The sequence below is a fragment of the Sarcophilus harrisii genome, chromosome 2, assembly GCF_902635505.1.
Source record: "Sarcophilus harrisii chromosome 2, mSarHar1.11, whole genome shotgun sequence".
Taxonomy (NCBI): Eukaryota; Metazoa; Chordata; class Mammalia; order Dasyuromorphia; family Dasyuridae; genus Sarcophilus; species Sarcophilus harrisii.
This window is the reverse complement of record NC_045427.1, coordinates 381,955,173-382,243,530: the sequence shown is the minus strand read 5'-3', so window position 1 is coordinate 382,243,530 and position 288,358 is coordinate 381,955,173. Positions and strand designations below refer to the sequence as shown.

General features: G+C 38.6%; 6 protein-coding genes across 9 annotated transcripts in view; 3 read left to right on the top strand and 3 right to left on the bottom strand.

The window, feature by feature from the left end:
• Positions 1 to 3,633, bottom strand: part of CDX1 (caudal type homeobox 1) — a 14,970-nt gene extending 11,337 nt beyond the window's left edge. Inside the window, exon 1 of the mRNA XM_003756707.2 lies at positions 3,182 to 3,633. Coding sequence (XP_003756755.1) covers positions 3,182 to 3,623 — 442 coding nt within the window. The 5' untranslated portion in view covers positions 3,624 to 3,633. The remainder of the gene's footprint in view (positions 1 to 3,181) is intronic.
• Positions 3,634 to 45,344: 41,711 nt separating this feature from the next.
• Positions 45,345 to 113,980, top strand: PDGFRB (platelet derived growth factor receptor beta). Of its 2 annotated transcripts, none has more exons than XM_031953512.1 (23): positions 45,345 to 45,900; positions 72,808 to 72,890; positions 75,250 to 75,555; positions 77,602 to 77,868; positions 79,242 to 79,369; positions 79,793 to 79,967; positions 80,224 to 80,416; positions 82,819 to 82,934; positions 83,106 to 83,229; positions 84,536 to 84,747; positions 89,423 to 89,517; positions 90,164 to 90,296; positions 94,917 to 95,021; positions 95,873 to 95,983; positions 96,461 to 96,614; positions 98,365 to 98,525; positions 99,004 to 99,122; positions 101,731 to 101,853; positions 106,527 to 106,638; positions 107,698 to 107,797; positions 107,937 to 108,042; positions 109,747 to 109,979; positions 110,675 to 113,980. In XM_031953512.1, exons 2-23 carry the CDS (start codon positions 72,872 to 72,874, stop codon positions 110,859 to 110,861), a joined length of 3,279 nt encoding a protein of 1,092 aa, XP_031809372.1. In that variant the 5' UTR covers positions 45,345 to 45,900; positions 72,808 to 72,871; the 3' UTR covers positions 110,862 to 113,980. The 2 variants fall into 2 exon arrangements, with proteins under 2 accessions (XP_031809372.1, XP_031809371.1); XM_031953511.1 differs by having other exon boundaries at positions 72,803 to 72,890.
• A 23,526-nt stretch (positions 113,981 to 137,506) lies between these two features.
• CSF1R (colony stimulating factor 1 receptor) lies at positions 137,507 to 178,705 on the top strand. Its single transcript, XM_012551743.3, has 21 exons — positions 137,507 to 137,777; positions 146,998 to 147,276; positions 148,669 to 148,947; positions 149,766 to 149,902; positions 151,747 to 151,909; positions 153,717 to 153,903; positions 155,570 to 155,685; positions 156,601 to 156,721; positions 157,140 to 157,327; positions 159,892 to 160,013; positions 172,063 to 172,189; positions 173,160 to 173,264; positions 173,956 to 174,066; positions 174,429 to 174,585; positions 175,279 to 175,343; positions 175,518 to 175,609; positions 176,021 to 176,143; positions 176,273 to 176,384; positions 176,715 to 176,814; positions 177,276 to 177,384; positions 177,476 to 178,705. The coding sequence occupies exons 1-21, from the start codon at positions 137,729 to 137,731 to the stop codon at positions 177,602 to 177,604; spliced, it is 2,871 nt and encodes a 956-aa protein (XP_012407197.3). The 5' UTR covers positions 137,507 to 137,728; the 3' UTR covers positions 177,605 to 178,705.
• HMGXB3 (HMG-box containing 3) lies at positions 177,910 to 231,547 on the bottom strand. The gene is made up of 20 exons (XM_031953506.1): positions 231,408 to 231,547; positions 226,405 to 226,543; positions 224,237 to 224,411; positions 215,091 to 215,594; positions 213,950 to 214,048; positions 212,973 to 213,104; positions 200,326 to 200,750; positions 198,976 to 199,151; positions 198,684 to 198,781; positions 198,170 to 198,268; positions 197,045 to 197,194; positions 194,278 to 194,579; positions 193,588 to 193,715; positions 190,768 to 190,899; positions 188,752 to 188,936; positions 186,134 to 186,353; positions 185,165 to 185,298; positions 182,456 to 182,572; positions 181,778 to 181,987; positions 177,910 to 180,868 (listed from the first exon to the last, which is right to left on the bottom strand). Exons 2-20 carry the CDS (start codon positions 226,539 to 226,541, stop codon positions 180,392 to 180,394), a joined length of 3,900 nt encoding a protein of 1,299 aa, XP_031809366.1. The 5' UTR covers positions 226,542 to 226,543; positions 231,408 to 231,547; the 3' UTR covers positions 177,910 to 180,391.
• Positions 231,548 to 231,952: 405 nt separating this feature from the next.
• On the top strand, positions 231,953 to 241,238 carry TIGD6 (tigger transposable element derived 6). Its single transcript, XM_003756706.4, has 2 exons — positions 231,953 to 232,262; positions 233,591 to 241,238. The coding sequence occupies exon 2, from the start codon at positions 233,676 to 233,678 to the stop codon at positions 235,251 to 235,253; it is 1,578 nt and encodes a 525-aa protein (XP_003756754.1). The 5' UTR covers positions 231,953 to 232,262; positions 233,591 to 233,675; the 3' UTR covers positions 235,254 to 241,238.
• A 9,531-nt stretch (positions 241,239 to 250,769) lies between these two features.
• Positions 250,770 to 276,894, bottom strand: SLC26A2 (solute carrier family 26 member 2). 3 transcript variants are annotated; one of them, XM_031953508.1, is made up of 4 exons: positions 276,293 to 276,894; positions 271,175 to 271,400; positions 257,359 to 258,016; positions 250,770 to 253,316 (listed from the first exon to the last, which is right to left on the bottom strand). In XM_031953508.1, the coding sequence occupies exons 3-4, from the start codon at positions 257,989 to 257,991 to the stop codon at positions 251,796 to 251,798; spliced, it is 2,154 nt and encodes a 717-aa protein (XP_031809368.1). In that variant the 5' UTR covers positions 257,992 to 258,016; positions 271,175 to 271,400; positions 276,293 to 276,894; the 3' UTR covers positions 250,770 to 251,795. The 3 variants fall into 3 exon arrangements, with proteins under 3 accessions (XP_031809368.1, XP_031809367.1, XP_031809370.1); XM_031953507.1 differs by having other exon boundaries at positions 276,382 to 276,894; XM_031953510.1 differs by lacking the exons at positions 271,175 to 271,400; positions 276,293 to 276,894 and adding an exon at positions 269,472 to 269,606.
• Positions 276,895 to 288,358: the final 11,464 nt, after the last annotated feature.

The following is a 288,358-nucleotide window of genomic DNA, read 5'->3' as shown; positions in this document are numbered from 1 at the left end:
TATGTATATGTATGTATGTATACAGACATATATATATATATTCCTTATATAGCAGTCTTAAAGCTCATTATTATTACTCAAATCATTATTCAAATGTTCCTCTTCTAATATTCTTGGGAGCTGAGAACAATTCTCTCTACTTTTTTCTTCTGGTTCAGATCTGTGATGTCATTGGCATAGGGAATTCCATGTATGGAAGCTCCCCCCACCTATGTGAATAGAAACTTTTGTTACAGTTTCACTGAGAGGTAAGTGTTAAAGTTTGTGCCAAAATCTGTATTTGAACCCAAATCTTGCCGAGTCCAAGATCCTGTATATACTACATCATGTTGCCTCTTTCCACTGGGAAAATTAAGACATAGAGATAATCTGCCTCTGTGCCCTCTGACCTGCTAGCACCTTCCCCACCCCCCATGCTTAGAGGCTGCAGAGAAAGCAGTCTCTTTGATAACCTGAGCAAGGATTTTCTTTGAAGTTTACTATCTCATAGGCAACTTCCTTAGCTTTAGTTAAGGAATCCAAAACAGTTGGAAGGGACGAGACACACCTGCTTTATTCCAAGCCTCCCTTCTTTGTGTCTCAGTTTCTCCTGGGGACAAGATGAAAGAGACCATGTTTAATATCTTTTCCCTCACCAAAATCCCACATTTCACAAACCTTCCCCAATTAGAGATTATCTAGTACAACACTCCTGTGTTAGAAATGGCTGAGAGAAGAGAAATGACTCATGGTCACATAAATAATGATGACGATTATTATGGCTAGTATTTATAAGGCACCTAATATGTGCCAGGCACTGTGCTAAATACTTTGCAGATATTATCGCATTTGATCCTCCTGAGAAGTAAATGCTATTATCCCCATTTTCCATTTGAGAAAACTCAGGCAGACTGAGGTTAATAAGTCAAGGAAAGAATTCGGATAGGAGCCTACTTTCCTGACTCCCAGTCAGATGTTCTTCCTACTCTACTGCTCCTGGGAAGAAGACTGAAGATAAGTCTTCAATCTTCCAGTAGCTGGATCACAGTACTAAGAGTGAGAAAGGAATTTGGAAATCTAGTCTAACCCTATTATTTTCTAGATGTGATAACTGAGGCTTGAAAGATTGAATGATTTTCTCAACATCCCTCAGATAGATCCAAATCCAGATTTACTAGTCCCTTCAAACCCAGCCTTCCTTCTCCTACCCCAGTCATCTCTTAGAAATTCTAATGAGTGAGGGTGGTCCAGTTAACATTCTTTCAAAGAGATGGAGTGACTGAAATCCCCTGCAGAGGGTTCTGGAAGAGCCAAATTGGAATAGGGGAGAGGGAACAGTGAGAGACTGCCGGGGAACAAGATCCTCTTCCCCCAAGAAACAGGTCTATTCTTGTGCTCCAGCACCCTGAATGAGGAGGCAAGGGGCTGGGGAGGGGTGGGGGGAAGGACCCTATTTGTTCCCTGAGGCCTGAGTATTGGGTGTGGAAAAAACAGGCAAAAGAAGCTTGTGGAAGATGTCCAGGACGTCCCACAGTAGGAGTTGGGCTTAGAGGCTCCTTCAAGACTCCCAAGTCACCAAAGAACTTCCCCCTACCCAGCTGCTACCTTAGCACCTGCCCTGAGGCCTGGGTGGGAGGAAAGGGAAGTAGGGGAGAGTGGCGGCAGAAGCCTGAGGTAGCGGGCTACATCAAAGCCTCCCAGGCAGACCATGTTCCCCCGCCCCCAAATCCAGGCAGCTTTTGTCCCGAGACAAGGTCCGGACAATGGGATGCCCCCCTCACCTTCCTGCAAACAGGAGTCCCCCGTGGGCCAGGCGTGCTCCGTTTACATGACAAAGGGGAATCCTAAGAAAGGCACTTGCCTTTCCCTCATTAAAGTCCTGGTCTTTGTCCTCTTCTCTCTCAAGGCCTTTGAAGAAAGAGGATCAGAGGCTGTCCTAGGGGAGGACAGGAGAGATGCTCACCAGCTTGATTCAGGTTTTTACTTTCCCACCAGCTTTCCCTCTCCCAAGGAGGTCAAGAGTTCAAGAAATGAATGGTCAGAACCCTACCCTGGAACCAATAATCAGAGCCCCACCCTGGCACAAGGAGGAGAGGGTTCAGGGGGATGACTAGAAAGTGCCATCTTTTGCCAAGCTCATGGATGAGCTCTCTGACCTTCAACTCCCCGAGTGGAAAGAATTTTCGGTCCAGGCCTTTGGGTCCTCTAGCCACAACTTTCCAGGAAGGAAAGAAGTGGGAGACGAAATGCGAAGGAAAGAGGGGATTGAATTGGATTCAAATAAAATTCAAATAAATTTCAAACAAACATTTATCCGAGGTCCACTTCAGGGCCCACAACAACTGGGGGACATATAAAGGTAAATAAATGAGAATGGGCTCTGCTTTCAAAGTCTCTTTTTATAAGGCTGAGTCAAAGGATCAAGATACAGTCAAAAGCTTCTAGGAAAGTGGGTGAAAATAAGGGAGGGAGGGTGTGTGTGTAAGGGCAGGGATGGCCGTGGTGATGGTAAATGAGAGATCTGTCACATAACCGAGAGCTGGGGGATTGTGGGCTAATTTGGGCTGCTGACATTTTGCAGAAATCTTGGACCAGTTGACCCAGAAAGCTAGAACCCCTGGCAGACAGGCCTGAGATCCCACTGAACTCCCCAAGAGATGATGTAGGAGAAACCTGTGGCTTTTTGTGGCTGTTGGTCCACACCTGCTTCTGGGTTGGGTGCTGCTAAATTCAGGTGCTAAGGAATGGAGATGGGGGATCAGAACCAAGAGTTTACTGGAGCTACACGACAGGAGAGGGGCTGTCGGGGAGCTTACTCAGCTTAAGATCTGAAGGCAGGGAAGGTCCATAACCGACTATACCAGGGTGTGCCTGGTAATAATCTTTTAAAAGAGGCAGCTTGGTAGGAAGAAAGGAAGGCTGGGTATAAAACTATTAGACAAGGATTCTAACCCCAGTTCTGTCACTTCCTAGATAGATGACCTTGGTTAAGACGCTTAACCCCTCAGTGCCTTAGTTTCCTCATCTGTAAAATGAAGGCAGAAATCCTCACCTCCCTAGCCCTAGATTATCAGTCTGCTAATCTCACTTCAGACCACCCTGACTCATCACTAGCTCTTAGCCCTAGTCAGTATAGGGTGTCACCCAGCCCCGAGGAAGGTAGGAAGGGGTGTGGGCACAGGGCCCGCTGGGGCCATCTTACCGCTGCTGTGGCCCGCTGACCCACTGCGCCGCATCCACTCGTAGGGCGTGCGCCTCTGCCCGCTGGGGGAAAGCGGCGCCCCTGGGGTGCCCAAGGAGGCTGGCAGGAGGCCCAGGCCATGGCCCGGGGGCGCCTGGACGGCCCCAAAGTCTGCAGGGCTGTAGCTGATCTGGGCCGGGCTGGCAGTGGGCGCCGCGGGGCCTGGCCCATAGGCAGTCCAGTCATCCTTGGCTGAGGGGTAGGGTGAAGACCAGGCCGCCCCAGCCAGCCCCTGGGAAGGGTCGTTGTTAATCCCCTGGACGTGTTGGTAGCTGGGAAAGTCCGAGTACTGAGTTGGAGGCGCAGAAGGTACGTAGCTCTGGGGGCTGAGGTTGAGCCCTGGGTGCCGGACGGGGCTGGGGTACATGTTGGCATCCTTCTCGAGCAGATAACCCACGTACATCTTTGGTGGGGAGCCCCCGGCGCATGCTGGGCACTGCTGCCACCTCCCAGCTCCCGTGGCTCCTGCCCCGTCCCTGTCCCAGCCTCGGAGCAGCCGGCGCTTTCCCGGATTAACTGTTCACCTGAACGTACTCGCCCCCAGCCGGTGAGGCACCACCCCGACCTTTTATAGGGCCTGGCCTCCTGGGCCCTTTGCTTAGAAAGGCGGGTTTGCATTTCAAAGCTTAGGAAAGCTCAGAGTCCCGGAATCAAAGAGGGGAAGACCCGGGAGGGGGCAGGGTTCAAAGGGAGACAAATTGCTCTGGCCTAGGGGGCAGCTGAAGGACTGGTCACCCTGGCGGGGCCTGGGGCTGGGAAGGAGGGGGAAACGCCGGCTGTGGTTGTGGGGGCTGGGGGAAGTAGGGGAGAGGGCCCTTGTCTAGGGGGAATCGGAAATCTTAACTAGGAAGGGAAATTTCTTTAAGATTCTGGACCTCAGTTTCCTTATTTGGAAAATAAGGCGCTGAACTAGATTATCCCAATCCTTCTACCTCTAAAGTCTAAAGCCTTTTGCTCCCTAGCTTCCACCCTACGGATTTCAGGTTTAATAGGAATTCCGTTGGCATGGTGGCCCTCTATCCTGATGTCCGTGGGCTTCCCAGGCCGGGTTTGATGCCCCTGTCCCTTAAAGGTGGTGGTGGAGGAAGAGGGGTACTGCTAAGACCAATGACTTTGAGATGCTGAGGATTAAAGATCGGAATTGACAATGGGGAGTCTGTTTTGCTTTGGAGCAAACCTTGAGCCTGGGTCCCTTTTGACTCTGAGGAGGGGAAAGACTAAACCAGATTTGTATCTTTCTTGTTTGTCAGGGCCTTGAGGAGCTGGAAGGGTCTTGAAGACCACTTGGAACAAACCCCTTATTTTTCATCTGAGGAAACAGACTCAGTTAAGATGAAGTATTTTGCCTGAGATCACACTAGTGGGAAATTTAGTAGAATTGGCATCTAGCTTTCCTTGAAATGGGGTGGGGAGGGAGAAGAGAGGAAGAGGTTGGGGAGAACTTTATTAATATAATTGTAGTATGGGGCAATATTGTTATTTTAAAACCGCTTAATCTCTCTAGGATCCTAGATAGAGTCAGAAGTGCTTGGACCTATCTATGGTGGTAGAGGAACTTGACCACCTCCCATTCCCTTCCCCTTTTCAGTAATTCCTGCTCTCAGATAAACCAGAGCAGTATATTTTTGAGTCATTTTCTTCCCAGAGATTTAAGCACAAAGGTCTGAAGACACCAAGCACACCAGCTATCTCCCCAACCTTCCCCCATCTCACTTTTCCAGCAACTAACTCTGTTTTTTCTTTATTCCCTGTACCTCCCTTTCTCCCACTGTTTCTTTTTTATTCTTGCCTTTGATTTTCTCTCCCCAACCCCTTCCTCTTCCCTTTTCTTGCCTCCCCCCATAAAGAAAAGAGTATGTACAACCTTAATTCTGACACACTATGTATGTTGGGATTAATCACTCAATTTATATAAAACTTCAAAGGGAAAGAGTGTTGGATAAAGCCCTCCCTTTCTTCCACTTGGCACCTCTAACCCTCAGCAGGGGGTCCTTATAAATCTAAACACATTCTTATGGATAGAGCTCTGGGCTTAAAGCCAGGGAGACCTGAATTCAAATGCTGCCTCAGACCCTTAGTAGCTATTGTGACCTGGACAAATCACTTGGTCTTTCCCACTTTCAGGTTCCTTAACTCTAAAACAAAGGAGTTGTTGCACTTAATCTCAAAGATATCTTCCAATTCTAAATAAACAATGATCCATGATCCTATAGGTACTGACTTGTGGTTTTTAGGATACTATCTTATGGAGTCAGAGATGAAAGGGATCTTAAAGTGTCAGAGCTAGATATGATCACTACAAGTATATATTTTCAAATACAGTGTCTTAAGTGGAAAATACCTTAGATTTCATGAAGGCCAACTTCCATTCTTCCTTTTCCTCTCACCCACAATAAGGGTGGAAACTATAGTCCCCACAAGATGAAATAATTTGTTCTTGAATTAAAAAAAAAAATTCTGAGTTTAACAAACATCAAATAAACGAACATTTTCATGTGTACTGTAGAACAGGAAGAAGTTGTATATGAAACTGTGAGCTTGCTTTTCTTTTAAAGTATATAACAAATTCAACATGTAATTTTCAAAGCTATCCTGCTTGTTAATAGTTCCTTCTGTTGTTGTTTTTTTTTTTTTTTCCTGTTCTTTTGTCATTCTGGGGAAACCCCATCCTTACTCTTCTTCTCTCTCCTATCTCCACTACCCTCAATTTAAAAAGAAAAAGAAAGACCTTATAACAAATGCAACAATCAAATAGAACAAATGTCCAAATGGACATGCATCTTGAATACATTCTATCATTTTTTTGTTAGGTGGGTTACATGCTTTATCATTTGTATTCTGAAATCATTCATGATCATTATGTTGATCAGAACTCTTAAGTCTTTCAAAGCTGTTTTTCTTTGCATTGTAATGGTTATTCTATGTATGTTAGCTCTACTAACTTCACTCTTATCAGTTAACATCAGTGTGCCCAGGTTTCTTTGAAATCATTCCTTTTATAATTTCTTATGACAAAATAATATTCCATTAAATTCCTAGACATCCATGCCCCCTTTATTTTCTAGTTCTTTGCTGAACTCAGTCTTTTTCCTCTTTTTTTGATTTCTTTGAAGTATAAGTCTTGTAGTATTATCATTGGGTTAAAAAACATGCAGTTTGTTGACTTTTGAGTCATAGTTCCAAATCACTTTAGGTGTCTATTTTCCCTGTTACCCCCTCTAGTGTTTGTTGTTTTCCATTTTTAACATACTTCTCGACCTGGTGGGTATGAAGTAGAAAATTAGAGTTGCTTAATTTGCATTTTTTCTAATTATTAGTGATTTGGAGTATTTTTTCTTTCTGTTCATGTAACTATTGATACTTGGATTCATTCCTTTGAAAACTAAAACTATCTCTTCATATTGGGAATGATTCATTTTTATAAATTCAAAATAGTTTCTTCATGATTTAGGAAAGAAATATTTATCAAAATTTTCTACAAATATTTTCTCCCAGTTAGCTGTTTCCCTTCCAGTTTTTTCAGGATTGCATCCTAGTTAACAGGAATCCAAGTTTCCCGATGAATACCATGGGACTCTTTCCACCCCATCTATTTTAGATTGGGATAGGAAAGTATACTGACCAGGTTCTGTAAGGACTTTGTTTTCTCTGGATACAATCCTGCTTGTTAGGCCTTTAAAATAGTCCTGGCTCTGCTTTCCTTCATCTTCCTCATGAAAAGGCTGTTCCACCATTCTTCCCTACTTTCTTACTCTTCAATAAAGCCTGTAATATCAGTCCTGGATGAGCTTTTCTGTCCCAAGATCTTGGGCCAAATTTGGTTTATTAACTATCATTTGGTTTCACTTTTTTGGGTTGTCATTGTTTTTTTTTTTTCATTTTACCATGTTGTAGTTAGTCACTGTGTATATTGTTTTCCTGGTTCTTTTTATTTCACTTTGTATCAGTTCATGTTTCCATGAATTCTTTTTTGAATTCTTCATATTTCTTATAGCATAATCACATTGTTACATTCATGTGCTACAATTTACTCATTTCTTAATTGGTGGGCATCTACTTTGTGTCTACTTCTTTGTTATCTTAAAAAAGTGTTCTTATGAATATTTTATCATGTAGATGGGACCTTTCCTTCTATTTTTGACGGCCTTAAGATATATATCTAAAAGTAGGGTCTCTGATTCTAAAGATATGGAAATTTCACACTAGATGACACCTAAGCTTTAGGTGACATCTAAGCCTTCTCTAGCTCTAAATACTATTAGAAAATGTAATCATAAGAACACAATCAGTAAATGCATTTGTCTTCATAAGTTTCCAAGCATTTGGTTTTGAGTGGCCGTATGCATCATAATGTGCATAGATTGCCATGGAATGGATGGCCTTCGGGTTTAAAGGAATAAGAATAAAGAAACTGAAGCCATTTCTACTGGGTATAGGGTGTGGTATTGGTGTTGGTGGTGATGGTGGTGATCAATTAAATTCGGCAAATATTTAACACTGACTTACAATGTGCAAGGCAGCTAGATGGCGCAGGGCATAGTTTGGAGTCTGGAAATCTCATCTTTGTGAAATCAAATCCAGCCTAGGACACTACTGGCTGTGTGATCCTGTTTGCCTAAATCCTCAGTTCCATAATCTGTAAAATGAGCTGGAGAAGGAAATGGCAAACCATTCCAGCATCTTTACCAAGAAAACTCCAAATGACATGTTGAAGAGTTATACAAGACTGAAACAACTGAGCAACTACTATATATGCAAGACACAGAACTCAGAGCTGGGGATCAGAAAGATTAAACAAAAACAAAACCAAGAAGTATTTGCCCTCATAGGGTTTACAGTCTATAGCTGGAATAGACCATGTATAGATAAATGAAAGTAAATTAATCTAAGGAGGGAGAGCTGTTCCCTATCAGCTTGGGAAGGATCAGAAAAGATTTCCAATAGGAACAAGTGCAAAAGCATCAAAGCAGGAGATGGAATGCTGAATTCAGGAAATAACTAATTGTCTTGTTTGGTTGGAATGCGGGCTGGGAAGGGGAATCTGGGGAGTAAGTAAAGGTGTTTGCTGCCACATTCTTCCCTGATCTAGCCCCAGGTTTACTGTCCCCCTTTTTAACTTTCTCATTTAGAATCCAGATCCCATTTGCCCGCCTGCCCATTAACTCGGTGATAGGAAGAGAGTTAGCCGATGTACCTTTATGACTTAACAGTCCTATGATTTTGTGCAAGTTTTTACTTTCTCTGTCCAGACCTTCATTTTCTCATTTGTCAAAATGATGGGGTTGAAATAAGTGTTTCCTAAAGCTCATTAAATCATGAAATCCCATGAGTTGGCATTCACTTCTTGAAGTGGATTTCTTAGGATGACTTATTTAACATAGGCATCTCCCTTCTCCCAAGCATATAAATCCTGGATCTATACCTCTGGGATGGTGGTTAGAGATGCCCCCTTTCCCCATATTTCTCAGAGCTTTATTAGAACTTTCTATATTCAGCCAACAAATACTGAAGAAAGACCTATGATAATGGTACTTGTTCGGTCAGGTCTGACTGCATAACTTGATGGACTTTGTCCATAGGTTTCTTGGCAAAGATATTGTAGTGCCAAGGCCATTTCATTCTTCAGCATGTCCCCATTTTATAGAGATACTTTAGATATTGAGTAGCTTGCTCAGGGTCACACAGCTAGTCTGAGGCTAGATTTGAACCAACTCAGGTTGGATTTGAACCCAGAGCTTTATCCACTGAACCACTTAGTTGCTTATACTATAAAATCTAATCTCCTGAACTGAGCTGTTTTTCTTCCAAATAGAGTTCAGAGTTTGTTCTTTTCTGTCTACCAGATATTCCTCTTCCTTCATGGAAGTTAGCAGTCTATGGTACATTCAGTGATGGAAGAATGTTTTCCTGGAACGTTTACATTTCAACAAGGACTCAGAGAATAATGCTCAACCAGGAGGCAGTGATGGTGGGAATTTTAGGCATCATTCATCCATTCATTCATTCATTCAGCACAGCAAACTTTTCTTGAAATACAGATCTGTATGCCAGGGTACCGTGGAAGAGAGGAAGAAATGGATAGATAGGAAAAGGTTCCTTTGCCCAGGGAGTTTCCAGAATAGTGGAGAATATGTTGAATCTGGAGTCGGAATACCTGGATCTGAATGCTGGTGCTGCTCCTTGTGATCTTGAGCTGAGGCATTTAAGCTCTACAAAACTCAGTTTTTAAATTTGTAAAATTAGAGCATTGAAATCGATGATCTTTCAGGCCCCTTCCTGTTCTGATGCTCAGTATCCTGAGGTCCAGCTGTAATAAATGAAGGACATATAACTAATATAAAACTACCTGGTTTAGAGGAAAGAGGGGCCCCTAGGTGGCACAGTGGATGGAGTGGTGGGTCTGGAGTCAGGAATACTTGTTTTCCTGAATTCAAATCTGGCCTTAGACACTTATTAGTGGTGTGACCCTGGACAAGTCACTTAACCTTGTTTGCCTCAGTTTCCTCATTTGTCAAATGGGCTGGAAAGGGAAATGGCAAAATAAGTCCAGTATTTTTCCCATGAAAACCCCAAATGTGGTCATGAAGAGTCATACAGGACTGAAATGACTGTACAACAAAAAATAGAGGAAAAAACACTGAATTTGCAGTCAGAGATCATCAATTTGAATTCCAGTTTTGTTTCTTACTGCCCACAGACCTCAAATAAGTCCTCTGTCTCTGGGCTTCAGTTCCTCAATTATAAAATGAAAGCTATTGGATGCCTGGCCTATAAGGTTCCTTCTAACCAGACTTTTACAGTACAGTGTGATAAATGAGTGAGAAAGGTATGAAATTCTAGGAGAGAGGATTCAAAAAAGATTATGTAGGGCTAGAGAAATCAAGATAGGCTTCCTGGAATAGGCATCATTGGAGTTAAGGATTAAGGGGTGGGTTGCTAAAGAGTAGGGATTCCTATCAGACAGAGCCAAAGGGCTCTGTGTGTGATAGGGAAAATGGTGGAGTCTCTTTAGGATCTTTCCAATCACATGTGGCAAGACTGATAGGACTAGGCATGTGCCCTGGCTCTTTTCAGTAAGCCAGATTGGTCCTAGAGTGTCCTGTAGCAAACTGTCAGACCACGAGAAGCCAGAGGTCATGCTCAGCCTCTTCACCCTCGTTGTACATACTTGTTTTGTCTAAACTGAGGCAGAAACAGGGATGGTCTCAATGGTGCCCCAAACAGCTTTCTCAGAAGAGGCAATGAATGACCCTGCTGCTTGAAGGGGAAATACGTCTAGCTTATTAGCTACCAAGACCAGGAGAAGAAGGAAGTTCCGGCCATGCTACAGCTTGCTGCTGGGTGGGACTGTCCTGTCCCTGGGAGGTCCTGAGAAAAGGAGAGAACAGCTGTGGGAAGAGAGGCCCTGGGACCAGTGGGGAACTTCTAGTTCCTCTCTCCAGTACCTTATCTGTAAGTTAAGGCTATTTATTGGACAAACAGGTTGCTTACCTCCTACTCCCCCTTACAGTTCTGGGCCTCTTTCTTTGGCAGAACCAGGTTCAGGACCCAGCTCCCCTCCAATCCCGCCTTTTCAGAAGGTGTGTAGGTGGGAAGGAGCTGGGGGCTGGGGAGAATAAGGAGTGGCCAGAGACAATAGTGCTATAAAGATCTTGCTGATAATGGCTTTTTTTATTCTGTTTATGGCCTCTGGGAGAGGTCTGCAGATTCACATTTGCTACTGGGGAAATCTATGGCCTCCATGGATGTAAAGACCGAAAGCTCTTTCTCATCTTGCAGAGGCCCATTACAGAATTATCCAACTACCAGGAGGACTCCTTTACCCTGTCCCAACTGCCCAACCCCCTCCCTCAGCATTGTTCATTCTCTCTCGAAGCCTTTCCTTCTTAGTCCCAGGTCTTAGATACCATATTTGACTCCTCCCTCAGATCCCAGGTGCTGAATAAACCTTTCATTGACAGAGTCAGAAAAAAGACAGGTCTCTTCTATGAATGAAAGGAGTCAGGGTCCTGATGTGGAAACTCTCCAAGAAGACTTGTAGAAGTACTGGTATATCAAACAACATTCATTAAGTATCTGCAGTTTACAAGGAATTGTACTAGGCACTAAAAATTCAAAGACAAAAAAAATCCTACTTTCAAGAAGTTTCTGTTCAATAGGAGTGACCATATGTGTGTGTGTGTGTGTGTGTGTGTGTGTGTGTGTGTGTGTGTGTAGAGACAATGGACAGATAGTTGAAAGAATATCAGAATTGAACTATAATCAGCTGTGAATGACTTAGCTATTTTCAGCAATAGAATGATCCAAGACAATTTCAAAGGACTTATGATGAGAAACGCTATCCATTTCCAGAGAAAGAAGTGATGAAGTCTGAATGCAGATCACAGCATACTATTTTTGCTTTCTTTATTTTTCCTGCTTTTTTCTATGTTCTCTTTTGCAACATGAGTAATATGGAAATATGCTTTGCATGATTGCACATGTATTATCTATATCAAAGTGTTTACCTTCTCAAGGAGGGAAAGGGGAAGGAGAGTAGGAATTTGAAATTCAAAAATTATAAAAAGTGAATGTTAAGAATTATTTTTACATATAATTGAGAAAGCACAAAATAAAAACATTCTTTTTTTAAAAAAGTATTGGAATCCTGGCTCTGCTAAAGTAATATTTTGAGCAAGTCATTCCATTTCTATAGATCTTATTTCTTCATCTGCAAAATAAAGAGTTGGAAAAAAAAAAAACAGATACCTGTCCTTTAGGAATGGCTAAACAAATTGTAGTCTATAATGTTATAGAATATTACTGTTTCATAAGATACAATGACTAAAAAAACAGATACAATGATTGCAAAGAATTCATAGAAACATAAAAAGATTGATGAAATGATGTAAAGGAAAGAAAGCAAAACCAGGGAAATAATATACATAATGATAACAATGTAAATGGAAAGAAATACAAAAGTGAAACTAAATGTTATGTACCTACAATGTCCATGTTTGTTCCCAGGAAGAGATGAGAAAATACAACCTCTTTTCTTTGCAGAAGTGAGGGACTATGGGTTAGAAACAGGGTATATATCAATGGGTGTGATTTAGTTTTGCTGAACTGCTTTTCCCCTTCCCCTTTTCCATTCTGTGTTAAAATGAGCAGCCCTTTGGTTAGACGAGAGGGGAGTTGTATATCTGAAAGTGAAGGTGATACGAAAAACAAAAAGGCATCAATAAAATTAAAAAGAAAGAAAAATTAGTGAAGAAGATCTAAATTTACTTTCAATTCTCAGTCCTAGGCTCCTAAGCATAATCCAGAGTCAGGAAGATATCAACATCAAAGCCAAAGGAAGAGGAGAAAAGCAACATTTGTGTCACAGACAATGCTTTTGGGAACTCCCTGAGCATTCATTCCCGGGGGACCACATTGAGAGTACAAATGATTTCTGCTAAAAATTTATTATTGATAAGTTTATTTCTGTCAGATGATTTTTAAGAAATGTGGCTCTCCAAACCTACAAATGTCAAAAATTTAAAAGTTTCAGAGCACCTCATTAAGTTCAGCAATGATTCTTAGTTCCTTTGAATCTTTTTATGATCTCTAATGGTTCATGCTTCTCCAAGATAGGAGCATTACTGGGGCTCCAAGACTACAGATTCCCTATTTCCAGGTAGCAAAGTTATACCAGGAGGGAGCTTGATGACACCAAGTTCTGATGCTCATCATTTAGAGAGTCAGAACCTGGGGAATGTATTGTGAGATTTCTGATTCAAAAAGATTTTGACAGGAGAGATTGATTGAGGGCCTGTATCTAACAAGATGAAACTGGAATAAGGAATAAGTGTAATAATAATAATCACAAATAGCAACAGCTGACATTTATAGAATGCCTACTATGTGATAAGAATTTAAAACTTATTCTCATGTGATCCTCACAATAACCTAGGAAAGTAAGTGGTGTTATTATGCCCATTTTATAGATGAAGAAACTGAGGCAAAAAAAAAAAAAGATCACACAGCTGGTATTTGAAGCTGAATTTGAGCTCAGGTCTTTTCTACTTCAAGAAAGTCTTGCATTTGGATTAAGAACAACAACCAAAAAACAAAACAAAACATGCACAAGGGCAGGAGAAGGGGTGGATCATACTTCTTTGCTAGTCATTCTACTTCTTAAATCCTTCCTCTTCACTGATTAAAAATGAAACCAAACAAATCAAAACTCATCATCACTTGTGGTCTTAAGATCTTCAGTTTCTTCCAACTTCACAATTCTGAGCAGTTTTTCCATTTTCTTTTTCATAGTATAATTTGTCCCCATGTGACCTACTAGCAGTGGGTAATGCTTAGCAGATTTGAAAGGTTTCAAGAGGCTTTCAGATATACCCTAGTGAAAATATACCATCCCATTGTTCATATCAGGTTAACATATGGCTACTTCCATGCTGTTCAGCAAAGGACTGACAACTCACAGAAGGGCATCCCTTCTTTCTGTGCCATATCCAGTGTCCTTTCTCCTGGCAGCATCTGTAGATACAAACCATTATTTCATAGAGTATAGGCTCCACTTTCTTGTTAACATAACCACTATGGAAATGACCTAGCTCTAGAAATCAGTGAATTTTCATTCCTTCCTTTTCTGCATTATAGTCTTCCAACTTCCAATCTCCCGATAGGCTTATCAAAGGAACTTTTGCCTCCTCCTGAATCTTCCCTCCCTTTTCTTCATTCTTGAAGCTTTTTTTTTTTTTTTTTTTTTAAATTGGAGAACAGAAAAGGCACCTTTTCTCTAGCCTTTTTACCTTGGAATCCAGGCTTGGAATCATGAGTTCAAATCTAGCCTCAGACACTTACTGATGTGTGACCCTGGATAAATCACTTAATTCTGCTTCAGTTTCCTCATCTTAAAGTGAACTGGAGTAGGAAATAGCAAAACATTCCAGTATTTTTGCCAAGAAAACTCTAGATGAGGTCACAAAGATTCAGTCTGAATAACAGAATGAGGAAAGCAGTCCAAACTAGTTGAAAGTCCTGAACTTGGAATCGTAGGACCCAAGATCATACCGAGGCTCTGACATTTACCACCTGTGAAATTTTGGATGAATCACTTAACTTCTCTGAGCCTCAGTATCCTGAATTGTAAAATCAGAGGATTTGGACCTCTTCCAGAGTACAGTCTATGATAATTTTATGTTAATAAAATTATTAATTAATGGTGAAATAAATGTAAATATAGAAAAATTCATTGGGCAACTCCCCTATTTTCCATATCTTACTGAAAATGAGATTTTTCAAATCTCAGCAGCTTTTGCTAATAACTGCCATTATAAACTGCTTATTCCTTATATTTGCAATTCTGTTGGGAGAGTGATTTGGAAGGCTTCTAAGTGACAGGTTTTACAGCTATACTTTCTCTGCTTTTTATTGAGTTTTTTTGTCATTACATAAGCTAATGAATAATTAGCGAATTAAAGCTCTAATCCAATAACTCAGCTGTTAGCTGCTATTTTTTAAAAAAATTCTATCTTCCAGACTATTTTCTCCCTTCCCTTTCTCTCCTTTTCTCTCTTTTCCTCTTCTCTCTTCTCCTCTCCTCTCCTCTTTTCTTCCCTCCTTTCCTCTTCTGTCTTTTCCTCTCTACTCTTTTCCTTTACTCTTTTTTTCTCCACTTTTTTTCCTCTTCTCTCCTCTCATCTCATCTCCTTTCCTTTCATTTACTCTTCTTTCTACTCTTTTCCTTTCTTCTTCTCTCATCTCCTTTTCTTTCTGCTTCTTTCACCTTCTTTTCTCTTTTCCCCACTCCTTTCCTTTCTTCTTTTCTCCTCTCCTTTCCTCCTCTTCTTTTTCTTCTCTCCCCTTCTGCCCTTCTCCTCTCCCTTTTCTTTTCTCCTCCTGCTCCTCTTGTCCCTCTTTTTTCTTCCTTTTCTCTCTTCTTCCTCTTTCCCTTCTCCTCTCTTCCTTTCTTTCTCAACTCTCCTCTCTACTCCTTTTCTTTTCTCACCTCTCCTCTCTTTTTCTCACCTTTCAATCTGATCAGACTAAAGCTTCTTCCATTTGGACTGTTTGTTGTATTTTCTCACAAAGTGAGTTTTTTAAAGCAGTATTTGTGGTAGCTAGAAATAGATAGGGCAGATGGAGTAACACTAATGATTTGCTCCTATCTTCTTTGTCTCAGAAAAGTATCTTTAAACTGGAAAAAAATAGGACAAAAATGGCTGAGAATTGAAGCCAGAAATTAGAATTAGAGTGCATTTAGAGTTGGAGACCAAACCTGTGGTTTCATTGGTATAGGGAATTCCTGGGTAACTCCTGGGTGAGAAAAAGTCCTTTATTGATGTAGATTGCCATCTTCTCTGCAACCCACTCTCTCAAATGTCTGGGGCACTGAGGGAATAAGTGCCTTGCCAAGAGACCTACAGCCAGTATGGATCAGAGGTAATATCTAAGCCCAAGTCTTCCTGACTCCAAGACCAGCTTTCTTTCTTTCTTTTTTTTTTTCAACTTTTAAAAATTTTATTTTATTTTGAACTTAAGGAATAAAACAAGCATTTCCATAACACAATATAATAGAGGAAAAAAATGATTGCACATGAAATTGCAAATCTATTATGTAGACTGCTAATCCCTTTAAATACTCACACACAGATATGTGTGTGTATATATATATATATATATATATACACATGTACATACTTTAGCTTTCTTTTTAAAAAAATATTTAATATTTCCCCAATTACATTTAAAACAAATTTTTACACTTGTTTTTAAAACTTTTGAATATTCCTACTCTCTCCTCCTACTCCACTCCTTCAGTCCTAATGAGAACAAGTCCTCATTAAGAAACACATATGAAGTTATTAATATATATAATTTTATTTTAATATTATTAAAGTTATTATATATTTAAATATATATTGAAGTTATCATGTAGGTTTTTTTTTCCTCTCCTTCCTACCATGGCTACCATTAGACACAAATATGGCTATATCTATCTGTCTATCTATCTATATACACATACTTATATACATATATAAAATCATTCAATAGACCAGTTTTCTATCCACTCTACTATATTGTCTCTAGAGTATGTTTCTCTTTCCTTAAACTTAGCCATGCCACCTGACTCATTCCAGTCCTATCCCAAGATGCTGAAAAAACAAGCAGTATCAATACCAAATGACTGTAACTGATCTTTGAGAAAGTGTGGAGAATGGAAGAGGTTCTGTAAAACTGAAGATGGGAAAAGTTGTCCCATTTTTTAAAAGTGAGAAGATAATAAATTCCACAAACTGTATATACCAGTGAGCTTAACACTGATCTCATCCAAATGTCCAAAATGGATTATTCAGTGGAAGGTTTATGAGCACTTAGAAAGGGGCAGTATTGCTCTATTTTTTGGAGCCAACATAGATTTACTAATAAGTCATGCCCGAAAAATTTCCTTTCTTTTCATGGTAAGAGGAATAGATAGGCTAAATACTATAAGCAGAATGTACTTGAATTTAGAAAGATATGTGGGATGGATGATGAGAAGCTTTGGAACTAATTGAATAGCTAGAACCAAGGGATGTTGGTAGATGTCACTCCCTTCCTCAAGAAGTTCTAGGGGCAAGCTCCCTGTTGCCTTTAATATCAAAAATAAATTTCTCTGTTTGGCACATTATGCCCTTTATCTTCTGGGTTAGCTTCTCTTATAGACTTGTCACATGTTTGTTCCATTCATGCATTCTTTGGTTCTGTTGAATTAACTACTTTCTGCCCTTCACCCATGTAGATTCCATAACCTATCTCTGTACCTTTGAATAGACTATCTCTCATGCCTAGAAAGGTCTCCTTCCTTGTCCCTGACTCTTGAAATCCTAGCTCCCTTCAAGACTGAGCTCAAATGTGTATTGTCATATTATGGAAAGCCTTTCCTGATCTATCTGCTTTAGCAACATCTCCATGAAATTGCTTTGTATTTTTCTTGTATTTACTTGGTGCATATTTTGTACCACATGTGTACATATCATTTCTTTTCTCCCCTCTTCATAGAATGCAAGCTCCTTAAGGGCATTTTTGTCTTTTGTCTTTTCAATGTCTAGAGTAATGACCAGCACATAGTAAGCATTATATAAATATTTGTTAATTTATTGACTTGAGCCTGATTCTTCTACAAATATATTTATGATCTTGAATAGATCATTAAATCACTAAGTTTCAATATTCTCATCTGTGAAATGGTGATAACATTTTGCACTATATTATCTGTTTCACAAAACATAAGGTAAAGAGATATTTTGTTAAAAATTTCATAAAGCACTATTAGCAGGTATTAATGTAATTTCCTCCCCTTCCTAATAGTTTGATAATTGTTCTTTAGTGTAATTGACTTCCTTGGTAATCCTAAGTAAATTTTTTTTTTTTTGCATTTGAAGTCATTATTCTGAGGAATCCATAGGTTTTATAACATTGCTAAAGAGATTCATAATAGCATGAAAAAGATTAAGAACTCCTGGACCATAGAAGTGAAGGGAAGGGAAAGAAAACAAATAATCATTAATCAGGATGTACCAGGAACACAGCCTTGTTGTGGCAGAGAATCTTGCTTATCTAATGAAACTATGAATTGTTCTATTCAGGATTAAGACATATAGCTCATAGAGGAGAACTCTGAGAAAAGGTGATCCATTGGAGAAGGAAATGGCAAACTACTTCAGTATCTTTACCAAGAAAACCCAACAACTAGCATGGCATGGTATGGTCCATGGAGTCACTAAGAGTTGGACATGACTGAACAATAATATATCAGGATCTAATGAAGCACTTTATGAATATTTTCTTATGTAATCAACAGTTTCTCCAGAAGAAATTACAAATATACATCTTCAACCTTAAAGTCATAAAATCCCTTGCCTGTTCAATATTTAAAAAAAATGACTAAGATATATTATCAAATTTGTGGTTAGTCAATCAATTACCATTCCTATGTTTTTTAAATTGTTTATAGATACTTAGGGAAATTGGAGACTTCTTTTTTTTTTTTAATTCAGGAAATTACATCCATTCATTTTCTCTCTCTTAACTTATAAAGTCCCTAGTTATTCATCCAATTAAAAATCAGATTACCCTAATGTATCTTGTTTTAATTAATTTGGTCATTAATCAACTCTAGTTAATTGCCTTTATTTGACTCATTATTTTTAATATACAAAAAGTCTGTCTCTCTGTATTCAGTGTCCAGGCCTAAGCTAAGAAAGGAACTTGGTCCTGATTTTCTGGGCAATCACTATGCATTGCTTAATAAATTGGTATGTTTGGAAGATTAAAACTTCATTTCCTCAGTCATTTCATCTTTCACTTGCTATAGAAGTTAGAAGCTAATCTATCAGATGACAGCCCAGGATAAAGGGAATTTTCTGTAGCAATAGAAATCGACTAGGGAGAATCCTAATGTCTTGAGTTTTTGTTTGGAATAATCAACTATGCAAGAATAGGATGGAGAAGATATAGTTCAACAGCAAATCATGTGATTAAGATCTTGATTTTGTGAGTCAATTCTGTAATATGTCAGACAAAACCCACCCATCTTAGCTTAAATTCATAGGTGTATATATTGCTAGAGGAAAGAAGGTGATACTCCTATTATCTTTTGGGTTAGTCATAGGATCAGGGATTAAGAAGTAGGAGGTACCTGAGAGACCATGTGATTCAACCCACTTCTTGAACTCCACCTTACTGATGAGAAAATATTTTTTGTTGTTCAGTTGTTTCATCATGTCTGACTACTAGTGACCTCTTTTGGTGTTTTCATAACAAATATAGTAGAGTGATTTGCCACTCCTTCTCCAGCTCATTTTACAAATGAGGAAACTGAGGCAACTTGTCCAGGATTATATAGCTAGTAAATATTTGAGGCCAGATTTAAACTCAGTTAGATGGAGTCATCCTGACTTCATAGCTTCCCAATAATGCCTCCTGGATTTTTCTTATAGGAAAATTTTAACCCTTCCCACCCCCACCCCTACCCTATTGTGTAGTATCTTGTAGATATGATTCAGCCTTGGGGGAAGTGAAATCCTACTACCTAGTCTCTGCTAGCCTTCAGCAACTGCTACAGACTTTATTATCCATACCCCTAAACACCAGAAATTCCCAACAGGAAGGCAAGAGGATTCTATGGAACAAAGAAATTAGGTGGATTTGGAGTCAAAAGACTTGGATTGAAATTCTACTTTTGTTTCGTTCTTTCTTTCTTTCTTTCTTTCTTTTTCTTTTTTTTTCCCCTGAGGTAATTGTGATTAAGGGACTTGACTAGGGTCATACAGCTAGGAAACTATAAGTGTCTCAGGTCACATTTGAATTTAGGTCCTCATGACTTCAGGGCTGGCGCTCTATCCACTACACTAAGCTGCCCCTACTTCTGTTATTTTCTCTGTGAATTTGGGCAAGTCTATTAATCTCTTTGAACTTCATTTTCCTCCTCTGTAAAGTGAGTGTGGGTGTGGTTCAGATGATATACATGTGTTATAACTCCAGATGATATAAAATAAAACACAAAAGCAAGGCCATCAGTCAACATTTATTAAATGCCTACTTTGTGTCAGGTGCTATATTAAACACTGTGCATAAAAAATCAACAGCTACAAAATCCTTGCCTTCCATGAACTTACAATTTAGTAGTGAGCAATAGATTTATAGAATAGATACATAATTATTTGGTAAGGGTTTCTGAAAACTTGGAGAATAAAGAAAGGCTTCTTGAAGGAGGTGGTTCTTGAGCTGAAGTTTGAGGGAAATTTGGGAATTACAAGAGGCAGAGGTGGGGAGAGATAGAGAGAATGACAGAGAGAGGCACTTACAGAGAAAATAATAAAAGAGAGGAAGAAGAAGGGATAGAGAGGTAGAGAAGGAATGAGAGAGAAAAAGAAAGAGAAGGGAAAGGAGAGAGAAAGATAGCAGGGGGGAGAGAGACCAATAGAGATAGAAAGAGGGAGGAATGGAGGTAAGGAAGAGGGAAGATGAGAGGAGAAAAATAGGAGAAAGAAATTGAAAGAGAGAGGAGGGAGCAAGAAAAAAAAAGATACAGAAAACCACAAAATAACATAAAGATCAAGAAAGTGGAAGGGAGGGAAGAAATTAGAAAGAGAGAAGGGAAAGGAGAGAAAAAGAAAACAGATTAGGGAAGGGGAGAGAGGCAGAGACAAATAGAGAAAGGGGTGGAGTAGGAAGAGACAAGGAGAGACTGAGGAAAGAGAGCAACACATTCTAGGCTAGACAACCTGTCCAAGGGTACTGAATTGGGAAATGCAGTGATAGTGTCATAGGCAGAGAATAGGAGGTAGGCCAGTTAATTGAAGTACAATGTATAAGAGGAAGTAATGTTTAATTATTCTTAAAAATAGTCTGGCTAGAATTGAATTGTGAAGGTCTTTAAGTGCTAAACATAGGGATCTGTATTTTATTTTTAAAGCAATGGAAATCCTCTGAATCTTCATAAGCAGGGGAGAGGCCCAGTTAGAACAGAATTATGGAAATGTCACCTCAGCAGCCATGTAAAGAAAGAATTGGAGAAAGAAGAGATTAGATTCAAGAAGATGAATTAGGGAGTTATTGAAATAGTCCAGTCTAGAGATGATGAAGACTTGAAACAGAGGGAGTGTATAACTAGAGAGACAGGGATGATATTAAAGAAGTGAATGAGTCCTGGCAGCTAAATGATTATAGAGAATGAATAGAAATGCAAAGTGAAGGACAATTGTACTTGAGAGTCTAGGATGACTCCCAGTTTGTGAATTTAGAAATTTGGAAAATAGGATCGCTGAGAGGATTAGGGAGTTGAGTTGGGTAGGGAATAATGAATTCCACAATTAATGTGCTGAGTTTGAGATGCTCACAGGGGTCCAGATGAAAGTGTTCAACAACCAGTTTGAGAAGTAGAAAAGGAATGAAGGAGGTGGAGCAGATCTGGAGTGGGACATTATCTGAATAGAAATGGGTCATTGAGCTCATAGAGGCTGATGAAATCATAGAGATTGAATGTAGACAGAGGAGCAGAGAACCCAGGACAGATCACTGGGGTACCATGCTCCCCCAGTCCCCACTCCACAGAGGATGACAGATGATGATCTTTCAAAGGAGATAGTGAAGGTGAGTAGGATAAGTAGGAATAGAACCATGACAGAACAGTGTCAGAAAAACTTGGCGAGAAATACCTCCTAATTAAAACCACCAGCTTTTGGATATATCTGGTTGTAGACTAGGGAACTGGAGGCTGTATCCCAGCTTTAGACAACTTAGAACAATCCTTCTGAAACTTTCTGATCAAGCAAAGAAATCATTTGGGTTCCTACCCCTCATAAAAAATATTTCTCAAACTCTGATTTCACAGATTCCCAAATAGTGAAGCAAAATTTGATTCTGTGGTTTCTGATTTAATGAACTCTTGGGGGCTGTGGAAAAGGGGGTGGTAGTTGGTAGGGAGGAGGGGGGAAAGTGCATTGCTCATGTAATTTATAATGGAAGCTCGCCCTCTGCTGGGTAGCATTGCAAAGCTTGCCTGGTTGATCAGCAATCCTCTCAAGTCAGAGTTTAGGTGCAAGCTATCAGGAGACGATTTCAGGCCCTTGGATGGGCTGAGTGATCTATTCTAGTGCTTTCTGGACAGTCAATTTTGCCTTTGATTGGAGTGAAGCCACACTAATGGAACAATTTATTGAGGGGCATATGGCCTTCATTAAGAATAGGCTCTTAAGGGTGGAACCAACTACATTTCTACCCACTCGAATTCGATGAAATCTCCATATTGAGAACAGACTTCAGATCCACCCCAGCAAGATGGAATCCTGTGTCTACCCTGACCCCCTCCAAACTTGACAAGAGCCCTTGCCTGACCCAGAGGATCCTGTACAGCTGGGCAGAGTGAGGTCCTGCTTGAACTATTCAGAATGAGCCAGGCAGCTGTCCAGTCCTACATGGCCCCACCCTAGGGCAGGGCTGGCAAAAGGCCTAGAGACCAGGAAACCCAGCTGTCCTTCTGGGCTCAGACTCAGGGTGTGTGAAGAGAGTGAATCAATGAAAACTTCTTAATAGAATCAGCCCAAGAGGTACAAGATCTCCCCATGGAGAGCAACAGCCCAGAGTCAGCCCAAGTCCTATCCATGTCCTGCAGAGCCAGGGAGGGTTTCATCATTAGCCTCACAAGAATGTCAGTGAGAGATCCCACCATTCTGGAGAGCAATCTGGAACTATGCCCAAAGGGTTCTCAAACTGTGCAAACCTTTTGATCCAGCAGTGTTACTACTGGGCTTGTATCCCAAAGAGATACTAAAGACGGGAAAGGGACCCACATGTGCAAAATGTTTGTGGCAGCCCTCTTTGTAGTGGCCAGAAAGTGGAAACTGAATGGATGCCCATCAACTGGAGAATGGCTGAGTAAATTGTGGTATATGAATATAATGGAACATTATTGTTCTGTGAGAAATGACCAGCAGGATGAATACAGAGAGGATTGGCGAGACTTACATGAACTGATGCTGAGTGAAATGAGCCGGACCAGGAGATCATTACACACGGCAACAGCAATACTATATGATGATCAATTCTGATGGATGTGGCTCTCTTCAACAGCAACGTGACTTAGGCTAGTTCCAATGGTCTTGTGCTGGAAAGAGCCATTTGTACCCAAAGAGAGAACTGTGGGGACTGAGTGTGGATCATGACATAGTATTTTCATTTTTTAAAAAATTGTTGTCTGCTTGCATTTTGTTTTCTTTCTCATTTTTGAAATCTGATTTTTCATGATAATTGTGGAAATATGTATAGAAGAATTGCACATGTTTAACATATGTGGATTACTTGCCATCTAGGGAAGGGGGTAGAGGGAAAGGGAAGGAGAAAAATATTTAGAACACAAGATTTTGTAGGGGGAATGTTGAAAATTATCTATGCATATGTTTTGAAAATAAAAAGCTTTAATAAAAAAAGAAAAAAAAGGAAAGAAAGAGAATGTTGATCAGGAGACAACAAACTGCATTCCTCTGAAAAGCTTTAGGCTTAGGATCCAAATGTGAAGTAATGAGGCAATAACATGGACATAAGCAAAATAGCACCAAAGGGCTGCAACACACCCCATTTCTCCTTCCAGGGGGTTGCTCAGGTAAATTTGAATTAGTGCCTCCTATCAGATAGGTTCTGTAAATTCCACCCACCTTTTCTTTTTTCTTTTGGTCATATTTTTTGTTTTGCAGATTAAAAAATAATCAAACCATTGAACATTATTTTGTCCCCCAAAATTTCTTTAACTTATTTAGGGATACAAATTTTCTGCATAGCTGAGAGAAAACAACAACTCATATGTCTATAGATAAGGCTTTATATTTTACCATATTTTCTTATAACAACTCTGTAATATAGGCAGTAGAGAAAATATTATTACATACCTTTTACAGATGATCAAAAAGTCTGAGAGAGATGAGCTGACATATATATTCCTTTCTCACTGCAGTCCCCAATCCCTCCAACTTCTAAATGTTTTAAAATGTTTATATCATTAATGCAATTGGAATTTAGTACAGCATATGGTATGGGACATCCAATCTTCCAAAAATTTTAATTGAATAATGATTCCTTTCCTCAATTATTTCTAATCCTGGGTTTTCCAAACATTAATTTCTTGCATTCATTGAGTTTTATTTCTGAACTATTTATTCTCCCCCACTGAATTATTTTTTTCCTGTTTTTGTCCAGAACCAGAGAATTTTGCTAATTGCTGCCTAATAGAATATTTTCAAATCTGGCAGGCCTAGTCTTATTTTCAGCAGCTTCTTCCACCCTCATGGTTCTCCATGATTGCTATTCTTTTTCTTTTCTCAATAGTATTATGTTTTTTCAATGATATGTAAAGAGAGTTTTCAACATTCATTTCTGTAAGATTTTGAGTTTCAAATTTTTTCTCCTTCCCTCTCTCCAAGACAGCAAGCAATTTATATAGGTTAAACATATACATTCATTTAAAACCTATTTCCATATTTGTCATGTTGTGAAAGAAAAATCAGAACAAAAGGGAAAAACCATGAGAAAGAAAAAAAATAAACAAAAGGGTGAAAATAGTGTGCTTTGATCCACATTCAGTCTCCATAGTTCTCTCGCTGAAAGTTTTTTTTTTATTTCAAGTCTATTGGAATTGTCAAACCAGTGTATTGCTGAGAGGAGCTAAGTCTATCGTAGTTGATTATTACATATTCTTGTCATTAGAGTGAACAATGTTCTCTTGGTTCTTCTTACTTTCAATCAGCATCAGTTATGGTTTTTGTTCTTACTGCTTTGTTTTTCCATCATAGTTCTTTTAAAAAAAATTATCTAGTTCTCTAAGTAACTCCAAAACCTTGTTTTGTGTCTATTTTTAGTATGAAAGTTTCTCCATTGTATATAATGTCATCTCTTGGTTTCAAGTAGTTGTGTTTTCAAAATCACATTAAATAAAAACTGTTATAATCTTATATTAATATACAAATTAGTTGGGGATGTAGTAATTTTTGTCCCACATTAATTGCTATAAGCAATGTGGTACAATGGAAAGAACTCTAGATTTGTAATCAGAGGACCTGAAAATTATGTTGAATTTAGAGTCAGAGTTCCTGAGTTAATGTTAGGCAGATCATTTAACCTTTCTATACTTCAGTTTTCCCATTTGAAAAAATGAGGGAGCTATATTAAATAATCTCTAAATTCAATTCCAGCTCTAAATCTATGAGCTTCCTAAGCATATTAAAAGAAAATATCATTAATTAGTCAATTCTTCCTTTTTTCTTTTTAATTGATTCTAAGTAATTCTAAAGTTTCTTTGAAATTGCTTTTATAAAGATCTCTTGTATTATCCAAATATTTGATTCTTTTTGTCATTATCATAAATGAGATTTCTTTTTTTATCCAATTTTTCTTGGTGTTTTTAGTAGTAAGGTGAGATGTGCCACCTTGATCAAATCATTCCATATCAATTAGTTTTTTAATTGAATCTTTTGAATTTTCCAGATCTATAATTATATCACTTGCAAGGAATTTCTTAGAGTTTTTGAAACCTCTCTGAAATGATTATATGTTACTTTTGTATAACTATATTAGCTTTCTTCGCTTATACATGATATTCTAATTTCCTGTCTCCATGCCTAGAGTGCACTTTCTTACTACTTCTGCCCCTTAGAATTCCAAAGTATCACTTCCTACATGAGACTAATCCTGATCTTGGCAACTGCTAGCTCCTGCTTCATTTTCCCCTTTTCCTTCATATTTTATAAACATGTTGTATATGTTTATATGTATCCATGTTGTCTCCCTTGACATAATGAACGTTTCTAAAGGGCAGGAACTATTTAATTTTTATCTTTGAATCCCTATATGTGCTCATGGCATATACTAGGCACTTAATGCTTGTTTATTGATTATCAGCTATTATTTTAAAAATTCATTCCATGTTTTATTACTACAACTAATATTTCTAAAAAGTCAAACTGAAAAAAAATTGACATTCCTGTTTTGTATCTGTTTTTATTGTGAATGTCCCTCCATTGTGTATAATGTTACCTCTTGATTTCAAGTATTTGTGTTTTGAAAATCACATTAAGTAAAAATTCTTTGCATCCTATGATTTTTTTTATTACATCAGTGTATTTGATCAAAAACCTTTTCTGCATTTATTGACATAATTTTTATGATTTTTCTTGTTGTGTTTTATGGTGTTGATCGTTTTCCTCATGCCTTTCCCATTGTGGCAGTGTTGAGTTTTTAAAGGAAACTGGTTCAATGCTTAGTTTTTGCCTAGATAAGCAGGGTAAGTTTGTTTGAATCAAAAATGTTGTTTTTTCTTTGGTGCAGAAATGAGTGACATACACAAAGTTATATGGCCTTGATTTACTTAAATCTAGTAACATAAAAAAGATATGTGTGTGCGCTAAGGAAGACTGGTCCTTGACTAGGGTAAGCCATGAATATCCTTGTTTTTCTTTCCCCAAATGTACTTGACCAATTTTCCCCAGGGGTTAATGTCTCTTCCCAGCATGCCTTGTCCCACGACTCCACAGAGCACAAAAAGTCCATGGGAAAAGGCAGTGTGTGTAATGTCTCACTCTTTGTGCCTTAATACTTTAGGGACTCTAACACTGCTAGAGTGTTGGCTCTAATTCCCTGAATCTCGGCTTTGACCTTTCTAGTAGTCTACGTAATTGCTGAGGAGACTTGGCTGAAATCCCCAGGAATCTTCTTATCCGGGGAAAAATAAACTCATTTAAAGAGTTTTAAAACATTTTGCCACTTTGTTCTCCAGAATAGTTCTTGTTATAATATCTATTTCCAGAAGTATCCCATCAGTATTTTGATGTGGAAAGAGTTAATTTGGAGTCAAAGAAACTAGTATTTTGGAAACATTCTTATGATTTTTGGTATCAACTCCTGGATCTTTGCATTTAGGGTCTTGGATATCTTAATTGGTTGAGGTTTGTAAAGGTAGCTCACTTAGTTTGTGATTCATATCTTAAGCTCTCATATATGGCACAGAAAATGGAATGGGGAATAGCATTGATGATCTTACAAATGGAGGTTATCAAACATATACACACATATATACACACATATACACACACATATATACATGTATATACATACACACATACACACATACACAAATTCTAGAGTGGGACACTTATTCAGTGAGACCCATGAGAAAAAAGTGAGGAATTCAACAAAAAAAAAGCAAAAATATAATAATGTATATATGTATGGGTTCTCTATTCCCTATATAATATTTCTACCTTTACTTGAAGTCTCCTATGTACAGAAATATGTCCTTAAAGCCATGTCCATGCCATACTGTCTACTCTCTGACCATCATCCTCATCACTCTCCCCATTCCCCTCACTATTAGAACCTTGTACTCTATCCCTGGAACCCAGGGATCTGATAGACAAGCTTTCACCATCACTTTCTTGGCAGAAAGCTCCACCTCTCCTCCACATCCTTTTTTAGCTTACCTTTATATGATGTATTTTCCAACTAGCACATAAGCTTCAAGAGGTCAGAGACTGTCTTGATTACTTGTATTTCTATCACCAGTGCTTTGCACTATATGCCCAGTGTCTACATAAAATGCATAGTAAATGACACAGTCTCTGCCTTCAAAAATTATGTTTCTAGTGGAATAAGGGTAATCCTTCCCAAATCCGGCAGCTCAAGAATTAGTATTATTTTATGGGGAGAAGAATCCTTGCACAGTGCCTGATTATGAAAAAGGTTAGGAGCAGAGAGAAGTGATGGGAAAGCTTATATAAGGAAGACACTGGGCAATCAGCAGAGGACAGAAAAGGGAACAGACCAAGAGGTGGAAGTTGGGGTAGACAGAGGAGCAAGCTTATTTGCTGAGGAATGATTGTAGAGGACACAGAGGCACAATAATACAAAGAAGAAAGGAAGCTCTCAATTTTCTCCTGGTGCAATCTATTTTCCATTTCTTTTACTGTGCAAATCAAACCTATTTTATATTTGATGCGTTGTGAACCTGAGTGTTTGTGAAGAAAAGTGCTGGCTAGTCTTTTTTGGGAATCACTAGATTCTGGCATTCCCAGGTTTTACCTGAATAGATATAGACAAGTCACAAATTTTGAGACATTTGCAATGTATAGCTGGATTCTTCACATGAACAGGGGTTTCTGACACAAATATCACCCTAATATTGACATATCCTTGCATATTTTGATCCATGATCTCATTAATGCAAGTGGTACCTAAATTTAACCAGAGCATAGATCAAAGCTCACTCATTCATTCTCATCTTGTATGATTTCCCCCCCCCCTTTCCTGCCTTCCCCTCTCTCTTTCTTCCTTTATTCCTTCATTCCTTCCTCTTTGTTCCTCCCTCTCTCCTTTCCTCCCTCCTTTTCTTCCTTCCTTTTTTTTTTTTTTTTTGCATTGAAGGCATTTCTCTGATTCTTTTAATATTTCATGAATAACAGTACCACATTTGGGCTATCCATCTGTTATCCTTTATTTCTGCTACGTGACTAGAATTTGTTGCATTCTTGTTATGATTCCTATTTAGTCAAAATGAATATAACTTTTAACACTGCCAAATTCTACTTGCTAATATTTTGTTTAGTGATTTTGCAAGGAATTCAATAAATCCGATCCTATTATTTCATCCTAGTGTAGAGGTGACCTTAGGTTTCTGAAAATTACTCGGGTAGTCTGACAAACATAGAAAAGCTTCTGTTGGGAGTATAATCATGAAGGGAACATCTATCATCCAAGAAATAGCCTCAATGAATTTAAAATGATATCATCAAAAGTTTGGCTACCAGCTCATGAACTGTATTGATTGCAGCAACTCGTAAAACTGTTTACTAAAATAGGGCTTGTTCTGATTTGCTTAGGTAGATAAAGTACCCATAATAATGAAATCATAAGGTTTTTTTTTGTTGTTGAAGCAATCAATTTATTATACCCATTAATTGTGATGCTATATATCTTGACTAATGGAATATAAGAATACTACTGTCTTCAAAAAATTACAATTACTCACCTGAAGGTTGGTGGAAGGCTTTTGGTGGGCATAAACAAACTGCAGCATATTACCAATGAAGAATTACATGGGAGAAGTGGTGTGAAAATTATCATCAGAGAAATGTAGGAGTATTAAAAAAAAGATGGGTTAATAGTAATGGAATACCTTTTAAAAATATTAAATTATGAAATAAATTTATTTTAAACATTTAATTCAATCTCCCCCTCCCAAAGAATAATAAATTATCTTCTTTCCTTTCCACTTTCCACTCTCAGATAAAAAAAAATCTTAAAAACTCTCAAAGTAGCTTGCATAGTCAAGTAAAATGAATTCCCACATTATTTGTGTTCAAAATTATGTCCAATTTTGCATTTTATCCATTACCTCTCTGGAAGGAGTTGGGTAGCATGCTTCATCCTCTGAATTGGTTTGTCATTACACTGATTAGTATTCTGAAATTTAAAAAATATTATTTTAAATTTTGTCCATAATATTGAACACCTTGGTTTTTACTTTCTTTATTACTATAAGAAGAAATATATTTGTATATAAGGATTCTTTTCCTCTTTGATTACTTTGGTAAAGATGTCTTCTATAAAAATATCATTATTTCTCTGGATTAAAGCATTATGCAAAGTTTAGTGACCTGTGGGAGCATAGTTCCTAATTGCTTTCCAAAATGACTGGATCAATTTGCAGTGCTACCAACAGTACACATATTTCTCCAACAGTTTCCCTGTAGTTCCTTCATATTTATTATTTTTTTTTCTTTTGTCATCTTTCCCAATATGATGATTGTGAACCTTAGAGTTCCTTTAATTTGAATTTCTCTGATAATTAGTTATTTGGAACTTTTAAAAATGGTTAGTGGTACCTTTGAAAATTACCTGTTCATATCCATTAACTATTTAATTATTGGTGATTAACTCTTTCACTTATAATTTTTTTTAAATTAAAGCTTTTTAATTTTCAAAAGATATGCATGGATAATTTTTCAACATGAACCCTTGCAAAACTTTGTGTTCCAATTTTTTCCTCTCTTTTCCCCACCCCTTCCCCTAGATAGCAAGTAATCCAATATATGTTAAACATGGTAAAAATATATGTTAAATCCTATATATGCATATATATTTATACAATTATCTTGCTGCACAAGAAAAATCAAATCAAAAAGAAAAATATGAGAAAGAAAATAAAATGCAAGCAAACAACGACAAAAAGAGTGAGAATGTTATGTTGTGGTCCACACTCAGTTCCCACAGTCCTCTCTCTGGGAGTAGATGGCTCTCTTCATCTCAAGATCATTGGAACTGGTTTGAATCATCTCATTGTTGAGAAGTGCCATGTCCATCAGAATTGATCATCATATAAGCTTTGTTGCTACTGTGTACAATGATCTGGTTTTGCTCATTTTACTTAGCATCAGTTCATGTAAGTCTCTTCAGACCTCTCTGAAATCATCCTGCTTATTGTTTTTTACAGAACAATAATATTCCATAACATTCATATATCATAATTTATTCAGCCATTCTCCAATTGATAGGAATCTATTCAGTTTCCAGTTTCTAACCACTACAAAAAGGGCTGCCAAAATATTTTTGCACATGTGGGTTCCTTTCTCTCCTTTAAGATCTCTTTGGGATATAAGCCCATGTTTCTGCTCCATGAAAGGATAGACATGGTTTGATATCAATTTGGACATAGTTCCAAATTGTTTTCCAGAATAGTTGAATCAGTTCACAATTCCACCTACAATGCATTAGTGTCCCAGTTTTCCCACATCCCCTCCAAAATTCATCATTGTCTTTTCCTGCATCTTAGCCAGTCTGACAGGTGTGTAGTGGTACCTCAGAGTTGTCTTAATTTGCATTTCTCTGATCAATTCATTTATAAATTTGAATAGATTCTAATAGATCTGGGATATAAGAACTTTACCAGAAAAACTTGCTACAATTTTTCCTCCAGTCATCTTTTTTCCTTCTAATGTTAACTATATTGACTTTGTGCAAAACTTCAAAATTTTATGTCATCAAAATATCCATTTTATCTTTTGTAAGCCTTTCTATTGCTTATTTAGTTATGAACTCTTCCTCTATTTATAGAACAGAAAAGTAATTTCTTCCTTGCTCCTCTAATTTATTTGCCACATTTTTTTTTTTTTTTTTGCCTCCAATGGGAGGGTTTCTTTATATCTGATATAAAGTCTATTCCTAATTTCTGCCAGACTGCTTTCAAGTTTGCCTGGTAGTTTTTTGTCAAATAGTGAATCTTTACCCCAATAACTATTATCTTTGTGTTCATCAGCACAAGATTATGGTGTTTGTTTGCTTCTATATGTCATATCCCTACTTCATTCCACTGACTGACTCTTATGTTTTTTAACCAGCAAAAATTACTTTTGATGAGTGCTGTCTTACAGTATAGTTTGAAATTTGGTACTCTCTTATTAATTTTTTTTCATGACATCCCTTGAAATTCTTTTATTTCTTCAGATATGCTTATGCTTATTCTTGTCTATGCTTATTCTTTAGATTTCTCTTCCTTGTATTATTGCTAGAATTTCTAGTACTATTAAAAGTAGTGTTAGTTTCTTTGCTGCTATAAAAAGAGTTGTTATAAATAATTTTGTGCATAAGAGTTCTTTTTCTCTTTGATCTCTTTGGAAACTTTTCCTCCTGATTTTTTTGGGAAAGAACTGTTACATTTTTACACTATATATAACATTTATTCTTAGTTTCAGTTAGATATTATTTGCTATATTAAAAAGTGAAATATTCCTGTTTTAGTGTTTTTTTTAAACAGAAATAAATATTAGATTTTGTCAAAAGGTTTTCCAGCATCTATTGATATAATCATAAAATTTTAATTGTTATTTACATGGTTTATTATGTTTACAATCTTCCTTATATTGAACCTATCTTTTATTCCTGGTCTTAACCCAACCTAATATATATATATATTTGATGAAACAACTGGGATTAAGTGAACAGGGTTGTACAGCTAGTAAATGTTAAGTATCTGAGGCTAAATTTGAATTCAGGTTCTCCTGACTCAGAGGCTGATGTTCCATCAACTATGCTCTAATATGTTTCTGGATCCTATTTGCTACTATTTCATTTAAAATGTTTGCATTATTAGGGATCATGAAGCATTTTGGTCTATGGTAAGTGTTCTAAATTTTGTGTGTGTGTGTGTGTGTGTGTATGTGTCATGGACCCCTTATGAACTTATGGACCTCTTTTCAGAATAATGTTTAATGCCTACATTCAAAATTAAGGGAAATGTTAAATTTCAGTTAGGGATTAATGAAAATAAAGGTGTATTTTTTCTCCTCATTCAAACTCGGGTCACTTGACATCTAGCTATGGATCCCAGACTAAGAACCCTTGGTTTATAGTTTTCTTTCTTTGCTTTATCTCTCCTTGGTTTAGGTTTCAAGACCATATTTTTGTAATTTAGATTGTAACAGTCTTTGTTCCCCTCTCCAAAGAATGATATATGTCATACTGGAATTGTTCTTTGGATGGTTGATAGAATTCACTTGTAAATAGATCTGATTCTAGTAGACTTTTTTTGGGGAGGGGAAGAAATTTATAATTTAATTTATTTTCCTGATATAAGATTACTTAAATTACTTATTTCTCCTTTTAAATTTATCTAGGAAATTTATATTTGTGTAAATATTCACTCACTTCTAAGTTATCAACATTTTAGCATATAATTTGCAAAATGATTTCAGATATTTTCATTTATTTCCCTATCAATTATTTTGAATTCTGATTTTACAATTTTTTGATAGGAACAATTTGGTTTTCCCTTCTTTTTAAATGGAATAGCTGTTTATTTTATTAGTTTTTTTTAAACTGGCTCCTAATTTTTATTGAATCAATATTTTCTTTTTAAAGACTTCAATGTTATTGACCTTTTTTTGTTTTGTTTTCAGAATTTCTACATTATTATTTAGTTGGGTTTTTAAATTGTTGCTCTATTTTTCCCCCAAATTTCATGATCAATGCATTTATTTGTTCTTTCTTTTGTTGATGAAAGTGTTGAGAGATAATTTTTTCTCTTAAGAATTGCTTTAAAAAAAAAAAGAATTGCTTTAGCTGCATTCTCTAAGGATCTTCATATTGTCTCATTATTGTCATTTTCTTTGATGACATTTTCTATTGTTTTTATAATTTGTTCTTTGATCTACTTATTACTGAGATCACAAGTCTATTGGTACATATTCATTAATGAGACAGGACAGTGTTTTCCCTTTTAATCCTGCATTGCCACTTTTAGAGATCAAAACCATATTTGTTTTATGTAAGGAACTGGGTAGCATATCACTTTTCTCTATAATTAGAAACAATCTGTGCGATTCAGAAATTGTTTGTTCTTTGAAGGTTTGAAAAAACTTGCTTCTGATGTAGCTGGTCCCAGAATCTTTTTATGGAGTGGTTCATTACTGACTTGCTTGATTTTTCCAAAATTGGGCTATATACTTTATATATTTTCTGATATATTCTGCTTTGGTCTTTTATATTTTTACAGATATCCATTCATTCCTTTTAAATCCTGTAATTTGCTTGCAATAATCATTCATAATTTTATTAATTTCTTTTCCCTTTATTTTGACTTTTCTTACTTCTGTGTTAATTTTAATTAAAACAAATAACCAATTATCTTTTATTATTGTTATTTATCCTTTTATTAATTTATACATGAAAATAGCCTCTCTTTTGTTTTCTTTCATTTATTACTTATTCCTCCTTATTTTTTAAAGGTAAATTACATGAATTTAGTTTCTCTTTTCTCTCTCAATCGTGTATGGATATTTAGGGGTAAGAATTTGTCTCTGATGGCTCCCATAGACGTTGATATTTAGCATTATGTTGTCATTGTAGATATAACCTGAGGTTGGGGGAAATTTCTTTCTTGACTCAAGTTTTTAAAAATACTTTCATTTAATTAAAAATTAAATACTTCCTGTAATTAAATTAAAAAAACTTTCATGCAAACTTGTGCCTATTATGTCTGCCATCTCTTAGTAATAATAACAACTACCATTTTCTCTGTAAATTACTACTAGTGATGGAACTATCTAAGTTGTAACCTTTTTTAAAAAACAATTGTTTTAGTGGTCTCTGATCTTCATGATCCTATTTGGGGTTTTCTTGGTAAATATACTGAGTTTGCTATTTCCTTCTCCGGTTCATTTTACAGATGGAGAAACTAGACTAGTGTCACATAATAAGTGTCTGAAGCTGGATGGGGACAGCCAAATGTACCTAGGCTTGTCTAATTCTGAATGAAATTGAATACTACAAGTTGCCTTGAACTCCACAATGAATTCATCATTTTTCTGATATTATAGGATCCTTTCAATTGAATTCAGTTAGAATGGCTCCTTCTACTTGACTCTTAGGTGTGATCATTTTATCAATTCAAGCTAATTTGCTGATTTTGCCCAATGAACTTCATTCTGTATAGTAGTATTCCCCAGGAGATCAATCATGATATGCCATTTAATCTTTTTTTTCTTTAATCTTTTCAGAAGTTCATAATTTTTTTTAAACTGCAGCTTTCATGATGGAAGTTTATAGATAGTATCATCTTACAAAATAGTAAAAAACAACTAAGAACAAAATTAGTTTGAGGAGAGCTTTACTCAGTTAATACTAATCATCTCAAGAACCTTTGTAGATCAAAGATCCAAAATTCAGAATTGAAAGGGACCTTAGCTACTGTCTAGTTGGCTACCTGGGCAGCTAGATGAGGCAATGGATAGAGCACAGGGCATGGAATCAGGAAGATCTGAGTTCAAATCCAACTTTAGACACTTACTGGCTGTGTGACCCTATCCAAGTCATTTAACCCTGTTTGCTTTAATTTCATCATCTGCAAATTAGCTGGAAAATGAGATAAGCCAGTATCTCTGCAAAGAAAATCCCAAATGGAGTCATGAGGAAGTGAACCTGACTACAACTGAACAATGACAACAAAAGTCTAATCCCTGCATTTTACAGATAGCAAAACTGAGAACCAGAGAGGTTGTGAGCCTGAGCTCATACAAGTGTTCAAGTAAAGATTTGAATTCAGGTCTTCTGACTCCAAAATCAGAATTATTTTTATTGCAACATGGATGAAATTGATAGAAACGCAAAGCAGTAACATTTAATCTGCTCACCAATCTTAAAAATTTATGTAGTAGAAAAGCAAGCCAGAAGCAGTTCTTCCTAATCTTCTACCAAAGCTTACTTTGAAAAGGATTCTGAGCATAGCCAATGCCCCTGCCTCTTACAACCCCTTCTCTCCACACTGTGACCATAAAATGAGTTTCTGAATCTGTGAGTCTGTGACTTTTGGCTCAGATTCAGTTCTGTGAGGCCTCACTGTGCATCTTGGAACAAATTGTTTCCTGTCTTTGTCACACAGATTTCCCCTGTGATTTGGGATGGAGTGGGAGTCAGTGTGTGTGATGAGTCTGGGGTATACTTTTAAGTATACAGCCCCCCCCAAAACCCTCTACTGTGGTGTATCTTCATGTGGCCTAGTTGAAAGAGTGCTAAACTTGGAAAATATAAAAAATGGGATTGATATAGCACCTATAGTAATTATTCCTTCAAGTTATTTTGAAGTTCTAATGAGATTTTTCAGTCATGTCCAAATCTTTTTGATTCCATTTAAGATTTTCTTGGCAAAGGTACTAGAATAACCTTTTTTTTAGCTCATTTTACAGATGAGGAAACTGAGGCAAACAAGGTTAAATGATTTGCCCAGGATTTCACAGCTGGGAAATGTCTGGGGCTAGATTTGAACTTGGGAAGATGAATTTTCTCGACTCTGTGAATAGCATTCTATCTACTGTGCCACTGCCATGAATGTAATCAACTATAGAAACCTCAAATATCTTTACTCTTGTCTTACCAAGATCACAGAATTTCAAGAACTGGATTGGACCCTAAGGGCCATTTAGTGTATTTCTTACCTCAACAGAAATCCTTTCTACCACAATTCTGACAGCTGGTAATTCAGCCTTTGCTTGAAGGAGAACCCAAGATCTCCAGAGGCAGCTCATTTCACTTTTAGATTGTTCTAATTACAGCTTAAATGTGCTTCTTTGCAATTTTCACCCAACAATCCTAATTCTGTCCTTTGGGCCCAAGAAGGACCAGACTCATCACTCTTCAGCATAGCCAGAGGTGTCCTGGAACCAGCTCATGGTAGTTCTCCTGGGCAGATCGTTCCATTTTCAGTGTGAATACTCATCTCTCAGAAACTGGCAAATGGTACAAACTAGGACTTGATAAATTGTTTTATTGACTATGTAAATGTAAAATGGGAAATATAGAAAAATGTAAATAATACATATTAAACTTTAAAATTCATTTTGTGTATAATTTTTTTTGAGAACTGGCTATTAAACATTTACCAGCACATCCCTGACAGCCTTTCAAACACAGATATCAGGTCTTCCCCACTCCAACCCTGCCCAAATAAGCTACTTTTCAGGCTAAACACCCGCAGTTCCATCAATGGCATCTCAAATGGCATAAATTCACAGTCTAGGACCTTCCTTAGGCCCTCTTCAACTTATCAATGCCCTTCCTATTATGTGATGCCTAGAACTGACCCTGATACTGCATATGTGTGACCAGAAAAGAGTACAACAGGGCCATCACTTCTTCATTGTGGATACTAATGTGTCTCCTAAGTAGCCTAAGCTATCCTAGATGAGCTATGTCATGCCATTGAGTCATATAGAGCTTGTAATCTTGTAAGACCCCCCAGATCTTTTTCAGACTAACAGCTGCCTAAAGCTACTTTTTAAAAATACAAGTTTATCACTAAGAAATTTCATCTTACTTGGCTTAGCCCAATGATGACATATTCCACTAAAAACGGAATCCCCTACAGGCCATATATTGACTTAGTTTTAAATTTTAATATTATCTATAGTTATTGCATTTTAATTTGTTTTATTAAGTATTTCTCAATTACATTTTAATCTGATTCTGTCTGAACTTAGTCTTGCATGCTGTCCAAGAGCCATTTGTACAAAGCCTCTTCTTTAATCTATTGAAATTAGACTTTTGAATCCTGACTTTGCAAATATGACTTACATATTTGTCATGTTTTTTTTTTTTTTCTTTGCTTTCTCAATGGATAAGAGATTGGGAGGAGGAAGGGAGAGATTCAAAATTAAAGCTTAAAATAAAATTGAATTTAAAAATGAATTAAAGCTGAGATCCATAGTCAACCAATAAATAAACATTAAGTACCTGCTATGTGCCAGACAAAGACAGTTAAATGGTTAGTGGATTCATTGCTGGCCTGGAGTCAGCAAGACCCAAGTTCAAAATGAGCTTCAGGTTTTTACTGTCTGTGTCATTTAACCCAGTTTGCCTCGGTTCTCTCATGTGAAAAAAAGAGGGGGGCAATATAAGGATAGAGTGTATTCCAAGCATGGAGGACAGTCAGTGCAAAGGCATGAAGAAGAGGTGGTGATGGAATGTCATGTGGCAGGGAGTGGGAGGGGATGACAGCTGGATCATAGATGGTATGAATTGGAGCAAAATGTATTCAGGCAACAAAAGTAGTAGGAGCTCAATATGTGAAGAACTTCTAATCCCAACAGAAAACTTTATATTTTACCCTAGGGATTAAAGGGAAACATTGGAATTTATTGAGTCATATGGTTAACTTTGCACTATAAGAATAATCATTTCGTGGCTATGTAAGTAATGGATTGGATCATGAAGCTACAAGGCAGAGATACAGAGACCAATTAGGAGGTTATTGTAATAATTCAAGGAAGTGGTGGTGTATTGAAGAGAGTGCAGAACCCAGGGTCAGGAAAACTCATCTTTCTGAGTTCAAATCTAGCCTCAAACACTTACTACCTGTATGATCCTGGGCAAGTCACTTAGCTTGTTTGCCTCAGTTTCCTCATATGCAGAGATGGAAATGCCAAATCACTTTAGAATTTTTGTCAAGAAAACCTCAAATGGAGTCACAAACATGGCTGAAAAGTGACTGAACAACCATAAAAGAGAAATGCTGAGGACCTTAACTAGGGTGATGGTTTAGTGGGTAGAGAGAAGGGAATATATGTAAGAGATGTCACAGAGGCAGAAACAAGGTAGTAGTCAAGGATGATATCAGCACTATGAATTTGGGTGCACTAGATAGAAATAGGGAAGTCTGGAAGCAGGTTGGGTTTTGGGGAAAAACAATCAAAAACATTAATTAAGCACCTATTATGTTCTAAGCACCATGCTGGTAGTAGGACCATGATGTCTTGGGTGATGCTCTGACTTGTATTCACATTGGATTTAAATAGGGCAAAGTTGCACAAAGTTGTTAGTCTCATTCTCTTCCAGAATCATTGAAATTCAGTGAGAAAGACATGTCAAAATGACCGGAAATGGCCCTGGATGCAGGGATGACCCTTGATGCTTGATCAAGCTCTGAATACTCCCCAGTGCCTGCTGCAGTTTCCTCCATGACTGTTGGAACCAATTACCCTCAACTGCCCATTTCAAAAAAGGCATGTCTTCACATACTTGGGTAAAGACATTCCCCCTAACTCATCAATTAGTTTGAGGGGAGAAAAACTTCAAGTATGTTAAATGTATACTCAATAAATACAAAACAAATATAAGATTGCTAAATATAGGGCATTTAAGAAAGAAGGTACTAGCAATTAGAGGAGGATTGGGAAAAGTTTTGTGTAAAAGATGGCATTTGAGCGATAGATAGAAGGGATTCTGTGAGGAAGAAGTAAGGAGGAAGTATTGAGGGCCAGCCAGTGGTAAAATACAAAGATGGGAGATAGAATATGAAATGAAAATGAAAGAAATGAATTCTGCAATAAGATTATGTGATGATCAACTGTGATGAAGTTGGTTCTTTTCAACAATGCAGTGATTCAAGGAAATTTCAAAAGACTTGGGATGGAAAGTGCCATCTGCATCCAGAGAGAGAACTTTGGAGAATATAGATCAAAGCACAGTATTTGCACCTTTTTGTTGTTGTTTGTTTGTTTGCTTGTTTTTTTTCTTTCTCTTGTTGTTTTTCTCCTTTCAGCTGATTTTTCTTGTGCAGCATGATGAATAAGGAAATACATTCAGAAGAATTGCACATGTTTAACCTATATTGTATTGTTTGCTGTCTTGTGGAGAAAGGAAGAAAAATTTGGAACAAAGGTTTTGCAAAGGTGAATGTTGAAAACTATCTTTGCATGTAATTGGAGAAAATAAAATACTATTGACAAAAATAAAATGAGTTCTGTATTTGTGTGTGTTGAATTTTTTTTTTTACATTATATGTCTTCCATTGTATGTTTTTTTAAATAATATTTTTTTTATTTTCAAACTATATGCCAAGATAGGTTTCAATATTCATCCTTGCAAAACCTTGTGTTACAAATTATTTTCCCTCCCTTTTATCCTGTCCACTAGACAGCATGTAATCAAATATATGCTAAACATGTGCAATTCTATTATACATATTTCCACATTTATCATGCTGCACAAGAAAAATTATATCAAAAAGGAAAAAATGAGAAAGAGGGGGAAAAAAGGAAGAAACAAAAGCAAAAATGGTGAGAATATCATATTGTAATCCACATTCAGTCCCATTCAGTCCCCTCACTCTGGGATGCAGATGGCTCTTTCCATCACAAGTCTATTGGAATTGGCCTGAATCACCTCATTTGTTGAAACGAGCCAAGTCCATCACAGTTTGTTGTTGCTGTGTATAATGTTCTCTTGGTTTTACTCACTTCAGTTGACATCAGTTCATATAAGTCTCTCCAGACCTTTCTGAAATCATCCTGCTGATCATTTCTTATAGAACAATAATATTCCATAATATTCATATACCATAACTTACTCAGCCATTCTCCAGCTGATGGGCATCCACTCAATTTCCAGTTCCTTGCCACTACAAAAAGAGCGGCCATAAATATTTTTGCACATGTGGGTCCTTTTCCCTTTTTTAGGGTATGTTGAATTTGAGATGACTCTGGAATATCCAATTCAAAACATCCAATAAGCAGTTGTTTGTTGTTTACTCTTTTTTTTGCGGGGGGGGAAGATGATCATTTTCCAATGTATCTTTTAGCATTTTAACACTATTTATGAAGTTTTCTTGGCAAAGATTCTGGAATGATTTGCCATTTCCTTCTGCAGTGGAACACTTACTGTCAGAATTCTCTATTATGACCAGTTCAAGATAATCCTCCACAAGATAGCTTGTAGTTTCATTGAGCTACACAAGATAATCTGCTATGACAAGGCAGTGATGTAAGAGGGGCTCTCTATATAGTACATTAAAAAAAAAATCTAAATTGGATGCTAAGTGAAATGAGCAGAACCAAGAATACATTGTAATGACAAGATTATGTGATGATCAAACATGATGGACTTGGCTCTTTTCAGTAATAAAGCTATTCAAGGCAATTCCAATAGACTTGTGATGGATAGTGTTATCCATATCCAGAGAGAAAATTATGGAGAGTGAATATTAATCAAAGGATAATTTCACCTTTTTGTTGTTTTTGTTTGTTTTCCTTTCTTGTGTTTTTTTCCCCATTTTCTTGTATAGCATTATTTCTTGTATAGCATATGGAATATGTTTTGAAGAATTGCACATGTTTAACCTATATCAGATTGTTTCCTGTCTTGCGAAGAAAAGAAGGGGAGGAAAGAGAGAAAACTTTGAAACACAAGGTTTTGCAAAAGTGAATCTTGGAAATTATCTTTGCATGTATTTGAAAAAATAAAACACAAATAAAAAATAAAAAAAATCTGAGTTGGTTATTGAGTTATTTTCTGTGTATCCTTATTGAACTCTTAAAAAAAAAAAACACTCCTTTTAAATCCTCATTAATGTTGTTGATTTTTGTGTTCAGAATTTTATTCTTGGGAACACCCCAGTCCTTCTGGTCTGACTTTCCTTGTAGAAATTTAGTCCATGGATCTTACTTACGTTTTCTCACCCTTTGACATGTATTTTCTCAAAAACTACAATTTGTGATACACTAGTCCCAACTTTCCTCTTCTTTATCACAAATCCACGATGGTATAGGTACTTCTTTTCTAGGTCACTATCATTTCCACCCTAGTGACTCCTTTTTTTTTTTTTTTTTTTTTGTAAGAATCAAATACAGAACAGAATTTCCTTTCTTTGACTCTTCCACTTTTTAAGGCAAAGTCAAGAAACTGTTAGTGGTTCTTTTTTTTTGGAATAGAGGGATCCAATGGATAACTAATATTTGAAGTCTTTTGTCATTATTACATCATACTTCTGTGCTAGACTTGTCATCTATTTCTTGTATTCCTCATTTATTCCCTCTTTCTATTCAGGGAGTCTACTTTATAGTATTCTCAGATTTCAATATTACTTTTGTTTATTCTTTCATCTGCAGTTAACTATTCTGAACCATGTTCTTCCATCTGATTCCTAGATTTCTTCACACAAATACATTTTGAGATACAATGCCATTCTCTTATCCCTCTCTCTCATCCTCATCTTTACCAATCCCGTTTCTTTAGAATAAGATATGCCTATCTAGTCTATTTTTACAGACATAATTCTCATTGTACCAAGTCTCAGTAATACCTATAGGGTCACATATGCCTCTTTGAATTAAGGTACCTAGTTAGTTTTAGTTTTAGTTTTTGTTTTTATCTATACATATGAAAGCCTTTTTGTTTTATTATTAGATCCTTTGGGGAATTTTTGTTTCCTACAAATTTCTGAGAATGTCCATGTTTATTTTTCTTTTTGTACTGTAACCACTTTTATATATACACACAAAGTTTATTTACATATACACACTTTCTTCATCCTTGGTTCATTTAAATTTCTTTCATTAGATTTGCTAGACTGCATACAAATATGGTCTTATTAGCCCTTATTAGATGTTCAGTCATTTCCATGACATTTCTGGCCAGAAATTCATTTCTCATTCTTGAATACCACCTTCTTAATCAATTCACTTTCCCAATTTGCCAAAAGCTAAAGTTCTTGCTTTCTGTGAGCATCAGTGAAAAAATAAGAAAAGAAAGAAAGAGGGAGGGAGGGAAGGAAGAAGGAAGGAAGGAAGGAAAGAAAGAAAAAAGAGAAGGAAGGAAGAAAGAAATCACGTGTGTCTCTTAGGTCTTCAGTATTACCCAAGACTTTGAAATCTTTCTAAGTGCCTTCTGGCAATTCAAATTACTAGAAGTATGTAGTATGCATGTGGAATGGCAAACTTTAGGAGTGCCCTTGTCAAGTCTTGAATACATGTCTTAAGAAAACAGCAGGATACTCCCTGCTGAAGGGAATCACCAACCACCCCTTTTGTCCCATCTTCCTGTGATCCTTACAGGATGATTTTTTCATTTGATAGCCCTTATGGATTCACACATATTTATTTCTTAGAGGACTAACAATTGCTTCTTCTTCAGGTAGATAGCTCCCTCCTCCTCAAGAAATTCCTAGAAGTTAGCTATTTAATATTTAAATAACACTTTCAGGTTTACAAAGAACTTTTTACAAATATTTCATTTATCTTCATGACAATCTTGGGAGATAGATATTATTTTTCATTGTACTGAGGCAGACAATAATTAAATAACTTCCTTAGGGTCACAGCACCTAGTAAGTGACTGAAGATGGGTTTGAACTCAAGTCTTCTTAACTCTGTGCCTCATGTCCTAGACACAGAATCACCTAGCCACCCTAGTAAATCTTAAGTTTGTACAAAGCAGGCTTCCTTTTTATCCTGCCTATTTTTTAGAAATGTTTTCCTCATCTATTTCTTTATTCCTAAATGTTCAGTTCCTTTTTCCTCTGCGTGACCTTCTAGCCTCCAACTTCCTACCATCCCTATTTCTCTACGTTTTTCATTTCTTAGCCCTCCTTCTGCTTTGTTTGTTTGATTGCTATTTCTATTACTTTTTAAGGAATAGAACTCCCTTTAATGATCAATAGAATGGAGAGGCATTCCTTATATCTTATACCGTGTCTTCCAGAAACTGAAGTAGCCTAGGCTTTGAGTATAGATAACAATAATTTGGCTGAGGCAGAAACACAAACATGGTCATAAATGTAGGTCACTGCAAATTTCCCCCTGCTCACTGTATTGACTGGCAGTGAACATCCTCAGTCCTTGTCTTTTTTTGCCAATGAATCCTTTGGAGAACTTCAGTTGGCAAGGGCTTCTGGGGTGCTTTACCTCTAACCTCACTCTCCTCCCCTCATTTGAACCTTGTTAGCACCCTGACATCTACTCTGAACATTTCCCTCTTCCCTCCTAGTTTGAACCAACTTGTCATACTAACCTTGTCCTACCAACCACCTTCTTCTTCCCTGTCCTTCCTCTCCTCCTTCAGCTTTGAAGTCTTGACTTCCAGCCCTTCTCTGTCTTTAACTTAACTCTCATTTCCTTTTTTCACCTGAGTCTTCTTCCTTCATCCTCTCCTCAAGTCTTCCTATATATCCACGTTGTAAACTCTCTTTACAACTCCCAAACCCTTCGGAATACCTTCCAACTGCCTCTTACTCTTGCTTCTTTCCCCACAAATTTCTCTCATGAAAGCCAGTCTCAGTTGCTCTCAGGCCCATGGAGTTTTCATATTTCATATTCATATCCCATGGAATGGAGATAATTGACATCCCAGACTGATAGCAAGACTTTAGAAACAAAAAAGAGTCCTCATTGCCTCTAGAGGGCTCTATGTAGAATGGGGAGGGGTCTCTGTGGCAGTGCTCTATCCTGGGGGACCTTCCCTCCCTAGGAGAGGAGTTGCCCAGGCAGCCAGCAGAGGGGGGTACTGTTCTTTCAGCCCTGGCTGCAGCTTGGAAGTCTGGCTTTAGAGGGCAGAGCTGTTGTCTGGGCCGCAGAATGACATCCTTACAAAACTGGAAGGTACCTCTGAGGTCATCTAAGTGCAAACACATCTGAAACATGAATCCTTTCAAAAGCATCCTGACCAGGAGTCATTGATATCATATGCTAAAATTGGAAGGAGCCTTGGAAATCATATAATTTCTAAACTCCTCATTTTAATGATGAGGAAATAGGGACCCAAAGAACAGAGGCAACTGTAATAATAGCTAGTATTTATCTAATGCATAATCTCATTTGATCCTCACAACAATCCTATGGAGTAAAGATTGTTAACAGACAGAGATTAAATGACTTGCTCAGGGTCACACAGCTAGTAAGTATCTGAGGAAGGACTCACACTCGGCCTTGCTCTCTGCAAGTCAGGAAATGTTCTAAGCATTGTACCATATGATGGTCTCTAGACTTGGCCTATAGGCACATAATGAGACAACAACAGGACCGCAACTAAATGTCTCACTAATGCTCTTTCCATCACACAGCACTGGCTCTTTCCTTGCCTTTCACCAAACCAACCACATCCTTTTTCTTCTGTTAATGTATCTGCTCCCCTCTTCCCCTTCTCTTTCTCCAAGGGTTTTTGGCCCTCTCTGAGAATAATGGGATCTTTCCTACAATGTCCCCTACTTTGCTTCCCACTAAGTTGGCTCAAATTCTAAACTCTTCTTTTCACCCAGAATTCCTAGATCTGAAGGATCTGAATCTTATACCGTAGCTCACTACTATCTCACTATTCCCCACTCTATTCTCTGGTCGACTAGTGTTGCGAAAGGCATAGGATTAGTTTTGTGCTTAGAGATTACTGGGCTCAGGGAAGAAGATCAAGTTGGATTGTCCAAGCAATGGGCACATCAGCAATGGAGGGCAGAAAGGGTTAATGACTGCTGGGGCTAAGTGACTCCAGATGTGCTGGACCAGTCTGTGGTTGATCATGACCAGAAGCCAGGCTACGGCTCTGCTTCCCTCAGCCACCCCCTTTTCTCCCTGGAGATACCCCTAACCCCCAGTCAAGAAGGAGAGGCAGGGAAGGTCTTGCCCTCTCTGCTATCTCCCCCACCCCCACCCCTTCCATGTACGCTCCAGCCCTGACTATAATCCTAGAACATAGTACCTAGAATTTCAGAACTGGAAGGGAACTTAGAACAGAGAATGTAAGAATCGGATGGATCTTGGAGTGGCAGAGCTGGCAAGACCCTTACAAATCATCTTAGTCTAACCCATTTATTTTGCAGATGGGGAAAATGAGGCTCAGAGATTGGGGAACGACAGACTACCCAACAACATTGTAAAGGATGACCTCCTATTTTCCCTTCTCTCCTGGGGTCCCTCTCCCAGAGGTGCCCAGCCAGGCACTGCTCCATCCGCCTGGCACACAATCCCTGCCAACTCTGGCTATCAGTAGGTTGCCAACCTGTGACTTTACTGTCAGCAGCAGAGCCCCCAGACCCTCTTTGTGCCCAGCCTAGAGAGGGGAGAGGGGGGAGTCACCACCCTGGGCAGAGCAGGCTGGCCTCTCTTAATACAAATGACTCAGCTGCTGGCGTGGGCTGTGGAATTTCTAAACATCCCCTCATATCCTGAGAAAGAGGGAGAAGGCAGAGAGTGAAGGGAAAAGAGAAAGAAAAACAAGAAACTCAGGGGAAAAAGACCAAATTGAAAACAGACACACGCACACACACACTCCTCTCCCTCCCTCTCTCACACTCCCTGCCTGCCTGCCTGCCTCCCTCCCTCCCTCCCTCTCACACACCCTCTCTCACTCAGAGAGACCAATCAAAGGGACCTCTCCGGCCTTTCCCCCCAAGTTGTAGGAGACAGAGCTTGCTCCCTCACTCAGACTTGTGTCAGTCTCTTGCTGCTGCCACTTCTGCCTGAGGCCTGAGTGCCCTGCGCCCAGCTTCTGCCCATTTTCCTCGCCCGGCAGGCCAGGACCCGGTAGGAGAAAACTTTGTAAGCAAAGGGCTGAGCCTTCCTTTGCCTCCTAACTCCTTGAACTCAGCCCTGTGGGGACGAGCATCCAGAGAGACCACAACCTAGGCAGGCCCTCTGAGCCTGGAGTTTCTCCCAAGGATGCTCTAGAACTGTCTCCGTCCCGCCGCTGCTGGTCCTTGGGGCCAGCTGCTCTCCCTGTGCCCCAGTGCCCACTCCTGCTGCCTGGAAGCCCTTCCACTTGGGCCAAGGGAGGGGAGCTTGGAGGCAGGCGGGGAAGAGGCATTTGGGGGCAGTTTGTGAGCAGGCACTGAACAAGGCGAAGGCAAGAGAATCCTGTAAGGCAATAAGGTAGGTGCCCGGGTCCCTAACACTCCCTGCCCCCGCCCCGCCCCATTTCCAGGGCCCCTTTGCCATGTTTCAGCCGCACTTTGGTCAAGTTGAAAATGGAAAATATTTTTAGCGAAACCAGATGGGAGAAGCCCAGAACAGGATTGGGAGATGTCAGTTTGCGAGACTTGAATCTCTTTTGCCATCCCCACGCCCAGTTGGCCCTTATGCAGTGAGCCATCCGTACCAGAAGGGTCCCGCTTTTCCCCCTCTTCCACCCGGTGCCCCAAGAGCTAGCACCCCACCCCCTTCACTCCAGCCCCCATTCACACAAAACCACGGGGTTTTCTGGGCTCCATTCTCCTGGCTCAGTATCTTAACAGCGGAGGGTCTGTTTGCCAGAGCTAGGGGGCGGGGCCTGGGGGGGATAGGGGTGGCTTGAGGGGCCAGAGAATGGGCAGGGTAGGAGGGGGATGTTAAGCATGTGGGCTAGTAAGGGAGGGGAGATATTGAGGGAAAGGGGTTGTGAGGGAAGGAAGGATAATGAAGGGAGACAGGCTATGAAGAGAGAAGTGGGGCTGAAAGGGGGAGTGTGCAGTACTTAAGTGGATCAGACTGGAGATCAAGAACTAGAGTTGTAAGGAGAGGTGCGGAACAGGTCTGAGGGAGATTAGAAAGGGAACCAGGATTATCAGGAGAAGAGGGAAGGAGTGTGAGACCGGAGTATTAAAGAATGAGACATCAGGATCAGCAAGCTGTGAAGACCAGGGACCAAGGTTGGAGAGGGGAGACCCTCAGCTTCAGCCTCAGTCTGCAGCCATTTTCCCAGAAAGGATTGGGCTTCGGGCCAGTCCCTAGGGCCATCGAAGCCCCAGGGATTTAAAGGGCTTTGCAAATTTTCCAGATTCCTAAGATGTCCTTCCAAACCCCCAGCTGATGGGAAACTGTCAGTTTGTTGTAGTTTTCCTTATGCTGTTGGGGGTGGGGGGAAGGAGAGGAGGGGACAGGAACTGAGTTTGGGCAGCCTATGAATGGAGCTAGGGCTCCAGAGTGTGGGGGGTAGGAATAAGTAGGGGGAGGGGACAATAGAAGACCTCCTAAAGAAGCATAGATCTTTCAGACCTCTCTGCCTTTTGATAAGGGAAGGGCCTAAGCAGAGCTGGGGGGATGAGGGCAAAAAGAAAACCCTGACAGATCCAGCTCCTCAGTCAATGATGGTTTTTCTGGGAAGCTGTAGAATGGTTGTAGTTTAAGTTTGTGCAAATTAGAGCATTGCCTCATCCTGTCCAATCTTTAGAAATCTTTAGAAATATTTCTCTAATTTTTTTCTTCTTCACTCCCACAGTCACTATTCAGCTCAGGTCCTTCTTATCTTCTTTTGACAGAATACATTATTAAAGTGATATTTTGTAAGTTCTTGGAAAAAGAAGCAGTGATTACTATGACCCAGCAGGGTTCATAAAGAATAAATCATGACAGAATAGCTTCACATCCTTTGACAGGGCCATACACTATACATAGCAGACCTGGATTTCAGCATTATGGTCTCTCATTCTCTTGTGCAATGTGTTATCCAGGAGTGATAAATAGTAGTAGGCTAGATAGTAAAACAGTTACTATTGAGTTGAGTTGACGAGCTCAAAAATGGGCAAATAGTTCATCCTCCCAGAAATGGTTCCAGAGCTTTTCTTTTCTACTGAAGTCCCCAAAGACAGCCTCAACCCTTAACAGCAGTTGACCTAAACGCCTACTTCACTGAGATAGAATCCATCTGAAATGAGCTTCCTTAGAATCTTCTCCCCTCCCTTAAAATTCAGTAGCAGCATCCCATCTCAGACTAAACTAAGACTAGCCTGCTAACTGGGTTCTTTTTATTATTATCTTTTTAAAATACATTTTCTTATGAATCATGTTGGGAGAGAAAAAATCAGAACAAAAGGGAAAAATCATGAGGGGAAAAACCCCCAGAAAAATAGGGGGAAAAAGTGAACATAGCATGTGTTGATTTGCATTCAGTCTCCATCTAGCTGGATATTTTTATCCCATTCTCTCTTAATTCTTTTTTTGTTTGTTTGTTTGTTTCAACAATCACTTCTGTTATCATTCATCTCCTTTCTCTCCTTCTCCAGCAGCTCTTTCCAATGGATTTCCATGTAGGTCTTTCCATACCTTAAAGAAAAGAAAGTTTCACAGACTCTTCTATTCCACCTAATTAATTTGTAACATTTCTCCTCTCTTTTATTGACAACTTTTTGAAAAAAATTATCATGTGACAGAGATGTTTGATGATGTGGTAATATTTCCTCACTATCAATTCTGGCACAGTGGATGGAGCACCAGGCTCAGGAAATATTAATCTTCCTGAGTTCATATCTGGTCTCAGACACTTACTAGCTGTATGAACCTCGGCAAGTCATTTAACCCTCTTCGTTTCAGGTTCCTTAGCTGTAAAATAGCTGGAGGAAAGTGGTCTCCTTTTGTCCATTAAATTCAAACTTCTTCTCTTGGCATAATCTTCCTCCATAATCAGGTGTTACTCTTCTTTCACAGATTCACTAAGTACTACTGTCCTCCCTAGCCTGAACTCTTTAGTTAAATTGAGATGCTCCCTTCTCAATGAGTTTCACAAATTGAGTCTTTGACTTTACTGTTATTGTTTTCTATGTCTGAAGTCCTTTCTTTCCTTCCAATTCTCTACTTCTATTGAATTTTAAGGTGCCAGAGGCAGCTTGATGAGACAGTGGATAGAGTATTACATCTTAAGTTAGGAAGTCCTCAGACACTTATAATTTATGATTATAAATGAAAAACTCATTTAACCTCTATTTGCCTCAGTTGTAAAATGGGAATAATAATAATAATACCGACTTTCCAGGGTTGTTGTGAGGGCCAAATGAAATAATATTTTTGAAATGCTTAGCACAGTGACTGTCACATAGTAGCACTTAATAAATGCTTGTTTCCTTGCTATCTATACTTTAAAGCCCAATTATGATGTTATATCAGCTAGGAAGTTATGATTCCCTCAGTCAATAATATTTTTTCCCTTCATGGATGCTGAAAACCTATTGTTTCTATTTGTTCTGCCCTTGTCAGATATGGTGTGGTAGCCTAAGTTCAGCTTGGAAAACTCTGGACTAATCATTTTTTATCTGTAATATGAGAGTAATAATACTTGCAATATTCAACTCATAGGGTGACAGGAGAAAAGCACTTTGTAAACCTTAAAACACTTATTGTTATGTCAAACAGCTGTGTTTGACTCTCTGAGACCCTTTTTTGGGTTTTCTTGATAAAGATCCTGGAATGGTTTGCCATTTCCTGCTTTAGATAATTTTATAAATGAGGAAACTGAGACAAACAAGTTAAATGATTTGCACAGGGTCACACAGCTAGTAAGTATCTAAGGTTGTCTTTGAACTTAGGTCCTCCTGACTCCAGGGGGAGGAGGGGTACTACTCTATGAATTGTGTTACCTAGCTGCTCTTGAAATACTATACTATATGAATATTTTTTTCATGTCTTATCTATTTGTCCTTATGTTATATCTCCATATTATACAATAAAGTAAATGAAAGGGTTATATTTTTACCTAATCTTTGTATTTCCTCAGCACCTCTAGCAGGGCTCTGTACTCAATTAAGTAGGTGCTTAATAAATGTTTATTATTGAATGGAATTGAATAAACAGAAGCTCCTGCTTTCCTGGCTATATTCTTACAGAAAGAGGCCATAGGGGCCAAGAGGAATTTATCACAATGCACCAGGGTTAGTCAGTCCCCCTGGACTCCCTTCCTTTTTGAGGAGTTGTCTCTTAGGACAGGTTTGAAACCCTTCCCTGCTGCTTTGCCCTCTGATGTGATGGCAGGCAGAGACAGTTTTAGATCCATTAACTCCTCCTCTCCCCCATTTGAAGGGCTATTTCAAGTCCCTTCTGCCTGCCTCTCCCTGTCTTGGGAAGCCTTGCATTTCTGTGTATGGAGATGATACTTTGAAAATCTGTCAGTGAATGCCCTCTGAAAGGAAAAGGGAGTTTCATAGATAGGGGGAATCTTTAGGGAAGGGAATGAGCATTTATATAGGATTTACTGTGGACTCAGAACAGTACTAAACACATTTACTAATATGATCTTACTTGATTCTCATAACAACTTGAGAGATAGGAGCTATTATTATCCCCATTTTACAACTGAGGAAATTTAAGATAACTAAGTGATTTTCTCAGGATTCCAAAGCTGGGAAGTGAATGAGGCCAGTTTTTAACTCATATCTTCCTAATGCCAGATCCAATACTTCATCTACTATACCACAAACTACCTTTTAAAATGTAATTTTTTTCAATGTAACTTTAAATTACATTTTAGAATATAATTGTTAAACTTCTTTTTTATGTTTCCTACACTTCTCAATATATCCCCATTCTTCCCTTCCCAGTATGCCTAACCTTTAGAGCTAAGTTCAAACTCGTAACATTCGAGGCTCTCAAAAATCTTGAAACACTCCATTTTTTCAGCCTTATCTCAAACTACTCTCCACATTTTTTCCAGTCAAACTGGACAATTATCTGTTCTTAAAGCAGGGATTTTAACCTGAAGTCTTTGAATTTCTGCTTTGCTTTTTAAAAAATATTTTGTTAGTTGTACTGCAACATACCATTTTCTTTGTATTCTTGTATGTTTTATACCTTTAAAATCATAATTTTGATAAAGGGTTCATTGGTTTTCCTGTACTTCCAAAGGAATTTATGACACACACACAAAATGTTAAGAACCCCTGCTTTATAACAAAGAAAAAGAAAGAAAAACCAATACGTCAAAACTAATTAACCAAGGCATTGGCCGGCCACCTCCTACATCAGAGGCAGTGTTCCATTGCCATCCACACTCCCTGTAGTGATATAATCACAGCAGAAACTCAAGGACTTAAGCCTCACTATTTTGTTGCTGTGGATCTTTTTAATCATGTCCGATTCTTCATGATCTTATTTAGGATGATTTGCCATTTCTTTCTCTAGTTCATTTTGCAGATGAGGAAACTGAGACAAGCAAGGTTAAGGGACTTGCCCAGGATCACACACCTAGTAGTCAGTGGAGAGATTCAGATTTATGAAGATGAGATTTTATGACTCCAGGCCCAGAACTCTCATCACTGACCTACCTGGCCATCTTCACCATAGGGAAAGAAAAATGCAGGATGATTTCTCTTCAACAGGGCGGTTCCTGGCTTCTTTATAGGGTACACAGAACCTGGGGGGAATGCTGGTAACTACATTGAGAACAACAGACATAGGCAGATGGCAAAAGGTAGAGATCACAAGGCAGACATTTGGGAAATGTGCTTTTAATGCTGGCTTTTTCATGAACTTGGTATGTGACCCATAGGCAAATCACTTTGCCTCTCAGTCAAGGCCATGAAAAGCACAATGGGCTGATGGATTGAGGATCCAGGTTCAAATGCTGTGTCTGCAAATTATATTCCTTGGGTCTCCAAGAGCAGATCACATAGCCTCTCTTGACCTTCTGTAAAGTGAGAGGGTTAGACTGGATGACCTTTTAAGTCCATTCTAGTTCTAAATCCATGAACCTATTATTGTCTCCATTTCTGACAGTCTATGTGCTCTCTTTTTTCACAGCCTTATTCTCTGAGGGTCTCAAAGGAAGCCCTGTCTGATCCCCTGGTCCTGCCCCTTTGCATGGGTTCTTGGTAGTTCTGGGATGCTGCTCTTGGCTCATAAACCTGAGGTTTTCTGACTAAAACTGCATTAGGGGGAATTTCCATAGCCAAAAGTCCCAGTGCAACAACTGTCTCTTTGCTTGGAAAATGGACCCTTTAAGAATGTGTAAACAGTGTACTTCTTTCCTCTCTGCCCCAGTCATTTTACCAAGTCTTCTCTTTCTTAAAGAATGATGGATTTGTAATCTGAGGCCCTGAATCTAAATCCAGGCTCTTTGTCTGAATCCAAATCCTTTTGTCCTTTTGGATCTCAGTTTCTTAATCTGTAAAATGGGGGGAGTTAGATTGGATGACTTCTAAGGTGTCTTGCTGCTCTAGATCCTATGAAGCCCAATCTAGGCTGCTGGCCTTCTATCTCATCTTCCAGCTTCCTCTTATCTATTCTAGCCTGTTGAAGCTTCCAGTCATGAGATCCCAAGTTGGATGGAACCTCAGGGACCCACTAATCCAACCCCCTCACTTGGCAGATCAAGAAAGTGGATTTGTCCAAGGTCATCTGGGATAGCAGCTGAATACAGATTCTCTGACTCTGCTTTTTCTACCATATGGTGAAGTCTATGAGTCAACTTCCAAAATCTGAAAAAAAATTTTGGAGGGAATTAGAGTTCAGTGACTTGCCTAGGATCACACATTTAGAAATTATTTTAGATTAGATTGTTAATAATTATAAATTATTAGAAATTTAGAAACACATTAGAAAGTATCTAAAGGCAGATTTTATGTGCTTCCTGATTCCAGGACTGGTGCTCTATCCACTGTGTTATCTAGCTGTCCCTGAATTGTCTTCCTTAAAGCATAGTTCTTTTTCCCTTGCTCAAGTATCATTGTCCCTTGCAACAGGATAAAAGGCAAATTCCTTAGCCTGGCATTCAAGACCCTTGTAATCTGGTACTACATTACTTTCCTTCACATTATTTTTCTCCCAAAATTCCTCAATTCAACTGACAGATCAGTTTAAATAAAACTGATACTTTACAGACCCCTTAGTGTTGTATTTTGCTTTTACACTTTGGGGTCTTAGCTCAGGACATCCTCTATACCTACAATATCTTTTCATCCCTACTCTACCCCTGCCTGTTGAAATCCTATATCACTTCAAATATCACATTTGTGAAACCTTACTCAGGTGTGCTAGTCAGTACTTTACAAGTGGCTCTCTGAAAAGAGAGAACACATTTTGAACATTTAAATATGCATTATTAACATTTTCCCTATATTTTTCTTAATTTTAGACAATTGACAAAACAATAAATTAAGCCCTGATTTATAGCATTTATTACAAATTTATGAGTTGTAAATACTTACACAGGAAATTTAACAGTTGACTCTTGGGATTCTATTTGAGCTGGCTTCAGCACGTACCCGACCTTACTTGATTCTACCAGTTAGAAAGTAAGAAAACAACCCACTCTCCTTTGAACCTTCCTAAATCTTGATGAGGACCACTTCAGTGCACATATGTGTACACACATATACTCTGTACTTATTTTAACTCCTGGTGTACATACAGTTTATCTACCTTCCCATCTCTCCTCCTCATTTTATTCCTCGCTTTCCTGAGGGCAGAGACTTACACATCTTAGAATTTTTCCCAGCACCTAGCACAAAGTTCTGTCCATAGTAAGTGCCTGATGAATATTTTTTTGACTAACTGAAGGTACTCAGTTGATCCTGGAGAAAAAGAAGGACCCAAGAGGAATGGAGTATTCTCTGGGAATTCTGTGATTGGGAGTAATGAGGATCTTGTACATCATCCAATTCTGCTGTTGAAAAACCACCCCCACTCCATTCCTCATACCCCCTCACAATTTTGAGGATAATCTTGATGCTTACTCACTGGTATCAAGGGGCTCAGAGGGAGATGGTGATTCACAGAGGGGATGAGAGATCAATAAAGGAATAAAGTTTCAGTGAGAGAATTGGGTTTCAGTGTAGGAATTGGAATGCAATGAAGGGAATGATGAATAAGAGTGAGAAAATGGGAGCTCAGCAAAGGAATGAAAGTTCAGCAAAAGAATAGAGGCTCAGTGAGGAGATAGAGACTTAGTGAGAATGAGAGATGGTCAGAGAATAAAGGATCACAGAAAGATATGGGACTCAGTAAGGAGAATGGAGAAACAAAATCATTCCTTGGTCTAAATAATAATAAAAGATCCATGAATGGGTAGGAAATGGCATTGCCCAATTTTTATTTCCAGAATAAATTCTCTTTTCCCAGCCAGAGTTGTCTTGACTATTTTTCCAAATGGTATAAGGATAGAGTCCTGTTTCATCTCTTTCTTTGAATTATAATTACTTCCAGATCTTCTTGCTTTAACATTCTTCATGTTCTAACCATAGATCTACCTTTCAAGACTGAGAGCACTAGGGGGCAGAACGAGTAGTACTTTGGGCTTGGAATAAAGAAGATCTGATGTTCAAATCCCACTCCAGACATTTACTATTTATGTGACCCTGGGCAAGTCATGTAATCTTTTTTGGCCTGTGTTTCCTCATCTGTAAAATGTAGGGGCTGGACTCAATTGTTTCTGAAGTCTTTCCCAGTTCTAAATCTTTGATCATGTGAGTTGCAAAGAAGCTTTAAGCTCTGTCAATATTATGGTACAATGACCTATTATTTTCTATGACTAGTTCATTGCTGGTGAAATAGTGAAACTGACAACTTTGTGCAATTTTGCCTCACTCAAATCCTACCAAAGTCAAAACATAACACACAAGTCAAAACATAATCTCTGATGTCATTGGTCCCCTTTGAAAATAAAGGACAAATCATCCATCTCACCCAATTTAGATGTAGATAGGAGTTCAATTTTTTTAAATATTTGTAACCAATTCAGATATACTTTTCTGCCAATTTTTCCTTGTGATGTGCATTTTTGAAATCTTTTTTCTTGTTAAAAATTATTTATTAGTTTTTATCATTTACTTTTTATTTAATATTTTTATTTGCCCCAGTTAAAAGTAAAACTTTTTTTTACATTTGTTTTTAAAACTTTGAGTTATAGATTCTCACCCTTCATATCCATTCCACCCCCACTCCCATTAAGACACATGTGAAATTATGCAAAACACTTCCATAAAAGCCATTTAACATTTACTTTTGTAAGATTTTAGTTTCTTTTTTTTCCTCTCTCTCTCCTCTTCCTCCTCTCCAAGATGACAAATCAATCAGATATAGGTTATACATGTACAATCATATTAAACATACTTCCACATTAGTCATGTTTTGAAAAAAGAATCAGAACAAAAGAGAAAAAAAGCCACAAGAAAGAAAAAAAAAACAACAAAAGTGAAAATAGTACGCTTCAATCTGCATTCATAGTTCTTTCTCTGGATGTAGATAGCATTTTCCATCAAAAGTCTTTTGGAATTATCTTAGTTTATTGTATTGCTGAGAAGAGCAAAGTCTATCAAAGATGATCATCAAATATAATTTTGCCTTGTGATGTATTAGACCAGACTGGCTGGGAGCACAGAAATGAGTGAATGATTAAGTTTAAAATATAGGTGATATAAAATCAAAAGGTATTAACAAAAAAAAATCTAAAAGAGGCAGAACCCAAGTGTATTGGGAAGGAAGGAGCTAGGAAAAAATGGGAATAAATTAGACAGGAAATTCTGAGCAATGAGTGGAGTAGGTAAATAGTAAAAGTGTATGACTAAAACTCAAGGCAACTCTGAAACTCTGAAAATCAGGGCAAGAGCCTGAACTCTGACAAGGAATTAAAGAACCACATAGAGAAAAACTGCTTCTAGTTATGAAGGTTTCTATCTTGGGATGAAGGTGCGGAAACCAATAGAATTGGGAAGAGAAATCTGACTTCCCTAAGAGCCTGGCAGAAAAGAAAAGATGCTGGGAAGCAGTTGGACTTGGGCTGATCTATCCAGAAGAGAGGGTATCTTTAAATCCCATATATCATCTGTATTGAGGAGGTTGAGGCAGGATTTTGTAACTAAGCTATGGATCTCAAATTGACTTGCCTAATGGGAAGCGTACCCTAGATTCCGCACACTTCAGCAATGTATTTGTTATCTCTGACAAGTGGTTGAATGGACTGTGGTCAGTGACTCACTTCTGTGGGATCACTGAACCGTTAGTCACAAGATCCAGATTCAACTCCTGGCTCTGACCCTTATTAATGGGACTTGGTAGTTAAACAATAAGATTGTAAGCTCATTAGAGACATCTTTTTATACCCAGCATCTAGCTTGGTGCCTGACTCATCACAGGTAATTAATAAATATTTGTTGAGGGCTTGATTAGACTACAACTACTAAATGTTCTCAAAACTCTGGTTTCAGACCCTCTTTATACTTTAAAAATTATTGAGGACTTTTCAAGATCTTTTGTTTATGTGTCTTACATCTATCAATATTTTCTGTATTAGAAATTTAAGCTTCTAGAATTTTAATTTATCTATCAATTTGTTTAAAAATAACATTTTTATGAGAAATAACTTTTTTCTTAAGCAAAAATAATTAGTATAAGTAGCATCATTATGTACATTTTTGCAAATATCTTTAATGTCTGACTTAATAGAAGACAGCTGGATTCTCCTATCTGCTTCTGCATTCAATCTGTTGTGATATGTTGTTTTGGTTGAAGTATATGAAAAAAATGTGGCCTCACACAGATATGTAATTGAATGTGTAGTTATATTTTAGTAGGCAAATAATGTCTTAGTACAATTATGAAAATTGTTTCAACCTTATGGACCTCTAGAAAGGGTCTCAGAGAGATGAGAGAACACTTTCTAACAGAGTTTTCCAAAAGTGGAACTATCTGCTTTGGGAAGCAGTGGGTTTCCCTTTCTAGAATCCTTTAGTCAAAGGCTGGGTGATTTATCAGGGATGTCATAGAAGGATTTCTGTATAGAATAGGAGTTGGGTTTTGATGACTTTTAACACCTTGATTCCATCTGAGGTTCTTCAGTTCTGGAATGGATGGTCAAATGAAACAGGAAGTACTTGGGGGTGGGAAAACATATTGAAACTACTTCTTAGGAACTTCACCTCCTCCCCCACATGTTTTCCCAGCCCATGTGGGGACCCTCCATCTGTTTAACCTTCTCCTCCATTGCAGCTATCTCCTGCCCCTCCTCCTTTCCCATGCTTCCTTACTCACTTCCAAGGCTCCCTCTCTCTTACCATTGTTAGTTATTGTCTCTGGAACCCCCAGCCAGGTTTCTTCTTGGGGTGAGAGTGAGGGGGTGGGCAGGCTAGGGAGGCGTGGGCAGAAAGAGCAGAGACGGCTGGTCCTTTGGGCTGGCTGGAGGTGGGGAAAGGATGGTTATTTATAAGCTTGGCCTCTCTCCAGACAGATGTTTCATTTTATTTTGAACTCCCAGAAAATAGGTCATTTCTTTTTGACTTCTCCCCATGGACCAGCTGGGTGCAGAGTGAGGGGGAGAGTAGAAGCAGGAAGAGAGAGAGGCACACGAGACAATAAGATACCCACTGAAGGTCCTTGGGGAGGAGAGAGGGATGATCTGAATGCACAAGCTCTCCCCTTAAGACATCCATGCCTGTCCACTTCAGAGTTCATTGTAGCTGGGAGGGTCAAAGGGGGACCCAAAAGATTTGACATCTCCTCTGTTGACTTAAGTTATTTCTTCTCTGGAGCTCAGTGACCTGGAGAAGAAAAAAGGGAAAGGAGAATGCTTAAGAAAGAGTGGGAGAAGCTAGTACAGAAGGAGATGAGTCATAGAAAGCCTAAGGGTGGAGTTGAAGTGGGACAGTCATAGGATCATGGGATTTGGACCTGGAAGAGACTTTTGAGATCATTTGGTCCAGGAATTCTTAACCTTTTTTGTGTCATGGACCCTGTTAGCAGTCTAATGAAGCCTTTGGACCTTTTGTCAGGATAATGACTTTTAAGTGCACAATAAAAAACACAAGAAATAGGGAAGAAAACAGAGAGAAACAAGCATTTATTAAGTGCCAAGCACTATGTTAAGTGCTTTTAAAATATGTCATTTTATCCTCACAACAACCTTGGAAGGCTGCTATTATTATCTCCATTTTTACAATGGAGGAAAGTGAGACAGAAAGAAATTAAGTAACCTAGGCAGGGTCATTCAGCTATTAAGTATCTGAGACAGGATTTATTTCCCACCTGGCATTTTTTTTAGTCCCATCCAAGTTCCTCTTGAAATCTATTCAAGAAATCTATGGACTGAACCAGCTACACCCAGCGAAACTACTCTGGAAGGTGACTATGAACCACTACATTGAATTCCCAATCCCTCTATTTTTGTCCGCCTGCATTTTTGATTTTCTTCACAGTTAATTGTACACTACTTCAAAGTCCAACTCTTTTTATACAGCAAAATAACTGTTTGGACATGTATACATATATTGTATTTAACTTATACTTTAACATATTTAACATGTATTGGTCAACCTGCCATCTGGGGGAAGGGGTGAGGGGAAGGAGGGAAAAAGTTGGAACAAAAAGATTTGCAACTGTCAATGCTGAAAAATTACCTATGCATATATTTGTAAATAAAAAGCTATTTAAAAAAAGAAGTCTATGGATCCTAGTTTAGGAACCCCTGATTCAGTTACTCCTCTGCCTTTTACAGATATGAACACTGTGTGGGTAAAGCTTCATCTCTATTCTTCTTCTCCCCCCTTTCTTTTCCTTATATTGAAGCCAAGGTTATGACTTTCGTCAAGATCTCTCTACCAGGCAGGTAAAGCGTTGGCAGGTACTGTAGTCCCCATGTGCATTTCTCATACTCCTTCCTAAGGATTACCTGGCATGATGGCCACATTTTATACTAGGTCCTTTCTGAGCCTTTTCTGCTTTTCTCAGACCTCACCCCTCACCCCGGCCCAGAGGCCGCTCTCTGACCAGTGCCCAATCTGGAGCTCATAGCAGAAGCTGCTCAAGGACCTGCCCTCAGATTCTTGAAGCTGCTGCTCTTGCAATGGAATGCTTTGTCCTGCGGATTATAGAGTCACAGAATAACTGATCTGCAAAGAGGTCACAGAGATGTTCAAGTCCACCTTTTTATAGAGGAGGGAACTGAGGTTCAGCAAGGTGGGGAATGACCTGCCTAAATTCACAGAGACATTTTACATATCCATAAAACTTTACTTTTTAGAGAGAGTATATTCTCTCTCCTGAATTCCAGTATCCACTTCTGGCCTCTCCAGCCACAGGCAGTGTGATCTAATAGAAAGAATCTGTTTTGGAGTCAGTCAGAGACCCTGAGATCAAATACCACCTGAGATGCTTACTCTCTATGTGGTGTGGCCTTTACCTCAGTTTCCACATCTGTATAAAGTGGGGGCTAGACTGGATGGCCTCTTAGTGTCTTCTCCTATGTCTGTGCTCCCCAGCTGCCTACCGGACATCTGTACTTGAATGGTCTGTAAGCATCTCAAATTCCACATGTCCAAAATGGAACTCATTATTTTTCTCCCTAATCCCACCCTTCCTATTCTATTTCCGTCCAGGGTCCAACCATCCTTACAGTCAAATGGAAGCCTGGAAGTGATCTTCCACTGTTCCCCTCTCCAGAGCTTGACACTTAGTAGCCTGCATTAATAAATGCATGGTGCTCCATTGTTTCCTCTTCTCCTTCCCCCGTATCTAATAAGTTGCCAATTCTTGTCGATTCTACATTGCTCACATTCTCTCCCACTCAAGCAGCCACCACCTTAGTTCAGGCTGTTTTTAATCTTTTGTCTAAACTAGTATCATAGCTTCCTAATTGGTCTGTTAGCATCCAGTTTTTGATTACCTACCTTATGGTCAACTAAAGCACAAATCTGACCATGTCATTTCCCCTACTCAAAAAATGTCAGTGGCTCCTTATTGCTTCTAAAATTGGGAAGGGAAGTGGTGTAGTGGATGGAGTGCTGAACCTGGAGTCTGGAGGGCTCATCTTCCTGAGTTCAGATCTGGTCTCGGATTCTTAATAACCATGCATCCCTGGACAAATTACTGATCTTCGTTTGCCTCAGTTTCCTTAGCTGTATTTAAGCTGAAAAAGGGAATGGCAAACCACTCCAGTATTTTTGCCAAGAAAACACCAAATGGGGTCATGAAGAGCCAGACATGACTGAACAGCAACAATAGGCTCTAAAATAAAATTCAAATTTTTTTTTTATTTTGGCATTCAAGACCCGCACAGTCTGATTTTAACCTGTGTTTCTACATTGGAACTCTTTCTCTTCTCATCTTAGCCTCTTGAAAACTCTAGCTGTCTTCAAGGTTTAGCTCAAGGGCCAGCTCCTACATAATATCTTTCCCATTCTTATCTATAAGCATGTGTGTGCATGCGTTGTTCCTCTCCCTAAGTAGAATGTAATCTTGAAGGCAGGGACTAAACATGTTTTGGTTTGTATCCCGGTGCCAAACATAGAGTAGGATTAGCTTTTTGGAGGCCATGGAAGATGCACTGCCATGATCAGACAATCCCCACTAACTTCCTCAGATTTTTTTTCACATGAATGTTTATCTAACCATATCTTCTTAACTCTGTACTTATGCAACTAATTTTTATTCCCAAGAATAGGACTTTGTTTTTGAACTATAAATGTAGGATCTAATATTTATTACTATAAATTGGCATATTGGATTTGGTCCAGAGTTTTAACCTGTTGAGCTGAATAAAAAGCATTTTTAAATATTCTTACTATGTGACAGGCTAAGTACTAAGTGCTGAAGACATAAATATTTTAAAAAAAGAAATAGTTTTTATCTTCAAGGACTTTATATTTTAATAGGAGAAGATGCCACATGTTGAGGAAAGGTCATAAGGTTTTGTTTTAGAATGTTGAAAGGAAAGGGGGGTTAGTCCGGCATTTTGCTAAGTTTTAGAAATACAAATACAAACATAGTCCCTTCCTTTAAGAGAGTTTACATTTTAATGGTGGTATTACATAAAAGGCTTGGTAGCTGGTGAAATGGGATGTGAAGTTGAAGCATGATCCAATGTTTAGGGCCAACCAATTGATAAAGTGGGCTAAGTGGGCTAGTCTGTATGCATGTGGTCACCAAACAACTAGGAGATACAGAGAGAAGTGGATTAATTTCTCCCGGGACTAGAAATCTGAGGTGCGGAAGACACTGATCTAAGTGGAGAAGAATAGACTTGCAGCAGCTAACAAATAGTGCAAAGGCCTGAGTGGATGGCTGGAAGAGACATGAAGCTTGTATATTGATTCAATCAGTCAACATATTAGTTAGTTCCCCAAAATTGTGATTTTCTGGAAATTTGATAAGCCTCTCATCATCCAAAATCATCAATAAAAATATTAACTGGAACTTAACTAGTCACTGGGCAGCTAAGTGACACAGTGTATAGAGTTCTGGGCCTGTAGTGAAGAAGACTTCTCTCCCTGAATTCAAATCTGGCCTCAGATATATATATCCTAGCTGTGTCACCCTGGACCAGTCACTTAATCCTGTTTGCCTCAGTTTTCTCATTTGTAAAAAATGGAGAAAAAAATAGTGAGCCATTCAATTATATCTGCCAAGAAATCCCAAAAGGGGTCATGGCGAAACAATTGAACAACAACTAATCACACATCCCTGAGTCACTTCATTATGGTTACTCTGCTATTCGTGGAATTTTGAATTGGTCCAACAATTCTGGAAAGTGACTTGGAACAATGCCCAAGAAATCATCAAACTGGAATGGAGGAGGTAGCATTGGATTTGATAGTTTTTGACCTAATGATAACCACTACTATCTTTAATAAGAGGAAAAGCACAAAAATATTTGTAATAATTCTTTTTATAGAAACAAATAACTGGAAACTAAGGGCTGGATGCCCATCAGTTAGGGAAAGGCTGAATAAATTATGGGATACCTGGTTTATTTCCTTTTTAAAAATTTTATTTTCTGATTTGTTTTCAATAAACATTTATTAAACACCTACTATGTACATGTCATAGTGATTCTGGGGATTGCAGAAGATATATATCCTGTGATCTGGGACTTTCCAAATTAATTGAGGGGATAAGATGTGTGGGAGATCAGGAAGAAAAGTTTCAGGCAAATTACTAGGAAAAAGATAAGACCTTGAAGTTGCTTCATCTGAGTTTTCTGTCTAGGAGCCTTATTGACCTCTAAGGTTTCTTTCAGTTCCCTATCTATGATCAAATGAAAGATAAAACTGTAACAGTTATTGTGTGTAAGAAATGTGCATCCTATCAAGGGAATGGCCCAATCATTGGTACCCAGCAGGAAAATGAAAGATGGCTCGGAAAAGGGAAAATTTGGAATTATTGAATGGAATTAGGAAATATTATAAGAGATAATTATAGGAGATGAAGATTTGAATGATGGTAGACATTTCCCTACGTGGAAAGAATGAGACTTGAAAAATGCCTGGACAAAATCAATAGAACTTAGCAGCTGATTGGATACGAAGAGGAGGAACAGGGAAGATCTACAAATGACTCAGAGATTTCAGGTTCCAGTGGTGCCTGAGAGGAATGTGCTGATTTAAACAGAAATAGGGAAATTAAGTGGAAGGGCAGTTTTTGAAAAAATGAAGAATCAATTCCATTGGGGCATGTTGAGTTTGGGGTGCTGGTAGAATATCCTAGTGGAAATACAAGACTGGGGCTCAGGGGAGAGGTTGGCAGTATATGGATTTGGGAAGCGTTGACCTAGAGGTGATAATTGAAATGAGGGCTGCTGATGAGATCAGCAAGGGAAGAAGTATGGATGCTTGTGAATGTTTGGATTTTTTTGTGAGTGTAGATGCCTGTGCTTATGTGCATGTGTAATTTGTGGGTGTCCATATAGCACGTGTGTGAGTTTCTGTAGGGCTGTATAGGCAGGAATGTGTGTCTGGGACCACACATGTACCTGTGGGTGAATGTCATATATGCCTGTATTCTGTGCATACGTCATGCAGATGTGTTGTGTGTGTTTTGTGTGTGTGTGAATGGCTACACATCAGCCAGATGCTTGGAGCAGGCACTGAGCCAGTGATCTGGCCCCTGAGGCGTGACTGTGTCGTGGGATCCCTGGGACCTCAAAGGAGGGATGTTGCAAGGGAGGATGTGGGCCAAGATGGCTTGGATTTATTTAGATTAAATCGGTGGGAAAGGAGCAGAGGCGGGCAGCAGGGGGAGGAAAGGGGGAACGAGGGGAACAGAGAAAGGAAGTAAGGATCCTGGGAACTGCTGGGGAGGCTGGACCTCTCTCCCTTGGCTCCCCCAAAGTTTCCCGCTTACCTGAGCAGACTGCATCTCTCTCCCTTTACTCCTGAGAGAGAGAGAATATTCTCTGCGCTACCTTATCCACCTCATCCTGGCAGATAATGGAATCCTTTTCCATTTCTGATCAGCCTCTTAGCCTCAAGGGATTACAGATTTTAGGATTTAGGTAGGGCTAGAAGGGACCTCAAAGATTATTAAGCATAACCTTTGGTCCAGAGAAGAGAAGTAAATTGGCTTTTCCAACATCACTCAAGTAGTAATGAAGAGAACCAAAGTTCAAGTTCATGTTCTTTGCCTTCAGATTCAGTGCTCTTTCTATTTAATCATAAGGTCTCTAAGAGCAAAGGGAGTAGAATTAGAATAGGTTAGTTGAGATGTTTTCTGCTCTCTGTAAGTGTTCTTGAAGTTGTTTGCATTTTTACTACTATCTTATCTCTTATACCTCTATTGTGTATGGAACAACATTTTTTTTTCTTTTACATTTTTTTCCTAATACATATTTTTTTTCCAAATAAATATAAAGATAGTTTTAAACATTCATTTTTGTAAGACTTTGTGTTCCAAATTTTTCTTCCTCCCTCACTCCATTCCTCCCAAGACAGCAAGCAATTTGATATGGGTTAAGTATGTGTAATACTTTTAAACATATTTCCATATTTGTCATGTTGTGCAAGAAAAATCAGATAAACAGGGGGGAAAACATGAGAAAGAAAGAAGGAAACAAACAGATGAAAATACTATGCTTCAATTCACATTCAATCTTCATAGTTCTCTCTCTGGATGTGGATGGCAAGTGGAATTACCTTGAGTCACCCCATTGTAGAGAAGAGCTAAGTCCATCACAGTTGATCATCACATAATCTTGTTGCTATGTACAATGTTCTCTTGATTTTGCTCACTTTATTCAGCATCACTTGATGTAAGTTTTTCCCAGGCTTTTCTGAAATTAGCCTGCCCATCATTTCTTATAGAACATTAATATTCTATCACATTAATATACTATAACTTATTCAGCCATTCTGTAACTGTTGGGCATTCACTCAATTTCTAGTTCCTGGCCACTATAAAATTAGCTGCTACAAACATTTTTTGCACATTAGGGTCGTTTTCCCTCTTTTATGATCTCTTTGGAATACAGATCCAGTAGTGAGACTGCTGAATCAAAGAGTATGCACAGTTTTGAAGTCCTTTGGCCATGGTTCCAAATTGCTCTCCAGAATGGTTGGATAGTTCCACAACTTCACCAACAATGTATTAGTGCCTCAGTTTTTCCCACATCCACTCTAACATTTATTATTATCTTTTCCTGTCACCTTAACCAATTTGAGAGGTGTGAAGTGGTATCTCAGAGTTATCTTAGTTGAGCACCATTTCTAGATGGGATCCAACTATTCATATTTGGGGGAGACCCTAGATATGTGACACAGCTTAGCTTTGTTTTAGAGATTTCCCAGTTTTCCTCCAGTTGGGAATAAATCAGAGAAAGAATTGATTTTTGGGGGGAAAGTCAGGAAACAACCCCTCACATATACACATACCTCCAAGATGAATCTGAGTCCACATAAACCTAGGGCTAGAACACATTACATACATTATCCCATTTGAACCTCATTACAGCCCTGCAAAGAAGGAAATCCAAGTATTATTATATCTACTTTACAAAAAAGAAATTGAAATTCACACAGGTTAAGTGACTTGTCACACAATTATCCAATATCAGGGCAGGATTCAAACCTAAGTTTTTCTTATTCAATCATTTCAAATATATTGTGTAAGTAGTTATATTTCATCCATTTTAAGTATGAGCAAGCAGAGTCTAATACCAGACAAATATAGCTGGGAAACATCAGGGTTGGGATTCTGGCTCTTAAGACCAAAGCTCTCTTCACCACACCAGATTGTCTTTTTCAAACCTATCTCAAAGAGACAGTTCACACTGGTTTCCACTTCTCTTCTGGAAAAATACTTCCCTTGCCTAAGAATTCTTCCTCATTTCCCAGTAGCATTTGAATAGCCCGTATCTGTGGTACAAACCTTAGTCTTCACATAAACTTACTGCTCCCACCTGGTTGGGAGCAGAATTGTCACCTGGTGGGGAGGGGTGGAGGGGAGGGAGAGGTAGGGAGGTGGTGGTGGTAAATCACAGGTAATGATAGCAGAGTCTTTATGCTCTTTCCAACTCCCAGGCCCTTGAAATCTAATACATCTACTCTTTGGAGTCTCATAATTTGGGAAATTCCAAAGTATGAAAAAAACCACAGATTGAGGGAGGGAGGAGTTCAGAGGGAATGTAGTACAGCTCAAACCTAAGGCAGGATCTCCTCTAAAACACCCTTATCCAGCCTTTGCTCAAATACCTCTGTTGATGGGCAGCTCCAGGGGTCCTCAAACTTTTTAAATAGGGGGCCAGTTCACTGGACTGTTGGAGGGCCGGACTATAGTAAAAACAAAAACTTTGTTTTGTGGGCCTTTAAGTAAAGAAACTTCATAGCCCTGGGTGAGGGGGATAAACGTCCTCAGCTGCTGCATCTGGTCCGTGGCCGTAGTTTGAGGACCCCTGGGCCAGCTCCCTACCACTTTTAGACAGATGTCAATGTTAAGAAGTTACAGAGACAATTTCAGAGGCAGGACAGAGGTATTTTTACTTCACAAAAGCACACCACCAGCTCATTGTTTGACTTTAGATATATTCTTCCCTTACCATTGTAGGCCTCAGTTGCTTCATTTATAAAATGGAATGGATTAATGGATTAGATAATCTCTTTTTTTTTTACTAAAGCTTTTAATTTTCAAAACACATGCATGGATAATTTCTCAACATTGACCCTTGCATAGCAGTGTTCCAAATTTTCCCTTTCTTCCTCCCACCCTCTCCCCTAGATGGCAAGCACTCCAATATATGTAATACATATTAAAATATATGTTAAATCCAATATATGTAAACGTTTTAAATATAATTATCTTGCTGCATAAGAAAAATCAGACCAAAAAGGAAAGAAAATGAGTAAAGAAAACAAAATGCAAGTGAACAACAACAAAAAGAGTGAGAATGTTATGTTGTGATCCATACTCAGTTCCCACAGTGCCTTCTCTGGGTATAGATGGTTCTTTATCACAAGATCACTGGAACTGGCTTTGAATTAGATAATATCTAAAGACATTTCTATCTCTGATATTAAAGGTTCTCTTAAAGCAGCCCTATCCTCAAGTATCTTCTAGGAGGGATCCAACCAAAGTATATTCAAGACAACTTGGATTCAATCTCCTCCAATTCCTGGGTCTTTCTAATGGTCAGAACATACTAGAGGGTCCAAGGTCCATGACCCTGGAGGGCTCAGTCCCTAAGGTCTGGGTTTCAGCAGCCAAGAAAGTGTCTTTCAATGGCCAACCCGAGCCAGGGCCTGGCTCAGAGCCTGAGTGACCGCCTGTCTCCACGCTCTGGCCAAATTCCTGCTTTAGAATAATAAACAGTGCAGCTCTGGAGAGAGACACACAAAAACCCCATCCCCCCCAGGCTGCTAATGGTTTCCCTTGGCCAGGCCCCCTGGCAGGGATATGGGAGGAGGAGAGAGAGGGCACCACAGGGCAGATCAACCTCCCTGGGGCTGGGGGAAGGGAGTTGCTAAGGAGTATGGTACAGAATGGAGAGCAGAGCTGAAGGGAGGCTTCCTGCTTTGTCCACTCCAGAATTTGCCTTTAATCCAGGAAGAATCTACTTGCTATTTGCTATTTGAATGACCTTGGGCAACCTCTCACAACCTTTCCAAGCCTCAGTTTCCCCAACTGCAAAAACTGAGCAGCAAGAGCTGGACCTGTTCCTCTCCAAATTCCCTTATAGCTCTAAATTCTATGATACCATGAAGCCTCCAGCTGGAAAGGAGTTGGATTCTTATCCAGAATGTGTCCAGACAGGCGTGGCGGGGAGACAGTCATTGCAGATAGTAGGGGCTGGGGCCGACTTCTTCAGGCTGACTGTAGAAGGCATTAGGTCAGGGCTTGGCTGTTTCTTGTGATCCTGCCTCTCCCCTGGCTCTCTCTGTCCTCTCTCTATCTCTCCACTACTTTTTCTGACTGTCCCTTCCCTGCTGTTCTAGCTTTCCCAGACAGTGAAACCATTAGTGATTAATCATGAGGTTCGGTTTATCCCACACTAAAGCTCTCTCTGGACAACACTGATGGGTAAAGTCAATGCTTCCTCCATCAGTAACAGAATAATGGAGGCATGTGCACATTTGCAAACCGTCTCTATAATGTGCTCAAGGGGGTGGGTGCACAGGCTGGGACCCTGCTGTGCATGGTCCTGGGCCACATTAAGCTGGAGTGGGTGTGCAGGTGGAGTTCTGGAAGGTAGTATGAGCTTCCTAGAGTTTGATTCCCTGTCCTCTTTCCTCTCTCTTCACTCTCCTCAGAGAACAGTATCCTCTTCAACCCTGAAGAGTTTAGACCTAACCCATTTCACCATTTTTGTTCTTGTTGCATTAATTTCCCAAAGACTCGATTTGTAATCTGCTTTGTGAGAAGTCTATGTCTTAGTGTCCAGATCTAAGAGACTAGAATGCCTGAGGTTGTTTTTTTTTTAAAAGCCCACCTGTACCATCTCCTATACCATCTCTAAAGTCCTTCTGCTCTCTTCTTAGTTCCTTACCTTTGGTTTATCTCAGCTCTCATTTAGGTTTATCCATATGTAAAATGGAACAATCATTCTTTAATTATCAAGACACATGGGGAAAAGCAAAAATTAAATTTGAGAAAGCAAAGGGTCTGTGCAAGGTTGGACAGCTGTTGGCCCTAAACAACCATTGTCTTCTGGTAAGTAATGAGTCACTTGTCCACAGTGAAGATTGTCACTATTAGGACATAACCTACATTACTGCAGAATGAGAAATCTTTGGATCCCCTCTTTATTCAGGCAGGCCAGTTTTAGATACACATTCTAGCTAGGGCTGAGTCTCACCCAGTTTAAAAGAGGATCCTGATTTAGGATTTCCTTAGTTCTGGATTCTGTCTTTCCAATTATCTAAAATCCACTTGTTTTCTGCTTGGCTGTCAGAGTAATCTGGTTTCTTTCCCCAGTTTCATCCAGCCCAAGTTAGAGAAATTCTTTCTCTCAGCTATGCTGAGAACATAGAGTTCTCATCTATGAACATAAGTTCCCATCAGGCTGGGCTCTCCAGATCTCACCTTGAATTCAGTGATTCCTGACCCTCCAAGGAATGATACCTTGCTCATCTCTTCTTCAATTTCTATTCTCTCTGGACATTCCACCTTCTTCCAATATGAACTAGTCTAGGCCTTGGTTTCTCTCACATTTTCTGACATCCCTTCTTTTCTTACTTTTCTTAATTCTCATATTTTCCTCTTTCCCCAAATGTCTCAGCCCAAAGACTTTAGCTTACTCACCAGCCATCCTCAACTTGCTTACAAGAACCTTCATGAACCATAAGTAAAAAAAAAAAAAAGCATGAAGAATGCATATTTGAAACCAACAACGATACTGTATGAGGATGTATTCTGATGGAAGTGGATTTCTTTGATAAAGAGATGATCTAACTCAGTTTCAATTGATCGAGGATGGACAGAAGCAGCTACACCCAAAGAAAGAACACTAGGAAATGAATGTAAACTGCTTGCATTTTTGTTTTTCTTCCCAGGTTATTTATACCTTCTAAATCCAATTCTCCCTGAGCAACAAGAGAACTGTTTGGTTCTGCACACATATATTGTATCTAAGATATACTGTAACCTCTTTAACATGAACTGCTTGCCATCTGGGAGAGGGGGTGGAGGGAGGGAGGGGAAAAATTGGAACAGAAGTGAGTGCAAGGGATAATGTTATAAAAAATTACTCTGGCATGGGTTCTGTCAATAAAAAGTTATTTAAAAAAAGAATGCATATTTAATAAGATACATTAAACTTGGTATATACTGGATTTGGGACAGGGCTTCTTTTCAAACAACTGAGGGTAGCCAGTGCTGAAGTGAATTTAAGCTTAAGCATAGATTGATTAGATTGCAAGGGACTTGAAGAAGTCATCTTGTCTTTCCTCCTGACATTGGTCCCATTTTCTAGTTAGCTGAGGAGGACTTTTAGTCAACAATCAACAACTATTTCTAAAGTGTTTCCTGTGTACCAGGAATTATGCTAAGTCATGAAGAGACATATGTGAAAACAGCCACTGTCTTCAAAGTACTTACATTTTAATGGGATCTAGCTACCAGATGAATAATGAAGGAAGGCTTTAGGAGTCTCTTTTTTTGGAGGGCTCCTAGTACAAAAGATTGTGTATGAAGTCTGGCTGGAGGAAGGGGGATGGACTTGGTAACCCTTAATCTCCTTTCCACTCAATGGTTTGAGGTTCTAGGTCCTGGAGACAAAACCAGAACTCTCAAGAAGATTCTCTAGACCTATATTTCTCTAAACTTTTGTTCTTATTTACTTGAGATGTGAAACAAGATTCTGCCAGCCTAGATAAAAGATCTAGGGACAGCCTCCAGTTGCAAGAAGAAAGAACATCAGTTTAAGACAAACACATACTTGGTTCAAATCTTGGATCCACTTTGAAAGTTTTAGTCTTATGAAAGTCCCTTCCCTTCTTTGGATGTTATTTTCTTGTATAAATCAAGGTGAACAAGAGAGGGGAGATGTTTGAATTAGATGGCTAATAAGATATTGTTGAAGTCTGTCATTCTGTGCTTCATAATTTTCAGGCTCATGAAATTACTCCCTTCTTACTTCCACCTAATAGAATTCCCATTTTCCTTCAGTGCCCAGCTCAGGAGCATCCCCTGTAAGAAGCCTCTCTGATCTTCCCCCTCCCAGATCACAGCACCATCTTCCACTAGAGATTACTTTGTTTCCTGACTTGAGTACATGTTATATTTCCTTAACTGATTATAAGCTCCATGAGAGCAGGGATTGTTTCATTTTTATTTTTGTATTCTCAGTTCCCAGCATGTACATATCATATGGTAAGCACTAAAGTTTATAAGATTGAATGAAACTGAATTCAATCTATAGATGCCTTCATCTGGAAGTACAGAGAGGCAGCTGTGTGGGAGTGGGGAGGGTGCAGAGTGGAGGAAAAGGGATGCAATGAGGCACACTTTTTTTTCCAAAGGAATTTTTCTAAGTGCACATTTTCTAAATGCCAGAAAATCTTGCTTTCTAGAGCTGTTATTTATTTTGTGATGAGGCAAGTAGACTGTGTGACCATGAAAGGGGCAAAGTCTCCAGAGTACAGTACTACACAGGGATAAAGTTTTTATGTCTTGTTGAGTCTTAGCTCTGGCTTCTCCCACTCTGAACCATCCATTGCCAGATTTACCTTCTTCCAACACGAAATAATCCACTATTCAAACCCCCCAATAGTTCTCCCTCCATCGCCCATGAGTGTAAGCATAAGTGTTCTTGGACCCCTATACTCTAGCCTCAGTTTCCCCTCAGTCTTCCCAAAGGGTAAGGCCATCCACTGTCTTCCAATGTGTTTGTGCATTCCTAACTGCAGACCTTCCCCTCTTCAGAATGAAATTTCACCCTCCCTTCCTATTGTGTAATTTTGTTGTTGTTCAGTCGTTTCAGTCATGTCCAACTCTTTGTGACACCATTTAGGGTTTTCTTAGCAAAAATACTGGCGCTGTTTGCCATTTTCTTCTTCAGCTTGTTTTACAGTTGAGGACACTGAGAAAAATAAAGTTAAATGACTTGTTCAGGGTTAAACAGTTAGTAAGTGTCTGAGGCTGGATAGTAAGTCCTCTGCCAATTTTATGACTCAGTACAAGTCATAAAGAACCTTAGTAAGGAAAGCATCATAGGGTAAAAGGGACCGCAGAGTCCCCTCATTTTAAAAGGGAGGAAACTGAAATTTAGGGTGACTTTTTTCCAAGGTCACATGGATAGTAAGCATCAGAGACAGGATCTGAACCCAGGAGCCAGTTCTCTTTCTATGGAACCATCCTCTCATTTTATAGATAATGAACCTGAGGCTCAGGGAGCTCCATCCAATGCCTTATTTACCTGTTTACTGTGGGAAACAAAGCCAGGTCTCTTCACTCCAAACATAATGCACTTTTTTTTTTTTTTTTTTTTTTGGCTAGGCAATTGAGCTTAGCGACTTGTCAGACTCACACAACTAGTGAATGTTAAGTGTCTGAGGCTGGATTTGAATTCAGATTCTCTGATTCCAGGGCCAGTGCTCTATCCACTGTACCATCTAGCTGCCCCCTTAATGTACTTTCCAAGGTCCCTCCCACACTAACATTCCATATGTCTAAGACCCACTCCCTCCTGAAGCCTTCCCCAATTGTCCCCACTTTGGTGATGGGTGATGGATCACTTCTTTTGAGTTTTATGATTGCACATACCTAGAATTCCTATAGGAGCTTGGTTGAGGTTACCTTTGAGTATCCCATCTCTTCTGCCTCTGGAAATCAGGGAGCTTGTTTACTCATCTTTGTTTAGGAGCAGTCCTAACATCACCTAGTTCTACATAGTAAGTGAATGATGGAGGAAGAAAAGGCATTTAGGAAGCTCTTAGCTAATAAGTCAGTTAACAAACATTTCCATTTCCTCTAAATGCTTATTCTCCAGTCATTGTTCTAAATACTGGGGATACAAAGAAACAGAAAAACTGTTTGGATGAAGAGGATTCCAACATTCATTTAAATCCTAGTACTGAGTTGATATCAAAGATCTGCTTTTCTTCATTCCACTCTCCTCTCTGCCGCATCCCTCATCAGAGCCCCCAAACTGACCCCTGCTCTCCTCCCTCTCCTAGTTTCTCCTTCTATCCTCTCCACTGGATTTTCGGTCTTTATGGGGAAAGTCCAAAAGACCAAAAATTCTCTTATTAAATGTGAGGAATGTTTGTGAGATTGGGGGCATTGGTGGGGGTAAGAGGGAGGGCTAGGGTCAAATCCCTTCTGGGGGGGAAGTTATGGGGCCTCCTAGGAAAGGGACTACACTTTTCTTCCACCAGTCCCTCTATGCTTTGGCTTCCTGGTCCTAGCTGTGGCCTGGAAGTAGGAATAGCCCCTGCCCCCCATCAAATTCCGACAGTCAGAATTCTCCCTTCTGTTTTCTTTTCCCGCCCACCCTCATTTCCTGTTGTGCTTTCTCCCCCTCCCCGTGGGAGCTCTTTGGACACTGGTTAGCTCCCCCCCCTCTTTCCTCCCCAGAGTGGGTCTTTTATATCTCTTTTCCAAGTAGCCTGGACTGGGAATTGTGCTTAGGAGAATTAGTGGGGGGACTCTGGCAGGGGCTGAGAGATGGTAGGGGGAGGGCTTTAGAGACATAAGTTTAAAGGAAACATGAAGCCTGGTGATTGGTGACTGGGTAGAAGTGATGGGATGGGTGAAGAGGCTGACTGGTGATTTCCTCTATCTGGACTGGCTGAGCTGACCCAGCTGGGACTGAGGGAGCTGGTGAGGGAGGAGGAAATAGGGATCCTTCTCAAAACCTGATGATAATAGAAAACATGGGAGATGGGTAATTGGGTCAGACTGACCATATAGGGGTGATGACCCTATGGGATTTTTTTCCTACAGTCCTGATTTTAAGTACAGAAAAGCACTTTTAATGAGGTTTGGCTGAAGGCATCTCCTTATCAGACCATGTGTCTCTGATTTATATTCAAGAACTATGGTTACCCTACCTCTAAGCTAGGCCCCTCTAGGATTGCAAGTTATAGAGGAATTCAGGGATTTTCCTCTTCCCTCGTTTCTCACGCTCCTTCCTCTTCAGGGGAGTTTGGGCCATACCTCTTATCTCTCCCTCAGAAATCACCCAACACATAGCCCATGACTTTCCAGCTTTTTCTCTTCCCATCTCCTTTTTTTTTTTTTAAATCTTTCCCTCTCCTGTTCTCCTTTTTTTCCCCCTCATCATTATTCATTTTCCCTTTTTTTACTCTTTCTCCTTTTCCCTATTTCCCTAACATTTTCCCCTGTCCTATTCCCCCTCACACACTTCCTGTGTTGGCCCTGATCCAGATTTCTTTGACAGGACAGAAAGGCAGGGACAGGTCCCAGCTGGGCCCCAGTGTGAGAGCCAGTGCTGCCTTCAGGTCTGAAGATGCTTCCTGTTCTCTCAGGTAAGTGTGTATGTGAGGGTGGGGAGATAAGGGGTAGGGGAATATGAGCTGGGATGGGGAGAAGAAAACAAAATAAGGACTCATTGGATCAGATATCCTAAAGGAAAGGAGAGCAAGCCAGAGGATAGACTACAGGAATCTGGAAACTCAGTTTTCCTACCAAAGTGACTTCAAGCCTCATTTTCCCCATCTTTAAAATGGGTCAATGGAAGGAATTTATTCCATCTTTGTTTCTCAATAGCCCCATATTACCCAACACAAGCAATCAAAATACTTTTCTTATCATTCAATATTCTACATCCTGACCAAACCACTCCTCAAATGCCTCCTGTCTCATTATCCTTCTTGTAGGACCTCCCACCCTTTCCCACATGACTTTTGTGCCTCCCTCTGTACTTTCTTTACCACACACATTCCTCTTATTTGGAATGCTCACTCTCTCCTCCAAACCATTATCTTCTTATCCTTCAAATTCATCTTTTCTTTTCTTTTCTTTTTTTTTAAGTGTTTTCATTTTCCAAATACATGCAAGGATAGTTTTCAACCCTCAATTTTGCAAAACCTTGCATTCCAAATTTTTCTCCCTTTCCCCCAACCAAGACAACAAGCAATCCAATATAGATTAAACATGTGCAATTCTTCTAAACATATGTGTGTACTCATCATGCTACACAAGAAAAATCAAATGAAAAGGGGGAAAAACCAAGCAAACAAACAGCAACAATGACAACAAAAAGTGAAAATACTATGCTTTGACCCACATTCAGTCTCCATAGTTCTTTCTCTGGATGCAGATGGCATTTTCCATCACAAGTCTGTTGGAATTGCCTTGAATCATCTCATTGTTGAAAAGAACCAAGTGCATCATACAAACTCACCTTTTCCAGGAAGACTCTCTTGTTTCACTTCACCCAGCTCTTATCTCTTCAGCTACTCTAATCTCTCTTTAGATCTATGATTACTCTTTCTGTCCAGGTTAATACATTTCCAGATGCTTCTGTCTAACATCTCATGTCCATTTTCATGTAAGAAACCTATTTCTCTAAGGCCTTCCCCCTACCATCTGTTAGCCCCTGCCAGAGTTCCCCCACTAATTCTCCGAAGCACAATTCCCAGTCCAGTTCATGGAGTCTGGCCTATCAAACCTTGTCTAAGGGTTAGCAAGTTTCTTTGCTATGTGTGTATGAAATGAAATCTAGATTGATGGAGCAAGTGATAAAGTGACCAATCAACCAATCAGACTAATTCCTTAAGTCCTTTATTCGTTAAACAATTACTTAAATATTAAACATCTGCTGAGTACAGGGGATACTGCATTGGAACTCTGAGGGAGACAAAAATGAATAAAAAATGGGGGTGGGCAGGAAAGTGTAATGTGTGTTGTGTGGTCACTATAAGACCTTCAGGTAGTTAGAGTAAATCTTGCTGCCAGTGTCTTGACTCTTCTCATCCATGTCCCAGTTTCTCAAATGGCTCTAACTCCTCCCCTGTCCCAGAGCAGTTCTGGGAGTTTGGGCTACAAGCCAACTAGCCCAAGCCTAGGCAAGAGAATGGCAGCAGAGCAGAAGGGCAGGAAATGACCTAGGAAACAATGCAGGAAGTCAGAAGCCTGGAGATTGTTTCCTAGGGATTTCCTACTGCTGCTCCTTGACTCATGACTAGCTTCATTGCTGGGAATTGTGGAACTGAGACCTGGGCAGATGTGGGAGGGGGGCAAGGTTTAGTTACAAATGAAGGGACTAGAGAGCAAGGGTTCTGAGGCAGAGCTGGGAATGCCAGAGTGACCTGTGCTGGCTTTCTCAATCCACTCCCCATGGTGGGTAGAGGGACTAGACTTGGAGATGAGCAGAAGGTGGAGCGCTTGCTATTTTGAATGAAGATATTCTGCCTAGAGATAGGGATTGTGGATGAAACTGTGTGCTACTAATAGAAATAGGCTTAAAGGATTTACCAATTAGAAAGGCCCCAAAAAGTCTAACTATCTCATTTTATAGGTGAGGAAACTGAGTCCAAGAAAGATAAAATGACTTGTTAAAACTTACACGGATAGTAACTAGCAAGGTCTAGGTACTCTGACTCCAAATACAGTGTTCTTTTTTCTGTTCCCAAAATTCTTAAACTCATTCACAACCCCATATGGGGTCTCAGAATTGAATATGAGGGTCACAAAATTGTGATTTATTATCAGTAAATGTTTGATTTGTATACCTATTTTATATACCTATATATATGGGGTCATATAAAAATTTATTGTTAAGTAGAAAAAGTTTAAGAAGCCCTCATCTATTTGGAATTGCAGAAATAAGACAAGCTCTGAATGGGCCCTTTATTCTTCCTTTTGTCTCCTTTACTCTCCAAGCTTGGCTGTGGCTGGTGTTATTGCTTGAGGTGGAGGCACTGAAGATAACCCCCCATGGCTCAGAGTTTGTTCTGAACATCTCCAGCACCTTTGTCCTGACTTGCACAGGGGATTCCCCAGTGGTCTGGGAAAAGACTCCCCAGCAGACCCCACCACCTGTTCTTGAGGCCCAAGATGGCACCTTCTCCAGCATCTTGACCATCACCAACGTCACTGGTCTTGACACAGGAGAGTACATATGTTCCTACAATGGCTCCCAAGGCTTAGAGTTTGGTGGGCAGAAGCGGGTCTACATCTTTGTGCCAGGTGAGTGGAGGTTCTGGGATCCAGTGTATCCTCTCCTACTCCCTACAACAATCTACCAGGATCCTGGGCTTCACCACCATCACCCAAGGGATGTTATCATTATTACTATTATCACACTGTAATTTCATTCATGTCTTTTGGGACAGGTGTTCAGACTGAAAAGTTCTGAATACAAGTTATTATTTTACTATTATTCTTATAGATTTAATGTTCTTTGAATTATTATGAAGTTGGATAAAAAGAGTGCATTTTGTGATTAAGTGTATTGGGATTTGAGCTTATCTTCTTTAGACTCACCAACTTGGGGAGAGCCCCAGTGACATTCAGGATGACAGAGGAAACATACCTCTTTCTTTTTTTACATAGTTTTTTTTCTACTAATCTTTATTTTGCAATTTTTTTTCATTCCATATAATTTGAGGAATTTTGAGCATTCAGACAGTAGTTATTCAAAATGTTTTTAGATTTTTATGTTTCATGTTATATCTAGATAGTTGTGGGAAAAAGTTCTGTTTAATCTAATACAGTTTATTTGCTGAATCTTCAAGGTTATTTGGAGCTTACTTGTGTATTGTTTCTCATTCTTATCTCTTTTTCTGGTGGGATTCACTTAGAGAGAATTTACTGTTAAGCTTAGTAAACTTAATATGTTTGTTAAATTGCATTGCTGAAGTAGCATCATTATGAACAAACCCGTACTGAAGCCCTACTCAATTGTAGCATCTTTTGCCCTAGCAAAATATAATATAATATTAATAATAATATAATATAATAAAATATAAAGCCACAATCCCTACCCACAAAAGGCTGATAATCTAACTGATGAGCTAGGACCTGCATAAAAAGAAATCAATAACATTACATAGTGTACTGAAGGTCATTCCTAATGACAACTTTTTATAGAGTGCTTTTTGGTTTACCAAGTGCTTCAACACACAGTATTTTATTTGAGCTTTGTAATATCCATATGAAAAAAACTAGTATAAAATATAATAATCTCCCCATTTTATAGCTAAGGGAATTGAGGTACAGAAAGGTAATAATACTTAGTGAAAGTCACACAGCTGGTAAGTGCCAGAGTCAGGATCTGAACCCAGGATCTAATTCCAAAACTAATGTTCTTTTCACTATCCCTTGCTGTTTCTCACTCTCATCCAAATACTGTCTAAGTAACTTTCCAACAATTAATATCAATATCAATATCTCATAGCAGAATGGGAGGTAGTGAGCTTCCTTTCACTTGGGGGATGGTATAGAAGGGATTTCTGTTCAGTAATGGGGTACACTGGATGACTTCTGAGGTTCCTTTCACTTTGTGATTATGCCCTATGGAGAGCTCAATAGCAGCTTTGATTCACCTCGAGAATGTACAATGGACTGGATCTTGAAGAAAAAGTATAATCTAAGGCAACTCTACCCCTGATATGAGCTTTGATTTGGGAGTCAGGAAATTTGTATTAGTGCCAACTCTTCCGTCCAATTATTGTGAAGACTTTTAATTTTCTTTTTTGGAGGCAATCAGGATTAAATGATTTGCTTAGGGTCGTACAGCTAGTAATTCTCTGAGACTGGATTTGAACTCAATCTTTCCTGCTCTATCCACAGTGCCAACTAACTGCCCCAAGAACTCTTATAATAGCTTCCTACTTAGGACTCCAACTTTCAATTTATCCCCTCTAATCCGTCTTGCATACCTTTCTTGATTAATTTTCCTAATGAACATTTCTGATCATGGTTTGTTTTTTTTTTTTTTTTTTTTTTTTTTTGGTTTAAAAAAACATCACTGGCTCCCCAATGTCCAGACTCCTCTGTCTAGACCATCAAGATCTCCTCAATCTGGCTGCCACCCTATATTGATAACCTTATATTTTACTAACCTTTCTCTTAATGTCTGGTAAGACAGAGGCAGGAGGATGGGTTTTGACAAGTGGGGAGGGTCCCCAGCAGACATTCCCCTGTGTCCAATGTTTGGCTCTGCCCCTAGGGTTCTCGCTCCTTCTATTCGTATCCTTGTCCACCCTTATACTCTCATCATCCTTTCCATAGATTCCTCTGTGGGTTTCCTCCCTGTGGATCCTGAAGAGCTGTTCATCTTCTTCACGGGAGACAGTGAGACCACAATCCCGTGTCGAGTGACTGACCCCAAACTGGTGGTAACGTTGCATGAGAAGAAGGTGGACATATCCCTGCCTGTTGCCTATGACCACCAGCGTGGATTCACCGGCCCCTTTGAGGACAAGACCTACATCTGCAAAACCATCATTGATGAGAGGGAGGTAGACTCTGACGCTTATTATGTCTACCGCATCCAAGGTGAGGATCTCAAACTCCTGGGCCAACTTCCCTCACCCCTTATTTCCCCTCAATAAATAATTGTGTGTTGATTTACCCCTTCTATGTGCCAGATTCTGTTAGGATTGTTATTGCTCATTAGTTCTTCAGTCTTTGTAACCCCCTTTGGGGTTTTCTTGGTAAAGATCCTGGAGTGATTTGCCTTTTTCTTTTTCCATATTATTTTATAGATGAGGAAATTAGGGTTAAGTGACTTGTTCAGTGTCACATAGCTAGGAGGTTTCTGAGACCAGATTTGAACTCAATAATATGAATATTTTTGACTGCAGATGGAGGCACTCCATCCACTACACCTCTGAGCTGCTTGCCACTTGGTTAGATACTGAGTGTTCAACTTTTTAGCCCCATAAATCCCATTTCCAATTAAGAATCATATTATAGCACTAAGGACAGAGTACAGTTTTCTCTTAGTCTGTCCCCATGTTCTAAGCTTATCTATGAATGGTCAATAAATTGTCCATATCAAAAATACAAGTTTACATATAATAATCATCATCCCACCAATATATCAATTCAAAATGTTTTCCAAGGCATTTTCGTCACCATTACTTTCTGTGAACCTCATGGTAGCCATATGAGATAGGCAGGGGCAGTTGATACTAACTGCATCTCACTCATGAGAAAACTGAGGCACTGAAAACTGAGGGGGGTTGTCACCTAGGAGCTTAGGATTCTAGGATTTAGAGCTAGAAAGTACCTCAGAGCTCATCAAGTCCAGTCCATTTCACAGACGAGGGAATGGAGGATCAAACAAGTGAAATGATCATTGGTGTGTGGGGAGTTTTTGATGTGTGGGTTTGTCTTACATGATTTTTGCCTGTGTCTTACCATAGATCTCCATAGAGAAACAACCCAATTGTATTGTAAAAGTTAGTCTGGTTTTGGATGCTAGTGCAATTGAGTTTAACAAACTCAATTCAATTTAATCAATATATTCATGTCCACCATAGTACATGTCTTTGATGGGATTATAGGGTCAAAGATTTAAATTGGAAGAGACCTCAGAGGCCAAACAATTCAATCCCAACGTTTCACAGATGAAGAAAATAATCAGGGAAACTAAATGAATGGTACAAGGACACTCAGATAGTAACTAACCACTGAGAGCAGGATTTGAAGTCATAATCACTGACTCCAGAGCCAGTAAATTCTCTTGCCACATGTTGCTACTTCTTACTTCATTCCTCTTCACTTTCATCTTATTAAATTCGGCTGATGAGGTTCCCTTCCCAAATCTTGAATTTGTTATCAGATATATTATTTCTTTCTTTCTGCTGCCATTCCCTGAACTCCGGCTGCTTAGCTCAGGGTCATTTTCTTCTTTCTCTTCATAGTCTCATCCATCAATGTCTCTGTGAATGCAGTTCAGACTGTGGTGCGGAAGGGTGAGAACATCACTGTGCTCTGCATTGTGAAGGGTAATGAAGTGGTGAACTTTGACTGGACTTACCCTCGAATGGAGGTGAGGGGACAATCGGGGGGAGATGTGGGAAGGGTGGTAAGTGGTCTAGTCTTGACAGGGATGAGAGTGGAAAGGATAAAGGGGATCTAGGTGACCCCTCTTGCAAGGACCAGTGTTTAATGTCAGTGAAGGAGGGAGAACTTTCGTGGAGGTCATAAAAGATGGTCGCTCTATGCTTTCTTCCATAGTGCCTTTGAAGTTATCAGTGGCAAATCACCTATTCTTCCCTTCCTAAGTCAGATAAGCTAGCCCTTTGGCTCTTCCTCTTTGTCTTAGTCCACATGAGTGGTAGAGGAAGCCACAGAAGCCAATGTCAGTGACCCCTTTCTTTTCTTAACCCAATGCCATATACCCCAAAATTTTCTTTTAAGTCTTCCCCAATTTCTCTGAAACATGGGCACTTTCCCTGTCCTGTCCCTGCAGAGTAAGCGGCTGGTGGAGCCAGTGACAGATTTCCTTTCGGGGTTAGAGTATGACATCCGCTCCATCCTGCATATCCCCAGTGCCGAGCTGGGAGATTCTGGTACCTATGTCTGCAATGTCTCAGAGAGTTACAATGGCCACAGGGACATGAAAGGAGTCAACGTCACAGTGGTGGGTGAGTACAAAGCCCAGCCCTCACTCCGAATCCACGGGCCAAACAAATGGGGATGGAACCCCCCATTTCGAGGAAAGAAAGTGCAACAGTCTAAGACCAGACTGGGTGTATTATGTAAAGGGAGAATCTACCTCTGTGAGAACCCATGATCTCTGAATCTGACGCCATCTCTCCTACCTCCTTCCCGAGTCCTTCTCCTCTCCATCCCATTGAGCTCCTGTCTCTTCTGAAATTCCAATCTCGTTTTCTCCTTCAGACAAAGGGTTTGTGAGATTTCTGGGGGAGTTGGATGAGCTGGAGTTTGCTGAACTGCACAAAAGTCGAACCCTACAGATGTTCATCGAAGCGTACCCTGCACCCACCATTGTGTGGCTCAAGGACAACCAGACTTTGGGCTCTGGAACTGCCAGTGAGATCTCTATCTCCACCAGGAATTTGTCTGAGACGAGGTAAGCCAAACTCCTTGTTGGGAAGGTAATATGTGGATGAAAGTTATACTCTCTCCTTCTCTAGCATGGTACCTGGGCTCATATCCGCTGGACCCCCACTCTTAGAGACATCTTCTGGTCTGCTACTGATGTCTTTCCTAAAGATATATTTCTTGTATCACTGACTGGATGGAGCCCAGGGCCACAGGCATTAATGGCACCAAGAGGCTTTGGCCTGAATGAAAAGAAGGTTGTCTGGGACTGGAGCTATTGTTGGAAGAGACAGAGAAATGGCCATAATAAAGTGGGAACCTAGACATGAGCCATTCAGGAGCTGGGAAGTGAAAAAAAAGAGGGAGAGAGAAAAAGGAGAGGAGTGTGTGAGTGTGAGTGTGTGTGTGTGTGTGTGTGTGTGTGTGTGTGTGTGCACTTGCTTTTACAGCTCTGTGATGGGGAGAGGGCAGAGGAAGGTCATTCAGATGTAGGGGTAAGTAACCCCTAGATCATGGTACCCAGCCTGTGGAGACTAGGATTTCAGAAGAAACAGAAGGGAATGGAGAGAGAGGAGAAGGGTTCAGAGAAGAGGTAGAAGAGATGGTATCATGGGGTCTCACAGACATAAGCTCTCCCTTTTTACAATATACTCAGAAGAGTAAAGAAGGGAGGAGAGGAGAGAGAGAGGAAAATAAGGGAGGAGAAGTGAGAGAAGAGAAGAAGAGGGGAGGAGAGAGGGGAGGGAAAAGGAGAGGAGAGGCAGGAAGGAGAGAAAAAAGGAGCCCGCCTGTACTGCCCACTTGGCTGTCTATGGGTCATTTACCTCTACATTCTAATTACTCTCCTCTACCCCCTACTCTCACACAGCTATATAAACATGCCTGCGTGTACACACAAACACACACATGTACACACTCTGGGGGCCCTCATCCCATCACAACAGCAGATGACCCCTCACAAGACTGCACTAGCAGCTTAGAAATCTGGATTCTAGGCCCTAATCTTGGCCCTGGCAGCCCAAGGAAAGCCTTCTCTTGACTTTGACCCCCTCCCTAGTGTGTAGAAGGCTAAATTTCAAATCAGAAGACTGGAATTCTAATACTGTTTCCACTATCTTGAACAAATCACATTTATTCCCTATGCCTCAGTTATACCATCTTTAAAATTAGAGGTTTAGATTCAATTCAGTTCAATAATCATTGAGTCCATTATGTGAAAGACACTGTGTTAGAGTCAACAAAAACAGTTCCTGACCGGCTTACATTCTACTTGAAAAGGAAGATGGAAAGATAGTAGTAAGATACACAGATACAAAAATACAGCATAATTTTAGAAGAGGCAGCTAGAGAGATCAGGAAAGGCTTTCTGGATGAAGTAAAACCTGCGATGAAGTTTGAAGAAATTAGAGATTCTGAGAAGTCAAGGTGAGAAGAGAGAACATTGACCTAAGTTAATAGACACTTATTAAGTACTATGTGCCAGATGCTGTCCTAAAAATATTATTCTTATTTAGTCAATTAATCGTGTATGATTTTTTTTGTGGCCACATTTGGAGTTTTCTTGACAAAGATAAGTCCATTTCCTTCTCTAATTCATTTTACAGATGAAGAAAATGAGGCACACAGGATTAAGTGACTTAGGCTCACACAACTAATAAATATCTAAACCCAAATTTGAACTCAGATTTTCCTGACTCCACGGCTGACATTCTAGCTATTTTACCACTTAGCTGCCTGTGCTAAAGATACACAGAAAGGCAAAAGGCAATTTCTGTTTTTAAGATGTTCGCAGTATGATGGGGAAAGAAAACATAAATATAACTGTTCAGAGACATGGAGGAAAAAGATGGGTTTTGGACAATAGAATTTGATGGCTTAAATCAAATAGGACACTTTTTCCTGGAGCCTAGAGTACATGGAGAGGAGTGATATGAAATAAGTCTAAAAACACTACATTTTAAATGTCAAACTGAGGAATTTTTATTTTATCTGAAAAGTAATAAATTGAGAACCACTGGAACTTCTTGATCAGGGAAGTAGCTTGATCAGGCAACTATATGAAAGATGGATTGCAGAATGGAGGGATTCTAAGCATGGAGACGAATTGGAAAGCCATTGTAATAGTCAAGGCTAAAAGTGATGAGTGGGGAGAAAGGGAGAGATATTGAGAAATAAAATTCACAATTGATAGTGTAAGAAACAAAATATTGAATGCCCATCCATTTTTCACAATAGGATTAAGGGAGGACTGAAGGGAAAAAGAATTGCTCCAAGATTACAAACTTGAGTACTTGGTAGACAGTGGCGCATTTGAGAAAAATAGGGAAATTTAGAGGTGGGACAGAATTGGGGGGATATTGTTCTAGAGTACTTTCCAGCTTTAAGATATCATAATTCTATGATGCTTCCTTCCTGAATATGGCTTTCCAGGTATGTGTCAGAGCTGACCTTAGTACGAGTAAAGGTGAATGAAGGGGGTTATTATACCCTCAGAGCCTTCCATGATGATGCTGCTGACTCGTTCTCCTTCCAGTTGCAGATCAACGGTAAGAAGAAGTCCCTTTAGAGTCTACCCTCTCCTCTTCTTTTCCTCCTTTCCTCCCTTAGCTTTCCATATTCCTCAGTTCCTTCCCTGCCTTCCCTTGTCCCTGATCTAGCTCATTTTCCTTCCCCCTACTTCCATAGTAACCCCCCCTTTCTTGCCCTATTTTGGACAGTTCCCGCTAAGGTGATGGATCTGAGTGAGAGCCACCCCAGCAGTGGGGAGCAACTCCTCACTTGCCGAAGTCAGGGGATGCCACAGCCAATCCTCAACTGGTTCAGTTGCAGTGATTTTAAGAGGTGAGTAGAGACCCCAGTCCCAGGTGGCAGTGCCCAAGGCCTTTGACTACACAAACGATGGGCATATCAATCAACAAATATTTATCAGATGCTAATTATGTGCTAAATTCAGAAAATACAAAGAAAAACAAAAATATTCCCTGTCCTCATTCTAATGGTCCTGTGGGAACATGCACCCAAAACACTTGAATCCAAAGAATCATCAAATCCTTGGGTGTGGGCTGGGAGCCCAAATGGAGAAGAACTAGTATAGCATCTCACTCATTCTCCTGTTTTTTGGCTCTTCCATTGTCCCAAGGCAGAGATGATTTCTTTTGTCATTAAAACATTCAGAAAGAGAGACCCATAGGATCTCTACAGATAGCATGCTTCTATACCTTACCAAGTAATTTCCTCCCAGACCTGCTGTTGGCCCTTTAATTCACTCACTGAGACAGGCCAGTTCCAGAGAATTGGCAGGAATGAGATCTTCAGAGCTCCTTTATTCTCCTTGGAATTTCTCCTTCTGACTACACATAGCAATTCATCTGGGACCAAGATAGCCTTGGAGGAGGAGAGGGGAGAGCAAGACAGGGCAGCAATTATGAAAAATCTAGTTGGCTACTGAGGAATAAGAGGTTCTAATATGGGGGGGGGGGGATAGTTGGTGAAGAAGAAGATTTTCCCTAAGCAGTAGGTTAGGTTATTCCAGCACCTACTATTCCTTTCTGGCAAAGTCAAAAAACCCCTGAAGGGTAAATGGGGACAAAAGAAAACATTCTAGATCAACTTTCTATAAGAGGTCTCTACTAATCCCTTTTCATGTTAATTCCTTCCCTCAGTTGATTATTTCCAAGTTATCCTGCATATATATCTTGCTTGAACATAGTTTGGATATTGTCTTTCCCATTAGACTGTGAGCTCCTCAAGAGCAGAGACTAATTTTTTTTTGGCCTTTCTTTGAATCCCCCAGTGCTTAGCAAGGTGCCTGGGACATAACAGGAGTTTGTTGACTGAAGAAGGATTCCTTGCATCATGGATCCCTTGAGGGATCTGGTGAAGCTTATGGATTCCTCAGAATAATGTTTTTAAATGCATAAAATAAAATACCTATAATTATTTTAAAAACCAATTCTATTGATACAACTAGAAAAATATATTAAGAAAACCCAACAACTCATGGACCCCTGATAAAGGACTCCTGCAGCCCAGAGGCAGAAAAGAGTTTGGGGGGTAGAGGATGGTTAGACTGATGGGTAAAAAAATGGGCTGGTAAACTGGATGAAGTAGGACAAAACTGTTCATGCTGGGGTTCCATCCCAAATAGGTGTCCCCGCGATGTTCTGCCTACCCCACTGGGGAACAGCTCCAAGGAGGAAACTCAGTTGGAAACCAATGTGACCTACTGGGAGCAAGAGAAATTGTTTGAGGTAGTCAGCATCCTGCGCTTGCAACGTGTGGACCAGCCCCTCTCTGTCATCTGTGACGTGTACAACCTCCTGGGGAGAGACAGCAAGGAAGTCACCATTGTTCCACATTGTGAGTCCCAAGGCCCACAGCCATAGTCATTGATCTCTCTTTCTCTTGTGCATCACTGGCCTTGAAGACATCCTATGCTCTGTGTGACCATGCAGGCCCATGTACATGTCTAGATATAATGATCGCACATGAATGAATTTGCTGGTGTCCCCAGATACAGGTGTGCCTCACAAGCCCCCTCCCACAGCTCTGAGAAGTCTGATTGTTCTTCCTTCCAGCCCCCAGCAAAAGCCTAGATCAGGTACCACTCTGTGGAGGCCCAAGTTCTGGACAGAGTGAATTGAGGAGGCTGCAGCAGACCAGAAGAGAAGCATCTTCTAAAGTATTATTTTATGCAGATAGAGGAACAAATGCTTTTTTGTGGGGCAAGAACTTAGTCAGATAGAGGCAGGGGATAACAGGACTACCAGTAATAATGATATTAGCACACCTCTCTCTGGCACTTTAAAGTTTACCAAGCACCTTTCTCACAACAAGCTTGTGAACAGGTAACGCAAACATTATTACATTATGTTTTATTATAAAAAAATTAAGTGACTTGCTCGTGGTCACACAACAATATCAGAGCACAGACAATAATTACGGTCTTTTGACTGCAAGAACAATGGATTTCCAGTCACTGAATGATTAGCTTCAGAAGGAAAAGACATCTTGCCTAGAGGGATCTGGGGACATAAAAAAGCAGGCAGGAGAAGTAGCCTCACCAGCCTGGAGAGGGTCTGGCGATGAGGGGAGCACTTTCAGAGGGGAAGAATAATAAAGAAAAGGCCTCAATCGATGGATCAAGTCAGCAGTTAGTAGAAGAGAAGAGGGAGGAAAAATGGGGAAGGGACACCTAATAAAGAAGGGAGAGACAGAGGCTGAAGGCTTGACACTGGGGAAAAGAGAATTTGACAATGGGAGTCTGGCATCTCTGCCCCCCATCCACATGCAGCCAAAACTTTGGGAGTGATTCACAAAACCATGTTTCTTGAGTTGACTACAAAGTGATGATCTCTCACTTCAACTTTGGCCCCCTCTCCAAAGAATATCATCTTTTAATTTCTCTTAGGGAATCTTCATCACATTCCCCTCCATGGTGATTCCAAACCTGGGTTCCTTTCCTCAGAATCTTTCTTCTTGCTAAGGTTAACACTCCTGCTCTTACCTCTTCTTCAGTACCTTGTTCTGTTTCTCTCTGTCTTCTCTCTTTCATGGATTTCCAGTCTCTTTCCTGAATTCCATTGACTCATTCTCCCTTGCTTGTTGTCTCCCTCCTTAGATGTAAGCTCCTTGAGGGTAGGATTCAGAAGTGTATCCTTGTCTATATTTGCCTTTTTTTTTGTATCCCTAGCACCTATTATCATTCCTGGCACACATCAAGTGTTTGATAAATGCTTGTTGGCTGACTGTTTGCAAACATACTCTGGTCTCTCTAATTCAAACACAGAAATAGATGAAGGAAGGAAAGAGAGTGGGAAGGAAGAAAGAAGGAAAGGAAAGGAGGAAGGAAGGAAAGAAAATGAGGAAGAAAGAAAGAAGGAGGGAGGAAGAAAGGGAAAAAAAGAAATAAAGGGAGAAAGAAAAAGAAAAAAGAAGGAAAGGAAGGAAGAATAGAGAGAAAGAGAAAGAAAGAGAAAAAGGAAAGAGAGAAAGAAAAAAGAAAGAAAGAAAAAGAGAAAAGGAGGAAGGAAGGAAAGAAGGAAGGAAGGGAGGGAGAAAGAGAAAATCAAAACAACCAACTTTCTCTTGACTCAAAGCAGTACACAGCCTAATGGAAAGAGCTGGATTTGGATTCTCCATATCTGGATAATAGTCTCACTTTTATTGCTTGTCTTCTTTATTGTCTTAAGCAAATCACATCATAGACTGGAACTCTGTTTCCTCACATGAAATCCATTGATTTTTCTGTCTTAAAGCTATTGACAGGTCTCTCTCCTTCCCTCCATTACCAACGAATAATCTATGTCTGCTGTCTCTATTTCCCCACCATTCATCTACTCTTTAGCCCCTTACAATTTGACTGTTATTCTCCCATTTTAATAAAACATTTCTCTCTCCAAGGTCATTAACGACCACAGACCGAATGGTCTTCCTCCCCTTCCCACCTCATTCTTCTTCTTTATTTTACTGGAAGATTTGACCCTCGTGGATAGAATAGCAGGCCTGGAGTCAGGAAGCCTCATCTTCCCGAATTCAACTCTGGCCTAAGATGTTTACTAGTTGTATGACCCTGGACAACTTAAGTGAATTATATCAGTTTTCTCATTTGTAAAATGATCTGGAAAAGGAAATGACAAACCACTCCATTATCTTTGCCAAGAAAGTGACCATTAGGGTCACAAAATTGGACACTATGAAAATGATTAGAGAATAATAAATGAGATGCTCTTCCCTTAGTGATTCCTCTGATAGGGTGCTCACAAAGTTCTTTTTCTCCTTCTCTGACTGCTCTTTCATACTCTTTTTTTAAATGGTCCCTTAAACATAGAAGTCCCCCAAAGGCTCTATCCTTCACCTTTTTCTCTTCTCTCCCTACTTTTTCTCCTTTAACAGTATCATATTCTAAAGGCTTCATTTATCAGCTCTAGAGAGATGACTCTCAAATCTATATTTCTCACCTTTATCTCTCCCTGAACTCTAGTCCTACATCTATAGTTGCTGACTTGATGACTTCATCTGTATGTCCCACTTCAAAATAACCAGAATTAACCATTTTCCAATGAACTCATCGTCATCTTCCCAAAACATGACAACTAGCATTTATGTATTTATGCTTTTAAGCTTTGCCAGGCATTTTACAAATATTATCTCATTTGATCTTCCCAACAACCTTACAACATAGGTGCTATTATTATCTCCATTTTATAGATGAGGAAACTGAGGCAGACAGATCCTGTAACTTGCCCAATGTCATATAGCTAGAAAATATCTGAGACCAGATTTCCTATATTTTTTAAGAGTACAACTATCTTCCCCATGCCATTCTACTTTATCTATATTCCTATCCAAGAAACCCAGACTCAAAACATCAGAGTATATTTTGGGTTCTTTCCTAATTTGTTGCGAAGGTTATGTTGAGGTTTAACTCTGATACGTTGGACCCCAGATTTAAGACAATAGTCTTTTAAATGAATCTAGAGGTAGATACAACTTTGGAAGTCATCTTCCAATTCCCTCATTTTACAACTGAGAAAATTGAGGTTTGGGGAGGTTGTTACTTACCTAAAGTCACACAGGTGGAATGTTTCAGAGATAAAAATTGGACACAAGACCTCTAACTCCAGAGTCAGTTCTTTTCCTTGAACCATGCTGTGTCCAATGGTTTTTCTGCCTTCGATTTATTTCTTTTTTCTAGTCTACCATTCCAACTATTGCTCACATAATCTTCCAAATTCTGCACTCTTACACTATTTCTCTTCTCTTCAAGTGTCTCTCTACTATCTATGACCCTACTGAATAAAGATCATTTTCCTGATTCTGGCAATCAAAGCCCTCAACATTCTGAGTCCAAATTACCTTTCCATTATCTTTCCTTATCTTATCTTATTTTCTTTCACATACTTCATTTTCTAGACACATCCCCATCTTATTCTTCCTTATTGCTACTCCTGCTTTTGCTCAAATCATCTCCACGCCATTGTTGTTACTGTGTCATTTTCTAGTTAAGTCTGACTTTTCATGACCCTTTTGGGGTTTTCTTGGCAAAGATACTGGGGTAGTTTGCCATTTCCTTTTTCAGATTATTTTATAGATCAAGAAACTGGGGCAAAGAGAATTAAATGACTTGCCTATCATAACTCAGTTAGTATGGGTCTGAGGCTGGATTTGAATTCAGAAAGATGAATCTTCCTGATTCCAAACCAGATCCTTTATCCACTCTATCACCTAGTCTAGTATAGACTTCTCCAACATTTTCATGTTAAAATCCTTCCCTTCTAGGTAGTCCATAAAGCTTTCTCCTGTCTTCCCAGCATAGACTTTACCTTTCCTTCCCATCCATGGAAAATGACCTCTCCCTCTTTAACTTTCTCGTGGCAGCTTGCCTGAACCTTCCTTTTATCTGTTTCTCACTCCTTCATGATACGTCATTCATAGACATTTTATCCCTCTTATTAGATTGTAAGCTTCTAGATGGCAGGAACCATCTTTTTTTTTTTTTTTTTTTTTTCCCTTTCTATTTTTGTATTCACACTGCCCAGTACAGGATCCTGCATATATTAGGTATTTAATAAACATTTGTTTAATTGAACTGAACTGATTTGATTTTAATTGAATTGGGGAGAAACTAAGGCTAAATGTTGGGGAGATGAGGCTAAAAGTATGATACTGGGGAGAGGAAGCTAAGGGTCTGACTTTGATGAGGAAGATCCAGGATCTGTATTGGAAAGTAAAAGCTGAAGTTTTAACCGTTAAGTCCCCAGGGGAAGAAAAGGACTTTTGGCTCGTTCATTAGATTGTTTGGCATTTGTAGTAGGAATGTCTGGATGGGAAGGAGGGATTTGGGGATGGGCGGGATGTGTCTCTGAACTCAAAGAGCCAAAGTGTATCTTCTTGGGCAGACTCAGATGATGTTGGATGTGAAGAAGGGGTCTAGACTAGAAGTGGGAGGAGGGACTTCTCAGAATTATCTTGCTTGATCTTGCACTTGATGATGACCTGATATGAGGGTGAGTTGCCTATTCTCTGCTTCCAGCCCTGCCCTTCAAGGTGGTTGTGATTTCAGCCATCCTGGCCTTAGTGGTCCTCACAATCATCTCCATGATCATCCTTGTAATTCTGTGGCAGAAGGTAAGTAGATCCTGTAGTCTTTCTTCCATGTAGACATGGCCTGAGATCTTTCAGGCCTTAATCCCAGCATAGGCTTTCCCCTAAATACAATTAAAATTCTTTTTAAAAAATCCTAAAGCTAATTAAAATTTTAAAAATAATATTTCATTTCCCCTCAATTACATGTAAAACAATTTTTAACATTTATTTGTTTTCTTAGGTTTTGAGTTCTAAATTCTATCCCTTCTTCCCTTTCCTTCCCCCTCCCTGAGATAGTAACCAATAGGATATAGTATATACATGTGCCATCATTTAAATAGCAAAAATACTTAAATTCTTGATCCTGAAATTATATGCATATATAATATTTTATATAAAATGTTAATGGGTCCAAGCCAAAATGAGCCACTCCATCAGCCTAGTGGGAAGTGGTACCCAGGAATGCCTCTAAGGCATATAGACTGGACCAGCACAGATCTCATTTCTCATGACAAGCCTTTATCAGACCTCTCTGCACTTGTCTCGTGATTACCTGGAGAGGGAGTGCCAGGGTATCCTTGGCACTTGGGCCCTGTCCTCCTAGCATAGACTGAGCCTTGAACTAAGTTATTTGTAAAAGTTTTTCTAACTTCCATGATCCCATGATTGCTATTTCCCCCTTCCCCAGAAACCCCGCTATGAGATCCGCTGGAAGGTGATTGAATCTGTGAGCTCGGATGGTCATGAATACATCTACGTGGATCCCATGCAATTGCCCTATGACTCCAGCTGGGAACTGCCCCGAGAGCGGCTTGTGCTTGGTCAGTGATCCAGCTTCTCTTCCCAGGAGGGGAACAGAAAAACCCTGCTTCTCTGTCCTGAGCCCCTTCTGTGGGTCCATCCCCGAGCTGTGGGAGAGACCCAGATAATGCCCACCAAGATGGGAAGATAGGACTAACACAAGCCCAGAGAGCCTTATCTTAAGGATCAGATGTTCAATTACGTGGTATCTGCTATAATTGTTCCAGAAGGTCAAAGTAGAACGGAATAAGGAAGGAAGGAAGGCTTACATGGCCTTGAAGGGGAACAAGGTAAATAAGCAAAAGCAGAGAGGTGAGATTGAATAGGTGAGAGACAGTGAGAAGAGCAGAATGACTCATTTAGATAGAAATAAACTAGATATACAGGGTAAGATCAGATTGTAGGCCAGGAAGAGGAGTTAGGACTTCATGGTATGAGCGACAAAGAACCACCCAAAATATTGAGAAAAGCAGTGTTTCACTTCCAGATGTGGGTTGTTTGTTGCTGTTGTTCTGGGGTTTTTTGGAGGCAAGCAGGGCCCAGGGCCATGCAGCTGGTAAGTGGCCAAGTCCAAATTTAAACTCGGTCCTGTGCTCTATCTATTACACTATATAGCTGTCTTGCCCCCAGAGATATTTTAGGAAAGTTTGTGTGGTCGGATGTGCAGAATGGAATAAAGGGGAAGAAATGCAGAAAGGACAGGTTACAAGGCTATCCCAATACAGCAGGTTCTTAGTCATGAGGCTTTGGACTATGGTGGCAGATGGAAGTGAAGAAGAAGGCCGACACAACAGAGATTGCAGTTTGAGGCAGGTGGAGTCATAATCTTTCCCCACAGGGAACAGACATTCAAAGAAAAGGGGTAAATGAGGCTAAAGCTAATATAATCCCCTGGTGTTACAGAATTTCATGATTGAAGGGGATTTTCTAGTCCCACCTAGAACTGAATAGAAATCCTCTTGACCACAACTCATCAAGTGACTATCCATCCTCCACCTGAAGACCAACATTTGCTCTTCCCACTTTGAATCTTGGATCATAGGTCAAAAGGCAGATGAGAGCTCACGGGCTATGGAGGCAAGTCTTCTCATTTTACATGAGAAAATCGAGGCTCAGACTGAGAAAATGGTCTGCCCAAGGTCTCACAGGCTGTGAGTGTTAGGGGTAGGATACGAATCAAGGTCCTCTAAGCCCATAGCAAGGGGTATGCAGTCAGAGGATTCTGAACATGTTTTTGATGCTACCTTGGTGACTGTGGCAAGTGACTTAGTCCCCCTTAAGACTCAGTTTTCTCTTCTGTAAAATGAGATGGTCTCTGAGGTCCTTTCCCCTACCTACATCTACTGTGTTCCTCCATTTCTTGTTATAGTGTGTTGGGAACTCTGTGAACTTGGAGGATAAGTTCCAACAGATCCTACCAAGCTGGGACTGTCAATAAAGGGCCCAGTCCAGTTAACGATGATGAGGTTTATCACCAGAAGACAAGCTACTGGGTGATCACCTTTTTCAGTCATACCATCTCTTGAAGTTTGCCTACCAAGGAATTTAGTTCTTGGGACCTGCATTGGCAGGGGAATGCCCATTATCAGTGACTCAAGGTTTCCTGAAGAAAGCAACATTGATAATAATAATCAATAACAGTAAAAATAGGCACTTTCAAATTTGCAGAGTGCTTTACATGTGTTATTTCATTTGAGTCTCAATAAAACTCTATGAAGTATAATGGATATTTGTTATCCCTAGTTTACAAATGAGGAAACTGAGGACCAGAGAGATTATGTGACTTGCCCATCCAACAACAACAGAGCCGAAAGGGTTTCTAGCAAATGTCACCCAATTAATAAGCATCAGAGGACAATTTGAATCCAGGTCTTAGTCCAGTACTCTATTAACAAATGAAATATTTGTAAAGCACCTACCAGCTGGACACATGGTAGGCATTTAACAAATGCTTATTTGCCACGAAATTAAATAAATAGATAGATGGATGATTGAATGGATGGATAGATGATAGATAAATGGATAGAGAGATATAGATAGACAACTAAAAAGCAGATATATAGATAGACAAATATATGGATGGATAGATGGATTGATAGATGATAGATAAATGGATAGATAGAGAAATAGATAGATAATTATATTGATATATAAATAGATATACAGACAGATGAATGGATGGATCAATGGATAGATAGATGACAGAGAGAGATATTGATATGTATAGAAAGAAAAAAACTATTCTAAACACAGGTCTGGAATCAAAATCTTTCCCTGCAGGGAACAGACATTCAAAGAAGAGGGGGCAAATGAGGCTGAAGCTAATATAATCCACTGATATGACAGAATTTCGTAATTGAAGGGAATTTTCTAGTCCAACCTAGAACTGAATAGAAATCCTCTTGATCACAACTCACCAAGTGACTGTCCATCCTCACCTAATAACAACAATAACAACTAATCAACAAAAACAATATTCCCAAAAGATAGTAGATTTAAGAACCTATGTCTATTCTATTATGAATAAGTATTAGAATGTTTATTTTTATTTTTATTTTTTTGCTGAGGCAGTTGAGATTAAGTGATTTGCCCAGGGTCACACAGCTAGGAAGTATTAAGTGCCTGATGTCAGATTTAAACTCAGGTATTCCTGACTTTAGGGCCAGCACTCTATCTACTGTATCATTTAGCTGCCCCTATTACACTTTTTATTGAAGAATATAAAGTTAAAAATAGCAACAAAAGCTTAAAAAATTGAGCATATGAGTAAAATTGGGGACTAAAAGGATAGGCTTTAAAAACCTAAATATTTATCTGGCACAAAATAATAATAATAGCTCATCTATCTGTAGTGTTGTAAGGTTGTTTGCAAGACCCCTTCTTTGTAACATCCCTGGGAGATTGGGTCTTGTAGTTGCAGATGAGAAAACTGATGATTTAAGAGTTTAATACCCAACTTCAAACATTTAATGTCTGAGGTGGGATTTGAACTCAGAGTTCTAACTCCGGGCTGAAAGCTGAGACCTATAGGAGAGGAAAGGTGTCGAGTGGTGGACTGCAGGAGGGAAGGTTTTCCATGCTTGTGGCAACAGTGTAAAATAGTGGGAAGAGCACTTAATTTGGAATTAGAAGGTCAGAGTTCTAATCTGGGTGACATGAGGCAACTCATTAAATGTCTCTGAGCCTGTTTTCTCATTTGCAAAAATTACATTGGGTTCAAATGATGTCTGGAGATCTTTCCAGCTGAAAATTCTATGCATTTCCCTAAAGTCCTTGCAGTATTAGACTAGAAATTGGGTTTGGAGTAGGGTGTGTCAACAGATGTGAAGGGACAGCCTTCATTCTGACCCAGCCCAATTCTGCCATCCACTCATCATTCCCCCTCCCTTTTTCCCTCATCTGCGGAATGAGCCAGGATTAGGCAACTGGGATGAACGCATGTCAACCAGATTACATTGGGCTGCCCTCTGCTGGCTTTGAACGAAATGGATTTAATTTATGGATAGAACAGAAAAAATTTCTAGCAAACAGGGGCTCAAGTGTTATGGGTGGTTGGGGACTTAACATTCCTCAGCTGTCTAAGTGAAGGTCAAGTTATTTATCCCAAAGTCACTGACACTGATGGTCCCATCTATTTATTGTTACATGTTAATATAAAGATGGACTGGGGTGGGGGGAAGGAAGGGAAAATTTGAAACACAAGATTTTGCAAGGGTCAATGTTGAAAAATTATCCCTGCATATGTTTTGAAAATAAAAAGCTTTAATTAAGAAAAATATAAAGATGGAGTCCATCTCAATGTTGAACTTTCCTCCCTATTAACCCTCTTTCAGCTAAAATGGATTAATGCCTTATGGACAGAGATATCCCCAAGGTTTTGGATTAAACCACAGGGACCTGGATTATAGGATTCCAATTCAGAATTAGAAGGGACTTTAGAGAGGTCATTTAATGTAACCTCATAATTTTGTAGATGAAGAAACTGAGACTCAGAGATTTAAGTGACTTGTCTAGGAAATATTTGAGTAGGGGTTCATATCTAGGCCTCCCTGACCCTAAGGCCAGACTCTATTCACTCTACCAGGCCACTTTTAGAATCAGTGCTTGGGGAGTTGGTGAATTCTTTTCCTACAGAAAATTTTAAACCAAGGTTGGGTGAATTCTCAGGGACATAGATGGAGGAGAGAGTCTCAGGGTATGTTCCGGCTCTGAGATCTTCAGAGGGGTTACTGTGAGCTGTAGGATCCAATTCACATACATTCAATGACTGATGGTTTTCTTAGAGAAGAACTCCTGTATCTTTTCTGAGTCACGGACATCTGTGAGATGGGTAGCAATATGATAAAGCGGGGACAGCACTGGATTTAGAATCTAGCTTGGACAATTTATTCAATCTTTCTGGAGGTAATTCCCTTACTATAAAATGAGAGAGGTTGAACTAAAGCATCCCTAAATCAATGATCCTACGGAGTAAGGCAGGTTCTTCCAGTAATTGCTCAGATTGGGTGGGGAACAAAGGATTTTGTGGAGGTGTTGAAGGTTCCAGTGACTAGGGTGTGAGTGAGAAATGTGCATAATCTCTGCACAATCCACCAGCTTTAGGATGGAATTGAGGGAATATCCTCTTATCTCTCTTACAGGTCGTACACTTGGTTCTGGAGCCTTTGGGCAAGTAGTGGAGGCCACAGCCCATGGACTAAGCCACTCCCAGGCCACAATGAAGGTGGCTGTCAAGATGCTAAAATGTGAGTTTCTCCTTCTCCCTTTTCCTTTAGCCTCCTCAATCACTTTCCCCTCCTTTTTCCTTTTGTCAACCTTCTCTTTTTAACCATCTTCCCCCTTATTCCTCTCATCTACTAGTCCCGCTGTTCTTCCTCACTTTCTGCTAGGAGACCCCTGCCCATTCTAGACCCACTTCTTTTCTTGCTTGTGGTCTAGTAAGGGCAGCTTTAGGGAACTCTCCCTTGTTTGCAGGGAAGCACTCCACCCCACTGAGTTGGGGGATAGGGCTGAGATCTGATATAGTAAATCCTTTTTGGGAATCATTGCTTCTAGTCATGCTAGACCTGGGGCCAGGAAGAAGCTTTCTCTGGGAATGGGGAGATTGGAATAGGGTTGCTCAACCCCCCCCTCACAAGAACTGACAGTTAAATTTTTATTTTTTATTTTTTAATTTATTTTATTTTGTTTTTTTGCTGAGGCAATTGGGGTTAAGTGACTTGCCTGGGGTCACACAGCCAGGAAGTGTTTAGTGTCTGAGGTCAGCTTTGAACCCAGGTCCTCCTGACTTCAGGGCTGGTGCTCTGTTAAATTTTTGATATGAACATTTTATATTTTAGAAATCTACTAGTTTTACAAATCATTTAATGATTTCTTGTTTTGTTGATTGTCTTGCCTAAAAAAATGAGAGGAAATACAAATAATACATTAAATTATAAGTGTGTTGTGAGTTCAATTTTTTTTTTTTTTTTTTTTGTGAAGACCTGCTTGTTTTATTAGCAGAGCTCTAGATGAGGGTGACCTTCTCTGAAGGGCCTGGGTCTTAGCTGTTCTGTTGCCTCTTCTCTCTTCTCACCCTCCAAACCTTTTATCTCAGCCACCGCCCGGAGCAGTGAGAAGCAGGCCCTTATGTCTGAATTGAAGATCATGAGCCACCTGGGGCCCCACCTGAACATTGTCAACCTGCTGGGGGCGTGCACTAAAGGAGGTATGGCGCCCGTCCCTTATCCTACAGTCCAGAGGAATCCTGGCAGACTGAATTAAATTCAGAGAATCACGTTAAGTCCTGAATGACTCTAAGAAATGCCATTTGGGGAATCCATTAGGCTAACAGCCTGCCTCAGAAACCTCCCCTTTTAAGGATTTTCTCAGGTCATCTCAGTTTTGGTTGTCCCGTAACCCAAATTCTTGTCTTGAATTCTATCAATAGAAGAAGTTCATAGATTAGAGCTAATTGCAACTTTGGAGGCCATTATCTCCAATTCCCTCATTTTACAGATGAAGAAACTGGGGCACAGGGAGGTTAGGTGATTTGCTGATAAGAAGGATAGGACTTGAACCCAGGCCTTATTAATTCCCTATCCATTTGTCTCTTAGCTTCCACTACCTTGCCCACCCACCAGGATTGTTCCCCCGCACACACACACACACAGTCTCTCACACTCACAACTCCTATTGCCCCTAGGCCCCATCTACATCATCACAGAATACTGCCGTTATGGAGATCTCGTAGACTATCTACATCGAACCAAGCACACGTTCTTGCAGCATTGTCCTGAGAAAGGAGGGTCTTACCAGTGCTCAGAGGTCCTGAACCCTCCTGACCATCAGCTGCACAGGTGACTCATGTACTTCCCATCCCTACCCTTGAAGCAGGTTGCCTTTCTTCCTGCTCCATCCACCCTCTCTCCCTTTCCTCTCAGCCCAGATCCTGTTGCCCTTGCCCTATGCATGAAGGGTAAAACTATTCTCTTTTCCCCAAATTTCCCTTTTTCCTTTTATCTTTTTCTCCTTTTCTGTGCTCCTTAACCTGTCCCACATTGGCCCCTTTCTCCCAGGATGGGATTAGGGTGTGATATAACTGGGGCTCTGGCCAGGTGGGGTTGTGGTCCGTGATAGTCAGGGTGGGATATGGTTGAGGTTGGAAAATGCGGAGTTATTTATGGTCAAAGAGGTTGTAGTCAGAGATAGTGGTGGAGGTGTCTGGTCTAAACTGAATGAGTATGGAGTGCAGAAACCGCTATAGTTCCTTTTCTCTCACCCTCATCCTTATCAGACCTTTCCTTGGAACAGAGCGATTACAAGAGGAAGGAGGGGGCAAGGATTGTGAAAGGTCTGATGTCCTTGAGCTATGGTTAAGGGAACTGGAATGTTTATCTTCAAGAAAAAGCTGCCTATAGATATTTGAAGGCTATCACGTGAAAGAGGGATTCGGTTTATTCTATTTGGTCCCAGTGACTAGAAGTACAGCCAGTGAATGGAAATTCTGGGGAAGTGTATTTCTGCTCGGTGGAAAGTCAAATTTCCTGATAGTTAGGAAGCTTGTCTAGAATTAGGAACTAGACTGGATGATTTCTAAGATCCTGTCCAGCTCTAAGATTCTATAATATCTAGAGCTTTCCAAAATACAATAGAGTGTGTATGTATATGTGTGAGTATTCACTGGTATGTGTTCACACAAATGTATGTGCACACATGTGTATGAGTATGTGCAAGTATGTTAATGTTTGCATGTGAATATGAGTGTGTGCACATGAGTGTGCATGTGTGAGTGTGTGTACTTGTGAATGTATGTGTGTGATACTGAGTCCTTCATCACTGGAGATATACGAGCAAGGGTTGGTTATCTCTTGTAGGAAATATTAATTTTTGTCCTGTAAAGTGGATTGGGCTAGGTAACCTTGAATGTTTCTCTAAGATTCTAAGATGTTGTTACTTTGTTAGGGAATGCTACCCCTATTTTTACAGCCCCTCCCTTATATATTGCTTCTAGGGTAGGAAGTCATTTTCAGTACTTTTGCCCAAAGATATTGAATGAAGTGAGAACCCATCCATTAGAAAATGAACTACTATCTTCTCTTGACATACCTCTCATCTAACTAGCCCTATGTCCTGAATGCCCGAAGCAGGGGCACGAAGGAACAGCAATGTGGGAACCTGTAATAGCACTGATCTATGGGTGCCCCAAACATGTCCAATTCTAGTATGTCATTAACACCCTCCAATAATTCATCATAATGCAGGTTCTGCTCTGGACAAAATAATCTACTATGTGGATGAAGTCATAGAAGGGAGAGTGATAGAGCTAGGAGGGTATTTAGAATATAGAAGATGGGATGTTGGAACACAGTGCCAGAACATTTGAACATAGAACACTAAAGCTGAAAAAAATGTTAGAACATCAACAAAAAAAAAAATCTGCCATTGAAAATGAGTTTAGAACATAAAATATTGGGACTAGACAATTCTTTAAGCAAAAGAACATAAAATGTGAGACCTGGACAGGTCCTTAGCAATCAAAAGTTCCAGTTCTAATTTCCATTTTTTGGAATCACTCACTGGTCTGTCTGTGTGTCTCCCGGCTCCCAGACAAACATCGCTATCGGGGGAGAGTGACGGAGGCTACATGGACATGAGGAAGGATGACTGTGTGGACTATGTCCCAATGCTGGGCATGAAGGGAGAGATCATGTATGTGGATATTGAATCCTCCAACTACAGCTCGCCCTATGATAGCTTTGCACCCTCTGGTAGGTAAAGAAGGAGCAACCTAAGCCTCCTGGGAGAGGGGAAGTGGGGAGGGGACTTTTGGTTTATTTGGTAAAGATCCAGCTGCAAAGTGAGGGCAAAGAGAAGCTAGAGGATAAAGTGAGGATGTTCAGCTCAGGCTGAAGCAAGAGGCATTTAGTTTAGTCGTCAATAAGAACTTCCTGACATTTCAGGTAATTGAACTTTAAGACGGATGCCAAAAGAGAAGGCAGAATCCTTTTTTTTTTTTTTTTTTTAAGAGTTTTGAAAGATCAGTTCCAGTGGCCCAGGGGGTTGTAATCTTGTCTTAAGTCAAGGAAATGAATTATCCTTCATGGTCTTACTGGCCATGGATTCTCTGTCCTTCCTTTGGAGAGACACTAGGGGGAGACCAAGTCAGCTCATACGGTCCAAATGCTAGAAGTTGTGCAATGAAAACCACTGAACACTATGCACCCTCTCCCTTCCTTTACCCTCCAGTTCCAGAGAGATCCTACAGAGCCACCCTGATCAACGATTCCCCTATCCTCAGTTACATGGACCTTGTGGGCTTCAGTTACCAGGTGGCCAATGGCATGGAGTTCCTGGCTTCCAAGAATGTATGTATTGTGGGGTTGGGGTTGGGAAGGAAATAGGAATAGCTGACATTGACATCGAGCTTCAAAATAGTAAAAAAAAAAAAAAAAAAAAGTGTTTCATACACTCTATCAGTCAACTGATCAACAAGCATTTATCAAATGTCAATTTTGACACTGTATAGGGCATTGGGCTTATAAAGGAAAAAAAAAACAAACCTGTTCCTGTCCTCAAGGAGCTTACATTCTGTCAACTCAGTATGAAAAACCAAGCATGGAAATAGGAAGCTTTCCTGGCCCTAGAATTCCAAGTCATTAGTCATTTTATCATAGAATGTTATGTTTTATTGCTTTACTCAGTTGTGACCCCATCTGGGATTTTCTTGGCAAAGATACTGGTTTGCCATTTCCTTCTCCAAGTCTTTTGACAGATGATGGACTAAGTGACTTGCCCAGAGTCACACAGCCAGTAATATTTGAGCTAGATTTGCATTCATGAAGATGAGTTTTCCTGACTCCTGGCCTGGTGTTTTATCCACTGTATCACCTGGCTGAGTTCAGATCCCACTTATAATGCTTAATACTGCTGCTTTGGAATATTGGGCAAGGTATGTTACCATGCTGGGCTTCAGTTACTGCTCTTCTGCCCTTGCCCTGAGAGACATCCCAAAGGATGTCCACCAATCAATCAACAATTAGGAATTAAGCAATTATTGTGTGCCTAGACATCTATCATAAACATTGGGTAGAAGAGATGTAAGACCCACAATCATTACTCTGAAGCATCTTATAATCTAGATGGGCAACTTTTAACTGGAACATATGATTAAATGAAAGTGGAACAAAGGATAGAGCACTGGGCCTAGAGTCAGAAAGACCAGAGTTCAAATCCTGCCTCAGACACTTACTGGCTGTTTTACTCTAGGCTAATCATTTAACCCCTGTCTGCCTCAGCTTCCTCAACTGTAAAATGGGAATAATAATAGCATCTCTCTCCTCAGCTTGTTGTGCACATCAAATGAGATAATATTTGTAAAGCTCTTATCACAGTACCTGATACATAGTAGGTAGGTGTTTAAAATTTTTTTTTAATTTTAAAAATAATTTTAAAATAAATAAAAATTTAAAAACAAAAAAAACAAAAACAAAAACAAAAAAAACCTGGGACAGTTAGGTGGCACAGTTGATAGAACACAGTCCTGAAGTCAGGAGGATCTGAGTTCAAATCTGACCTCAGACATTTGACATTTTCTAACTGTGTGAGCCTGGGAAAGTCATTTAACTCCAATTGCCTCAACAACAACAACAAATTCCTTCCTTCCTTCCTTCCTTTCTTCCTCCTAAACACATAAATACATATTAGAAGTGCTATAGAACTTTGGATGAAAGAGAAACTAGTGTGAACTGGAGTAATTCTAACTTTTTTATATAGTACTCTAAAATTTACAAAGTACTTGTATATGGTGCCTTAAATTTACAAAGCTATTCATTCTCTCTCTCTGTCTGTCTGTCTCTGTCTGTCTGTCTGTCTCTCTGTCTCTCTCACACAACGGATACACTGTAAATAAGGTAGCATTTAAAAAGAGTTATTGCTATTTTACAGATAAGGAAACTAATATTCAAAAAGGTTAAGTACTTGCCCAATGTCATGCAGGTAATAAACCTGCAACCCAACTCGGGTCTCCTGATTCTCCACCTTTATTTGTCTTCACCTTGCTGCATCTCAGTTAGGGGAATCTTTCCTGAATAGAAACCTAGGTGGGAAGGGTATAAATAAGACCGAGAGATGTCCCAGAAGAGCAGAACAATATGGACATAAGCCCAGAGGTATTAAAGAATAGTATCTTCATGGGGCTAGTAAGGGGCGTCAAACTGGTTGGAGCAAAGGAAGCTGGGAGGAAGGGGAGACAAAGCTGAAGGATGGACTAAAGAGTGGCTATGTTAGAAAGATATCTCTGTGGTATATACTCTGTAGAGTATAATAGCAAAGGATGTGAAGTGAGGTGAATTAGATTCAAATCATAATTCTACTTATTACTACCTCAGTAACCTTGGGAAGCAGAGGCTCTGAATCTTACCATCCAGAATTGTTGTGAAGGTCACAGTTTTTCATCTCAAAATGAGGAGCTGGACTATATCATTTCTAAGACCTTTTCCAAGTCTAATTGTCAGGAGAGAAGTTGCTACTTAGGATCATAGAATTTATAGCTAGAAGACTTAGAGATCGTGTCCTACCTCACTCACTTTACAGATGAGGAAACCAAGATCCAGAAAAGGGAAGCAACTTGCCCAGTGAGTAATGGAGTATGGATGACATCATTCCCTACAAGTTCCTGTCCCTGGTCTAGTCTGTAAAAGGAAATAGTTTTTAACCATTTCAGGTGTGCCTAAAGCCCAGCCCCCCAGAATCTCCCTTGTATTTTTTACTCTCATCTCTTATGGCTCAGGAGACTATTAAAATGTAAACTCCTTGAGGGCAGGGACTATATTTTCCCTATCTCTGGTTAATAAGCATACGAATATGCTTATTAAATACTTGTTGACTAATTGACTGACACCACTCCAATTTACTATTCTAGGCTATAGCCTAGTTTCCAAATCTGGCTTAAACCTGACTCCTTAAACCTGGCAGTGTGTCCATCGAGACCTGGCAGCCAGGAACGTGCTCATCTGTGAGGGTAAACTTGTCAAGATCTGTGACTTTGGCCTGGCCCGGGACATCATGCGTGACTCCAACTACATCTCCAAAGGCAGTGTGAGTAACTTCTCCATTCTTATCCCAGAGGGCTTTGAGAGAGAGAGACAGACAGACAGAGACAGAGAGATAGAGGCAGATAGATGGAGATAGAGACAGAAACAGACAGGGAAGCATACAGAGAGAAATACGGAAAGGAGAAAGAGAGGGGAGAGGGAGAGAGAGAACATTTAATAAACATTTATTAAACACTTACTATGTCCCACGCACTGGACTCAGAAGATAACCTTTACTCTCAAGGAGCTTACATCTTAATCGATGATGACAACAGATCGAGGGGAGCTGGAAAGGGAGTGGGGTGTACTTTCATGGCATGAAATAGAGATAGCCCACAAGTGAAGTGAAGCTGGTTCCATCCAAGAAGTGAAAACTCTTCTATCTAAGCCCAGTGTTCCCAGACCAATGTCCAAAGTTGGGGAGGTAGGGCAGGGAGAGATGAAGATGGAATCAGAGTGTCGGGTCAGTCTCCTCCACTTGCAGTAATGGAGGCCCTGGACATGTGGACATTTGTTTGGGCTCCTGGTTGAAACTAATGGCTTTAATAAATGGAGGTAATATCTGCCTTGCTTCCCTCACCAATGATGTGGGATTTCAAGTGGGATAATGTATACAAGCCTCCATCAATGTTTGCTAATAAATTTAAATTCCAGGCAGGAAAGGGATGAGCTTTCTTGTAGTGGAGCACCAATCAAGCTTGATCTTAAATTTTCTTTACTTTATTTCCTGACTTTCCTACTCAGCGGCTTGCCTCCCTACGCAGTGGAGGGTGGGGCGAAGGCTCCCTCTACATCTCCCTGCAGCTGTTACTACTCCATTCTTGACCTCTTTCCCCTGAGTCATCAGAAGCAAAGGGTGGAGTTTCCAAAAAAGCTAAGGAAAAGAAGGGAAAATATAGAAATCTGCAAAATTCAGAACTCATGAGCTACAGAACATGAAGATCTTATCCTAAAATACCCTTAGACTGTCCATGGAAATCATAGAGGCTTTCTGGGCAGGAGGAAATAAAACATTGGCCCAGTCCCTGTATGATCCTAGGCAAGTCACTTAATCTCTGTCTCCTCCATCCCACTCCCACCTCAGGCTCCAGTTTTCTCATCGATAAAATGAAGGAAGTTGGACTAGTTAAAAAAGTCTCTGAGGTCCCATATCACTCTCTAATAAGAGTTTTTGACCTTCTCTGTATCCTGGACACTTTCACATATTGGTAAAGCCTATGGAGTCCTTCTCAGAAAAATATTTTTAAATGTATGTAAAATAAAACACAGAAAATTACAAAAGAAATCATCTATCTATCTATCATCTATCTATTTATCTATCCATCTATCTATCTATCTTAAAAATCACCAGTTAAGGACCCCTGATTGGTTCAATGATCCTATGATGCTACCTGAATAATTTTAAATAATTTATTTCCTCTTTATGAGCCTCAGTTTCTTTCTCTGTCAAATGAGGAACTAGATGTTTGCTAAGACCAGTGGCAACTCTAAATCATTTGATCATTTTCCATTCACTTTCAGTCTTGTTCTGGTCCCTTTCAATGATTGCTGCCATAAAGTCTCAAGTCAAAAATCTGGTTTGTTTCCGCATGGTTCCTGAAGCATATAGAGGACTTTTAAAGGAGAAAGACAGACAGACAGAAAGAGAGAGAGAAAAAGAGAAAGAAGGAGAGAAAGAGAGAAAGAAAGAAAGAGAAAGGAAGGAAGGAAAGATAGAGGGAGAAAGGGAAGGAAGGAAGGAAAAGGGAGGGAGGAAAAAGGGAGAGAGGGAGTGAAGGAAGAAAGGGAGGAGGGAAGGAAGGAAGAAAGGAAAGAAGGAAGGAAGGAAGGAAAAGGAAGGAAGGAGGGAAAAAAGGAAAGAAGGAAGGAAAGAAAAGAAAGGAAGGTAGGAAGGAAGGAGAAAGGGAAGGAGGGAGGGAGGGAAGAAAGGAAAGAAGGAAGGAAGGAAGGAGGAAAGAGAGACAAAGAGATGAGGAGGGAAGATAGGAGGAAGGAAGGAAGAATATAGAAAGAAAGGAAAGGAAAGGAGATTAAAAGACCTGGTTTATCCTTTTCCAAGCCTCACCTGTTTAATCTAACACTCTGTTCCTTTTCCATTTTAACCTGATGCCTTTTCTGGGTTTTCCTCAGAGCCTAACTAGGGTGAGATGATCAGACCTTTGTAAGAGGGTAGAAAAGTTTAGAGGACTCTGGTGACACTTGACTTTTGGTACTTAAAACAATAGAGTTCAGCATTTACAAATAAAATAAATTAGTTAAAACAGGAAAGGATAACAGCTAGTGCTGAATTTCCTTCCTGCTCCAGCAGGTTAGAGGGGTTCTTCAGGCCCAAGCCCTGCCACTTCATCTATATATCCCTCACTGATAGTATTTGAGGACATGCTTTCTGCTGAGGGAAGGAAAGGAAGGAGGAAAGAGGAAAAAGGAGGGGAGAACACAATTTGTTTTTCACCTTTGCAAAAGCTCCACTTCTGTCCCAAGTTCAAATGAGTCACAGCTATAACTCCCTGCCCCCTGCCACCTTTCCCCACCACCAGGGAGCTACTTTCTCCCCTCCATCACCACAAAGTTTTTGGTCAATGTAGAGTGCCTCCTGTAATAGACATACACAATTCTCTCCAACCAATTGTATTCCTCACAAATAGGGGCACAGGTCTGTGCCCACCCACTGCCCTGTGCCAGGTGGCATGGAGGTAACTCAGAGAGACATTTAATTTAGTTAAATATGGTTCTTCAGGAGCCACCCCCCCCCCCACCACATGCCATAAATTTGTCACTGGTGAGCCTGTGTGATTCTCCCTATGCTCTGAAGCAGATTTCCTCTCTAGGGGTCCCCCAGGGAGCAAGGCTAGAACAGGACCCTGCCCCACCGCCATCCTGACCACTACCACCATCTTGAACCACAAGCCCCAGCTGTCTAGCCTGGGACTTTTTCCATCAGTCTTCAGGATGGGGTTTACCATTGTCTCCCAACAGGAAATGAAACCTCAGTCCTTTGCAATCCTCCAGACCAGGCTAATTTCAGCACTGAGTTGCTTAAGGGAATCTGCGTCCTACCAACATCTGGGTTTCTGGTGCTATTTCACGGAAACCTCATGGGGGGTGGGGGGAGATGAGGGTGATAATGATAACAACAACAATAAGAAAAATACCATTTTAATTGTGCTTTAAAGTTTGCAAATTATTTCGTGTGTGTGTGTGTGTATATACATATATATATATAATATTTCATTTGCTATTTACAACAATCTTGAAGATAGGTGCTATTATTAGCCTTGTTTAATAGTTAGGAAACTAAATCTGAGACGTTATACACGCACACACACACAGAGGTAACCCTATGCTGAGTCATATAGTTAATAAGTGCCTGAAACAGGATTTGAACCCACGTTCCTGACTCCTAGTCGGCTCAGTGATTACAGTGACATCAGAGATCAGATTCTGATCCCTTACATCATGTGCCAGTCTTGATAGTGCAGAACCCTATCCCTAACATCAAACCCCTTAATTTTTCTCTCCGGGGTGGCCATCTCTGTAAAGAGGCAACGTTAGGATGTAGCTGAAAATAGCTTCCCTTATCCCCCTGAAGGATACCCCCATGAGGTGCTGGGGCAGAGAAGGATTTCCTAGGCTCTCCCACATCTGAAATCAGGGCAAAAAACTATCTATAGTCTCAAGGAGATTTCACTTGGTAGCTCAATACTGGCAGTGCAGTCAACAAACATTAATTTTCTGCTATGTGCCAGCATTATGCTAGGTTCTGGGGTTTCAAAAGCAAAAAAGATACAGTCTCTGATCTCTTTTCAGGAGAGACAACACCACATATAGAAACATGTACTTGACATATGCAAAGCATGAGGGCAACCAGGCATTCCCTGGAGATCTTTGTAAGCCCTCCCCCCCCCCCCCAGCTTTGGGGAATGGTATTCTGGGTTCCATGACTTGTTTTAGGAGGAGGATGGGAAATTTTAAACCTGTAAAACAAGAAGGGACTGCTCCCAGGAAGGAGGTCTCTCTACTTTTAAAAACCTCAGAAAAGAGTCCCTGAGATAATATCTAATTTGTCTGGCAGTCTGGAAAAGGGTCTGAGATGAAGGACAGTAACTTCCAGACATCGATTCTGTGTTGGTGTCAAACCCAAGGCAGGATCTCAGTCCACTAGAAGCCTTTTAATCCCTGAATTAGCTGAGATTTCAGGATTAGAGTTGTCTAGCTTTGAAAAATGACTTCATGTCTAAGAGTGATCATGAGTTGTCACTTTCTACATGGGTGGAAGACTGTAAAACACAATGGAAAGAGCTCTGGATTTGGAGTTAAGAGATACAAGTTGGAATCCCACTCTATGAGCTACCAGTGTCATTCATGTGATCTATAATGCCTGAATGCCTCTATGAACCTCAGTTTCCCCCTCTGTACAATGAGGAGATTAAACAAGATGATTTCTGAGAGTTCGTTCCAGGTGTAGATCTATGAATCTATGAACAATAATTATTCTGTCTGAAAATGTTCAGCACCTCTTTCCTAGGTTTTCGGCTTAGAGGGTAAGGAGCTGTCCTTAACTTCAATGAAGATGAAGAAGAATCTTCATAAAATCAGTATCTCTCAGTCTTCTGTTGGATGCAATACAGATTTGTGGTAGAGCCCTCTTCTATATTAACTGGATCTCTTGTCTCCTAGACTTTCCTGCCCTTGAAGTGGATGGCTCCAGAAAGCATCTTCAACAGCCTGTACACCACCCTGAGTGATGTGTGGTCCTTCGGCATCCTCCTCTGGGAGATCTTCACCCTGGGTATGGGATCTGCCTACCCATCACTTCTCTGGAATGCCCCTTGTGATTTTTCCTTTGCTGTACCCTTACCAAAAGGGAAAGGAACCTTAGTCCTCCCAGACAGGAGGGGTGTCTGACCTTTTTCTGGAGAAGACTACCCTGAGCTCCATTATTGCTACCCCATGTTCGCCAGTGCATACTTGTTTCCACATCTCTAACCTCCTCCCACTTTCTGAAAGGGACACATTTATTCAGGATCTTGGAGGGGAAGGATTATGAGACATGTTTTCTCTTAACCTGTTCCAAAGAAAAAAGTACTTTCTATGCCATTAATTTGAAGAAAAGAAAGTTCTGAAGGAACTTGACACTAGTTTTTCTAATACCTAAAGAGCTGCCATGTGGAAGAGATTAGATTTTTGGTAGTAACCCCCAGAAAACAAAATGAGAACCAGTGAGAGGAAGTCCCAGGGAAGTGATTTCAGGTCAGGATGAATGAAATTTCCTGACTGATCAGCAATGGAGTAGGTTACTTCATTAATTATTAAGCTATATTCACACAAAGACTGGGCATTGTAGAGAGTATAGAGAATATTCTATTATTGGATTGTATTGGAGTAGATGTCCTCCTGTTGTGATTCTATTATTCTGTAATTACTAACAGTCTTGGCATTTATTATTTGTGTGACCCCTTTCAAATCCCCCAGTCTCTCTGGGTCTCAATTTTTCCATATGTGAAATAAAGGGATTGTTATAAATCAGGGATGAGGAACCTTTTTTTTTCTGCCAAGGGCCATTTGGATATTTATAACATCATTTGTGACCATAAACAATCATCAACTTATAGAACCCAAGCTATATTAGATAGTAGCTAGCTTTCAGCTCATCATCACCTGCAATTGCCTTAGCAAATGATATCATGCGCCTTATACAGCCTTATACAGAGGGACATTCCTCACTTCTGTTCTAGAAAATCATCCAAGTCTACTTTACAGTTGTATGCCATTAGAAGAGCTCTAAGGTTCTTTCCAGCTCTGATACCCTGCCCATCTAAGATTCTGTGATTCTTTGTGTCTCTGACAGGTGGCACCCCTTATCCAGAGTTGCCCATGAATGAGCAGTTCTACAATGCCATCAAGCGTGGCTACCGCATGGCCAAACCCACTCATGCCTCTGAAGAGATGTGAGTGTGATCTAAGAAACTTGGGACTTCCAACTCCCTCCCTGCCTCCCTGCATACCTCCATTTCTAACATCAGCTTTTGATCCAAGGGGAAATGCAGATTATGGATTTTCCCTCATACTCTCTTCTTTCCTCCTCAGCTATGAAATCATGCAGAAGTGTTGGGAGGAGAAATTCGAAATTCGACCCTCCTTCTCTCAATTGGTCATTCTGATGGAGGGCCTTCTGGGGGAGGGCTACAAGAAGGTAAATTGTGGCCACTGGCCTTGTTATTCATACTCTCAGAAGAGGGGGGAACATTTTCAGCTTGAGATGAGAATGTGAAGAAGGCTTCCTGGAAGAGGGCTGTCTCACACCCAGCTTAGGCTTTTATGTCTTTAAATAAAGATATATAAAGTTGGAAGGAGCTACAGATCTATTTTTTGCCTTGGGTTCCTATATCAGACAGTCCAACCTAACTCCTGAACTAAATGTTATTACCTCTTTTTCATAGGACAGTTCAGGTCAGTATTCATTAAGCTGCCATCTATGTGCAAGACAACATTCTGGACATCAGTGATACAAAGATTAAAAACAAAACTATCTTTGCCCTCAAAGAACTTAGTGGTGGATGAAATAAAAGCTAAGTAAGCACAAGGCAATTTGAGGAAAGAAAGAACATTAACAACTGGGAGGGCCACAATGTCTGGTGCATAGTAGACACTTCATAAATGTTTATTGAATTAGGAAAGCTTTGGGAGGTGACATTGGAACTGAACTAGACAGAGAAAAAGACAAGAAATGTGAAAAATAAAGTTGAGAAGGGAGTGCCTATGGGCAAAACAGGGAGAATAGTTTGACAAGAGATAGAAAGAGATCATGGGCCAATTGGAATGGAACTTAAAAGGAAAGATAAAAGAATAATTCAGGAGAAAAGGATGCTGGAAAAGCAGGCAAGAAGCAGCCTCTTCCTTTTCAGGTTGGGCAGCCCAAGGGAAAGTTTTGGGCTCCTATGCCCTCTCATTGTGAGCAGTACCTGGCTTAATTGCTTTGCTCATCCCTTCCTACATGTATAATTGCCTAAGACAACCTCCCCAGCTCTGTACCCCTTAAATACCCCATAGCCTAATTAAAGGCTTATGGTTTCCAGTAAGTCTGGTTCGTCCTTGAGAACTTAACAGATTCACTTCTCCTTCTAACATCTTATTTTCCTCCTTTGTGAAAAGAGAATGCCCAGCTTCTTAAACTTTTTCCGTGCACAACCCCTTTTTGCCCAAGAAATTTTTATATGACTCCAGGTATATAAGTATATAAAATAGATATACAAATCTAACATTTACTGAGAACAGATCATAAAATGCAGAGATCAAGAAACCTGCATTCAATTACAAAACCCCATATGGGTCAGAAACCACAGTTTAAAAAGCTGGAGACTGGAGGATGTAGATAAAAGTCCTTTCTAGCTCTGATATCCTGTGATTGATTCTGTGTTTCTACAAATGAGTTGGGAGAACATTTCCCCCTTGGCTTCATTAAGTAATTTTGTAGATAGAGGCAAAATGGGTATGAGATCCAGTGCTCAGCACAGTGAGGAAGCAGCCTGGGTCAGACAGTCTCTTCAACAAGATTAATGAAGTTCTTCCAACCCCCAACCCCTTTTTGCTTCCATTTCATAGACAGAGAGGCCCTGCCATAGTGGAGGCAGGAATATAAGTCATAAGTCCCCAGCTCTGGCTACTTTGGACACCCTAATCTCGTGGCATACTGATTAGGCTAAGTCTGGACTCTGCTCTGAAATCAAATAAAATGAGATACAGGAGAGAAGCAGAGGTGCTCTGAAATGTAGAATCAGAATCACAATCCATGCAAGGCTGAAGCCAGAAAGGATCTTAGAGCATAACTTGTTGGCGCTCCAGCCAATGCCATCTCACTCACCTTACCCCTTTCCTCCCTCATTCCCCGTGGGAGCAGAAGTACCAGCAAGTTGATGAAGAATTTTTGAGAAGCGACCACCCGGCCATTCTGCGCACCCGAGCCCAGCTCCCTACATTTGGTGGCCCGAGGGGCCCCCTTGACACCAGCTCTGTTCTCTACACGGCCGTGCAGCAGAATGAAGGGGACAATGACTACATCATCCCCCTGCCAGACCCTAAGCCTGAAGGACCCGAGGCAGCCCCACTGGAGAGTTCCCACAGTCTCGCCAGGTAAGCTGAACATTCCTTATTAGCCAATTGTCTTCTGCAAGGACTTCTAGCCTCCGTGTAGTCCGTCCATCTTGAGTTTCCACTATGGACAGAGACCCATCTAGGGGATACCATGAAAATGATAGATCGGGACAGGAAGAAACAGACATCAGGCAGCAATCATCCTGGCTTTCTAAGACACTCTCAAACACATGATCCTTTCTTGTACTCTCTCTCTATATCTATATAGATATAGATAGATAGATAAATAGATATTATATATACACATAGTATCTATAGTATTTATATATAGATACTATATCTATCTATAGCTTTCTCTCTCTATATGTGTGTATATTTATAGTATCTATAGATAGATATAAAGTAACAAAAGCCTGACTAGGTAATGGTTCATATGAAAAGGACTGAAAGGGTTCCAGAACCTCAAGAGCAATATAAGTCATTTGGGGGAGCTACAGCTCCTACAGCTAATATGATCTTAGACTGCTGGAAGAGAAGCAAAAGGTCCTCCACAAAGGCAATGACCAGCCCGCTGTCCTCTATTCCTGGTGGATTCCATCTGGAGTATCATATGGGTATCGAGTTTTAGGAAGAATATTGACAGGCAGGAGCATTTCAGGGGAGGGCAAATCCAGAGCTACCACACTTCCCTGCTTTCTCTCACTGGTTCTTCACTAGTCTGGCTTTCTTTCTAGCTCTACCCTGAATGAAGTCAACACATCATCCACCATCTCTTGTGATAGTCCCCTGGAGCTTCAAGAAGAACTAGAGCCCGAGCCAGAGGAGCCAGAGCTGGAGCCGAAGCCAGAGCCACAGCTGGAGCCAGAGCCAGAGCCCAGCCCGGGCCCGGGGCAGCAGGAGGTGGAGGATAGCTTCCTGTAGCTGGGCCCACCCAGGAAAAGAGCAGGCACCCCCACCCCTGTCTCTGCTCTACGGACTCTCCTTTATTCTCCTTCCCAGATGAATGCTGGTGTCCCTATTGGGCGAAGAAAGGAGGTGATGACCGGGCCTTTTCATTATGGGATGCAAGATTTCTAGCCTAACTGTGGCAGGGACTGATCTGCCTCCATGAGGAGCCCCCCGGGCTCTTTCCCAGCTAAGAGTTTTCCCTTAGGAAGACAAGGCAAGGGGCATTTTGCAGAGACTCTGGCACTGAAAGTAGCTGCTTGGTCCCCTGCCCTTCCCTATTTCAACACCCTCAGTCTCTGTCTGACACAATGATTCCCTGGGTAAATTAGGGGATTTTTAATCCTGTTAACGGAGCAGGGGAGGGGCACTGAGTGTTGGAACAAGGGCCTTAAAATATAGAGGAAGGTGTGGGCATCCACAGGCTGAGGAGATTGTCCCTCCTAACCACGCCAGCCTCTGGCTTTCAGACTTACCTAGCAATGGAGCCGTTTATTGGCCATGCCTTGATTAGGTTCCTAACAACTGTGCCTTCTGCCTGAGTCACTGGGTGGCTAAGGTCTCTCCCTGCCTCTTGGGGAGAAGAAATTGTGGAAAGGGAGGAGGAGGAGGGTTCCTCCAGACTTTGGTGGAAGCAAGAGGGGCAGAGGACATGGGATCTTTGTATGAATGTCATTCTGTGAAGTCCCGGCTCAACTCCAAAGGATCAAGTCATCTTCAGGGTCTCACCTTTCCTGGAGGTTTGGTCAGAAATCTCTCCTCCCTGAAAGAGAAGAAAGGTACATTAGAAATGTACAATCAGCGTTGAACTCCTCCCCTCAAATCCTCCTGCCCCCGTGCCAGCTGGACTGGCCATTGCCTTTTGTATTTTTCCTTTGACATTTGGCTGAGGTCTATAGAAGGGGGTTGTCTTCCCACTTTTGGGGCTTCTCTTGTTTCTTCTGATGACCCTAGTCCATCCCTGTCCAACCCTAGCCCTCCACCATCACCATGGGGTGGTGATCCAAAGCAGGATTGAGGAGTGGAAATTTCAGGAAAGAAGATCTGAGCTCAATTCAAAGAAGACTTAATGATCAGAACTGTCTCACAGTGGACAATGTCTCCCCTCCGAGGTCCTTATCTCCTGATCACTGCAGATAAACTGGAAGACCAGCCAATAGAAAAGCTGTAAAGAGGACCCCTGCAGGGGATGGGAGGTTGGATTTCTGAAGTCCTTACCAGTTCTCAGATTTAGCAGTTTCCTTTATCACTGAGCTAAGGGGTCCTTAGCAGAGCCACGTTTGTGAGGCTATTCTCTCCTCCATCAAGTTAGGAGCTGGGGAAAACCTTGGGTTCTGGGAAGTCAAGATGGGGATGCCTGCTTAAAGGCTACAACACCCCCCTGGTGCTTACAATCTGGTTTATCTTGGGTTAGTCACTTAGCTTCCTGGTGCCTCAGTTTCCTCCACTGTACAATAGCCTCTGAGGACTGATCCAGCTCTCATGCAAGATAATGTTGGATGACTCCTTCCCCCCACACACACACACACACATACATCTGCCCCAGATCCTTGGACAGAGGTAGAGCCTCTCCATCCAGTGAGGTAGCTCCTTCTTCACCTGCCCCTAGTTCTCCTGCCCATGTAACCGGGTGATGTCCTCCATTGTCTCTATCCTCTCACAGGGAATAGAGGTTACATTTGAGGTTGAAGTTAGAAACTACTGTTTTTTGTGGCTTTTTTCCTAACATCCTACGCCTTCCTTTAGCCATCAAGAACAGACTCTGACTTCCCCATCTCTCAGGCCAGCTGGAAGTCCTGAGCTTGGAAAGTTCCAACACCATGAAAATAAAAGGTGGGGGGCTTGCCCTCTACCTGGCCCTTTTGAGGACATTTGACAGATAAGCACATGCTCTGTCCTATATCCAGGATGGTTTAGCTTCATCCAGCTTTATTATGGAGGGATAGAACATTACCAGAGATTAGGACTCGGGGAAATCCATGATTTTGTCTGCTTCTGTGCCTCCTGGAGTCTGCTCTTTAGCTAACCTATCCCATCCTGGCCAAGGTTTCTCTTGGGACTGCAAAATTGGAAATGTGTTTCCAGATCATCTGACTGCCCTGTTCTGGACCCTTTCCTCCCTCCTCCATTAAGCTGCTCAGGAGGGTTATGTATCCAGAGATCCTGTTTTCTCCATTGTGTCTTTTAAAAGAAGCAAGGTTCAGTTTGTCCATTCTCTCCCCTCCACCAGCCCTGTGCATATATAGTATAGTAGAAATGATGGGGTAATTGGGTTAGGGTTTCCTTGGCCCTCATGGCTAATGATAAAGGATCTGACCGTGAGACAAACTGGAGTGCCCAGAGCACTGGGCAGTGAGTGACTGACTCACTCCCTTGCCCATGGAGCTCAGAGCTGGGTCCAGTATTGCCTGTCTTGGACTCCCAGAGAATTCCATTTCCTACCCCCTCAGTTCATCTGTACTCCCCCTTGCTCCCACTTCCACCCATGCTAAATCTTGACCAAGGACTTTTAAAGACTTTTAAAGGACTTTTAAATCTAGAGTTTCCTAAATAGAGGATGTATTCCCTCTAACTAGATTGGAGTCAGGGGAGAGATCCAGTTGCCCTCTGGGTGTGGATCAAACAGAGGTCAGGGAGTAGGGGCAGTGACAGGGTACGTGAGCAGGATGTAGGTCGCTCACTTAGCTATCTACACATGGGCATATGCACATAGAAGTTCCCCTTCCTCCTTTTTCCGGGCCACCCCCATCCAAACCAACCTTCCAGAGGAGCCCCTTCAGATGCTCAGGCAGGAAGCAGCTCTGAGCAAACCCACTCAGAGCTAAACAGTTCTATACCTGGGCCCCTGGAGGGAAGCTCGATTTTGTGTCAGTTTGTATTTAAGACACGGTGAGAATCATGGTTGGGAGGGAAGGAAATGGGAGGGCATCAAGGTACCAAAGATATCATCACTGCTAGCTTACAGGTGTATACTTAAGACTCACAATAACTCACATTTAAACAACCGAGATACTATTTTTTACACACTCAGCTTTACATATCTGTATATATTTTTTTTAAGGGAAAGGTTTTAATATTAAACATGGTGCTCTGGATCCTCTGGTTTGGCTGTTTCTTGCTGGGCCCTGCCTTGAAGGTTTTTGTGGCAGTTGTGGAAGAGAAAGGGAAGAAAAGGAAAAAAAAGAAGCATCTTTTAAGTGTCCACTATGTTTCAGGCACTGTATTAAGTATTTTATAAATATTATTTCATTTACTCTCATTCAACAACCCAGGGAAGTAGGTGCTATTATTATTCCCATTTTACAGTTGAGAAAACTGAGGCAGACAGAAGTCAAGTGACTTATCTAAGATCATACAACTAGTAACTATATTGAGGAAGAGTTTGACCTCAGGCTTTCCTAACTTCAGGTTCTACACTCTGTCTACTCTGTTCTATCTAGCAAGCCACTTTGCTTTCAGAAATGCTGCCTCCTGAAAATATAGTATGACATCTCGAAGGCACTGTGTCCATTAAGTCCTCTGGAGACAGACCAAGCTGTTTCTTCCCCATCAGAACCCTTTAGGCCCTCCTTTCCTCCCACCAATAACATCAATTGGCTGACTGTCTACCAGGCATTGGCTCCTATATGGACTGTACCAGTACTGAGCAAGAAGGCTGAAGAACTGGGTTCTGAACTGTTTTGCTGCTAACTTGCAAGGCATACTTGGGCAAGCCCCATCTCCCCTCTGAACATCAGTTTTCTCACTTCTCAAAGAGAAACTATAATTTAGGAATGCTCTGAGGTCAGATCAAAAAAAATCCTCACATAGGTGAGAAGTACATATGATAAAAATGCACAACTCTCAGTATTCCAGAACTTAGCATAATAAAGCTAGAAGGGGCCCCAGACCATAGAACATGAGAGCTAGAAGGGGCCTTAAAGCAATGGTTCCTGATCCATGAGCTATACATCCTTAGGGGACATGTAGTTATATCTATAAGGGATCTATACCCATACAAATATTGTCTCAAAGTACAAGTGCTATCATTTTTGACATCAGTAAGGGGTTCTCATACTTCAAAAAGCCAGGAACCATAATCTCAGAACACAGAATGAAAGAGCTAGGGGAAAAAAAAAACCATCTAAAACTCTTTAAGGCAAAAGTCTGTATTCCATCAATAAGCTTCTATTAAGTGCCTGCTATGAGCCAATACTGGGCTAGATGCTGGAAGCACAAAAGACAAATGTGAAATATTTCCTACCTTCATGCATATTATGTTTCATTGGGGGCTATATTATAAACACATGCAAGTATATGCAAAATATATACTCAAATAAATATAAAATAATTATAAAAGTTGTGGGGTGGGGTAGGTAGGTCAGGAAAGGTTTTATGAAGAAAGTATCACTTAAGCCGAGTTGAAGAAGCAGAGGTAAAGATGTTCTGCAGTCCAAGGATGGAAATAGTCTGTGAAAAGCACAGAGGAAGGAGTATCAGGGGTGGGGATGAGAGAGGAGGCCAGTTTAGAGGAACCATAGAATTTCAGGGCTGGTAGGTGATAGAATACCAGATTTATTGTCAAGAAGATTCATCCAGGAATTCAAATCTGGCTTCAGACACTTGCTAGCTGTGTGACCCTGGCAAGTCACTTAATCCTCATCTGCAATATGAGTCGGAGCAGGAAATGGCAAACCATTCCAGTATCTTTACCAAGAAAACCCCAAAAGAAGTCACAAAGAGTTGGACATGATTGAACTACAACAGTTTCAGGATGGGAGTAATATATGAAAAAGCTTGAAATGTAATTTTGGACTGGGTTGTAAGAGTCTTTAAATAACAGAGAAATTTAAATTTGATTCTAAAATCGATAGGGAGCTATTGCAATTTTTTAAAGTGGGAGAGTGACATGGTCAGACTAGTACTTTAGGAAAAATTGCTTTGGCAGTTGTGTGGAGGAGAGGTTGGAGAATGGAGAGACTTGAGGTAGGGAAGTCAATTAGGAGGCCACTGCAATGGTTCAAGTGAAAGGTGATAGGGTGGTGACTATGTGAGTAGAAGAAGGAAATCTTCTACTGAGGTAGAAGCAACATAATTTGGCAATAAATTGGATGTGAAGGTTCAATGAGGGTGAAGAGTTGAGGGCAACTTCTAAGTTTTGAAGGTGTCTCCACTTCCTTACCTGGAGATTTTTTTTTAAAAAAGGAAAACAATAAACAGCTAGATTTTAGTGGAGAGATAGAGTTGGAAAACTCTTAAAATAAAGAATGTCCGAACTGAAAGGGATCTTGGAACAGAGAATGACAAAATTGGAAGGGACCTTTTATATAAAATAATTATATGTAGTATCAGTTAAGCTTAAGAAAATTTTAGCACTTCAAATATTGGAACTAGAAGAGAACTTATAGATCTTCTAGTACAGGTTCATGAATTTAAAAAAAATTTGGTAATCATTTCTATAATTCATTTCCTTTGAAATCTTCTGTATTTTATGTTATGCATTAAGTATATTATTCAGAGAAGTTTCACCAGGGATGAAGAGGGGCCAAAATGGTCCATCATAAACAAAAAGAGTGAAGAACAATCAATCTACTCAAATCTACTCATTTTGCCTAGGAGGAGACTAAAACCCGGTGAAGAAATATGATTTGCTCAAATTTACAGAGTGACATTGTCTAGTGGCAGATTCAGGACACAAACACAAGATTGTTAGCTAATGCTTGGCCTCGTGTGTTTTCTACCACATGGAGCTACCTTTCTTTTTTAATTAAAGCTTTTTATTTTCAAAACATATGCATGGATAATTTTCAACATTCACTCTTGCAAGACCTTGTGTTCCAAATACTTTTCCTCTCTTCTCCCCACCCCCTCCTTTAGAAGGCAAATAATCCAATATCTATTAGACATGTGCAATTCTTCTATACATATTTCACAATTATCATGCTGCACAAGAAAAATCTGATCTAAAAGGAACAAAATGAGAAAGAAAACAAAACACAACCAACAATGAAAATAGTAAAAATACCTGTTGTGATCCACACTTGTTCCCACAGTCCTCTCTCTGGGTGCAGATGGCTCTCTTTATCACAAGGCCATTGGAACTGTCCTGAGTCATCTCATTGTTGAAAAAAGCCACGTCCATCAGAATTGATCGTCATATAATATTGTTGTTGCCCTGTACAATAATCTCCTGGTTCTACTCACCTCACTCATATTCACAGTTCATGTAAGTCTCTCCAGGTCTCTCTGTATTCATTCTGCTGATCATTTCTTATAAAGCAATAATGTTCCATAGGATTCATATACCATAACTTACCCAGCCATTCTCCAATTGATGGGCATCCACTCAGCTTCCAGTTCCTGGCCACTACAAAAAGGACAGCCACAAACATTCGTGCACATACAGGTCCCTTTCCCTCCTTTAAGATTTCTTTGGGATATAAGCCCAATAGTAACACTGTTGGGTCAAAGGGTATGCACATTTTGATAGGGACTACCTTTTATTATTAGTTTTGTCTTTCTTTCTTTCTTTTTTTTTTTTTTTTTTTTGCTATAACTAAGAATTGTTCCTAGAACAATATGAATGGGCAAAATGTATACAAAATATACACTCAAATAAATACAAGATAAATCAGGAAGGAAACTAACAGTTGTGGGGTGGACTCTGGCCAATCAGGAAGGCTTTATGGAGAAAGTGTCACTTAAGTTGAGTTTTAAAGGAAACCACAGATTAAAAGAAGCAGAGATAAAGATATACAACCCAGGGATGGAGATAACCTGCCAATCGCAGCTTGTCAGATGGTGCTGAGGAAAGTGACTCTATGGGTCACCTGAGCTGCTCCTCTCCCCACCCTTCTTGCTAGAATATTATCCAGCTTCCAATCAGTGGGGGCCTTTCCTTGATTCCTTCCTGCTTTCTCCTTTGGGATATTCATGGCGGGTTCCTGGCATTCATCAATGCCCCATGTGTTTGGGTTTATACTATTTAGTACAGCTCTAGCCAGGCTTGGCTAAGAATTGGGCAATCCCTACAGGCAACTGGTGGAAGGCATCCTGCATGAGTTTGTGGTTGAAAGTCAGAATTGGAGGGACTGAGAGAAGCCTCAGAACCTGGAAAAGAAGAAGGAGCTAAAGAGTGAGTCAGCAAGGGGATGTGTGTGTGTGTGTGTGTGTGTGTGTGTGTGTGTGCAGGAGGGAAGGGGTAAGGAGTAAGAAGAGGGAAGTAGAATAGAAGAGGAGCCAGGGAGGAAAAAGGGGAAGGGTAGCACAATTAGAGTGGGTCCCATGTGGGGGTCTTCATGAATGAGAAGGCAATTGGATCTGGATAACATGGCCTTGGCAATGCTAAAGTGGGCACTGGGATGATCCTTGTCCATGGAGAACAAGACTGCAATATGTCATCATTATTCGTGGATATGATCACTGGATCTGAATGAGGGAAGTGGTGGCAATTTGGGCTGTCCAGACCTATATGTTGTTACCAAAGGATGTCTGTGTTCTTTCTTCTAGTTGGGTTACTCAGAGCCCCTGGCCAGCCTACACACAAAATGGGCTTGCAAGCCAAGTTCCATATCATCTCTTGGGTGGGGGGGTACAGCATGCAGTCAGGAGAGAGCAGAAGTGGGGATTCTTTATGGATCAGCCTGAGGCTCAGGCTCCAAACCTGTCCAATGACTCTGGAGTCACAATCTACTGAAGCCCTTTTCAGAAAAAGGGTATAAAGATATTAGGGAAGAACTGATACAGGCTAGTGTCCTATTAGTTCAGGTCTAATGTTGAGACAAAATGGGGCACTCAGAAATTATCAACAATTAACAAAGGGAAGTTTACTTAACCAGAACATAGAAAAGATATTCAATAAGATACTTGGGAGAAAGGGATCCTCTCCATTTAGAAATGCATCTGGTCAGCGGGATTGTAGTCTTTGGATATCCTCCAAATCTAAAGAGATATGACCCTATATGACTGGAACTTTTTATGCCCTTAGGTGATCAGGAACCATGTTAATAAAGTCACATGCTACCAGAAAGCTGCATAAAGAGGGGATTAGGGGAGTAACTTAAGCCCCATGCAGCAGCCATTTCCTTCTCCCTCCAGCCAGTCAAATCCCAGGATCAGTTTTGGTTCCTTTTGGGGAAAAACTCTCCTAATCCATGTTTTTTTTTTTTTGGCAGGGGGAGGGAGAAGGAGAAATTGTAGAGGAGAGGAGAATCTGGGAATACAATGTTCCTATCATAAAAGGTATAATAATTCTAATAAGGGACTTGGAAAGTCCCTAAGTCCAAATCCTATCTTGTACACTTATATATGTGACTCTAGGCAAATCACAATCATTCTAGGCCTTAATTTCCTCACCTGTAAAAGTATGTCATATATATAACTCTAAATACATGATTATTTGTTCATATGAATGCTGAGGGTCTAGGACACAGGAGAGAGAGTGTGATATAATAAAAATAGCAGTATTCTGGGAATTCAGAGACCCGGGGAGATACAATCTCAGGGAGAATCTTGCCTTCAATACATATGAGTTTGGGCAAACCATTTAATTTCCCTGAATCTCAGTTTCCTCATCTGTAAAATAGTACTGGAGCCATTCAATCTAAAAAGCACTATTACTTGTACTTTGAACAAAGCATTGTGCTAAGTTATGGGAAGACAAAGATAAAATGGAGGTGGGGGGAGTCCCTGCCCTCAAAGAACTTACATTCTAATTTTTAGATTTCCTTCTAGCTCAGACATTCTCTCTCCCTCACTTCTTCCCATCAGTGAAAATAACTCAGCTACTAACCCTATAATGTTTGTTTAGTATCTCAGGCAGGTTCAACTCTGCCCCTAGGCCAGGCATTTGGGGAGATATTATACCTGGTGCTGCTATTTCAGGGATGCCTTCCTATAGTGGTCCCGTGTTCCTGGGTTTGGGTCTCCCTGGGTTTGGGGGTGGAGCCCCAGGAAAGCTCATTTCTCTTTCAGGAATATTCCGAGATTCTAAAGGTATCAGTCACACAGATCCCAAATCCTGGGAATGGAGCAGGCTCTAGCTCCAGAAGGAAGGAACAAGGAGATATATAAAGAACCTTCTCTGACTCACTGCTGCCAACTCACTTTCCAGGTATAGGGCCCTGGAAAAGAAGATGGCATTGAAATGTGAGTCATTGAGAGGATGTGGCAAGTGAAGGGACAGGGTAGAGGGATGAGAAAAGGGAAGTGGGACAGAGGAAAAGCCAGAGGGGAAGCAGGGGGCAAGGACAGCCTGCAATGTTTGGAGAGCTGAGTGGATAAGATGATAATTGCATGACAAACCTTCCAATGGGAGACTACTGTTTCTGGGTCCCTCTTAGACAATATGTTAATCATGGGGGACAGCAAATAAGGGTTTAAAATAAGGCTCTGCACACTAGGTTTGTTGACACTTGGGTTCCTCTCTGTGTTAGAGAGGGGAGTCCATTATCAACCTGTTTAGAATCCTAGATGTTCAATGAGATAAAGGACCTCAATGATAATTTAGCACAACCCCCTCAGGAAGGATCTCTTGTTGCAATGTCAGCTCCATCTCTGAGACTTAGGCTTGATGAGTCCCAATGATGTCAGACCATGAATTCATCCATCTCTGCCTTCTGGTTCTGATGGTCCAAGTTAGGAATGATCCTATATCCTTCTCTTCATTAAGGTTGTTGTAATTAATCTTACATAAATCATGGTTCATAAATATAGAGCTAGAAACTTAGAAAACAGAGAAAACAAAAGAAATGGCTTAACTCGTTTTTCAGAGGAGGAAACAGACCTGGAGAAAGGAGGGGATTTGGCCGAAATTGTTCAGAGATTTAGTGAGTGAGTTGGGACTACAAGGCACCTAATTCCCAGTCCAGAGAGAAGCATTGGGTAGTAGAAAGAGTATTGGCTCCAGAGGCTACCTGAGTCACTTGGGAAACATGTCAGTATACTCATATCTAAAATGAGATCAGACTCATTATGTCTTAGGAGACTTCCAGTTCTAGAGAATCATGGGATCATAAATGTTTATATAGAGTTGGAAGACTTTAGAAATCATTGAGTCCAACTCCCTCATTTTATGGATGAGAAAAAATGAGGCACAGAATGACAGAACTTAGGCAACTTGCTCAGTTACATGGCTAGTTAGTATCTCAAATGGGATTTTAGCTCCAGGAAGTCCAGTGCTCTATCCAAAATTGTACAGTGCTTCCACTTGCACTCTTTCCACTATCTTCCGCATTTTCCAATATCCTTTCTAAAAATGGTTAAATAAAGTTATTTGAAAGCCTCTTATCTCCTTAGGGCTCAGCCTTGAGCTGAAGGAGAAACAGAGAAAGGAGACTGACAGTGTTAGTGGCCTGTGGATGGTGTTGAACAGGATTGATTGTGAGGGAGTGTGATGGATTTTGAACTTTTGGGGATTTCCCAATTCTTGTCTTCCTTCTTTGCACTAGACAACCCCACCCCTGTCTGCTTCTCCACCAGTGCCCTTCACTGAGTCCTTTGTAGTTCTGGGAGCAGAGTTTCCCCCACCCCCCTTCTCTCTAGTGTTTTTCCATCTTTGCTGTTTAGCTGAAATTTTGCTTCTCCCTGAGGATACAACTTTCCTTAAAATCCTCTGCTTTGATAGCCTCTCTCTATAAATGGGGCCCACAGGGCCAAGAGAAGGGATTATTCTAATTCTTGCTCCCACTATTTCTTCTACTCTTTGGCTGAAGAAATGAATAAATATATAAATGAAGGAAAAATCATTTATTTAGGACTTACAGTTAACTAAATATCAGGCATTGAGCTAAGCACTAGGAATACAACCAAGACATTCCTTTAATCTCAGGAAACTCACTGTCTAATGGGAAAGGCAACATGTATTAGAAGTGGTTACTAAGAAAGAGAGTTTTGGTCAGGAAAGTAGTAAGGATAGTAATGGTGGGGTTGGGGAGAGGGGGAATTGGACCCCCCAAACATATTGAGGTTACATGCTGGTGTCACAAGGTATCTCAAGAGAATTTGTAGGCTTAGATCTCCAACTCAAGGGGCAAAGATTTTTATTATGCTGCCAAAAGTGGGCTAAATCCACATGGGATTTTTAGCAGGGAAAAGGGGTTTTTAGCAATTAACAAAGGGAAAGACAAGTTCCCTAGCAAAACTCACAATTTACCAGGAGAAAGATTCTATTAAGGTGTAAAAGGGCATTAAGTTATGGCAAGTTCCTAATGAATCCTCAGCTCTATAAGGTGGGTAAACTCTAAAAAGGATTTAGTGAGTTGGAAAAATATAGTGGGTTCTTTTATTGAGGAAATATAGGGGAAATATAACCTCAGGGATTGACATCATAACTTGGCTTTCTGATTAGATACAGTAACTGTGGAGTTATGATGGTTTTGTCAACGCAAAGAATTCTGCTAAGGATTCGACCAGGAGTGGGACTGAATTAAAAGTCTATTTAAAGATAACAAAAGGTTTAATCAAAACCATCCTATCAATGCTTCTTTCTGCTTGCCTGAAGGAGTAGCTTGGCTTCCAGTTTGTTTTCAGTAATTTATCAGTAAAGTTATCCATTGGGTTCCATATAGAAGTGCTCATTACTGGAATCAGAGAAGAGGAAGGGGTAAGGTGGCAGAAGGTAGTCATATGCAACAACAGGGCAAATGGCAAGATGGTCTCAGATTGACAGCTGGGTGGGAGGCAAAGCACTGTTTGGCCTGGAGCTGATTTGATATTGTGTTTGCATTCACTCACTCTTCAGCCAAGACAGCTTGTCCCCACAGTAGGAGTTCTCAAGCTGAGTGAATAGATTTCTCCCAGGGACTGCATGGTATCATTGAGGTTATAGGATATAGTCAGACTCTTCCTGTATGAGATCACCAAAATGATGGGGCACGGGGTGAAATTCCAAAAGTATATTGGGGTTTGGGCTAGTGTTTTGAGTCATCCCAAAATAATTTGTGGGCATAGACCCCAAAATCAATGGGTTAAAAGTGTATTAAGCTGCTAAGAGAAAAGCTAAATTCCAAAAGGAGTTATTAAGAAAAAGGGTTTTAGCAACTAATAAGAGGAAAGACAAGTTCCCTAGTGGAACTCACAATTAACCAGGAGGAAGATGCTATTAAAGGGTAGACACCACAAGGTGGGCTAAATTCTTAGAAAAGTTAGCAGACTAACCCAAAAAAGGATTAGTAGGGGAGGAGAATTACTGGCAGGCTAGTCATAAAAAAGATTTAGCATCCTAAAAAGTTAGCAAAGATCTAGAGGATGAACAGATATTTTACTGAGAAAATATAACCTGGGGAGTAGACATCATAATTTAGCTTTCTGATTAAATACTGTAAGGTAGAGTTACTAGAGACCTCCACTTGGAATGGGATTGTAGTCCAAAGTCTACTTGAACAAAAGGCTTACTTAAGAACAAAAGACCTAAATAAAAACAAAAGAGTCTACTTTTTTTTTTTTTTTTAATTATACCTTCTTATTGCCAGAACATATGCATGGGTAAGTTTTTACAACATTTTCCCTTGCACTCACTTCTGTTCCAACCAAAAGGGTCTACTTGTAATCTTATCACTGTTCCTATTTGCCTCAGGGAGTATCTTTCTCTGCATATTTGACTATCTAGGACCTCAGCAGTTTCATAGGTCTGATTTAGAGAGAGGGGATCTCTATCTTCAGATTGAAGGACAAGATGGCCCATTTGTCTTACTCTTTCACGTTTTCTCAATAAGTTTTTCTCTTTCAAAGCAATTTTTTTCAGCAATTATCTCCAGTCTTCTTCACAGTGACATCTCTTCCATTCTTCTACCTTTTTGATGGTCTTTATCTGGATAATTGTTCTCTTTATCACCTGTCTTCAAATCTTGACCCTGACATTGGCCAGTTGTGTGATATTGGTTAAATCATTTTACCTCTTTAAGACTTTGTCATCTGAAAAGTTAACTTTTACTACCTACTTCAAAAGATGGTTAAGGGAAAGTACTTTGCAAACTTGAAGTGCTCTAGGAATGAGAGATGCAGATGAGGAGCTGTAGATGGTCAAAAAAGAAAGAGAGTATTTTCTGCTGGAACATTAATGATAGTAGTTCTTTATTTTATACATTTATCTTTTTTGGTATTCAAATGGATCTTCCATCACATTAATGTGCATACTCCCTCCAAAGACCTATTGATCAATATTTATTAAGTGCAGCCAAATAATAGGCACTGTGCAAGGCTTTGCGTGTTGGGGGGAGAGCAACAAGATAAAAATGTGACAATCCCTATACTCAAGAAGTCATGACAAGCATTTATTGAGTACCTACTATGTGCCAAGCACTTGGTATATAAAGAAGGAAATAGCAAACTATTCTAGTATCCTTGCCCAGAAAAACCCACAGAAGCATTCCTGAATGGCATCAGGGCCATTCAGATGGTTACTCTTACTCTCTACCTATGATGAGATCTTTTAAACTTATGCTTTAAAAAAATAACACTATAGACTCCAATTCTCCTTAGCAATTAATTCCTTCTTTGTTTTATGATCCAAACTGCTCATAACAACCATATGACTTTCCAGGCTCCTTTGAGTGATATTTATTTTCAAGTTTTTAGATGAGTTTGTCAAACTCAAATAGAAACAAGGGCTAATCCATATGTAAGGGTCCCAACCAACCAATTATTGAATTACTTTTAAGATATAATTTTTATTGTAGTTTTAATTATTTTGGCAAATATTTCCCAATTACATTTTCATCTGGCTCAGGTTGCACCTGGGAGTATTGTGGGTCAGATGCTGAATCTCCAACTTTTTGGGACCCTGTATTGGCTTTTGTTGGCAAACATACCAGAATGGTTTGCCATTTCCTCCTCTGCTAGATGAAGGCAAACAGGGTTAAGTGACTTGTCCAAGATCATATAGCTAGTGAGTGTCTGAGGTCAGCCTTCCTGATTCCACACTCAACACTTTATCCATTGAGCTACCTAGCTGTCTCAGATGCTGGGGATAGGATTATATTTGACCCCTTTGCTTTAGAGAATGGAATTTATCTTGATTTATAGCTGGATAACACCAAAATTAGGTGTTCACAATTAGAATAATGGCATTGAAATATAGTCTTTGTTTCTTGGGTAAAAATGAAACTCATTAATTTATAGCAATTTAAGGTTTATAGTTAGGTCATTTATTCCTTCATAGAGAAAGAAGCATCCAAGTTGGGCCTTAAAGACTTCCAGAGGAGAAAATGGAAAGGAGGGGTAAGGGAAGAAGGGTGTTCCATAGAGACCGCATGAAAGCAGAAACAGAGAAGCATGGGAAGTGTACAGGGAAGAGTGAGAACATTCTTTGCCACAGCAGAGTATATGCAGAGAAGATTTGTGTGAGATATGGTGGGGAAAGTAGATTAGGGAATAAAACCAGTGTAGAATTAATTATCTTGTCAGTAAGGGGTAATGGGATTTAAAGATTTCAAGTTGGGGAATGGCACATTTACATAACAATGTCATACAACATCTTGTCAGAATCTCAAAATAGTCCTATATCAGGTTTAGATAATACAGACATTATTTATCCTCGTTTTATAGTTGTGGGAGATAAGACTCAGAGAAATTAAATAAGTTATTCATGATCTCCCAGCTTTCCCAGCTTTAAGAACATGGAGCTCCACTTCAGTCTTGATACCAAGTCCAGCACTTTTATCTATTTTAGATATTTCCATATAAACAGACCTACATTCCAGAATAATTATTCCGACTGCTGTATAAAAGATGGATTGAAGGCGGAGGGAGTGAAAGTGGAACAACATGTTCTGAGGCTATTTCAAGAGCCCAGGAAGGTGGTGATGAGAATCTATAATACTATTGCATTCTCTTTTTTTCTATACAATGAGAATGGCAGTGGGGAAAGGAGGGGAAGAGAGGGAAGGAAAGCAAGGAGAAGCAAGACAAGGGAAACATTTATTAAGGCCATATTTCATGCCATGAACTGTGCTATGGACTTTACAATATTCTCTCATTTGGGAGTAGAGAGAAGGCTAAAGATTTGTAGTATGAAGAGAATTTGGTATCTGACTGGTCAAAGATTATAGACTCATAGCTCTATAGATCTAGATCCAGAAACAATACTAAGGATTCAAATTTGGAAGACAGCATCAATAAAGTCAGAAATAGTAGTATCAGAAAGAAACATAGTTTTGGGGACATGTTCAGTTCATTTGGGACATGTTAAGTTCAAGGTGCTATGGACACATCTCCCAATAACCTTCATTTGAGGTAACGAGATAGTTTGATAGAGAAAAAGTTAGACCTGTAGTCAGAAAACCCAAATTTAAATTCTGCTTTTCTCATTTAGTCCACTATAAGATGGGGATAATAATAGTACCTACCTCACAGGGTTGTTATGAGGATCAAATGAAATCATATTTATAAAAAGAATTTAGCATAGTGCACAGCACACAGTAGGTATTATATAGTGGCTAAATAAATTGCTCCTGATCTCCCATCTAGGAAGAGTCTGGAGCTCCAGTCCAGTCTTGACATCGTTTCCCTTTTCTTTCCTCCTGTCTGGAGCTATGCATTTCTTCACTTCCAAGTTCATTTCTTAATCCTTTAGTAACCCAGAATAGACTAAAGTTCAGTAGTTCTGCCATCTGAAGCCCTGGTTAGATATACTCATAGTACCTTCTCTCTACAACCTTCACTGTCACTTTTTCCAGACTCTTTAGCTGCAGTAACCCCCTTCCCTGCTGACTAAACTTGGACCACTTTGTTTGTAAGGGAAGTATAAATTCAGAAATATTCCAAAAGCATACAAGGAATATTATGCCTAAAAATCATCTGACCAGCCTCAGTGACTGGCCACTTCAATAATTTATGGAATCTCTGCTACTTTAGTTCCTCTTCATTCATGTAGGAAAGGGTTCCAACCGGCCTAGGCCCCAAAGTCCAAGATCTTATTCTGTTCAAAAACTTAAAACCCTAGTTGCAAACTCTTCCACACCAGTTTCTCCCTAATGAAAATGGTCCTTTGTTCCCAAGTCTGGAACTCTGGGATTAAATTATTGAAACATTAAAAAAAATTATATGACATGTTCCCACAGCCAATCAGAAAGTCTTTAGTTTTATGGGCCTTTGGTGTTCCTGGGACATCCCTCCCTCTCATTTTCCTCCTAGACCTGAAGCTGATTGCCTTGTTGGTACAATGGAGTAGGCCCTAGCCCAAGCCTCAATTGGTCCATGTTTGGATTTTCTTGGCTCAGAGTGAGTATAAATAGCAATTGTTTCTGTTTTGGTCAGAAACCCTGAGAGTTTTCCCTCCCCAGATTGATTTTCTTTTTCTTTTCTTTTCTTTTTTTTTAATAAATAAAGAGGCTATTTATTCTTTGTCTTATTTTTATCCAGCTTAATCATTGAATGGGTATTGCCTCAGACAAACTGAGACCTGGGAAAAACTCTAGCTTTAAAAGGCCAAGGTCTATCCTTGCATCTGGTGCCCTCTCCAGTCGTCCTGATCTTCATCTTGCCATCAGACTCAGAAGGATCCCAAGGCAGGTGATCTTGCAGAGCCTCCTTAAATCCTCACTTAAATCCAATTTACTTTCATGCTATGGCACCAGCTTCCTGATGTCACGGTCCTTTTTGAGAATGAAGGAGAAATAACAACAATGAATAAGACACACTGGTATAGTACTTTAAGGTTTGCAAAGAATCACAAATATCATTTCATTTCATCTTCACAGCAACCTTGGGAGGAAGATGTTATTATTATCCCCTTTATAGATGAGAAAATTGGCTAAGAAAAGTTTAATAAGCTGCCAGGGACTATGTAGTTAATAAGTAACTAAGGCAGGATTTGAACTCATAGATCTCTAACTGGGTCAATTCGGGCTCACTACGAATGTAAGAAAAGAACTTTGCAAACCTTCAAATATTATTTTATAGACTTAGATACATGTCATCTTGGCCACTAGATACAAGCCCAATGAAGGCAGGTACCACAATTTATTCTATATGTCCCTATTAGAGTCATTCACAGAAAAAAGTTTTTACACAGTTTTGTTAAACTTAATTATCCTGCCATAGTCCATGAGAAAAGCCTGAAATTGGGAGGAGGAGGGAAAAAGGATCATGGATTCCTGGATTGGTTCTGCTACTAGCATGTTATGTGGCACATAATGGGCAATTAAGAAATGTTCATTGACTGACTGTTGCCTTAAATAAGTCATTTCACCCCTTGGGCCTCCATTTTCTAATGTAGAGAGCTAGTAGCTAGGTAGCATAGTAGAGAGAGTGCTAAATTTGGAGGAAGAAAGTGCTGAGTCCTATCTATCTCAGATACTTATTAGCTGTGTAGTCCCTGGCAATGATAGGCAAAGGAGGGAATAAATCCCATACAGAGCTGTTGTTAGAAGCCTGTGAGAAACTCAGAGCAGGAGTCTATGCCAAATTAAAGCCAATGCATGCATGGAAAGGTTTTTATTACTCACTAACTTACTAGTGGAGTAGTCTTATTGGAAGCACTTGGCTTAGTCAGAACAATTGTTCCTGGAAAACAGGACAAAGAAAGGAAGTTATGAGCCTTATTAGAGGGCCCATTTCAAACAGGAAAAGGAAAAAGGAAGGCTGTTTCTGTACTATGGTTCAAGAGGCCCTGAACATCTTTTTGATCCTTGTCAGTTCTCATTGGATCTTCCTTTAGGGTCTGAAATTCTTTCTACCAGTGTGGCGGAGTCAGGGAAAAAAACCGACTCACATTTGAATCCTTACTTTGTGATCATCACTTTACCTCTCTGGGCCTCAGTTTTCTCATCTAAAATGGGGATAATGATAGCTAAGGTAGAACATAAATCCTTTTGCAGGATCGTTTCTGATGACCTTCCCATTCCCCACTCCCTCCAGTGTGACATGATCTCTTCTTCCTCTAAAACTTTTACTGAATTATCTATAAAATGGGCTTATTCCATCCGTAGTACCTAGCTCTCATTACTGTTGTGAAGGACACATGAAATAAGTACATAAAAATGCTTTACAAACCTGTAACAATTATGACATTGTAAATAGTCCAAATCAGTTCATATCCTGCTTTCTTTTAAACCTGTAAGAAGATAGCATTCTATTAGATATTAATCTAACATCTATTAATCAGATTAATTAATTATTATTAATTATAAATAATATTATGATATATTAATTAGGCAGTGAGAAAGTGTCAAGTTGCTCACCAGTGGGTGCTCTACTAGAATCACCAGCCCCGTGGTATCTTTAGAGTCTCTCTGGCACATACATGGGATACCCTTCCTTAAATGATGCAATCCTTCACACTGACTACCAGAGGGCAATTAGCTTGCCTATAGGCTAATTAAGCAGTAGCCCTGGCTCCATGCAAAATGCAACTAGAGGATGAAATGGAAAATTGAAATATGAATATTAAAAATGAAGACTAGTATTACAAAGTTGTAGATTTCCCCTTTCTGGGGACTCCTTTCTGGTTTCTGAACTCCTAGCTATAGGAATTAGATATTTAATATACAATGAATACATAGTCTATTGGACATAATCAAATGGAAAAAGAAAAAAAGCTTCCATGACATCAGGAAGCTAGTGCCATAGTATGAAAGTAAATTGGATTTAAGTAAGGGAGGGCTCTGCAAGATCACCTGCCTTGGGATCCTTCTGAGTCTGATGGCAAGATGAAGATCAGGACGACTGGAGAGCACACAAGATGCAAGGATAGACCTTGGCCTTTTAAAGCTAGAGTTTTTCCCAGGTCTCAGTTTGTCTGAGGCAATACCCATTCAGTGATTAAGCTGGATAAAAATAAGACAAAGAATAAATAGCCTCTTTATTTATTAAAAAAAAAGAAAAGAAAAGAAAAAGAAAATCAATCTGGGGAGGGAAAACTCTCAGGGTTTCTGACCAAAACAGAAACAATTGCTATTTATACTCACTCTGAGCCAAGAAAATCCAAACATGGACCAATTGAGGCTTGGGCTGGGGCCTACTCCATTGTACCAACAAGGCAATCAGCTTCAGGTCTAGGAGGAAAATGAGAGGGAGGGATGTTCCAGGAACACCAAAGGCCCAGAAAAACTAAAGACTTTCTGATTGGCTGTGGGAACATGTCATATAATTTTTTTTTTCCTTATTTCTTCTATATAGAATCATGTACTTCTAGCCATCTCAAAACCTTCCTCCTATTGATCCTCCCAGATCTTCAGGAGTGGCAGAAGGAATCTCCCAAACCACTCACAATGGCTGTTCTTGGAAAGGAGAAAGTGTGTCCACATCCAGGACTCTCCATGAGGATGCTGGACTAAAGTATAGGAAAACAAGGAGGTCACCAGCCCAATGGATCCATAATAGCTGGTCTTGGCCCATAGTATCCTCTATTTTCTCAGACTCCATGTGCAATCTTGCTTCAAGAACAGTATCTTTTCAGCAGCATTGATGTATCTCAGCCTTGTGTCTCACCCATGGACCCTCATCACCTAGACCCAGAGGAAGATAAAAATTCAGAGGGATAAGAAGGCAAGGTGTGGCCATGAGCTACATAAACTTTTAAGTGGTATATAAATGCCAGTCACTTCTCTGGACTGAAGAACTGTCTGCAGAGGGCCCCTGTGAACATAAACAAAATGTAGTACGTGGGTCTTTATTTGGGGATGGGCCCAGGTCAGTTGTGTTTCATTTCTTTCCTGGTTGTCTTTCTGCCTCTCTGTGACTTAGCTACCATATCCCAGTGTAAGTGCCTTCTTTCTCTCCTTCCATTCCCCATTCCCCATCAATTTTTAATTTCTTTTTATGTTTTGTATTCTCCCTTTCAAATATAAGATCCCTTGAAGGCTTATATTTATATCCCCAGTGCTCATCCCAGTGTCTGGCATATAGTAATCACTTAAATGCTTCGGTCTTCCTTGCCTTCCTGCCTACTAACAGTCTGTTTCTGTATGAGCTATGGCTCATACAGTGTGAGCAAAGACATGGAGACAGGAGACAGCAGGACAAGACTCCAGTTGTGAGAGGAGTCCAGTTTGACTGCAATGCAGGATACTTGAAAGGGACAACTGTAAGATAAAGCTGGATGAGTAGAGTGTAAGTAGCTTGGAAAGAACCTTGAATATCAGGATCAAATGTTTATGTTTTATTCATTAGGCACTAGGAAGCAACTGAGGTTTTTTTGAGAAGAGGAATGACATCAGAACAGCTTGTTAGGAAGATAATTCTGGGAATGGAGTGAAGGATAAATTTGTAAGGGGATAATTTGAGGGCAGGAAGACCTGTTAAAAGAATATCATGCTTTTTGTAAAAACTAAGAATCGGAGATAGAGTGGATGCCCATCAATTGGGGAATGATTAACCAAAGAGTGCTACATGAATGCAATGGAGTATTTCTGAGCTATGAAATGAAGTAATGTGATGAATACAGAGAAGCAAGAAAGGTGTATGAACTGATGCAGAGAAAAGAAAAGCCAAGAAAACAATATATACACAGTAAGTACAACAATGAAGATGGAAAGAACAACTGTATACCAAAATATCAAAAGTAAATATAACAAAGTTATAAAGATCAAGCAGGATTTGAATAAAGAAAGAGGAAAAAAAAATCCAAGCTACTCCTTTTGGAGAGGTAAGAATTTTATTAGTCTTACACATTGCACATATTTTCAGAATTTTTCAATGTATCAATCAATTGTACTGACTTTTTTCCTCTCTTAAAATTACTATTTATCATATGGGATGGTTCTCTGAGAGGAGGGAAGAAAAGGATAGATACTTGAGAAAACTATGATCATTCAAGAAACAAAAACTATAAATAAAAACCTTTAAAAGAGGCTATTATAATAGTACAAGTGAGAAGAGATGAGAGTTTGAAAGATGGAAACAGCAGTGGCCATGGAAAGGAGGAATTCATATTATATAATTTGCCACAGGAAAGCTAAATAAATAAAGCTTTTTATTTAAATAATATAATATAAATAATGATAAATAAATAATATAATAAACAATATATAAATATATATTAAAGATATAACTAAAGATATCTATAAAATAGATAATGGTGAAGTCTAGGTGAAGTCCTAGAATGATGGTAGTGATATCTAAAGAAAAAGTTGGAGGTCAGGTTTGGAGAGAGAAATGTTAGGTTCAGTTTTGTATATATTTTTAGTGTCAGAAAGACATCCAAGTAGAGATGGACATCCAATAGATAATCAGAAAAAGGAGACAAAGGGTCTAGCAAGAGGTAGAGAAATAGATTTACTTGACAGTCTTCAGGATGGAGGTGATTTGAAACCATTAGAGTGGATGAAGTCACAAAGGGAGACAAGATAGAGCGAGAAAAGGAAATAAATGAAGAGAACTTCATAAACTAAAGAGAAAGCTGATAAAGTCCTGAGTAACTGGACATGATTGACAGAGAGGGCCTGGAGCATTGATGGAATTGCTCCCTGGGGCAGGCAGAGAAGGGCACTGAGAAAGATCAGTTTAGCCTCATATTCCTACCCTCTGTGGAGGTTGTGGGCAGCCCTGCCTGACTGTGTCCAGTCAGAAATCCAAGTTATGTCAAACCCCTGAGGTTGAATTTCCCCTATAAATCTGTCCATGGCCCGTGCCGTCTTTGCTGACCCTTTTCAGGTTTTAGCCCTCCATGACACTCTGCCTCATGGTGTCTTTCTATTTAAAGGGGCCAAACTCCCCTAAAGATTTAGCCTGGCAGCTAAGGGCATACTACAACCTCATGGGATATTTCCTTTCTCCTGGTTAATTGTGACTTCCACTAGGAACTTGTCTTTTCCATCATTAATTGTTTAAACCTTTTTTCTTGCTAATTAGATGCTCTCCCCACTCCATTTCCTGGAGTCTATTATATTTCTTATTTTTGTCTGCAACCTCTTCTCCTAAATAATTTTTTGCCAAAGAGAATGACCATTGTGAATTTTTCATATGCCCAAACCCCAGCATTTATTGCCTAAATCTCATTATTTAGGGGCTAAATCTCAAACACATCATTTGGTTCTCCTGACAGAGGTAGAAAGAGAGTGAGAACTCATAGAGGAGAAGGTTAGAGAGTGATCAGAGAGATAGGTAGGAGAATTAAGAGGGGTTCATGTCACCTAATACAAGGAAAGAGAGAATTTCTAGAGAGGGTACCATGGTGCTAAAAACTGTAGTGATAAGAACAATGAAGTCTGAGTAGAAATCATTGGATTTGATAACCAGGATGTCACTTATGAGATGGTGAGAGCTGTTTCAGGACAGTGATGGGGATAGAGGGCAGAATGCAAGGGGGTGGAGAAAAGAGTGGGTGGTGAGGAAGTAAAGATAATGAGCATAGATAATTTTTTTCAAGAAGTTTGGACTTAGTAGTAAGGGGGAAATGTGACTGAAGTTTGATGGAATGTAAAAGTTGAAAGAAAGCAGCTCATACAATAATATCACCAATGCCCAATGATTACAGAATGAAGTGAGCAGAATCAGTCAAACAATATATGCAATGACTATAACAATGTAAATACATTGAAGACACATATAATAAATACACTCTATTTGAATGAACAATATCTAATTGTAATGACCAAGCTAGGCCCTAAAAAAAGAAAAAAAAAAGGATGAAAAAATGTAATTTTCTCTCTTTGAAGAGGTAGGAGACTATAGGTGTGGAACCTAAGCTCAGCTGATGGATTTGTTAATTTTGCTAAATTTTTCCATCTTTCTTTTTTTATTCTTTATTACAAAAGATGTCTCTCTGGATAGACAAGGAAGGAAACATTGTATTTGGAAATTCAGGTAATATAAAAACAAAGAAAACAATGCTTTTTGTTTTAAAAAAGAATTGAAAGTAAGTTTTTTGTTTGGGTTTTATTATTGTTGTTTTGTTTTGTATGTTTTTAGTTATTTCTTAAAAATTGTTGAGTTCTGAATATATATAAAAGAGATACTGGAGAAGGTGAAACTGAAGTTCTTGAGAGCTAGGAAAGGAATAGAATCAGGGACTCCAGGAAGAAACCAGAGAAAAAGGGATGAGTGTGCTTGATCTACACAGAGAAAAGGGAGTAAAAAATTGGGTAAGTTCTGAGTTCTTTGTAAAAATGGGAAGTTGCTTCTTTATAAGAAAGTCTGTGTTGGAGATCATTAAACATTTTTGTATCTTAGGTCCTTTGGCAGGCTGATAAAACCTACAGAATTTTCTTAGAGTAATGATTTGAAATATACATATATATGTATATATACATATGTATGTGTTGTTCAAAAGGAAATCTGCTTCCCTGCTTCCTCTACATACATACATATACATGTGTATGTATATATATATGTAAATACATGCATACATATGTAGAATTACAAGAGAATCAGTTATATTGAAATATAATTACAAGTCCATATATTTTAGATTAAGAACCACCCTCTACCCCAACTCTGCCCTATGTATTTAGGTATAAACTTCTCATATAATTTCTATGTATAAATAATAAAAGTAATAATAACCAGAATCTATTTAAGATTTTCAAAGTGGTTTACATACATTTTCTCATTTAATGGCCACAATACCCCTGGACATAAATATTAGACACTTAGCTAAGAGTTTAAGGCCTGGGTCATATAGCTATCTGAGTATCTGATATCTGAGTATCTGAGTATCTGAGTTAAGTATCTGAGATAAGATTTGAATTCAGATTTTTCTAATTCCATCTCCAGTCCTCTATTTTTCTCTACTATCTATCTTCACAATATTTGATGCTCTTGTTAGCCTGCGTGCTTGCCCAGACATTAAGGTCTCTTTTCTGGGGAGCAATATAATGTCAGATACGGCCAATCCCGTGGTATCTCTGACTGAGGAAATAAAACAGATTTGTGAGAGGCCTTCCCAAAATTATATTTGGGTCCTCATGCCAGGAAAAAAGTTAATTTTATAATAAAAATATATCAAAAAGTTTTGTGATATGAAAGTGAAAAAACCTATTTTGGATGAAACACACTTCCTGGCACAATGTAGGTGTTAACTGACTTAAATTTCTGTTTGAGGGATGAGTGTGCAGTTCTTGGATTGGGGAAAGAAAAAAAGGTTTTTATGGATTACATATTATTTGGGGTTACTCCTAGCTCTGTTATGAAGTTATTCACAAGTGGAGGAAGGCAGTACTATAGTGAAAAGAATACTAGGAGAGGAAACAAGATCCTAACTAAGTAGCCAAAAGATGTTAGGAAAGTTATTTTTCTTCCTTGGGTCTCAATTTCTTCTTCTACAAAAAAGGAGGGTTAGACTAAATGGTATCTAATTAGGATCCTTTCCAGGTCTGACATTCTATGATTCTAAATGGATTTTGGATAGGCTTGAAGCTACCTCTTAATTGTTTCAAAGCCTGAATCACAATAGGGTAAGGCACTATGTACGTGACCCTCCAAAAAGGATTTTTTCTTTTTATTTATTGCAAATTCTTTCTATAAAACAGGAAGCCAGGAGCCTAGGGAAAGGAGCAAGGTTTCCTACAAGATAGAGAGATGTCTCTTCCTTTATGAGATTCAATCTCTGGTCTGCAAATTGTATTCAGCTTTCTAAATAAGTCTGCAATGTTGTGTTGTTCCAAAGTGGAACCTTCCCAGGATTCCTCTGCAACCTGAGCACCCTATTCCTCTCTCGCTCCCTTCCTTTCTCCACACTTCAGGAAGCACCTGGGAAAAGCATGAATACCCTGTATTCAGAAAGAGTAACTCCCACTTTCCAAATTTTACTTTCCTGTCTCTGCAGGGCACCTAAACTGAAATGCCTTTTCACATCTGGATCTCTCCTAGACTTACTCAAAGGAAATGACCCTTGTCTTACAACTAGTGGAAATTTTGTGTTATTATTGCTTTCTTGGTAAACTGTGGTGTGTAATACTGTAAGTAAGGCTTTAGACCAACAGACCAAAAATAAAGTGAGTAAACACAACACTTACATCAGGACCCATATAAAAAGTTAATTGGATCCCATGATTGCCAATCTTTCTGTTTTTGCCAATAGGCACAGAGCTAATCTCCACTAGAAATTAGCACTTGGTTGCAGACATCACAAAGGATCAAAGGATCATAAATCTAGAACTAGAAAGAATCTTAGAGGTCAATTAATTCAATCTTCTCCTTTTAAATGTAAGATATATAGGTCTATGTAAAATAAGTATATCCACATGGTGGTCTAAATATATAAACATAGGTGGGATACTATAGATATTGCTAATCTGATTCATCCCTCCCTCTCCAAGGTGATTTCTATGTTGAAGAAAAGAGGAGAAGGCCTGTGGATAGGTGCACGCGGTCTTTCCCTTGCCTAAAACCAATATTAAGCTAGAATTATACTTATTTATATTCTCAAATATCTCTGGTCTAATATAAGAATATGTGTCTAGTTCAAAAAAGAATCTGCTTCTCTGGTCCCTTTTAAAGGGTTGAATAATATTTCAGTCATATCTGATTCTTCATGACCCCATTTAGGTTTCGTTTTTGTTTTTTCAGCAAAGACACTGAGTAATAGGCCATTTTCTTCTCCAATTCATTTTATAGATGGCAAACAATTTAGTCACTTGCCCATGGTCACACTGCTAGTAGTAAATGTTTCAGGCTGGATTTGAACTCAGGAAAACACCAAGTCCAGCACTCTATCCATGGTGCCTCCTGACTGTTCTCTTAAGTGGGTGAAAGTCTTTATTTTACAGTGTCCAGCTTAGTTTTTTTCCTTCAAACAGATTACACGAAAGACCATCACAAATAATGATTTATTTGTGTTACCCAGGTAGTATCTGAGAATGAAATTGAATTCAGGTCCTCCTCATTCCAGGGCCATTTTGCTCCACCCACCGTGCCACCTAACTTTTTCTTTATTTTTATAGGATGCATTAACCCGAGATAGTATGTTTGTCAGGACAGGGAGACAGACAGAGAAAGGCGGGGCTAGAAAGAACATTGAACTAAGAATCAACACTGTTAGGTTCTAATTTTATAACCTACACTTCTAACTTATGTGATCCTGAATAAATTACTTCCCTGATTTCTGAGCCAGGGATGAGCTCTGCTCTCTGGAATCCCTCCCAATTTTGACATTTAATGTTCTATATTCTAAAGTCTCTTCTAGCTTTGACACTACCTTCAATCTAGTGGGATTCCCAGGCTGTGTACCCTTTTCTCCAGTGAGCTCTTATCGCTCTGGGAATGGCAGATATTCTGCAGAGAGCAGCTTGGGTGGGGGCTCTGTGGGATCTAGGGGAAGAGAGCAGAGATAGGATTGAAGCAGTGTGGAATGGTGCTGATGACCCAAATTCTGGTCCCAGTTCTTTTACTAATTGTCTGTGGAACTTTGAGCAAATTGATTTCCTTCTCTGAATCTCAACTTCCAGTTCCTTTCCCTTCTGACAGTGGATCATTTAGCTTAATTTCTCATTGCAGGTCCTGTGTCAACGGATTAAGTTTGTATCTTTCATTCTTGGAATTGGTCTCAAGGTGCTACCATTGTATCCTTTGCAGCCCCACTGATGCCGAGGATGGTCCGACAAGCTCTCCCCTTCCTGTCCTTCCAATGAGACCAGAGCTGGTCGAGGTGGAGAGGGGTCTCTCAATTCTGTCTCCCCCTAAGCCAGGGGCACCAAGCAGAGGAACAAGAGCCTGGCTCCACCCCAGAGGCAGCCCACTTCCCACTGGGGTCATGGGTAGTACTTCCAAGATTGTTTTTCTTCTTAGACTCAATTTCCAAACCTTGTGGTCACATAGCCCAGTGCAAAAAAGGAGAAGTTTCTCAGAGAAGGAGAAGGCCAGTATCAAAAAACCGATAGTGTGTCAAGGCAAACCCTCGGTTCTCATCTCCGCCAGCCCACCCGGGGCAGGAGGCGATTTCTAGCCCCTTCAGCCCTGGACCCAGGGCTTCCTTCTCTCCAGAGACCATGGCTCTTGGAACCTTGGTACCACTGATGGCACTGGTCATCTGGCACAGTAAGTTACAAAAGAGCTGCCACTGGGAGGTGGGGCCAGGCAGGGAGACAGAACCTCAAGAACTCCTTGGCAGACTTCTGGGGCACCTCAACAAACTCTAGCTCTCCCTTCCTAGGGTGAGGTTCTAGGTTCTTCAAACCTAGGCTGTGTACTCTTCTGTCCAGCAAGTTGCAGATACTCTGCAGAGACCAGCTGGGGTGGGGGCTCTATGGGACCCAAAGGAGGAGAGCAGAGATAGAATGGAAGCTGGGAGTGGGGAGAATCATATCAAATATCCTGGGTTCTAGTCCCAGCTTTTTTTTTTAATTAATTAGTCACTTAGGAAAGTAAAAACTCTGAATCTCGGTTTCCCTCTCTGTAAAATGAGGAGGTTGGACTAGATCAGAAAATAGATTTCAGGAAGTCTGTAAACTTGAATGGGAAAAATTATATCTTTTATTTTCACTAACCATTATTTTACTTTGTAATCCTATATACTTTATTTTATTCATTTAAAACCATTGTTGTGAGAAGGGGTCCGCTCTCCACTGCTTTGACATACAAAAGGTTAGGAACGCCTGGTTTTAGGTGATGGCTAATCCTTCCACTTCTGATCATCTGTGACTCTATGAAAGGGTAAAGGAGCAGAGGGGAAGGTATTTGGAATAAGATAGAAAGAGATTGTGAGAGAGCATTGTGTAGAGAGAACTGGGTAAAACGCTGCACTGGAGAAGAAAGGATAAACCAAGGATTCTGAGGTCTGGAATGTCTGAGGGGCTGTGAGCCAGGCAAAAGGGGAAAGACAGCAAAATTCACATCTCTTGTTGGAGATCAGTGTGTAAGACAGAACCAGGTGAATGGAAGAGACAGTGCAGTTTCCTAGTTCTTGGGCTCTTCTCCTAGATAAGCAGGACACTGGTGTGGAGAGATTATCTCATTCTTTATATTTATATCTTCAGCACTTTGCACAGGGCTAGGCACAGGATAATAATTCAGAGCTGCATTGTTATTGTTGTTGTTTGGGTCTCACAGCTAGTAAGCGTCTGAGGTGGATTTAAGCTCAAGAAGATGAATGTTCCAGGGGCAGCTAGATGGTACAGTGGATGGAGCACTGGTCCTGGAGAGAGCAGGGTCTGAGTTCAAAACCGACCTCAGACATTTAACATTTACTAGATGTGTGGCCCTAAGCAGGTCACTTAAACCCAATTGCCTTATAAAAACAAAAATAAACAAAACATTTACAAGAAGATGAGTGTTCCTGATTTCATGATGGGCATTCTATCCATTTTGCCACCTGGATGCCCTCTCTATAAAACTAGATTATCTAAAAGATCCCTTCTAGCTCAAAAATGCTTTGCCTCTAATAACTGAGTGAATGAATGTGTGTTGTAGCTGGGCTCTCATAGGAATTATCTTATTTCTCCCCCAGCCTAAATCTGAGTTTTTCAGTTCTGAACCTAGAAAAGTGCTGAGTTGTGGGGCATGGTCAATAATAGCACTTCATCTTCCTAAGGCACCTTAAGGTTCACAATTCATGTTCTCCCTCACAATAATCGTGTTGGGTAGTTAATTTTATTGCTATTTTACAGGTGAGGAAACTGAGGTTCAGAGAAGTGATAAGACTTACTGAGGGGAATACAGATAGTAAGGATGGGAGCAAGGATTTGAACTCAGATTTTCTCATCATAAAACCAGTTCTCATTTCAGACCATCAGTCAAGGAGGTAGAAGAAAGCTATCCAAAAGTTCTTATATAAGTTGAGGGGGGGGAGGGGGGGAGAGGGGAAGAAATTCAGGATTAGGATTTAGGCAGTTTGAAGAAATGGGAAAGAATGAAGTTTGGGGAGATGGAGAGAGTAAGAGGGAGAAAGACATGGAATTTGGAGAGGTGGTTAGTGTTTCACAAGTCCATGGCAAAGAGCAAGGGACTTGCCAATCTTTTCTTCCTTAAATCAGATTGGAAAGATGGGGGAAAAGTAAAAGAAACTGAGGGCGAAAGCTTCAAGTGACGAAGCTAGCACAAGCACATCAATCTCATTCTGCATGGGTATTCTTTCTGAGCTGGACATGAATGAACTTCAGTGAATATGGCAGGAAGTCAACTGAGTCCAGACAGTTTCTTTCTATATTTTGAGGAAGAGAACAGGGAAAATGGAGGTAATGGAGGACCAAAGAGGCCTGTAGGCATTCCTTTCTCTTCCTCCAAATAACTCCAGAAAGAAGGAAGCACCCAAGGACCAGTCACATATCAGAAGTTGTCAACAATAACATAATAACTGCCTCTATGTGCCAGGAACTGTGGTAAGCATTGGGGATATAAAATAAAGATGAAATAGTCCATGACTTCAAGGAATTCATAATCTATGAGGTGGGAATATATCTATCTATTTATCTACACACACATATATATATTATAGGTTAAATTAGAGGTAATCCCAGAGGGAAGGTACTAGCATTAAGAGGAACTAGAAAAGACTTCTTGAAGAAAAGAGTTTACAAGAGGGGTTGGAAACTAGATTGTCCCTAGTTCTTCCTGGTTTTAGAAGTTCTATTTCCTGGCTTCCTTATAAGTCTCACCTAAAATTCTCTATTATTTTATTTGTATGTAGTTGTTTTCCTATTCTCTCTCTTCTCAGAGAAGGGAAAGTTATTTACCCAAGATCACAAAATGTCTTAATGGCAAGATTTAGTTGGTAAGTGGCCTGATTCCTAGCCAAAGCTCTTTCCAAAGAGGCTCAGCTGTGTCCCTTATCCCCAGGACAGGTCCTTGCCTTTTGAGTTAGTCTGGATCATAAATAGGATAAGACGGAACTACGCAGCCTGGGTTGTTGCCTGTGTTCCTTCTTCTCATCTCTCCTACCCTCCAGGTTTAGCTATTTGGGGGTTGTCTCTATGCCCCCTGACATCAGTCTCAGGAACATGGGTGTCTGAGAATCTGACTATGGCTCAGAGGGGGAGCAAAAGAGTGGGCTTAGGGCTGCATGGAGGGGGAGTGCTCAAAGCAGAAGTGAGAGAGTGTGTGTAGGAAGTGCTATGGGGCTGCATAGAAACTTAGGCTCTGAGATCTAGAGGAAGGCCATGTGCTTCCGGCCCCACATTAGGCATTTGAAGATTTTGCAGCCCCTGTCCAAGGCACTGATTCAGCTCTCACTTCCTCCCATCTTCCTTTAATTTTAGGCAGCTTATATTCTCCTCCCTTCCAACCCTCCAAAAAGTGCTGACTCGCAGCAGGAAAAGTTCTTCTCCCTAAAGGGCAGAACCAGAGGTTTCAGGTTCTCTTTTCTCCCTTCAAGAAAAGTTCCTTAAAAGAAAACAAAGAAAGAAGCTCCTAACCCTAACTCCTTTTTCTTTTCACCATTTTTACTTTTCTGTCTCTATCCTCTGGTTTATCCCTAAGCTTTGGCTACCAGAAACACAACATAAAATAATAAAAAAAAAATTAATGCTGCAAAATAACAAAGAACAAATTTGACTCCAAAGAAGGGATGTCAGTGATGGTGTTCTGGTAAATGCTTATTAATCAGTTCTCTGAGGAAAAAATATAGATACCACTTTTTTTTAGTTTGATGTGAATTATTAATATTTTCTCCATAACTTTCTTAAGGTAGACAATCAATAAGACAATAATTAATTAATAATTGAAAAGCCAATCGATTTTCAAAGCATAAAAGTTCACACTGAAATTTTAGCAATTAGATCTGGATATGAGAAAGTATCTCTCTCAATTCCATCATGGAGTTGGGGAGGAGGTGACTAAATAATGTAGAGAACATTGCATATAGTGTCAGACTTTTTAAAAAAATGTATTGATCAATTTCACTCATTTTCTTTTTAATTCTTTATTATTAGGGATTGCTCCCTTGAAATAAGAAGAAAAAGGTTCTCTAGGAGAAAACTGAAGTAACAAAAAACCAAAAGATATTAATAAAAATTCATTGGTAAAATCATTGGACTCCCTTGAAAACTATAATTTTAAAAAAAGTGATGTGCTATTTCAACAAATAAATGAAAAATATCTATTTGTTGTTGTTCAGTCCTCTCCAAACCAGAGAGCAAAGTAAAGACAGAAAGACTTTGTCAATTACCCACTGAAATAATCCTCTAAAGGAAGAGTCCTAGGAATGTCATAGCCAAAATCCAGAGACCCCATGTAAATGAAAAAAAAATGCTGGAAACATCAAGAAAAGAAGCACAGTCAGGATAACATGTGACCTGGCAGCTGCTACTCTGAATTCCTCCAATTGGTAAACAAGCATTTATTAAGTGTTTCATATATGCCCAACACTAGACTAAGTACTGAAGATACAAACGCAGAAATACCTGCCCCTCAAGAGCATTCTAATAAGGGAAATAATATGCAAACAACTAGGTATATGACATAATACAGCTAGGTGACACAGTGTAAAGAGCACTGAGCCTGGAGTCAGGAGGTCTCATCTTCCTGATTTTCAATCTGGCCTCAGATTCTTAAGTAGTTGTGTAACCCTAATAGGTATATTCATGTTTTCATGCTTTCACAACCAATATCAAATCAAGAAATATGCTTCCTATGGAAAAGATATTATGCTAGATACTAGGGGAATAGGATGAGAGGAAAAGACATCTTTTCACATTTTTGGGGGGCCCTAATTTGTGATTTTATTTTTTAGGGTACTCCCAGCAAGGAAATTCCCTTTACCAAAGTAGTCTAAAAATTTAAACAATGTACAGCCTTAGAGAATTTCCTTGGGGCACTGTGATATTGTGTTTCATGACCATCAGAGGCCAAGTTTTTAATTCAACTGAAACCCTGAAATCCTTCGAAATAGAGTGCACCTAGAAAGTGCTTAAACGGTTGTTTCCTTCCTTCCTTAGGCATAGTATAGTCTTATATTGTTTATATGAAATGAGCAGAACTGATTAGATGGCCTCTAAGGACTCTTACAAGGGCAATTAGGTGATTCAGGGGATAGAATGCTGGGTCCAGAGTCATAAGGATCTGAGTTCAAGTCTTTACACGTGACAAACACAAGATTATCATAGTAATTTGCTGTTGTAAATGATGTATCTACTCTGTTCTACTATCTACTTTATCTATTTCTTATCCATTACCACATTGTAATAGAGTTTAAGAGCTGGTACTATTACCTTCATTTACATCTTTTTTTATTAATTTCTTTGATATTCTTGATCTTTTGTTCTTCCAAATAAATTTTGTCATATTTTTCTAATTCAGTAAAATAAACTTTGGTAATTTAATTGAGGGCATTAAACATATAAATTGGTTTAGATTAAATGTGATTTTTATTATGTCAGCCCTACTTATCAATATCTTATCAATAAAAAATTAACATTACATAAAATACTTATTTACACATGCTTGTGTGTGTATATATGTATATATTCCTATAAATCACAAACAAAACTGTGCATAAAGAGATAGTAAGAGATACTCTTTTTAAAATAACTCTAAACAGTATAAAGTACCTGGGAGTATACCTGACAAAACAAACCCAAGAACTATATGAACAAATATACAAATATAATTTGTATAAGTAGAGTAATAAATAACAAAATAAATATATATTTATATACAAATAAAATCAGATTTAAATAATAGCAGACATACTTTAGAAAAATCACTTTGGTTGTTGGACTGGAATGGGGAGAGATTTGAGACAGTAAGACAAGGCAGCCGGCTTCTTTGAGTGTATAGTGCATCAGCATGGCAACTATGTGACTGGAAAAAATAAGATTTATAGAAAAGATGTCAGAGGAAACCTTAGAATATACTGCATATTCCAAAAAAACACCAAAAATAACATGCTGAAAAGCTGAATATAAATAGACCTTAAACAGAATTTCAAACATTTCTAATTTTAAAACTCAACAAAACAAAAGCTAAATAGGAACTTTGAAATTAAATACAAATCAAGAGTAATGAAATGCTAACATTTTAATAAAGAGAGAAGAAATGTGTGTCTTAGAATCTTGATTCTGAAGTGTTTTCAAATATCCTTAATAGTTTCAAAGGATATTTAAAGGAATTAAATAAAAACAGAGGCCTAAGAGGTGGATTCATTCTATTTAAAGGGTTTTGAGAAGAAAAAGAAAAGGGAAGATAAAAGGAATACACCAGTAGAGAAAAGAGAGAGAAGGGATGGGACTTACTACCAATAGATGATAAGAAGAGTATACAAACATGGAGGAAGGAACATGGAGACATTTGATGAAGAACCTCACACTTATTTGAAATAGACAAAGGAAAGTTGATCTCTCTCTCTCTCTCTCTCTCTCTTTCTCTCTCTCACACACACACACACACACACACACACACACAATTTAGTGTAGGAATATATTAAATTCAACAGGGAAATAAATAGAACTGGGGGGGGGAGCATTAAAAAGGAGGATGATATCTTTGAGGTTGAATAGTCCCAAATAAAACAAAATTCCTGATCTTGAAGAAGAAATTAAAAGAGAAAAAAAGGAAAGAAAAGAACTAGAATGAAGGGGGTGCCTATCAATGGGAAGAAAATGCCAGGAAAATTGTACTTGAATGTAATGGAGTATTATTGTATTTTAAGAAATGATGAAGCTGATTATTTCAGCAAATCCTGGGTAGCATAAACCAATACAGAATGAGGTGACCAGAACAAGAACAGTTCATACAAAGACAACAATATTTAAAACACAAAACAACTGAAAATCATAAGAACTCTGATCAATACAATGTCCAATCACAGTTAATGGATATGAACAATTGTGACCAATCCAGAGGACTGATAATGAAGCATACTATCCATTTTCTGAAAGAAAGTTTATAATCAGATGAATTCATTATGCAGAAAGAGACATGCATTTTGTTTGTTTTTTTTCTTTTCTTTTTCTTTTTCTTTTCTTTTCTTTTTTTTTTTTTGACAGAACCCATGCCAGGGTAATTTTTTTACAACATTATCCCTTGTACTCACTTCTGTTCCGATTTTTCCCCTCTCTCCCTCCACCCCCTCCCCTAGATGGCAAGCAGTCCTATATATGTTAAATAGGTTACACTAGATCTTGGATACAATATGTGTGTGCAGGACTGAACAATTCTCTTGTTGCTCTGGGAGAATTGGATTTAGAAGGTATAAATAACCCGGGAAGAAGAACAAAAATGCAAGCAGTTTATATTCATTTCCTAGTGTTCTTTCTTTGGGTGTGGCTGCTTCTGTCCATCCTTGATCAATTGAAACTAAGTTAGATCTTCACTTTGTTGAAGTGAAGTGTTCACTTCCATCAGAATACATCTTCATACAGTATCGTTGTTGAGGTATATATACATATATATATATATATATATATATATATATATATATATATATATATATAATGATATAATGATCTCCTGGTTCTGCTCATTTCACTCAGCATCAGTTCATGTAAGAAGAGACATGCATTTTGGATATGGCCATTATGTGGATTCATTTTGCTTGACTGTGCTTATTTGTTGCAAGGGCCTTTCTTCTTTTTCTACCTTTTCTTTAAAAAAAAATTATGGATAAGGCCAAGAATAGTAATTCTAGGAGAAAAGGGAGCCATTGAAATAGCTTTTAAAATGCATATAGGAGAACTGAGGTCAGAAGGAAGCAAAGCAAAACAAGATGACTTTGAAAGTTTTGAAAGTATCATATTTAGCTTATTGTATACTTTTTTAAAACAAGCAAGTGGTGTGAAATGGAAATTTCACAGTTTCCTTTACAATCCTATTTTTGTGTTCTGATGTGTACATGGAAATGCTTTTGTTTAAATTCAAAACATTAAAAATGATTTTTGAAAAGAAAATCACTTTGAAGAAGTGTAGAAAATAACTTTGAAGAGATACGAAAGATGGATTGAAATGGGGATAGATTCAAAGCAAGAATAATTAAGAGGATATTGCAGAAGTCTAGGTGAGAGGTAATGAAGACCTGAATTCAAGTGTTGATTGTGTGGATCTAAAGAAATGTAGTAGAGATGCAAGAGATGGGGTAGAGATACAAACAACACAATTTTCCAATTGATCGCATATGGGAAGGATACAGTGGTGGGTGGGTAAAGAAAAATAAGGAGTCTAGAATAATATTGGGGTTATATTGTTGTTTGTCCTTCATTTTTGGAGAGGACCATGATATCAGTGAGGTGATACCAAGATGTGCAAGTGAATTGGATTTAAGTGAATGGGGGCAGTGAAAATTCCCCAGCCTCACTTTCCCCTCCAGAACAATCTGGGTCCAGTGGCCAGATATAGATCAGAATGACTGGAGATGGCCCTGGATGCTATGGGAGAACATGACCTTTATAAGCTAACATCTGGTTTCAGTTTGACTGAGACCATATCCTTTCAATGAATAAGGCTAGGTAGCAACTGAGGCAAAGAATTTCCTCTTTTATCTGTCAAAAAAAAAATCTAAATAAATAAATCTGGGAGAGGAAAACTCTCAGGGTTTCTAGCCAAAACAGAAATGAAACTGGGATTATGAACATTGCAGAATGGAAGAATGATGGTACCTTCAAAAGAAACAGGAAAGTTCAAGTGAGAGGTGAGTTGGGAGGGGAAGAAAAAGAGTTCTGTCATGGATATGTAGTTTGAGATGTCTCTGGGGTATTCAGCCGAAATGTCCAATTGACAGTTGGTGATAGAGTTCAGGAGGTAAACTGGTATTGAAGAAATAATTAAACAGATGGGAACTGATGAGGTCACCTACAGAGAGTGTAGAGAAGACAATAGAGCTTTGGGGTGTACTCATAGTTAGAGGGAGTGATTTGAATAATGAGCCAGCAAACAACAACAACAACAACTAAGGAGTGGTCAGGTAAGTAGAAGAACCAGGAGACATAGTCTTAGCTAAAACATGATCCCTCCTTCCACTGAGCTCATGGACTAGAGAATCTGAGGATCTGCCACATACATAAAGTTTTTATATCAGAAGGTCTGGGTTTAATCCCTTGCTTTGCTCCTTTTTAGCTCTAACAAGTTCCTCCTCTTCTCTAACTCTCAGTTTCCTTTTCCTATAAAATAAGGGTATTGTACAGAATGATCTCTAGAGTCTCTTTTAGTTCTAAAGATTACATAACCCTGTGAGACAGATAGATAATGCAAAAGAACGCATGATAATGCTATTAGAGAAGTACTGTCTCTAGCAGTCCGTACTGCTTCTTTTTCAAGGGAATTGGACCTTGCTGACACTTTGGGGTTCCCTTCACCTGTCTAAAAGCCTAACAACTTCTCTTCTTACCTCCAGGTCAGGCAGTTCCTATGATTGAGCCCAAAGGTCCAGAACTGGTGGTGGAACAAGGATTAAATGTAACACTTCATTGTGTGGGCAATACCACTGTGGACTGGGTCAGCGATGTGAACTGCAACACTACTAACTGTATTCAGCAATCCATGGGCAACATCAACACCCTTACTATCATCAACACTACAATTAGTCATACGGGCACCTACAAATGTTTGGAGAAAGGGACAGGAAACATGGATGGAGATAACTCTGCTGCCTCCCTGCATCTCTATGTAAAAGGTAGGGACTCAAGAGCCTAGCATCCTTAACCCCAGCTTCTCCTTTGAATTCTTCTCACAATTGGGTTGGAAACTGCTAAAGGGGCAGGCTTTATTAAGGGGGGGATGGGCCTGACAAAAGGGACACCTGAGGTTGGCCCTCAACCAATTCTGATCCCCAAATCCTGACTTTTTTAATTACCCCAAATCTATAATTCACCTCACAGGTCTCTTGAATGTCATGAGGGCCCTTTGGGTGGGGGGGAGAAATCCTTTTTTCTCTCTGAGACCTCACAGTTTTATAGAATTAACAAGTTCAACCTACTAGTCAGAACTTTCACGGTGCCTCAGTTTCCCCATGGTGTAAAGAGGTATGACCAGGAAGAAGAAATTCCTTAGGGCTTTGATCCTCCAGGGAAAATTTGACTGCTGATCTAAGACTAGTGGCCATTCTTCAGAGGGCCACTTCTTGTCACTTCCTTGGTTCTCCATCTCTTCCTACCTCTGACCTACTCCTTTGACCAGCGTGGACTAAGAAAATTAACAACAAATGTTATAGACAGAAAGAAAATGTAGGAAAAAAATGAAGATGAACAAAACATAGTTAGAAATCCCAGAATAACTGGAAGATAAAGAGATCCTTGGGTGGGTGGTTGGGGGTAATAAAGATTTCAGCAAAAATTACATTCTAATAAATATATATTAAGTACTTGAGCACTAAACCTGGCACTGGAAGAAATATAAAGTTTGACTAAAATATAGTCCTTGAACTATTTTAGCTTAATGGGGAAGGTAGATGGTGCAGTGAATAGACCAATCTGGCCTCAGACACTTAATACTTCTTAGCTGTGTAACCCTGAGCAAGTCACTTAACTCCAATTGTCTTGCCAAAAAAAAAAAAAAAAAGATTTAATGGAGATAAACCATGTGTGTGGTGTATAGGGGAATGCCATTTAAATTAGGAAAACATGGTTTCAGAAGCTGCTTCTGATCTGTCCTAGCTATGTGGCTATAAGTATGGCATACTGTCATACACTGAATGCTTAGAGTCCAGGGGTCCTCAAACTTTTTAAATAGGGGGCCAGTTCACTGTCCCTCAGACTGTTGGAGGGCCAGACTATAGTAAAAACAAAAATTTTGTTTTGTGGGCCTTTAAATAAAGAAACTTCATATCCCTGGGTGAGGGGGATAAACATCCTCAGCTGCCACATCTGACCCGCAGGCTGTAGTTTAAGGACCCCTGCCGGGAAAACCAGTATTTTGTGATATCTGAAGCTAATCAGCTGATAATCAGTTAGGGTCTCTTTAAACTATATGCACTGACACAGGTATCCATAGATATTTTCCCAGTACACTGAATCTTTCTTCTCTGACGCTCTCCTCTATTTTCTGGCCTGATTATTTCTCTGGGCAGATCCGGAACATCTTTGGAGTGTCCCCATCAATAAGGTCATTGTGTTTGAGGGCAGTGATGTGCTACTGCCCTGTCGGATCACAGATCCCACAGCAGTGTCTTCAGCATCCCTGGAGAGAAACTACAATAAACTTGTCAAGGCCAATGTCACTTTTGACCCTTGGAAGGGCTTCACCATCCACAAGGTGCAGTTCATCCACAGGGACATTTACATCTGTAAGACTGTGGTTGAAGGGAAGAAAAGATTATCTTCAAAGATCAAGCTGACTGTGGAAAAAGGTAACTTGATGGGCTCAGGGGAGATGATCTTTGAACAAAGGTAGCAGGATAAGGGGTGATGGATAATAATAACTGGAAACTGGGAACCTTTTGGGAAAAATAGAAGGTTGAGGGCGCCAACTAGAAACTGGTGACCCTTGGGGGAATGGAGAATGGGCCCAAGGAGAACCTTGTCCTGTTGAATGTTTTCTGAAGAAGAATCCAGAGGTAGTTAGATACTGAGTACATTGAATAATAGAATACTAGCTGGAGTCAGGAAGTTCTCAGTTTATATCCAGATTCAGACTTTTGCAGCTGTGTGAGCCTGGCTCAGTTATCTATTACAGACAAAATCTCTGCTTTAATTTTCTCAGCTATAAAATGGAAATAATAACAATGCCTATCTTCTAGAATTGTTGTAAGAACCAATGGGATAATTTTTTTAAGTACTTCACAAATCTTAATATATATAGACGTGCACTCACATATACATACATATATATGTGTGTATGTACATATATACACATAGATACTAGCTATTATTTTTCTCCTCAGCTCCCAAAACTAGCTCCTGAGAGGAGCTCAGTTGGTACTAACACTGGACCACCTTCTGGTACATATACTAATGGAGGTCCAGACCAGCTCTTCCTTTTTAGTATTACACAACACAGTGAAAAGAACACAAACACTGCAGTTGAAATTAGATGATCTGGTTTTGAATACTAGTTATGTTTCCTTAAGTCACTCCCCTCTCTGGGCCAGTTTCCTCATCTGTAAATGATGATGCTAAAGGTGCTTTCAGCTTCATCCCAAGATCTTAACTAATATACTGGCTTCAGTCCTCCCAGGGCCTCCAAAGTTGTGGCTAGAACCTTCTGAGCAGGTTCGGATACAAGGGGAATCTGCCCAGATTGTCTGCACAGCCACCAATATAGACACAAGATTTGATATTGTCCTCAAACATCAGCAGAAGGAGGTGAGTTCCACCTGTCTTGGGGGATAGTTTTGTACAGAGCACGCTGAGTGGTTAGATGTAATCAAATGTGTATATTTTCCATGTAATATGTTTCATAATTATTTGTTTTTGGTCTCATGACTGCTAAACTATAAGCTCCATAGGGGCACGAATTATAGGTTGCATAAACTTTCCATCTTTCCCAGTACTTAACAGTGCTTTGTACACAGCAGGTATTTAAGAAAGTTTCAACGAATGAAGATCTGTTAAAGGGGACAGATTATTTGTCTATCTAACTCCATGGGATGACTCTATGAAAATACTTAGTACTTAACTGTCTCTAGGAGAGAGATTTTTTTCCCCAAATTCTAGTTACCATGAGTAACTAGCAATCAATTCTTTACCTTCAAAGGTACCTTATCTTTCTTTGGGGATCTTTATTTTAATTATTCTCCCTTGGAAATAACTTACAAAAAGTGCTAGGTCATTAACTCTAGAAGAGACTTTAGAACAGAGAATATAGAAAGTCAAAGGTTTAGAATGAGTTAATGACAAATTATCTCCTAACTCCCAGACTTGTGTTTTTTTCTCTCTTCTTTTTTCCAAGGAAAAAAAAGCAGTTTGAATGGATAGAACACTACATGGGGGGTCAAGAAGAGCTGGGATCAAATCTAGACTATTACTAGATGTGTGTGATGCTGGGCAAATTGCTTCATCTAGGAAACCTAGGTTTTCTCAGTTATAAAAATAATAGTACCTACCTCCCAGATTTGTTATAAGATAAAGATATAAGATAAAATGTTTGGATAAGATAAAGTGTTTGTAAAACTCTTGGCAAACCTTAAAGCACTATATAAATATTAGCTATTATTCTTCGTATAATCTTCAAACTGAAGATTGGACTGAAGTCAGGAAAAGATTTATTCTCCTGGATTTAAATTTGTACTCAGCCATGTATGACCCCAGACAAGACACTTAACCCTGTTTCTCCTAGTGTCCTCATTTGTAAAACGTGCTGGAGAAGGAAATGGCAAACCATGTCAGTATCTTTGCCAAGAAAACTCCAAATGGGATCACAAAGTGTGGGTGTGACTAAAAAATATCTGATGGGGTATGGAGGAAGAGGGAAACTTGAACCCCTGAAAACCCAACAATGCCTCCATGTTAGAAATGTTAGAAATATACTTTTGCCATCATCTAGAGAACACGGGTAGTAGAAGTTGGTTCATGTAGAACTCAGGTTTCATTTTAAAATCTCAGTTTCTTTGTCTGTAAAACAAAATTAATAAAAACCAGTTAGATCAGAGTTTTTCTAAGGAAATTGCTTTGTAAACCTAAAAGCACTAGGTGAATTTTAGTTAATACATTGATTAATAAATTGATTCTTAGTGTTGGAGGACATAGCACTGATCTTCTATTTCACTGCATAGGGAATATCTGGCGGGAATATAGATGAATGACTCCTCTCTCAGCGAGATGACCGAGGAACTTCAAATTTAGTGACATGTCCAAGATCACTTAGTCAAATCTGTGTCAAGGATTCAGCCTTGATCTTGGCTCTTTCTGAGTTCAAAGTATGCCATTTGTCTTCTACCTGTTCCTTTATTAATTATTATTATCGAGAGTAATGATAATATAGAAATAAACTAATTTAATCTGAAATAGAGCAGAGCTATAAAGAAATTCCAACTCAAAATTGCATGTTGAATCAACCAGTCATAAGAACCTGAACATTTGGGGAAAGTGAGTGCCAGTTTTCCCAGTTTTATAAATTCAATAAATCTGCATCAGTTTATCCCTCTGGATGTGCTTTTAGAAGCCTACCATTCACTAGGATCCTCATCAGCTCTTCATTCTACCTGCAGAATATTTCCCTGGGACAATACAACTATAAGTTTATTGAGAACTATCAAACTACCATCAACTATACCATCAGAGATGTCAGCCCAGAAGATAGTGGTACCTATATCTGTAAGGCTTCCAACCATGTGGGCTCCAGCATTTCTTTTTCAGTTCTAAAGGTGGTAGGTAAGGAACCCTAAACATAGTTTTTAACTGGGATGGTGTGGGACCTTGGGTTTCCTGGATACTGTGTTGGTCATTGGTGAGCCCTAAGAGGGGCTTCTGGAAGATGCTATGGATGCTCATAGTGAAGTAAGAAGGAAGAGTCTCAGGAGGGACCAGGGGAAGAAAGCAGTGATATCAGAAGGAATAGAGCAGGGGACAGGTGGGAACAAATTGGACAGAAAAGAAGAGGGAACTATTAGATTTTATTCAGCTCAAATCAATATAAATAAATTATGTTGAGGATTACTTTATGCTTGTGAGTCTTCAAATTTTCATGGGTAAGCTAAGCCACTTCTTCATGGACATGAGAGGTCCACAGTTATTAAACATTGCACATGTTTTCAGAATTTTTCACTGTGTTGAGCAATTGTACTGATTATTTTCTCTTCTTTCTGTTTTTAAAGAAATACTGTTATATGAGATAGCTCTCTGGGAGGTAAGAGAAGGAATAATTTAATTCAGTAAACATCTATTAAGCGTCTATTATGTTCTAAGCATTGTACTAAGCTCTGGGGAGACAGATAAGAAAGAGAAAGATAGTCCTTGAGCTAAAAGAGCTTATGTTATAATCTAATGAGGGAAGTTAGCAATCAAAAAGAAGCTAAAAAAGGAGATATCCAGGGTACTTGTTGCAAAGGCAGGAGATTCCATGGAGTAAAAAAACAGGCAGATCTGTTGTTGGAAAATGGAGAGTTACCTGAAAAGTTTTGAATCTTGGAAGGAGGTTTCAAGATACTAAATTTTGAATTGGGATCTCTATTGCCTTTGTAACTCTGTTTGCTTTTAGATTAAATCTACCTATTCATTTATTATTGCTCTATCCTCCAGTGATAGGGGAAGAAGCTACTGAGGGAGATGAGAAGGTATTGAATATCAAAGGCTGAGTTAGTCTGAATAGTGTTGAGATTTTAGGTGATGAGCTAAATCCCCTAAGGGGAGACATGATATTCTGTGGAGTAGAAACCAAGTGTAGTTACTGATGGAAAATGGAAAAAAAAAAAATGTATTCTGGGGAAAATTATATGAAAATCAAAAGACACCAATAAAAATGATTTAGAAGCGAAAAAGAAAAATTTAGGTGGGAAGACAAAACTCACACAATGAATATTGTTTAATATCAACCATATGAGTGGTGCCCACAAAAAGTGCTTAGGGAAGATTAGGGAAGGGAGTTTTCTTTGTGGGCTGGAATGATCAGAAAGGCCACATCATAGACGTAAGCCTTGAGTTCCAAGAATTTGGAGAAGTGTCAGTGAAGGGAAATAAAGCAGTAACATCTTAGACTAGAGAAGGATTTATCTGGAGCCAAGGCTCTGTGTAAAGGAGTAGATTATGTAAGACATAAGGAGGAGCCATGGGAGTTTTTTGACTAAGGGATAACATAGCTAAAAAGGAGTTTTAAGGAAAATAGACCACCTGTGTTGGCTGGAACATGCTCAAGGCTGATCTTTAAGGATAGCGGAAGGAAAGTAGGCAAGAGACAAGATTGAAGGGGTAGGAAAGAGTATTGACAGGAAGAGGCAATTTTTATCTAAATGTCTTGAACATAGCAGGAATTTAATAAACATTAGAGTATGAGCTTCATGAAGGCAGGAACTATAACATTTATCTTTGTGTCACATCTAAACACCAATCCAGTCTTTTGCATGCAGTAGGCATTTAATAAATCTTTGTTAAGTGGATGAATGAATTAAATAAATATCAGCTGAATGAATGAATTAAAAAATCTCTCCACCAATGTTATACCTTGAGATGTTCCCTCTTTCAGAGCAGGGGTACATGAATCTGTCTTCTGAGCAAAGTCTCCAGCAAGCTGTGGTTGTTGGGGAGAATTTGGACTTGAAGGTCAATATTGAGACTTATCCTAAACTGCTTTCCTGGAATTGGACTTATGATGGCCCCTTTCCCGACTCCCACCACAGACTTCAGACCTCCCTATCAGGGAAAACCTACAGGTACTCACTTCTTTTTCTACTCTTCCCTTCCTTATTGGTCTCAAGTCAAAATCAGAAAAAAACTGTAGTGGATCTCACCTAAACCCTTTCCTTTTTTCTTTAGCCTCAGGAAACACAAGGAATAAAATTCAAGGGAATAAATAGTAAACTTAGAAAGGAGAGGAATCCAGAAGTCTGGTTCTATTAGCTAGAATTATAGAATCTAAGAATTAGAAGAGACTTTGTGTCAGGGGTCCTTAGCCTTTGAGTCATGGTCCCCTTTGGCAATCTAGTGAAACCTGTAGACCCCTTTTCATACTAACATTTTTAAATGCATAAAATAAATGCATAGGATTACAAATAAAATCAATTATATTAAAATGCCATTACAAAAATATTTAAAAAACACAAGTTGATTGACCTTGCCTTAGACTATCCATTTGTCCTTCACCCTGAAGTCTGCATTCTTAAGGGCCAATTGATTACATAAAGAAAGCTTATTTTACAAGTTAAGAAATACAAGTAAGTATATGAGTAGGTTCAAAATCCAGCTTTAAGGACAAGTCTTTCCCTGAGTGCAATCTTTTCTTGTTCTGAGAGTTATGTCTTATCTTCTCATCTCAAGCAACTACTCTGTTTGCCTCAGTTTCCTCATCTGTAAAATGAAATAGAAAAATAAATGACTAACTACTCTAGTATCTCTGCTAAGAAAATCTCAAATAGGGTCATAAAGAGTTGGACACAACAACAAATGGTCTCTAATTTGGCAGCTTTTTATTCCATGTAGTTTGAACTTTATGAAGTATGAAGTTTGAAGGTTATGACTATTCTATATGATAATATCTATTAAAAGTAAAATGTTAATATTATTCAGTCAATAAGCATCTATTAAGTACCTACTATATACAAGTCATTGTGCTAATGGTGGGGTTACAAAGAAAGGCAATAGACAGTCCTGGCCCTGGCAGAGCTCACAATTTAAAAGGGGAGACAACAAGCAAATTACTATGGATGGACAAGCTTTATCTAAGATAAAGAGGAAATAAATAACAGAGGGAAGGCACTGAAATTAAAAGACTGGGAAAGATTTCCTATAAAAGGTGAAATTTTCCTTGGGATTTGAAGGAAGCCAGGGAAGGCCAGAGGCAGAGAAGAGAAGAGAAGGTAAAAGAACAAGGGATGAATTCCTTTACCTTTACCAAGAGTTGACATCCCAAGTGACAACTTGTGATCTCTTTCAGCAAAGTTATCTTTTTTGGGTGATTCACAGTCAACCCAAGTCATGGTTTCCCTATAGCAGGGCTTATTGCTTTCATATTGGTATAGATTAAATAGCAAAGAATAGTTAATCCTGTGCTTTTCTGAAGCCTCAGAGGATGGTGGTCATTGTCATCAGCTGGCATTTTGTGCTTGTCTATTGTGTGTGAAACTCACTGTCCCTCTGGGGCGTACCCTTGAGAATGAGTAAATACTCTGCTCTGGTGGCTGAAAAATAGACCTGCAGAAGACGGGGCACACAGCTGTGTGCATTATCTAGCTATGTTCCTCAGTACTGGGAAAGACCTTAGGTACTACTGGGAAACTATTACTACAAAAACTCTTCACCAAGAGTTGACATCCCAAGGTCACAACAGGACCGTGATCTTGCTGGCCCCCTGAACTAAACTGTGCTCATTTCCCTCCTTAGGTTCAACACAATCCTCACTCTGTCTCGGCTGAAAGAATCAGAAGCTGGGTACTACACCTTCCATTCTGAGAACTCGGATGCTAAGGCTTCTCTCCGCTTTGAGGTCGTCCTATACTGTGAGTTCCTCCAGAAAATGAAGGGAAAGCTTGCAAGAGTCAGAGCGCAGCTGGAGCGAGGGTTGGGAATCAGAAGCCTCCCTTCACTACCTGGAGATGGGACTGCCAGAGGGGCTCAGGACAGCTGGAGGGACTGCCTAGATATCAAGTAGATAGTTTACATATGTAGCTTGTTCCGGAGGACTGAAAAACAGACCTATTTGAGGTGACAAGAGAATATACAGAGGCCCAGGCGTACAGATGGGTTCCTTCCTACAAAGGCCAATAAGGAAAGGTCTCAGGCCCCTTGGCTGGGTGACAAGCGGGTTATTTTAACTACTTGTCCTCCTTCCTTTCTCCTCACCCTTTATACCCTCCCCCATTTGCCTACTCAGGTAGGAAGGATTTCTCTCAGTTCCTTACTGTTAGCTTTACTAGGGAATCAACTAATTGACTAGGGACAGAGGTGCTGAAAGGCCTGGTATGGAGTATCATTCATTGTAAGGATTTGAGGACTCAGTGAAGGAATGGGGTGGAGAGGGTGATGGGACTCGGTGAAGAAATTAGAGATCTTTGAGGAGATGAGGGTTCAATGAGGGGAATGGAGGATAATTGAGGGGATGAGAGTCAGAAAGAAGATGGGGGAGTTCAATGAAAGGTATTGTTGCTTAGTGAAGAATCTACAGTTTTGGTGCATTAACAGGATGGGAGCTCAATGAGGAAGGGGATGAGCATTTAGTGAAGGAAAGAGAATGAGTGAGGGGACTACAAGGCTGAGAAAGAAGTGGACAGGAGGATTTATCTCAAGTCTGGGCAGTTTCCCTTCTCACAGTCATAGCAGATGTATTTCCTGGTAGTGGTATAAGGGAGGAGAGCTTAGGTACATAAAGTTCCTCACTATATTTTATTCTGTCTCACTCCATTTTCCCTACTCAGATCCTCCAGAAGTACAAGTCCATCAGGCATCTCTCAATATCTCTAATGCCCTTAGCTGCATTGCTTTTGGATATCCAGCTCCTGAGATTACATGGTACCACTGTTTAGACAATAAAGAAAGGTAGGTCTTTTATTTGCTGAGTTACATCATGGCCCTGGAAGTCCAAGACTAAAAGTGCTTTAATTTCTCTAGATCAGGGATCCTCAAACTTTTTAAATAGGGGGCCAGTTCACTGTCCCTCAGACTGTTGGAGGGCCGGACTATAGTAAAAACAAAAATTTTGTTTTGTGGGCCTTTAAATAAAGAAACTTCATAGCCCTGGGTGAGGGGGATAATCATCCTAAGCTGTTGCATCTGGCCCGTGGGCCATAGTTTGAGGACCCCTGTAGATGGTCCCGAAATGATAGTATTCCATTGGTAAAACTCAAATGCTTCTTTGAGCATGCTGATTCTCATGTCACCAGTTCAGAGAGGGTCTCGTACCCCTCATTGAGGTCTCATCCCTTTGATTCACGTCCCCTTCCTCCCACCTTCGCAGCTGCAACCAGGACAGAGTGTTGCTGTGGCATGATACCAATACCTCAGTCTTGAGCCAGGAGCCCTTCAAAAAAGTGACAGTTGAGAGTATCTTCCATATCCAAACCCTGATGGAAAACACCACCTACATGTGCATGGCCAGCAACAAAGTTGGGAACAAGTCATCCATCTTCTGGCCCATCCTGAGAGGTGAGAATGTTGCACACTTTCCTGTGAGGGGATGGGGAGCATCCTTATGATCCCTTACAAGATGCTCCTGGATTTTCCCACACATGGCTTTTCCATTATTCTTCCATCTAAGATGAAAGAGTCAGAAAACAACTAGAATAGTGGGCTCCTTCTAGGGGTGAGGCAAAAGCCTCAGGTCCCTGTTCTCATAGGTTTAGGCTAGCTGGAAAAACAAGACCTCCGAAGCAGCAAAGAACAATTAATTGAAAAATTCAATTATCATTTGTTAAATCCCTTCTGTGCTCAGTGCAAATAGATGCTATAGACACAAAGGAAAGAAAGAGGGAAACAGTTCCAGTACTCTAGGTATTTACATTCTATTGAAAACACATCTTATATGTAGATAAGTAAATACAAAATCATACAAAGTAATTTCAAAGAGGAAAGAACATAAATTCATTTAATAAATATTGATTCTTAATGTAGAACCCCTAAGGATGACATCATAGTAGATACAAACATGAATGAGTCCTAATCTCAGTCCTCAAGCGCTCACAGTTTTGTAAGGATGAGTGGCAGGTGAAAATGCAGGGGATATGAGTGACACAAGCTAAGGATTAAAGAGGTTCAGATTAATTCTGGCTGAGACTGATCCCTCAGGGAGGTATCACATATTAAAGAATGCCTGTGGTAAGCAGTAGGAGTGGTAAAGAAAGAGATATGGAAGGTTAGAAGTAAACTTTTAGCAATAGATTTGGGGAATGAGAAAACTGGCCCCTTTTAAAATTCTCTTCTTTGATTCTCAAAGCTCTAAGTTCCATTTCTGGTCCCCAAGAATTTGACTTGGCTCCTTTGGGGTTCCAAGGTCCTAGGATCAGCCTGAACTTCCCCTTTCCAAGCATTATTTGTCTACGTCTGGTTCTGTGTATCAGTATTTCAGTTTGGTATCCTTCTTCAGCCATGAGACTCTGGGCAGATAAGAGAAATAAATGCTTTACTCAAGCCTTATCCTAAAATCTTTTGGATCCCGAATGTTTTTTAAGTCTGCATTATTCTCCTGTACCTCTAAGTGCTCCCAAACTCTATTCTATGCAGATGCTTCTGTCCACATGGCTGTTCTCTCCTCCCTTCAAGCTCTTCAGGTCAGAAAGGGATATTAGCAATTCTTCATTAATTCTAGGGGAACACTGAACATAAGCAATGGGGGTCCCAGAAATAACCCTTGGACTCTATTCTCAAATGGAGAATCCTATGATAGTATATGATGTAAATGAAGTGTGACCTCTTTTTGTGTAGGGGCATGGGATGGGATAGAATGGAGGGAGTGGGGGGAAAAAGGCATTAGCATTTGTGCTGAGAAAGAAGAGAGGTGATGAAGAATTGAAAGGTAGTTTGATGTATTGGCTTAAATGCTGAGCTCATCATCAACTAGAAGGGGTTTGAATTCTGTCTACAACACTAACAATATGAGCGGGAAATGCTCAATGTCCTTATCTTTAAAATGGTAATACTACCTATAGTACATCACTCACAGTGTTCAAAAGACCATAAATTTATGAAGTGGGAGAGAAGTTAGAGGCCATTAGGTCCAATCCTCTCATTTTACAGATGAAGAAGCTGAGTCTCTGAAAAGTGAAGTGATTTGACCTATAAATAGAACAGAGATTTGAACCCAGGTCCTCTGGTACTAAACCCAGTGCTATTTCCATTTCATTGTGTGTATGTAAAGCACTCTGTAAACTTTAAAAGACTATTTATATATTAGGATTTTTTTTAAGTTTGCCAGATCCATCTCTCTACGTTCCTCATAGCATTCTCATGGACTGACATTTTGTGCCTGACTCAGTTTCCCTTGGATCATAGTTATTGGTGTTCATATCCTTCAGGATCCATCCATTTTTGCATCATACTCATCTCCATCACTATTTAGCATAGCACCTGGTTCATATTTACTGCAGAGTTGGATGCCTCGTATGGTTTGAATAAAATGGACCTCAGGCAGACAGCAATTGTGGGTTGCCCCTCACATCATCTGGTCAGGGCGGGGGTAGTGAAAGAAAGTTCAGTGTAATATGAGGATCCTCACTTTCCCTTGGCCCCCATGGCCAACCAGTTACCAAATATCAATGATTCTACCTCCCTAGCATTCCCTTTCTGCTTCTCTTCCATCATGTGGCCATCCCCTTAAGGCAGAACCTCCTCATCCCTGGTAGTCTGTAACTGACCTCCCTGCCTCAAGTCTTTCCCATTTCAATCTGTTCTTCACTTAGTGTCCAAAATGATACCCAGAGAGCACAACTTTGGGAGCTTGGGTTGGAAAGGAAGGCAGGGTACAGATTGTGATGGACTTCGGATGCTGGGCAAAGAAGTGTGGGTTTTATCTCCATAGTAAGGAGCCAGCATGACATGGTTAGAAGGACTTTGGCTTAAAGGACACTAGTCTTTACCGCTAGATCTTCATTAAGACCTTCTCGCTGACTCCCTTCCCTGACATCATTCTTGGATTAATGCAAGGGGAGGACATGTATCGTGGGTGTGTGTGTGTGTGTGTGTGTGTAAACTTCAATTTTTCTTCTTCCTGCCAGCTCCAGAACCTGTTGTCCGGTCTGACAAAGATAGCCTCTTTATCCCTGTCGTCATTGCCTGCGTCACCATCGTTATCCTACTTTTTTTTCTGCTCCTCCTGCTCCTGTATAAATACAAACAGGTTAGTCCTGGATCTGGGGCTGGTGGAAGGGCAAAGTGGATTTCATTAGGAAAATGTGAAGGGGTGCTAGCTAACAGGAATTCTATCTCCTGTTTTCCTTTCTCCCACCAACTTTGGTGGAGACCCACCAAAATTTCCCCTTTCTCTTCCTCTTTTCTTTACTCCTCATCTCACTAGAGAAGAAAGTAAGATAATTCCTTATGATTCATTTAATAAACATTTTAGGGGGATGTGTTGTAGGGATTCTTTTTTCTCCTCCCAGGTGTGGGTTCTTTCAGATGATAGCTGAGGGTCTTTTCCAACCTGTAGTGTCCCAGGTTATGGAAGAGATAGGGAAGATTCATTCTTTTTTCAATGAAAAAGAGTAACTCTGTTGTGTATTGACTCTTAACAAGTCTCTTCTCTTTGGGCCTCAATTTTCTCATCTATAAAATGAAGTGGTAGAACTGAATAATCTCTAAAGTCTTTCCAATTCGCATATCCTATGAGTCTGTGGCATAATTGCCATATAATGTAATTTTCCTGTAAAGCAATCAATCAATGCATCCTTATTTTAAAAAGAGTATTTTCAATTTTTCCAATTATACATAAAACCATTTTTTAAACATTCAGTCAGAATAATTTTGAGTTCCATATTTTTTCCTCCTTCCCTCACCATTTTCTTCACAAGATGGTAAGCAATTTGACAGATGTTATATTTGTGCAATCGTGTAAAGCATATTTCCATATTAGTCACGTACTAAAAGAATAAACAAGCCAAAAGAAAAGAACCAAAATAAATAAAGCAACTGAAAAAATATACTTTGTCCTGCATTTAGACTCCATCAGTTTTTCATATGGATATGAATAGTACAATGAATCCTTTGTAGTTGTGATGGATCATTGTATTGCTGAGAAGAGTTAAGTTCATTTTATAAATAAGGAACCTGAGGCAAACAGAATCAAGTGATATGTCACACAGCTAATAAGTGTCTGAAGCAGGGTTCGAACTCAGTTTTCCTGACTCCAGGTTAGGCATTCTTTCTATCATACCACATAATTGCCCACATGTAATATAATAATTATTATAATTATTACCCTCCAGTTTTTAAACCGATTGTTAGTGGTCAATGAAAATGTGTTCCCATTCAGTGGCTCTTGAAAGGTCAATCAATTCATCAATAAGCATTGATTACACATCAATTCTGGGCCAGAATGTCCACACTGGGGTTACAAATACAAAAGGGAAGCAAGATAATCCCTCTTTTCTATGTGCTGACAGTCTCTTAGGTTGGATTAGAGAAGCCACTTCAGATTCCAGCTATTGAGGCTGAGGGATATCATTTTTATAAATTCACTATATACATGAAAATGATACAAGGCAATTAAAAACAAACGAGATATCATTTTAACATTTTAAAATATTTAACAAATGCTTTTCTAGCTTTCTCCTAGGCGAGCATGTTAATTATTGAAGGATGATATAGTTTCTGCCACATATAAATTAAACATGAAGAGAGCATTTACATATTCTTACCCTAGAGCTGAACAGTTATTGTTTACCTGCTAAATTTGACATCCTTTATTGCTGGAATGGAGAGTCCCAGATCAAATGGCACCTTAGTCCTCTCTCATATTGGTTCTGTTTCCAGCTAGCTTGAGTGGGCCAGGTTGGAAAGGTTCCTGGTGACAGGTGAGAGACTGCGCTCTCAGAACCCCCAAATGTTCCTATTTCCTTCTCTACCTTTATCTGTGATTTACTTAAGAAACTTTTTTTTTTTTTAATTTGAGTAAATTTAAATTTGAATGTCCTGATTGTATAAAGGCAGCATGGGATTTGTCAAAGAGTGTTCTTGGATATTACATTTGTTCTATAATACATACTGGTAACAAATATTGAATTTGGAGTTATCTACTCTTTGCAGTTTAAAAATAGTCAAGGATTGTTCTAAATAAAAGTGTCAATGAAATATAGTATGGAAAGCTGCTTTGCTATGTCATCAGAATCCATAAATTCATTCCCTTGATTTTCCTTGCACTAAGGATCCAGTTTTTTTTTTTTTGGGGGGGGGTAGCTTCTACAAAGGGATATTTACTCAGAAGATGTAACCAAAATCGGGAGATACAAATCCTCCCCAGTTGGGAGGAACACTTTCCCCTCCCCAAATAACTCCCTCCCTTCACTGAGTGAATTCAAACTGAAAAGTCATACACACACACACATACACACGCACACACACACACACATCTTCTTGTGAAGAAGATGGTGAGGGAAGGAGGAAAAAATATGGAACTCAAAATTATTCTGAATGAATGTTTAAAAATGGTTTTATGTATAATTGGAAAAATTGAAAATACTCTTTTTAAAATACCATTGATTGATTGCTTTACAGGAAAATTACATTATATGGCAATTATGCCACAGACTCATAGTTGTGCACACACACAAATACCATAAAGTGTACTCTTCCTGTATAAAAACAAGGTCTTTGAGTTAAATGGACTCAAAACTAAAATACAAAGATACCGAAGCACACAAGCAGAGAACATGCATAAAGGGGTATCTCCTAGCCCTGGAAGTATTTTCTCCCTTTGTATAGTTCTCACAAATTTCACTTCTTCATGTGGTACAAGCAATGGATAATTTTCTCCCATGCTTGCAGGACACAATATCTCTGCTTTTGGTTCACTGCTATGCTAGGTCAACCAGGCCACTTCTCAATACTAGTTCCTCCCTGAATTTAGCAGTTGCTGCTTTTGGGAAATTTTGCTATAAGCTTTAGTTTAGTTAGGTTGCTGAACTTCTGCCGGTTCTTCTAATCTTTCAAAATTTATGAGGTTTTAACTTGGTCTTTCTCATGTCCTGATATTTATTCACCTTTTGGGGATTTCTCTGTATCTCTGGGTTTATATTTCATAATTCCTATTCAGCTTTGGTCTTTTCAGCAAAAATACTTGGAAATCTATTTTTAGTGGTCCATTCACTTCTCCCTTGGGTTATATTCCATTTTTTCTGGGTAAATTATTCTTTGATTTGGGGGATATTGCATTGCATATTCTCTATTCCTTGATGATGGAATCATCATCTTCTAAATCCTGTGTGATCCTATAGTAGTTGCTCAATATTTAAATACTCTTTTTGGCTACGTGCAATATTTTTTCTGTGACTTATAAACTCTGGATTTTGCCTACAATATTCCTGGAAGTTATTGTTTGAATACGGGAAAGTTCTTTCAAGAAGTGATCAGTAGATTCTTCCTATTTTTAGTTTGCCTTTTGATTCTGAGTCTTATTTCATTACTTCTTTTTTTAATGTAGCTTTTTGTTTTTCCAAATACATTCAAAGATAGCATTCCAAATTTTTCTCCCTCCCTCTCCTTTCCCCACTTCTTTAGACAACAAGCAATCCAGTATAGGTTAAACATGTGCAATTCTTCTAAACATTCTTCTATATTTATCATTCTGTATAAGAAAAATCAGATCAAAAGGAAAGAAAAAAAACAAGCAAACAAACAATAATAACAAAAAGTGAAAACACTATACTTTGATCCACACTAAGTCTCCATAGTTCTCTTACTGGATCTGGATGGTTCTTTGGACTTGCTTAGAATAGAAAAGAACCAAGTCCATCACAGTTGATCATCACATAATTTTTTTGTTACTATGTACAATGTTTTCTTAGTTCTGCTCACTTCACTTAGCCCATCCAGTTTAAATTTTTTTTTTAAAGATATGTATTAAATAGAGAGTCCCTCTTAGATCACTGCCCTCTCATAGCAGATTGCTTTGTGTAGCTCCATGAAACTGTGAGTTATGTTGTGGAGGATTACTTACCTGTAGAATTTCAATCTCTGAGCCTCAGTTTCCTCATCTGTAAAACAAAGGTATTAGACTAAATCAGGGGGTGGTAGGGAGTCAAATACAGTTCACATCTTTAAAAGACTTTCTTAGTTGCCAAGCTGTACAAAAGCAGGTGGATTTGAGTTGGCTCTCAGACTGCAATTTCCCAGGCCCAGACTAGATCATTTCAGATGTCCTTTTCCCAGGTTCAGAAAAGTTAAGAGGTCACTTAATGAAAGTAGGAGGTAAGATTTGAACCCAGGGGTTTTCTTGATTGCAAGACCAGTCATCTTGAACTCTATATAGCATTTGATACTGTTGAAAACCATTTCTGGATATTGTCTCTCCTTCTGAATTTTTATGATTGCCTCCTCTTTGTTCTCCTTCAAACTGTCTGCCCCCCCTTTTAAATTAACATTTTATTTTTCCTCAATTACATGTTAATGTCTGACCACTTCTTCTTATCTCCTTTGCTGCATACATGTCGTAACTCCCATGACATAAGCATGTCCCCCAAGACTCTGTCCTGGGTCTTCTTTGCTTCCTATATTCTTTCTCATGGTAATCTCATTAACTCCCAGGGATTCAATTATAATCTTTCTATAGACAATTCCCAGATTTATATATTCCTAGATCTACATATTCAGCCATGGTCTCTCTTTTGAACTCCAGTCCCACATCATCAGTTGCTTAGTGTTACATTTCAAATTGGCTATTCCAGAAGCATCTCAAACTCAACATACCCAAAATAAAATTTATATCTTTCTCCCTAACCTTCCCTCTTTTAAATTTCCCTGTTATTACTATGAGTGCCTCAATTCTCCCTGTTACCTAAGTTCAGAACCTTGCTGTCATCCTTGATCCCACATTCTTACTCATGCTAAATATCAAATTCATGGCCAAACATCAACATTTTTACCTCTCACAATGCATCCCATTCTCTTCATTTGTACAGCCATCATGCTAGTATGATTCCCTCATCATCTTTCTCTATTATAAATTGATCTCCCTGCCTCTGATCTCTTTCCACTCCAATCCATTCTCCACATAATGGCCAAAAGTAGGTTTTCTAAAGTGCACTTCTGAACATGTCAATAAACTTTAGTGAACTCCCTACTACCACTAGGATTGAATATAATTTAAAGTTCTTCAAAACCTACTTTTCTAGCCATCTTACCACATTATTCCCATCCTATTGACTTTTTGTTGCTGCTGTTGTTCCTCACACAACATACTCCTCCCATCAATGAGTCTTTAAACTGATCAATTCCTCAAGCCTAGAATACTCTCCCTTACCACCTCTTCAAGACTCACCTAAATTTCACCTTTTTCACAAGGCTTTTCCCGGTGCAGAAGTAACATGCATTTACCTATATGGCTGCCTTATATCTATCTGCTTTACATGTGTTTGTTTACACCTATATATGTGTATATGGATTCCCCTCATAGAATGTAAATTCCTTGAGGATAAGAAACATTTCTCTCTTGTCTGTATTTCTAGCACCAAGCAATGAGCCCAGTAGGTGCTCAACAAGTGCTTATTAGTTGATTGATTTGTCTTCATCATTTTTACATTTGTTATCTTCCTCTTTTTAATATATTTCAGTTATTTGACAATCTTAACATTGTATAGCCTCCAGCAAGGATCCTCCTTACATGTATGTGGTCTTATTCAGCTGTTCTACCTTTCTTTGTTTTCTTTCTATTTTTCTACAATCTACTACTACTTTCTACTATCACCCAGAAAATCATGGACTCTAATGTTAGAGTCTAATTTATGTGATTCCATTAGAATTAATGGCTTAAAGGTGTTTATTATAGATATTTTTCATAGATCCTTTCCATTTTTTCTTTTGTTTTCCCAATTACATTTCTGCTTGCTATCTACTGCTGCTCTCTGCTTTATGGGGCAATACTGCTCATAATCTTCTTGGGTTTTATTTTCAAAGATTTTGCAAATGAATCTATATTTCAAACTGATATTGTCTTTGTCTGCTGTATCTCTAAATTTACCAAAGAGATCAAGTATGTGTCAGCTGAGGTTGTTTCTAAGTTTTTTTTGGACTCCTCAGTGCTTATTTTGTACCCATTTCATTTTAATAGGAAATGGTGAAAGTCCATGTCTATATTCTTTTAATCAGTTCTCTCTCTTTTATATCGGAAACTTTTAAAAATAAGGCCACTTTTAATTGCATAGTTTGTTTTATTTTTCTTCTAATTTCATGTTGATTTTGATTATTGCTTTAATAATTCAATGGTCTAGACTAAAAAGATGAATTAGAAATATTTCCCACATAAATAATTAGTAATTTCCCAAATATTGGAGATACAATCCAACAGGCAATCTGTCATGGTTTAGAGGAAAGTCATTCATAAAGCGAGGAAGCCTTGATTGTAAGACTTGTTTCTGGGTTCATGATGTCAGGCAATTTTCTAAAAATGTAAATTGTAAATTAGGTGCTGACTTGAATTGGTAAAGGGAATTTCTCCATGGGAAGTTTCCCATACAATAAAATTACAGGTCTGCCATCTCCTCTGACCAAAAAATACACAGTGTTTTTCCATATTCAGCATGTCTTGTACTTTCTCAACCTCTTCTTCAAGAAAACATTTCTGATAAAGAAACATGAAGTTTCTGCACAGTCTACAAACTTTTGGCTACTTTTATTTCCTATTCTAGAACCATATTTTCTGACATATTTTTGCTATTCCCCCTTATACTCACTCTTATGTTCCCCTTGCATTGAAGATACTGAGTAATATGATGTATGATGATCCTTTCTCTCACCCTCCTCCTGCACTCGACTAGATTTAGATTCAGGCATTAGGTTTAAAACACAATGTCAGAGTTGCAAGAGATTTCAGAGGCAATCTAGTTCAACCTTAAGGACCAAGAATTCTTTATTTTTCATTCCTGACAAGTTTTCATCTTGCCTTTGCCTGAAGACATCTAGTGCTAGAGAACTCATTACCTTCCAAGACAACAATTCTGTACTTACATTGAACCTAAATTTGCTTCTCTGACTTTTATCCATGGGCTCTGCCCTTGGGAGAAACCTAATAGACCAATTCCAACTTTTCCTTTGTGTTAAACCTAAGTCTTCTCTTTGCTAGGCTAAACATATCCATTTCCTTCAGCTGATCTTCCTATGGCATTTTTTGAGACCTTTAACCATTCTCATACTACTGGTTTATTAAGATCCTTTCTAAAATGTAGTGCCTAGAACCAAACATAACACTCCAAGTGTGGTTTAACCAAGGCTTTAACCTAAGGTTTAAACAATACTCAAGTATTAGTTAATTCTCTAGATGTGGATCTTTTTGAATTTAGATTGTCTTCTGAAAGGTTGATAAATACACCATATATATTTTTTTTCCAAGTCATTAATAGAAATGCTAAACAGGGCAGGGCAGATTTCTGGGATACTTGTTAGAGACTTCCTTCCAACTTGACAATTGAACCCCTAATGATTACTCTTCTAGTCTGTTCTTTGACAGAACAACAGAATCTCAAAATTGAAAGGAATCATCTATTCTAATTTATATCAAAACAAGAATCTGTTACATTTGAAAAAATGGTCATGCAGCAAACATATCCTCAAGCAGCCTATTGTTTATTCACTTGACTTTTGATGTATGGTTAATTAAAACAATTAAGGCAAAACTTTTTTTTTCCAGATTTAATTTATTTTTAACATTCATTTTTTAAAATAATGAGTTCTAAAATTCTCTCCCTCTCTTCTGACCTTCCCCCAACCATTGAAAAAGCAAGCAATGTGATATTAACTATACATGCAAAATCATGCAAAGTGTTTTCTTATTAGCTATGTTGTAAAAAAATAAATAAAACCAGAAACCTAATGACAATTTAAAAGGAACAACATAAAGAAAATGAAAATAATATGCTTCAATCTGTACTCATAGTTTATCAGTTTGTTATCTAGAAGTACAGTAATCCTTTTCACATCACCAGAATTAGGGGCACAGGATCCCCATGATCTGGAAAATCTCCATAAAATTTTTTGACCCTCCTTTCATACTGGAGAAGAATTTTTTCTTGTCTTTTTTGGGGGCATTTTTTCTCATGTTTTTTCCCTTTCCTTTTCTTTTTTAAATGTAAACACAATTCCTGTATTTCATACTATTCACTTCATAAGCTTTGAAAAATTTGACTTCTACACTCTCTAATAGATTTGAAAAAAAAAATCTAGCTCTGGGATTACTCATACATAAATATTCCTTTATCTGTGAAGCCTATTATCAATGTTGAATTTTTTTTTCTCTTCTAGGGTATTTACAGTATTTTACTGTAATATTTAAAATAAATATTTGGACATAGGTTCTGGTCAATTTCTGGTCTTCAAGTCCCATCTGTGGCTTCCACAAAACATCCCCCAAATTCCCATTTAATTTCTTTGCTGACCTGCCATATATTGAAATAGTTATGGGGAAAGTTGAAATGGAGAAGGGATAACTATAGATAGCATTTTTCATCATGTGTCCTTTGGAATTATCTTGGATCACTGTTTTGATCAGAATAGCTAAGTCTTTCACAGTTTATCATCATTATAATATTGCTGTTACTGTGTAAAATGTTCTGTTCTGCTCATTTCACTTTGCATCAGTTCATGTAAGTTTTTCCGATTTTTTTTTCTGAAATCATCATGCTTGTCCTTTTTTTATAGCACAATAGTACCCATCACAATCACATACTACAATTTGTTCAGTCATTCCCCAGTTGATGGGCATCTCTCAGTTTTTAATTCTTTGATATCACAAAAAAAGATCTAATACAAATATTTTGTTCATACAGTATCTTTTTCCTTATTCTCTGATTTTTTTTTTATAGTATATTGACCTAGCGCTGGTATTACTGGTTCAAAAGGTATTTGGCCAAACTCTTTCAAGTAATCTCTAATAGGTTATCTCCATGACCATGGACATTTAACATTTTTCTAAACCTTAGTTCCTTCCTCTATAAAATGACATTGATTTAGATAATTGCCAAGTCTTCCTCTTAGCTCTAAGTCCTATGATTCAATGAGCTACTCCACACAAGATTCCTTCCTCCATGGAATAGTGGACAATTTGAAATGTTTGCAGTTCCCCCTTGCCTTGAGCTTAATGGGTACTTGACTGGGGTGGGGGAGGAGATAGGTCTTAGTGACAATTCTCTATCCTTCTAGGATACCTGGTAGGAATGTTCATCCCTCTGGTCTTGGGAGGCAGAAATTCTCAAAGACAGACAATGGAGGAAAGGCACTGTCTATCTGAAGGATAGTTCCACCAAAGAGGCTGAGTCATCAGACTATTAGCCACGGGGGTGACCATGGGACAAGCAGAAAAGGAAGAGAGAAGAGCAAGTCAGCAAGCAGGGAGAGGAAGGTGGAGAGGAGAGTGAGAAGGCTGTTGAATGGCTAAATGCCTCCGCCATGCTCTACTGTCGAAAGGAAGTCATGGGCATAGAAAACAGTTCTAAAAAATAGAGATTGAAAGTCAGATTACAGATGAATTAATCCCAGAATTTTAGAGTGGAAAGGGACCTTGGTGGCCATCTAATTATCTTTAATAATCTTCTAGTGAGAATCAATTGTTTTCTACTGACCCTTCCCATTCTCCTATCCAAAAAACATACCCCTGCTTCCTAATGCACCAGGTCAGCTGTTGTTAATCATTTGTTCTCAAAATGGACAACAACATCATGAGGGTATGCCTTGACTTGTGCATTAACTGGATATGAGTGGGACAGAGAAAGGAATACCAAAAGCATGATAGTTGTGGAAATTTATATAGAAGAACTGCACATGTTTGACATATATTGGATTGTTTGACATCTTGGGCGAAAAGGTAGGGGAAAGGAGGAAAAAAAATTTGAAACACAAGGTTTTGCAAGGATGAATGTTGAAAATTATCTTTATGTTTAGAAAATAAAAAGCTTTAATTTAAAAAAAGAGAAAAAAATGAGGCAAAAAAAGAAAGGAATAGCAAAGTAGATTGGCAGGTGAGAGGATAGGAAGGTGCCAGAAATAATCTATTTTATTTTTTATTTACTTTTATTATATTGCACATTTCCAGTCATGTCCGACTCTTGGTGAGCCCTTCTTGGGTTTTCTTGGCAAAGATAATGGAGTAGTTTGCTATTTCCTTCTCCATATCATTTTACTGTTGAGGAAACTGGAGGTGCACAGAAGTTAAGTGACTTGTCTCGGGTCTTCCTGAGTCTAAGCCCAGTATTCTATCTACTATGCCATCTAATCACTCTATGACACATCTTTATTGCTGTGTAAAGAGTTTTCAGTTAAAGGACCTAGATTCAAATCCTCTTTCTCTGACTACCTATGTAATCTTTGATAAATCATTCAATCCTCTGAGCTTCATTTTCTTTAAAACAAGAAATGATCTTGAAGACTTCCCTCTATCTTCACATCTACAATTTTAAAGCATTTTGAAAGTAGTCCATATGGTTTCTACCTTGAAATCAAACTATATCTACCTCATCTCCCAGTTCCCTTTACTCTTATTTGCAAAGCAGCTATAGCCTCACCTAAATTTCCTCACATGTAAAGAGGAGTTCATGATCCTTGGAAAGGTTAAGGTATTGTACAGTTAGTTCTGAACATGGTCTTAGATATTTTTCCATCATGGTTCCACTTAGACTAGTTAGATTTCTCCTCCCTAGATGTGATTTGCTTACTTCCAGTGCCCTAAAGTAGTAGAGAAGACAACCTGGGACCCTGATCTTTCTCAATCAAATATCCCATTTGAAGAGAAGTTAGTAACATCCTTGACATTCTAGGAAGAGGAAAAATGATGTTTATGAATAAACAGAGAATTTAAATTCAGCAAGTCTTGTTCTTAAACCTGGTTCTGTCATTTGCTTCCTGTCTTACATTAGCCATTGTTCCCCATCTTTAAAAGTGGTCTAGCTGGTCCTTGCCAGCTCTCTATGAACCTACAACTTCCTGGAAAAAACTTGCCTGGAAAAAAGTTCTTAGAGATCAGTGGTATTTTCTGAGTATATATCTCCAGAGGAAAGTTCCTGTTCCATCTAATAATAATAATAGTAGTAGTAGCTAACATTTATGTCATCTCATTTGATTCTCACAAGCTATGAGATAGAAGTTATTATTGTTAATCTCCATTTTACAGATGTAGAAACTAAAGCTAAAATTACATGAATTTCCTAGAGCTACACAGCTAGGAAGTATATGAGACTCAGATACCACTATACACTACACACTGCTCCCCCTCATTGCCTCAGAAAATCAAAGGAAAAAATGTATTATAATTGGTAGAATTGTCAAACAATGGAACAATTGCCTCATGAAGAGAGGGAGCTCGCTGGAGCTCTTTAAACAGACACTGGGTGACCCCTTGTTGGAAATGTTGTTAAAAATTGGACTAGATGGTCTCGGAGGTCCCCTTCATCTCTGAGGTTCTCTAGTTCCTGAAGTTCCCTTTCTTCCTCCTTTTTCTTTCCTTTTCCCTGTGTATGTGTGTATAGGGATGCGTGCATGTTTACACACACACACTCTCTCTCTCTTACACACACACACACACACACACACACACACACACACCCTAGCTCCCCACCGCAGGGGGCTGAGTCAGGCCCAGCTGTGGGGAAAACAGAGAAAGGAGAAGTAAGGAGAAAAAACTGTCAGAGACCAGCTTCCAAAGAGGTCACCGGCTGCCGGACACTGCTAGATAAACAACTAGGCCTTCCAGAATATCTCTAGTCTTCTTCCTTAGTTCCAATGGCCTATAATTCTATTTTTAAAACAATATTCTTTCCCTCTGAAGTTTGTACAGCCAGGATCCCTTCATTCCTCTAAAGGTCCCAGAAAGGAGAAAAGTTCTTCTTCTCCCTTTATCCCTATCCTTTTCCCTTCCTCTCCCTTCCCCTTCCCTTCTTTCCTCTCCTCTCTTCTTTTCTTTTCTTTTCCTTTCCTTTCTTTTCTTTCTAAAATGACAAGTTGCAGAGGACTGCCAACCTGCATTGCTAGAGGGACTTTCTTCATCTGGAAGTTCTCTCTACCAGTAAATCACAGGTCCCATCACTATTTCTGTATCTTCCCATGGCATGAGAATGGTCACTACCCCATTTAACGACAATGTCATCTCCTGTGCTCACCTCTATGTTCCACAACACATCTATTAGCTCACTGATGCCCATGCCTTCTTCATGTCTCCCAACGCTGTCTCCCTCTTTTTGCTTTTGCCATCCCAGAAACCCAAGTACCAAGTGCACTGGAAGATCATTGAGGCCTGCGAAGGGAACAACTACATCTTCATTGATCCTACACAGCTGCCCTATAATGAGAAATGGGAGTTCCCCCGAAATAACCTGCAGTTTGGTGAGGCGAGCTGGTGCCCAGCTGGGTCATTGAGTCAGGAGGGTGGTTAGCCCCCATGAACTAGAAAAGTTGTCCCACCTTCAGCCTGGGACATTCTCTTGGGTACAGACTGATTTGGGGAGGGTGAGTCCCTCAAGGAAGTAGGGCCTAAGGATTATTCCTGAAAATCCCAGTTACTGTCACCTGTTAATATCCCAAGGCACACTTCAATTATTCCCAAGAGGCTCCTGCTGCCCAGAGAGGACATATAGAGTAAGGATAATCTGATGGAGTCACACAGTAAGATTGTGTAAGTCACACACTATGACTGTGTTCACTTTAAACTAGGTTTTGCCCTTTGACATATAGTGTATATGTTGAAAGTATTAAAAAAACAAAAAGTGACTCACCCAGTCTGACTGTCTGAACAGAGCACTGGGGCTAGGAAAAAGTCAGGAGAAAGGGTTATAACCCGTGTCCAGTACCAACTCCTTGTGTGATTTTGGCCAAATCAAATCACTTACCTTCTCTGGGCCTCTGTTTGCTTCTCTACAAAATTGTGGGTATTAGATTCTATTAAAGAGTTTTTACCTCTAGGAACTATTTTTTTCCCCTGAGGCAATTGGGATTAAGCGATTTGCCCAAGGTCACACAGCTAGGAAGTGTTAAGTGTCTGAACAGATTTGAACTTGGGTCCTCCTGAATTTAGGGCTGGGGCTCTATCCACTGCAGCACCTAGCTGCCCCCTTCTAAGAGCTATTTTCAAGAAGCCATTCTGTACCCATGCCTCCAGTTCCAGCCTGCTCATGTGTCTGTTGTTCTTTTCTCCTCTCCCCATCCTGCACAGTATTTACTTACTGGCTTGTAGCTGTCCTTGACATCCAGTTGAGCTGGAGTTGAATTGGGTTAGGCTCCTTGAATGTTCTTGTTCATCTCATTCTCTATACTCCCCATGTATTCTTCTCTCCCCCTACCCTTTATGTGGTGGCAGGTAAGACACTTGGAGCTGGAGCCTTTGGAAAAGTGGTGGAAGCCACAGCCTTTGGATTGGGGAAGGAAGATGCTGTGCTCAAGGTGGCTGTGAAGATGCTGAAGTGTAAGCAGGATCCAAGGGTGAGGGGAGGGCCCTGGGGGGGATTCCAAGGCAAAATATAAGGCCTAGAGAAATTCAGGGTAAGGGGCAGCATAGTTAGGGAAGCCCAGAGTGAAAGTTGGGGCCTGGGAAATCCAGAGTAAGGGGGGGGGGGGCGGTACGCAGCGGTGAATGATGGAGTCTGAAGGTGCCATACAGACAGAGGATCACCTCAAGAGCTACTTTCTCTCTTGTGATGATTGTGGGAAGGTAGTTCTGGCTTCCGTTTCCTTTGGGCTTGACATATCCAAAGGTCAGCCTGGCAGGAACTGGCAATCAGGACACTTGGGTTCTCTTCTCTGCTAGCTTCTGGTCCCTCTCAGGGCATCCTCTCAGGATGCTGTGCCCTGGTTTTAGGAGAGGAGTCTGAATTGTGTCTTCAGACTGAAGGAGGCGGGTGTGGTTGAGAGCCATAGGCCCAGCTTCAGCTTGGCTATAACCCAGGGTGCTTTGCCCACCCCTCTCCTGTCCCCTCTGGGTTTCTTTCCATCTTTATCTGTGCCTCTGACTCGGTGTGTCTTAGTCTGTTGGTCTCTCTCTCCCTGAGTATCTGGCTATTTCTCCTCACGTGTAGCTCTCCCCTTGTGTCTGTCCCTGTTCGTGTGATTCCCTCTCACTTCTCTTGTTTGGGGTTGACCTTTCTTTTGTCTTCCAGCCACTGCTCACACGGATGAGAAGGAGGCCCTCATATCAGAACTCAAGATCATGAGCCACCTAGGGCAGCACGAGAACATTGTCAACTTGCTGGGAGCCTGCACCCACGGAGGTGAGACGCCCAGAGGGACCGAGCAGTCTCTCACTGGGAAAGGGCTCAGCAGACAGAGAGAGCAGAGAACTCTGGGCTACGCCCACAGAATGAGAGGATGGTAGAATCACAGGATGATGCAATATCACAATGGTAAAGAAAATCATAACCTCCCCAAGGGCACATAGCTGGTCAGAAACATGGCAGAGCCTTAACTCATCTTTCCTGGCTTCCAGGCCAGCAGTCTGTATTCCTCCTATTCAGCATGAGGTCCTAAGTCTCCAGGAGCACTTTGTCCCTTAACATGCCTGTACCCCAGGAGTCTTGAGCATCAGATCCCCTCCTCTCTTCCCCCGGGGCTGAATGGTTCCTCCCCAATCTAGGCCCAGTGCTGGTCATCACAGAGTATTGTCACTACGGTGACCTGCTCAACTTTCTACGCCGTAAGACAGAAGACATGTTGGTGCCAACCCTAAGTTCTGAGCCCGATGGAGGCCCAGGGTACAGGAATATCCATCTGGAGAAGAAGTATATCCATGGGTAAAAGCACAAGAGACTCTGGGATGGGCCACTGGCTGGGCTGGGGGACTTGGGCGAGGCATGAGGAAGGGAGAGAACAGAAAGCTAAACTGACCTCTGTTCCCCCATCTCCACCTAATTCATAGAGCTCATTCTTAGTTTTCCATGCTAGTGAAAAGACTCAATCAACGGACCAATCAACAAGCATTTATTAATTACCTGCTATGTGCCAGGCAATGGCCGAAGGATTGGGGTGGGAAGTACAAAAACAAAAAAATAAAGTCCTTGCCCTAAAAAAGTTTACAGCCTAACAAATATCCCGAACAATGGCAAATCCAAAAGTCTTTTTTCATTGATTTTAGAATGTAGCCTATGGTTTGGATGGCATTTGGGGGGGATTTCAGAACAGGCCTAGAGTGTGAGTGGCAATGCTGACTGGTTGCTTAGAGTAAGGCCGACTGGGCATAGAACTGCTATTGTTCTTCCCTAGTTGTTCATTTTACTTAAATCTAAGCTGGGCAAGTGTAGAAAATTTCCCTAGATGGCTATTTCTTTAAAAACTCTGGGACCCCAGACTATCTACAGCTGGGACAGATGTTTGGGATGATGGCAAGATGAGGATGGGAAAGGCCCAAGGGAGGACCACATAACTGGCTTTTCTCAGTCCTCCTGGCTCCTAGCTGGCTGAGGTAGTGACAGTAGTACCTTCTCTAGCCAGGGCCTGGACACCTACGTGGAGATGAGACCCGTTTCCTCCTCCGGCTCCTTCTCTGAGCAGGGTAAGGAGAGGGCTGGGGTTGGAGTAGGGGGAAACCTGGGATGAAGGGGAGGGAAAGAGTGAAGCCTATTCAAAGAGGACAGGGATGAGGATGGGGAGTGGAAGGCAGAGGACAGGAAGAGACAGGGAGGAGGAAGCAGGGAGCAGCCCCTGCAGCAAGCTACTCTGTACCTAGACCAGGAAGATGGGCGGCCTCTAGAGCTCTGTGACCTGCTGCGCTTCTCCAGCCAAGTGGCTCAGGGAATGGCTTTCCTTGCTTCCAAGAACGTAAGTATCTGAGGCTTGACCCCAGCTGACTGGACACCCCGACAGGAGAGGAAGCCAAAGCCAAGCTAGCTGGGGCTCAAGCTAAGAGGTGTCGAGGACTCCACTTTACCTAAAGGGCTGGGTATGAGGGAGGACGAGGGAGGGGAGAAGGTTACAAAATAATGGTGTCCAACATTGAGTAGATATTGTTTCATTCTTTATACTTGTATTTCTAGTACCTAGCACAGTGCTTGGCACTAGTGTTTGCTGAGACAAATGGATGTGTATTCATGTATTCTAATAAAATGGGTGAATCTGAGTGCTGAAATGAGCAGGAAAATAATTCATGATTGAGTGGGACTGGAAGAAGGTCCAAGGTCTCCTCACCCACCCGAAGTCCTGATGGTAATTCTGAGGCCCCAACTCTTACAGTGTATTCACCGGGATGTAGCTGCCAGAAACGTGTTGGTGACCAGTAGTCGTGTAGCCAAGATTGGGGACTTTGGGCTGGCAAGGGACATCATGAATGACACTAACTATGTGGTCAAAGGCAATGTGAGTAATGTGAAAAGGGAGTGGGAATAATAGCCTACCCTAAAGAACTGGGAGGGATCCGGGGGGACCTCCCTACCCTTAGGCCCAGTTGCCTCTTGGTGACAGACTGGGTGCTCCCTGTCTGTCTAGGCACGATTGCCTGTGAAGTGGATGGCCCCAGAAAGTATCTTTGACTGCGTCTACACGGTGCAGAGTGATGTCTGGTCCTATGGGATTTTGCTCTGGGAAATATTCTCACTGGGTATGTATGATAGCAATAATGTTGAGGGCTCATTCAACAGGTTGGGGAGCCTTCTCTGAGTCTGGGTCTATCCTTGGAATATATTCCTTTTCAGGCACTAAGCCCTCAAGATCAACATACCATCACTCATTCTGCATGTTTGCTGAATTCTAGGGTTTTGGAAAAAACAGAAGCAATATAAAATCCAAGACCTCTCCATTTGTAGATCTCTCTCCCCCAATGCTCAAGTGGGAGGCCAGTGTGTGTGTCTGTGGAGAGAAGGAAAGGGGGTTGAAAAAGGCATGAGGGTCAAAGCAGCTGCCATTATTATTAGGATCTTGATTTTTGCAGGTTTGAGCCCTTACCCTGGCATCCTGGTGAACAGCAAATTTTATAAGTTGGTGAAGGAGGGATATCAGATGGCCCAGCCCAACTTCTCTCCCCCAAACATGTGAGTTCAAATTCCGGGAAGGACTTAGATATGTTGTTCTCTCAGGGTAACTGCTCAACAGTGACCCAGTAGGCCCAGCACCTTCTTCCTGCCTTTTAGGTACTCATACCAACCCTCTAACATACCTGTCCTTCAAGATCAGACTTAAAATGACAACTTCTCTGTGGAGCATTCCTGAACTTCTTCCTCCAAGCTCCCATGATAGGCAGGTGGCTGTGAGGAAAGCGTTTTGTAAAACTTAATGAAGTTTAGGATTTCTACTCTTGCTACTTAACATAGACCTCCAGTGTGGAATTGAAGGCATCGGAGTTGAGTCTTAGAAGAATGAGAAAGACTTGAGAGGAATAGGGAGACATCATTCCTGGAGGGCAGATTTATAACAGGAATTGAAAATGGGGGGAGGGGAGAAAAGGGAAGAGAAGATGGGAGTGAAATTTTCCTGGGCTGCTCTTGTCTACCAGATACAGCATTATGCAGGCATGCTGGGACCTGGAGCCCACTCGAAGGCCCACCTTTCAGCAGATCTGCTCCCTTCTTCAAGAGGAGATGGATAGTACTAGTAAAAAACAGGTGAGCTGGGCCAGGGAGGCAAGTTGGCCAAAGTGGTGCCATGATGGATCTGAATAGGACTGACCTGCTCTCTTCCATCTTCCTTTTTTAGGACTATGCCAATGTGCCCAGTAGTGGCAGCAGTGAGGAAGAAGACAGTGTCACTGAGCCCCTGGACTGCTGTGACCAAGTGGACAGCAGCCAACCCCTACTACAAGCCAACAACTATCAGTTCTGTTAAGTCAGTCAGGATCCACATGAGGCATGAAGAGATGATGATTTAGCTATTTCACTGAAGGGCTGGGCCCAAATTTGAAGCTCAGGAATATAAATAGGCTAGCTATTTCTCTGGGAACCCAATTATTTTTGTATGCCAGGGTCCAAATGGCATATGATAGCTGCATTCCTGTTTAGGCCCTTCTCAACCCATTGGTGCTCTAACAGCCTATTTTTTTTTTTTTTTTTTTTTTTTTTTACCATCTATTACTACAAATCATCTCAGCAACTTTATCCTCTCTCCAACTTAAGAAATTTTTGCCTTTATGACTTAGAATTCCTCTGTACCCATTCCCTATGGAAGACTAAACTTAACTTCAGGAACTGAAAAACAACCAAACCGGGTGTGAGAACCAAAGGCCAAACAAACAATACTGGAGAGGCAGCATGGCATGAAGGATGAGATGAAGAATCTAAGACCTGGGTTTGAACTTCACCATAATTACTTATTAGCCATATGGCCTAAAGCAAAGGCCTGCTTCCTCATCTATAAAATGATGAAGCTGAATTCTATTATTTGTAATGTCCCTTCCAGCTTTAAATCTATAAGCCTACAGGAACAGGTACAGGCCTGGATAGGCTGAGTGATAGGGCAGAGAAAGTAATCATCATGTCCAGAAAGTGTCAGCCATCACTAGCAACAAAAGCTAGTTCTCATCCTCCACCAATATCCCCCCAATTAGCTCAAAGCTTGCATGCAGCATTTCTGCCACAAATAAATCCAGGGTTGCATCTCCTTGGGGAGACAACTTAGCAAATTAATTTTGTAAAAGCCCATTTTTGTAGTTTTTTTAGTTAAAGTGATGGTATTCCTAAGCTTCCTTCCTTAGCTGTTTATACCCTGCTTTGGGTTATTATGGCATTAAAAAGTCCAAGGTCTAATAACATCAAGGCTTTCTTTTGTTGGCCCTTTAAATTATCAGTCATTGCTCTGAGGACTGGCTGACCTTGGCATTTGGCTGGGTAGGCCTGAAATGTACCTAAAAGCATTAAACTAAGCTGTCTACTTTTAATCAAGTCACCTCACATGATGTCAAAGTCAATTAAACTAACAACATTAACTCAATCCAGTCTCCTGATTTCTTTCAAATTAAAACAAATAAACAAAAAACCCAAGAAAAACCAAAAACAACAAACAGAACAACAAAGCAACCCCTATCTCCACCCCTCTCCCAGACAAAGCTGAAACCTTTCTTCATTGTGTCTAGTCCTGGTCATACATACATAGTTCTTTTCTCTAATTTTGACTTTTTATACTGATGCAAAACCACAGCTGCAAAGGATAAAAAAATAATGCTAGGTCTGGGATGCCCATTTGAGAAGGGACAAGGTGCCTCTAAAGTTAAATAAGTTAACCTACAGATGATAAGGAGCCAAGTCCAGTTTCCCTATGAGCATTAACTTCACTTTGTTCCTTTGGGAATGGCTAAGTGTAAGTCATCCCTATCTTTGGTGCAGGGCCACTCACTCATATCTCAACATATATCTCACATGAGCAGCATGTACATTATCCCCACACAAAGATCACACATCTGACTTCTGCTTCACCCCAAAATGGATAATTTATTAAACTTTATCATTTGGGAAAAAAAAATCATCAACTCCTCAAATAAATTAATCAAGAAATGGCAGACTCCTATACCATAATGGCCTTGGGTGTGTGGACCAGTTCTGCCATTCTTACAGTCCAGTCTGCTTCCCCTTCATGGAAGGGATGTTCATCAACACAACACATGTGCCATAGGCTCCTCTGCCCTTGCCCACATCCTCCGGTCCCATGTCAACCCTGGATGATCAGTGGCTAAGTCCCCATCAGCAGAGTGATATGGAAATGTAGAGGAAGATGTAGCTGGAAAGAAAAGGAAGGGGAACTCTCTTCCTCAAAGTTACAGTTGGGAATGATGTAGACAGACCCCAGAAACAGAAATGGGAGAAGCTGGGTGCTCCTAGGCCAGCTGGTCCCTGACTAATCTTTCAGTGGAGGACTCTCTGCCTTCCCACTGCAGCTCCCTAAAACTGCTTCCAGATTTGGTTTCTATTGTAAGAAAAGACTTAGGCCATGAATAGGACATAGCACCAGAAAGAATAAAGTGCCCAAAGGGGTGGAAGCTGGAAATCACAGCAATAACAAGCCTGATTGAACCATGCAAAAGCCCTGTAGAGTTTCTAGATGTCCTCTCTCAGAGCCAAAAATGAGAGAGAGAGAGAGAGAAAGAACTTCCTAAAAACAGGATTATGACATGGCAAGTCTGGGATAGCAAATGCTCAACCCAGCAGGAAGGACTAATTCAGTAATTAACAGTCTTATTTCTTAGCCTCCTGCCCTGACCCACTACTCCTCCTGTTACATAGATAGGAGCCCAAGTCCCACCACACACACTCTTGGAAAACTGGGTTTCTGGGAGTAGGAGATGGGGATTGGAGAAGAGCAGAGGCAGTTACAGACTGGCTTTGATATCCTAAGTGCTATTCCATGGCTGGAAGTGAATTCTGTAGCATCCACCATCATCAAATGAAAGTGGTACATAACTCTAAAAGGAAATAGTCTCTACAGGGGGACTTCTTGCCTGCCCTGAGAACAGACGGAAGCACATGGCTCTTTGGTCATCACAAGCAGTCAAAGGCAAATGGCCTCTCTCTCACTGGAAGGCAGAGGGGAGTCCCTGCCAGCCCACTGGATGTATCTGCCTCGGGGCACCCCCCAACTATGGCTTGAGACAGAAGGAGCAGTGCCGTCAGGGATAAGCTTGGCTTACTCAGAAGCTCCCCTTTCCTCCCCCTGAAGATCCAAATCGTCCTCCTCAATCTCAGTCTTGATCTGTGCCACCCCCAAGCGATAGAGAGTATCTCGAATCACCACCTCCCCTGGCTGGCAGCTCTGTACTATGTCCTGAATTTGCCGGTTGACAATCTCTCGGCTGGTGAGGAAGTCTATGAGGCGGTTGTAGAGGTAATAATGAGTAGCATTGTCAAAGGTGACAGGTCGCTGGCGAATGTTGCTTGTCTTGCTGTCCGCAATGGCAGTGAGGACAGCTTCATAGGGTTCCAGCTCACGGCATAGGGAGAGCGAGTGGTGCCTGGAGCTGGGATCACTGGGGTTGTTTGGATCTGTTCCAGTGTGGACAATGCGCCGGGTGGTGGTTTTGGTGACTGGGTGCTGGACCGAATGTTCAGCTACTGTCATATCCACAGTGTAGTGTCGGTCCAAAAGTTCTGGGCAAGACATATACTGCAATACATAAAGGGAAAGCCACATTTACAACAAGAAATGATTAGTAAAATCAGGACAGGGACCACAATGGAAGAGGAGAAGATATTTATCTGGAGAGACAGATGATCATTCTCCAAGCACAGTACAAAGTAGTGTATGTATTTATTAAGGGACCAAATCCTGAGTTAGATAATTAAGGAAATACATGATTGGGGGTGGGCTGGGGGTCTTCAACCTGTGTCAATGTGTCTTTAGGGGATGTCTTTAGGGGATTTAATTGCTGGAGGCTTCCCCTCACCCAAGGCTAATCTTAACTTCCCCATGCCTTAGCAAACAGCCTGCATGAAGTGTTGTACCCAAAGTAAATTGTGTTAGCTATCTGTCTATATCCATAAACTTTTATGCCAGAGTTTGATATTCTTTTGGATGAGGTTAGTCCCCCTCCACCCAATAATGACATATCATTATGTCTTACTAGTGAAACAAAAAAGGGCCAAAAGGGAATTGGCAGGAAGTTTGGAACTAACTGAGGAAACTGACTGACCTGTCCTTTTGCCTAAATCCCTTTGTAAACATTTAGCAATCACATCAACATGGAAAGACTATCATATCACGTTCACAATATCTCACAGAGCAAGTGGGAGGTTCTATTTTTAGCATTCTACTATCTTAATGATTCATAAAGTAACAGTATATTGTAATGGGAAAATAATTGGAACAAAAGTCAATAGATTTGGTTTCTCTTGATATCTATGCTCTGCTTCTAACAGGCTGTGTGATTTTGGTTGTCACTTTATTAACCCAAAAGGAAGTAGGAGAAATGTGACAAGGTTAAAGGTTGGTAATTGTATTCAACATGAATCAGGTCCCAGCAAATTTGTTCTTTGTGGCCCAAGGGTATGTCCCAAGGTCCTTTAGATGACTCACTGTTGGAGGCTCTGTGGGGCTAGAGAAGCAGCCCTGGTTCCTTCCCCACATCTGATTGGTCAGTTCTGGGTAGCACAAGTCAGCACACAAGGACACTGGTGTGGCCAGATCCACTACATAGATTGGAGGCCAATGGCGGGAAGAGGTGAGTAGGTCCACATGGTCACGGGCACTTTCCCCTCGAACCAGGTACTTGGAGCCACATATCACCTGAGGCCAGAGGACAGAAGACATAAATGAAGGAATACTTGACTAGAATCAGTTTAAGGAATAATGCAATGACAAGAATATACCAAAGCATTTGCTGTTTTCCAGGGTTAAAAAATTTTTTTTTCAGTGTAAAGAAAGGCTTCAAACCAATACAAACTGCACCCACCTTTCCCTTCTACTCTTCCCTCCCAACTAGTTTCCTTTCCAGGTGAAGTTACTAGATCTGAATGCCTTATGGGCCATCTAGTAGCACTATGAAGTAAATCCTGTTCTTGGCTGTCACACAGTGCTGCCTTGTCCTAATTCTATGCTATTCTAGAAAAGTGCTGGTTTAACATCTCTGCAGAAAAAACAGGAGGCGAATCTCAAAGCCATCTCTGCTATTTCCACTTACTCAGAACAGCTAATAATTTCATGATCAAGGAACCAAGTCCCTTCCCTCCACTAGTACCCTTGATATTTCCTTACCTGGTGGGGACACACCTTGTAAATTTTGCCCCCTGTTAGATGGGATGGAGGTTGTCTAGCTCCTCCTCCATTCTGTATAGATTCATAGAGAGCCAACAAGGAGTAACAGAGTTGATCCTGGAGAACAAAAGGAAAGACAACAGAAATTGCTACTTTGTAATCTGGATCCAAGACTCTCTTCTGGAGATTTTATTTGAATTTCTGTTGCTGTGGTGTGAATGCTTTAACTGTCTAGCATCATATAAACCATAAAATTTTCCTCGCCAACACTGCTTTGCAGCACAAGAAAAAAGGAGACAAATCTAGGGATATAAAAGAATCTTAAGTATTTTTTATTTTTAAAAAAATCACTAAAAATGAAACTTTTGTGTGCTTTGTATTTTATTTCTGCAAAAAACTAACATACTATATCATAATCAATTTTTCAGCTGACTTCAGTGCTATTGCCCAAAGCCTTGGTGAATCTTCTTGGGGTCACAGTCTTGTAAACAAAGACCTCAGTATCATCAATGCTGCTCATCAGAATTCTTTCCCACTAGTAGGATATCAGCAAGAACATTCTGAGGCAGGTTTTGAATGTAAATTACCTTATAAAAACATGAAGAGTTCTATAAAGTCTACAAAAGAAAGAAGATTCATTCTGCAATTAGGTTTTAAGTCCCAAAGAAGGAAGCTCATCCCAAATTCTGATGCTGTGATCTACCTTAAATGGCAATGCCCCAAAGCCCTGCTGCTTAAGGAGAGAGACCTTCTGTAATCCCTATGTGGAAGAGACCTCAGCAGGCTGAGCTCAACAATCTGGTCACTTCAAACAGGTCTGTCAGACACACTGATGGGCATCTATAAATCCCATAGAACCAAAGAGTTCCTCTGTGACCACCAAATCATACCAATATAAATCTAACTGACAATACTGGCTATTTTAGACTGCTTGAGAATCCTTAGGGTGATAACTAGACATGTTTTTTAAAAAAGGAAAAAAGGGAAAGATGTGCCAAATTTTCAGTGACATATATGTCTCTCTTCTCTCAGTTTGAGAGAACTGACAGGACTAGTGGTTCTCACTGGCATGAAGAAGTCTGACCATTCCCACCAATTCTTCGACGAATTCTAAGAACCCTAGAGCTCTAAGATAAAAGGTTCCTAACTGGCAGATAAACGGCAAATCTGACACATTCCTACTCAGTGATGTTGGTCTGTGTGTTTGATGCACATGAACTTTTTGGAATTCATATAGACACAGGCAATGAGTATATATTTTGTCTAGATAAGAGAGCTGTAGGGAATAAGGATTCTAAAAGAGCAAAAGTTTTATTCAGATTACAAAAATGGGAATAATGTAATGTGAAAGTCTGTAATGACAAGGAAGTGAATTTATATGACAGTGAGGAAGTGGAAAGAGTAAGGAGGAAAGATTAAGGAGCAGAGAATCTGAGTGAAAGACAGTCAATCAACAAGCATTTATTAAATTCTTACTATGTGCCAGGCAGTATACTTAGCACCTTGATATAAAGAAAATTAAATATACAGTGCATACCCTCAAGAAATTCACACTCTAATGGGGGACATAACACATAAGCATATCTAAGACGTATACCTAGTAGACAGAAGGACAATCTCAGATAATTGTAACCAATGGGACAGATCTGAAAAGATCTCTGGAAGATAGGATCTGAGCCAAATCTTGAAGGAAGCCTGAAGGCAAAAATGAGAAGGGAGAATATGGAGGCCAGTGAGTAAAAAGATATGGAGTGGTTATGTACAAAAGATAACAAGAAGGCCAGTGTTCACAGAATGTATGGAGGGTAATAAAGTATAAGAAGAGTATAAGGGATACCAAGCAAAAGACTACTAAAACTCTTCAGGCATGATATAATGGGAGCTCATCTCAAGGCAGTAGTTATGTGAGTAGAGAGAGAAGATATTTTAAAGTAGAAATGACAAGACTTATTAATAAATTTTATGTGAGGAGTGCAAGAAAAAAGTAAAGGATGACATTGAGGTTGTGAGCTTAAGTGCCCTTGCACCTAAGGATGCTGGTGCCCTTGATAGGAATATGAAAGCTTCAAAGTGGGAAGGGTTTGGGGGAAAGATCATAAGGTTTTGGAAATGTTGAATTTGAGTTGCCCAGGGAAAATCAAGTTTAAAATGTTCAAAAAGCAGTGATGATACAAAAAGAGCTCAGTAGAGAAGTGAAGGAATCATCTATATAGAAATGGTAATTGAACACACAGAAGCTGAGGGGGTCATCAAAAAAGTATAGAGAGGGAAGAGAGAACTCAGGTTAAATTCTTAAGAGATACTCATGGTTAGTGAACCTGACTAGATGAAGATTCACCAAAGGAGATTGAGGAGGAACCAGGAAAGAGCAGTGTCACTAAAATCCAAAAAGAAGAAAATATCCAAAAGAGGGTAATGGACATGTCAATGGCTACAATGAAGCAACTATATAGACTCTCTTGTACTTGGAAAAGTTAACCCAGGGTTATTTTCTTTTTGACATCTTTATCTCAGAAGAAGTTTCTTTTCTAATGCTTTAGAAAATAGCTTTGGGGGAAAGGGTGTCTGGAAAAAGACAAGGTTTCATCCATTGAGGAAAACATGGTTCACTTTTCTAAACAATTACATTCATTTAAAACTAATCATTCTGATTGGGGCAAGCAGTCAAGCTTCCAGGTGCTTTTTTTTTTTTTTCTTAACCAAACTCACTTTAGTCTCCTCTGCTCCCCAAGGAATACTGCATAGCCTCAGAAGGTGTTGCAGCTGCTCTTTGCTGTAGGAGCCAATCTCTTCCAGTTTCAAAGTGCCTTCCTGAAGTAACCTCACCATTGAGCTGCCATTACCTGTAAAAGGAATGGAATGGGAGTATGTGTGTTTGTGGGGGGGAGGGAAGGCGTCAAGGGAGGACAGAAGGATTTGTGTCAGTTATAGGCAAAATAATAAGGCTGGGAATAGGAAGCACATCAGGCTCATGTTACAGTTAAAGGAAAGGAAGACAGTTTCCTTATGCTAGAGGAACAACAGGAACTGATGGCAAATCATAATGCCACTTTCCTAGTTCGATTTTCACTTTAAATTCTTCAAAACATGTTTGCATGACCACATTTCCCAATGAAATGAGAGCTTTCAGAGCCCAAGCCAGGAACCTAAATTTGTACTATATTGGTCTATCACATTTCTCATTTTTGAGCTCTGAAAGACAATAAAAAGTCCCCAAGGAAAAAAGACCAACCAAATGACTGAATTCTCACTCCATTCACTTTTCCTGGACATCAGGTAGAAAACTAAACTCCATCATCAATACTTAATTGGCCAAATAACTCATATACTTCTGACTTGTATCAAATCAAGTGTACTTGCAAGATTGACATCAAAGACTTCAATGTTTCTTCTTCAGCTCCTGATGTCAGAAGCCTTTTCTATATGTATTTTTATTATCCAACCTCTGATTTTAAAGCTGAAGAAGTAGGGGAACCTTTTCAGAGACGCCATAGTAATCACTAACTTTTTAGAAATATTATGCTACACTACAGACACAATCCACTTGTGGATCAAATGCATTTGCTGGGAATTATCACCAGTTTGTCCTAAAGAACTGTATCTACAATCTCAACTTGGTTTCCAAAGGATCACAAAGGATCCCTATCCTTTTAATGTTTGGTTCTGAAACAGCCTTACCAGGAACTGATTGAATTTCCAGGTTCTTGTCCTTCTCAGTGTTGACAACGACAGGTCCTCTCATCAATGGTGGGAAGAAGGGGGCGATAACAGAGGCATCAAATTTGGTGATAGGGATGCTAGCAGGGAATGCCATCTGTTCGATCACCTCAGTCTCCATTGTGGACCAGAAATCTTCTACATTCACCTCACTGGAGCTCAGGAATTCTGGCCAAGTGAACTAAAAGGTAAATTGAAAATGGTTACTCAAGCAGGAAAGCCACATCATCATTTGAATTTAAAAATTTTTAAATTATAAGGTTCTAAGATTTAGAGCTAACAGATACCAATTAACTTATTTTGCAGAAGGGTAAAGAGAATGTTTTTTAAAAAATGGGGTGGAGGGGATAAATATGATCCCTATTAAAGCAGCAATCAGTGTCAGCAAAAAGGAGAAGGCCTATTAAGGAAGGGGGTTCTACATTTACTGAAAAGACTATTAAAGAGGCAGTATTAAAATTTCTGAACCTAGTTGAACTTTGTCTAAGGAACTCAAAAATAGTTTTTCTGTGCCAGGAATGGCCAATTAGATCAATGAATATTCACAATAATGAGAAATTGTGACCATAATTAACATGTATGCTGATAGACAGACAACAGGAGATAGACAGACAACTATGAGGAAAAAAAAAGCTTAAGCTATGATTAAATCCTCAAAGAAATAGGATATAACATTAAAAAAGTAAAAATCATAAGCACAGCTTACAGTTTAGCTGTGGAAAAATATTTAAGTTGTGCTTTTTGTTTATAGCTTAAAACTCATAGAATTTTAGATAAAAGTTCTTCCTCAACTATCCCTTAAAAAATTAAATGTCTTAAAAGAGTACTGAGGGAGTTAAATAGAAAACAAAAACGAAAAAAACCCCACAACCACAAAGAGATCAGGGGAGAGAGTGATGGTGGAATGATTCTGTTGATATGGTATGAAGAAGCAAAAGAGAAGGGAAGGTAAAATGAGGAGTAGAAAGGAGAAATAAGGAAAAAGAATTTACTATTTCTCTTTAATTTAGATGGGTGAGAAGACTATACAAACATAGAGGAAAAAGATGAGGGGAGTTGCGCTAAGATAAATCTCTCTTTTATCTGAAATAAACAAGAGAGTAGAACATGTATATGTATTTGCTTGTTGTGAAATACAATAAACTCAATAGGCTATCAAATGAGGATTGGAGGGGGTAGGTTAGGAGGGAGAATAACCAAGGGAAGGGAAATTCTCAAGCAAACCAAACTTGCTAGTCCTGAAGGAGAAGATTTGTAGAGAGGAAAAAGAAAGAAAAGAAATGAAAAAGAATCCAAGGGGAGGCACCTCAGATTGCTTCTCAGTAAATAGAGGACTGGCTAAAGAAACTGTAGTCTAAGAATGTAAGAAAATATTGAACTGGAAAAAGTGAAATAAACGATTTCAGAAAATCTTTGGTAGCACAGAAAAAAAAAAACAACAGTAATAGTGATAATAAATAAATGAACTACTATTATAATTTATATAGTGCCAACCATATGCCAGGTATGGTGTTAAGTGCTTTACAAATATTTCATTTGATCCCTGTGAAATAGGTGCTATTATTCCTATTTTGAAGTTGAACAAAATGAAGTATACAGGTCTTCCTGACTCCAGGTCCAGTGCTTACATTCACTGTGCCACCTAGCTATCCATAGCTGATAATATAAATTAACACAAAGTGAAATGAGTAGACTCAGAACAATTTATACAAGCAAATAACATTGAAAAACAAAACAAAACCCATCCAACTCTGAAAGACTTAAGAATTCTAACCAAATCAATGACCAACCAAACCTTTAGAAAATCTATATGATAAAGTATGTCACTCACCTCCAGATAGAGAAGACTAGAAAGAGATGTATTTTTGGACATGGCCACCATGTGGATTTACTAAGACTATACTTATCTGTTACAAGGATTTTTCCCTTTTGTCTCATTTAATTGGTCAAGGGGAGAAAGGGAGGCCAAGTTACCTCCTCCCTAGGGGGAGTAGGTAGTAGGAGAGGAAAAAAAGGCCTTTGAAACATTTTTAAAATGCATATAACAGAAGGAAGTTCAGAAATGGAGGACACTTCTGAAAGAAACAATTTACTACATTTTACACAATTTATAGATTACACATTTTTAGAAAGCAAACACTGTGAAATAGAACTACATAGCTTCATGAAGAATCCTCTTTTCTTCTGTCTGTGTGGGAAAGTCTCTTTTTTGGTGTTTAAGTTCAAGGAAAAAATACATTAAAAAAAAAAAAAAAAAGGAATTCTGTTTTTGGACATGTTTAGTTGAAGATACCTAGTGACCATTCAATACCCAATAAGTAGTTAAAAAGTATTACATTCTTCAGCTCAGAACTTTACAATGTGCACAAAGAGTTATTAATTTGATTCCATTTCCATCTGTTCTTTTCTACATATCAATTCTGTTGCAAGAGCATATATCGGCAAATTCTTTTTCTTGTCTTGAAGCAAACAGCTACCCTAGCCAAAACACGCTCTCCTCTAAGTAGTGGAAGGTTCCCAGTGCAGAACTGCAAAGCTCCAAGTCAAACTAGGTAAGTATCTTGCAAAGAACACGTTACCTCCACATTTTTCAAAGCCAAAACATTCTCTTCATTCCTTTGGGCCATTTCTACTTTGGGGGCTACCCCACAAACACCACAGATCATGTCATTGTAATCTCGCACAGTGAGGCATTCAAATGCCCAGTAGCCACTGCACAGAAGCTCCTGGAGCTGGCTCAGTTCTTCAGGACCCAGATTTTTCTCTGCAATGAGAAGATTACAATGAATTACAATGCAATCATTAAATGTCTTCCAAGGCAGTAAATGTGAATCAGCTCTGATCTTTACAAACAAGAATTATTTTCTGGAAAGTAAATATTATAATGACCGCGCTAGCACTCAGGACACTCCAGAATCAGCCAGAGTCAGGATAAGCAAAAGTCCTCAATCTTTATTCTTGGTCTTAAGACGCAGGATTGAACAGGATGGAAAACAGATTCTCCGCCATCGCTTTCTCCCTCATCTACCACCAAGAGTGTGAGTCTAGCTAATCTTACTCCACCCCCTAGTCCCTCCTACAATCCTTTATACACCAATCATTGAGCCAGTACAGATAGTGGAAAGGACCATTTCCCAAGCATATGCCCATAGAGTATTGTCCAATCAGTAGTTAGCCTCAAGTGCTCAGCAGTCCCGACCTCAGTGCATCAACCCAATAGTTTCAGCCCTCTACAAAATATAATGATTTGAAAATGAAGTTAGTCCTGAAGGGTGTCTCCCTCCCACCGAACCCTAATGGAAATTAGTCTTCTGAGATTCAAGAATCCTGGGCTTCACTTTAACTTCAAGGGCCAACTCTAATCCAATAAGGAACGCCAAAATAAGGAAGGGTGGAGATAGATCAATCTTAGTTTCTTAATGGGACTCAAAAGAAGCACACAAAAGAATATGAGGAGAATAGTTCCCAAATGGTTAGGGATACAGCTTCTAGACTATTAATCCCTTGACCCAAAGCTCCAAGAGACTTGAGATGAGAAGTTTCAACAGATGATCTGCATTTTAAGCAATCTCAACACAACATGTGGCGGATTAGTCAGACAATCCTAAAGGATGATGAAAGCTCTTCAAAGTTAGGGATGTCAACACTAACAGAAAAATTGCTGCACAGGAGATCTAGTCTCAGTTCTGTAGGTAATTTATGGTATAAACATAAAATGGCCACTTGCTCCTTCTGGAATTCAGTTACATCACAAATATGTAGAGCTTTTCAAAACTGTCCAACCTTCAAGAAACAAAATTCCTCACTGAGGCAGAGCTTTATTACACTTTATTAAAGGGTCCATGATTGCCCTAATGAAGAGGACTTTAGATCTTCCTCATGATCTGAGATGCCCCCTTCCTCTAGTGCCTTAGTTTTATAGTTCTGGATAACTGGACAATATAGGTGAAGTAGACAAGAAATAGTCTTTTTGGGGGACAGACCATGCCTTTGACCCCCAGGAGGATCTACAGAAAATACAGAATCTCTCTTGGCTGACATATGAGTTAGCAAGCAGACCTTTCAGAAGGTCATCTATCAAACTGATGAGCACATCCATGGATTTAGCAGAAGGGCAGGCTGCAGGTCAGCAAACAAGGTCACTTATTAGCTATGAGCTCATGTCATCTCTCCATGTTGGAAGATAAGGGATGGAGGAGCAACAAAAATAGCTGGGGAGCTTTCTATGCAATTAAATCATGTTTGCCACACTGGGCTTGGCCACTATAACAAAGGGAAAAAAAGGTAGAGGTCATCTAATTAGCTTCCTATATGTAAACAAATTTATAATCTGCAGTTCACAATCAGAATTTATAATCACCACCACCATGGAATTATATCATACTGATTGAAATAAACTAGGGATCCAATTAATCATCTATCACAAGCAGAAAGCTCTTAGTTCTCCTCCAATTCTAGGCTGAAGGATCTGAGGGAGTTTCAGACTGCTTCTTCATTTAGATATATCAGTAGTTTCAAAGTGATTTTCCTATTCATCTTCCACAACTGCTAACTTTGCTGCTCAAATCTTGAACTCAGATTTCAGTCAATCCTACCTGTTTGTTCTTGGACTGATTCCAGAACATTGCTGATGGCCACTTTAGGGTCCTCTCCCAGTTTGATGTGATTTCTGATCGAAAAGAGCAGATCCAAACTCACCAGCAGTTTGCTTCCCACATTAAAGAGACCTGTCAGTTGAAAGACAAAAAGAGTCTTTTGGACTAGATTCTGGAGTATGAAACATTTTAAATGCCAGCCTATCCTAAAGCTAATCAAGGTCCAAGAAAGAATGCATGTAGGAACGTCCTTCTTTCACCTCTCAATTCCCAAATCACAGATTAGTCTTCAAGACAGAAATCTGTACCTCTTCAGTTAACTAAACTTGTACAATGCTGATGTAGGAATGTACCAAGAAGATTCATTTTGCATTTCTTTGACTTCATTCCTCTTTGGCTATACTCATTGGATTTCTCTCCCCTTCCCTTCTCTATCTTCTTATGGTTACTCCCATAAGATTGTAAGCTTCTTGAAGTCAAGGATCATCTTTTTTACTCTTATCCCCAGGACTTAGCACAGTACCTGGCACATAGCAGGTATTTAATAAATGTTTACTGAGTACTGACAATTCAGATCCTTCGGTCTGGAGAGATTAAGGTTAAAAGAAGACATGACTAAAAGCCTTAAAATCAAGAGGCTTGTTTATTAAATTTTGAGGCATATCTCTAGAGAAACTCGAAGGTTACAATTTAGAGGCCATAAAAAAAAAATACTACTTTATATGGCAAGAAGGTAAAATTGGACTTCCATAATACTCTAAATTCAGGGTGAAACTAAAATATATTTAAAATGAGTTTAGATGGGTTCAAATGGGTTATAGAGAGAAAAAAGACATGTTAAGACACCCAAGACTTCAGACATTTTACTTGGGTGTACCTGCCACAAAATCCCAGAATTTGAGAGTTGAAAGGAACTTCAATTATCTATCTAGTCATAAAAAGATATAAAGAAATCCCCTAACTGTGAATATATACAGCCATTCTGGAGAGCAATTTGGAACTATGCTCAAAAAGTTATCAAATTGTGTACACCCTTTGACCCAGCAGTGCTACTATTGCTTATACAGCAAAGAGATACTAAAGAAGCAAAAGGGACCTGTATGTGCCAAAATGTTTGTGGCAACCCTGTTTGTAGAGGCTAGAAACTGTTAAATGAATGGATGCCCATCAGTTGGAGAATGGTTAGATAAATTATGGTATATGAATGCTATGGAATATTGTTGTTCTGTAAGAAATGACTAACAGGATGAATACAGGGAGGCTTGGAGAGACTTATATGAATTGATGCTGAGTGAAATAAGCAGAACCAGGAAGTTATATACTTCAACCATGATACTGTATGAGGATGTATTCTGACAGAAGTGGATTTCTTTGACAAAGAGAAGATCTAACTCAGTTTCAATTGATCAATGATGGACAGAAGCAGCTACACTCAAAGAAAGAACACTGGGAAATGAATGTACTGTTTGCATTTTTGTTTTTCTTCCTGGGTTATTTTTACCTTCTGAATCCAATTCTTCCTATGCAACAAGAGAACTGTTTGGTTCTGCACACAAATCGGAACAGAAGTGAGTGCAAGCGATAATGTTGTAAAAAATTACCCAGGCATAGGTTCTGTCAATAAAAAGTTATAATTATGGGGGGGGGGAAAAAAAGCAAAAACAAGTCTATTGAAATTGAATCAAATCACCTCATTGTTGAAAAGAGTCAAGGCTGGGGCAGCTAGATGGCTAGATGCCCAGATGGATAGAGAACCAGCCCTGAAGTTAGGAGGACCCAAGTTCAAATCTGGCCTCAGACACTTAATACTTTCTAGCTGTGTGTCCCTGGGCAAGTCACTTAACCCCAGGTGCCTCAGCCAAAACAAAATAAATAAATAAAAGAGAGAGAGAGAAAGAGAGAGAGAGAGAGAGAGAGAGAGAGAGAGAGAAAGAGAAAGAAAAGAGCCAAGTCCATCATACTGGATCATCACATAATCTTGTTGTTGCAGTATATAATGTTCTCTTGATTCTACTCACTTCACTGAGCATCAGTTCATGTGTATCTCTCCAGGTCTTTCTGAAATCATCCTTCTGATCATTTCTTATAAAACAATAATATTCCATAACGTTCATATACCACAATTTATTCAGCCATTCCCCAGCTGATGGATGTTCACAAACCTTCCAGTTTCTTGTCACTACAAAAATAATTTCTACAAACATTTTTGCACATGTGGAACCTTTTCCCTTTTTTAATCATCTCTTTGGGAAACAGATCCAGTAGAGACTGCTGGATCAAAGAGTATATATATATATATAGTCCATACTAAGTCCTAAGAAATAGATGTTAAAAAAAAAAAAAAAAAAAAAAGAAATCCCCTAATACAACCCCAAATTTGTAGTTCAGCCTTTGACTGAAGAACTCCAAGGAAGGGAATTCTAACACCTCAGGAGCAAGCTTAGAACAATTGAAGGCTCATCACAATCCCAGGCATGAAAATTAATTGAAAGAGTTGGATATGTTTAGCCTGGAGAAAAGAAAAATTGAGGTGGAATGGGGGTGACAGATATCTTCAAGCATTTGCAGGCTGTTGAGGGATCTAGTCTGTTTGGTCCCAGAAGACAGGAGTAGGATCTGTATGCAGAAGTTGCAAAGACAAATTTAGCACCAATGTCCAGAAGCATTTCTGCACGCTTAGAACTATTCTAAGCTTGCTCCTGAAGTGTTAGAGTCTATGTCTAGACTAGACCACAGGGCTGCCCAATCCTCAAGCGTTTGGAGCATTAGACTTCAGAACTCACTTTATGGCCTCTGATAGCATGGAAGGAAAATGCCTACCTGTGTAGATATCTGTGAAGCTGTGCAAGGCCAGACACTGTGGATTCAGACACATCTTCACCTGGGCAGTAACCAATTGTAATCGGTTTGCTGTCAGCAACCAGCACTCCTGTGGTCCAGCCAAGGAGCTAAAGCAAAAAAAAAAAAAAAAAAGGGGGGGGGGGGGGGGGGAAGGGGAGGGAAGGCAGAATAGACACCAACTCCTAAAGAAGCTACAAAGTTATGTGAACCAGGGTGATATTTTCAAAAACTTGTAGAAAAAACAAGAAATGGTTTTGAAAGCTTCAGTTTTAAAAGGTTTTCCAAACCAATTATTTGCTGGTTACTTACAAATTTATTCTTTCTCATCACCACTAAATTTAAATCAACTGTTCCTCCCCATTATATAATCAACTAAGCCCAAGAGGTGTTTTGGAAATTGTTTCTATTTATACGTTTCAATCCTAATAAATTCCAAACTGGGAAAAATGTTGCTTAGGATCTAAGGATGTTGGAATAAATACTAAATACTGAATCAATATGTAATTCTACAAAAATAAGTTCGGTGGAGGGAACCTCAGGAAAGGCAGAGTATACAGAATAAGATTTCAAAACAAAGGGGCTTGAAAAAGGCCTTTGAAAGGTACAGCACAATTGTGTGACCAAGATGAAATAAGCAGGGGCCAGGATAAAGCTAAAAGGGGCTCTTACTTTTGTCCCCCTTTGAATAATGGGCTGCTACAGAGGAGGCACTGCGTGGATGGAGATTCGTAATAATTCGACCAAGAGGTCTGCTCGATGGTGACCGTCTCCTCACTCACGTTGGACAGGATGAGTCGGGAGCTGTTGAGTTCGTGGATCAGGGTGAAGACCTCGGCCAGCTCCGACTCATTCTCTGGGATCTGCAGGACCTTGCGCAATAGTTGCAGTGTGGATTGGCGCTGGATCTCCTTCTGGGCCTGGCTCAAGGGCTCAGTTGTGTTCAGCACATCGGGGGATGGCGAGCTCACCTCCTGGGATGAGATGGAACTGTTCACCAGGTCGTCAGGGCAGAATGTGACAACCCTGGGATGTACATCCAGTTATGGAGGCCCAGAACCTTGGGTATTTGCTGCCAATTGCTTTATTAGCCTCTTTGGAATAGATTCAAGGGCCAGTCCCCAAGTAAACATCAGCGCTGCCTTTCCCTGACCCATCTACTCCAAAAGTAGATAAAGCTAATTCTTTCCAACATGTGTGGCAGAATAAAGCACTATAAACTCATAAAGACTTGGAGTTTAGAGCTGAAAGGTAGGGACATGTTTCCATGTTCAAAACTTCATTGAACATAGCAAGTTTATTGCTATCTCCTTCCTGAATCTCAACAAAATCAGTCGTTCAGCCATAGCAAGGTTTCATAATGCCTTATGTAAATGACTGATTTGTGGTACTGAATATAAATACTTCCCCCCATTTTTTCAAAAGTATTAGTTCCTCATCTCCAGTATCTATTTTAACTTACATTTTACAACATCCCATGTGGCTTTTAAAAATATTACTTGATTTCTACAGCAGTTAACAAATAAATTGCATTTGAGTTTAACAAAAGTTAAAAAATTGTAGTTTTAATAATAAAGTGCACTGAAGCCTCTAGATGGCTCTAACGGGCAGAGAACACAAATTCTAGGCACAAATCCTTAGCTTTTTTTTTTCCCCCCTGAGGCAATTGGGGGTTGAGTGACTTGCCCAGAGTCACACAGCTAGGAAGTGTTAAGTGCCTAAGGCCAAATTTGAATCAAGTCCTCCTGACCTCAGGGCTGGTGCTCTAACCACTAAGACACCTAGCTGCCCCCTAAATCCCTAGACTTTTATAAGGAGATGTTATTTTTCCTTTCTTCAAAGTCATGAGACATTGGGTGAGGGAATGAGTTCAATCTAAGGGATAATGGGGAGTGACTGTAGTAGCTGCAATTTATCTATACTGCATCCTAACTATATCAAGCATTGCAGTTATCTAGATAGGGGTCCCAAAACTAAACAAAATGGATGACTCCTATAATTTCTACTTAATCTCAGAAAAAAAAATCACCTACTTAAGGGCAAGAAGCAATTTCTGTTACAACTTGTAAAGGGGAAGGTAATCAGTAAAACTTGAATGAAAGAGAAGGGTCTTACAAAGTCTAGGGCCTGCTGAGAAGTATAGGAGAAGGATTTAGAATTATCTACTTATCCTAAATAGCAGGACCACTGACCAGAGTTACTTTCTTTGAAAATGAGATCTGTAGTTGGAGAACTGTGTTCAAAAAGTGTTCTATTATTTATGACTTAAATGACTCTCCTCTGGGCTACAGTTATATCTGTGAAATGAAGAAATTGAATTAAACGATCTCTAAGACCCTTTCCAATTCCAAATTCTATGATCTAACATTTTAATTCCTTCCTTTTGCCTACTCTGTCCAAATTCTATACACTCCAATCCTGCTTTACCAAGAAACAAGTATGCTAACTCTAAGAATCAACAACACAGAAAGAGAATTCTTGAGTCTAAGTGGGACACAAAGTCAAACTTCTTTTGATTGTCATTCTAATCCTACCACAATCAAGCTCTTGGCTACTTTTCTAGCCTTATTTCATATATTCCGCTATACTTAGCCTATGCTCCAAATAAATTGGACTCTCACAGCTATTGAACAAACCCTGTATTCTCAAAGTTTCTCTCACTGTTACCTATGCTTGGAATGTCATCCAGTCCTCACCTCAGACCTCTTACACTTTGTTATGCACCAAATATACAACATTATAGAAGTACATTATAATTATCTTTATTTGCATCTCATTTACACCTCCAAGACTCTAAGTTCCATGAAGGCAAGAGCTGTGCATCTAAATTTTCCAATTTCAGTGCCTACTAGAGTGCTCCCCTCAATAATTAAAAAAAATGTGAGTATAAAAACTTGCCACACTCAAAACTGGTGATATGTTTCTATAGGCCAAAACATACTACAGTAACTTTTCAAACATTTTGAAGCATTTGCATTAAGAAAATAAGACTGAAGATTGTTTTATAAAATAAAAATCAATGTGAGAGAGAAATCTAAATGGAATATAAGATGTTTTAATTCAAAAGAACTCTACAGCACCTATAGAGATTGAAATACTCTAGTACTAGAACTCCAAAAATTTAACATATTTTTTTAATCATCACCTCTCAGTAAACTCAAAAAATAACCCTTTGTTTCACCCAAGTTCCATGTCAGTGCTTAGTCTACTACTTATTTTTTTGGTTTATACTATGTACAATTTAGAAGCCTTTATTTATTTGGCCAGAATGTGAAATAGCATGTCAACCTAATAGCCTTACACTCATAACTACTAAAGACATTTACTGTAATTAACAAAAACACTCTGAAGTCTGAAAAAAACAATGACTTTCTATAATAAATCTCAACCCCAAATCAGCATGTAAACCCAAAGGAGGTGGGAAGAAAAAAGAACTCACAACAGACTTGGGTGTTTTCTCAGTTCTGTCTTTGGCAAGGTTGTAGCCACAGCTGGGACAAATTCGTGGTTTGTGCCTGTTGGTGTAGACATAGCTACAGGAGGGATTCTTACACTTTCCCCGACCTCTTGACGTTGCCAGTCCTAGATCCTAAGGAAAACAGAACCTTCAAACGTTGCTAATCTCTCCAAAAAAATAATTAATAACAGCCAGAAGAAAAGAGCAATTTAGATAATCTGATTTGGTTTCATTCCCAAGAAGCTAAATCACATGCAGTCTTCCTTCAACTCTAATCACATACCCAATTTGGTTTTGCCACTAACTTGTAGTGTGACCTTGGAACACATTTCTGCATCTCAGTATAATAATTTGTAAAATGAAGTTGTTCTATATCAAGCAAAGATTCTTAATCTGGGTTCTATATTTGTTTTAAAATATATATGATACTTTATTTCAATGAAATTAATTTCCTTTGTAATCCTACATATTTTGTTTTATGCATTTAAAAACATTATTCAAGAAAGGATCCATAAGTCTCATTAGACTGCCAATAGAGTCCATGACACACACATAAAACTTTAGAGACTCTTGGATTTAGATGTTATCTTACTTGAACTCTTATCTTTCACAACATAGAGTACTAGATCTTACTCATTTCTGAAACCTCTTCAGTTTCCAGAGGAGCAAAGAAACTAGATGATCTAGCAATATCAGGATCAGCTGAATAATAATCAAACCCATCTCCCCAAATTAATTATTACTAAAAAGGTATTTGGCTAGATTAGTGCTTTGGAGAGATTTAAGAGAAAATTAACCCTGGAGCACCAAGAATCTTGACCAAGGATCAAGGATCTAATGGTATAGCTGGAGTAGAATACTACAGTTAACAACTCCCAGTAAAACCAAGGACTCCAAATTGTATGCATCTCATCAACTTATCATAGGCAAAAATTTTAGTAGCATGTTTTAAACACCTCCTCCAGGCCACAGATATTAAGACCAAAGCTTTTCTCTGAAAGAATTCAGATAGCCATGTGAATCCCTTGGGTTTCCAGCATCAATAATCAATTCTCCCTTTCACCTCCCAACCTTTATATCAAACCTCATGCATAAAGTAGCACTCACCAGTGTGACAGTACAGCTGTATTTGTAAGAAGGGAATATATTCGGTTTGACCTCTACAACTTTCACCTGAGATGTCCTATTAGAAGGACTGTTTTGTAGCTGTAGGTCAGAACAGATAACACTGGTTTCAATGATTTGGATTTTCAATTAGTAGATTAAATAAAAACATCTGTACCATATTTTAATTAATACTTTCAAAAAAAAAAAAAAAACTTTTGGATGCTATGTAGTGTCTTGCTAGGGTCAAAAATTCTGAAAATACTCCTAGCAGACAATTTCTAGTGAGTCCAACGGGGGAAAAAAATCTTCATTATGAATTATGATGAATTATAAGCTGTTTAAATCAAAATTCACTCATGCCACTAAATTAAAACATCACAAATCCAGAGGCTGCCATAATTTTACAAAATATGCATTTTCTTAATTTTCTAGTTTAAATGTGGATCAGAAACATTTGCCAGTTCTGAGGGGGTAAAGTCAGTGAAAGATTTTACTTTTAAGGAATTTGACTCACCTTTTGCTCACTGATGCCAGAGAGCTGTTGGACAGAGTGGCCCAACTGCTTCATTGTACTTGGCTTCAAGCCAGAAGTCCTCACTAAGGAAGACTTATCTGTGGGAAGAGGGATTGAGATGGTGAATGCGAAGTATTTTGTAATACTTTTCCCTGTTAACTTGACTAAATAATGATAATTAAGTCCTGCACCTCACTCCCATATTCCCATCTAATTCCCCATCTGCAGGATCTAATTAACCCAATTACACATTCAAGAATAGCCAGCACACAGGAAGACCTTGAGCCTTTACCATTTAAAGAGAAGTATTCTTTGATTCTTGGCAGTTCAGTGCTATTCTCTCTCCCCACACTTGCCGGGGCTGGAAGAATTGCTCGCATGGGTCTTGCTGCCGCTAGTAAGGAAGGTTTCCCTCGAACTCTACTCCTTAGCTCCTGAGCTCTGTGGCCAACAGTGGGCAAATCAACTCTACAAAACAAGAAGGACAATTTTCAACTTGGTCTGGAATCGTTGGGAGTCTGGGGAAAATCACAGGAAAGAAATCTAAAGCAAAGCTATATTACCTACTAGATTTCTGCTTTGGAAAAAACATAATAGCTCAACAACTCAACTTCCTTGGAACAAAACTTCTCTTAAAGCAAAGAGCTTCAAATAAAAAAAAAATTAAATCTGCTAACAATCAACAGAAACTACATCCATTATCTTGGGGAGACACATTGAAGGCATCTGCTAAGGCCTCTTTTCCCATTCTTAGGCTCATGTGCTAGGAACTTGTGACTCACTTAAGCATCTTGATGAGCCAAATCAACATCACTCAAACTGAAACCTAAGAGTTTAACTTAAGAGTTCCAGGTTACAGTAGTACAATAGCAGAAGGAGTAGCAAGATTTACAAGAGAAGAAGCAAGTAGCCAAATGAAGGAAGTGGTAAAGGAGTGTAGATATTTCAATCATTCTTCACATAGAATAATGGAGGAATTTTATCTCCAGAGAAGGATGAACATAGCACAAACATTTAATCTTTTCTCACTGAAAAGAATGTGAGGGGAGATTTGCAACCAAAATTCTGAAAAGAAACTCACTGGAACTCTTAGCAACATATGGGGGTATGTGGGGATGTAGGATAACAAAAATCTTAGAGCCTGAGAGGTGACGAGTAAGGATACATCTCGGCTTACCTACATAGAATAGGTACTTAAACTTGTTAGGGCTCTCAAAAGTCCCATTTTTCTCATTTGTAAAATATGGATTGTCCCCTATCCTTCCTTATCTCCTGGGAATGTCATAAGGACATAAAAGAAAATACACATGAAGATATTTTCAGCTCTTGGGAGGAGTATTTCTCTATAAATATGTACTTACTGCAATAATTCAAAAGATTCACTATTTTATCAGACTGCATATCCTTTACACATTAAGGGCTGGTTTCATAGGTCGCTGTGGCCAAAAAAACCCCAAATAAAACTAAAACCTTAGCCTTCTAGAAATTCTGTATTTAGTTCAGACTGGTCCTATGATGATTAATACATATCTTAGCTATATCTGTTGGAGGATTCACTCTAATGGTAAAGCCTTTGGAAATCCAGAGTCATTTCTATGTCAAAATGACCTATGTGTAGTCCTATACACACAGAACAACTTACCCTGAGGGTTTTTTTGCTATGGATGATGGAAGGCTAGAGGTTCTGGTTTCCTCTGACAGTGGTGGTGTGTGGGGCTGCGAGCTCTCTCTCTCGTCTGACCCAGAGGTAGCCTCATATTCCATATTATGCTTGCTTGACAATGTCATTACTGCTGAATTCCCACTTTCATCTGGTGTTCCTGCGTTAGTGAGGATGTGGGCCTCAGAGATGATGATCTCTTCCCATTCTCCTTCCTGGACTGATTCGCCCACAGGTACCACGTTCAGGAGCTGGCTAACAGCTTCTGAATTCTCCAAGGTCACTTTGGAAGGGTTTTCCTTTACAGTCCCTTGATCCAAGATGATTGGCTGCTGACTTCTTTTAGTGAGAGGGGCTTTGGGGGAAACACTAGAGCCCAATTCCACTTTGATTTTGGCTGGCTTTTCCTAGAAAGAAGAAATACCTTTATTTCACAGAATTAAGAAGAAAAATTTAGTGAGGTGATGATATGTTTAGTCAGAATTTTCATATGACTCTGAATGATGTCATATCTTAGGTAGTTCTTTTATATCATGTCTAAGATAGGTCACTTACTCCATGACTAACATAAGGGCCTAGAGTAAACACAAGAGAGGAAGAGTTCAACAAAAAGTACGGGATAGCAGAAATTATACTGGATTTCAAATCAGAAAAATTTGCTCTAGAATAAATCTTGGTCCTCTTCTTTATGTGTGAAGTAATGTGACAAGTAATAAAATCTCGGATCCTAAAAGGTTATGAGAATCAGCTGAGATAATGAATGTAGATTGTTTTACAAACCTTAAAATTAGCACTTCCATAGTTGCTCTATTATTTCTTCCATTTAAATATAATCACCTTGAAGGAAGTATTGGTTTTGCTTTTGCATTTGTATTCTGAGCACTTACCACACTGTTTGGTAAATAGTAAACTTTAATATAAGTGCTTTTTCATTCAAAATTTCTCTACTTCATATTCTATAAGACACTGAGGCACAGGTCCCAAAATATCTTCTTTGTGGTCTTTTTAAAGCACATCTTGAAAATTACAAGGCAACAAACAAGTTTTATTATTTTTCTGTCTTTTCAAAGAGAACCTGTGAGTCATCTTTCAATTTAACTGTCACTTGCTTAATGTTTTACTTTCCTATAAAAAAGTATTGTTAAGCTTGTTCATTCCTCTACTAGCTAAGCACCAATTCACTACTGATTGTTGGGTAAATATGTGAGAGTACAGGATTTTAGTTAATACTTATAAAATGTCATAAATCTATAAGTCTTAGCTACCTACAACCAATTACTACAACTTTGTCACCATTACTCTGTGTAGGACCCAAGTCCATTTTGTATTTTTTCCCTATAAATTGCCATAGCCAAAGAATTCATCACCTACATACAGGTGATAAGCTTTACATATTTAACTAGGTTACTCCCTGGACAGCAGACAAGCTATGACTAAGACCATATTACAGTTCAGGAGAACCTGTCAGAGCTTGTATTACTCTTGTGTAGTCTTCAAGAAACTAGAATCACCTACATACTATCATAAAATATTAAGTGATTTTATTTGCCCAAGACTATGGAGTCATTATGAATGAAAGGCAGGACTTGAATCCAGGTTTTCCTGTCTCAAGAGTGGCATTCTACCTGATGTGGGAAAGATTCCTATCTTTGATTCCCAAACCCCTTTAGTGAATGTAATTACCCTCTGATTCACAAATCCTGGTCCCTTTGAATTCCAATAGAAGATCCGGACCTGTCCCAACCCCATCCAGATTTGAGCCAACTTTGGGGCTACACCAAAAGCCCCTTGAGCTAAGTCTCCTATTATAAAAGGGCCACGCTGGGAACCCCTCTTTGCAGAGATTCCAAACCTGCTAGCCATGTGAGGATCCTCTGTCCACTGGACCCTCTGTCCAGTGCCCTCCTTATCTCTCCTTTCACCTATCTCCTTACTACCAAACCCAATAATAAACCTCTTTTATCAATCTAGTTCTCCGGGCCAATAAATTCCTTTATTGGGAACTCACTCCACTACTAGACCTCATTTACCGCCGTATCCTTGAGCCGGATCTAAGGGGGTTGCAGGGGTTGCAGTCTGTTTGACTCCCTGTACCCCAAACCTGCCACTAGACCTCAACTAAACCCTAATTTCATTTAGGTACCCCAAATCTAAACCTCAACATACCTACTTATCCATGAAACTTCTTATTTATAAATTTTTTTATATCTAGGTTACATATCCATTTGGAGCTTAGTATGATATATGGTTTGTGATTTCTGCTTGACTGATTTCCAGTTTTCACAGAACTTTTTTGAAATAATGAATCCTTAACTAAATATTCTAATTTACCAGACATCACATTGCTATTTAACTGCTTCTCAGTGTTATGCATCTAATTTGTTCCACTGATAAACTTTTCTTTCTTTTTTTTTTTTTTTTAATTCACAAAGAGGTTTTGTTGATTATTGCTTTTTAATATAGTTTGAGATCTAATGATACTCGCTAGGTCTCTTCCTACTTTTTTCATTATATTTCTTTGACATTCTTGACTTTTTGTTTCTCCAGAAAAATTATATTATTATTTTTTTTAGGTTTATTTTAAAAAAAAAAAAAACCTCACAAAACTCAGTTTTGATGTAAACTGTGTCCTTCTAGATCTTTGGGGGAGGATGGACCTGTGTTAGAGAAACCCTAAAAATCTCAAACCCCTTCAGTCCCTAGTTCCTCCTACAATTCAATTGTAGACCTTGGCCTGAGGCATAATCACCACCCTTTATTGAGTTGAAAAATTAGTCCCTCAAATTCATCTGGAGATTGGTTCCTAATTCTGAGCCACAAAAACTCAATATAATCAAAGGCTGAAATTCCAAACTTTTGCTAAAATTCCTTTCAGGATTTAGCCCACTGAAGAAGTTGTTTCTTCTTAGTGTAACAAACCCATTTTTGCCACAAACCTAGCCTTTCGGGATTGTGAATTCTTTCACAAATTCTACGACACTGGTCAGGGGACTCCATTGCTGTCAGGAGATCTCTCAATCCTCATTTCTCACACTTCAACAGTTTGGTATTATATTGAATTTGTAAATATATTTAGGTGGTAGTGTCATTTTTATTTTATTGACATGAAAGTATATGAGTAATTAATAGCTCTCCAAACAGTTGTCTGCCACAATTTCAGCAAAACATGTTTTGCAGCTGAATACATATAAATCCTGTCTAAATCTTAGAATGAAGAGAGAAGCCCCAAACTGAAAATCCTTAAAGGAGAAAACCTCCTTCGACTCTGCCTCAGTGAGGGGACTCCACCCAAAGAACAAATAGTTTCATCTTTGTTATCTGGATGGGGTTGGCTCAGTCCTGAAACCCATTGAATTCAATTTAAATTCTAACCCTAGCCGAAACCCAGTGAGGAGCCAACCTAGGACAAGCCCCTTCAGTTTGTAGCCAAAGCTCTCTATTATAAAAGGGCCAAACTAAAACCCTCTCTTTGCAGAGATTCCAACCCCAAGGGTCTCTTGCCTACTGGGATACTGTTTCTGGTGCCCTCTTCTCTTTACCTAACACCTTTTACTAATTAGACTTTAACCTTATTTCCAATCCCCATAATAAATCTTTTTTTTTTTTTTTTTTTTTAATCAATCTAGGATTTCAGATCTGTAAATTCCTTTTCAGAGGACTCTTGTGCCGCCAGACGGGAATCCCAGAACTTTCTACCCTTGCGCCGCCACTAGACCTCATTTAGACCTTATTTAACTCCCTGACTACCAGTAACCCTAATTTCATTTGGATACCCCAAATCTAAACCTCATCAAGAAGAGGGACTGCTACTTTTATCACTGCTTTATCTGTCCCTGCTTTAGATTTTAGAACATTATTTGCTTCACAAGAGTTTAGTCAATTCTTTTCTTTATTTTTATGAATAATTTGAATAATAATGGAATAATTATTTTCCGAATATCTTATAATTCTCTGGATTCCCCTGTCAATCTACTTAGTCAAGGTTTTTTCTTTAAGTTCCTTGAGCCCCAAAGACTTCAGTTACCAAGGGAAAAATTCATTCTTGAACAAAAACATTTGAGAAATGGAAAGCAGCCTGGAGAAAATTCGGTTTAGACCAATATCTCACACCATACACAAATATATACCAATGCCTCACCCCATACACAAATATAGAGCCAAGTAGATGATTTATACATTAAAATATTAATAGTTCAAGGGAAAAAAAGTACCTTTCAGATCTATGAGAATAGAGAAAGAATTTGTGAATAAACAAGTAGAAGGATAATAAAATGGACAATATTATATAAAATTTAAAAGTGGGTTTTGATATTGATGGGGGTGAACCCTGAAACTGTGTCTCCTTTAATTTGTAAAAGAGGGGTGATTCGGGGTCTCAGGCTCTCCCCTGGGAAAAGCCTGCAAACTCCCAAATTAAGTGGCTTCATTCAATGGGAGATTTTGATGAAATCACCCTCCATTGAAACTGAGATCTTTTGGGGGTGGCCCAAATCCCCTTCAGGAAGTCCCATACTCTGGGAAAAGGCTTCAGACTCCCAGTTAAGTGATTTTATTCAGTTGGAGATCTTGGCCTGATAATCCTATCGAGTGGCTTGAGAAACTCCAAGATAAGTACTCTCTTTTCAACTGGAAATGTAGGCCCCGGGTATTGATTGAAGCCCAAGCCTCCGGCTGCTAATAAAAGACAATTCTGAACTCCTGAATCTTTATAGAAGTCTAAGAAAGGAAATTGTTTTGCCAAGGAAGCTCTCTTCTTTGCAAAGCTGCCTGCCAGGACTTTTGCCCACCGTGAAGATACTCTCTTCTCAGGGTTAACCTTTGCCATTTTCCTAACAAGACCTCACCACTAAGAAGTCCGTCTTCCTAGCAAAGCTAGCTTCTTAGCGAACAATAAAATTCCCTTTTCTTGCCACACAGTTTTTGGGTTTGTGAATTCTTTCCCGTTGGACCTGAGCTGAACAGAGGGGATTCCCCACCTCAATTCTCACATCTCTTCACTACCACTAACCTCATCATTTGCACCTCATCAATATGGTATACCTTGTAAGGGAAATATAGCAAAAATTTTAAAATCCCCCAACCTTAGGGGGCTTCTGTCATAACAATCTGTCAGTGACTCTGGAATCTGTGATCCCAAGGTCCTTCTCCTTCCCAACCTAGGAGTACTATTGTTTGTGCAATCTGTCTGTCAATGATTATAAAAGTCTTCTGACCTAGGAATATAATATTTCTTCCCTTAGAGTTTAGAGAAGATGTATTAGTGATTCTGAGACTCTCTAACCTTAGAATACTATTGTTGTGACAATCTTATCCTGGCAATGATTCTAAAGTAAGAATTTTGGGGGGAAATCATTACAACTTGTCTCTCTGACAAAAGGTACCATTTCTCCCTCACTAGAATGAGGTACTGACTTAAATTTATAAATCTAAGAACTATTCTCCAATAGATAAGTGGTCAAAAATTATGAAAAAGTAGTTTTCAAAGAAAAAAAGTCCACACTATCAACAATCATATTTTAAAATGCTACAAATCACAAATAATTGGAGAAAAGCAAATAAAAGCAATATTGAGGATTTGTCTCATAATTATTAGATTGGCAAATATGACACACACAAAAAAGGACAACCATTAGAAGAGCTATGTGAAAACTACTGTTGTTATTGTTGTGAATTGGCATTTCATAGCCCTTTATAAACCTATTCCCCTCTAAATTCTAGTCTCCCTCTTAAATTAAAATTTGATTCAATGAAATTGGCTTCCTTGCTGTTTTCAAACAAGATACCCCACTTCTTCAATCCAGGCAGGCATTTCCTCTTGATGTCTCTCCTTCCTCATCTTTGCTTTCCAGCTTCATTTAAATCCTAGATAAAAATCTAACCTTCTACAAGAAGCCTTTCCTGATCCCTCTTAATTCTGGTGTCATTTCCCTGTTGACTATTTTCTATTATCCTGTGTATAGCTTGTTTATACATAGTTACTTGCATATTGTCTCCCCCATTAGGTTCTGAGATCCTCAGGAAGGGAGAATTTTTTTACTTTTCATTGTATTCTCAGCACTTAGTACAGGATTTGGGACAAAGCAGGTGCTTATTAAATGCTTACTGATTGACTGAATTGGCTCAGCCTTCTGGAAAACTATTTGCAACTATTATCAGAAGTTCCCAAATTATACGTACCCTTTTATCCAGCTATACCACTACTAGGCTTATATATTCCAAAGGAATCAAAGAAAGAAGAAAAGGATCAAATGTACAAAAATATTTATAGCAGTTCTTTTCATGGCTGGCAAAAATTAGTAACTCAGAGGGAGTGTCTTCCCACTGAAGAATAGCTAAATAAACTGTGGTATATGAACATAGTGGGATGTTATAATGCAGTATGATAAAAATGACAATTTGAGGGGAAACTGATACAGAAGGTAGTGAGAACAAAATCAATTTATGTGATAATAACATAAAAGAGAAAGACAGCTTTAAAAGACTTTAAAACTTTTATTAATACAATGATGTTCTAAAGAATGAAGATAGAGGGGCAGCTAGTTGTGTGGTGGATAGAGCACCATACCTGAAGTCAGGAAGATCTGTGTTCAGATTTGGCCTCAGATAGATACTTAACACTTTCTGGCTGTATGACCCTGAACAAGTCACTTAACCCCAACTGCCTCAAAAAAAATTTTTTTTAGATAGATTGTACTACTGACCTACTGACAGAAAGATCATGAATTTAAAATGCAGACATATTTTCAGACATGACTAATATGGGAATTTGTTTTGCCAAACTACCCAGCCATGTATTGAGGGATTAGGCTGCTAGAAAGAAGGCACAGTGGATGTAACCCTGGGCCTGGAGTCCGAAAACCAGAGTTAAAATCTAGTCTCAGACATATACTAGCTTGTGTGATCTTGTTAAGTTACTTATCCTGTTTGCCTCAGTTTCTTCATCTATAAAAATAGCTGAAGAAAGAAATGGTAAACCTCTCTAGTATCTTTACTAAGAATACCCTAAATGAGGTCATGGAGAGTTGGACACAATGGAAACAATAAAACAAAAACAAAAAAATATTTTAAAAATATTTTGGTTCAATGAATGGTTGGGAGAGGGAAGAACAAAGAGAACAGTATAAGAGACAGATTAATTTTTAAAAACCTGTGACTTGAAAATAAAAATAATTAATTTTTTTCCCCAAAAGAAAGTTCTCCTTACTGTTTGATAAAAATTGCTGGGGAAATTGGAAACTAATATGGCAGAAACTAGGCATTGATCCACACTTAACACCGTACACCAAGATAAGGTCAAAATGGGTTCATGAGACCTAGGCATAAAGATTGAAATTATTAATAAATTAGAGGAACACAGGATAGTTTACCTCTCAGACCTGTGGAAGGGGAAGGACTTTATGACCAAAGAAGAACTAGAGATCATTACTGATCACAAAATAGAAAATTTCGATTATACCAAACTGAAAAGTTTTTGTACAAACAAAACTAATGCAGACAAGATTAGAAGGGAAGCAATAAACTGGGAAAATATTTTTACAGTCAAAGGTTCTGATAAAGGCCTCATTTCCAAAATATATAGAGAATTAACTCTAATTTATAAAAAAATCAAGCCATTCTCCAATTGAAAAATGGTCAAAGGATATGAACAGACAATTCTCAGATGAAGAAATTGAAACTATTTCTAGTCATATGAAAAGATGCTCCAAGTCATTATTAATCAGAGAAATGCAAATTAAGACAACTCTAAGATACCACTACACACCTGTCAGATTGGCTAAGATGACAGGAAAAAATAATGATGATTGTTGGAGGGGATGCGGGAGAACTAGGACACTGATGCATTGTTGGTGGAGTTGTGAACGAATCCAACCATTTTGGAGAGTAGTTTGGAACTATGCTCAAAAAGTTATCAAACTGTGCATACCCTTTGATCCAGCAGTGTTACTACTGGGCTTATATCCCAAAGAGATTATAAAGAAGGGAAAGGGACCTGTATGTGCACGAATGTTTGTGGTAATCCTCTTTGTAGTGGCTAGAAACTGGAAACTGAATGGATGTCCATCAGTTGGAGAATGGCTGAATAAATTGTGGTATATGAATATTATGGAATATTATTGTTCTGTAAGAAATGATCAACAGGATGATTTCAGAAAGGCCTGGAGAGACTTACACGAACTGATGCTGAGTGAAATGAGCAGGACCAGGTGATCATTATATACTTCAACAACAATACTATATGATGACCAGTTCTGATGGACCTGGCCATCCTCAGCAAGATCAACCAAATCATTTCCAATGGAGCAGTAATGAAGTAAACCAGCTACGCCCAGAGAAAGAACTCTGGGTGATGACTAAAAACCATTACATTGAACTCCCAATCCCTATATTTTTGCCTGCCTGCATTTTTGATTTCCTTCACAAGCTAATTGTACAATATTTCAGAGTCTGATTCTTTTTATACAGCAAAATAACGTTTTGGTCATGTATACTTATTGTGTATCTAATTTATATTTTAATATATTTAACATCTACTGGTCATCCTGCCATCTGGGGGAGGGGGTGGGGGGTAAGAGGTGAAAAATTGGAACAAGAGGTTTGGCAATTGTTAATGCAGTAAAGTTACCCATGAATATAACCTGTAAATAAAAGGCTATTAAATAAATAAATAAATAAATGAAAATTAAAAAAAAAAAAAAAAAGAAAGTTCTCAGGGCATGTTCAGTCAATTAATAAACATTTACTAAGCACCTTCTAGGTGCTAAGCACTGTTTTAAGTATTAGGGCAAAAGAGAGTCTCTGTCCTCAAGGGTTTTACAATCTAATGAGAGAGAAAATAAACAAATATGTTTCATTTCCTATTTATATTCTTTATTTCTTGTTCCATTAATCTGGGTAGTTAATATTCTTGTAAATATTAATTCATTTAAGTTATTAGTTTTGTTGCTATATAAATGGGCAATTTTCCCCCCTAACCATTTCCTTGTTTTCTATTCATTTGTAAATTTTCAAACTTTTTGAAGTTGGCAATTTGGTATTCCGTTCTCTTTAAAAAACAGACTATCTATGACATCTTATTTTCAATCATTTTTATTTCTTCTCTGACTTTCAAAATTTCTAAATCAGTGTTTATTTGAGGTTTTTAGATTTGTTGCATGCCCAAATCCACTGACCTCATCTGTTTTTCCTTTGTTAAGGAATGTTAGACATTGAGAAAATTTCCCCAAATATTTGCATGAGAAACATTCTAAAGTTTTGATACTGTCTTAGTATCATTTTCTTTGATGAAATTTATCTATTATATGATTTGTTCTCTGAAGCACCAATTCTTTAGAATTATTTAGTCTCTATTCAAGTTTGAATCAATTCTTCAACTGTTCTTTATTAATGATAACTTTTGTAAAGATGTCACTCACAGATAAGAAATATGAATATTTCTTTCTATTCTATTCAGTAATGACCAGAGATCTAAATTATCTTACAGTCCTAAAAATATTTTCCAGTACTACCTTATTATCTTTTTGACAATTTTTCTAGTTTCAAAAGGGGGCAAGCTGAAGACTTTAACTGATTGATGGTTTAATATCTCTATATTCTTATAAATCAATTAACTTTTCATGAAATATTTAGGTATTATTTCATGAATATATTAAATTTTGATAATATCCCTTTATATCTTTTATATCTTTAAGGTCTTTTTAAAAAAATCTTGTTTAATTATACTTATTCTCTGTCTGAGGTCATAATTATTATACCAGCTTTTTTATTGAATTCACGTGAGCCATAATATTTTGCTCTACACACTTATTTTAATTTTGAATGTATTTCTTATAAACAAAATATTGTTCAAGTCTGTTTCCAATCCAACCTATTACTCTCAACTTAAAGGGCGAATTTGTGCTACTTACACACCCACAGTTCATTAACTGTGTACTTTCCTCCATTGTATCCTTAAATATTTTCCCTATTTTTTTTCTCATCTCCCTCTTTGCAAAAAAAGTTTGCATTTCCCTCTCCTTATCCTACCCTGTTTCCCTACTGAGTTTTATACCAAACAGGTATGTATCATTCTCCTTTGTCCACTTCAGATAAGAGATTTATGAAATATCCATTATTCCAATTCCTTCTTTCATGATTAGCTCCAAATGAACAACTTATTTACCTTTTGAGCTTTCTGGATTCCTATGTTAACATTTCAGTTTCTTTTCATCAGGAGTATTTACAAAATTTTGGCTATGACATTCCTGGGTATTTTCTGCTTAGACTTTTTCAGCAAGTTGATACTTGTTCCCCTCTTATTTTCACGTTACTCTCTGGTTCATAAATTTCTGGACATGCTCTTGATTTCTCAAAAGATTGTATCAAGTTTTTTTTGTCTTGTCAGTTTTCAAAAGTCTAATGATTCTTAAATTATCTCTTCTCAACCAGTTTTTCAGGTCAGCTGATTATCTGATAATAGACACCATACATTTTCTATTTTCCAATTAAAAAAATTTTTTTTACTAATATTTCTTATTGAATAAAGTCATTGAGTCTGATTGTTCAGTTATAATTTTTAAGGAGTCTACTACTTGGGTAAAGTTTTCTGCTTTCTATTATGTATTCTCTTTTTATTCTTTTCCTCCAAAGATCAATGTTACTTCAACATTAATTGCATAATTTTTTCAGTTCTTGCTTAAATCCATTCAGCTGCTCCTATGGCCAATCCACCTTTTTTTGCTCTGTGAGGCTCTATATGTACTTGTTGAATTGTATTCTTCTGGCTATTTCTATAACCACAGAATTTTCTTCATTTTCTTCAGTATTTTTTCCCGTGTATTCTTATTTCTAGCCTCAATTCATGGAATGAGATTGTATGTGTTAGAGCAAGTCACCATTGTACAGCTAAGTTAACAAGGATATTTTTGGATGATACAAATTTCTTTTAAAATTCTTTACATAAAGTCAAATTTGTATAATTTATTTATAAACTTTTTGTAAAAATTGTCTGTATTTAGTTTTCTATATCTTGGATAAATTTCTTAAACTTTTTATAACATGGTAAGGTGACATATTGTACTTTCCCTCTCCATTTTATAATTCTGTAACAATTTCTGCTTCTGATGTATTTATTTGTCAAACTTTGCCATTCCCTATTTTAAAAGAAAAAAAACTTTCAGACCTAGTGGAAGTAAAAAAAAAAATTATTTCGGGAGTGATATTTTTTACTGTCTAAGAAAGATGCCCAGAGCTTATAGGCTTATCTGGATTTCTTCTGATGTCAATTTTGCTATAGACTTGAAAGAATTAGTTATCAGCAAAAATTACTGCAGTATTTTTACTTTTGCCCCTATGAAGCATTTTTTCTTCAAAACAATGGCTACCAGTTTTGTTCTATTTTTAAATTGGTCTTCTCCTTGTTCTTCCAACTTCAAGAAGCTTTTGCCACAGACAGATGAAAAAGCAATAGTCCTTCCAGCTGCCAGGTCATTTAGAAGGTCTTTACTTGCTTTCCAAGAACTGAAGAAGCTATTCTGCAGCAATTATTGCATCAGTTTTTGGCTTTGTTTTCCCTTTCTGATTATGTTTTCTTTTGTATTTCAGTGGAGCTGATTCTGTTTCACTAGGGATTGTTGTGATCCTTTAAACACTTGATTCACCACAGCCACAAGAAAAGATCTAAGTTACTGATAATCTCTACAATTTCTGTACATTTCTGAATATACATTTTATATATTCTTTAGGAAACGAGGAGAATATTGAAACAGGTGAGTATAACATGAAATCTGGCATTCAACATAACAATAAAACTAATGGTACAGAAGTCAACCAGAAACTGAATCTAGTTTGATTTGGTCAAGATTAGACATTTTTGAGCTAGCTTAGTATTAATAGAAGCACACATAAAGATGGTCAATATAATCACAAAATAAAACTAAATAATGCTTCTTATAATTTATACATTATTTTATATTCCTATGTCAAAATTTGTTTAGCCTTTCCCAAAAATAGCATCACCCCAGTTTTAAAGATGAGATTTCGAGTGATAAAATGATTTGCCTCTATTTAGTAAATGACAGAAGCAGAAATCAAACCCAGGCCTCCTAAATTCAAGACCAATGCTCTTTTCCCTACATTATAGTTTTCTGTTAGCACATAATGATACTATTTTATACTATTATCTTTTTCCTATGCATGGTCTTTTTGCTATTCTCTTTGTCAGGGGAAAGCAAACCCATTTGGTGAACCTTCGTGGCAAGCTTATGGGAGTCACAAAAGAGAGGCAAAAATAGACAAGTTGCAATGCAGGGAATTTCCAGAATGATTCATTTGAATGCTGTGAATGAACAAAAAGAAATGAAAGGGATCCAGAAGAAATAACCATTAAAATATTAGAGAAATTTGAATGTTGAAGCTCATCACCAAATTGGTAGCAAGGTACTAAATTTTTAGTAAGGGGCATTGTAATCTACACTAATTGATAGAGTACATACACTAATAAATATTGAAGAATCAATTTTAATACAGATGGTGTTGATGCTAAAAGTTAAGTCCCTAACAAATTATGATAAACAAAATGTTACTGTATGAATACAGAAAGAAGCATAGAATTTAGAGCTCCCTATGTTTAAAAAGTATTCAGTCGATCTTACCTTTGGGATCCATTTCCCTCCCAAAAAGTTGCCACATGTTGGACACTTTGGTGGTTTGTGTCGGGTGACATAGGTAAAAGAGCAACCAGGGCTAGTGCAGTTCCCATGGCCCCTGCGGGTATAAGTGGTAGTCTTGGAAAGAGAGAAGGAAAAAGAATGAATGCATTCTGAATTCTATCAGTTTTAGTTACATTTACAGGCATAATAAAAGGATGGCATCAAAGAAAATTAAGAGTTAAAAGGCACCTGAAAGAACCAGTCAATTTTCACATTTTACAAAAAAAGCTGAGGTACATGGAAGAGAAGTGACTCGTCCAAGATCATACAGCTAGTTAATATCAGTGCTGAGAATGGAACACAATCTCCAGATTCTCAGTTTGGATAATGCTATTCCTCTGTTTAGCTCTTGGCTCTTCATCTAATTTACCAAAAATCAATAATTTCCTTTGGGAAAACTTCAGAGTTTCCTGGAGAGATCTGATACTAGTCCTGGCAGTAGCAAAAACTAAAAATATATATTTAAACTGTTATGTTTAACTTGTTTATACATACCCAAGTAGCATGTATGTTAGTTTATGAAATGACAATCTAAAAAGGTAAATAAGAGAATACCGAAGCAATGTAAACCAAAAGATGAGGGGAAAAAAAGGACCCCAGAAGCAGCACAATAGAGCAGAAAAGGTCCTAGAACCTGCAAGACCTGAATTCTATTCCTGACTTCTATATTTACTATGTGACTGTGAGCAAGTCAGTCAGTTTCATTTATTGGGCTTTGACTTGTTTTCTTTGTAAAATAAAAAAGTCTAGACTAAAAACTCCTAAGGTATCTTCTCGATAACATTCTATGATACTAAGTTTTCTTATTTCCTAGGAAAGTGGCAGTAAATTCACATTATTATCAACACCAATAGTCTTGACCAAATATAAATTCCCTGTATTAAAAAAAAAAATCACAAAACTATTCCCTGTATACTAACCAGCTTGATGGAGGCAGAGTTTTCCACAACTGAGTGGGTGGGCAGAGGAAGCATGATGAACTGTGTGGTTGGTGCTGAGGAACTGCTTTCACTGGAGTCCTACAAACACACATCAGATAGAGTCCATATGGCAGAAAAGGAATTACAACTTGTTATTCAGATTCCCAATCTACAACTCTTTCTTCTATTTTATGTTGGCTACTCTTTAGCTCTGGGTACTTTAAAATAATTCTCTTACTGCTACATTATCCTTGTGAGAATTTAGGAAGAAAATCATAGAACTTCTGGTATTAAAATAGAACAAGTAGTATCCATTGCCCTCTACAAAGCAAAATATAAAAAAAATGTAGTGTTAAATCCAGTTTATCCCCTAAACAAACTGGAAAAGGAAAACAGAAAAGGGCACTTCTACAATATAGTTGTACATATTTCCATTGCCAAAATTTTTTATTATAACAAGAAAACATAGGAAGTACAGAGTTGTTAAAATACACAATTTCTTTCTTTCCCACTTATATATCAGCAAGATGTTCCATTCACTCAAGGAAAAGGGAACTTAAATTCTCAGGTCTTCTCAACCTGTACAGGAATACCTCTACTTCTGCTGCAAAAGAAGTGTGGTCGTAAGGGGATTTCACTGCAACTTTCCAACACCCCAGATGACAGGACTATTTAAGACTAGGAGCTGGCATCTCTTTTTAGGCAAGTCCCAAGCCCTATCTCTTCATAAGAGACCTATACCTGAATGCCTTCTCCGCTGCTTAACTTCTGCCAATTCCCTAAATTGCAAGCTGAATTTGTTTTTTAAAAGTTTTGTTTCCAGAAATATTTTTATAGTCAAGTTAAAAGAAAAAGCACATAAAAATGAAATCAATGTTGGAGAAGTCTTAAGATCTTGGGATACAGTATGGCTTGGAGTAAAACTGTTTTTAAACAAATATACCAGAATAAAACTGATATTAATTAATCACGTTTGTGTCTTTTCTCAAAGCAAAATGATGAATTCCACAGCATTCATAACACAGGAAACTAGAAACACTAAATGTGGGTCTTTTTTCCCCCACATGAATCATTCCAGACAACTTTGGCTGGCATTGTAATAACTTAAGAAATATATGAAACCAGGGTTTAATTCACTTACCCTCACAACTGCCACCACAGATACATTATCCCCCACCTGTGGGTGGGATACAGCCAGACTTCCACTGGGGATATCTTGGGTGCTGCTCACCAGGGTCTCCTCAATGACCAGACTTGTCTGATAAGGGTGGTTCTCTCCTACCTCTAGGGCAGCTTCCTCCAGGACAACATCATGGGATAGGATCTCTGAAGTAACCATTTCCTGGACATGGTTAGGCTGAGTGCCTATCTCCTCTGCCAGCCCCTCGATGGTGATGCACTGTTCTGGGACACCTGCCTGGCTGGGATCCATAGAGAGAATGCTTGGGAGTGCCTCCTGAGTAGCCCTTGAAGTAACTGGTAGTCCTTTGGTGGGGCCTTGGGTCATACATAGCTCTAAAGGCTGGCAGCTCTGATCCTCCTGAAGAGTGCTCTTGGGAATAATGATATAATCAGATCGAGGGAGAATCTTGCGGAAACCTGGGATGTCTGGGACCACAGCAGTCAATGCAGATAGCTTAGAGTTCTGGGGATTAAAAAATGGAGACAGAGGCAAATAAAGTAACCAAAATGACTAGACCAAAAAAATAGTGCAAAAAAAAAAAAAATACTAAAAATAGTCCATATTAAAATAATAAATTAGAGATCAAACAAGTATGATCTTTAACATTAAGGTCACATGTATTTGGAATGTATCAAACTTGAATTAATGATATTAAAAAGACTGGCAAAGCTGCTTTACAAGACCAGGCAGGAACAATATAGAATATCGATTCCACTGCAAAATGCCTCATTGTGAAAGGTGGATGAGAGGTTTTTAAGGGATCAAATGAATACTTCTTAGAACTGGAACTTCCAGAACTAGCACAAAACCAAAATGTACTTGATCCTGAGAAGTGAAAAAGAACTAGTAAAAAACATATACATGAGGAAACCATCCTATAACAGATATTGTTTGTCCTTTGTTCTTAAAGATGACCATGACATCAGGAAGATAATGCCATGACATGCAAGAAGCATTAGATGTGAGGGAGGTCTGTGCAACGTCACCAGCCTCACTTTCTCCTCTGGAACCATTTGGGTCCAGTGGCAAGATATTGAAAGAATGTCTAGAGATTAAATAATAATCACAACACAAGAAAAAATTTTCTGTTGGGAGAAGAAAACCAAAGATCTCTATCATACATATTTGTTCAGTTTACAAAATGTTGACATCACTTAGTGAAAGAGTCAAAAAGGATTAGATCTACAAATAGGAAACATGGAGATTATTTAAAATCCTTACTGAATATGCAAGATATCCAGCTACAAAGGATCAAAAAAACTAGGAACTAGAAAATAATACAGCCTGGTTATTTTGCAAAGAAAGCTTTTTTTTTTTTTTTTTTTTTTTTTTTTTTTTTTTTTTTTTTAAAGAAAAAAAGAGATAATGTATTTTAAAACAGAAAAATTGTCCAGGTGTGAGAAAAAAGGAATCACACATAAACTGCAGTAAATCAGATACAAACCAGTCATTAGATAGACAAAAAAGAAATACTGGGATCATATTATAAAGGACTCGAATGTTAATTACTAAAGACTTTTTAAGTCCAAAGTAGAAACCAGAAAGCAAAAAAAGAATGAAAACACTTATGATACTAAAGTGAATTTCCTTTCTCTTTTTTTATTCCTGAGGTTATCTTCATTCATACAAATATCTGATGAACACCTAAAATGTTAGGGAAATTACTATTCCCAAACTATTTGTAAACAAAGTAAAAAATACTAAACATATTCTAGTTCCTATATTAAAGTCTAAACACAGACCACAAAATCCCAGAATTCCAGTCAGAAGAGACCCAGATGGCCAGCTAGCCCAACCTATACATAAAAAAGAATCTCTTACAATATATTTCATAAATAGTCCTTTGTGATCTTTTCTTAAAGTCCTGTATAATAAGACGGAATGTGCTACCTGGTAAGGCAATCCTTTCCCCTAGGATTAGATAGCATTCATCAAAGGAAGCATAACTGTGAAGCTTAAGAAAAAAGGTACAAAACTTACTCCATTCACTATATGCTGGATGACTAGAGGGTTATTTAATGAGCTTCCAATATATAATAAGCATTCAAAAAGATTTTTAGTACAATCTGTTTGAGTCTCCTGTGCCAAGAAAGCTGATAAAATTTATAATAACAAGTAGGATCATGAGACACTATTATTTCTTTCTTTTTTTTTTTTTTGCTAAGGCACTTGGGGTTATGTGACTTGGCTAGAGTCACACAGCTAGAAAGTGTTAGTGTCTGAGGCCAGATTTGAACTCAGGTACTCCCTGACTTCAGGGCTGGTGGTCTATCCACTGTGCCACCTAGCTGGCCCCATCATGGGGCATTATTAAAAGAAAAAATCAACATGAATTTAGTAAAGACGGGAGAACTATTATGTTAGGAGTAACAACAATTCAGAGATAATAGCATTTTGAGGTTTACAAAATACTTTACCAATAATAACCTTAGGAAATAGGTAATACAAATAATACTATATTTAACAGGTAAGGAAAATGAAACTCACTGGAAGTTAAATTAACTTGCATATGGTCAAAGAGCCTGTTAAGTGTCAAACCACATATTCAAATCCAGGTATTCTTATCTCAGGTTCAGCATGCTAGCAAATTATATCTTATTGCCTGGGCAAGAGCTAAATAATAGCCAAATAAAAGGGCATTTCTCTAATTAAAGGTATATAAATAATAGAACCTCAAAGGTAGAATGTCAGGATTTGCTTTAACAGACTTATAAACCTTTTAGCTGGAAGGATAAATGATACATTTCCAAGGCTGACATGAACCTCTTCTAAGTAATAAAATGGCAAAGCTGCCAGGAAAAATTGGTATTTCAAGATACAAAGGAAGTAGGCAAAAGGTCTTTGAAATGATGGGTATATTCTCTGTGGAAGACCTATGAAAGAATTTGAGGAAATATACAATATGAGAGGGTACAGGTTAGTGTCATTGAGTCTTGATGGGATGAAAAGACTGGAATATGGCTGGACAGTGTATGTGTGTATATATATATATATATATATATATACACACACATATATATACACACATATATACATATATACATACACACACACACACACACACATATATATATATTCGAAGGAAATACAACAGGTAAGAGGTGGTGGTGATAAGGGTAATTTTATATTAAAGTATACAGTATAAAGTACATTTTATATTAAAGTATATACACATTTATATATATATATATGTATATACATACACACACACATATATATGAGGACATTTAGACACTAGCAAGAAAAACATAAAAAAAGAATATTTGTATTAAGGAAAAATAGTGTTTTGTCATTGAAGTCAAGCACATGTACAGAAAAGGTTAATATATGGGAATTCTGGGAAATACATCATAAGAATAGCAAAAAGAGTACATGTAACAGTGATAGGACAACTTCATTATCCAGATACTTCGTAAGCTTATTTGTACTTATTTGCTCATGCTCTTTTTCTCTTTCCCTTCCCCATCCCTCTCTCTGCCCAAAAATGAGCATTTCTTGACTTGTCTTAGTGATGAAACCAATGCAGGGAAAGTCTGTTCTGAATCTCAGTCTCACTAACAAAGAGGAACAGGCTACTGGGATAGAAATGAAAGGAACCCTTGGGGAAGGGGGGGAAGGGAAGGGCACAGTGACCACTTATTAGTTTTAACAGAGAAGGAAAGGAAATTCAGTTATAGTATGACATGCATTTTGAATGTGAGGAAAGTATATTTTAAAGAATTCCAAGGAAAGACAGAAAGGAACTCATGACTTGAATTTTATCCTCAGTAGGGAAGAAGGAGTCTACATAGTTAGAAGCCCAGGGCATGAAGCTATTATTCAAGGATGATCTGACAAAACAAAAAACAAAGGAGTATGAAAGAAGGGTGTATTAGAAAACAGGGGGAAGGAAGAAGTAGAATGGGGAAAATTTGAGGCATGCAGGGAAGAGCTTTTATTGTAGAGGGGAAATGGGGGAGGGCTAGAGATAGTGGTGTTAAGTTGTTCAATCATTTCCAATTTTTTGTGAACTCATGGACCACAACATACCAGGTCCTTCTATCCTCCACTATACTCTGTCCAAGTTCATGTTCACTGTTTCCATCACACCCTTTACATCTCATTCTTTGCCACCCCTTTTCCTTTTAACTTCGAATTTTTCTGAATATCAGGGTCTTTTTCAAAAAATCTTATCTTCTCATAATATGACCAAAGTAACAAAGCTTCATTTTCAGTAGCTGACCTTCCAGGAAATAGTCTGAATTAATTTTGCTAAGTAATGACTGATTTCATCTCCTTACTGCCCAAGGAACTGTCAAAAGTCTTGTCCAGTTTGAAATTTGAATTTGAAAGCACAATTCTTTGGCACTCAGTTATATGTAGAAAAATATTTATAGTAGCCTTTTTGTGGTGGCAAAAGAATTGAAAATTGAAAAGATATACATCATGATACACATCATCATTGAGGGGAATGGCTGAACAAGTTGTGGCATATGTTTGAAATGAAGTACTATAATGTGCTATAAGAAATGATGAGATGGGGTGGTTTCAGGGGAAAAAAAAGGTAAAGTGAGAACAACTGGGGGAACATTGTTTACAATAATAGCAATCATCAATTGTGAAAGATTTTTCTACTCTGATAACAAAATGATTCAAGCCAATTTCAAAGGACTCATGATGAAAAATTGCTGTCCATCTCCAGAGAGAGAATTGATGAACTCAGAGCAAACTGAAGTATAATTTCTCCCCCCCCCGCTTTGTGATATGGCTAATATAAAAATGTATTTCAGATGATTTCACATATATAATTGATAGACTGCTTGCCTTCTCAGTCAGTGAAGGAAGGTGGAAGAGAAGGAAAGAATTTGGAATTCAAAATTTAAAAAGAATGTTAAAAATAAATAACAAATTTGGGGGGCGTGGGAAGAAATGAACAGAGATGGAAGTAGGATCAATTAACAGAAGAAGAAGAAGAATATACTACCATTCTGTAGAAACAGCTTCAACACTATACACGTTTGAGCCAGGATTCCATTATTACCTCCAAAGGAAATCACAGATAAATACACCAAAATATTTACAGTTGTATTTTTTTATGGTAGCATAAGAATTGGAAACAATTGAACACAACTGTTCATCAATTGGAGGTGTCTAAAAAAACAGTGGTACACAAATGTTATGGAAAGTTACTATGCTGCAAGAAACCATGAATGTGATGAAAATAAAGAAGCATCGAAAGATTTACATAATGTCATAAAAAATAAAGAGAACCAAGAAAACAGTCTGTACAATGTATACAACAAAAAATACATCAATGAAAATGGAAAGAAACTGCAAAACAAATGAGTAAATACTTCAAAATTACAAAGAACAAGAATGGCTTCAAAGAAGAAATATGAGAAGACATCTGCACCCTACTTTTTTACAGAGATGGGAGGTCCACAGGTATAATGTATTACATATTTTTTAGAATTTTTGAACATGGTCAATTTTTTTTCTTCATTTTTCTCTTTAAAAAAATATTTATTATGGGAATGACTCTCTGGAAAGAAATGGGAAATGATCCTGAGTCTGCTCATGTAAGAAACAAAACAGATCGATAAAAATTAACTTAAACATTTTAAAAAATAGTGTCAAGGCAAGAGGATGATTTCAGAAAGGCCTGGAGAGACTTATACGAACTGATGCTGAGTGAAATGAGCAGGACCAGGAGATCATTATATACTTCAACAACAATACTATATGATGACTAGTTCTGATGGACCAGGCCATCCTCAGCAACGAGATCAACCAAATCATTTCCAATGGAACAGTAATGAACTGAACCAGCTATGCCCAGAAAAAGAATTCTGGGAGATGACTAAAAACCATTACAATGAATTCCCAATCCCTATATTTATGCACACATGCATTTTTGATTTCCTTCACAAGCTAATTGTACAATATTTCAGAGTCTGATTCTTTTTGTACAGCAAAATAACATGTTTGGTTATTGTGTATCTAATTTATATTTTAATATATTTAACATCTACTGGTCATCCTGCCATCTAGGGGAGAGGGTGGGGGGGTAAGAGGTAAAAAATTGGAACAAGAGGTTTGGCAATTGTTAATGCTGTAAAGTTACCCATGCATATATCCTGTAAATAAAAGGCTATTAAATAAAAAAAAAAAAGAGAGAGAGAGAAAAAAAAAAAATAAACTCCCAAAAAAATAGTGTCAGGAATGACAAAGTTTAGAGTGAAAGCTTGAAAGAAAAACCAAGCAAAACAAAAACAGATTTTTTTTTAAAGCTACACTGGAAAGAAAAAAAGACTTTTGAATGATGAATGAGATTATAATGGCAAAAAAAGAGAAGAAAGAGCTGTTTGATTTTTATTTTGCTTCTCTTTAGGAGAATAATCTCTGCATTGGAAAAGATCAAAAAGATTAACAAGGATACTCAAGAAAAGTTAAGAGATAGAACAAGCAAACACCTATATCCCTTGATGAAGAACATCTTCAGGTACCGAAAAACTGGCAGATCTTATTACTGAACCATGACAGTATATCTGAAAGATTATGTTGAAAGAAAATAGGACAAGTATCAAAATATTAGGAAAGGGTAAATATTGTCCTGATTTTCAAAAAAGGGAAGTGAAGAGAGTTTGCATGACTTTGATTCCTAGAAAATTCTAAAAACTGTTGGCAAATATCAAGAAAGGGAATTGGTGATTATAAAGAGATAGCATGGCTTCTTCAAGAAGAGGTTGTATCAAATGGACCTCATTTCTTTTTTCTGACAGGATTTCTAAATTTGTAGATGAGGAGAATATAAGATATAGTTCAACAAGATGTTATCAAAACTCTGAATCAAGCATTTTATACCCTTCTTTTGAAGACGATGGAAAGAAATGGACTAGATACAAATATAATTAGATTCAGAATTCACTAGATGCCTGATGATGATATCAAAGCATTTAATGTCCAATAAGCAAATCTACAGAGGACCATCATAGGATTTTTGATAAACCCTACGTTGTTTAACATTGTCACCAGCTATCTGAATAAAGACACAGAAGGCATATTCCTCAAATTTACAGATGACACAAAACTAGGAATGATAGCTAGCTTTCTGAATGACAGGCTCTAAAAAAAAAGTCTAAAAAAGATAAATTAGACAATTGGACTGAACCTTTTTTTAAAATATCATACTTGCCAAAAAAAACTCCCACAACACTTTCACAAGTACAAAATGGGGGGAGGAGAGGATGGTTGGGATGCAAGTGCTTTTAAAGAGATATGGATATATTAAGGGACCACAAGCTCAATGAATAAACAATGTGATATAAGAACCAAAATAAGATATGTGATAGGTAATCTCGGGGTACACTGCCTTAACGCATAACTTCCAAGAACAAGGAAATAACAGTCATTCTGTGCTCTTCTTTTTGAAGATCACATCTAGAGTATTTATGTTCAGTTCTGGACTCTACAGTTTAAGAAGGATATTGATAAGCTAGAGAGTATTTAGAAGGAAGTAACAAGGATGGGTCCTGAGCCCATGTTGCATGAAGGAACTAGGAATATTTAGCCTGAAGAGAAAAAGATTTAGGGGAGAAAAAGATAGTTTGGAGCTAAAGATCATCCTGAGGAAAGCAGCTTAGACTTCTTTTGTTTTGTGCAGGAGGATAGAAGCAGGAACAATAGCTGAAAGTTATAGAGGCAAATTTAGATTTGATTTCGACAACTCTGAGATACTATTATACACCTGTCAGATTGGCCAGAATGACAGGGAAAGATAATGCAGAATGTTGGAGGGGATGTGGGAAAACAGGGACACTGATACATTGTTGGTGGAATTGTGAATACATCCAGCCATTCTGGAGAGCAATTTGGAACTATGCCCAAAAAGTTATCAAACTGTGCATACCCTTTGATCCAGCAGTGTCTCTACTAGGCTTATACCCCAAAGAGATACTAAAAAAGGGAAAGGGACCTGTATATGCCAAAATGTTTGTGGCAGTCCTGTTTGTAGTGGCCAAAAGCTGGAAAATGAATGGATGCCCATCAATTGGAGAATGGTTGAATAAATTGTGGTATATGAATGTTATGGAATATTATTGTTCTGTAAGAAATGACCAGCAGGACGAATACAGAGAGGATTGGTGAGACTTCCATGAACTGATGCTGAGCGAAACGAGCAGAACCAGGAAATCATTATATACCTCAACAGTGATACTGTATGAGGATGTATTCTGATGGAAGTGGATTTCTTCAACAAAGACAAGATCTAAATTAGTTTCAATTGATCAAGGATGGACAGAAGCAGCTACACCCAAAGAAAGAACACTAGGAAATGAATGTAAACTGCTTGCATTTTTGTTCCTCTTCCCAGGTTATTTATACCTTCTAAATCCAATTCTCCCTGAGCAACAAGAAAACTGTTCAGTTCTGCACACATATATTGTATCCAAGATCTACTGTAATCTATTTAACATGTATAGGACTGCTTGCCATCTTTGGGGAGAGGGGAAAAATCGGAACAGAAATGAGTGCAAGGGATAATGTTGTAAAAAATTACCCTAGCATAAGTTCTGTCAATACAAAGTTATTTAATAAAAAAAAAAAAAAAAAAGATTTGATTTCGAGAAAAACATCCTGATAAGCAGTGTCATCTAAAAGTGGAATGAACTATCTTAAAAGGTGGAAATCTTCAGGGAGAGACTGGATCACTATCTTTCTGGCATGGTCACTGGGGAGTCCTTTCATTTATTCACTGAATTAAATAAGTAGTGAGAGTAAATCTGTTAAAAGTTTATGGACTCCAACTTAACAGCCATGATCCATCTAGGAAAAGCAACTGGGAAGTCATCCTACACATACTCTAAAATCATCAACTCAATATCCTGTTGCTATCCAAAAGACTGATAAAATGTTGGGACAGAATTGGAAAGGACTCTGGAGAAATAATATGGTCTTCAAAAATATTTAGTGATATATCATAGCCACTCACATTACCTTTGAAAAAAGCAAAGATTAAAAAGTAGAACTAGGAATTTACTCTCCCCAAAGTTCTTTGACAAAACCATGAGCAGCTTACATTGCATTTTAAGGATTTCAAAGCACTGGTAGGTAAAGGAACTTACAGGATCCAAACCTTCTTTCTCTAATTTGGCCTTCTCCAAGTAGTAGCTCTTCTCAGCCACACTAAGAAGCCTCCAGCTTTCACTGATCTTCTTATTGATCTCAGACTGGGGAAGGTGAGGAAGTTCCTGCTGTACTTTCAGGTAAATGTCATAATAGTACAAGAGGTAAGCAGATCTGAAATAAAGACAAATCCTTAAGTTTTCATTTATTCAGCCAACCATTGTGTAGAAAACACCTAATACTTGTAATAAGTGACATAATATAGTACTTTAAGGTGTACAAAGTGCTTAAATTCATCATCCCATTTGTCTCCCACAAAAACACTAACTATGCATTATGCTACACCTCTTCCTCCTACTATATTTGTGATTCTTTAAGAAATACAAACAAGCTTAAGATATGGTCTCTGCTTTCAAGATATTAAGTTTCATGAATTCTTGAATCATAGATTTCCAAAGAGAACAAAGCTAATTCCCTCATTTGATAGAGGAAAAAGAAGTCTAGGAAGAAGGGATTTGACAAACATTACAAAGAATCTTCACACCAAGGTCAGATCTCAGTCAGATCTAAAACCCACCAGTGACGCAGGCAGGACTAAATACCTGGGCTCTCAACTCTCAGGTCCAGTCTTCCTTTTACTATACAGGGACAGACAGACATACAGATATCAAACATACATAATAGATGGTGGTAGATGTGGTAGAGGCAATAAGATAGAAATGGCTCTTGCCATTTCTCTTGAAAACTGGTTCAAGTTTTCTATAGACCATAGTTTAAATATAGTAATGTAGGTTAGTTAGCTTTCAAACCCCAGAAAGAAATTCTTACATGAACAGGTGGAGATGCTTACACGTAGACAGTGTTCAGGGATAGATTACTCAGATGTCAAATATCCAATTTATAGATCATTCACATTTTTGTTCCTCTATCATTCTGTATTCTGCCTACAGAACAATACCTCCCAAATTAAAAGAAAAGGATATAAAAATCCTTCATGACAGCTCTGCAAAAGGTTTAACATAAGGAGAAAAACTACGCATGCTTTGTGGATTTCATTAACATCAATAACTTATGTTACTATTTTTAAAAAACTAAACTTGTGCTAATATTGCACTTTATATTTTCCAAAGTAATTTCATATAAATCAGACATAAAGAGAAGAGGCCTCTCAACCTTTTTCTAATTGTTTGTTTGTTTTTGCTGGAAGAAAATATTGTTGACTGGGTAGCTGCTGGTCACATTCTGCTTTCTAAGGGAAATTCTCTTGAACCACAGGGGAGATTGATGTAATGACAACAACTAATAAAATCTGACTGGTCTCTTGTTCAATACTAATGAAGCATAATTTAATGGAAAGGCCCTAGACTCCTCAGACATGGAGTAAAAATTTGAGCCCTAGTTCTGCTATTTATAAGCTGTGTCATCTTGGAGAAATCACCTAGCTTTTCTGAATGGCATTTTCCTCACTGATGAACAGGGATGAATAGGGATAAGAGGGAGCTAGTAAGATGATATCTCTAAAATACTTTTAAACAGAAAACTGTTATATAAGTAATAAATCATTATAGCACCCTAATACCATGAATAATTCAAAATAGGGAAGACAAGACTGGGCATTAGCATTACAGAACATGCCTGTGAGATTTGTCAGGAAGGAGTAAAAGACAATTAATAATAATATTGGTAATAGCAGTTAACACTTCTAAAGCTCTTTATTGTTAAAAGAGTTCTACTTACTATCTCCTCTGACACTCAAGTCAACTTCATCAATCAAATAGCTTCACTATTACTCTTCCTACTTCAGAACTTTTGGAAACTGAAATTCACAATGTTTAAGTGATTTGTTTAAGTTTTAACATAGCTAGAAGACATTAATTAGAGTTGCAATTCAAGTAAAGATTTCTTGATTCCAAATTCTCAAGGATTTTTGTGAGGAAAGTGCTTTATAATCTATCAAGTTATGGAAATGGGAATTGTTCTGGTTAGCCTAAGTGATCTCTGAAGTAATCTAATTCTATCATCTGAAAATCTTAGTGATTTGTGAGAGTCTTGTACTATAGAAACCCCAAACCAAGTGGGTAGTTTAGGACAAGGAACATAACAGCACCTCAGAAACAGAACTGTCATCAGGAAACTTAAAAGCTTAATCAGAGAAGAAGTACCTTACCTAGGTTTCTTGGCCTTTTCTCCATGTATTTTATATTTCTTCTTTTTCTTGGGTGGTCCAGGAGAGGAGTAAGAATAAGTATCATCAATTTCCTCCATGACGACAGTTACCTCAGTACCATCATATGGAGCATCCATCCCTAAAAAGTCAGAAAGTAAAATAAAAAACAAGATAAACAATGTATATAAAGGAGAAAAATGACAAAGTGCAGTCTGATGGAACAATGTCACCTGATTTAACCTATAAAACTTTTAAGACTGCACGATAGCAAAGCAGATAACTTATTTTTTTATGGTTCAATCATTTCAGTTATATCCATCTTCATGCCTTCATTTGGGGTTTTCTTGACAAGATACTGGAATGTCTGCCAATTTCTTCTCTTGATCACTTTATAGATGAAGAAACTGAGGCAAATAAGTTTAAATGACCTGCCTAGAGTTATATAGCTAATAAGTGTCGAAGGCTAAATTTAAACTCGGGAAGATGAGTTTTCCTGACTCTTAAGCTGCCACTTTATCCACACTGTGCCATCTAGTTATTCCTTGTCTCTTGTAGCATCTAGTACAAATGTTTGTTGAACTAGTCAAGATTCTAAGACATGATGATTTAAAACAAAACAAAACAAAACAAAACAAAACAAAAAAAACAGAAACCCTTGAAGGAATTACCAAATCTTCAATTTTGCAATAAACAGTTTTGTATCAGGTTATACGCTAGACTTCTCTACATCATGGCCCAGAAACACTTCATCTTAGAAGATTACTTCAGTCCTAGGTTTCACAATCGAAAGTACTATCTACTTCAGACACCTCCCAGAAACAACATTTAAGGAAAGCAATGGGTCAGTCACCTTTTAGTATTCCAAAAGGCTGCATTCTGGACTACACTAGCATGCATCTTGTTCCCTTTCCCTGTGCTATATTTTTCCCAGTGGAATGTAAGCTCCTAGAGGACAAGGGACAGATCTGGTTTGGGGTATTTATGGAGACTTTTTTTAGGGGGGAGTAGCTTGTATTTGTATTCTCAATGCTTAATACAGAATTTGGCACACAGCTAACACCTAATAAATACTGAATGATTGATTGAACTACTAAAGTATTATTATTCCATCTAAAAGTCTGTCAGAAGCAGATTTTAAAAACTCTCCTTTTTTAGTGGAAGACTAGGAGACAAGCACCTATACAACTTTGGATAAAATAGATACTTGTTCCTGAATGAATAATTTCTATCTGAAATGTTAAATATCACACTCTTAGAACATTGCCCCCCAGGCATACTTTCTCTCTACCTTCATCCTAAGACTTACATTAAAGAGATGACTCAATCACATCAAATTCAACAACATTGATTAAGTACCAACAATTAAAGAACTGTGCTACACAACAGAGGTGAAAAAAAAACTACCACCACAATTATTCATACAACTGCCAATGTGAAAGTTTTAAAGCATAGGTGTGATCACTAATGCAGTACATCTCCTGTATTCAAAACTAAACATAATCTGTCACTGACCAGTCTTTCTGAATATTTCACATTACTACTCCTTAAACATTCTACAATCTTGTCAAATTGATTTACTTATTTGTGGTTTCCTGCATAAACCATTCTTTTTCATTGGCTTTGCACAAGCAATACTCCTAATGCTGAAATGTTCTCTTTACTTCTCATCTTGAAATTTCTTATTTCTTTCAAAGTACAGATCAAGAGCTGCTTCTTACATGATCTCTCCTGATCCCACCTATTTATGAATATTTTCCCTGCCTCTCCTGAAATTACTTTGTATTTACTTTGTGTGTATTTTGTATTTATTTTTCTGTGTACATGTTTCCCAAATAAGTTCTTAGGAAAGCAACTGTTTCCTCTTTTATCTTTGTATCCCTCGGGTCATGATTGTAAGTGTTTAAATGGTTGATGAACTGACCTGTTAAGAAGGAGATCCAAGAATCTGAAGAATCATCATGAACAAGAGAACTCAACGTGTCCATATATAACCCATTATCTTCTCCTCAAATCTGACCCTTCCTCTAACTTGTATAACTAATATTCAGTGTCAATCATTTTGTGACTCTCCTGCTCTCCACATCCAGTCAGTGGTCAAGTCCTGATGTCCCACTTCCGTAAACCATTACATTTGTGATCTTCTCTTCTTGAGGGAAAACCTGCCCTCGTTCTTCCTTGTACTTGACATTTCATATCCAGCCCCCCACCCCACCCCATACTTTAGTACAGGGTTTCTCCATTTCAGGAATGCTCTCACACCACATCTCTCCCTCTTGGAACCACAAGAGCCTTCCAAGAATTCAAAGGCTACCTCCTTCAAAAGACATCTCCTGCATTACCTAAGTTATTACAAACTCACCCCCATCACTTTGTATATATCAATAAATAAGCAATTATTAAGTGACTATATTAAGTAAGCCCTACATTAAGCTCTGAGGATACACACACAAAGAATAAAACAATCATATTAACTTCTACAAATATTTTATATACCCATGGAAGACAGGGATGGTCTCACTTTTGACCTTTTATCTTTAGCATTGAATATTGATTAATGTCAGTCATGGTTGTGACTCAGTCTACTTGTCATCTCCTACAGGTCAGGTATTTACTACCCTGCTTAAAAATATTCACTGGCTTCCAATTAATTGCCTTTAGAATAAAGTACAAACTTGTCAGCTTTGTCACTTAAACTTCCTGAATGCTTTCATTATCTATCCTTTTGCATATGCTACATATTGGCCAAGCCGGAATACAAGCTATATTCCTAGAGTTCTGCATTCTATCTCAGGCACTGGGCCTTTGCTTAGTCTGCCCCTGATGTCTGGAATGCACTCCTTCTTCAGCTTCTTAGAATCCTTAGATTTCTTAGCTCAGGCATCACCTTCTATGGGCAGTCTTTCCCAATTTGCATCATTATTACTATTCTCTCCCTTCTCAAATTACTTTATACACATCTGTAAAAAATAAAGTTTGTTTCTTCTCAATAGAATACAAATTCCTTGAAGACAGAGGCTCTTTGTTCACCTTGCACATGACAAATACTTGCTAAAATGAAGACAATTACACTTGTCTGGCTTGGTCCCCCAGGACGGCAATAGAAATAATGTCAGAAATTGCAGAAAGGGCTTAATATAAGAAAAACCTTAATAGTAAAGCAGTTCAGTGCACAGTCAAGAGACAGAATTCTAGGTGTCACTAGTTTATAATTATTGCCTCCAATTCATCACCTCCCAATACTTCTCATCTAGTTTCTGACCCACTTTTCAATTGCAACTGTTCTTTCCAAGGTTATCAATGATCTCTTAATTGCTAGGTAATAGTTCACAAATTTAAAGCTGGAAAGGGCCTTAGAGTCTATCTTAGCCAAATGCTTCTTCTCATAAAAGAAAAAACAGAAATACAACAGATAATTTAAGTGACTTGCTAGGGACTGCACAGGTAATAAGTGATTTGAAATAGAATTCAAACTCAAAATTCCCTAACTTCAAAATCAAAAGCCTTTTAATTCTCATTTTTCTTGACTTTCCTGAAACAATTGACATAATTGAACATCTTCCTAGTCTCATCCTAAACAATCTTCTCCCTTGGCTTACAGGATACTACTTTCACTCAGTTTTCCTCTTACTGTTCAACCATTCTTTCTCAGTCTCTATATCTAATCATCATTTTCCTCTCATGAAATGTAGGCATTTCCTAAGACTTTATCCTTTGTCCTCTGTTATTCTCTATGGCCCTTTTTTTAATCTCCATTATATCTCCATCATTCATTTCTGTTCAGCAGAATCCAAAAGCATCAACATGTACATCACTGCTTAATTCCTGGATAATTTCACATGGACATCCCATATGTACTGAAAATGCAACATTTCCAAAACTCATTATAATACACTCTCTGGAAAGAAAGAGAAAAGAAAAGAAAAGAAAAGAAAAGAAAAGAAAAGAAAAGAAAAGAAAAGAAAAGAAAAGAAAAGAAAAGAAAAGAAAAGAAAAGAAAAGAAAAGAAAAGAAAAGAAGAAAGAAAGAAAGAAAAAGGGAGAGAAATCTCTTTTACAACTATGTGTGCTATTGCTGTTGACTACAATATCATACCTCTAGTCACTCACTTTCACAACTCTGCCATCATTCTTGATTGTTCCTTCTGCCTTAACCTTTATATACAAAATCAGTTGCCAAGACCTGGTTCACATCTTGCCTCAACTACTGCAATTACCTCTTACTCCTTATCCAGTACTTCCAGTCTTTCACCTGGACAATCTAGCATCCACACAGTTGCCAGATCCATTCAATCCTCTACTCGTCTTTGGTGGATCCCTATTTCATCTATGATAAATGCAAAATCCTCAATTTAGCATTCAGAGGCCTTCACATTACGGCCCCACATATTTTCCTATTCTTATTTTCATGTTATACTTAACGAATTCCAGTCAATTCGGTCTGTCAGGTTAGCTATTCCCTGTACAGAAGCTCCATCTTCCTTCTGCATGCCTTCCAATAAATGGTCTTCAGGTCTGCAATGCACTCTCTCATCTCTGCCTCATAAAACCCGCAGCTTCCTTCAAAGTACAGGCTGGTGGCTTCCACCTTCTCCTCAAACTCTCTCCCGGTCCATTCACGGAATACTTTCTTACTCTTGAAGCTACTTTCTGTTTACTTATAATTTTCTCCCAGAACCTAAGCTCCTCTGGGCAGGGATTCCTTCATGGTTATCTTTCGTTTTCTCAGTGACTAGCACAGGGCACAGAGATTACAGGCTCACTCTCCTTATTTTCAAAGCCTCACAGGGATAAATGATTCTTCTGCCAAGGTCACAGGGGCAGCAGATGCGATACGTGAGCCAAGGCCCTCTTAATTAATTAGACCACCTCAAAAAGGTCTAAGCTCCCAAACTCAGAATCCCGACTTCCCTCCCGACCCTGAGTGGGTTCTCACGACTCTGGCTTCCGGAGTGTCTGTCAGTGGGGACGCGGTGCCCGGACTCCGGGCCCGTGGGGCTCACTTACTTGGCAGCGCCCGGAGGTGGCGCTAGGCAGGCGGGAGGCGTGGGTCACATCCCCAGAGGCGCCGGGCCCCGGGGCGGGCAGAGTCCCCGGCGAGCTGCCCAGACACGGGCATAAGCGCTTCCCGCGGTCGGCGCGCGGGGCAGCGTCCGGTCGCAGCAGCAGCAGGAGCAGGAGCAACGGCGGCGGGGAAGAGGAGACGCCGGGTCGCCCCCGCATCCCGGGGGCTCCGGGACTTCTCCCCCCGGCCCCGCGCCGCCGCCGCCGGAGTCGCGACACCCCTGCTCTCCCTCTCCGAGGGAGTGTCGCGACACAAGGGGGAGAAAGGCAGAAGAGGGGAGAGGGGTCTCCAACTAATCCAGGGCCGCCCTTCGGACAGGACCGCCGCCGGGGGGGATCGGGTGAAAGGGAGGTGAGAAAGCCGGGCGGCCGTCGGAGCCGGGGCAAACACAGCAGCTATCCAAATCACCAAGGAAATCGATCCCGGCGGCCACCGCGCCGCGCCGGAAGCAGCCGCCGGCGCGCTAAGAGGGCCACTCCGCACGTGACGCTGAGGGAGCGGCGCAGTCGCAGAGAGATCCCTTTCCAGCCAGTCACAGGAAAAATGCCTCGGGTTGGGAAGGTGGGAGGGGCCGGCTCCGGCGCAGAGCGAAAGCATAGGCCCTTCCCCCGGCTCCTCTGACAGCATCTGTTCGCCAGAAAGGAGGGAGGACGCTAAACGAGATGGACCACTTCCGGGACACAGGACCAGGCGGGCCGGAGGAAGCTGCGGGGGCCTGTGGTGGGGAGGGCGGTTGTGCCGGGGCCACTTCTCCCCTGCGGTTCTGGCGGTTTCCCCGGCACTCTCGCGGCTCTGAGGTAACCGGGCCGGGGCGGAGCTGGGGAGGTGAACGTGCGGGGAAGCACAGAACCGGCCTCTCCGCCAGAAGCGGCTTAGCTGCCACCGAGTCGGGGATTGGGGAGATCCGGGACACCTAGAGCTCGGCCAGGCAGGAAGAGTAGGCCCGGCCCCTGTACCTCGGGGGACTGACCCTTCCCCCTCTCCTCCCTGATCCTGAGGCGGTAACTTAATCGCAGTAGGTTAGAGCTGGTTACAGAGGTTCCGAGACTGGGAGTGATTTGCACAACGAGCCAGCTGCAGACCTGGGACTGGAACTCAGATTTCCTGCTCTTTGCACCGTAAGGGGCTGCCTGTGCATATACGACCGATGTCACTGGGTTTATAGCGCCTGCCTTATACTTCTTGTTCTCCTATTCTTTATTTTTTCCGTAACTAAAATTAGTTTAATACTTAAAAAGTTTAAAAACACAAGTGTAGGAAAAGAAGAATATGAAATACAATTCCCTTTACAAGTGTTTCTGATGTCTGTCCTGCCTCGAAGGCCAGTCTTTACAATCCCCTATTTCACTTTGAACTCCATAGCGATAGTCTTATGAAGTATGTGGTACAATGGTTCTTTCTCATATCTTATGCCTCCAGGATCCATTATTTCACCTTCCAGCAACATAAATCACAGTCCCTTTACTATTTTAGTAGAGATCTTCAAAATCCTCGCCCTCACTGCACCCATCCCCAATACACATTGGCTGGAGGCCAATTCCTAGTCTAGTTCTTGGACAATAAAGTTAAATTTGGATTACCCATCTTCAGATCCATGTTCAAAAATTGGTCCAATTTAGGAGGATCTCCTTGATTCTATCAGACCACTAAAACTGGCAGTGGAGGATTTTAAAGGTTTAAATCCATTTTACAGATGAGGAAACGTAAGCCTTCTAGAGCTGAAGTAACTTGCTCAAAATCACAGTCCTGATAATCACAGAGCCAAAAGGACAACCTTTCCTGGTCTCTTGCTTCCACTGCTATTGATCTAAAAGCTCCAGTACTTTTATTTATTTGTTAAACATTGACACTATCTGGACTTGTTTTTCATAGATCAAGCCAATATCTTTCTTGGAAAAACTGAAATAAAAATATTCACAGCCTGGGTAATGAAAACTCATCATTGTATTTTTAGAAATGAATTTATTATATGTTCTTACCCCTTGCACCCATATATTCATACACACACAATACACCTTACCTTCCTTGGCATTACTTACTATCATTAAAAAAATCTGACTCAGTTATTTAGATGGAAACCATATATTTTTGGGTTCATGACAGCCCCCTCCTTTTTTCTTCTCAGTTTCCTATACTTGTGGCATAGTGCAAACGCGAGGAGGAACGGACACAGCATTGGTTAGTTGTGGCCTTAACCTCATCCCGCGGACATGGCTAACAAGGGGAATAAAAAGCGTCGACAGTTTTCTTTGGAGGAAAAAATGAAAGTAGTAGAAGCAGTGGATTCTGGCAAACGAAAAGGAGATGTGGCAAAGGAATTTGGTATCACTCCTTCTACATTATCCACATTCTTAAAAGATCGTGCTAAATTTGAAGAAAAGGTAAAGGAAGCATCTGTGGGACCACAACGAAAAAGAATGCGTAATGCACTCTATGATGACATTGACAAGGCTGTGTTTGCTTGGTTTCAGGAAGTTCATGCAAAAAACATTCTTGTAAGTGGATCAGTGATTCGAAAAAAAGCATTGAATTTGGCAAATATGTTAGGCTATGACAATTTTCAAGCAAGTGTTGGATGGCTTAATAGATTTCGGGATCGTCATGGGATTGCTTTAAAAGCAATCTGCAGAGAGGATAATGATAAATTAATGAATGGTATAGGAATAGATAAAGTTAATGAATGGCATGCTGGTGAAATTATAAAGCTGATTGCTGACTACAGTCCAGATGATATTTTTAATGCTGATGAAACAGGCATGTTTTTCCAGTTGTTGCCACAACATACACTTACTGCTAAAGGTGATTGCTGCAGAGGAGGTAAGAAGGCCAGACAACGGTTGACTGCACTTTTTTGTTGCAATGCGTCAGGAACTGAAAAAATGAGACCATTGATTGTTGGCAAATCACCTACCCCCCGATGCTTTAAGAATGTCCATTCACTTCCTTGTGATTACCGTGCCAACCAGCGGGCATGGATGACTCGAGATCTGTTTAATGAGTGGCTAATGAAAGTTGATGCAAAGATGAAACAAGCAGAACGCAGAATTCTCATGTTAATTGACAATTGTTCTGCACACAACATGCTTCCACGTCTAGAAAGAATTCAAGTTGGCTACCTCCCATCAAACTGTACAGCCGTTTTACAGCCACTGAATCTTGGTGTAATTCACACCATGAAAGTTTTATATCGGAGTCGACTCTTGAAGCAGATTTTTCTCAACCTCAATAGTAATGAGGAAAAAGAAAAGATCAGCATTAAACAAGCTATTGACATGATAGCTGGGGCATGGTGGTCTGTTAAACAAACCACAGTTGTAAAGTGCTGGCAAAAGGCAGGCATTATTCCAATGGAATTTACTGATACTGATCCAGAAGATGATGATGAACCAGATACAGAAATTGAAAAACTATGGAATTCAGTTGCTATTGCCACATGTGTTCCAAATGAAGTCACTTTTCAGGACTTTGTAACTGCTGACAATGATTTATTAATATCTCGTGAGTTAATGGATGTGGAAATTGTTGAAAGCATGATGGCTGGTGCAAGCCCTGAAGAACTTGAAAGTGAAAGTGAGGATGATGAGGGTGTCTCTTTGCTGGAGCAGCCAAAACTAACTATTGCAGAAGCTATCTCAAGTGTAGAAAAACTCAGGCAATTTCTTTCTACATGTACAGATGTTCCTGATGCAGTCTTTGGACAGCTAAATGGTATAGATGAATATTTAATGACAAGTGTAACACATACTCTTGTAGAATCCAATATTACAGATTTTCTCCAAACAAAATAAAATGGGAAAATTACTTCAACTTTATGTTGGAGGGTATAGTTCTAACATGACTAAAGAATGTTCCTTTCAGATTTTGAACTTATTTCAAGCAATATCATTGCATTGACATTCCAGTACCGTGAAATGGTTTGGACACTTGAAGCTTGCTGTAACAGGATTTGTTCTGTGATATATTTGATTGATAACTGTATTATCTTTTAATTCAGTATAGAAAGATTAACCACATTATAGATTATCCTTGAGACTTGCAACTACCTTCTAGAATTTCTGCCTCAGTTTACAATCCACTTTGTTCCACGGATAGCATCTAATATTGACCAGCTTTGTTACATTCCTCCTCATACTGTGCTGTAGTTAGGACCAATTATTTTTACATAGTATTGCAAGTCTTCCTCTATTCTGATGAATTGTCCCTTGACACAGCTCTCCTCTACTTCCTACTTTGCTTATCCTCTATAAAACAAACTCTTCCCATCCTATACCCAGAAGAGAATTATATGATGGAAGTACTTCCTATAGGAATTGCTTAAGCAGGTAACATGTTTTCTAGACTTTTAGAGATGTGCAACTTAGTTTTATCACTAATAGAGAGATGAGGTAGGATGTATTTAGAACATATTTTCATAATTAATATAGAAGTTAGTTAAAGTTTATGGAACAATTCTATATTAAGGAATTGTCAGAGCTCAGAGACAGTAGAAAAACAGATCCATAGAAATAGTAGAGTGAGGTTTTCTAATGTTCATCTACTATACTTTTGACCAGGATGGAGATTAAAAAGATACAGGAGTGAGAGTATGCATATGAATAGAATAAACATGTTTGGTTCTACCCTGATTTGAGATCCTATGCCATATCTGTAGGTAATTCAGAATCAGTTCCACATGATAATATTAACAATCTGCATTGCCCACTCATCGGGGAGAGACTAAAGTAATGAAATGCCATTCTTTTTCTGTTATTGCCCTTTGTGGTAATCTGCTAAGTTAGATTTGTTTTAATTCAAGGTTTAAAAAAAAAAAAAACAGATATTAGAAACATTCAACTAAAGATTTTCTTCCTATCAAAAAAAAAATAATAATAACCCAACCCAAAACAAACACCTTATTTTTTATTTCATTTATTTATTTATTTATTTTGTATTCCTAACCTAATAGTAATCAGAAGTCAGAATAATGTAGCTTTTATTTTTAGGTACAAATCAATCAGAAGGTACTTTTGAGGTGGTGGTAAATTTTGCTATTTTTTCAGATGAATTTTTGGATACTTCAAGACTGCTAAATGTTTGGTTATTTTCCAAAGCTGGAACTTGTAAAGTCATTGGGGATGGGGAGTGGAGGGTGGAATAACTGTCTCCTTTTGGTCAGGTGAGCCATAGAGATTGGAGAATATTTTTGCCATGATGTATTAGGAGAACCTCCCTCACCAAAAAAATAGATACTGCTTTAACTAAGAAATACAAAATTTACGTATTCTACATATTTTTATTCAACACAAATATAACTATATTAATAAAGCGAATGCATATTTTTGAATTTTCAACCAGTTTAGGCCAAGAAAGCAAAATGATCTGCATCTTCCTTCTACCTGTCAAGATGTCACCAACTCTTGTCATTTCTTCTTCTGAAAGGTCTCTAGGTTTCACCACTTACTTTCTATTTTCATGCACACACAAGCTGAATAAAGACCTACAGTACCTTATACTTGCAATAGCCTATATGGTCTTCCTGACACCTTCCTCTTTCATTCCCATTCTAATCCGTCCTGTACACTGCTGCCATATTTTTCCAAAATACTGCAGGTAGCATGTCCCTTTCTCTGCTTGAAAAGCTACAATGATACCTCTTTGCCTACAAAATAAAATGCAAATGCCTCAAATTCCATAATTTAGCCGACTCTTATCCCAACATGCTCCAATTCTAGATAGACCAGACTATATTTTCTCCTTAATACCACTCTTAAAGCTGCCTATCTTTAATTATTATTGAAGACATCATCTTTGTCTTAGTCGTGGTTTATCCATTCTGAAAGTTTTAGCTCAGTCCCTTTATCCTCAATCTCCCAATTACTTGAAGTCTACTTTGATTTGTCTCTTTTGGATTTACAATATACTTGTCATTGCCATACAATTTTTCTCTTAACTGTTCTGTTTTCTAGTTCTGTCTTCAACTAAATCTTGTAGTCCATCAAGGATGGAGACCTTGTATTATAATTTTTTTTTTTTTTTTTGGTATAGTCAGTAATGCCTACCACAGTACTGGGCATATAGTAGGCACTTAATAAATTGATTGATAGATACATAAATTGTGTCCAAACCACATCCTTTTTTAATAGTTAAAATTTGGTCCTTGTACCATGTAATAATAATGGCAAGAAATTTCTTTGAGATTTAGTGAAATATTAAGAAAACATTCTTACATATAAGCCACTACATTCTCAGGAGTTATAACTACTTTCATAATGGTCGTTACAGGATATAACATATCAAGGTAAAATAATCAAGTTGATTTAGTCCCCGATTCATTACTTTTTCTCTTATAGTTAGGGAGCAGTTCTGGGGGATGAATAGAATTCCATAAGGGGTCAAAATCTTTGCAAAGGGGAAACAGATGTTTATTCATTCTATGAGAAGATTAAAAAACTTAATTTAAAATCAATAGATTGTTCCTGGAAGGAAGAGGAATCACAGTTCACAGGCCTAAGAACAGTAAATGGGGTTAAATAAAGCTTACAATTCAAATTGTGCTTGAAGTTATTAACTTGAAGATAACTAAGACAATCCGCTTTTAACTGTGTACATCTAGGTCCTCTCTCATGAATTTCAATGTCAAAACAAATCCATAGGACAAATATGTGACATTAGATAAATCATCAGGACTATATTACAGATGTCCAAGAATTTAGAAGGATAAAATTGGGAAAGTGTTGATGAGAGTGTATAATGTGTCTTTATAAGCATGTTTTATGCCAAGAAATTTGTGAGCTGCTTAAGTGAGGGGACCTGGTAGCTTATAGGCTAATGAGTTATTTCCCCATCAAGCAAGCTTGTGAGACCTAAAGAATACTAGGATGACTGAAAATAGAGTATATTAAGGGCATTTTTGCAGATAGGAATTTATAGTTTCAGTCTCTTTGTAATTGGCCATTGCCAAAATAGAAGTATAGGAAATTAAGGAAAGGGAGTGGTAGGTAGGTTAGTGTAAATGCTTTTTATATTCTTGAAGGCAGTTCATAATTTGACCTACCCATATTTCCTAATGCAAAGTAGTGAGTACGTGGGTTGAGAAAACAGTTTTGCCAAATGATTTCCATATTGAACCATTGCCAACTGTGCCTCTTAGATTTTGTTGATCCCCTTCTTTGACCTGTCTCTGGCCTGTTAGCTCCACAATTGATATCCCAGGTTCTGATTTTGGCTTTTTTCTGAATACAATTCTTGAATAAAGATATTCCTGATAAGAGTCCTGCTCCCTAGGCCTCAAACCTCAATCTTCAGTGGCATCTTGAACCTTCTTGTGGTATTCTAAAACTATTGGGGGATAGGAAGTCCTTAGGAAATGGAGGGAAACAGTATAGAAATCATGATTGTCTAATTAATCCAGGGTATTTGAAGAGAAAAAATAAGTGTGTAGATGATGGAGAAATAGCAAAACAAAGTTCAGTAGTTTTTGGTAGTAAATGGACATAATACATTTAGATTTTCAAAATGTCTCCAATATAGTTCTGGCTTGTGTTAAATCTAACTTGTGTTAAATCAGAAAAGACCCCTAAATGGAATGTTCTCATTCCTAATAACTGTTTTAAATCTTTGCCTCTTAATCCTCCAACTAGCAATTATCCTGTTCTCCCACCCCAACTTTATCAAAGAGATGAGAGTACAACTGTCAAAATCTTCAGTTGTGCATGTCCACATCTTGAACTTTCTCAGCCCCTCTCCTCCATTTTCTCCTTTTCTTCTTTTTCAGAAAAAATATTGATTCAATTTCTGTGAAGGCCAACCTCTTTAACCAATCTATCCATCATTACTTGATTCTTACTCTCCTTGTTGAGCTCAATTTGCCGGTGCCTCACCAAGTGTCAATCCTAATTCTCTTCTCTTTCATGCTTAACTTGTAGAAAGTTGCTTATACTGATTGACTACCTCCACTCTACTATAATCTGGTTTTCTTTTTAGCTCTACTGAATCTGTTCTCCCCAAAGTCTCTTTTAAATTATTAAATGCCAAAAAAGTCTTTTTTCAATCCAATTCTTGTAATTTGTCTGTAGCATTTGACACTATTAATCCCTCCCATAATCTTATAATCAGAATCTCAGAAGGGAGGGCAGAGGCAATATAGTCTTAACCTGTAGCCGAATATTTATTATTCTTTCTAATAGCATTCCTGATAGGTGATGAAATCTCATTATTCTCCCAAAGCAGTCCATTACTTTTTGGCACAGCTCTTTGTTCTTCCCTTAGCTTTCTTCCACAGCTTCTGCCATTTGGGCCTAGTTCTATATTTTAGGGTCAAACAAAACAAATCTAATCCCTCTTTCATATGACCTTTTACATACTTGAAGACAGCTATCAATCCCGCCCTGTTCCATCCTCCCCGGTTTTCTTTTCCTTAATAGGTTAAAAGCATCAGTTCCTCCATGACCCCTTAAGTAAAAAGTGGAATGGGAAATGTTGGTGAGTACTGCCACACCCATATGCTGGCCATTCTGTGTCACCCCTTTCTATCATTTGAAATTTTTCTAGGTCCTTGATGCTGTCAAGTATTTATATTTCTTATAGCGCTTCATCTAAACTAATTCATTATCCTTATCACTAGCTAGCTACCTTGTACTCTACTTTTGTTCCTCCAACTTATCCCTTAAAAACAGACTATCTTTTTTTTTCTTCTTTATATACCCAGCATCTAGCACATAGGTCTCCTCCATATACCTTTTATATGATCATTTAATATTGATTAAACTGAATATGGTCATTGAGCTTACTAATGGGGAGTTGGACTTAATAATGGGCTGTTAAGTTAAAGAAATTTTCCCTATGTTTTTAAAGAATTAAGTGAAAAGTGTAAAAATTAACCCAAGGTTTTTATGTCATCTCTGGCATTTGCAAAAAATACACTGACTCTTCAGAAATGCAGGAGCAGCATCACATATTACATTTACATTTTACACCTGTTGAATATCTTTCACCACTTTGTAACAAACTGGAAGAAGAGAAGTTCCAACTAGGCCATGGATGTTTCATATGCTCCAAGGGCCTTATGGAAGGGCTTTATCTATGAATGCAAAAGAATAAGAGGAACATATAGTATTTTGTAGGTTCCTATAATTTTTGCCCTCTGTTTAAAAATCCAATACCACCAATAAAGAAAAGTTTAAAATTCTATTGGCAGTCAAAAGAGGTTATAAGTAGAGACCTCAAATCTAATGTACATGAATACCAGCTGTTACAGAATGCAAAATTTAACATCCATCATCTTCCAATGTTATCCATTCCTTTCAGTCTCTCCAACCCTGAAGACATGAGGTTTTCCTGTTTCAAAGCATTTTGCTTTGTTTAGAATGCCACATAAAGTTGCTTGAGTAGTAAAATGGTAAAATGCACTATCTTACATTGTCATTATGAATTTATGGTTTCTGGGAGCAGCATATAGTGAAAAGCAGAAAGATTAAAACTTGAACAGTTGTTGCTCTGATATACATCTTTGACGTACTACAAGGTTCTGGAGAAAAAAACAGCAGACAGGTCTCTTATCTACATCTCTTGATGGTAGATTGACTTCTAAGAAGTGAAATAATAGATTTTAGAATTCAACTTTAATTCATACTGAAAAAAAAAATTGCTTGGTTCCAAGTGTATTTTTTATGAATTTCCAAATAAGAACATGAACATTTCAATGTGCAAAGAAGAAAAAGTATGTGAAACTTTGTACTTTTATTATCTAGCTTTTAAAAATGTATTTTATACTTAATACAGTAGTAACAAAGCTGCATTGCTTGTCTGTGTCATTTTCTGGACCACCTCTCTTTTCAAGTGTATTTCACAATTTTAGGGAAAATAAATATTTCCACAAGGGAATGTTTTGCTGAATTTAGGTTTTTGGATTTTTTTTAGTAGATTTTTTTTATTATAGCTTTTTATTGACAAAACATATTCATGGGTAATTTTTCAACAACGACCCTTGAAAAAACTTATGTTCCAACTTTTCCCCTCCTTTCCTCAACTACCTCCTCTAGATGGCAGGCAATTTATGTATACATATTTATACAGTTATCTTGTTGCACAAGAAAAATTGGATTTAGAAAGGTAAAAAAACCTGGGAAGAAAACAAAAATGCAAGCAAACAACAACAGAAAAAGTGCAAATGCTTTGTTGTGGTCCACACTCATTTCCCAGTGTTCTTTCACTGGGTGTAGCTGGTTCAGTTCATCGCTGATTAATTGGAACTGATTTGGATCCTCTCATAGCCAAAGATAGCCACTTCCATCAGAACTGACTAAATTTAGTTTTAACATTTTTTGGTCATATATTTATATGAAAACTACTTTAAATTAGAGATAAAATTTGTTATTTCTGTGGCTTTACAAACAAAAGCCAAGAAACCAGACTACATTATATCCTCTTTTTACTATGGAAGTCTTCCTATCTAAAACTTTGTAGTTAACAAAACAAATTCTATTGGCTATACAGAAGTGAGAAAGGTTTAATTCAGGAAGTATCTTGTTATAAAGCACTTTTTTATCTTTCATCTTCACAGTCACCTTTCTGAAAGCTGATTGTGTGAGGTTGTTGTAGTTCCTTTCACCCCTGCACTACTCCTCCTGCCCAGACTCTGGGCATAGTGTTACTGTTAAGCACTCATTTAAGCTTATCATAAGGAAAAAATATATATTTTTTTACTTTGAAGAAGATAAGACTTAAAAGTTTTAGGAAAAGTGCTTGAAGGACTTACTCACCTTGTGTTTGGCCCCTGAGGCCACAATTAGCCTCACTGCTTAGAAAGTTAGGCAGATTTAACTTATTAACCATTACAGCTGACCATGAGTTTCAAATATTGAAAGTTTCCAGAGGCTGGATAATGATGGGAATGTGATAGAGGAAATTCCCACACAATTAGGGGTTAGATTTACTATACTCTGAGATCCCTTCCAACCCTAACATTTTTTCATATCATATGATCCTTGTGAAGGAAGATTCTAATTCTCTTCTGTGGGTATTCTGCTGCTGTTTATTATGAAACTGAACAACTGTTCCATGTAAAGATTCCCTTCTCCATTTTGTTAACTCAGCCAATTCTCTTTGCTGGGAATGCCTTCCCTATAGCTCTTCACTTTCCTAAAAAGATAGTGTCTTTTTGAGGTTCACTTCAGTTCTCTTCTAGAAAATCTCAGTTTATTTCTCCTTTGTAGCATGCAGTCTACATTTGACATTTAATGTGCTATTTTCTTTGATTATGCATTATTCATATGTCCTATTTCCCCAACTAGTATACAGATTCCTTAAGGATAAGTGAAGATAAGGAAGGAATCAGCACAGATTCCTGCATACTGCTCATTAAGTGGCTTAATATAATGATAAAACAGAGGAAATCAGCTTTAGGCTGATTAAAGAATAAATTGTATGATAATAGTTGTGTGGACAGTAAGCACCTTACAGTTAGAGTAAAAAGATCCCATTAACTTGTTAACTTTTTTATTGGCATTACTTACCAAAAATCCAATTGGAAGTTCTTTCAGTCTTTATTGTGCTTAAAAATTAGGGGATCAAGCAATTTAAAACTTGGAGAGAGCTGAAACTATTGAGTCGATGCACTGAGGTCAGGATTGCCAAGCACTTGAGGCTAACTACTGATTAGACAATACTCTATGGGCATATGCTTGGAAAATGGTCCTTTCCACTATCCTGTGCTGGCTCAATGTTGGTGTATACAGAGGATTGTAGGAGGGACTAGGGGGTAGAGTAAGACAAGCCAGAGTCTCTCTTTGTGGTAGACAAGGAAGAAGGTGGTCGTGGAGATTCTGCTTCCATCCTGTTCAATCCTGAATCTAAAGACCAAGAATAAAGACTAAAGACTTTTGGTTATCCTGACTCCAGCTGATTCTGGGGTATCCTGAGTGCTAGTGTGGTCATCACAAAAACTCATGTAGAACTATCTGCTTTCCTCCTTTGATAAAACATGTTTATTTTTCAGATGAAAACTGGTATGTGTGTTGGGATAGGAAGAGATTATAGCCACAATAGCAAGGGAAAAAAGGTTTAAAGGGAGACAATCTCCTTTTTAAAGAGAAGAACCCCAAAAAAGAAGCAAAGAAGAGTACAAAACAAATTGAAGAAACATTTCAATAAAAAGAAAAAAAAAAGATTATGGAATGAATTAACAATCTGTTATTTAGAGAATATACATTTAATCCAGAGGTCCACAGATTTAAATTGAGAGTTTGATTCAAAATTTAGCATTTTAAACATATATGAACCTAATAATTTTGGAAAAACCTCAATTTTGCAATGTTTATTGCTTTCTAAAGGTATGCTTGGCCATCTGAATATGACAAATCAGCAAAAAAGAAGAAATTACAGGGATGAGGTGACCAATAAACAAACTAAATTTAATAGTATATGAAAAGATCTCAGAAAAAAAATAGTACTTTATATGTTTTTCTATGAATATATATGTGAATTTACACATATAGATATCTATATATTAATATACAAACACATGTACAAATTTGTCATTTCAGAGCTTGAAGGGATCTTTGGGGTTACCTCATCACTTTACAGATGAAGAAATCAAAAGATAATATAAAAAAGCAGAGATTTTATAGGGCATAATTAACAATCATAATACAATAAAGTTAGAAAATAATGACATGCATTATTAGGGGTAGGCCCACAAACTAAAAAATGATTTAATAATTTGTTGCAGAAAAAGAAAACTGTAAAAACAATAATAGACATAAAACTACTGTACAAACCAAAATTTAAGGGATTCAGCCAAAGTAGTATTTGGGAGCAAATTTACTATAAATGTATCAATAAGAAATTTAAAAGCCATGTCTTAACTTGAAAAACTAAAAAAATAATAAACAAAAGTCTTCAACAAAAAAAGATAAAAGATGATAGCTGGTAATGAAACTGAAAAGAAAGTAATTAAAAATAAAAGGCTGGTTTTGAAATGATCAACAGATCTGAAGTAGGAAAACTAATTTTTAAAAAAATCACCAAGTCACTAATAACAATGAAAGTGAAAAAATTCTGAGTTTCCTACACTAATTTCAGAGAAGAAATCAAAGAGGCCATTAAAGAGTTGCCCTACTAATACCCCAAAGCATCAGGATCACAAATTCATAAGGGAATCTACCAAACAGAAATATGAATATCACTTTCCTTCTCTAAGGCAAACATATTTTTCCACTTAAAGCAATGAACAGGCTGGGGAGGGAAACCCAGTAATGAGATTTTTATCATAAATATACATACAGAAAATAAAATATTTACAGAAAGAACATCCCATACATGAAAGAAAGTTCACCCTAATAGAATTTTAATTATTAATGTTAATTATTAAGCAGAACAAATATCAAGCTGAAAAAAAGTTTACATCATGATTAGATGAAAAGAAGGCTTTTGGCAAAATGAAACATTCATATACGTGAAAAACAAACAAACCCAACTCACTAAAAATATTATAGTACCAAACTTTCCTTAATATATACATTTAAAATCATAAGCTAATATTATATACAACAATGAAACATTAAAAGTATTCCCACTAGACACAATAAGTCAAGGGCTATCTAATTTTATCTTTATGTGACAAAGTTTTAGAAATATCCATACTAATAAGGCATGAAAAAAATGCATTGTCAGTAAAGAAATGAAAATATCTCTTATTTGTAAGTGACATGGTAAAATCTCTAGAAAACTAAAAATCTTCAAGAAAAACACCTGAAAAAATACTTTAGCAAAAGTAATTTGCATTTCTATATATCACCAACAACAAAAAAAAAGACAAACTATAGTGCAATACCATTTATTATGACAAAAATATACCAACTATTTGGTCACTAATCTAAAACATATAAAAAAGACACATAAGGACTTCAAGTTAATTTTGACAGAAAGCATAGAACTGACCAGCAAATATAGTTTAAAAATGAAACCCAAATCAAATTATATGTTCAATACAATTCAACAAAATACCAAAAATTAATATTTGATAGTTGACCAATAGAATTTATTTCATGAAACTCAATAATGTTATAACGAAATAATATCAAGAACTATGCAACATATTTAACATTGAATTACTTGCTGTCTAGGGGAGAGGAGTGGAGGAAAGGGAGGAAGAAAAATTTGGAACAGATGATTTTGCATGGGTAAATGTTGAAAATTATATATTTTGAAAATGAGAACTATGCAAAATAAAATGGTGAAGGGCTAGCATATTTTAAAAGATATATATATATATATATATATATATATATATATACACATATATATATTATATGAGGCAGCTTAGTATAGTAAATAGAGAGCCAATCCTAGGAAGATCTGAGCTCAAGTTCCACCTCTAATTCATTTGGGGGGCATGATCCTTCATTAAGTCACTTGGTCTTCAGTGGCCCAAGCAACTCTCCCTAAAACTGTTCATTTTTCAGTTATGTCTGTGATCCCATTTGGTTTTTTCTTAGCAAATACTGGAGTGGTTTGCCATTTCCTTCTCCAGCTCATTTTACACAGGAGAAAATTGAGGCAAACAGTGACTTGTCCACAATCACACAGTTTTCTAGGCTAGATTTGAACTTGGGGACGTGAGTATTCCTGATTCCAGGCCTGGAATAATATCCTCTCTAACACCTAGCTGCCCCAATGAAATTATTGGTTTAGTTTAAAACAAAAAGCTCTCCAGTAATTCCAAAAACTGGCACTGGGAAAAAAAAAGTACACATACACATACTGGGAAAAAAAGTATACACACATACACACACACACCACACACACCACACACAAACAGATCAGTGGAATGGAAGAGAATCCAGAAATGCAATCTAATGTACAAGAGTTAGTGTGTGAGAAATCTATTAAAAAAAAAAAAAGTGGGGAATGAAATTCAATAAAAACTGTAGGGAAAATTGGATGAATGGAAGAAGAAGAGTTTTAGATCCATGCCTCACATCTTACATCCAATTAAAAGTTTATGGTAGGATAATCAGTGTTGAGCACTGAAAGGAAGTTTTTAAATGTAGAGATAGAAGAGCATGTTTATCATATCTGTGGACACAAATCTAGAAAGCATTAAATTTTTGCATAAAATAATTAGGATCCCAATAGATTAAGAAACTAGAATGATGGACAAAGAAGATGAAGTTTATCAGGGATAAAGTCCTGGAGAATGTATGTGTGTATATGAATGAGAACTAAAAGCTGTTCAAGTGGAAAGTAAACATTTTTGCAGACTTTGAAACTTTAGTAGTCATTGCTTTCTAAAATAATGATGATATTAAACTTCATTTAGTATTATCCCCATTGATAGTAATGATTTTCTTTCCTTTGAAATAGGAAAAATTAGTCGAGTTAAACATTGATTAAATACTTACTGTTTGCCCAGTGCTAATCTAAGTAAGCCCAAGGGATATAAAAGAAGGTAAAATCATTCTAATAAAAGAAGTAACATGCAAACTGTGTGCATATGAGATATTTAGAGTAAATGGAAGATAACTTCAGAAATCAATAGCATTGAGTAGGGACATGGGAAAATTTAAAATGCAGGATTTTAGCTGGGACTGGAGGAAAACCAGAAGATGAGAAATGAGGAAGAAAAGCATTCCAGACATGGAGGATAACCATTGATAATTCTGAATTGGAAGCTGAAATGTCTTGTACAAGGAACAGCAAACAATCTTGGTGTTTTTGAACAGTAAAATACAGAGAATAAAGTGCAAGACTAGAATGGTAGAAAGGAGCTTTAATAGTGAAGGGCTTTTTAAAAGCTGAAAAAATATTTTATATCTGATCTTGAAAATAGGAAGCCATTAGAACTTATAGGATAGGAAGGTGATGTGGTCCCAGATCTGTGTTTGAAATAAGATTTGAAACTAGATCTCCTAGTTTTGCTAATTTGCTCATTGTTTTTCTTGCTGTTTTGGCAGAAATTTCTTCAATCTAAAACGCTCATTCCGTTCCTGTACTTCACACACTGGAAGTACCTTTCATCTCGGGGTCTTTCCCTCCAATTACTGTTTCTCCTAGAACCTCCATTTTAAGGAGAATGCCATCTTTAATTCTCTCCAGGCTCTTCTTCAGGCTGTGGATTTTCTTTACTATGCTGGGCACCTTCATCTCTTGTCCCACCTCCGTATATTATTTTTATGTGTTGTCAGTTCCTTGAGAGGGAGGGGCTGCTTTTCTGCTTGATAGAGTTTGTAATTTCAGGACTTGGTTCCATGCTGAAAACTATTGACTGATTAACTAGACATGCTGCTATACATGCATAAACATAGGTGAAATTTTGCTGTACTGGATTTGCTGCAGTAAGAAATCAGCCCAAGTTCTTTATAATCATTATCTGCTCTTAGTTTCACTTCCATTGAGATAGCATGTGATGGGTGGAAGTCACTATTTAAATCTGAATTTGAGGGATCCAAGGGCTAAGGGCTTATTTTCTTTGTATTTAGAAGCTTAGAGAAACACTGTAAACATTAGCAACAACTAGCCATGCAAATTAAAATTCTGTCACAACATGTAGTGGGTCTACTTTATTCTAAACAATGACATTTAAACACATTTAAACAACTTCTGTCAAATTTTTAATGATAAATGGGGCCATGCCCCAGGTCACTAAGATAAAGTTATATATGAATTGCCAGTCTACATTGAGAGGGAATTTCCTATATTAATGAAATCATAAGTCTAGACTAATTCTGATAAATTTTCCTATATTTGTAAAGGAGAAATTAACTTATTTCATTCTTTTTTCACTTTGTTGGGTATGTAAATTCAGATGCATGGAAACTGAGTGAGGCAAAAGGAACCTTGAGGTAAAATGTGGTGGTGTTGGTTTATTTTTCAAACACCATTATCCTATTGACTCCTTGTAATTCACATAGCTCTTTAAGAAATGTAAGATCAATCTTGGTTTTTTGGTTTGTTTTATCATTCCTGATACAGAATAAGCACTCAATAATGCATTTAAATTCATTCATTAGATATAAATTCATTTTATAAATCGCAGGATACACAGTATCCAATTATATTTATAGTGCCAAAAGTGTAAGCAACTAAGTGTAATATTACAGTCTTAACAGCCCCTAAAATTAAGTTTTTAAATCTAAGATCCCATATACTTATTTCAAGAACTGAATTAAAATACATTTTGGTTGCCATTTTTTCCTGATTAAAAATTACTTCTTAGCGTGTGTTCTTCCTAAACTACCTAACTTCAGAATCCTACTGCATTCACATGCATCAGAGAAATAATTTAGTTAAGAAATATTTTTCTGGGGCAGCTAGTTGGTATAGTGGATAGAGTACCAGCCCTGAAGTCAGGAAGACTTGAGTTCAAATCTGGCCTCAGAAACTAGCTGTGTGACCCTGGGCAACTCACTTAACCCCAGTTGCCTCAGCCAAAAAAAAAAAAAAGATATTTTTCTTCTTTTGCCATTTACATTTTTTATTTTCCCTTTAGTAACAAAACAAGTGTTGATATGTTTTGTGTACTCATAGTGCACTGAATATAACCTAAGAAAAATAGTAAGAAAAAAACTATGAGAAGAAAAACATGAAGTTTTAAACATTTCCATAATATTAATATTCTCCTGAAAACTTATTCTTCAGTATATTAAATAAAAACATTTAAAAGAATAACTGTTCAGTGTACATCATGACATGGATCAATGGATCTGAAACACTGACATCCAATTTTTTTCTAATTAAAATTTAATCTGTAATATTGAGAAATGCTCTAGTCAGTCACCATGGAACAAAATTATCCTCTCCCTCCTTCCCCCCAGCAAAGACATATAAAATTTTTTTCATATCAAGGTAATTTGTGACATTTTCTAATAACTTTACCAAAATTCCACTGAAAAAACTATTGTCTTTTTTTTATAAATGTGCTTTTAAAGTACATCTCATTCTTTCTAAGGAAGTACTTGGCTTTTGCACATACAAAAAAGTGCAGTCTATCAAAATCTTCTCCCTCTAAGTTCATCTGTTTAAGAAATAACTGTATTGGAAGATTTTACTTTCCCAGAAGGAATTGGCTATTCCTGAGATATGGGATCTTTTATTTACCCAATAAATGGGTCAAACACAATGCTATACATTTTTAAAAAATTATCACTAGATACATGTTCTTGCCTTTCAAGAGAGAGGCAAGAACATGTATCTAGTGATAATTTTTAAATAGGGAAGACCATCAATTTATATGCTTTATTATTTTTACTTAGAAAACTTAACATTGTGTTGTTTAAAATGGTGACATAATCATGTTTAAGAGATCTTACCAATAAAGAACCATTGTGGTCATCATTAATTTATTAGTCACTCATAGGGCAAATGAAAGTTCCCACAAGATGCTATATTAGTTCATGCCTAAATAAGTTCATTATTGGCATCATTGGAAGGGGGGGGGTAGGAAGAGAGTGAATATTCCCCCCCCCCAAAAAAAAAATATATATAGCAACACTGTTTGCTATATTATAGTTACCACTTCAGAATATGACTTTTATCAAAAAAAGATCATCTGTATGGCTCTTTTGCTGAAATACTATGAGAATTAATTCCAAAGAAGACTTATTAAATATTCCCTTTTGCAAACCAACCTTAAAGTCATATTGAAGGATGATTTTTCAGAATATTAACATTATAGAAATGTTTAAAACTTGTGGGTTATGTTTTTCTCCTCATAGCTTGAATTAGCATCATACCTAGAAGAGATAGGGAGGGAGGGACAGGAAAACAAGCATTACCTCATATGTTATAGGCAATTAAATATTTGACTCAGTTAAGATTGTACCCTTTGGTCAAAAAAATTTTTTTTAAAGGTGTGTTACCAGATAACTAGAGAAATATCATAGATTTTAGGACCAGAAGGGATCTAAGAGGTTGTGTAGGCCAATACCATCATTTCACAGAGATGAACATTCAGGCCCCAAAAAATCTAGTGACTTGGCTGGCATACGTAGTAGTAGTAGTAGTAATAGTAGTAGTAGTAGCAGCAGTAGCAGCAGCAGCAGCAGCAGCAGCAGCAGCAGCAGCAGCAGCAGCAGCAGCAGCAGCAGCAGTAGTAGTAGTAGTAGTAATAGTAGTAGGCAGCAGAATGTTGAAACACAAACCTAGCTCTAACTCTAAATCTTTTGCTTTTTCTACAGCGTCATTTTCATCCGAACAGATTCCTAGAAATGTAAAGCAGACTTCCCCCCAAATGAAATAATATCCACTGGTAATGAAGACCTTAGGAATAAGTATGGACAGGTCACACAAAAAAGAAGAGGTAGAAAATAGATCTTTTCATATCATTCTTGCTGATACAACTTAGTCTAAACAAATAAAGAAAACATCAAATCACAGTACATACTAGATTGAGTATTTATTTATCCAGGCTCTTTGGATGTGGTGGAGTTCCAAAAGTACCCTGTGTTAACTTTAAGTTCCTGTGATGTGTTAGCCCTATCAGAAAAGTTCGTTTATTGAGAGGCATTTTCCTCCTGGCATTTGCTCCCAGGAGCCTGACCAAGTTCAATCTCCTGAGAATCCCCACCCAAAAAAGAATTGCTGACACTTCTTTTTCAAAATGCTAGAGGTTCCATTACCACAAGTTCTAGGGAGGTAGGCAGAAAAACAAGGCACAAGAAAAAGAACTTGTTTTGGGTGAACCTGGTAATGCCACAGCTCTCAGCTCTTTGGTAGAAAGCAAAAATATAGATGAAAATGAAAGCAACTGTTGTACAAAGCCCCTCCCACCATTCTCTTCCAAATTACCACAAAGATGGTGGACCTGGTATAAATTTTAAGTTCATCACCCATAAGGTCAATAAATTTCAGAGCTGATGGGACCTTACAGATCAAGTAGTCCAACCCCCTGCTTTTACAACTGAGTAAATTGAGACTCACAGAGGTTCTGATTTGTCTGAGCTCACTTAAGTTGGCAGTTGTGGACTGGGATAGAGAGAATCCACTTTTCTTGATGCTTAAGTTTTCTATGGTACAACATTGTTCTTTTTAGTATTTTTTTTTTTTTAATTTCCCCTGGTATAGCACCTTTGTTTCTAAAAGGGAATAGTCCAAATGCAAATAAGCATTTAAACCATAAAACTACTTCATAAGTAGTTGTATACAAATATTTGCATACCCTTATTTGCACCAAAAGGATGAAATTATTTTCTCCTAATTCTAGCTAATTGAAAGCACTGATATAAACTATATGCCTCTTCCCCCATTATAGTTCACTGACTTTATATGATAATAGGAAATAGTGTTCATAGAAGAGACAAACCTGTTGCTTTGATTTGTTCCCCACTCCTGTCCACCCCACTTTCTCCTAGTAATCAGTCAGTAGAAGTACTTAAACCATTGGAAGCACGCAATGCTTTCTGTTTTTGCAAGTCCAGGGCAAAACAAAATGCTTGGTGTACACTGCAGAAGATAAGAGTTTCCTCCTCTTTTGTGCAGTACTCTCCACGGTACAGCGAACTCCTCACAGAAGGATTGCACTGTGCGAGGAGAACCTGGATACCAATGTCTGCATAATCTTTGCGAACTTCTTTGAGGGTCTGGATTCCTGCTGTATCTAAAAATTGCAAGGCACTGCAGTCAATCACTATGGTATGGAGCTCTGGGGGCTCAGAAGAGAGGTTCATGGAAACTTCATCCTGAAAGCCACTGAAAGTCACCATTTTCTCTTTGAGCTTTCTCTTTGCTGCCTTCTTCTGTGCTGCCTTCACTAAAACTGGACTGATAGTCTTCTTGTACAAAGCAGATTTAAAACATTCTTTGTTGATATAATAGAGGGGAGCTACAAAACGAAAAATCTTAATTCCTGGCTCAGTCTGAAGATTCTTGTAGGCACATGTGGACTCATAGATTTCAGACCCTTCCACATGACCAAGTATAGGAGCTTCTGGCTTCTGAGTACGAAGGATGACACAAAACATAGAGAAGCAGACCCCAATAAGCAAACCAATTTCAGTACTTATCAGTGCAGAGGAAAGCATAGTAACAAACCAAATAAGTGTATCCATTTTGCTAAGCCTCCACATCTTGGGCAAATCACCAAATTTTCGAAGAGCTCCCCGAAGATTTACAATGGTTATCACTCCAAGGACACATTTTTGAAGGGAGTAGAATAAAGGTGCTATTACAAGGAGGACTAATAAAAGAATCAATGCTGTCATCACACTAGAAACTTGAGTCTGACAGCCTGTTGACTCTTTGACTAAGGTCTTGGCAAGAGCTGCACTAGTTGTGAAGCAGTGAAAGAAAGCAGGAATGATATTACAAAAACCAATGGCATACATTTCTTGGTTGGCCTTGACTATGTAGCCATGCTTCTTGGCAAACATCTCTGACAGTGACACAGTGATAGCAAAACCAATGATGGAAATAGCTATTGCATCGACGGCCACATTGGGAATCAAGTTCCAGTCTGGTGCTTTGGGGGGCAGGAACCCAGTAGGAATGTGTCCAGCTATACTGGAGCCATACTTCTCATTCAGTTTGCCAAAATGAGATGCCAGTGTGGCTGCCACAACAACTACCAACTCAGTAGGAATTGGTGCCTTAAGCTTGGATTTGAAGTGTTCATTGAGTTCCTTGGTTGGCACAAGGACAAGAAGGCACAAAAGACTAGTAATGAGGTCACAGAGATTGGTCTTGTGAATGTTTTTGAAGATATATATCCAGGTAGTGATAAGAGAGCCCACACCACTACTTCGAGGGATGTTTAGTCCTAGAAGATATTTGGCCTGAGAAGTAAGAATAGTAAAGGAGGTACCAGTGACAAATCCGCTCAGCAAAGCATCAGATAGGTAGACAGAGACAAAGCCAACTTGAAACAGGCCCATGGCTACCTGAAAGGAAATCACATAAGAGGTTAAATATGTAAAACTTTTCTCCAATAGAAAGGAGTACTTATAAATTTTATAATTCTGCCTTTTCTATTGTTTATTTAGATATACTTAAGTACTTAAAAGATTTGTAATTTTGTTGGTATGGGTTGTTCCTCCAACACCACAAATTACAACATAGTAAACTGTCCTTAAAAGTTAAGATGAAAGGAAGGGAGGGAGGGAGGGAGAGAGGAAGGAAGGAAGGAAGGAAGGAAGGAAGGAAGGAAGGAAGGAAGGAAGGAAGGAAGGAAGGAAGGAAAGAAGGAAAGAGGGAGAGAGGAGGGAAGGAAGGAGAAAAGAAAAAGAGGGAGGGAGAGGGAGAAAACGAGGGAGGGAGAAAAAAGAGAGAAGGAAGGAAGAAGGAAAAGTGGGGGGGGGGGGAATTTCCCTGTCATCTACCTACTAATGAATTTGTCTGAACTTAGTCTGATCTCCTAAAGGACAGATAATAGTTATGGGACTTGGACTAAAAACTTCTAGCTTTGGTACAATCTGGAAAAGTGTGTATTCTTTTCCTGGAATAGTCTCTGAAAAACGGGATCAACTTTATGCTATAATAAGACATTAGCATAGGATTTAAATAGAAATCTAAATTTTTAAAATTAATTGGTCTTTGTCACCTCTGAAATTTTCCTAACTTTTATTTTTTCTCTTCTCTCCTTATAATTGTATTCTCCTCATCCTTTCTCTTCACAGAGATAACCCTATTGAGATAGACATTAAGGGAAGACAGAAACAGACCCCAGGACTTGCCTTCTCAGTACTAAACAAAATAAGTTACTTATACTATCACTGTTAAATATTATCCTATATAACTCACATTTATATAACTGGTTTCTTTTAGCTTAAATACTTTATAAAGAAAAGGTACAAGTATTACTACTCCAATTTTACAGATAAGGAAACCAAGGCTCAGAGAATAGAAATGTGTTGACCATAATCACAAGCAAAAGGAGGAAAAGGGAATAAGAATAGTGTCTATAATGTGTCAGCCACCGTGCCAATTGCTTTATAAATATCTCATTCAATCCTCACAATAATCTTGGGAGGTGGATGCTATTTTACAGTTGAGGAAATTGAGGAAGACAGAAGTTAAGTGACTTACCCATAATTCTGAGGAGAGAATAATAACAAACCAAATAACTGTATTTTGCTAAGCCAGATATAGGGCATACAAAGACAAAAGCAAGACAGCCCCTGTAATCACAGCTTATAGTCTTCACTACTTCACTATATATACTACTTCATTATTGAAGAAGTGCTATATACACAAATAAAGCATACACAAAAATATCTTTTCATATAATTAAGAACTTTGGACAATATGATGACCAATAATAGTTCTAAAAAATTAATGATGAATGTCTCCCAAATGATGTTTGGGCATCTTGGGCAAATCACCAAATTTTCGAAGAGCTCCCTGAAGATTTACAATGGATATCACTCCAAGGACATATTTTTGAAGGGAGTGGAATAAAGGTGCTGTTACAAGGAGGACCAATAAAATAATGCTGTCATCACACTAGAAACTTGAGTTTAGCTAAGCTAAGAGAAAAATAGAAATAGTAAAATAAGAATTCAAACTAGGGCTTCTCAATTCTAAATCTGTTGTTCATTTCACTATGTTATACTGTCTCTCCCCCAATATCTCTAAATACTTGAAAGAAAATCAAGACTTAGGGAATTTTTGATATAAATTAGCAAGGACTTGATAATCAAGGGAATCCAAGAGACCTGAGAAGTCATCAATAAAACAAAAATCCACCACAGCTAGGTGGCGTACCAGCCTTGGAGTCAGGAAGACCCATGCAAGTCACTTAATTCCAATTGCCTCTCCTCCTCCCCACCTCCTGTCTACCCACCCTTTACCAAAAAAAAAAAAAAAAAAATTCCCTTCTAATTCCCATCTAATATTTTTGTTCCCAGATTGTTTCTTTGCAAGATGTTATCTACAGAGGTTAATCTACATTATGTCAGTTTAAAATTAAATTTTGAATTGAAATTAACTATTTTAAATTATAAAATCACCTTAAGTTAAGATTTAAAGCCATCTTTGTTCATGTTGTAATAATCAAGTATTGTTAGTAAAAGAGAACCTGTGATTTTAAAAGGTATTGGAAGAGGATCTTGGGAAAATTATAATCATGCCTAATACATATATAGTAATATTATGTGGCCTTAAACTCCTTATTTTAAAAAGGACCTATTTGCAAAAATTTTTATAGCAATTCTTTCTCAGACCAAAGAATTGGAAATTGAGGAGATGCCCATCAATTGGCAAATGATATGTGACTGTCATGAATTATTGTTCTATAAGGAAATGATGAGCAGGATGCTCTCAGAAAAACCTGAAAAGTCCTCCATGAGTTCAAAGTGAAAATTACTGTGTACAAAGTAGTAGCAATGTTATGGAATGATCAGCTGTGAATGACTTTACTATTCTCAGCAATACAATGATCCAAGACTAACTACTCTGAAGTACTATTGATGAAAAATGCTATCCATACCCAGACAAAGAACTGATTGTCTGAGTATACTTTTTTTTAAACTTTTTTTCTTGAGGTTTTTTTTTTTTTTTTTTGGAAAGGAAAGGGAGATCTATTTTTTTTTTTTTTTTTGCAACATGATTTTTATGGAAATGTTTTGCATAATTTCACATATGCCTTCTCAATGGGGGGGGAGGGCAGAGAATTTGGAACTCAAAAGTTTTAAAAACAAATGTAAAAATTGTTTTACATTTACCTGGGGAAAATAAAAATATTTTTAAAATTTAAAAACTCTCTATTTTAGTCTATAAATAATTGAAAGAGTATCATGTGAAAGTGACATTTTCAGAAGTGTTCTAGAGAGGGCAAAGCAAGGATCAACAGAAAAAAAGATCTGGGTCCAACATGAAGAAAATGTTCCTAATCATTACAGCCGCTCAAAAGCAGAATAGGCTATCTTAGGAAATGATGAATTCACTATCACTAGAGCCTCTCAAAGTTTGGAAAACATTTATCAGGGATTTTGTGGAAGAGATTCAAGTTTATGGTAATGACCCTTAAAACTATAAGGTTTTATAGTCCCATGAAGTAGAATTAACTGAGTTTTATGAGATCTTGGAAATTAAAGCTAGAAGAGACCTAAATATATATATATATATATATATATATATATATATATATATATATATATATATATATTTCCCCCCCTCATTTTCCAAATGAAGTAAAATGAGGAATAGAGAGGGGAAATAACATGCCTAAGGTCAGATAAATTGCAGAGATGTAATCTAAACCCTGGTTTGCTAAGCCATATTCTAAATCAAGTGATATTCTTACTATGCCTCCTATGACATGTACTTTCAAAATGTGATTTCAATGAGGTGGGTAGGTGAGAGGAAATCTAAGAAGTATGATAAACCGGCACTTGGGAGGTAAGTATGTGATTTTGTGGGTGTTAGCTCTCCCTTCAGCAGTGCAAAGCTGTTCACGTCCCACATCTTTCATATGCAATTCTTGTCCACCTTTTCCTATAAATCCACCATGTTGAATTTACCCAACATGTTGGAAGACTTCTTTTAATATTTTGGGGATATTATGACAACATTTAAACTTATCTGTCATTCTCAACATTGAGACTGGCCCATCTTTTCTAGTGTGTGTATATATATATATATATATATATATATATATATATATATATTTCATAGTGTTTTTTCATGCACGAAAGTCATCAGTGGTAATATGCCTATTTAAAACTCCATTAAAATTTTTCACTTCAAGAACATTTTCCTGTTTCCAGAGATATATTAGCATCTCCTCAAGTTAATCAACTGAAATCATAAGAAGGCTCAGACAATGAACAATAAATTAAATTCTGGCAAACAGAACCCATAAAGCAAAAGATTTTTTTAAAAAGCTTTTTATAATGCTATAAATTATAGTTTTCAAGACATTATAATGATTCACAGAAAAGCATTACTTTTGCAAAAGCCTGTTTTGTTTGTTCCACCACTTACCTGATAAACTCCAGCTATGAAAGTTACTGTTGTGCCAACAGTAATTGCATAGCAACTTTTATCACAGATTTGTCCTGAGGTCTGGTTCACAGGTGGAATGATGACACTTTCATTTATGTGATTAAAAATGTCAGGTTTAGCTGTATATTCCATCCTATAACCAGCTTTGTGTACCTCCCGGTCAACTACTTCACCAATCATGAGGCATAACACTCCAAAAATACCCACTGAGATGTGTCTGGATGTTCCAAATAAGAAATAAATTATTCCAGCAAAAAAAGAAGTGTACAGACCATAAATTGGCTCTTGGCCTGCCAGAAGGGAATATGCAATGGACTGTGGGACTAATAAGATGCCTACAATCAAGCCCGACATTATATCTCCAAGAAGGTATTTTTTCAGATCATACTTAGGGAGCCATTGTAAGACTGGCATGAACCCCAAAATCCAGTTTTTTGCTTTGGCTGGGCTACAGCAGCAATTCTTCTTTAACTTTTTGACCACATATTCTTTAAAGTCAGTATTCTTTTTCTCCTGAGGCTCCAGAAGAATTCTATGATAATGATGGCACCGGTCATCATCTTTAACAAGGTCATTGGATGAGCTTACATAGCAATCTTCTTTGTCTGACATTTCTGTAGATGAATCTTTCAGATCCCTAATATAAAAAGAATAACATTAACAAAGCATTTATGCACAATTAAAGCAAATCAATTCAACAGATGTTTTATTAAGCACTTACTACATTCAGAAAGCCCTGAACTAGGTATAGGGCATACAAAGACAAAAGCAAGACAGCCCCTGTAATCACAGTTTGACAGTCTTTGCTACTTCATTATATATACTACTTCATTATTGAAGAAGTGCTATATACACAAAGCATATACAAAAATATCTTTTGATATAATTAAGAATTATGGACAATATGATGACCAATAATAGTTCTAAAAGATTAATGATGAATGTCTCCCAAATGATGTTTGTAGAGGTAGAAGAGAGATGACTATGACCTAAATTTGTTTGATTGTGTTTATTTGGGATATATGGGGTAGTGATACTGATGGAGAAAGGGGGGAAAAAACTAATTTTTTTTAAAATGTTCAGGAAAAAATGAAGTTAAAGGGGGTAAAAACAAAATATACTGGATATGAAATAACAAAGTATTGTTAAATAAAATGTGTATTAAAATATTAAAGCATTTTCTCGCCTTATATGTGAAAATGTTGGATCAAAAGATCCAGCGATACCACTACTAGATCTACATCTCAAAAAAAAAAAAATCAAAGAAAAAGGAAAAGGATTGGTATGTATAAAAATATTTAGAGCAATTTTTGTAGTGGTAAAGAACCTGAAATTAAGGGGTACTTCTCAATTGGGGAACTGCTGAGAAAATTATGGTTTATGAAAGTAATGGAATATAATTATACTATTAGAAATGAAATGTCTAGTTTTATTGACGCCTGGGAAAACTTATTTGATCTGATGTAGAGTGAAATAAGCAGAATACAGTAACATTACAAAAGTAAACTTTTAATGATATAAGAATTCTGATCAATGTAGTGAACAATTCTAAAGGACTCATTTTGAAAAATGATACCCATCTCTTGACAGTCATAGTCAATAAACATTAAGTGTTAAGTACCTGGTATGTGCCAGCACTGTGCCAATATAAAGAAAAGCAAAAGACTATCCAGATAGTCTCTGCCCAAGTTCACAATCTAACAGGAGACAGAGGATGTAAAAACAAGCTATTGCAAGATAAATAGGAAATAATAGAGGAAAGGTAGTAGAATTAAAAGGGATTTGGGAAAATCTTCCTGTGGAAAGTGAGATGTTACTTGGATTTAAGCCAGGAAAGCCAAGAGGCAGTGATAAGAAGGGACAGCATTTCATACATGACTGACAACTTGTGAAAACTCCCAGAGCTGGAAAATGGAATGTCTTGTTCAATGAACATCAACGAGATCAGTGTCCTTGTATAAAAAGAGTGTGTTGTAGGGGAGGGGTATGAGGTATAAGACTAGAAAGTTGGAGGGAGGAATGCTAAGTTATAAAGTGCTGTGGACACCAGAACATTTTATATTTGATCTTGGAGGTGCTAGAGAGCCATTGGAGTTAAGTAGAGGAATGACATGGTTGAACCTATGCTTTAAGGAAAGAGAGGGTTAGCACTTGGGGCACAGAGTAAAACACATTTTTTGGATATGTCCAATGTAGGAATGTGTTTTGTCTGACTATGCATACTTGTATCAAGAATTTTATCTTTTTTACTGGAATGGGAAGGAGGTAGCATAGAAGGGACAATTTTTTTTAATTTAAAAAAGAAATATTCAAATTTATTGAAGATTTTGCAGTTCCCAATAACATACATGTGCATGCACATACACACACATACATATACACACAGAAAGACTGGGAGGGGAAAGAGAATGTGTATAAACTGAGAGGTCTTTTATAAGAAGTGATATCTGAACTGTTCTTTGAAGGAAACTTATGAAGAGTTGGATGTGACTGAAACAAGAAAAATTCTGAGAGATGGAGATAAGGAGAGAGAACATATCCAAGCATGAAATTACCTATACAAAAGCAAGGAGGAGAGAAATGGGGTATTGTGTACAGAGAACATAAACCAGTTCTGCAGTAGTAATATTAAATCAATCTGAAAAGATAGATTTGGGACAGATGGCGAATGAATAAAAATATATTTATTAAGTGTTTACTATGTATCAAGAACTAAATAATAGGGATATCAACAGAAAAAGCAAGAGAATCTTCTTCTCAAAGTGTTTATTCTCTAATTGAAAGAAAGAATACAGAAAGAGTTCAGTTGTTGGGCAGATAGAAATGTCCAGAAGTTCTAAAGATAAATCAGAGGAGGTGATGGGCAAAGCCTAAGGAGCATTAGGTTAGTTAGTTATATAAGTAGGTCAAATTAGTACTAGAGGGTTCAGGGAAAAGGGGCAGGGCAGATGATAAGAAAAACTGGGGACTATTAATGTCCCTGGGGAGAAGGGGTCTTCCTGCTAGATGAGTTCTGAAACAGTCCTGGGCCACAGGAAAAAACAAGGGTTTCCCCAGTCATGGCAGCTCTTCCACTCTCCTTCTTCTCCCCCTTCCCCTTGGACTAAAATGCCAGACATAAGTTCATGTTTTGTTCTAGAGGTAATAAGCTCTAGAATAGCTTCCTTTGGAGCATGATCAGATCAATGCTTTAGAAATACAATTAGGCAACTGTGAAGAATGAATTGGAGAGGGGAAAAACTGAAAGCTGGGAGGCTGATCAGATTATTTCAGTAGTTAAGAGGTAACTGGCTGAATTTAGGGTGGCGGCTGTGTTGAGTGAAAAGATGGGGAAGATGCAAAAGATATGGAAGTAGAATTAACAAGCTTGGCAACTGGTGAGGAGGGAGAGGAAAATTTCTCAATACTAAGGAAAATGAGTGAATTTTACCAAAAATACCCCTATTTTTCCTGGTCATAAGTTACAGATGCAGCCCCTTCCCTTGACTCAGGGCTGTCCCAAAACCCATTCAAGAGGAAGATACACTGTCCCCAATGATGTCCTTTCTCCTATATGTTCCCTTATCACCTACCTCCCCTCACAAAATCCATATGGGGTGTCTTCCCTTTTCTCTTCAGCCCTCACTCGATGGACTTTGTGTTTTAGATGAAATGGGAGTAACTATTCTTAATGGCGCTACAGAAGACCACCAGGTCTTACCTGCCCCTGCCTCCTCCTTTAAAATAAAGTTTTATTGATACCTTCTTTTTTCCTAAATAAAACTCCCAGAATCTCTCTCCTCTTCAGCCAGCCCATATAACACGTTTTTAAAAAGACAAAAAATCAACAAAACTAAAGTACTATCAAAAAAGTCTAAAAATAGATGTAATGTACCACACTCATGGACTTAACCACCTCTGCAAAACACTAGAATAGCAATGTCATATCTTTTTTGAGATCATTCTTTTTGATTTTTCAATACTCAGTTTGGATTATTTTGTGGTAATTTTTTTTCCCATTTATACTATAATCATTGGGTATATTGTTTTCTTAATTCTGCTTATTTCACTCTGCTTCAATTCATATGAGTCTTTTCATGCTTTTATTCATATCCATCATTTCTTACAATATAATATTCCAGTATGTTCATGTATTATAATTTGGTTGGCCATTTTTCAATCTCTAGGCATATACTTTATTTCCAATGATTTGCCATCACAAAAAATGCTGATTTAATTATTTTAGTGTATTTGGGGACTTTCTTATCAGTGGCCTCTTGGGACTATAAATTTAGTAATGAAATGCCTGATACAGAGGATATAAATATTTTAGTCACTTAATTTGCATAACTCTAAAATGCTTTCCAAAATAGTTTTAAATCTAGATTCACAACTCAATTAACAATGTTTTACTGTGTATCTTCTTACAAGCTCTCCATCATAACTAGTTCTAACTTTTATCATTTTTGCCATTTTTCAAGGTATGAGTTGAAGACTTAGGACTATTTTGATTTGTATTTCTCTTATTATTATTGATTTGGAGCATTCATAAAATTATTTATACTTTATTTGTGTGATGTCTTACAGCACAGTAATATTCTATTATATTCATGTACCACAAAACATCTCATTTTTCACCAGTTTGAGCTACATGTCTGACTTCTCTACCATAAACATTTTATCAGGAATTTCCTTTTCATTTTCTTTTTGTATATTGACTTGCCCCTTTAGATTGTAACCTCTGTGGGGGCATGAACTGCCTTCCTATTTTCATACTTCTATCTTTCAATGCTTACCATAGAGTCTGGTACATATCAGGAACTTAATAAATGTTTATTAAATTTGGCTATTATTTACCAACTTACTGACAGGTTATTTTTATATTTGTTTCCCCAGTGCTTACCACAGTGCTTGGCACAAATGAATATTTGGCTTAATGAATATTTGGCTAAGTAAACAATGGTACTTCATGTAATATTAATGTGCTGTAAGAAATGATATCTGTGATGAGTACAGAGAAACATAGAAAGATTCATATGAAACTGGTATAATAGAAATCAATAGAGCAAAATAAACCAATATACATAATGACAATGACAAATCAAAAGTGTAGCTAAATTACAAAGATCAAGCATCCAACTCAAGAAAATATGAGAGGATACCTCTAAACCATCCCTTCATGGAATGAGATGTTTTATAAAAGTTTTTAATAATATTGACTATGTTCCTTTTTTCCTCTCTCTCTCTCTCTCTCTCTCTCTCTTTTCCTTAAAGAAAATATTATTTGTTATATAGTAACCCTCTGACAGGGTTAAGGACCTACCTTACCCCTTAAGGATATTAGAGGAAATTATGACAATATAAAAGCAAAACCCCCTCAAAACAATAAAAACCTATTTTATAAAATTTTTCACCAGGACATTGAGCACAATGAGAAGTACTTAATATTAAAAAATGTGATTAATTTTAATAATGATTTTGTTGTTCAGTTGTTTCAATTGTGTCTGTCTCTTCATGATCCCATTTTGAGGTTTTTATCAATAGTATTTTATTTTTCCAAATATAGGTAAAAATAGTTTTCAACATTTGTTTTTGTAAAACTTTGTGTCCTAAATTTTTCTTACTCTCACTTACCCACACTTCTCAAGATCAGCAAGCAATCTGATATAGGTTAAATCTTTACAATACTTTTAAATATATTTCCATATTTTTCATGTCGTGAAAGAAAAATCAGACCAAAAGGGGAAAAAAAACAGGAGAAAGAAAAAAACCAACCAATAAAAAATACCTTCAAATCCACATTCAGTCTCCATAGTTTTCTCTCTGGATATGATTAGCATTTTTCATCCTAAATCTATTGGAATTGTCTTGAATTGCCACATCGATGAAAAGAGCTCATTTGGGGTTTTCTTGGCAGAGATACTGGGTGATTTGCTATTTTCTTTTCAAGATCATTTTACAGATGAGGAAACTAAGGTAAACAGGGTTAAGTGACCTGCCCAGGGTCACACAACTTATATCTGAGGCTGGATTTGATCTCAGGTCTTCCTGATTCCAGGCCTAGTATCATCTAGCTGCCCCAATAATGAAGATAAATGATAATAAATAATAAAATTTTAAAGCATGATATAATGAATACAGTGCCGGACTTGGATTCTGATACTATTCTAATTCTTAGCTCATTTCTCACTTGATTGTACTACTTTGAGCTAAAAAGGGAAATGGTCCATGGACACGGAGCTATGCTATCCACAGGCAAGTCACTAACCCTCTCAAAATCTCATTTTCATCACTTGTAAAAGTATTATCATAATGCTTACATTAACTATCTTACATGATTGTTGTGAAGAAAATTTTCAACATATAAAAACATGAATTTTAATTATTCCCAGTACAGAACAACTCTTACACTAGTGCCTCTTATTATGAATTTCTGTTACTGGATAATTGTTGCTCCAAACCAGAGATTTCTGAAATGAGTTTTGATTGGGGAAATGGGGGTAGAGTGGAAAAGGAAGCTAATCCATACAGCAGGACAGGGATCCACATTGGGGTGAGGTGAGCAGAGAAGACCCTGGATACCCAAAATGAAATATAAAGGCAAAGTGTGGGGATAGGAATCAGGAAGCAGGAAGATACCAAAAACACTTTAGGGACCAGGAAGTAGGAAGGCACCAAAGACACCTTGTTCTACTTGGCAGTTTGCTTTGTACTCTGGTGAACATGACATTGGCAAATCATCTGCCAATAGGCATTTAATAAATGCTTGCTGACTAATTTATTGGAGCAAACTTCTAAAGACAGTCACTCTGACCTTCTTTTCTAGGGTTCAGGAGTTTGCCAAAGTTCCCAATTCCACAAAAGCTCCTAGTTTCCCAGCCTGACAGCAGTTCTAAGCTGATTTTCACTGGGCACAAAAAAAGCTTCCCTGTCTGTCAACCACAGAGCAACTGCCCTAATAACTATAGGGTCAAAGGGACTTTTCCACTGTCAGTAAAAATAAAATAAATGAATGCTGCACAGTTAGGCACAAAGCACATATTAGCAATAATCTAGGGCCTTATGTGTTATGTTCTATGTATCGTTGATGTTTTTTTATCCCTTTTTCTAAAATTTGATCTCCCCAGGGAGATCTTCTACCTCTCCAGGGCCAGGCCAATACAAATAGGTCATTGGTATGCAGGCTATAAAACAAAGTCTTTAACATTTATTTTCTGACAACCATCAGGCTCTCTAGTGACCCCATCAGTTATATTGTCATAGGCACAGCCAATCAGTAATAGGAGCCATAGGATGTAACAGAGTAAGCGTAGCACTGAGATGGAGGGAATGGGAATACAAAATCCTCTACCACTAACTGGCTGTGTGACCCTGGACAAATCTACTTCCTTGGGTTGTGATTTCTTCACTTATAAAATGGAGAGGGAGGGAGAGGATAATTATTTCTTGCTCTGAAATCCTATGATTATATCACCCAAAACGTCCCATGTAAGGGCACCAAAGACCAGGCCTCTCTAAGGACAGGTGATCCTGCTCCTTGGAGGTCTTTTCCAGTTTTAGAGCTAGAGCCTTTATAACATAGAATCTTTATAGCCTGGGGAGTAAAAAGAGAAGGCCTGAGTTGGACAAGGCAGTAGAAGTTCCTTCTCTTGAAAAATAATTCCTTCATCTTCTTTTAAAATAAGTGGCATGTCAAAAAGTTATCAAACTGTGCATACCCTTTGATCCAGCAGTGTTTCTCCTGGGCTTATACCCCAAAGAGATACTAAAGAAGGGAAAGGGACCTGTATGTGCCAAAATGTTTGTGGCAGCCCTGTTTGTAGTGGCCAGAAGCTGGAAAATGAATGGATGCCCATCAGTTGGAGAATGGTTGAGTAAATTGTGGTATATGAATGTTATGGAATATTATTGTTCTGTAAGAAACGACCAGCAGGATGAATACAGAGAGGATTGGCGAGACTTACATGAATTGATGCTGAGTGAAATGAGCAGAACCAGGAGATCATTATATACCTCAACAACGATACTGTATGAGGATGTATTCTGATGGAAGTGTATTTCTTCGACAAAGAGAAGATCTAACTTAGTTTCAATTGATCAAGGATGGACAGAAGCAGCTACACCCAAAGAAAGAACACTAGGAAATGAATGTAAACTGTTTGCATTTTTGTTCTTCTTCCGGGGTTATTTATACCTTCTAAATCCAATTCTCCCGGAGGCAACAAGAGAACTGTTCGGTTCTGCAGACACATATTGTATCCAAGATCTACTGTAACCTATTTAACATGTATAGGACTGCTTGCCATCTGGGGGAGGGGGTGGAGGGAGGGAGGGGAAAAATCGGAACAGAAGTGAGTGCAAGGGATAATGTTGTAAAAAATTACCCTGGCATGGGTTCTGTCAATAAAAAGTTATTAAAAACTTAAAAAAAAAAAAAGCTATTTAGGAATTAACAGAGGGGTGGTGTTCAGTGTATAAATGGGAAAAAGCAATAGAGTGCTCTGCATAGGTAGAGTACAGAACGGTTACTTGTAGAGAAAAATACCAAATAAAATAGGTAAAGTGGACAAAAAAAATAAGTGGCATGAGGTAGATAAAATGTTGGACTTAAGTTAGGAGACATACTTTCTAATCCTATTTCAAACACAGCTTTGTGTCCGCTGGCAAGTCACAAAACCTCTCAAAACCTCAGCTTCATCATTTGTAAACCTATTATCATCATATTTACATTATCTTATATGCATTGCAAAACAATAACTTAAAAATGCAGAGTAAATAAAATATATTTTCTAAAGGTTTCTATCAAAGAAATTAAAATAAAAAAGCTTCTGTTAATCTTCAGCTATCTAGAATGACTCATTCTGCATTGTGGGTGGAGTTGTGAACTGATCCAACCAAATCCAAAAGACTTTAAAACCGTTCATATCCTTTGACCCTGTAACTCCCACACTGGGTCTACATCCCAAAGAGATCAAAGCAAAAGGACTTAACGTTTACAAAAATATTTATAATAGGTCTTTTTATGGTGGCAAAGAATTAGAAATTGAGGGGATACCCCTCAATTGGGGAATGACTGAACAAGTTATGAACATATGATATGTGATTGCGATAGAATACTATTATGTCATAAGAAATGATGAGCAGGATAGTTTCAGAAAAACCTGGATTTATATGATTGATTGTGAAGTGAAGTAGAATAGAATCAGCAGAACATTGTACATAGCAATAACAATGATCAGCTATGAATGACTTAGCTATTCTCAACAATTCAATAACCTAGGGCAATTCTGAAGGACATATGATGAAAATGTCCACCTCCAGTGAAAGAACTGATGGGAGTTTGCAGATTTTAATGTTCTTTTTTTTTCTTGCGTTTTTTTGGTCTGCATTTTCTTTTGCAACATGGCCAATATAGAAATGTTTTGCATGATTGCACATGTATAATCTATGCTTGCCTTCTCAAGAAGGGGTAAAGGAGGAAGGAAGAGAATTTGGAATAAAAATTTGTTTAAATGTTTCTTTTTTTAACATGTAATTGAGGGGAAAAAAGGAAAAAAATTAAAAACAGAATGATTCATTCCCCAAAAGTCCCAGATAACTGAGGTTTTATCCTAGCAGAGACTTGATACTTTAAACTAAGAAAAACTCTCTCTATGCAGAAATAAGTACACTATAGCATTTAAAGTAAAAGATTTAGAATTTTTTGTAGTAAGTACATGCATAGTACTCAAGTTACATCAGGAATTAAGTAAAGCATCTGTGAGAGAAAAAAAACTTTCATTAAAGAGAATGAAATCAATTTACCTGAATTAAAGTCTTAGTCTTATGCCTCTGGAGAACAAGACTTGGCAGGTTCCAACCAAGTTTTAAAAGCTTCTAGTCTCCTAGGATAGAATGCTGGGCTCTGACACTTACTAAGTGAATTTCTATGAGTAACCTTTCTAAATGCCAGAAATGTAAATCTGAATGCTATCTGAAAAAATAATAATTATACTTGCACTAAATATTTCACAGGACGGTTGAAGGGAAAACATACTATAGCTATGTAAAAATGATTATAATTTAGAAACATATTAATGACATTTTATTTCAATTGAAAAAATTTAAGAATAAATATTTCTCTTAAGTCCTTTGCAGATGTTTCTCCCTTACATTATGCCAAATCTCTTTGGTGTAAAAGATCAAGAATAAAAGGTGAGGTGTGAAAAACAACGGTAGAGGTTAAATATATAATGAGAAATCTCTCTATGGAGTTAAAATCATTGTCTTCCCCTTTCCCATTTAGGGATTAATTATGATTCACTTAAAAGCTAGGATACTGGGTTCCCCCCAAAAAAAATTTCCTGAAGAGATGTGAGCATTCCCTCAATTTCCTATTCTTTGCTACCATAAAAAAAAAGACTACTATAATTATTTTTATACATATAAGTTATTTTCTTTTGATCTCTTTAGGAAATAGACTTAATGGTGGTATTTCTGGGTTAAAGGGTATGTATGATTATATAGTCCTTCAAACATAGTTCCAATTTGCTCTCCAGAATAGTTGGATCAGTTAGCAACTCTACCAGCAATGTAGAATAAGTCATTCTGAAAAGCTTAAGGCTAGCAAAAATTTGAAATAAGTCTTTAGAAAGTATACTTAACTCTGTATTCCTAAATTACTGTTTTGCAATGCAGAAGCAGATGTAGATTATGTGGGACATGATGACTAGCTGAGGGAAAGCCCTTGAAGGACATGATCAAAGAGATGACTAGTTTTAGGAGGATGATTCTCCAGGGGTGTTCATTCTGTAAAGACAGAATGACTCTACTTCTGTTATGTGGAGTAGAATGCTAAAACAGTATTTTTTTTAATCATGATGATTCCAATAAATGTTACTTCAAGATTCCTATAAGTGTTATTATCAAACATCTAGTGTTGAGAGATTTCCAAAAGCATTTGGATGTTTCCCTCCAAAGCAGAACATTGCTTGAATTGAGAATCAAGTCAGTGAATAAAAATTGTTGATGACAGACATGCCTAAAATGCAAACATATACACGTATACATACCTGTGTGCATACACACACATAAATACATATACATGCACCTCCATATAAACAAATATATGTTCATATATACAATATGTATACAGATACACTTGTGTATGTGCACACATATATGCTTATACACTTATAAACACATACACACATACATACACTTACACATGTTCACAATACACACATATATGCCCTATGCGCACACATACAAATACATGTGTGTACCTACATGTACATATTCATGCATGTATGCACACATATGTCACATGCATAACACACCTATATTCTCAATATACATAATATGCCACCATGCAGTGCACATAAAAACACATACATATACCCATATGCACATAACTATTCACACATACATACATATACACACTTGTACACATATACACAAACACACATGTACACATATACACACATATATACACACATATACATATACACCTATATCTAAAACAATATTAATATAGCTGACATATTATGCACACTTCTATCAACTGAATTTTTTTTAAAGTTTGACTATGTCTGAGATCAATGATTACTATTTTTTTCCTAATAAATTCTGCTCCTATTCACATAATAGGTTTTAAAATCATATGTCTGATTGTTGGGTATTGTTTGTTTTAGCATTTTTACTATACCAGTGTAGGTTTCTAATTTAATTTTGGGAAGTTAAAAAAAAAAAAGACACTGACTTCAAAAAGAATGATGGATTTGGCATGAAAACACAATTTGAATTCTCAACTTTGAAGTAAAAACTATGTGACCTTAGGTAAATAACTTCCTTTCCCTGACTCTTTGAAATCTTTGAAATGAGGAGGTTGACTTAGATTCAACAGTATCCAAGGACCCTTTCATGTCTAAGTCTATTCTATGATCCTTTGATTATATCTTGTTATATAATTGTTTCAGTTCCCAAAAAAAGCTTCTCAAAGAAAGACCAACAAAGGGCATACTTACTCTTAAGAATTTCTTGCTATTTCTTAGAGAAGGAATGTATTACATGGACCCTTAAGAGCACAACTGGGGTCTGATGAGCAAAGATGGTTTTAAAATAATAATACTTACAAGGATTCTGGGAAGATGGCTGAAGAGGTCAGTAAATTTTAAGCTCTCCAGATTTCCCACACACACAGAACAAATTTGCTTGGAGAAAATGGGGGGAGGGGAGAATGAGGGGAAAAAAAAGGAAATGAAGTAAAAAAAAAGTGCACAGCAGAGGACACAAGAACAACCTACAAAGAAGCAAAGAAAATACATAAACATAATTTCTTCCATTATTATGTATGCTTTCTTGAAATGAAAATTTATTGTTATATATTTTGAATCCTCCCTGATGTTCTGTTGGGCACATGACAGTGTTCTGTTATGTTGTGTTTTATTTTGTTTTCCTTTTTTTTTATTGTTTTTTTTCTTATATTGTATTTACAACAATAACTACATTGAAAAATAATGCTTATTAGAAAATATCTACAACTGGACTAGCCATATAATTATTTTTAAGGAAATAACTATATTACATTTGGGCAGCTAGATGAGGCAAAAATCTACAACTGGACTAGCCATATAATTATTTTTAAGGAAATATCTATATTACATTTGGGCAGCTAGATGAGGCAAAGAATAAAGCACTAGATTTGAAATCAGAAAGACCTGAGTTCAAATCTAGCCTCAAGACACTTAATAGCTATATGATCCTGAGCAAATCATTTAACCCTGTTTGCCTTAGTTTCCTCACCTATAAAATGAGCTAGAGAAGGAAATGGCAAACACTCCAGTATCTCTGCCAAGAAAACCCCAAATGGGGTTAAGAATGAACTGGATATAATTGAGAAACAACCAAATAATTCAGTCGTAACTATAATTGCTTTAATTCAGTGGTTTGTGAAAAGAAAACGATGATTTTGTTCAATGTTTATATAAAATCATAAAATTCATGAGTTATTTATTAGGACTGCCTTTGATTTTATAGATGAGTAAAGAAACCCAAAGAGGTAAAGTGACTTATTGTAAGATCTGATAATTAACACAGCAGAGTTTCAAACCTAGACAAGCTGAAGCAGTGGGGCATGGTGGGCAAAAGCACCAAATTCAGCCATAGGATATTTGTTTAAAGCCTGGCTCTGTTGCCTGTATGACTTTGAGCAAATGACTTAACTCCTTCTGACCTCAATTCTCTTATCTTTAAAATGAAAGAGTTCAACTAGATAACCTCTAAGGTCCCCTCCACTCTATAATCCTCGGTAGAAGATCAAGGTCTTCTGCTTCCAAATGTAATGTTTTCAAAATCATTTTTACACCATCTTTCCCAATATAATGGACCCAAAGAATAACTGGAATTGAAAATTTGACAAATTTCATTAAGGATCCAGGTCACATAAAATAATATGCAAATATTAAAAGTTAACAAAGACAATCTATACAAAAGATTTTTTGCTCAAGATCTGTGGACACTTTAAAAACTAACACTAGACCTCTATATTTACAACTTATAACTGCCTTCTTTATTTATCCTAAAAAGCTCATTCGCCCAAGAGGCACTGAATTGAGGCTAGTCTCTGCTCTTCTGGCTGAACTAACAAAAGAAACAAGGAAACTATCTCACATCTAAGATCTTCCCTTATATAGAAGAATCAGAATGAAGCAGGATTGGAAAAGGTGTGGAGCATGCCATTTGGAAAATAATTTGTTGTGTGTTTTTCTTTCCAGGCTTGCAATTCAACATTTCCAGCAAATTCTATTTTAAAAGAGGTCTTTAGAGGTGTACTTACAGTTAATATGCTTCACTTTACCACACACATGCACAGGAGAAGATATGGTGGAAAGAATGCTGACTTTAGCATCAGAAGACCCGAATTTGAATTCTGTCTCTGCTGGTGTGCTTCTGGGCAAATCTCCTTCCTCTCCTGAGTCACAGATCCTTCATTTGTAAAATGGAGGAGGTGGAATGAATGATCTTTAAGGTCCCTCCCAGTTCTGAATCATGATCCTATTAACCTACCAAAAGAAAGAGTGAACAAAACTCTGTCAAGATGGTTTCTTTTTTTAATTATTATTAAGGCTTTTTATTGGCAAAACATATGCCTAGGTAATTTTTCAATATTGACCCCTGAAAAACCTTCTGTTCCAAATTTTCCCCTCCTTCCCTCACCCTCTCCTCTAGATATAGTCCAATACATGTTAAATATATTAAAATATATATTAAATCCAATACATGTATACATATTTACACAGTTAACTTGCTGCACAAAGAAGAATCGGAGATGGGGGAAAAAAAACCTGAGAAGGAAAACAAACATGTAAGCAAACAATAACAGAAAGAATGAAAATGCTATGTTGTGGTCCATACTCAGTTCTCATAGTCCTTTCTCTGGGTGTAGATGGCTCTCTTCATCACTGAACAATTAGAACTGGTCTGAATCATCTCATTGTTGAAGAGAGAGAGCCATGTCCATCAGAATTGATCGTCATATAGTCTTGTTGTTGCCGTGGATAATGATCTCCTGGTTCTGCTCATTTCACTCAACATCAGTTCATATAAGTATCTCTAAGCCTCTCTGAAATCATCCTGTTGGTTGTTTCTTATAGAACAATAATATTCCACAACATTCATATACCATAATTTATTCAGCCATTCTCCAACTGATGGGTATCCATTCAGTTTCCAGTTCCTTGCCACTACAAAAAGGGCTGCCACAAACATTTTGGCACATACAGGTCCCTTCCCCTTCTTTAGTATTTCTTTGGGATATAAGCCCAGTAGTAGCACTGCTGCATTAAAGGGTATGCACAGTTTAATAACTTTTTGAGCATAGTTCCAAATTGCTCTCCAGAATGTTTGGATTCGTTCACAGTTCCACCAACAATGTATCAGTGTCCCAATTTTCCCACATCCTCTCCAAGAGTCATCATTATCTTTTCCTGTCATCTTAGCCAATCAGATCTTTCTTTTAGATTCCAAGTCCAATATTCTATCCCCCAAATCATGTGTCACACTCAGTTATAAACTGATGAATTTTCCATTTCTTTACTCAAGAATTAAAGTTTGTTTTCCCAGAGCTTTTTCAGAGGAACAGTTTATAGCCTTAAGAGTGTATTTGGAGGACCAATGGCACCATGGTGTAATGTCTTAACTCAAGAGTGAATTGGATATAAGGGAGGCAGAACAATCCAAAATTGTCAACCTCACTCTCTCTTTCAGAGCCAATGAAGTCTAGAGATATGACAAGAGTCATCACAACAGGAAATGGCCTGGGGTGCAGCCAATGATCTTGGCTGCTTCTGCACCTAACCAAGATCTAAGCTCTCCACAGTGCCTGCTTCAGCTGCCTTCTTGGCCAATGGAACAAACTGTCCCTGTCCTTTTAGGTAGTGGGAAGTCTTCCCATGCTTGAGGCCCATCAATTAGTCCTGAGATAGGTAAAGATCCCAAAGGAGGCCTCCATCACATCTGGGAGTGTCCTCCACATCCTGTAAGCTGAGAAAGTCCCTCTACTTCACTGATGACTCCCCCACCATAGATCCTAAAATCTTAAACTAGAAAGGGCTTTAGAGATTACCTAGTCTTATATATCATATCTAAATCATAATTAAAGATGATAATACCAAAGCAAGTGAAAAAACTTGCACCAAATCATATAGCTGGGAATAGAACCCAGGTCCCTGATACCAAATCCATTTCTCTTTTGACCAAAGCTACACTGATTCCCTAATTTTAACTATGAAACTTCAACTGGCTACTATATCACAACATATTAACAAGTGCCTGAATATCAGCACCTCCTCCACAATATCCATGGAAAAGGGATCAATATTAGCAAGACTGTTTCTCCTAGACTTAATTTCCTCACACATCTGAATGAGATTATAAGAAAATGAGGAAGTCCTGGTTTTAGCCATTTTGTGATCTGAGGACTGGGCAAGTCACTTAAGCCTGTTTGCCTCAGTTTCCTCATCTATAAAACAGACTAGAGAAAGAAATGACAAAACACTCCTGTTTCTTTGCCAAGATAACCAAAAGGGAACACAAAGAATTGGTTACAACTCAACAACAACAAAATATCAAAAAATAACCCACCTAAACAATAGTTCTTTGGTGAAGAAAGGGTTCCTCAACAATTTTTTAAAGTGTATAAGGGTCCTGAAACAAAAAAGTTTGAGAACCATTGAGCTCTAAACAGTCCGTCTTCACCCTGGCCAGTGTAAGGCCCCGGTGAAAGGAGCCATAACTATTTCATAACATATGACTGAACAATGCTAGAATACTTTGTTGGCATCAAGAATTGCTGCTTTGAATGACAGCTGGTGTTAAAAAGGGAAGGCTCATCACATTTGTGGCAGAAGGGGACACGAGAAAAAGCTTTTTATTGCATATCCAATTTATACTAATATATCGTCGCAGACAATTCATGAAATCAACATCCCTCAAAAAGAGGAGATTCACTTTATTCCAAATCATTTAATAACTTGCATATCTCAAGTCCTTTCCTTATTTTGTTGCTCTTCACTCTGCTGGTCAGTTTCCTCCATTCATAGGGAAAATATCACTAGAAAGTGATAGATAAATAGATAAATAGAAATTTAGCTATCTGAACCTCATATTTTTTATCCAAACAAATTCTAAACAAAGCACTTCCACTACTAGATATTATATATTCTGATGTTTCTCAATGAAAGAGAGCTAGATATGATGAAAAAAGCACTGGACTCTGGAGATCGAATCCTGCTCACTTCCTCTGTCTCCTAGATGGTATCTAAGCTCTAAGAATCTAGCTTTATTCTAGCTCTAAGAATCTAAAAAAAGGAAGTCCCTTGTCTTTCGAGGCTTGTTTTTCCACATTTTTTTAAATGAAAATATGTAGTAGTGGAAAGGGATTCTGTGCTTGAAGTTAAAGCAGCTGCTTTTAAAGCTTGACTCTACCACCTACTATCTGTGGCTTGGATAAGTGACTTCTCCTTACCCAGGACCTTTACTTTATTTATCATGCAAACCACTTGCAAATCTTACCTGAAACCTTTGCTTATCTGCAAATCTCTAAGATTCTTTTCAACTCGGATAATGCTACCTTCCGGGCTTATAGCCTGTTTATATACTATATGTGTGACTTTATACTTTGCAAAGAGAAAAGGGGAAAGGAAGAAGAGGAAAGGAAAGTAGGGGCAGGAAGAGAACGATATCTGTAGCCGTGACCAGTGCAAATGCCAGAATAGCCTAGAGCCATAAGTAGAGCAGCAAACTGAGCCCTGGTCCTAGACTCAAGATGTGAGATCAAATCAAGATCCGAGATCCTAATTAGCTACATAACTTCATGCAAGCCCAATTCCAGTTTCCAACACTTCTTAGCTGTACAACATGTTCCTGCTTCAGTTTTCCCATTTGTAAAATAGGGAGAAAAAAAGTTTCTACCTCCCTGGACTGTTATAACTGCTGTAAAATGCTTAGCACAGTGTCTGGCTCGTTTGTGGTAGTGTTCAGTTGTGTCCCACCTCAAGGACCATATGGCAATACTGATCATGAGGTTTTCTTGATACAGATCCCGGAGTGGTCTGCCATTTCCCTCTCCAATGGGAAATAAGGAAAACATCTGTTAAGTAACTTGCGCAGATACCCTTTGATCCAGCAGTGTTACTACTGGGATTATATCCCAAAGAGATTATAAAGAAGGGAAAGGGACCTGTATGTGCACGAATGTTTGTGGCAGCCCTTTTTGTAGTGGCTAGAAACTGGAAACTGAATGGATGTCCATCAGTTGGAGAATGGCTGAATAAATTGTGGTATATGAAAATTATGGAATATTACTGTTCTGTAAGAAATGACCAACAGGATGATTTCAGAAAGGCCTGGAGAGACTTACACGAACTGATGCTAAGTGAAATGAGCAGGACCAGGAGATCGTTATATACTTCAACAACAATACTAGATGATGACCAGTCCTGATGGATCAGGCCATCCTCAGCAACAAGATCAACCAAATCATTTCTAATGGAGCAGTAATGAACTGAACTAACTATACCCAGAAAAAGAACTCTGGGAGATGACTAAAAACCATTACATTGAATTCCCAATCCCTATATTTATGCACACCTGCATTTTTGATTTCCTTCACAAGCTAATTGTACAATATTTCAGAGTCTGATTCTTTTTGTACAGCAAAATAACGTTTTGGTCATGTATACTTATTGTGTATCTAATTTATATTTTAATATATTTAACATCTACTGGTCATCCTGCCATCTAGGGGAGGGGGTGGGGGGGTAAGAGGTGAAAAATTGGAACAAGAGGTTTGGCAATTGTTAATGCTGTAAAGTTACCCATGTATATATCCTGTAAATTAAAGGCTATTAAATTAAAAAAAAAAAAAAAAAAAAAGTAACTTGCGCAGGATCATACAGCTATTAAGCCAAATTTGAACTCAGGTCTTCCTCACTCCAGGCTCAATGCTTTATCTACTGAGCTATCTAGTTGTCTCACCTGGCACATAGTAAGTGCTATATAAATGTTAGCTATTATCATTATTACATAAAATAATATGAATAAAACACTTTGCAGGCATAAAAGCCCTAAATAAATTGCTAGCTATTATTACTAAAGAAGATGTTAATAAAGTCCTTTGCCAAACTTAAAAATCTAAATAAATGCTAGCCATTAGTACAAAATTAGGTAATATGAATGAAGCCTTTTAAACCATAAAGTTCTCCATAAATACTAGTTGTTCTGATGATGACTAGAACCGCTCTGGCTTCCGAGAGAGCCGTATTACTACAGGGTGAACTGAATACAGGTTGAATACAGTTGATGAGCCAATCAGTGGATGTTTGCCTGATCTAAAAGATCAGTCTTCCTTAAGAATGGGGCTTAAGGCGCACTCCCACACTCCCTCACCCCTCACCTGAATATGCGCAATTCCCCCAAACAGCAGTTTCCAGGGATCCCTCTCCCTTCCTTTCCCCGGGCTTCCTGGACCCGCAGCGCACGCACCTTTCCTCTGGCTGTCACTACCGCTTGGTCTCGATACTCGGGGGCCGACTCGCCCCGGAGCGCCTGAGGTGCCGCAGCCGCTGCCTCTGCTTGCTGCCGCCACGGCGAAGGGCAGCCAAGCCGGAGGAGGAGTGAGGGAAGCCCTCGTGGAGGGCACAGCGTGGAGGCTCCGCAACAGAGAGACAAGCACAAAGCGCGCGGGGCTCGGGCCCGGCCGTAGACTTCCTTTAAAGGCGCCCGCCTCCCGCACTCGCCAGGCTCAGGCCGGCAGCCAGTCCGGCTCTAGCTCCCGGTAAGAGCGGGAGAGGCCCTGCGCTGTCCCTGAAGGCTGGCCCCGCCTACCCTTCGAAACTGGAGCCCCCAGTCAAGTCAGGGCGGAGAACCTGTGTGTGTGGCAGGGAGGAGGGGTTGTGTGGGGTGTGGCAGAGCCAGAGTGCCACCTTCGCGTCTGGCTACCGCAGTCCGCTGAGAGAGGATGCCCGGGGGCGGGAGCTGCCGAGAGACGTGCGCCCGGACAGATAGGCGCGACAGCCAATGAACCTGCTCTGCGTTCTGCCACCGCCCTCCTCATTCCCGTTCCTCCCTAATCGTCGGAATTAGCCTCTCGGGCTTCAAGCCAGTAATTTACCTCGCTTGCAGGCTCTGCATCCTTTCTCCCTGCCCTCTCCGCCCAACTGTAATTTTCTCCTTTCCAACTTAATACTTACACAAATGAAATACACAGACAAAAAGAATAGGGAATAAAATTTGAGACCAAATAAAAGTATAAAATCCAAACTAACTTTTATAAGTTAAAAGAAAAAAGTTATCAAGATCACGGATCCCGAGAAGGAAGAAGCTGTGAAGACGAATATTCCAACATCTACCTCACTTGGTAGACAAGGAAACAGACGCAGAGTTTGTGTAGGGTCACACAGGCCGCAAGGGGCAAAGCTGGAATCACTCCCAGTTCCTCAGACAACAACGTCGGAGCTCTTCGTGCCACGAAGCATCACAGGATGGAGAGCTTGAGGGGGTTTAGAGACTCCAAGAGCTGTCTGGGAGACTGTTTCCCGGGGCAAACCTTGCAATCTCCGGAAGCAAGAAAGCATCTTTAGCCCAGGAAAAGAATGACCTCAGGAAACTATGATGCAGAGGTTTCCTCATCTTCTATTCCATTAAGTAATTTTTTCTTATAATAACGATAGCTTGATACACTTAAATACTACCTGGCTCTTTCACAGGGACTGAGACGCTATGCTCCCCTGCCTTTTCCGTTCAGTACCTCCACTTCCTCCTTGTAACAGTACCTACCTCCTAGGGTTTTAGGAGGATATCAAATGCAACAAATTTGTATAAAGCACTTGAGGGGCACCAAAGAATACACGCAGGGGGTGGAGACCTGAAGTGCTTTCCCTACCTCCCCCACCTCTCTATCTACTAGCTGACAATCTTGCCCAAGCCTCAGGGGAAGAACAAAATGTATTTGGGGAGTAGCTAAACAAGATGTGGTATGTGAATGTAATGTAATGGTACTATACCACAAGAAATTACAAATATGAAAAGTGCAGAGAAGCATGAAGAGACTAATTAAACTGATGCAGAAAGAAATCAGCAGAACTAGGAAAACAATGCAACCAGCGTCTCCTGAAATAGACCAACAGGAGATAAACTGCTCAGACCAGATCATTCCATTACAACATTAAACAAACATTTAACACGTGCAGACTAGTTTGTTTCAGCTTGAAATTCTTCAAAGATCACTTGAAGGGGAGTCGGGGATAGAGTCCGAGAAGCTCCCTGGCCCATGACACCAGAGAGAACTAAAGTAAAACACAGACCAATGAAACAGACACACAACACAACACAAGGGAGACAACCAACCACCTGAGAGAACCAGTCAGAACTGTCACCGAGCATCCTATGGAGGCCAGCAAGGGCGTTAATGCTGCATCCAGCTTAGCCACTTGCTACAGATTCAGGAGTACTCACCAGACCAGACAGGTGGCTGCAAAATAGTCAGGCGGCTGCAAAATAGTCAGGCAGCTGCAGAGGCCCTTCAGGATGCTACTGACCAGATTAGAATTTGGATTTAGGTAGAATCAACCTACACTGTTAAGATCGTGTATTTTAAGATCAGCACGAGACAGGAATTCAGGTTAGGGGAAAATCGTCAGTCTTTATTCTCAGTGAAGAAGGATCGGAGGTGGAAGAGAATCCGCGATAGCAATGTGTGCAGCTGAGTCAAGAAGCTAGCTCGACCAGCAGCCACACAACCAGCAGCTTGGAGTCTCGAACCCAGCCCAATCTCTCCCAGCTTGTCTTCCTCCCTCTCTCTCTGCCTCCACCCACCAAAATCGTCATTTCCTATACAACACATCAGGACTTGCACGGAGAGTGGGCAGGGACCATTCTTTATCCAATCATGTATATTAATAGAGTATAGCCCAATTACTATCTAGCCTCATGTACTTGGGACCTCAGTGCATCAGCTCAAACCTCAGCCCATTACACTACACCATTTCAAACACGACTGGGGCAGGGGAACATCAATCGCGGTGGCCACCCCCTAGGCAGAGAGCGGTGCAGGTAGAGCCGACAGAAGGTGAGTTAAAGGCTATCGTGGTGGGACTTCAAATGAAATAGACCCACATGAGATAAACTGCTCAGACCAGATCATACAATTTAAAGCATTGTTTATTAGCTGGTCTGCGACTGACCCCGCCCTAGGCAGGCTAGTGGAGATCGCCCCCAACCTTTAGCTAGGTACACTTTTAAGCGCATTTGCCACTTTCTGGTACAACCTTTCGGTTACATTTTTACACTAAACATTGACTCGATATGGGTGAGCACACAACTGAACATGTCTGACATACATTTTAACCTGACATTGTTAAGCAAACACTTCTTACAATATCTGGGGCCTCATAACCTGGACAGGACCCTGTCCTTTGTCCATTTCATCTCCAACAATATAGACTGAAAAAACAATCCAAACCTAGACTGAAGACTGACTGTAATGACTTAGTTTTCCCTCCAAATAAACTCTGAGAAAGTTCAATTCCAGTCTTTATAGACTGAGAACTATGTGTAGAATAGTGTGAATTATTGTCATACTCCATTGATGTAATTGTTTACTGAGCTGCTTTTTCCACTTCTCCATACTCCCCACCCTCACTCCCTAGTTAATTGTTTTTTAAAAGAAAGAATGGCTCTTTAGGCAGAAGTGGAAAGACTACATTTGGAAATTAAAGGAATGTAAAACTAGAAGATATAAATAATTTTTTTTTAATGAAAAGGATAGTAATATATCAGGGGGAAGAAAAGGTCCCCTTTCTTTCTGTAAACTGGCTGTAATCTGAAAGGTTGTGGTATGTATGCCTAGACAGACAGCTCTGTAGTCTGAGCAAAAGGCAGATGTGATGGGAATGTCAGAAGGTAAAATAGACTGATTGACAGGAAGATCAACCATTCCCCTGGATGCCTTTAAAAATCTAGCTTTTGAAACTTAGTCAAGGATAAAAAGTAGTGTGTGGTATGTAACCTACCCAATAAATTACAGAGATCTCTCAAGATATAAAGAAAAAGTTTTATTCACTTCTCATGAGAAGCAGATGTCACACACCCCCCCCCCCCCCCCCATACAAGAAATGAAAGTGAGGGCCCTAGCATAAACGCCTGAGCATATATATATTCCCTGACCAACGTTAACCTCCCCCTGCTGGCTCATCCTCATTGGCTGAGAATGTGGCCTTACATTCTAAGCGGGAAAGCTATTTCAGAAAGGAGAATGGGGAAATGGCACATAAATTCAAATTTGAACAAAGACATGTCTTTTGCTGACCCTAAAGTATGTGCTCTCAGCGTATGGACTCGATCAGCCTGCTCTGTACATTTGGAAAATTGTTCTACCCACCCATATCCCAAAAATTGTCAGGAAGGAAAGGCAGGGGGAAAAATAAGAACCCCATTCTATAGCTTGGTTAAGTTATAATTTCCCTTTGAAGAAACATTAAACTTTTCCATTCGGTAGCTTTGTAGAGAGTAATCCTTGTGCTTATGTAAGAGACTCAGAGGCAGTATCGTCAGGAAGGAAAGGCAGGGGAAAAACAGGAACCCCATTCTATAGTTTAGTTAATTTATAATTTCCCTTTGAAGAAACATCAAACTTTTGCATTCAGCAGCTTTGTAAAGAGTAATCCTTGTGCCTATGTAAGAAGCTCTGAGGCAGTAGAAGCAGGAAGGAGATTTCCTCATTCTCCCTGCCTCTCAGCCATAGTAGTTTTGCTACTCAATCCAACTTCTCAATTCATTCAAGACACCACATCCTGCAGGGCTCAGTTCCAAGGAGTTCAAGACATAATTGAAATACATCCAGCAAGCAGCAGAGATACACATTCTCTATGAAAACATAAACACATAGAGGATAAACCATTGAGGCAGGAAGCAGCTTCCTGGAGTTGGACTTCTGGAAGCAAAGAAGAAAACCAACTATGAATTCAAAATAGACCTAGCTCTGGCTAGGGAGGCAAGCAGACCCATGGAGCCTCCCTGAGCAACCTGCTTAGTAGAGATGCGGCATTCAAGGAGCTACAGCATGGCATCTCTCTAAGTAAAGAAAGGACATTATTGTGTTTCCACGCGTGTTCCCTACACGTTTGCCTCGCTGACATCACACTGAGTTTGTGCTCACTTTTCCCACAAACACTATGCATATTGATGAGAGATTATATCCCAAGTTTAGTGGGCAGAAAGTTCGGTTGTTTTTGTGGTGCCTGATTGTTCAAGACCACATTGGGTTTCTTGTTGTTTGGCAAAGTTAAGGCACAGTTAAGTGATTTGTCTGATGTCCCACAGCTAGGAAGTGTCTGAAGCAAGATTTGAACTTATTAAGATGAGTCTTCCCAACTCCAGGCCCAGCACTCTCTCCACTGTACCACCTAAGTAAATGCCATTGTCTGAACTAATTGTTTCTTCTGGCTGTTAGTAAAGATTAGTGAACTGATAGGGGCTCATGAGTTGTGGATTTAAGAGTTCAGATCCATAAAATATGCTCATAACCTAGAAGTGGTCACCTCTCTGCTACCAGTAGGTAGGTAGCAAGTAGGTGGAAAAGAACAGGAGTGCTATATGCAAATACCTTGGTTTGTCACTCTATCAACAAACATTGCCCTAGGCACGCAGAATACAAAACTAAAAGTATGTCTTGGCTCTGAATGAATTTATATTCTCAGGGAAAACAACTTATAAGCATATAAGTAAATACAAAGTAATGGAGGTGGTACTTGCAACTAGGAAGGTAAAAGGAGGCTTCATGTCTGAGTTGGGTTTGACTTGAGCTCTAAATACAGACAGAGATTCTAAAAGGCTGAGGTGAAGAATGTTTCTAGGCTTAGGGAGTCACCTATTTGAAGATAAGGAAACAGAATGGAATGTTGCCTATAAGGAGGAACAAATAGTTCAGCCCAGCCTGGAGCATATAAAGAAGAGCAATCTATATTTGGCCTGGAAAGGTAGACTAGAGCCAGACTGGAGGGCCTGAAATGCCAAATAGAGAATTTATAATTCATCCTAGAATCTATGCAGGGGTCCTCAAACTTTTTAAATAGGGGCCAGTTCACTGTCCCTCAGACTGTTGGAGGGCCGGACTATAGTAAAAACAAAAACTTTGTTTTGTGGGCCTTTAAATAAAGAAACTTCATAGCCCTGGGTGAGGAAGATAATCGTCCTCAGCTGCGGCATCTGGCCCGCATACTGTAGTTTGAGGACCCCTGCGAGAGGCTTATTGGAAGTTTTTGAATGGGGGAATGACATGTTCATATTTGTAATTTTAGAATATAAATTTAGCAGTTTGTGAAGAGAGAAAAATAGAGATAGAAGACAAAAGCCACTTGAAGCAGAAAGATAATTGTTTAGTGAGTTATTATAGCTATTCATGTAAGGAGTAAAGAGGGACTGAACTATGAATGTAGGTGAGTTAGGAGAGAGAAAGGGATGGATGAAAGACCTTGTACAGGTAGTAGATATTTGACAATGGATTAGATATGGTGGGGTGAGAAAGAGCTGGGGGTCAAGAGTGTTGAGCAAGAGGGAAAAGTCAAAGCTGACCATGACGTTATAAAGAAATAGGGATATGAGCTTAGGGAAAAATAATGAATTTTGTCTGCACTATCTTGAAAAATATGCTTCAAGGATCCCAACTATAGAACTGGAAAGGTCGTCTAATCCAATCTCTTGAAAAAGAAAATATCAAGAAAACAAAGTATAAAACAACAAATAACTTTGTTTTGTTGTTTTCTTTTTCATTATAGATTTACAGATTATTCCTATCTTAAGAGAGGTCTCATAACAAAATAAAACAGTTAAATAAAACTAAAAACACAGAGACATCTTCTGAAAGTTAATGCAACATTTCACATTTGTATCAATACTTACCTTTTAAAAAATAATAGAAATTTATTTTCTTTCCTTCCCATTCCTGTCATTGCAAAAGAAAAAAAAAAAAGAAGCAAAATTATTCTAACATAATAGAACTAAAATAAATTCCCTTGATGTCTCTACATTTTACAGATAAAGTAATCAAGGCCCAATAAGCATAAGTGACTTAGCTAAGGTCACATAGACATTAAGCATCAGAGTAAGGATTTGTCCTCTGTCTTCTGACCCTAGAGGCAATGTGCTTTCCATTGTACAATGGACATCCAGATAGAGATATCTACCAAGCATTTAGTGATCTGGGACCTACCTGTGGTCACACAAGTAGTGAAAAAAAGAACCTAAATTACAGCCTGTGACCTTTGACCTTAAATTTGATGCTCTTTCCTTTCCTTTATTGACTCTTGGCCCCCTAATTTCATATCACTGAGGTTTACAGAAGCTTATAATACAAAGATAATTAAGCAATCCCCTGGGCACTTGTCTTGGGAAGAGCTATGCTTATACAGCCTTAGATATCTGCCCCTTCAGCATAAAGGGGAACCTGCTCAGAGATTTTTCTAACACCTGTATTTCTAACTGCAAAAAATGGGAAACAACCTAGATATCTAAAAAGAGGGCAAAGAAGCGATTCATGTAATCGAATATGATGTTGTGGGTTCAGTTATACAATTGTGTCCACCGGTCTGTGACCCCATTTGGGATTTTCTTGGTAGAAATACTATTTTGCTATTTCCTTCTTTAATTCATTTAACAGATGAGAAACTGAGAGACAGACAGGGTTAAGTGACTTGCCTAGGGTCATACACCTAGGAAATGTCTGAGAGCAGATTTGAACTCAGGAATATTCAACTTCCTGACTCCAGGCCAAACACTCTGTCCTCTGGGTCTCCTAGCTGCATCATGATGATGTAATTATGATTAAATATGAAGAATGTACACATACCCAGAAAAAAAGAAAACTTTACATAATATTGTAAAATTTAAAAAAAAAAAACAGAACCAGAAAATAGAGTATACTCATGTAAGGAAAAAAAAAATGAATGAGAATTAGTGGACAGACCAAGAATCTTGATGAATATTAGAACAAGTGAATGAAATGTACAACATTTGATGTGTTATATGCATTAGTTTAGGTATAAATAAGTTATTGCAAAGCAAATCTATCTAACTTTACTAATATTTAATATTAAGTTTATGATGAATTCTTTAAAAATGAATGGAAAGTATGACCTGTTTTAGCACAGCAATGTTTAGTAAGCATCTTTTTGAAAAATAATAATAGCTAGCATTTATTTGATGTTTTAAGATTTACAAAGTGCTTTACCTAAGATCAAATCTAGTCTCAGACACTCAATGTCCTGTGTAATTCCAGGAAAGCAGTTTTGCCTCAACTTCTTAATTATTAATTGCACATACTTTGAAGGATTGATGTGAAGATCATATAAGGTAATATTTGTAAAACACACACATGTGTATTTAACATATAGTAGGTGCTATATAAATGCTTATTCCTTCCTCCTTCCTTTACATCAGTTAACTAATTTCATCCTCACAACAGCCCTTTGAAGTAGATGCTGTTATTATCCCCTCTTTAGAGATGAGGAAATAGAGACAGATAGGTCTGGTTAGAGATATATTAGCAGATGCCTCCACTTTTGGGGGTAGATGGATGGGTGACTGGTTCTCTCTTTTTCTTCCAGACTGGACATGCAGTGACCACTCACTAGCCTGATTCCCAAACTGATCATCTTGGAAACTTTAATCTGCTCCTATTTTTCTGAGTTAGGTTAATTTGCCTGTTTTTCTAATTCCATCGTAACACAGACACCTAATTAGCTTTGCCCTACTGCAGCTCAAAACTTCGAAATTCAAGTGATCCACAAGCTTCAGTTTCCCAGCATCAGATCCCTAAAATCAATAACTAATAATATATATTACCCTTTTTGTCTCAGGCTGATAGTACATCTGATTGAGCAAAGATCAAAGATTCCAGCTAGCTTCTAGTGCTTTTCTAAATTAAATATTAAAGCAAATAGTCATTACATCACAGAATGAATCTCTTCCTTTCTTCTTGTAAAGATGTGTGTACATGCTTTTCTTCCTTTTATGTTTCTGCCCATTCTCCTGATCCTATATATATTTATTTCACTTTCTGTTCCTGTCACTGTTGTAAAAGTTCTGTTATTTGCAAAGCCTCTTCCCTATTCAGTGTTGCCTTGATTATTATTTCATTGGACAGTATTTTATAGACCACACTCCCTATTTAGTTCCTATTTGCCATAAGCATTAAGCTTATTAAAATAGATTAAACTAGAGAAGCTCTATAGAACTGACAAGTGAAGGGAAAGGGAGGCCTTGTGGACTGTTAAATCTTATAATTAGACTCAATTCAATAAACATTTAATAAGCACTTAGCATGTACAAAGGCATGGTGGATACAAAAACAATGAAAAACATTCTCTCCTTTAAATATCTTTCTTACATCCTTCAGAAGATACAATAAAGAACTAAATACAAGACACTTCAAGAAAGAGAGAATACTAATTAGGGAGAAAAGGGAGGAAAAGACTTCTCTTATAATCATTTAAGGAAAATAAGGATCATAAAAGGCCTGGACATGAGGAGGAAGTTCATTCCGGGTGTGAGGAACAGTTTGTTCAAAGGCAGTGATGTGAGAGTTGGGATGTAGAGATCAGAGAACAGTTAAGAGGATCAGTTTGGCTGTAATGTTGAATTGAAGGAGAATCATATGTATGACAGAGAGTAGTATAAAATAAATCTGGAAAGTTGTTTGGAGGCATATTATAAACTCTCTTAAGGGTCAAGTTGAGGAATTTGGATTTTATCCCAAGGGCAAAAAGAAGCTTCTCAAGCATGTTGAGCAGGTCATGAAAAAACAAGAGGATCTTAAATATTATTGCAGTGCCCCACCTCTTAGTTTGCTCTTTTAAAAATCCCAGGTAAAGAAAGTTCTGACAAGCTCATACAATATGTTGGCATGCTCTCAAGACCAATCTCAAGATCCAAATGTGACTAAAAAGAGTGAACCTTCTGATAAGCCTTCTGCAGGGTGTGCCAAGTGAGTACAATCCACTGCGGTTTTATTCTACATGTTCATTCATTTATGAAATAAATATAATACAATACTACAATAAAGGAAGTATTTTACATCAATCTCTAAAAAAATGTACAGAGTTCAAGGTTCTATACACAGCATATTCCACACTGTTGGGGAGATAGGAAGAGGGAGTTCACAATTTACACAGGCCAATAAATGTATCTAAAAATAAATTTTCTTCCTGTGAAAGAAAACATAAGCTTACCTAGTGTCTTGCCTGTCAGAGGCAATTGGGGTTAAGTGACTTGCCCAGGGTCACACAGCTAGGAAGTGTTAAGTGTCTAAGATCAGATTTGAATTCAGGTTCTTCTGGCTTCAGGGCTGGTGCTCTATCCACTGCACCACCTAGCTACCCCCAACTAGGTTTTTTTCAAAGAAATTACTGAAACTTTCAATCCCAAGATTACTGTGGGCAGGCAATTCTACATGATCATTGAAAAAAAAAAAAAAAAAGAATTATAGTAGTTCCAGAGTTAAGAAACTGAAAAAGTTCAGGTTATGAGAAGACTAAAAGAAATTTGGACTTTTTAAAAAAAATTGAATCTTAGAATCCCAAATTCCCAAAATTGGAAAGGACTTCAGAGTCATAGTTTAAATTTGATCCAGTGCTAGGAATTTCCATTGTAATATTTTTGTTAGGTAGTCACCTACCTCCACTTGGACCACCAAGGAAAGGAAGTATACTACCTGTGGAAAGAGGCAGCTAGTAAGTAGAGCACTGGGCCTACAGGCAGGAAAACCTGAGTTTAAATCCATTCTCAGATACTTACTAGCTGTGTGACCCTGGGCAAGGCACTTAACTGCTATCTGCCTCAGTGTCTTCAACTATAAAATGGGGAGTAATAATAGCACCTACTCCTAGGATTTTGGTGAGGAGCCAATGAGATGACTTTATAAAGTGCTTAGTTAGCATATGCCTGGCACTTAGGAGGAACTTAATAAATGATTATTCCTAGTTACCCAGTCAGGAATTCCTTTGTTGGACAGACCCAGAATTTAGAATAGCATTTTGCTTCCCTATAATTTGCACCCATTGACCTTAATTCTGCCTTCTGAAAGTTATACAGAAAAAGTCTATAGTCATTTTCCTGTCTTAGTCTGAGTGATATATGAGCAAGAACTCTGAACTGAGGAAAAGAGACCCAAATACTATTCCTGGATCTATTGCTGATTCAGTTTATGATTTCAGGCAAGTTCATTAACTTCTGTCTTTATCTGAAGGATTAGGTAGATAATCTTTCCCATCTAGTTCCTGATCTTTAATATGCTAGCCTTTCAAATGTTTGAAAATAACTATCATTCATTTCCCTCACTAACTCTTCTCTTTTCCAAGTCAAATGTATCCTACACTTTGAACTATTCCTCAAATGATGATCTTTTGAATCTTATTATACTGATCATCTTCTTTTAGGCAAATCTCAGCTAATCAATGTCCCTGTTAAAAATTGCCCAGATGGTCACACCAAGGTCAATGACAAAAAGTTCCAATGAACAGAAAACTACTTAGAACAGCACTAGTTATGGTAGCAAAGAACTAGGAAAATAAAGGAGATAGCCATTGATTAGAGGATGACTAAATAAATTGTACTATATGAATCTAATGGAAGTAACAAGCATGAGACTTATGGAAAAGCAAGAGAAAAAATATAAATTAATGCACAATGAAGTAAACATAAATAGGAAAATAAACATAATGACTACAACAATGTAAATGGAAAGAAAACTTACCAACTGAAAGTGAATGCTGTAATATTATGACTGAGGGCTGTCCTAAAGTAAAATTAGGAAAAGAGAACTTCCCTCCTCCCATTTTGTTTATGCAGAGATGGAAGGATATGGATGTGGATATGAAAAACTATATAATGTCAGAATTTTTCAATGTGTTGATTAGTTTTGGTGAACTTTTCTCCTACCTCTTTTTTTATTCCTCATTATAAAGGATGGTTCTCTGGTGGGGGAAACATAGGTAATATAAAAACAAAAGAGAGCAATACAAATTTAATGCCTAGTCTTAAATTATCTACAAGCAGAGGGTCTAAATATCTATGAACAGCATGGTCTAAAGGACATTACACTGAGAATTAAAAAACCTAATTTTGAGTCCTGGTTCAACAATTAACTTTGTGTGACATTGAGCAAGTTTCTTCTCCTATCTGGGTCTCATTTTTCTCATCTATAAAATGAAACTAATATTCTATCCTATTCCTATGCTATATCATGGGGTTGATGTGAGAATCAAGTGATATAACATTCCTAAAGTGATTTGCATATCTTAAAGTATTATATAAAAGTATTATTACTAATTATGACAATTATTTCTTAAAATAAAAAATTGACCATTATGAATGCTAACATTTTACAATTCTAAGTTATGAATAAATCTATTTTTAAAAGTATTAATAGGATATATAAGCCAAATATGACTAGATAGTGTCAATAATC

Coding starts and splice junctions, on each gene's coding strand:
- CSF1R (XM_012551743.3), top strand. CDS start 137,729: ATGGCTCTTGGAACCTTGGTACCACTGATGGCACTGGTCATCTGGCAC. Junction 172,190..173,159: donor CCGAAATAACCTGCAGTTTG/GTGAGGCGAGCT, acceptor ATGTGGTGGCAG/GTAAGACACTTGGAGCTGGA. Junction 176,815..177,275: donor AACTTCTCTCCCCCAAACAT/GTGAGTTCAAAT, acceptor CTTGTCTACCAG/ATACAGCATTATGCAGGCAT.
- HMGXB3 (XM_031953506.1), bottom strand. CDS start 226,541: ATGGATGCTCCATATGATGGTACTGAGGTAACTGTCGTCATGGAGGAA. Junction 213,105..213,949: donor ACTCTGCCTCCATCAAGCTG/GTTAGTATACAG, acceptor TCTCTTTCCAAG/ACTACCACTTATACCCGCAG. Junction 200,751..212,972: donor GAGGGAAATGGATCCCAAAG/GTAAGATCGACT, acceptor TCTTCTTTCTAG/GAAAAGCCAGCCAAAATCAA.
- PDGFRB (XM_031953512.1), top strand. Junction 96,615..98,364: donor CCTGACCATCAGCTGCACAG/GTGACTCATGTA, acceptor CCCGGCTCCCAG/ACAAACATCGCTATCGGGGG. Junction 106,639..107,697: donor CTGGGAGATCTTCACCCTGG/GTATGGGATCTG, acceptor TGTCTCTGACAG/GTGGCACCCCTTATCCAGAG.
- SLC26A2 (XM_031953508.1), bottom strand. CDS start 257,991: ATGTCAGACAAAGAAGATTGCTATGTAAGCTCATCCAATGACCTTGTT. Junction 253,317..257,358: donor TCATAGCTGGAGTTTATCAG/GTAAGTGGTGGA, acceptor ATTTCCTTTCAG/GTAGCCATGGGCCTGTTTCA.
- TIGD6 (XM_003756706.4), top strand. CDS start 233,676: ATGGCTAACAAGGGGAATAAAAAGCGTCGACAGTTTTCTTTGGAGGAA.